The sequence below is a fragment of the Rhinolophus ferrumequinum genome, chromosome 6 (genome assembly GCF_004115265.2).
Source record: "Rhinolophus ferrumequinum isolate MPI-CBG mRhiFer1 chromosome 6, mRhiFer1_v1.p, whole genome shotgun sequence".
NCBI lineage: Eukaryota > Metazoa > Chordata > Mammalia > Chiroptera > Rhinolophidae > Rhinolophus > Rhinolophus ferrumequinum.
Genome location: NC_046289.1, coordinates 39,987,111 through 40,253,053, shown reverse-complemented (window position 1 = coordinate 40,253,053; position 265,943 = coordinate 39,987,111). Strand labels below are relative to the sequence as shown.

Here is a 265,943-nt window from a genome sequence, read left to right as displayed (position 1 = left end):
TAAATTCCATGCAATTCCAATCAACACTTTTTGTGGAATTTGTGGGTATGTGTAGAACTTAAAAAAACTCATGCAAAAGAGTAAAGAGCAAGAATAACCAGGTGTATTAGTTTCCTATTACGGCTATAACAAATTACCACACACTTAGTGACTTAAAACAACACAAATTTATTATCTCACTGTTCTGGAGGTCAGAAGTTCAAAATGAGACTTACAAGGCTGAGAGCAAGATGTCAGTGGGGTTACATTACTTCTGGAAGCTCTAGGGGAGAATCCCCTTGCATTTTTTCCAGCTTCTAGACACTGCCTGCATCCCTTGGTTTATAGCAATATCACTCTGACCTGTGCCTGATCATATCTCCTTCTCTGACTCTGACCCTCCTGCCTTCCTTTTATGAGGACACTCGTGATTTTTAGACCCACAATTGATAATCCACGTTTATCTTTCCGTCTCAAGATACTTAACTTAATCACAGCTGCAAAGTCCATTTTGCCATATAAGGTACAAGGGTTCCAGGGATTAAGATGTATACTGACCAGCAATTCCACTTCTAGAAATATACCATAAAGAATATTATTTTTATATAGTATACACACACACACACACACACACACACACTCACACACACTCACATATACTTATAATAGTGCTGTTGATTATTGTCAAAAAGAGGTAGGAGGAAAGAACTTTAAATAAATAGATAAACTGTGGAATAGTCTCACTTCTGCTAGAATTCATGGATAAACTAGATCTAAATGCATCCTTATAGATAGATCTCAAATGTTGAGTGAAAAAAGACAAGTTTTAGACCGATCTATAGAACAAAGTGATGCCTTGTGAAATTTCAAAACACACAAAAGCAAACCGTATGTTATGAATGCAAACATCTGTAGAAAGGTACAAAACCTTAGAAGGAAAGGATACCCAGCAAATTCCCCACGGTGGTTGTCTCTGGGGAGGAAAGAGGGGGATGGGGTGGCACAAAGGGGACACTGTTTCTAATTTTCATTTCTTTAAAAAATTTGAAACAAATAAAATACATTGTTAACATATGTTAATTCTGAATAGTGGGCACCCATGTCTTTGTTATATTACTTTCTATTGAGTCTGAATTTTTTCAGAATAACCAATAGTCTATTAATGTAGAGAAATAAAGTAAGAAGCAACCCTGCAAAGACAACATAAATGGGTTGATTTTGCTATAGTGAGAAAATCAACTAAAAAGGTGTGTGTGTGTGTGTGTGTGTGTGTGTGTGTGTGTGTGTGTGAGAGAGAGAGAGAGAGAGAGAGAGAGAGAGAGAGAGAGAGAGAGAGAGAGAGACTGTCTTATGCAATGGAAGCAGCCACGTTGTGTTTCTTTGAAGGAGAGACTTCATAATAACAACTTTGGTGACACTCCCTAGTCAGAGATTCCCTGGACAGTGTAGTGCCCAGAGACTTGTACAGTCGCCCAGGACAATATGTGCTGCAATTGAATAAGGACACTTCCTGTTGCTCTTCCAGAGAAGGCAGCCAAATGACAAATCCAGAACAAAACTATCACCGATCACTGCACTGTACACCTGAAGCTGAACAATAATGAATGCCAACTATAATATTATATATACATATGTATATATATGTATGTATACACTTACAAGAGGCGGAGTACAGCATTGGGAGTGGAGATAGTGGAAATGGGATGGCTCGGTGCGATGTCAGAGAGATAGTGGATGGGGGCGGGGGGTCCACAGTGTGAGGGATATAAAGGATAAACGTCTAAGAAAAGAAAAAGGAAAAACCTCATAGACACAGACAGATAATAGTTTAGTGGTTACCAGAGGGTAAAGGGGGTGGGGAGTGGGAGATGAGGATAAGGGGGATCAAATATATGGTGATGGAAGGAGAACTGACTCTGGGTGGTGAACACACAATGTAATTTATAGATGATGTGATACAGAATTGTACACCTGAAATCTATGTAATTTTACTAACAATTGTCACCCCAATAAATTAAAACAAACAAACAAACAAACAAAAAACCTACCACCCATTCCTGGATTACCCATAGACCCTGGGTTCATCTATTTGCTTATGGACTTAAACCTGACATAAGACATAATGTTATTAGTTAGATCAAACAAAGCTTTTTTTCAATTACCTTTGCTATCATAATTACAACTAGAAAAAAAAAGTGATCTCCAACACACTTACTTTGGAGGCTGTTTCCTGACACCAGCTCATGTTTTCTGAAGGATAGCAAATGCAAAGTGTTATCACCACTCATTTAACAGATCATTTGCTGTTGATTTTCTAGGCTACATATTCTGAGTTAACATCCAAACAGCCACACAGAAATGACAAACTTCCTGGCCAAAGGGCTAAGAGGTTTAGTGACACCACAATTCAGAACCCTTTCTTGGTGTTCTGTATCCAGATTCCTGCCTGCTCATCACAGAGGAATGCTACTTTCTCAAACTAATAAACACTCCTTCTGAATGCAGGGCTTGCTGACAGAAACCCTGACTTAGTGTTCTAGGGGTTTTTTTTGAACCTTACCCCAGGAGACAAAGCAAGGAATTCTGTTCCTAAGAATCATCACAAATTTATAAATATTGCACTTCAGTAAATGCTACATAAAGATAGGATTTCTGTTTGGTCAGATTAGTGACTGTTATTTGCATAGCAGGCTTTCTGAAACAAGGAGAGAGTACTTAACTCCTTAAGCAGACTACACGATAAAATTCATAATCCTTTCCCTACATCTCATCATGCAGAATTTTCCAGAACACAGTCTTCCCTGTTAGTATGTAAACTTCTCAGAAGGGGGGACTTGGTCCTACGTATTTAGCAGGGATCATGGATTGCATTATGTAGCCAAGACAAAAGAGGCATGTTCTATCCTTTGGTCTTAGAAGACTGAATAAGGAAACAGACAAACAAAGAAAAGAAACAAAACTACTAGGATTCTAATCGCCTTCATCAAGAAAAATATCTTTTTCCAGGTGAAGAAATTATAAGTACAGTGATTGTAAATTTAGAAAAAGATCATCTCACACTAAAATGTATAATGATGAGTAGCTCATGAACCCATTAATCTTTAAAGAACCATTCTTTATATTGCAGGAGAAGAACAAAGATATTAATTTTTATGTGTATACATATACACACATACAAGACAGGAAACATTTACTTCTATTTGTAACCTTAAAGCTTCTAAACATGACGTGGATGGGCCTTGGTACCTAAAGGAGACATTTTTTGTTAAGCAGCTTGATGAGTTTAGTATGGAAATTTGGGTACAAGCTCAGTGGCTGACTAGTTCTGTGCAAAAGCAGAAAGAAGAATATGGGATCTGAAGGAGGTCAGTGAATTCAGAAATACAGCAGAAATACATTTGAAAAAAAGAATAGCCAGAAACACTGGGCGTGCTGCACAGAAGAAAGGTCAGAGAGCCATGGACCTGGAAACAATTGTCTAATTAGTGTATAAGCTGTTTGCTATGATATTTATAACATAAAATGCCTCTCCCATTCCCAAGCAAAATCTTCAGTTTACATTGCTCCTTAATGTTTTTCTGTATGAGTGAATTCTATTTAAGGATCTAAGAGATATGCTGAGCTCTTTTTCTGGGTTTACCTGGAGGAAAAGAGAGAGAAGACATACGGACAAAGGAAACAGAGAATGATGGTTCGGCTGGCTCTGCTAGCCTCTCTTGGGTGTCTCTTAAGCATCTCAAACAACATGATCAAAACAGAAGTCTATTCTGCTCCTTCCTCAGGTTTCCTTGTGTTATTAAATGGTACCACAGCCACCAAGCCAAATCCTAGAAATTTGCTTTAATTCCTCTCTTTCACTCTCTACCTATATCAGCAAGTCCTGCCAAGTCCACCCCACAAACGTTCCCCAAATCCATCTCTCTCAGAAACTACTGCACTAGGCTCCTAACTGGTCCCCTTACTTCCACTTTTATCCATCATACCCACCCACACTGTACGTGTTCAGGGTCTCTTCTTCACATAACGTCCATAGTGATCCTTAAAACTCAAAATCAGATAATGTCCCTCTCATGCTTAAAACTCTCCAATATTTCTCCATCCTACTGAGAGTACAATCCTCCTTCACTGTGGCCCACAGAGCACTCCGTGATGAGGCCCTGTCCCTCGGGCCACATCGTAGCCCTCTCTCCCTTGCCGGTCCTTCTCAGCAGCACTGCATTACTGGTTTCTCAGTCACCTTTGCCTCAAGAGCATTCCGTTTTTGCTGGTATGTTCTTTCTCCAGAACCTTGCATGGCTAGCTCCTTTTACTTATTAGAGCTCAGCTCATATGTTACTTCCTCAAAACATGGTTCCCTATTCTATTGCAGCTCTCCTTCCGCTAGAAACTCGCCATCATATGACCCGGATATATTATCTTCATAGCACTTATCACTATTGAAACATTTTTTTTCCACCTTCGTTTTCTATTTCTCCTCACCAGAATGCATGATTCACAAAGGCAGAAACTGTATTGTTCACTACCGTATCATAGGACGATGCCTGGCACATAGTAGAAATTCAGTGGACACTTGCTGAGAGGCAGTATAGCCTGGTGGTTAAACATCTGAACTCTGGCAACAGGCAACCTGGGTTTCAATTGCAGCACTGCCACTTACTATAATAGCTGTGCAACCTCTGCTTACTTACTTACCTCTCTGTTTCCGCATCTGTAGAACGAGGTGATGATAATAACATTTGCCTCATAGGGTTTTTGTGTAGATTAAATGAATTAATATATTTTAAATGTTTAGAGAAATTCCTGGCACATAAGAAGCACCATATGGACTAGCTATTATTCGTTTACTCTGATCTGCCCTTAATGGCTTAGGTAGAAAAAAAAATTCTGTATCCTCAGACTTTTAAATTCATTAACAGCCAGGAACACACACCCAGTGATTTATTAGGTTGGTGCAAAAGTAATTGCGGTTTAAAATGTTAAAAATAATTGCAAAAACTGCAATTACTTTTGCACCAACCTAATACATACTTTCCACTCCTCTTTAAAACAACCTAGAAGAGAGTCAGCAAAGGCGCCTGGAGGCTCCCTTCCACTTTATAACTGGGAGAATATCCCAAGAGCACATAAGCAGAAGCACTTAAGGTCACAGACCTTATGAAGAGTCTGAGACTCTTAGGAGTGTGAAAGCAGGGCCTCAGCATCCAGCCCTTTCCTCAGAGAGTACGTGACTTCTTTTGCAGGTGTAACAATCAGTTATTTTCAAATACACTCTCACTAGGGTGGAATGAGACCTGTGCATTTATACATACAGATCCGTCCCCACCAACAAGTAAGCTTCATGTTGGTAGGATTGCCAGATAAAATGCAGGACACCAATTAATTTGGATTTCAGAAAAACAACAAATAATTTGTTTTTAATCTGAAATTCAGATTTAACTCAGAGTCCTCTATTTTTATTTACTACAGTCTAAATCCTGAGCACTGAAAGGTGGCTTTGCAACAGATATGGGATCAAATCTGAATTTTTGGATGTCGTAGGGAAGCAACTGTGAGCGTGTCATTTAACTTTTACTGATCCTCAGTTCCCTCATCTATAAACAAACCCACCTCATAGTGTGTCTGTAAGGTTCTAACGAGGTGAGCTTTCTGAGAGCACTCAGCATAGTGCCAGAGGGCTAAATAAATAGGATACTTGCAAAAAACCATACATCTGCCTTCCTCCCCACTGATGCTTCAGGTCTGACCTCTGGCTGAGACGCTGAACGCCAATTTATTTTTCTAGGATAATTAGAATCAGTCCTGAGGGAAATTGAATTAAGGAAATAAAAATTATGTTTAAACATCACATTCCCCTCTATCAATTATCTATTGCCATAATAATGCTGTGTCACAAACAACCGTGACACCTCAGGGGCATCCAACAGTAACATCTATTCTTGTTCATGAGCCTAGGGGTTGGCTCAGCAATTGCACTGATCTGGGCTGTGCTAGTGGGGCTCACTTATGCATCTGTGGTCAGCTCTCAGGTCCGCTGGGGACTGGCTGGTCTAGGATGGCCCTAGCTGGGATGACTTGGTTCTGTGCTACATGGTGTTTCATCCTCCAGTATGCTGGCCTGGCTTGCCCTTAGACAGGCATAAGGATCTGAGAGAAGCAGCAGAAATATGCAAATGCTTTTACAAGAGCATTTGCGCCAAGTTTGCTATTGTTCTGTTGGCCAAAGCAAGGCTTGCAGCCAAGGTCAGATCAGGTTAGAAGGGCACTCCCAAGTGTATAAATACACAGAGGCATGAAACAATGGAACCGTTAGTGTGATCCATCTACAACACCCCCAATACAAGGACTTTGTAGAATAAAATTTCAAATTTAGGAAGTCAATAAATGAAGGCACGAACAATGTAGTAGACACCTGTTGAGAAGGGTCTGCCCTTCCCTTAGTTCTGGGAGCTGCCCAGCCTACCCACAGGGGTGGGTTCCTGGCAGCCTTGCTAATGCTGTGTGATCCTATACCGTAGTTTTAGCTGGACAGCCAAAGGGGGAACCCCTAACCTAAGCTGACCTGGTTATATTCTCTTTCTGGAATTTAGAAATGAAACCAAGAGAGTTGAGTCAGAATCTGTGTATGACAGCACCTGCGACATGTAACGGACGCTCTGGGAGGTCATGTTTTGCCACATGAACTAAGGAGAAAAAACAAAAACAAAAACAGCCAGTTTCTCTCTCAGCCAGTAAGAGAGACAAATAAAGAAAATGCTTTATTAATTTCCTATTGAGGCTGTAAGAAAGCACCACAAACTTAATGACTTGAACAAGCAAATGAATTATTTTACAATTCTGGAGGTCAGAAGTCTGCAATCAGTTGGCAGGGCTGTGTCCCTTCTGGAGGCGCTAGGGGCAATTCCATTTCCTTGCCTATTCTAGCTTCTAGAGGCTGCCTGGATTCTTTGGCTTACGGTTGCATCACTCCAATCTCTGCTTCCTTTGCCTCATCTCCTCTGACTCGGACCCTCCCTTTTTGAAGGACACTTGTGATCACACTGGGCCCACCTGGATAATCCAGAGTAATCTTCCCATCTAGATCTTTAATTTAACCATATTGGCAAAATCCCTTTTGCCATGTAAAGAAGCATTTTCACAGATTCCAGCGATTAGGACATCTTTTTTGGAGAAGAATTATCCTGCCTACCACAAATGCTCATGGAGAAAAACAGGTGAAAAGTAAAGAAAAGGTTCCAACGGCCTTCTGCTTCTTGACCTAGTCAAGACATTCCTACCTTCCTGCCCTTGGGTGCCATGACACACTCTTATATCCCTATAAGTCTTTTAGGTGATAGCTGCCTGTAGTGCTTTGTTAAGAAGAATTCTTAAGGCTTATTAGAATACATGATCAACTAACAACGGGGACCAACCAAACAGGAGAGCTATATTCACTATCCTTGCTCTAGATTAGAAATGGTCCAATGATTAGAATTATCATGGCTGAGTGTAAAGAATAATCTTTTCCTTCTTAAAATGGGGCTTCAAGTTTGAAAATTTAAATCCTTGTTAATGGTAGCAGAACCTGAATTAAGAGATATCCCTTAGGAGACTGCCAGGGGCTGTGGATAGGTTGCATTTTACTATGTACAAGATACCTAGTACTCAGAAGAAAAAACAAACAACTTCGTGATTTGTCCACCCAATACCTTTCCCTTTGCACAAGAGTTGCTTTTCAGGGCCCCATCACAAACCTACACCGAAGGGCCATTGCATTCGATTGCCTGCTCCTAGTTAGCGAGGCCACAGCCAGGAGGCAATCCATATCACCATGCAAAACATTTTTCCCTGTCAGAGCACTTTCTCACAGGAGAAGGTGATCGATTTCAGGAGCGCCAAGTTTTATTTCTGTCTGTTTTGTTTAGTATTGTGTGCCAGGAGCTTACTTATGCCTGGTTCCTTGGCCTGGCTTTTATAGGGGATTCTGCCCTGAAGTGACACCTAATAACCTCACTAATCGTTCACTCCAGTGTTCTCGGTGACTGAATAGTGCTGAAATTACACTGTCACATTCACACGAGACAAGAAGAAACATGAGCCTGTCGTGTCCCAGAATTTATGAGGAACTAAAGAGTGGCCTGGAGGGTGTTGCTCTATTTTTTAAGTGGCATCAAGAATTCAAACTGTCTCTCAGAATCAGTGAGAACACTTGAAAGGAGAGGATACAGACCCGAATGCTTTTATAAAAGAGACTCCTTCCTGTTAACTGTCATGAAGTCCTCTTTTCAAGAAGAATTCTTTTCTCTCTGAAGATTTAAGGAGGCATGTGTGATTTAATCCCCCACTGTAGCTTTTAAACCCCCATACAGTGAGTGATTACAAAGTAGGATCATTTACTAGATGTTGTAGAAAAGATGTCTGTGTGTACGTTTTGCCAAGAAATTAAAATCCAGTCTTTGCCAAGGAGCATAAATATACTTGGCAGAATCCAGAGACCCAGTAGCAAAGATAAAAGAAGTTGTTCCCTCCAGCCAATTGCTCACACGTATTACAAAACATTTGTCTTCCCCTGGGGTGAATTTCCTCCTTTTGTGCTGTCTGGCTCTGGGAGATATCCTCTGGCCCTGCAGGGCCCAAGAGAGACATTGAAGGGAGATGCTCCACGTCCCATAATTCCATCTCTATGCACCTCCAGATGCCTACACACCCACAGAGAGTCTCAGTCAGTGAAGAGACATTTCATCTCTCAGCATTCTGATGTTGCCCCCTCCAGCAATGACCAATTGTTAAGAAAGACATTTTTATATTTTAACTATGTCATTCTTTTTACTGCTTTAAAATCTAATTCGATTCTCTTTAGCTCTCTGGGCTTTATATAAATGTCAGTAAGCTGAATGGGTTGTCAGCACTTGGACTGATGATCAGTTAACAGGAGATGTCTTAGTTTTATATTCCATGATGCAACTCCAGGACTGCTTATGTGAACACGCCAGTGCTTTCACCCTTTTATATGTCCCCAAAGAGTTTCACCCTGGGAGGAAAACAACCACACTGGCCTGATTCTGAGCAAACCTTCTTTGTTTTTCCTTGTCCTGTGATATGTGCACAATTACCAGAAAATTTAAAATTTCCACACACCCCAATGTAAGACTGCTTCTTTCTTAACTAGTTAAAACACGTTAACATGATCTAAAGTTTAAAAAAATTCTAACATTTCAGCAAAAACTTGTACTATCATCAGTAACTAAAATTTGATAATAATCCTTGGCAATTCATTATATTTATGTACTTGACAATACTGCAGCTGTATTTCTTTTTTAAAATAGCCTATAAAACTTTAAAAATTACTCAATTGTTCATTTGTTTAGAACTACGTGTACTTATCTCACTTTTCTTTTGAACTGTGGGTTCCTGCAGGGAGGTACCTCAAAGCATCGTGCCAGGTTACCAAACAAATCCCTGACCTTCAGGAACTTAGACAAATGCAAGAGATGGGTGTCTACACAAAGTGCTATCCCCATCTTCTAACGGCCTATTCTCTTTCTCCTTCCACTCACTGCTACCCTTGTGCGTTCGCGTGGGAGCGTGCGCGCGTGAGCACAAACACACACACACACACACACAACATAAACATTTCTTATTATTCATTATTTAGCTTTTTTCAAAAGCTTCTACAAAAAAAAGCAGTCACCCCAGATCCTTTTTGAAAAATGTACATTATATATCATTCCTATAAATCATAATGTATAGTAAGACTACTACTTGGAATTCTTGGGGTTGGGAGGTGGAGTAGATGGAGGGAAGAAGGAGATTTCTCTTCAGAGAATGACTAATGTAGGCCATTTTGTACTATTGTGACACTGTAGTTCATACTTTAAAAATTGGACATTGCAGACTTTAGATTATAAATTAGTTTGAAAAGTCAAAAATCCTGGAGAAACATTTTTAGTTCATTAACAATATTATTCAGATATTTTCCCGCAAAACTGCAAGTAAAAAGGTATAAAATGTCATGGTCCTGCCTATTTCATTGTCTGACAAGGTGTTACACAAACCAGAATTTCTTTTAATAAAACAAGCAAGTCAAGTTTATCCCAGGAAAAAGAAGAAGTGAATAGAAACAAGTTGAGATCTACCATTAAGATTTTCAGACGAGAGGCCAGACTTACCCACACACAGAGGGAATCATGTGAAGACAGCCATTTACAAGCCAAGGGGAAAGGGCCTCAGAAGAAACCAAACCTGCCAGGACTTTGATTTTGGACTTCTACCTTTCAGAATTATGAGAAAATAAATTTCTGCTGTTTGAAAAAATATATATATTTTCAGATGATAAACCATTTCAGAGCAATTACCTTGCACATTTCTTTGGCAAACTTAATACACCAAAACTTGGATTTAAGCAAACAATGACCCAGAAAATAGTTCTTTGATGACACGAAGTAAAATTTCTTTAAGTATCCAATTTTTCTACTGTTAGTAAGCAGTTTATAAACTATTTTAGCACTATGTGTGTTAAGTAAAACAAAGTATATCAGAAAGGGAAACAGCTTCCCTTATGAGTAAAACACAAATCTTTCAAGATTTTAGCATAAAATAAAAGTCTCCAGGAAGTCACTCCAGAATGGAAGTCCCGTTAATTTCTCCACATGTTAATTTCCACTGAAGCTCTGACTCCAGAATAGACACACCCTCCCAGTTTTTTAGTTCCCCTTGACCCAGTTGAAACTGATCTAATATTTTCTTTTATACATGTAAATGCATATACTCATGTTGTTTTTTATTTTGTTATTGTGGTTTATCATTGACCTTAAAAAATCTTGACTAAATAAGGGAAAACATAAAAAATAATTATGGAAAATCCAAATTTGAAAAATAGGCACATTTCCAAAGCACATATTTCTGATCCTAAAATAACCTCCCTCCAGCCCTAAAGGACCAGTAGAACTTCGCAGACACCTTATTCAGCTTCCATCTCCTCCAGTTTTCTGTATTTCGCCAAAGAGACTGGAATCTATACCCATGAAAACCAATCTAAAATGACTTACCTTAGACACCAAATTTGACCTTTTCATTTTATTTCCTTTCCTTAAATTTCCTTCAACTCCAGATTCCCCACTTAAACCTAATTTCCCATTTGAGGGACACAAATGATTTGTAAGGATATGACGATTAAAATAATGAATTGTTCCACCCCTTTCTAGCCCAGGTTACTAGCTCTGTCCACTTTGGGAGGAGGCTATAATTCAATGACAGCTCACCAAATATAGACCCAACTGTGTATTATCCCTGAACTAGACTACAGCCGTTGTACACACACAAAATTATGGTTTGGAAGGCATGAAATTTCAGGTTGCCTAGGTCTTATCCATAAACCATTCACATCAGCTGAGTGTATTGATTGTATAGAGAACAAAGCCCCCCAAGACTGCAGGAACAAATGACAGGAAACCCTTGAAAAGAAAAGAGACATAGGACTGACCATTTGAACAGAAAAGGCAGGGGGTCATTTGGAAATAAACTTCAGATTAACAGCCCAGGGAGAACTGAGATTTGACTGCATGTTGTTTATGACTCAATGTGGAATATTATCAAATTCCTTTCATGGACTTTTATTCATATCTGAAATGTAAACTAGGGAAAAGAATCCAACAACAACAACAACAACAAAATAGCAACAACCTCTCACTATTAAGAACAAGTTCTATATTTCCAATCTTTGTAAAAAAAACTGTAGGTCAAGAGTGGTAGTTTCTTATAAACTCTTAATATCCCAGAGAATATAGCAGAAACCAAAGATTGGTGAGTTTATTTACTCCCTTTTCTTCTCTTTGCTGTCCCACTTAAGTTTTTCCTAAGGACAGATGTATATTGAAAGTAAAGATGTCTTCATGAGGATGGTCTTTTTACAAATCGGTGTCCTGAACTTCACAGACTTACCACAAACAGGATCGCTTTCACAAGAGTCAAGACAAACAACCTCCCCTTCCTGAACTTCTCTCTTCTTACTGTCTAAATTCTAATGGGCAACTCCAACCCAGAGATTTACATTATCTGACCTTCACACATATCTACCATAAAGTATGTGTGGATAGAAAGTAAGATTTTCAGTGTTTAAACATGCCATTCTGAATGAATCCGTTGGTTTTTTTTCTTAAATGACCTGTGACATTTAACATTGTAAACTATCTTCCATGAGAACATTTTCTATTCAGTTATTGTAGTTATTCAAATGTCTATTACCAGGAGTTGAATAGAAAAGAATCTGGAAGTGGTAAGATTTTTATCATCTCAGCAATGAGCCTTCAACACTTTTTAACTAAATTATGATCCTTCTCTAACCTCTCTTGGCCCCAAGAATCATTTTACTCAGTGAAGAAATGAGGGAGACAGGCATGCTCTGAACAAAAGTTGGCATAAGAGGAATTGGATCCAAGTGCTGAAACTTTAATCAAATTTATTTATCATGAAAGAACAGATATGAAATCCTTGGTCTCTACACCAGCTTTTACTTCCAAGGAGCCCACATTCTTGGTTGGCTTGATTCTTGGATTGCATGATGTTTTAAAGAAAACATCTCATCCCTTCTGATCTCTATAATAAGCCAGACACTAACTAATGTCAATAATTTTATGGCAAAGAATTATCATGGCAAAGAATTCTATTCCTGCAATAATCATGCAAGGAATTCGTTGAGGGTTCTTTTTAAATTTTATTCTTTTTGTTTTCTTTTTGAAAGGTTCTAAATATGCCAGGAAGTACTGTGCTTTGATGCTCATGGTCCAGTTCTTTTATTTTCATCACAGGCATTTTTGCAGGCATAGAACAGATTCCCTCACTGGGTGACAAAACATCGCTGGCTGTTTATTGTGGGAATCAAGTACATCTCAGCCAGTTTTCATAATGTATGCTGTTTCTGGTCCTCTTTGTGTACCCTTGCCTTGAGACAAGTCTCTATTCTTTAAAGACTCACAGCCCTGGCGTCTTTTATCCTAAAACACTTTGAATTGGTCCACAGGCCTAAAAGAACAATATGAAATACTGATACCCAGACCCAGTGGTCTGCACCTACTTTCAGTGTGGGACAAAGCAGCCTTGTGTGAGAAGAGTGTTCCATGAACTGTATTTATGTTTTTATGGAGCACATAGTTAAGGCTTCCCAGAACTGTTTTTCTAACAAAATACCTAACGTTTATGGATTACCCATAATATGCCAGGCACTTACATAGACTTAGCTCATTTAATCTTCACCACATTCCTATGAGGTAAGTTCCTAATCTTACAGATGAGGAAACAGGAGCTCAGAAAAGTTCAGAAAGTTGCTCATGGTCATACAGCTGGTGATTAGAAGAGATGGGGTTCAAATGCAAACAGTTTTCAGACTCCAGAACCCTGAGCCACCTTTTGAACAGTAGTTTACCTTTCAGAATGAAAGAATGGAAAAAAATGAAATAAACAGATAAATAAATAATAAGAAGAACAATGTCTACCAAAGCTCTTTAACTCAGGACTTTATATGAAAATTTTAGAAGATTTAGTTGAGAATGACTGGGGTTAATTTAAAATATCGCATAAACTATAAAAAAGGTACAGTGAGGTTTTTACATCAACATCCAATTTCTTCTCTCTAAGGAGTTGAACCTTTCATCAGGTGGGGTTAAGAAAACAATCTTTCTTCTTATCTAGTCTAAATGCTCCCCTCACTGTTCACTGTCACACATTCTATTTATCTCATGGTAACAATTTGGCAATATCTGTCAAAACTTTGAATGTGTGCATGTCCTTTGGCCCAGAAATTCCTCTTTTAGGAATTTATTATGCAGAAATACTTGCACATGTTTTTCTAGGAATTTTCATCATAAGATATTTATAATAGCAAAACAATACAATGCTCATCAAAAAGACACAAATAAATTGTGGTGCATTCATATAAGGGAACACTTCATAGCCTTAAAAACATGAGATGGACATATATATCATACACCCCCCCACACACACACACACACAATAGCTGCGAGATATATTAAGAAAATGAATAGGCAAATTATAAAATATGTCCCTTTTTGTGTTTAAAAAATTATATATAAAATAAGTCAGAACATATGGAAAGATATATTGTGTTCTGGATAGGAAGACTCAAGATGACAAAGATCAGTTTTAAGTTTGTTAATAAATGTAATGCAATCCCAACAACAAAAAATAACATCAGATTTCTTTTCTGGAGATAAATAAATTAATTCTAAACTTCATGCTAAAAATAAATAAACAAACAAACAAAAATATCCAGGAGACCCTTGAAAAGAACGAGCAATTATCGGGGTGGAGGAGGATAGTCCTTATAAGGTGTTAAAACATATTATAAAAGCCTCTGCAATTCAATTGCATGGTACTGGTTCATGAAAAGACAGACTAATGAAGTAATAGAAAGTACAAAAATAGAGCCAAATTGATATGAAAAGGCAATAAATTATGTAGATGGCATTTCAAATCAGTGGAGAAAAGATGGATTTTTAAAACAATCTTTTTAATTATAAAGCTTTCTGACCTAGAAATTTTGGAATGAAAGATCAAATTGGATCCATATTTCATACCATATACCAGGATTCATTCCAAATGGACCAAGGGTCTAAGTGTACAAAAATAACTCACATTAGTATTACAAGAAAATATGAGTGAATCTATTTAAAATTTGAGAGTGAGGAAAACCTTCCTACCTAGGACTCAATATCCAGACATGACAAAATAAAAAAAGGTTTTTCTTAGCCAAAAGCTTCATAAGCAAAGGCAAAACATAAAGGACAAATTGAGGAAAATATTTGCAATCTTTATCATGGAGCTAATCTCTGTTTATATATAAAGATATTTTATAGATTGAGAAGAAAAGACTGGCAACCTGGGTGGGAGGAATGCGATGTTGGTCAGAGGGTATAAATGTCCAGTTTTAAGATGAATTAAATCCTGAGGATCCCTGTACAGCATGGTGACTACAGTTAACAATATTGAATTACATAATTAAAAGTTGCTAAGCAAGTAGATCTTAAAGGCTCTCACAACAACAAAAAATGGTAATTACATGAGGTGATGGAGGTGGCAAGTAACCTTACTGTGGTAATTATTTTGCAATATATACATGTATCAAATAATCACATTGTACATCTTAAACTTACACAATGTTATGTCCATTATATCTCAATAAAGCTGGGCAATGGAAAATAAGTGGACAACCTGACAGAAAATTTGGAAGAGACATGAGTAGGTAGTTTATTTAAAAAATAAAAGCAAATGAGATTTAAACATAAGGGAAAAAAATCAACCTCACTTACACTAAGAAAAATGAAAATTAAAATAAAGTGAGATATTATTTCGTTACCAACAGAATGACAAAAAACCCAAACTCCTACAATTTACTCTGTTCACCAGGTTGTGGAGAAACAGGCACTCTAATACACTGTTGGGAATACATCATTGTGCAACCTCTGTAGAGGAGAATTTAGCAGTAACTAGAAAAACTATATGTATTTCCCCCTTGATCTACTCATTCCACTTTTAAAGATGTATCCCAAAGGGAACAAATATATACACAAAGTTCTTGTGACATTATTTATAATAGCAAAATATTAGAACAAACCCAAATGTCCATCAATAAGATACTGGTTTAAAAGAAACAAACAATGGTGCATCCACACAGTAAAATCAATGAAGCTATGTAACAATATTACGTAGTACTTTATATACTGATATCTTTATACAGAATTATCTTTAACATACTTATCAAATTATTATTTTAAAAAATCGACATGCAGATATATATGCTTATATTTGCACAATATAAACACCAATAAATTAAATAGAAAATAGTAAAATTGGTTATGTGTAGGACAGGTAGGAAACAGAGTGGAAGGATCAGGATTGGAGGCAATATTTCTCTCAAGATATCTTGTTAGAGTTTAACCAGGAGATGTACTTTTTAAAACTCATTCAAAAAATAAAATTAAGTCAAAATGAAATAAAATAAAAATTAAAAAAAAACCAGTAAACTGAAAGCAAACTGAAATAAATGAAACTGATTTTATGGCATACACACCTTACAAAGAAAAAAACTTCAAGTAATTTCAGAACACAGTAGTAGTTTGACCATATATCTTCAGTGGGATATAGTTAATAACTGCAAACAAATTTCAACATCATTCTGTAGTTTTGTTAGTAGTGGTAACATTCATAGTTATTACTGTTATTTTGAAACTCTTTTCTATATTGCAGGATAAGGAAATAAGCACTTATAGGGAACCAACATTTTTAGGATAAAAATAGACATGAAGAAAAGCAAACAAGTAAAAGTTCTGTAATATTTTAATTGGAAATATCGGTATGAACTAATAATTTTTAAAATATATTTTTCTGTCTCTGATCATTGAAAAGTCCAATAACAATGAGCACCTGCAACACCCAGATTTAAGTACCCAAATACCATCCTCACCCACAAGGGGAAAAAACCACCAAAACACTAACTTGGAGGAATGATTAATTCCAGGTTTGCAGAGGAAAACAAAAGAAAGAAGATGTACAATATGTACAACATGACCCTGAGATTTTTTTTTGCGCCGAAAAGTAATGAAATGTTTTCAAGATGAACGGAGTCGTATAAAGAACAAGGAGCCAGCTTGGAGGGGTTTTCCACAGTCAATGTGAGAATCAAAAAAACTCAAGACTAATTGATTGAAGTCACATGAAATATTTAAAAATCCAGGCGTTTACGACAATACTCAAAAAAGACAAAGCCCTCAAAAATTAATCTATGTCCATTGGACATAGCTTGTGCATGAACTCTATTTCTACAATGGTAATTAAAGGGGAAGAATCGGCATTTATTATGCCTTTGCTATACAAACTATATTTCAAAGTATCCATGTAGCCCTAATTGATGTCAGAAAGTGCCACTTTACAGACCACTTCTAGCTGATAAGTGAGTGTAGAAAGAACGATAGAATCCAAAAACATCTATTTTACAATCCCTAATGAAATAATCGATTTGGGCTATGGTTATCAACAGATACTAAAACTCTAGAAGAAAGTTGAATAAGAATAGGTATTTGCAAGGTGCCAAGCAAGCACTGATTACTTGTTGGTTATAAGGAGAAAATAAAAACTTTATATTGGAGATATAAAGTGTGTCACTTTAACCACACTGATAAATCTTGTCGACACGAACAGTGGGTGGTGAACTAGCTATGGTGGTGCGATCTGAAGGACATGGTCTCTCCTGTGAAGTATTCATGCCAAAAAGTTGATCCCGAATCTAATCAACTATAGAAAAACTTTTTCCACACTTATAAAAAGGCAATCAGGGAAACTGGAAATGGATTGGATATTAGATGGAGGGATTATTGTCAATTTTGTTAGGTGTAATTTGGTACACTGAGCTTTTTTGTGGGTGTGGAACTATATAATAAAGTATTTATGTATAAAATGTCATGACATCTAGGATTTGCTTTAAGTACTTCAGCAAAGAAAAAAATAGATTTAAAAAGCATGCAATATGGCAAAATATTACTCACTATTAACACTAATAGGTACTTGCATAAAGAGTTCATTGTAATGATCTATCTTCTGAATATTTAAAATTATTCAAAAAAATTTAAAAGGGACAACTTGTAAAAACTAAAATTTTAGTACATTCCATTTCTATTCCTAATATATATACAGAGGGTACCAAAAAATGTATATACATTTTAAGAAAGGAAAAAACTGTATGAAAATTGTACTACTCAATATATATCGATAACAAAAGATGAATACAAGTCATGTGTACACATATTTTTGGCATCCCTGGTATATGTATAATTTTTTGTGTATAGAAAATGTTTACTTTCACTCACTCATTCATTAATCAGTATGTCTTCTACGGCTGGCACTGCTCATCACGTTGCGATCATAGCCCAGGTCTTCTTGGAGCCTACATTAGAGCAAAGGAAGCAAACATTAATCTAAATATGAAATTAATTATTTAACTGCAGCTGTGATGAAACCTCAAGGACAAGTCCAGGCTGTGAGGAGAGCATCTAACACCAGATCTGGCCTCATCTGGGGAAGTGATAGTGAAGCCAAAAGTAAGACAAATGTATTGTTTCCCAAATGCAATAAAATCTCAGGAGCTCATGAAGTGGCTGCATAATTGGCAGCAAGATGGGATTTAAAGGTTAGGGGCTGGAGCCAGCCTCCAGATGGGCCCAGGTGTCAGTCAGGTGTGGACAGTGTCCAAGGTCACAGTCTCTAGGGATCCACACAGAAGCTTTGTCATGTGTTAATCTGGCAGGGAAACTGGCTCCTTACCAAGCCTAGCCAGACAGAAGCAGCAAGGCAGGGAAAGAAGCTGGTTAGGGATTTCCTGCTTGGAATCAGCAGAGCTCCATTTACAGATGGAGAGTTGAAGGGCCAGCTGGGAAAAGCTGGGGAAGAAGACGGCCAGGGAAATAGACAGGGCTCACCCAAGCACGCAGAAATTTGGACGAAAGGTCAGACTTGAGTTTATTTACTAACAACAGTGCATTACTTGAATTCCCTAAAGTAATGCTCCTAAAGGAGCTTTAACTATTAACTATAATAGAAGTCCCTTCAGACTGTAAACTTCTCTCAGAGCAATAATAAAGCATCCTGTCCCTTTTGTCCCAAAGAAAAGATTGGATTGTCTCTTGGGTTTGACTAGATAAATGTATCCTCCTTGGGATAGCCAAGGTGGAACATGTCTTTCTGTTCCCTTTAAGATGGAAACAAATGTGGTGAGTCTAGAAGACACTATACCTATCACTTAATCCTTTTTTTAAAAGATTATGAAACATTTTAACTACAAAAGAAATGCAGAGAGAAATATACATTTCAAAAAGTTAACACATGATTAATATATTTATTTAACAATAAAACATACAGTTGAAGTCCCTTTAATATCCCTCCCCAAAACCATTTCTCCTCTCTCTGGAGGTAACTACTTTCCTCAATTGACATGTCACATTCATATATACATAGGGCATATATGTGAAAAGTAGACATTCATAAATAGCATATAGAATGGTTTTGTGTATCTTTACACAATTTTTACAATAAATTACCTAAGTCTTACCATACTATAAAGTACCAGTCTGCAACTTGTTTTATCACTTAATGTTGTTTTTTCAAGATTCGTAAATATAGATCTAGTTTATTCAGTTTAACAATTGGTTGTACTCCATTATGAGTATACACTACAATTTGTTCATCCATTTCACCTACTGGTGGGCATTTTAAAGCTGTAAACTTTCAGATATTACAGACCATGTTGCTACAGTGAATCTCTTTGAGCATTATTACTTTACATGTATGTATGCACAAGTTCCTCTAAGATTTACACCAAGAAATGGGATTTCTGTTTTTCTACTTTTTAATCTAAATATGACTCTATCATTCTTAGGTACAGAATCTATCTTCAAACAGCTTTGACCTTGGAGGTAACAGAGATTTAACAGGACCAAGAATTGCTAATGTGTGATATCATTTTGTGGAATAATTAATATACATTTATTTATAGGACATGTACACATTGTTTTACTTATGTATGTATTATAATTTTGTTAATCGGTTAATGACTATAGATCTAGGTTTGCATATTATAATTTACCTAGCAAAAATAACTTTCATTAAAAGTTTCTATTTTGTTACCGTGCTTCCCAGAAAATAAGACCAAGCTGGCCAATCAGCTCTAATGCATCTTTTGGAGCAAAAATTAAAATAAGACGCAGTCTTTATAATATAATATAATATAATATAATATAATATAATATAATATAATATAATATAATATATTATAATAAATATAATAAATACTGGGTTTTATATTAATTTTTGCTCCAAAAGACGCATTAGAGCTGATTGTCCAGCAAGGTCTTATTTTGGGGGAAACATGATAGTATGTATTCCCTTCATCATAGAGACAAATCTTAGTTCCCCTGGAGAAATCTCAGAATTATACCTTCTTCCCATCTTTCATAACCCCAAGACTATTTTTCTGTCATATTGCATATACATTAATTAGTTTTCTTATATTAATAAAAATTTCTCCATTCAAGTTTTGGGTCCTTAGTTGATAACTAGTGTTACCATATTGTGTTTATCTAATTTCAGTTGTAAGCCAAGAATCTTAATACTTTAGCTATCCTATGATTCCTTCAAGGAAACCTGATGAAATGACACCACTGCTCTAAAACCCAGCTGAGCTCACCTGTAAAACCTGAACTTTTGAATTAGTAAATATGATTTTAAATATTAAGGTATTGAAACATTTCATTTCAACTATTTATATGTGTAAATCATACATTACCTAGAAATAGATGAGAGGGAAAAAAGAGAATCAAATGTTAGGAGCAAAGTAAATCAATGACTAGTGCAAATTATGCATTGATGAAGAGTTCTCTAATGACAGTTCAAGTTCATAGCCAGATTTTTTTTCTGTTCATCATTGTCTTGTTTTCCATCCACAAAGGAAATAATCCAATGACTCTTTCATTCACATTTGCTTGGGAAAGATGTGAGAGCTGGTATGTATCTTTAGTCAAACTCATTAAGTTGTCAGATTTATTGAATTTATTTAATTCAGTTAGTTAAAATAAATCAGGTTATCTCAACTTAGACCACAGATGGTATTATCTGGCAAAAAAAAAAGCTAAATTTCAGCCATTGGAATAAGTAGTGTCTGTTTTCCATTCCTGATTTCATAGATATCCTCTAAACTTTAGATGACCTGTTATCATTCCAGTATGGGCCGGAAACCCTGTATTCTCCTTCACTCTGAGTTACCTGACTTATATTCTTCATGCTGAAACTGGATCAAAAGGAAGCAACCCACAGTTTGTATATCAACACCAATAACTATAAAATTGAATAAGCAAATTCTGAGGGCCATGGTGACACAAGTTCAGGAAAACTTATTCAGCCTTACGAACTTTTTTAGTTTCTATACAGATGATATTTGCGTCTGGAACATTTCAAAAATATAAAAGTATAGCTCCGTAAATCATCATATAAACCAGGTGTCCATATTCCAATCTCACCAGATAAAAACAAAAGTTTAATTTTTCTGAAGAGAAAGTATATGTTTTCAGGCATTCCCTAATGATGTTATTTATGTACGGTCAGTTTTCAAAGGCAAGATTGCAGGTGGTTATTTTGTTGTTAATTTGCACTTAGCCTAAATCTACCAGCTGAGAGCCACTGACTTGGGCAACTGCTGAGGCAAAGGAAAAAGGGAAACCCCCACCATCTCCATTTATGGGGTAGCCTCAGAGACTTGAGTCCAGACACAATAATAGCTAATAGTTTGTAGCACTTACTATGTGCCAAGCACTGTTTTATGTGTTTTCACATGTATTAATCCATTGAGTCCTCACATAACCACATGGATTAGATGCTATTATTATCCCCATTTTACAGATGAGAAAATTGAGATGTAGATTAAGTACCTTACCTAAGTTGCACAGCTCCAGGGCTTGTGCTGTAAAGCACTAGGCCACCTGCATACTTTACATGGCTTTAGTAGGACCAGTCAGCTACACATTGGCTGTGGTCTAGAGCCCTCAGGGAGACTGGATCTCTTCTGGAGCCATTCCAGGTCTTGAAACCCCACTGCCAGACCCCAAATCCAGAGGAAAAGAAAGAAAATCAGGAGTTGGACCCTTAAAAAGTCCTGGAGATGCTTCAAATCAAAGCCAGTTTGGAGCAAGATCAGCTTGGGTTTTTCTCCAGGCTATAATTTTACAAACCCATTAATAATTCTTCAAATGCTAGTAGCTGAACTACAAAAGGTGATAAGAGAGCTCCTGGTCAAATAAATCTGTAAAAAGCAACATATTACTGAAGATGAACTATGAATCCTAATGAATATGAATATATTGAAGGCTCATAGAAATCCTGCAGTAAAGAAACACGTTTAACTTTAAGCTAGCATTTCCCAAATGTGTACCCCTTAACCTTTCTGTGGAACATCATTTGGGCCTGGTGCTCCCGAATGATGCTGACCAACGGGGCCTTAAGACTGGTGTGGAAAGATATGGAGGCTCTCTGGTCCACCTTGCCTCGAAAATATTCCACAAGGACAGTTCTAACCCCTGCATCAGCCCTCCTCCCAGCCTGGCGTCAGGAATGCCTTCTCCTCTGAGAACTTGGGCAGAGCGTGAGTTCTGAGGTCGGTGCTCTACACTCCCAGGCTGAGGCTTAGCTTCCTAAGTCCCCTTGGACTTTTCTATCAACGGCTCAATGTGTGGCCTTGACCAACTGGGAAATGAGCCATTCAGTTCTGATCCCAAAACCAGGCAGCAAGACATTTTGTTTGGATGTTTAGACAATCTTTGGCAACTTTCCATAGGAGTGGTTCCTCAATAAGCAATGAATCATAAACATCCATTATGGACAGGAGCAACTGGGTAATAATAGAACAGACACATGCTGTCCTTATGGCCTTTTCTCCAAAGGGGGGGCTAAATTGAATTAAGTTTGTTCCCACAGTGTATTACTCAATGTTTCTTAGGGGTATGAGAAACCTGGAAATCACAAGGCAAGCCACAGATGAATTGCTGTTAAGTCACACAACTAAGAGAAAGTTAAATTCTTCTGTGGCCAAACAGCACCTAGTTCCCAGTCTAGTAAAGAACATCAAGCCGAGGAAGTGACCACTTTATAGGTATCTACTGTTCAATCTAACTAAGGGTCTCAGAACATTTTTAAAGTGTAAACTGATTAGGATTTCCATCTTCCTGGAGCAGAACCACACATAGGCTAGTGAAGTTGTTTCATGACGTCCCTATCATGCTGTTTTAATTGCTGGGGACGTGGGGGTTAGGACTGACTTTTTTTTTAACCACTTAATTGAGGTATGATTGATGTATATACAGCTATACAGCTTTAATGTATACAACTTGAGTTTGGAAATAAGAATACATCCATGAAACCATCACCACAGTCTATGGCATAAATATATCCATCACCTCCAAAAGTTTTCTCCCACTTTTATTATTATTACATTATTATTTCTTATATTCATTCCAGAGAATAAATTGATGTTTTCAAGCAGGAGGGTCCTTTAGAAAAAGCAGTCTGGAAGTGGTCTGCACTGAAGATTGAAATTGGATCTGCTTGCATAAGAAAGGACATTAAGAAGACTGGAAACTATGGAGGCTGAGAACTCAGGCCAAGAGGGAAAGAACTGAATTATGGAAAAAAACAGAGGGACTAGAGGGAAGGAGATGGTGGGAAAGGAGGTTAATAAGGTTGGCAAACAAATGTAGGAAATAGTGACAAAAGAAGTGAAGATGACTCTAAGATTTTTATCTTGGATGTTTAGAAAGATGATGTATCATTACCAGAAATGACAGTGAAACTCAGAAAGGAACTGAGGTGGGAGATTTAAAGGGACAATGATGAGTTCAGTGTTGAATGTATACCAACATGGAAGTGTTTGTGAGAAATTCAGGGGAAAGCATCTGGTAGGAATTGAAAATGTTGGACAGATGATCAGTCAGGGCTGGACAGAGAAATGGGTGTGTCACATGCATGAAGAATTGAGGCCATGAGAACACCAAGGCGAATAAATCATTCATTCATTTAATTAATTTTTATTGAAGGCTTATTCTATACCAAACACTTCTGGGCCCTGGGGATGCAATGGTGACAGAGGTCTTGCCTTCATGGAATTTATTTTCTGGAACGTTAGACCAAAAGAGAAGAGGGCCAAAGGCAGAATTTTAGAGAACATTTACTCTTAGAGGATGGAAGGGAAAGAAAAGCAAGATACGGAAAAGGCAGAATATGAGGTCTGACGATTAAGTTTGTGAGTTTGTTGCAACGATGTTGCTAACTTTTTTTGATATCAGAGGGATTATTCATTATGACTTTGTACCAACTGGACAAACAGTTAACCAAGTTTCCTATTTGGAAGTGTTGAAAATGCTGTGTGAAAAGGTTAGACAAAAATGACCCGAACTTTTCACCAACAATTCATGGCTCTTGCATCATGACAATGCAGCAGCTCACATGGCACTGTCTGTGAGGGAGTTTTTAGCCAGTAAATAACTGTATTGCAACACCCTCCCTACTCACCTGATTTGGCCCCCAATGACTTCTTTCTTTACCTGAAGATCAGGGAAATATTGAAATAAAGACATTTTGATGACACTCAGGACATCAAGGGTAATATGATGACAGCTCTGATGGCCATTCTAGGAAAAGAGTTCCAAAATTGCTTTGAAGGGTGGACTAGGCACTGGTGTCAGTGCATAGCTTCCCAAGGGGAATACTTCAAAGGTGACTGTAGTGATATTCAGCAATGAGGTATGTAGCACTTTTTCTAGGATGAGTTAGCGAACTTAATTCCGACCTTGTACTATGTGCCAGATGTCAAAGAGAAATTTCAAGATATAAAGAGTGGAAATATTGCAGAGATAATGAACTTGTTAAAATTATTCCATCAACGTTTTAAGTGCCATGAACCTGCTAAACATGAAACAGAAGATCAGAAAAAATGCCCACTCTGGGGGACCTCACATTTCAGTAAAAGGAAGCAAAGATAAACAAATTAAACAACATAATTATGCACTGCAATTAAATACCATAAAGCAGGGGTGTCCAAACTGCGGCCTGCGGGCCAACTGCGGCCCGCGATCCGTTTTTTATTGGCCTGCAGCAAATTCCAAAAATATATTTAGTTTACTTAAATAAACCAGGTGAGGCAATACGTACTTCACCTCAAGTGAGTGGCCCGGCTGTTTGTGTATTTTACCGAATATGGCCATTGGTTAAAAACGTTGAAAAAAGTTTGAACACCCCTGCCATAAAGGAATAACCAGGATGAAACAATGAGGAGAAGCTGGAGAGAGGGAGAAGTCTTTATAGGGCAGCCACATGAGACCTCCTAAAGAAGTAACATTTGAACTGAGACCTGAGGATGTTCAGCTATTCCAGAGCAATGGAAAGAATGTTCTAGGCAGAAAGAACAAGTGGAAAATTGTGGAGTTGTTAGAAAGGGTCATTAAAGGAACAGAGAGGAGTCCACTGAGGCTGGAGCCCACTGAATAGGCAGAAGACTGGTATAAAATGAGGCTGAACAAACAACCACCAGTGGTTTGTTAGCTGATAGCTCTATGTAGGCGTCTTTGACAAAATAAGCTGACTTTGATGATACATCCAGTTGGCCACCCCTAAGTGATTCCTACTTAGAGGCAGGAAAACTGACTAATAAGTTGGCTACTTGATCTAAGTGTTCATTTGTTTCCTCCTTACACAAGTATATCTTTGGTATTTAAGATGTGCCAGGAGATGTGGGGCATACGAGTACATAGACATATAAGACAAAGCCTTTAGTCCTGCGGGGGACATTAGCCATGAACACAAACAGTAATGCGAAAGAGAATGGGTTACGTGCCATTTGAAATAAAGTCCGCTTTAGGAACCTGGCTGTGATGACTTAAGGAGGAGGTGATAATTATTTAGAAGAAAAGAAAGACATGGGAGAAGAGGTTTAGCCGAAGTATGGAGATAGGAAGGATAAGGTAGGATTGTAGTATCGTCGAATATCTGTTGAACTGGATTTTAAATTTGTATTACGAAGTATAGGATACTGGGGTTGAAAGGTAGATCGGGGCCAGATGATAGAGAGTCTTGAATGCCAGGGTTGGAGGGCTGGATTTGACAGGACCCCTCTCAGTGTTTGAGTGGAGAAATGACAGATGCTAAGCGGTGCCTTAGGAAGACTGCCTTGGTGGTGAGTTGGGGAAGCATTAGAGGTCAGGTGACAGGAAGGAGTCAAGATGTCACCACGCCCTTCGTGCACCAGCGATAGAGCTGAGCTAGAAGAAGATGGTATTGTTAAAGAAAGGATGGACGGAAGAGAGGATATGAAGAATTGTTTGGACTGGAAGGAGGTAGGGAAGAGTTTTAGAGAGGAAGAAAAAGAGAAAGCAGTCAAAAGTGACTGGAGTTTTGAGCTTAGTGAAAAAGGAAAAAGATAGCTTTACTACAAAAACAGGAAGGTCTGGAGGTTTGGGGAAAATATGTTTAGTTGGTTTTAGACAGTTTATTGAGTCGGAGGTACGAACGGGACAGCCTGCAGTGGACTTTCAGCAGTGGGCTGGGCATGTGGAATTGGAACTAGGAAAGCCAATTGGATTGGAGACAAAACTTAGGGTAGCCTTAGCTGGCAGATAAGCTGGCAATGGGGTAGTGGAAGAGATTCCTGGGCAGAAAGTGTTGAGGGAAGGGCTGAGGTCAGAGCCTTGGGAAGCACATTTAGGAATTGGGTAGTGACAAGAGTCAGAGCAGGAGTCTGAGGAGAGGTCAGAGAGTAAACAGAAAATGTGGTTGTGAGGGAAACCAAAGAATGATCAACCAAATCTTTCCTGTGGCTTAATCTGATTTCAGAGAAACAGTCACCTTGTGGCAAGTTGAAAGCACATCTTACCTTTACTTCACTCACAGGGGCAGATCCTTCCTCTTACAAACAATATTATGATGAATACCATGATTTGCATAGAGAATGTTCTTGCTACCAATTAAACAAGATTTGACACTTAGTTTGGGAGTGTATTTTTCACGAGTTAGAGTAAAAATCTGTCTCTCTTTTTTTGTTTTACTTTTTAAAATTTAATTTTTTATATTTTACATTAGTTCCAGGTGCACAAAACAATGTAATAGTTAGACATTTATCATTTATATCCCTCACACAGTGTTAACCCCTCAACCCCATCTACTACCCTGTCTCTTGAAGAGACACACAGGCAGGGTCTGGACTGCTTTGGGCGCTTCCTTCCCGATTCTTTTCAGGAATGGAGTGAGAACTGGAGGAAAGGGAGCCAGGAAACTTGAGATTCAAAGAAAGGAAGTTCACATAGAGGCAGATTGGAGGGGTGGATTATTTAGGGGAAAGAAGGATTTTGTGAAAGGGAAATTCAAAAAACACATCTAGAAGACATTCTCTGTTTTACTAAGAAAGGGAAAGGATGGAAAGTGAAAATTAAAAGGAGAATTAAGATATGAAAACAATGATATCGTCAGATATTCAAGTCAGTACATTCCATTCCCTCATTCAGAAAAGCATATTACATTACATGTGAATTGCCCACTTTTAAAAAATAACTGAAAATCACTTATTTCTAAGGAAGTAATGCACACTGAACCTAGAAAGTGTGGAAACACAAAAAAAATGTACAAAGACAAAACAAATCAAGTTACCTGTGATCCCTAACCCAGAGAAACTCCTGTTAAGTGTTGATGTATAAAATTCCACCTGAAATTGGGTGATTAGGCTATTTTTAACCCTTTACTCTTATAAACAATATTATGATGAATACCATAATACATTCGTTTTTAAATACTTGTTTAAATATTTATTTGCCATAAATTCCTTTAAGTAGAGTTGTGGGCAAAAGGTGAAGCATGCTTTCAAAGCTCTTGATAAATATTGCCAGATTACTCTTCCAATAATTACACAAACTTGATCCTCTGCTACCAATGTGACAGTGTCTAATTTCCCCCACGTTCTCATCAAATCTTTGATATTAATTTTTATTTCATTAAATACATAACTGGGTTGAATTTTTTTCTAAATATTATTGATCATTGCTGTTTCTTCATTAATGAATTACTTCATTAATGAATGACTTTTACCTATTTTTCTTTTGGGGACATTCACCTTTTTCTTATTTTTAAGAGTTTTTTATATACTAAGGATATTCATTTTTTTAAATCTGTCACATACATTGTAAATGTTTTATTCATAATTTTCTGTCATCTGATGTTTGTTAATTTTACAGTTTTTAAATATATAGAAGCATTTAAACATTTTAAATGTATATAGTCAAATATGTCAATATTTATAGTTTCTGCTATGCATGTTATGCTTAGAAAATTCTTCTCATAAGATTAAGAAATATTCGTCTATATTTTGTTGTAGTTTTTAGTTGTTATAGATGTATGTATATATGTGTATATGTATGTTTTATATATATACATATGCATATATATATATATATATGTAACACTTTGATCCATGTGGATTTTATTTTTGTGTTTTGTATTGCTGTATGTGAATAATCAGTTATCCTAGCACAACATTTCACAAACTTTGTTCTGAGGACCTTTATTCAGGGGGATGCAAATTGGTGCTGCGAAAAATGGATCCTAAGATCAATTAAGTTCAGACCACCCTCCATACTATAATGCTTCTTTTAGGAATTAATAGTAATCATTAGCAATCTAATAAGGAATCCTGGTTAACTTCAACTCAAGGCTATATAAATGTATTTGAGCACGGAACACTCTTTGCAGCTCAACTACTGAATTCAAACAAATTTATTGCATGTCTGCTATTTTCAAACATATAGAATTATAGTAATTTAAAGGTGAGCAAGATATATTCCTTATCCTCAAAAAGCTTAAAACCGAAAGGGAATTATAGTCTAATAGGGACTGTTTTAGAGGGTTGAATATGATACCCCCTTTTTAGAAGTGGACAAAACCTTTGGGGCTCATCACCTGAATGTGTAGAAGGTTCGGGGGAAGGGGAAGGGCAGACGAGAGTCCCAGTGACTGGCAGATGGTGCCATGTTGAGTCTAGACTTGTTCAGGTGGATTTACAGTGGGACACCCAACTCGGGGCAATGAAAGATATAGGACTAGAGTTAGGTAAGAAGAAAAGAAATATAGAGTTGGAAGACATTATCAAAGAGAAGATATATAAAGCCCTTAGAGTAGTTAATACTATGAGAGAGAAGAGCAGAGAGCCACAGCATGAGCCCTGTGGTGTGGTTACATTTAGGAAGCATCAAGAAGAGCTAGGAAAAGGAAAAAAGATGACAGCATCAGAGAGGAAGAAGGAGAGTCTTGAACAAATTTAGAAGTCCTTGCAATAGGTTTGTTTCACAGGATCATTCTGAGATATTTTATTAAAAATTAATAATTTCCTGGATAAGAAGCTTGGGACACAGAGTCAAGTGACTTGCTCAGGGGACTGTCATGAATCAGCAGCTACACATCCATAGTCCACCACACATGAAATCCAACTGGAAATGCAGATGCTGAGAAAGGAAAGAAACCTGAAATTCTACAAATTACATACAAGAACTACATCATTTAAAAATGCAAAGAGTTTAAAATATATGGCTGTAATTTCAAAATCATGACTATATATGAAATTGGCCTTTAGGCTTTGGAAAAGAAGAAGTAAACAGACTAGCAGCAGAATGAATGGATAGTGGTGGGTACGTCCTGAACAGGAGCCATCTGAGGTTAGTGGTCAACTCTAGTGTTGAAGGATGGTGAGTGCACAGGAGAGTTTACTAATAATGAGTAAAACCACAAGAACCTCCTGAAAGAGTTGACAGAGTCCCAGAATGTTAGGGTTTGTGAGAAACGTTTGGTAAATCATAGGAAGAGGATTCTGATGTGGGAATTGACTGTTCAGTGGGATCACAAATAAAACTCCCTTCAGCTTGAAACTGTTCTCATGGCTTCCATAAGGGCATCTTCTCTGATTCATGTCCTTTCTCTTTGGTTGCTTGTTCTTTGACTTCTCTTTCTCTTCCCATTCCTTAAATTCCATGTTCATGGACACAGTTCCCTGTCTGAATCTCACCTCTTCTATAGGATCAGTTGCTTATTTTCAGAAGAAATTTTTACCTTATCTTATGTCCATTCAGTCTTTCTTCTTTGCCCATAATCAAAAACAACCTCCTCAGTCCTCTACTCCCAACTATCTCCATCTGTGGAAGCGTTTCCTGAGGGCATGGGAGCTCAGACAGGACCAGTGTATAAGGATGACACTGATACTGACAGAGATTATGGGGGGTGCACCTCAGCTAAGCCGTGGTGTCCAGGGTCTCACACTCACTCAGCCTTTGTTGCCCAGACCCTGGATTATAATTAATGCCTCCAAAGATGATCCCGCATATGTTACCGGTGTAATTTTTGAAATGGGTTCTCAATATCGATCAAGGAATAGCTAACATTGTAGTTAACATTCACTGATTGCCTACTATGTGCAATCACTGTTGTAGAAACTTCATATGCATTAAGGGATTTAATCATTATTAACTCCTCTTTAAGTTTGGGGGAACTAAGGCACAAAGATGGATACAATAAGGCAGGTATGGGCAGGGAAGCAAAGACTTCCATCTGCTAGAAGGTGACCAGATCTCTCTGACCCAATCATTCTGCCAGACTGGTTTCCTCCTCCCTCCCTTACGTGCCGTCCTTCTTGCTTCCTACTTGTCCTCTCCTGGAATGTCCTTTCTGTCCAGTTTCCCTCTCCACACCCTGTGTAGCCCAGGAAAACCCCCTCCACTCTTCACTACATTCACTTGCTGTGATCACTCATCACACCTACAGGTATTTCATGACTCATTTAAACACATAACCTCACACTGTTTTATATTGTTTCTTAGCAGTTTCATGTGCTTCCTGTTTATTCCTCCAAATCAGTGAAGGTTCCTCAAAGTCAGGGACCAGGTCTTAGGTATGACCCTTCATTAGTTCCCCTTCCCACCCCACACCATCCCCTCGTACAGTTGACCACCTAAAAGGCAAGTCTTCTATGAAGACTTGTTTACTCAAAGCCCATTATTGTTGGAAACCTTCTAAGTGACCTTTGTATGAGTTAGTTCTCAATCTTTAACTTCCTATTTGTATGTGTCATGCTATGGTGATCCATTGTTTTAAATTACATCCAGAACTTTTGTTTACTAAGTATGGTTTGAGTTATTTCATACAGACAAAAAAAAAAAAAAAGACTGTTGGCTTCCGGAAAGCATTTTTTATAACATTATTATTGGCAACTCATGCTGATATGGAACTAATTCTTCATTTTGGCTGAACTTTGAACACAGATTCACGTTCTCCAAGTTTCTTTTGGAGTCAACTTTACTCCCATCCAACCTTCCTCAGATTGCCAGCTAAATCTCTCAGTATGAAACAGAAATGGCCATGTGTGCAGAAAAATGATCTAGCTAAAAGTCCAAAGTCGGTTCATTTTATTGCTTTTAGTTAAAATGTTCTGTAAGCAGTGAATCCAGAATTTCCAAATGTTCACCATACGTGTAAGCCCAAGCAAACCAAACAATTTTCTACTGTAATTGGGTAATAATATGGCCTACCTTCTGTCTTACTATTTGGACTTGCAATGTAGCAGATAAATATCATTTATTATTTATCATTTCTCAGGCCAGTATCATTTCAGAATTCACAGCACACAGTTCCCAGAATTCTGCACATGCCAATAATCGCCCCAACTTCCCATTGTCTTTGAAACACCCATGATAAAGGATTTTTCTTAATGATATTCTAATATTCTAATCTTGTAAAGTTATTCAACTTTATTATATTTAAATCCTATCTTTCAATATTAGATTTCAAACTAGAAGTAAACAAACCATTTTTAACATTCCTTGTGTTGCCTACCATACCTTGTATGTGTGGTAGGCAACACCTTCCAATATTTTAAAACCAAGAAGTCAATAAATTTAATTAACTCATGAGCAAGTCAACAAAAGCTTATGTGGCTTTTTCCATCAAAGATTGCAGGGTTTTTGGTAGTTTTTTTGTTTGTTTGATATTTGGTATTCAGAGACTGTTACCATTTTTATAAATTTTACTTATAAATATTTATCTTATATTTAGTCAAAGGGTCACCAAGACTAAAAAGAAATAGCTAATATAAAGCCAGAAGATAGTTTCTACTGTATGTTTGATTTTTCTTTCTTTTTTTTCCCACTTTACTACTAGTGGAGAGCTATGCCTGCAGTGTCCACTATGGGAGAAGTTCACCTGTGCATATTAACATGATAGAAGTACAGCCAATACTATTATGATTAGAAAGAATACAAACCCAATAAAGCAAATACAAATTGTTCCTCTCTTTTTGTTTATTCTTTCTCTTCTCTTCTCTCCTCTGTCCTCCCCTTCCTAGCACCCTCTTTCTTTCTCTTCCTTCTTTATTTCATTTATCAAATATTTGTTAACATTTACTATATGTGGAGCCTTTCGTCAGACTTTGAGGGCACTATGTTAGAGTTTATGGTTGAAGAGAGAGGTGAATATTAATAAAATGATTACAAATTGTGATGAGTTCTACGAAGGTAAAGAACAGAAAGATATGATAGTAGGTTCCAGAGATCTGGTTTAATCTGGAGTGTTCAGAACACACTTAGTTTTAAACTTAGATCTGAGAGGTAAGTTGAATTTACTAACTTTTTTCCCTTTCTCTTTCGTCTCACTTCTGAGAGAGAAATCTCCCCATCTGCCAGCTGCTGGCACCTAGAGCCCAATATAATGTTTTTATACCTCCTCTCTCGCTATGCTAGAATTTGCCCAGTAATCAACAACTATATCCTGAAACAAGGGTTTGGACATGTATTTGATATTTAACAATTATAAAGATGCTATCGGTACAAAATTGTCCTTGCTTCTCCCCCATAGACTAGTGCTTCTGTGGACATATGTCATCCCCTGCCCCGCTTTCCTGTCCAGTTTCGTTTTTTTAATTTATTTTTTTATTAGTTTCATGTGTACAAAACACTGTAATAGTTAGACATTTATAATTTATACCCCTCACAAAGTGATAACCCCCCTCCCCCAATTTACTACCCCTCTGACATTGCATACAACCATTATATTTCCACTGTCTCTATTCCTTATGCTATACTCCACTTCTTGTGACTATATATATATATATATAAAATTATAGTTGACATTCATTATTATTCAGCTTCAGCTTCAGATGTACAGCGCAGGTGATCAGGCATCTACAGCATCCCTGAAGTGGTCTCCCTAACGAGACAAGTGTCCATCGGATACCCTACAAAATCTTTATAACATTATTGATTATATTCCCCAAATTGACTTTCATATCCCTATGGCCATCTTGTGGTTACTATTGTACTTTCTAATCCCCTCACCTTCCCTCTTATCCCCCCCGCCCATCATATAAGTGAGATCATATGGTATGTGTCTTTCTCTGTCTGACTTATTTCACTTAGCATAATGTTCTCTAGGTCTATCCATATCATTGCAAATGGTAAAATTTTGTTCTTCTTTATGGCTGTGTAATACTCCATTGTATAAATGTACCACAGTTTCTTAATCCAGTCATCTACTGATGGACATTTCCATTGTTTCCATGTCTTGGCTATTGTGAATAGCGCTGCAATAAACATAGAGGTGCATAGATTTTTTTGAATTAGCATTTTGGAATTCTCTGGATAGATACCCAAGAATGGAATTGCTGGGTCATAAGGTAGTTCCCATTTTCAATTTTCTGAGATACCTGTATACTGTTTTCCATAGTGGCTGCACCAATCTGCAATCCCACCAACAGCGCACGAGGGTTCCCTTTTCTCTACATCCTCGCCAACATTTGTTGTTTGTTGATTTATTGATGATAGCCATTCTGACCGGAGTGAAGTGGTATCTCTTTGTGGTTATTTGCATTTCTCTAATAATTAGTGAGGTTGAGCATTTTTTCATGTCTGTTTGCCACCTGTATGTCCTCTGCCCATTTTTTAAATTGGATTGTTTGTTATTTTGGTGTTGAGTTGACTGAGTTTTTTTTTTTTTTTTTTTATAAATTTTGGTTATTAACCCCTTATCAGATATATCATTGAAAAATATCTTCTCCCATTCAGTAAGCTCCCTTTTTGTTTTATTGATGGTTTCCTTAGCTGTGAAAAAACTTTTTAGTTTAACATAATCCCATATGTTTATTTTTTCTCTTACTTTCTTTGCCTGAGGGGATATATCAGTAAAAATATTACTACGGGTAATGTCTGTAAATTTTCTTCCTATATTTTCTTCTAGGAATTTTATGGTTTCAGATCTTACATTTAAGTCTTTAATCCATTTTGAATTTATTCTTGTATATGGTGTAAGGAGGTGGTCCAGCTTCATTTTTTTGCATGTGTCTGTCCAGGTTTCCCAGCACTATTTATTGAATAGACTGTCTTTACCCCAATGTAAATTCTTGCTTCCATTGTCATAGATTAAATAACCATATAGGCATGGATTTATTTCTGGGCTCTCTATTCTGTTCCATTGATCTATGTGTTTGTTTTTATCTCAGTACCATGCTGTTTTGATTACTATAGCCTTATAGTATAACTTGATGTCAGGTATCATGATACCTCCCACTTTATTCTTATTTCTCAAGATTGCTGAGGCCATCTGGGGTCTTTTATGGTTCCATATAAATTTTAGGATTATATGTTCTATTTATGTGAAAAAATGCCCTTGGTAGTTTGATAGCAATTGCATTGAATCTGTATATTGCCTTAGGCAGTATGGACAGTTTAACGATATTAATTCTTCTTATACATGGTATGTGTTTCCATCTATTTGTATCTTCTTTAATTTCTCTCTTTAGTGTCTTATAATTTTCTGAGTACAGGTCTTTTACTTCTTTGGTTAAATTTATTCCTAGGTATTTTATAGTCTTTGAAGCAATTGTAAATGGGACTGTTTTCTTAATTTCTCCTTCTGATATTTTATTATTGACATATACAAATGCAACTGATTTCTGAATATCAATTTTGTATCCTGCTACTTTACTAAATTCATTTATCAGTTCTAATAGTATGAATCAATAATCAACAAACTCCCAACAACCAAACGCCCTGGGCCAGACGGCTTTACAGTGGAATTTTACAAAACATTGAAAAAAGAGTTATCACCTATTCTCATCAAACTATTCCAAAAAATCCAGAAGGAGGGAAGGCTCCCAAACAATTGTTATGAAGCCACTATCACCTTGATCCCCAAATCAGACAAAGGCATTACAAAAAAAGAAAACTATAGGTTGATATCCCTAATGACCATAGATGTAAAAATCCTCAGCAAAATATTAAATTTGAATTCAGCAATACATTAAAAAGATCATACACCATGATCAAGTGGGATTCATTCCTGGTATGCAAGTTTGGTTCAACACCCGCAAATCAATTAATGTGATACACCACATAATCAAAGTGAAAAAATAAAAATCATATGGTCATATCAATAGCTGCAGAAAAAGCATTTGACAAAATCCAGCAGCCATTTATAATAAAAACTTAAGAAAGTGTGAATAGAGGGGCCATATCTCCTGTGCATTTCTTTCAAATTGCACACTTTGTAGGTCCCCATCACTTGGTCTGGGGCTGGCCTCATCTGCCTCACCCCAGGCTGAGTTTGATCGCTACAGGCTTCCCTACTCTTGTTTCTTCTTCCTGTGAATTTTTCACTAAGCATCTCCTTAGTGAAACACATCAAAAATCTTACTCATTGAAGAAAGCTTCCATTGTTGCCAATGTATTTACTATATTTTCTAAGGCAGAAAAGTATATTTTATTCACATTTTTAATAGCACGTGATGATTCAAATCAGTTTTATTTGATAAAGCTTAATGTTGGCAAGGATATGAAAAAATAGAAATTCTGATTCAATGTTACTGACATGGTAAAATTTTTGATTTATTGGCAGTATCTGCCAAAATTTTAAATGTGCATGCTCCTTGACCCGGCAGGTCTTCTTTCAGAACATACTCGTATAAGTTGTGCAAATATGTATATAGAGGAATGTTCACTGCTTCTGTTGTAATAGAAATTTAAAAGAACCAAAAGGTCCATCACTAGGAGATTGGAGAAATAAAGAATGGTTCAATCATATACAGGGATACTTACTGCCCCCAAAAAACAATGAGATAAATCAGTATGGACTGACGAGGAAAGGTGTTCACAATATATTGTTAAATGGAAAAAACCAAGGTGTAGAACAATATATTAGTATGATCCTATTTCTGAAAACAAATTGTGAATAGCAATTCTGAAAGAATATGTGAATCGTAGTTGTCTTTGGGGGGTGGGATATCTGGGGACATTCATTTCCTGACGCATCACTTCTGTACTGTTTAAACTTCTACAGTGAGCATATATTATTTTATTTAACTAGTAATCATGGCTGTATAATATTTTTATATATTAATTTAGAGTGGAGTTTCCCCCATCTTGTTTATTCCCTTCCCTTTATTTCATCAGGTTCTGTCCTTCATTTCCTCAATGAATTTAACAGAAAATAAAAATAGCCTTTCCAGTCTTTCCGGCTTTCTGTTCCAGAAGCATAAGCCCTTAGGAGAAGGAAATTTATTATGTGCATTAACAAAATGTTTTATTCCACAGCAAGGGAAAGGCGGAGTCTCCTTTATACGAGGAAAAGATACACCTGATAAGGGAGAGTGTGAGAGGCTGTCAGAGGGCGAAAGAGATCTTTTAAGTTCCTAGAACGGAAATAACCCCCGCCCTCCCCACCCCCAATACATACACACACCATTCTCAGTAGCTGGTCGGTGGTGCAGGGGACAGTGGTAGGAATAGGTAACATTCCAGAAAATAAATGTCTGTAGCTAGGCCAGCAGTTACAACTCAGATGCCTACAGGGGCTAGATAGGTGACATACATGAGGGAAGCATCAATGCTTGTAGAAGACAATCAGTGGTGGGCTATGGCGTCCTAGAGTGAAATGGCCCACGTAGAGGGACAAATGTTACTCAGGGTCTGCTGACTGCTGCTCAGCAAGATAGAGGCCCCAGTGTTGCCAGACCCTCTGATTTTTCACATCTAACATTTAAGTTACACACTTTTAATTTTTAATTGGCTCTGTTGTCTAGGTCAAACTAAACGTACCGATCTTAGTCCATTCAGGTTACTATAATAAAAATGCCACAGACTGGGTGCCTCATAAACAACAGAAATTTATTTCTCACAGTTCTGGAGGCTGGAAAGTCCAAGATCAAGCCGCCAAACTATTCAGTGTCTGGTGAGGGGCTGCTTCCTGGTTCATACTGTGCTTCCCCGAAAATAAGACCTCGCCATTTTATTTATAAGACCGGTCTTATTTTATTATAATATAAGACCAGGTCTTATATAATATAACATGAGACTGGCTCTTCTCTTAATTTTTGCTCCAAAAGATGCACTAGAGCTGATTGTCCGGCTAGATCTTATTTTCGGGGAAACAAGATAGCTGTCTTCTCGCTATGTCCTCACATGGTGGAAGGGGTGAAGAAGCTCTCTGAGGCCTCTTTTATAAGGGCACTTATCCCATTTATGATGGCTCTGCCCCCATGACCTCAGAATCTCCAAAAAGCCCCATCTCCAATACCATCACCTTGGGAGTTAAGATTTCAACAGATTACATTGGGTTGGGGCTGGCAATAAACATTCAGTCCATCACAGTACCTGTGGGTTAAACCTAACCTTCAGTCAGCACATGTGGGAACTAATGGAGGAAGAAGAGGCAGCCTCACAAACTAGTTCCTGTGCTCTGAGCATGGGCCAAGCAGCCGGAACAGTGGGCATCTCTCCATAGGTGCCAGTGTAGACCAGGACCACATGCGCCTTCCCATTTCCAAGGCCTGTCTTCAGACCCAGAGCCATAGATACTGGATTAAAGAAGAGAGGTGAGGGGACAAGATGCCCCAGAAGACCTGATCCCATGCTTTTCATTTGCCAGTACAATTGAATGGAGACAGAGTCAGAAATGAAACAGTTTAAAAAAGAAAAAATAACTTCTACTCTACAAACTTTTCTGTAATCCTTGTAGGAAAAGCAGAGGCCCCCCCCCCGTCCCCCCGACAGCCAGCCTTTCCTCAGAGTCACAGCCCTGTGACCTCCTCCCCGCACTGCCCTGCGCAGGCAGGGGCCTTTGCCTCACTGCCCCTGCTAGCTCTTCCTTCCCACCAACTCCACAGATGCTTCCTTCCCTTCACGCCCAGCCCATGCCAGGAAGCCAGGGGCCTCATCTTCCACTACTGTCACCAGGGCACATGTGAAACCCGTAAGTGATGGGCTGGGAGCAAGAGACTGGGAGGAGGCCTTTCATTTTGGGGACTGTGAGAAAAATGAGTTCCTGGAATTCCCATTTGGAACCTGGAACAAATAGAAACAACACAATGAGGGATTTGTTTCTCTACTGCTGTGAATATTATAGTTTGGTCATAATATAAGGACTGGCCTAGAAAACTAGACCAACTCTTGATTTAAAAAAAATATATCGGGGAGAGGCATTTTAAACTCCACTAATCTACAATCAAACCCAGAGTTTTCTTTAACACTTTCCTCTCTTCCATCTCTACTTTCTCTCCCTTATTTAGCCCATTGATTCTTACATCTACACAGACCAGTCAAACCCTGGACTTGAAATGCAATTCTCCCCTGAGCACCAGACACACACTTTCCACAGCCTGGGGCGCCCCTCAGCCTGGGCTGTCCAGGTTTCTCAGAGACCGATGGGAAATTTAATAAGGAACTCCCTGGATTTGGGGTGGGGGTGAGGGGAGGGGAGAGAAACATGAAAAATGCCCTCCCCTTGTTCCAGGGGCATGGATCCCCAGGCCATGGCACTCAGCTAGGCTACCGGAGCACAGGCTGAATTTCAACCCCTGGGCTAGACGTTCTTCCTCTCTTCTTCCCTTTTTCTGTTACTATTTTTCCAGTCACCAAGACTTGACAGCTTCCAATCAGTTTAGATGTCAGTTCTTCCAGAAAGGTTTTCCTGACCTTGAGTTAGACTTAGCTGCCCCTCTGCGTCTTGTACTTCTCGCTCTATTATAAGTCATACACGATAGTGTAATCCCCTATTATTTGACTGCATTTCACTCTAGACTTAAAGAGAGCTGAGAGGAATGAAGAAACTTAGCCATCTTCTCTATATGCCTTTTATGAAGTGATCTTATTTTATTTTATCCTTATGGTTTAGGTAGTTGGGCAAGAAATACTGAATTTATTTATTTTCCTCAAACCAATTTATTTTGATTGCAAGTCCTCATCCTGTCATGCTGGAGTGTATTTTGATCTCATTCATTTTTGGTCCTCACACAGGACCAAGACCACAGGGAGGTTCCTTTGGACCTCATTCACCAGGATTGCCCCATGGTCTCTTGGTTGTCAGCTATGCTGAGTCTGGACTATACCTGAGGGCACTGGAATCCCAGCAAAGCCAAGAGCCACGCAATCCTTTCTCTGAGGTCTCACCACTTCCAGGGAGCAAGAGCTCCCACCCCGCTCCCAATCCTACCCCCCACCTCCAAGGTTAGAGGAAACCCCTCCCTCATCTCCAGCTTTCTCTCATCTCTCCCTCCTGGACACCCAGCACAACTTTCTCAATGCACTTAGGCTTTTAAAAATCAAAAGTCAGAAAGGGAAGTGTCATGCCAGCAACTTTTGCCTTCTGTCCCCTGTGAGACAAGGTCAGAACCTGGTTCCCCACTTAAGAGAGGGATGATAAAGAATAAAATACAGGAAGAAAAACATAAATTTGTATCTCAGAAAATTTCCCAACCATTTGTATCTCATCCGTGTCGTCTCCTCTTGGCACCTCTGTGGTGACTGATGCCTCCCCACCATAGGCGTCCACATTCTCATCCCTGGACCTGGGGATATGCTACCTCACATCCTAAAAGGGACTTTGCAGGTGTGGCTAAAACGAAGGATCTTGAGATAGAGAGATTATCCTGGACTATCTGGGTGGGCCCAATGTAATCACAAGAGTCTTATTAAGAGGAGAGTCAGAGAGAGAAAAGACATGAGGATGGAAGCAGAGGTCAGACAGGAGAGATGCCACACTGCTGGCTTTAAGTGTGGAGGAAGGGACCCCAAGCCAGGGAATGTGGGCATCCTCTAGAATCTGGACAAGATAAGAAAATGAATTCTCCCCTAGAGCCTCCAGAAAGAACACAGGCTTGCCAACACCTTGATTTTAGACCAGTGAGCATAGGTTTGAACTTCCAACCTCCAGAACCATTAGGATAATATAGACCTTATAGGCTAAACCACTCCAGCTGTGGTAATTTGTTTTAGTAGCAATAGGTAACTAATATACACCTGAGGGCAGGGAAAATCAAACACTCATTCTCTCTCTCTCTCTCTCTCTCTCTCTCTCTCTCTCTCTCTCTCTCTCTCTCTCTCTCTCTGACAATTAAGTTCGCGAACATCTTTGCAACGCTATTGCTAACCTATTTTGATATCAGAGGGATTATTCATTATGAATTTGTACCAACTGGACAAACAGTTAACCAAGCTTACTATTTGGAAGTTCTGAAAAGGCTGCATGAAAAAGTTAGACAACCTGAACTTTTTGCCAACAATTCATGGCTCTTGCATCACAACAATGCACCAGCTCACACGGCACTGTCTGTGAGACAGTTTTTAGCCAATAAACAAACAACTGTATTGGAACACGCTCCCTACTCGCCAGATCTCGCCCCCAATGACTTCTTTCTTTACCCGAAGATAAAGGAAATATTGAAAGGAAGACATTTTGATGACATTCAAAACATCAAGGGTAATATGAAGACAGCTCTGATGACCATTCCAGAGAAAGAGTTCCAAAATTGCTTTGAAGGGTGGACTAGGTGCTGGCGTCAGTGCATAGCTTCCCAAGGGGAGTTCTTCGAAGGTGACCATAGTGATATTCAGCAATGAGGTATGTAGCACTTTTTCTAGGATGAGTTCATGAACTTAATTGACCTCGTGTGTGTGTGTGTGTGTGTGTGTGTGTGTGTGTGTGTGTCCTTATGAAGTGTCTTGTACAGAATACTCAAAAAATGTTCCTAGAGTTGAATTCTCTGCCTCTCATAAATAGAAGCCTAAGAAATTGTAAGAGCATACTGGACTTAAAATATGGTTTAATCTGCAGGATTTTGGCAGGATAGTGTTTTGATTTAAAAATGTGTTGTCCAGGTTTTTGCCTTTGCCATTCTTTATACCAACAAATCATTTTAAGCAGAACTGAAATAGAAACTTTTATTGGAGTGAAACCCAACCTTTGTTATTTAGGGTTTGTTTTTACCCACTACACTTCAAAGAAGATAATTCCATTTTATGGCTTCATACTTAAAACATTTTTTTCTTTCTTAAAAAAAAAAGATTTTATAGTAGTCCTACTAGTTTTCTTTTTGAGGTCAAGTAAAATTAGATTTTGCAGATCAACTCCACTTTTCATGTATACATTTTGTCATCGGAGTCTTTCCCACTTGATCAAACATGAGTTGATTATTAAGAGCCCCATCTTCCATCCACATCTTGGAAACATCCTTGAGACAGAGGGAAGATAACAATCTTGACCCACTTAGGGAAAGAGAGGCACAATAATTCATTTTATGACATGTCAGCATAATGTAGTGGAAATGTCACAAGCCCCGGAATCTGTAGACAAGCCCTCTAGGCTTTCACTGTGGGAGTTTAGTCTCCAGGTACGAGTTCCATCAACTTAGCTTGTTCATACCCTGTCTCCTCTTCCTGTATTTGCAAACAGAGAGCTGAAAGAGACTGTCTCAAGTCAGGGCTTCTCACACATGACTGTGTGGGTCCTGTCCAAGTGTGCAGATCTGGGGAAGGGCCTGCCATTCTGCAGTCTGACCCGCCCACAGGAGGTGATGCACGTCCTCAAACCACACTCGGATACACTTTGAGTAACAAGACTCCAAGGGGAAACCCATAGCTGACATTTCTTGCTTCGTGTGTTCAGAGCTCTGCCAACGTTCACATTTTTAAAAATACATTTTGGAGAGTTAAAAAGGACCCATATTGTTCAGGTTTGAAGTTAATTAGGGATTAAGTTAATTAGGGATTGTGATCCCTATGAAGGATGGCAGATCACTCCAACCAGATACATACACACACACCTTTATTCTCTAGCCCATGAGTTCTATCTCCTGGCATGATTTCAAACACTACCAAAGCCTGCCCATCCACCCCACTGACCTACACACCAGAAAACAATTCAAGGTCTGGGGTGGCCCCTGAGGGCCAGCCTCTCCCACCAGGAAGGCACTGCAGGCATGACTAAGTTGTTTTTAATACTGCCTACAGCTTTTACTCATTAACTCAGTGCATTCTTGTGGAAAGCTTAGGTAAGTTATACAACGCACATAAACATTTCTCTTATGAACTTGTAATTCAGTAAGGGTTCTCAGCATGGGAGATGATACAGAGAAACCCCCAGCTTTGTTTGGTCCCTTTTATATATTAAAAAAAAAGACAACTATTAAATTACAATGCACTCTATGGCTCTAGAGAGCGCACCGGCTTTAAAGGAGATTTTGTCCATTTTCTCCTTTGCAAGGCTCAACTTTAGCCAGTAACGTCTTATAAAGTTGACAGAAGCCAGCAGAAGCAGTAAAAGTTCCTGGAGGTTCAAATATCAACAGAACAAACCCCCCTGGGAAGAAGTCTTTCTAGAATGTGGTTAAGAAGACAGTTGTAATCCTGGCTGCACCATTTTCTAACTACAGGACTTCGGGCAATTTTCTTAACACCTGGGTTTCCTTATTGGTTTTATGTGATGGTAATTCGGTTATGAAGATTAAAATGAGTTAATGTGTATAAAGTGCTTTTTGTACAATGTTTGATCTATAGTATTTATTATTATCATCTACCCCATGAGATTAGAAGTGGAATATTACTGTCTCCCCCTTTAAAATAACATTTTAGGCTCACCTCAGCAAGACCATGACATATGTGTATTTATTCAGAGAACTGGATGAAAAGAGTGGTGTGAGTACTGGCTGGGCTGGGCAGTCCTAAAGCCAGAAAGGTAAATCAAGCCTGGTTTATGGCAGACCTTATAGGCTAGGCCAAAAAAAATCTACAGTGATCTTGTTGGCAATAGACATCCATTTGAAAGTTTTGAGCCAGACAGTGACATGGTCATTTTTCTGTTTGAAAACAGACTGGTGCAAATTTCACATGGGTTGTGCAAGTATCTCGCCTCTTCTCAGGCTGCCAGAATTTCTCAGCCTTGCTTCTACGATGCCATCACAGGGTTTGCATTGGCAATTTGTGGTTTCCTGAAGCAAAGAAGGACTCTCAAACCACTGATGTTTCCATGTCTGCCACGAGAGGATGACAGTCGAACCAAACTTTGAAGCCCTAATGTACATTCTGACAACTCTCAGCTGGCTACAGCCTGGGAGTAATTTTATTTGTCCCTTAAATCTTAAAACAGGTATTTGTATCACCTCTGGCACTTTGGAGATTTACATTCCAGTCCCCTAGCAAGTCCAAATCAAAGTCAAAGAGCAAGGTAACTGCAATAATGTCACGAATCTTCCAGGAGTAGCCGAGACCCTCCAGATACTATAGGAATTTCATGTAACTGAGAGAAATGGGTAGCCTGCTCTCTAGTAGCTTGTAGGTTTAGAGTTAAGGAGTTTACAATGAGACTTTAGGCTTGGGCAGACATGATACAGAATGTGAAAATTTTTACCAGCTGAGAATTTTGCCCAAATCATCTCCCACATGTTAAAATCAGAGTATGTAAAATTAGGTAGCCTGACTCTGGGCTTCTACTTAAGAAGAAGACAAAACACTCAAATAAAACAAATATATTTCTTCCAACTCAGAAGTGGGAGGTATTGGGGAAGTGGAGTTGAAATAACGTAACTTCTAAACCTCGTTCTTCTCTGATTTGGGGAGTCATTTATCACTTAAATCTCTGTTCTCACCAAAATAAATGGTAATAAATTCTCAATCATCCAGATGTGCAAAAGTTCAACAAATGCTAATTAGTGCTTACTATGTGCTAGCCCCTGTGTTTTATTCTTTAAATCCTCATCATAACCCTATTGACCAGGTAATATCATTAGCCCCCATTTAGCAGACAAGAATACTGAAACAGAGAGAGGTTAACTAACTTGCTCAAAGCCTCAAGCTTGAAAATTGCACGGCCGGGATTCAATCACAGATTCTAGTCTCTGTGTGCTTGCCATAAAATGCAGTCAATGCCCTAAACAGGCTGAGAGCCTAGTGGGGAGACAGAGAGCACACACAAACATGCTTCCAGCACAGGTGCATCTGCAGGACATCAAAATGACAACATTGAAGGAGAGAGAAAACCTTTTTGCCAAGGCCAAAAAGGCTTCTGAGAAGCGTGGTGTTGAAAATGGGGCTGAAAAGGTGAGTGCATAGGATTCCACCTGGCAGAGAGAGTGAAGATGTTCTGGATAGAGGGAACAGGCGTGAACAAAAGCCTGAAGGCAAATATTGGGCATATGTGAAGAATGTCACTACTGTGCTTTAGTAAAACAGAGGTGCGATGTCAGAGGGGTAGTAGATTCAGGGAGGGGGGTTACCACTTTGTGAGGAGCATAAATTGTCTACCTATTACATTGTTTTGTACACCTGAAACTAATAAATAAAATAAAAAGAGTGTCACAGAGTGCTGGAGACAGACTCTGCAGAAGCTGAGAGAAGTAATAAGAGGAGATCTAAGATGGTGGAGAAGACAGATACTGTGATTACCTCATTCTGTCAATACATCCAAATTATAAATAAATTATAGAACAATAAATCTGGAGGACATTGTGGAGTCTGGCTGAACAGAAGTTTTATAACTAAGGATATAAAGAAGCTACATCGAGACTGGTAGGAGGGGCAGAGACACAAAACAGGCTGGTCACACACCCATGTGTGGCAATTGAAAATTGGGAGATATCTTGGCCACAAAGGTTACCTATGAAAGAGTGAGGCTCCCCAGCCCACAGTACTGGTGCCAGGAAAAGGAGCCCCCACAACTTCTGACTGTAGAAAACAGTGGGGATTCCAACTGTCTGGGTGGGACAGAAGGCTGCGGGAAATCCTCTTAAATGGCCCGCACACAGACTCACTCGCAGGACTCACCTTGGGTTCCAGCAGATGGACGGTGACTCAGGAGGTGTTGGAGACATATAGCAGGGCAGACTGAGGTGTGTGGTTGTGGGGGGAAGACTGGAGGACAGTCTGCATTTTCTCTGTGTTAGGTCCTCCTAACAGCAGGCAGGTGAGTGCCATTTCTCCTGTGTTGAGCCTGCCCCCACCATGGCCAAATCTGAATCAGATTGGCTTGGTGAGCTCCGCTGCTCCCTCCTGCTGACTCACTGAGACCCTGCCTCACCCAATTGAGTATAGCAGGAGGCTTTATTAGCAGCTGAAGCTTACAGGAGTGAGCAGGTGGTAGCAGGCCTTGGAGTATTCTGGCTTTTTGTGGACCTACCCCAGACCTAGTACTGGTGGCAGCCATTACTGGTGCGCAGCGTGGCATCTCTCATGTGCCTCCAGGTACAGCATAGGCATCGACCAACTGTGGATCACTTTGTAGTCCCTACTAGGTAGTCCCCAACCAGTCACAGGCAGTAGCTGGCCTGGGCCTGTACTGGAGTCACTCCCAAGAGGCCCCAGAACCAACATACTTGGAGGTTGGCTTCAGACCAAATTAGCTCCATAAGCAGCACACACTAAGGGTGGTCTCAACAGGCACCAGAGCCAACTGGGGAGAATCCCACTCAGTGGGGTAAGACCCCTGCCCAACAGCCCATAAGCTGTGGTTGTGGCCAAAACCCACAGACAGTTAGCCTGAGGGTCAGTACCACCCACTGACGTGCCAACAGCAATCAAGACTCAACTATAACAGGAAGGCATACCAACACCTGGAACACCTGACTCAGGTGACCAGGGAGACTGCTACTGGGCCCCACAGGACCCCTACTACTTAAGGCCATCCAGCAAGACTTGGAGACAAAGCAGCCCTACGTAATACATAGAAACAAACACAGAGAGGCAGTCAAAATGAGGAAATAAAGAAATATTTCTCAAATGAAAGAACAGGAGAAAACTCCAGAAAAACAACTAAGTGAAATGGAGCAAGCAAACTACCAGATACAGAGTTCAAAACAATGGTTATAAGCATGCTCAAGGAACTTAATGAGAACTTCAAAAAAGAGATAGAAAGCATGAAAAGGACATGGAAACCATTAAGAAGAACCAGTCAGAAGTTAAGAATACAATAACTGAAATAAAGAACGCACTAGAAGGAATCAGCACACTAGATGAAGCAGAGGATCAAATCAACAATTTGGAAGACAATGTAACATAAAACATCCAATCAGAACAGCAAAAAGAAAAAAGAATCCAAAAAAAATGAGGATAGGTTAAGAGACCTCTGAGACAACATCAAGTGTCAACATTTGCATCATAGGGGTACCAAAAGGAGAAGAGAGAAAGAAAGGGATTGAAAATCTATTTGAAAAAATGACTGAAAACTTTCCTAAGCTGGTGAAGGAAATAGACATACAAGCCCAGAAAGCACAGAGAGTCCCAAAAAAGATGAACCCAAACAGGCCAAGATACATTATAGTTAGGATGGCAAAGGTTAAAGACAGAATCCTAAAAAGCAGGAAGAGAAAAGCAGTTAGTTACCTCCAAGAGAGCTCTCATAAGACTGTCAGCTGATTTCTCAATAGAAACTTTGCAGGCCATAAAGGACTGGCACAAGATATTCAAAGTGATGAAAATCTTGGACCTACAACCAAGATTACTATACCCAGCAAGTTTATCGTTTAAAATCGAAGGACAGATAAAGAGCTTCCCAGACAAGAAAAAGCTAAAGTAGTTCATCACCACCAAACCAGTATTACAAGGATGTTAGAGGTACTTCAAGATGGAAAAAATAGGATAAAAAATATGAATAATTAAATGGCAATAACTAATATCTATTAACAATTGCTTTCAATGTAAGTGGATTAAATGTTCCAATCAATAACATAGGGTGGCTGAATGGATAAGAAAACAGAACCCTTACATATGCTGCCTACAAGAGACACTTCAGATTGAAAGACACATAGACTGAAAGTAAAGGGATGGAAAAAATTATTTCATGAAAATGGAAACAAACAAACAAAAAACTAGGGTAGCAATATTTATACCAGACAAAATAAACTTTAAAACAAAGGCTATAAAAAGAGACAAAGAAGGACCCAGTAATTCCACTTCGGGGTATTTATCCAAAGAAACCCAAAACACTACTTTGAGGGGACATACGCATTCATATGTTCATTGCAGCATGTTCACAGTGGCCAAGATGTGGAGGCAGCCTGGGTGTCTGTTGATGGGAGAATGGATAAAGAGGAGGTGGTACATATAAACAATGAAATATTGCTTGGCCATGAAAGGGAATGCGTTCTTGCCATCTGCATCAGCATGGATAAACCTGGAGAGTTTTGTGCTGGGTGGAATATGTCAGACAGAGAAAAAACAGATGTAATGTGATTTCACTTATATGTGAAAAGAACATATAAAGAACAAAATAAAACAAACAGGCTCATAGATACAGAGAACATTTTGATGGTTGCCAGATGGGAGGGGGTTAAGCATGTGGGTGAAAATGGGAAGGGATTAAGAAGTACAAATTGGTTGTTACAAAGTAGTCATGGGGATGTAGGGTACAGCATAATTGTAATATAGTCAATATAGTCAATATTGTAATAACTACGTATGATATCAGATGGATACTAGATTTATTGGGTTGATAGGTGGGAGGGGAGTTGGGGGCAGGATGAAAAAGGTGAAGGGAGTATGAAGTACAATTTGGTAGTTACAAAATAATCATGGAGATGTAAAGTAAAGCATAGGGAATATAGTCAATGATATGGTAATAACTATGTATAGTGCCAGGTACTAATCAAGGGGAATAACTTCTTAAATTATATAAATGTGTAATCACTATGCTGTATACCTGAAAATAATATAAAATAATATTGAATGTCAACTATAACTGAAAATTATAAAGAGGGGAAAAGGTAAAGGGCAATAAGTGATCCAAATTTCCAGGTATAAAACAAATAAGTCATGGGGATGTGATGTACAGCATAGGGAGTATAGTCACTAATATTGTGATGACATGGTGCAGTGTCAGATGGTTTCTGGATTTATCATGGTGATCATCACTTCTTTAGGTATATATATGTTGAATAACTATTGTGTACACCTGAAACTAATATAATATTGTATGTTAGCTATATTTTTTTAAAAGGTTCTGGAGGGGCAACCGGTTAGCTCAGTTGGTTAGAGAGTGGTGCTCTTAACAACAAGTTTGCCGGTTGATCCCCACATGGGCTCCTGTGAGCTGCGCCCTCCAAAACTAGATTGAAAAAAACACTTGATTTGGAGCTTATTTTATTTATTTAAAATAAATAAAAGGTTTTTTTAAAAAAAGAAAAGGTTCTGGAAAGGCAAAATCAAATATCTGTGATACACAATAATGTTGTAAAGATTTTGTAGGGTATTCGATGGACACTTGTCTCATTAGGGAGACCACCTCAGGGAAGATGTAGATGTTTGATCACTGCACTGTACACCTGAAGCTGAAGCTGAACAATAATGAATGTCAACTACAATTTTATATATATATATTTATATACATATATATGTATATAAATATATATATTTAGAAGAAGCAGAGTACAGCATTAGGAATAGAGACAGTGGAAATGTAATGGTTGTGTGCGATGTCAGAGGGATAGTGGATGGGGGAGGGGGTTAACACTGTGTGAGGGATATAAATGATAAATGTCTAACTATTACATTGTTTTGTGCACCTGAAACTAATAAAAAAAAAAATCTGTGATACACATATTTGCATTCATTTATTCACTAAACATTTTTGAACATTCTTTGTGCCATGTATTCACTCAATAAATATTTTATGAACATCTATAATCTGTGCTATAAAGATGAATATAACAATACTTGTTTGAGAAGCTTACTGTCTCGTGGTTGAGGTAGAAATGGAGTAATAATGATAATAGAAGCCAATATTTATTGAATATTTGCTGTATGCCAGGCAAATGTATTTTGTGTATTGACTCATTTTATCCTCATAACAATCTTATAAGCTATATATTACTACTTGTGGTAAGTGGAATAATAGCCTTCCCAAATATGCCCATATCCTAATCCCTAGAACCTATAAATACATTATAAGGCCAAGGAGAATGAACCTGCAGATAGAATTAAGGTTGCTAAAACTGACACTGAGAAAGGGAAAGAATCCCAGATTACCCAGGTGAGCCCTCTGCAATCACAAGGGCTTAGAAAATTGGAAGCGAGTGGGAGAAGCACAGTCAGAAGGAGAAGTTATCATGGAAGTCAAGTTGGCACGATGTCAATTCTCAACCCACCATTGCCAACTTTGAACTTGTAAGGGGGCTATGAATCAAAGAATATAGGTAGTTTCTAAAAGCTAGAAAAGGCAAAGAAACAGAGTCTCCCCTAGGGCCTCCAGAAGGAACACAGACCTGTAGGCACATTTATATTAGCCTGATGAAAAAGCCCTATTTTGGACTTCTGACCTCCAGAAATGTAAGATGATACATTTTTATTGCTTTAAGCCACTAAGTTTATGGCACTTTTTTTGTGGAAGCAATAGGAAGCTAATATATGATTCTAAGCTTTTTTATTTAATAAAAAGTCATAAATTTATTTTATAAATTTTTATTTTAGCAATTGAGGAAACAGGCACAGAAAGATTAAGTTGCTTGTCCAAATCTTGATTACTTAACAGTGTTCTTTCTTGGGGACCTCCTAGTTTTTCTCCTACTTCTCTCTCCACTTTTTCCTCAGGATCCTTGCAAATGCTTTTACTGCTACCCAATCTCTAAATCAGGAATGTATCCTAGGTACTCTTCTCTGATCTCATCCATTCCCAAAGTTTTAAATACTTTAGAAGCTGATTACTCCCCAAGTGATTTTTTTCAATTGGGAGCCCTCCTCTGATCCCCACACTAGTAAGCTTGTCACCTGCCAACTTGACATCTTTATTGGCATAGCTTATAAACATTTCAAACCTAACGTGTTCAAAACAGAATCAATTTCTACAAAACCGCTTTCCCACTCCCACATTCAACTACTTTTGTCTCAAGTCAAAAAGTTGAGTCAAGCTTCATTATTCCTCAGCCTCCATGTTCATCCCACCACCAATCCATCCATCCATGTCTGCCTTCACTACTACTCACCTGGTCCACGCTACCACCATTTCCCACCTCAAAATCCATAGTGGATTCCCCATGCCTCTCTGCTTCTTCCTTTTTCCTCTATTTTCCTTACCACAATGAGAGTGTCCTTCTGAACCAGTAAACCAGATCTTGTCATGTCCTGCTTAATACTCTTCAATGGCTTTCCACTGTACTTAGGATAAGATCCAAACTCCTTTCCAATGACTCATAAGGCCCCACACAATCCAGCTCCTGCCCACCTCACCAATCTCACCTACAAACACTGCCCCGTATTCATTCACCTTTTCCCAATCCTATTGGGCTTCTCTCAGTGCCTCAACCCCCAAAACTCTTTCCTGCTTCAAGGTCTTTACATCTGCAGCTTTTTGTGTGGGGGTTGTACACACACACACACACACACACACACACACACACACACATCTTTCACCTACCTATTACTCATTGTTTAATCTTCAGGTTAAGTATCTCCTCCTTAGAAAGGTCAAAACCAAACCATGCTATTTACAGCATTTTCACCCTGCCACCCAACCCCTCCCCGACCTGATTCTCTATCCTAGCCCCCACATTTTTTTTATATTTAGCAATTATCACAACTTGCAATTATTTGTCATTTTGGTTACATGCTTTTTGTTTTGTCTTTCTAGAAGTTTAGTTCCATAAAAGCAGGGATTGTGTCTGTCTTGATTACCAGTATCACCCCAGAGCACTATGCCTGATACTTGGTAGGTGCTCAATAAATATTAATTGACCATTGAATAAATGTCATATGTACAAAGGTAGTAATATTTAAAATGGTACTGACACTCTGTCATTATCTAAGAATGCTACAACTACTTGAATAGTGAAATTTAAATTTCCGTCAATAAATGATCACTAGACAGTTGAATTTACATTTTATAATATCCTGTTATTCCATTGATTGAATTTATCTATACATTAAATCAACTATGCATTTAAAAGTAAAATTTCATGTTATGATAAATTTGATTTTTTTAATTTTTATTTTATTTTATTTTATTTTTTTTTTACTTAAAGATCTTTTTTAGCAATTAGCCTCTTTTGACCTTTACTTTACACTTATGGTATACCCACATGGTGCGGATTCAGAGAAAGGAAATCTATATTTAGAGTAGACCAGACCAGCACACATCATATTTTTTCCCCTGAAGTTAAAAGTGCTAAAGAGAAGAAGTTTATGGGCCAGATATGGCTTATAGGAAATCCCCAAGGAGAAATAAAAATAGGACATAAATAATTCAAATTATATACAGCAAATGACTAAAGCTTCTCAACTAGGTATTCAGAGATGAGCAACAAGTGATAAAATATAGTAGCAGGCAAATGAAATAATAATGTTGATATAGTCAACCTCAAACAAGGCTATGTTTAAAGTATTATAGTCAGAAAAGAGCTCACTCCTTTGAGAAATATCTGTGGAGTAAGAAATACCTTTATTCTCCCTCCATCCTTCATTCAAACGACATATACCCAGTCCCCCAAAAAGCACAAATGGAGATGTGGGATCTGTAAGTTTGAGAGATAATGTTCAATTCAATTAGTACATTTTCATTTTGAGGCTACAGCATGCTAGGTGTTTTTGAAAATAGCAAGATGAATAAATCACAATATCTGATTTTAGATAAGTTACAATCTAGTTGGGAAAGCAAGGCAAAATATGCAAATAGTCAAGCATCAAGAGCAGAGATTCTACAAGGCAGTAGTCACTAACTGACTACATATGTGCCCTCAAGAGACAGACATGGTTTCAAGTTCTGGCTCTGAATCTTCACCAGCTGGACTTTTGTCAAGCTACGCAACCAGTCTCAGTCTTTGTTAGAAGAGGATTACAGAAGCATTCTGATGATTCATAGAGTCACAAGAGGATAAAATAAGATCTATGTGGAGGGGTTGGCATTGAGCAAAAAAAAAGGTCACAGAGTAAGGACTCATTAAACATTAGCTACCAATATGATTATTTTAGTCTTTTGTAAGTTATATGAATAATTGTTTATACAAATGGAGATAGAAAAAAGACTTTGTTGGGAAATATTATTGGCAAACTACTATTTGTTGTAAGGAATTTATTATAAACTTATTAACATCATTGGGACGAGTCCCACTGTAATTTGTACCAGAATTTTGTGACTTTGAGGTAGCAATTTTTGGAATTAGAAGGCTCTTCTTTTGAAATGCTTTCCTTTAATTAAATGCTGCCACAGCACAAGAGATAGAGGGATCTTATTTACAATCACATGGCTTAATACAAAATGCAATTAGTCAACAAAAACTTATACTGAAGGATACAAAATATCACATATAACTCTTACCACTTAAAAAGGCACATATATTTATATATGTACGTGTGTGTGTGTGTGTGTGTGTGTGTGTGTGTGTGTGTGTGTGTGTGTATTTCTGGGTGACTGTAAGAAAGTTTCAGTTTCCACTTCTGAAAAATAGGCCTGCACGTTTTGTCTCTCTAACACTTGCAGGCTTTCATTTTCAACCTTTCCAAACCCTTCGGGCTTCACCTGGCTATTGCAAGAGCACCCTAGTGGTGAGATACTGCCAATTCTCCTTTAGAGATTTAGAAATCAAGTGATCCCTGGGAGTCAGCATAGACTAAGAACTCATCATAATTCTTATAACTGAAAGCTTGATTGTTTTTAAAAATAGAGTCATCCGTAAACATATTTTAAAACAATTTGGAAATTAATGGAATATCTTAAATAGACTGTGTCTTGATTTTTACAAAACATTTAACAAAAGTTTCTTACAGTATTTTTATGGATAGAATGGTGAAAGCTAATATTATTGTACTGCTTAGGTGGAGTTGCAGCCAACTGAATAATACATTGAAAGAATACTGATTCCTGGTTCTGAAAAAAGTTTATTTAATGGCATACCACCTACCCAGTCAAGTGCAGTATTTTCCATAAATAATATGAAAGAAAATTACATATAATTAATTAACACAGCTAGAGATTCAACATGATCCTGCCAGTCTAGAATACTGTATAAAATTTTTTAAATAATAATCAGTTTAAACAAATATTAACTGCTCTACATTTAACCTCAGGATAAGAAATTCTGGGCTTCGAATAAATTCTTGTTCAATAGATCTAAGTATGTAGTTAATTACAAGTATAAAATTAGTTGGGAAAAAATGTGGTTGCTTTTCAGCTAACTTAGTTTTAGGTATTAATAGAAGTATAATACGCAGAACTCAGGAAGTAATATATCCCACATCATTCAGCACTGATGAGATAATATCTTGTGTTATATTCCAGGGAGAGATGTAGGGAAAGAAAACTAGACTATGTCCTGGAAGAAGTGGCCACATGGTGGGGGATCTAGCAAACACTGAGGTCAAAAGAGGTTCTGGGGAGGTCTTGATGAGGACAAAAACGGGGGAGCTGTGGTCCTCAGTCCTTCTCGGCCCTCAGAGCAGAGGCTGCAGACTGCTCTCTCTACTTCACAGAACCACGCCAGGACCAGCGAGGCAGGTGCAGGTGAAGTGGGCTCAGGATAAGAGAGAACCAGCAATCCCTGAGCAGACTCTCAAAAAGCAACCCTCTGTCACCAGCTGGTCTTTAATAAAGACTGCATGCTCTTCAGCAGGGATCTTGAAGGAAAGAGGTTTTGTTTATCTGGTACAGCTGGAGAGGTGAACTCTGTGGCTCCTTCTAATCCTACTTTACGTAATTTATTTACAAAGTAAGACAAGAAGTTAAATCATATAGACAGCAGCCGCTTTCAATGTACATACTGTCACAATTGTGAGGTAAGGAAGGGGAGGTGCCCACGGGTGTCTTGTCTCATTATTTACCTTTTGTAGCAAGTGTTTTGCTTCAGTCCCTGTTGCAACCAGTCTAGAATTTCTGTCTGGTTTTACTCCATTCGTGTAGCAGTGAAGAGCGTGAGCTCAGGGGTCAGACGGCCTGGGCTTAAATTTTGGTTTTACAGTATAGGTTGGGGGCACGTTACTTAGCCTTCAAGCCTCAGTTTCCAATCTGTAAATTAGGCATAAGAATAGACTTGCTCGTAGGGTGCTTGTGAGGACCAAATTGGACAGCGCATGTATAGCACTAAGTGCAGTGCCTGCAACATAGCAAACCCTCAGCAACTGTTACTGTGGTTATATTACTGGTGGTAACAACCTGTATCCTCCTCTGCAGTGCAGCTCCTGGACTCCGAATTTACTCTACCCTACATTAAAGCCTGGATAACTGGGTTTGTTTTGCTTCAGGAATAGAAGGACTTGAAAATATAAAATGGGGCTTCTTAAACAGATGATAAAGGGCAGTATGGTATGATGGTAAGAGCAGGAGCCTGATTCCAGTCCTTCGTTCTGACTACTCTGTGACTGGACAATCATTCATGCTCTGCATCAGTAAAACGAGAGGGTTAGTCTGAATGATCTTTATGCTCTTTCTTGGCTAACATGTTTCATCCTAAATGGGGCCATGGATGGAAAATAATAATAAATCATGAGGATAAACAGAAGGAATGGGAAAACTGAAAAGCCTAAACACCAACTATTTAAAGTAGTCTAGTACTCAAAAGACCTCCTTTACAAGCTTTACTGTGCAATGAATGGTCCTTGTGAGCAGCATAAAACAAGGCAATAATAACCATGCCTTCCAATTTATAAATTCCTAAAAATTTCGCTAAATTTTAATCAGGGTGGACCTTGTTCAGCTGAGGGGATGTTAAAGGTGACACCTGTGGGACATTGCCACAGTAATCATATATAGTCCCTCATTATAGGCCTGCACGTTGTGGAGGCTAATCCCAGCTGAATGGAATGGAAAGTGTTCTGCTATATAACCCCAGTGTGTTTCTGTGATTTGCACTGGAATTCTGTAGATTGATTATATAGGATCAAGAACAGATAGAATTTTCAAAATCCTTTTACTGCCAAGCGGCCTCCTGAAGCTTTCTACCCTAAGCCCTAGCCACACGCTCTCTGTGAATCCGGGGGTCCCAGTAATCAAGAGCATGTTTCACTCTCCCCCTTTCTCCTCCTTCCCTCTATTCTTTTCTCCCAATTTATCTAGCACCTTCAGTGTGAATGCACTGTGCATACAAAGAATAAGAAACAGGGACTCCTATTTCAAGAAACTCACAGTGTCCTAGAAGAAACAGATACATAAATAGGCAATTCTAATACAATGGGCTAAGTATAATGTAGAAATATGTCCAGAGCAGTATGGGAACAGTAGAGAAGAGCTATCTACCCCATATGAGGAGTTGGGGAGGAGGGAAGGCAATTAAATGATAGAGAAGACTCATGGGGGATGATGGGAACTGATTCCTAAAAGTTAAATGGAATTAGCTAGGTAAACAAATGGGAAAGGGAAAGGGTAGGCGTTCCAAGCAGAAGGTAGAACATGAAGGTAGGCATGGCAGCAGGAAACAGCATGGTGACTACCAAATATGCTATAAACAGTTCCACATTGCTGAATCATAGAGTATAGGATAGGAGGCAGGACATACAGACTAAAGAGGTTAGCATGGACCCAACTAAAAAGATCTATTTGTGTGATGCTAAGGAGCCTAGTGATTCTCAGTGTGGTCCATGGACCAACAGTATTAACCTCACCTGGGAATTTGTTGGACATGCAAATTCTCACTCAGGTCCTGTGCTAGACCTACTGAATTAGCAACTGATGTTTTACAGGTGATTCGGATGTGCACTACAGTGTAAAAAAACACTGGCCTAGATTTTATTCAGTACAGTGGCACCTCGGTTTTCGAACGTAATCCGTTCCAGAAGACCGTTCGAGTTCTGAAACGTTTGAAAATAGCTGACAGCTAGGCCTCAGGATCCAGCACTCAGCCGAAGCGAGGTGACATATTCAACTTCTGAGGCGTGTTTGAAAACTGAAGCATTTACTTCCCAGTTTACGGTGTTTGTAAACCAAAATGTTCGTCAACAGAGACGTTCAAAAATCGAGGTGCTACTGTAGTAGGAAGGGAACTTTTGAAGATTAAGAAGAGGAACATGGTCAGACTTACATTTTGTCTCTGCTCAGATTCCTACTTGCAGAGGAATCCCCTTCCCCATCTACAGCAAAGCCAACATGATGACCTTCTAACTCAGAAATCTTAAAACTTCAATGTTTCCTGGGCCAATGAATATTGAATAGTTGGGGCCCAGCTTACTAGTTATTTCTGGAAGGCCATTTCCATTACAAGATGCATGTTAGATTAATCCCAACCAAACAGTACAACTAAATGATAAAGAGGATTCTGACATGGTATCTGCTAAAAGTTCTAGCTGAACGACCAAATTCCTTTAAGCCCACCACTGAGTTCTGCTACCACAAAGGTGTCAGTACTTCAACCCATAACACCACAGGCTTTACTGCACCTGCCACCTGCCACCAGTGCTTTCGAACTTTGTGAACATCAGTCCAGGTTGTTTTTCCTTTTCAAGTTCCTGAATGTAACAGCCAGAAGAGACTCCACCCAGCCCCTGAGCTTGTGACCACATCTTGGTTTAGTACTTTCATTAATCAAATAGAAACAAATTGGGAATATGATATCAAATACACACCTCCCTGCCTTTGACAAATTTAGAGAATATTGCTCAAATGAAAGGCCCCTCAAGAAGATGGACTTTTATTTAGGAAGGAAAGTCAATTATATTTTCTTACATATTTATAAAACTATAGAGCTGAATAGAATCGAGCTACTGGGAAGAGATATGTCCTGACAAAACCTCAGAGAGATAATGTCTTTATAGGCAACAAAAATGTTAATATATTTGATACATTTAGGGATATTATCTCATCAGTCAAAAATTACACTAAATTTTTTATTAAAAATCTCATGCAGATACGATACATATGTAAACTTTGAGAAATTTGTCCATCCTAACTATAACCCTCTAATTTCCAAGCTTTATTTTTAGTAATGGAACTTTTTAAAGCACCATTTACACCATTGTCTAATATATAAAATAAATAACAGTCAAGTTGCTCTGGTTAAAGCTAAAGAAGATGAGAACAGAACAACTCTCAGCACCGTAGTTGTCCCCTTTGGCAGTCTGAAACACCTCCATGGGCCCATTGCTTTAGAATCATTGATCTAATTTATTCCCAGTAGGCCTGAATAATCCCATTTCATTAATAAGGCTGACAGTATTAGTCAGAATTCTCCAGAGAAACAGAATAGGGTGTGACTGTATGTGTGTGTGTGTAATACGAGTATATACACATACGTAGAGGGAGAGAAGGGACAGAGATTTATTTTAAGGAATTGGCTCGTGATTGTGGGGAGCTGGCAAGTCTGAAATTTGCATGGTGGGCCAGCAGTCTGGAAATTCCAGCAGGAATTAATGGTGCAGCCCTGAGTTCAAAGGCAGTCTGGAGGCAGAACTTCCTCCTCCTCCAGGGACTTCAGTCTTTGCTCCTAAGGCGTTAAACTGCTTGCATGAGACACACTCACATTATGGAGGATAATCTGCTTTACTCAATGTCTACTGATTTAAATGTTAATCACATCTGAAAAATACCTTCACAGTAATACCGTTTCCTCAAAAATAAGACAGCCAGACAATCAGCTCTGATGTGTCTTTTGGAGCATAAATTAATATAAGACCCAATATTATATTATATTATATTATATTATATTATATTATATTATATTATATTATATTATATTATATTATACCCGGTCTTATATTATAGTAAAATAAGACCAGGTCTTATATTAATTTTTGCTACAAAAGACGCATTAGAGCTGATTGTCTGGCTAGGTCTTATTTTGGGAGAAACATGGTATCTAGGCTAGTGTTTGACCAAACAACTGGGCACCATAGCCTAGCCAATTTGACAAACAAATTAACCATCACAGTGGCTGAAATACCTTGTGCCAAGTTTCCTACCTCCTATAAGTAATAAGAAAAGTTCTAAACATCTGGGTGATCACAGACAAAAATAAACATCTTGAAGTGCCAACATGGTCAAAAGATGCTTCTTCGAAATGAATGTAACTATTAGGTTGGTGCAAAAGTAATTGTGGTTTTTGCAATTATTTTTAATCTTTTAAGCCGCAATTACTCTTGCACTAACCTAACAGAAGTCTAGCAAGGACCATAAGAAGAAAAGTAGGATAAAACAGGCCTAATTTTGGTGAATTTGGCTTATCTCAAAAACAAATAAATTAGTCACCAAAAGTCTGCCAAAAACTAAAAACTTTTCATTCAAAATTTATTAATGTTTGAGGTTGATACACCAGCAGACTGAAGTTTCGTGTGTGACTGTGACCTATTTCTCAGCAACTGCTTCTTGTTACCAAGGATGTTAATGAAAGAAATGAAATTTTTGCCTACTGAAACTTGAGGTCATGGTTCTTCCCAAAAGGAATATAAGCTCTTTAATCTTAAAGACAGTTCAGAAAGGAGTGACTGAATGATAACCAATATAGCTTATGCATGCATTTAATCACTCACGTTTTGGTAGTGTAAGCTGTAATCTTGAACTGCACAGCTCAAGTCCCAGAATGCAGCCCCTCTAAACCCACTGCCACGCTTGACTACATAAATTGCTATGCTGGCACCACCCTCATCACTTTGGCCACAGCTATTGGATCAGGGCAGCCATTTTGTGTACCAACAGCCTACGAGGTAATCTGACACAAAAGCTCTACCTCACAGAGAAGATAGTGACAAAAGGAACAAATCTAATTCTGCCTTTGAAAACATTTTGAGTCCTAAAAAGAAAGTCAATTAGAAGCAGTTGGTGAGGGGAGCAAAGACTAAAAAAACACACAGACAAGCCAGGAGCTAGGAATACAGGATGACAAAGGCAGAACAGGAGTTCACGACCTAATAGAGCTGTCTGACAAGAAAAAGAGAATTATAATACAATGTGATAAATATCACAATAGCAAGACACTTAGAACACAGAGAAGAGGTACTTAGAAGGTGATTAAGGATGGCTTTCTTGAGCAGACCATACCAATAGCTGAGGAATAATAATGGCACCGCAATAGGGCTCCGTGAACTTCTCCTATTGAGGGAGTGACATGATGATGTCCCAAAGCTAGAACTGGATCTTGAGGAACAGAAAGCTTCTGGTTTTCAATTACAATGTGGTTGCCATATAGCCCAGATATGTGTGTTTGTGGCTATCTTAACATGACTTCTGGTTTCATTGCTGTTCCCATGAGGCCCTAGACACCTTTGTTCCTTATTCTTTTTCTGTGTGTATTTACATCAAGACCCTATTTCTTGAGAGAATCAAGACAGTCAATGTTACTTATAATCAGAAAACTAAACATGCCACTTTTGATTAACTAGTTGTTAAATAAAGAAACTTGACAAGTTGAGGTACAGACAACCCAAAAGTCAAAATTTGGGCCCGGATAAATCATAGTGTTTTTAAAATTCAAATTTCTCAACTGCCAGAACAGACTTATTCCATCTAATTTTTATTACAACCCTTAAAAGATTTTATTTACATATATTGTGACTGATGTGTAATAGACTCACCAAGGGGAATTTATACTTTCCTCCCTTTCAGTTAGACAGGAAACCATGAGTCAAGAATCAAAATGAATGACCCAATTTTCTGTACTTCAAACCATCTTTAAATGTTAATTAAAACTTTCCATAGAACACTGAATCAACATGAAAATTAAACACATACATATACACAAACTGTCAGTTTATGCAAACCACAATTGGATTTATATATTTCAAAACCTGCTCTTAACTGGTATTTTATTTTGTTCACTATCTCCTTCAGGTTGGATTTCCTTAGTTGTCAGACTGCTACAGGATAAAAAAGCAACACAACATAACTACTGAAAAATGAAGAGAAATTTATTTCCCTTTATAGATTAGTTGAGCCATTAATTACAGTAATTGTACTAAAAAAGCAGTATTAGCACTGTAAGTTGTGCAAAATTATTTGTGAATGGTACAAGAGATAAAATTGAGTTAAAATTTTGAGCGTCCTAATAATTGGAAAGGATGAATTTTTCAGTTTACCACACACAGTGTAACATGCCTAATGCAAATATATGCAAATTAAAATTATATTAACTTGAAAAGTTGACTTTAAAATATCAATAAAGGGCCAGCACAGTGGCTCAGGCAGTTGGAGGTTGGAACTCCTGCTCCTAATGCCAAAGGCTGCCGGTTCGATTCCCACATGGGCCAGTGGGCTCTCAACCACAAGGTTGCCAGTTCGATTCCTCGACTCCCACAAGGGATGGTGGGCTGCGCCTCCTGCAACTAACAATGGCAATTGGACCTGGAGCTGAGCTGCGCCCTCCACAACTAAGATTGAACAACTAAGATTGAAAGGACAACAACTTGACTTGGAAAAAGTCCTGGAAGTACACACTGTTCCCCAATAAAGTCCTGTTCCCCTTCCCCAACAAAATAAAAAAAATAAAATAAAATAAAAAAGATAGGCAAACATTCTCTATCTTGATTGTGGTAAGGGTTTATGACCATAAAGTTGGGCAAAACCAAATGGTTCACTTAAAATAAGTAAGTTTTACTGTATGGAAATTATCTCTCTTAATAAAGCTGTTTAAAAATGATAATAATAAAAATAAAATAAAATATCGATAAAGTTTCACTTTCAGCACAAATTTAGAAATAATGTAAATCTATTTTTTTTATCTTCAAGAACTATAATTTTAAGCTGGAGAAGAGGTGAATGAATCACCAACTGTGTTTAGATTATTGGCATATGTCTTGGCCACTGTCATTAGTAAACATGTTTGTCAGTCCTATGAGAGCATTTAGACATGAAATATGGAAGTTCTGAATTTTGCCAAGTCTTTAGGAACACAGCACTCTCATAAAATGAAACTGTGCTTTAGTCATATGCTTCTACCATCCATGTCTATAAAGTTTCTTTAATTTATTGACTGACACCTGAGTCTTAAGGGGCAGAAGAGAAAGTCAGATCAATTTGTTTGAGGCTTTTAAGGTGCGATGCTTAATTTTATGTGTCAACTTGACTGGCCTAAGGGATGCACAGATAGCTGGTAAAACGTTATTTCTGAGTGTGTCTGTGAGGGAAGAGATTAGCCTTTGATTTGGTGGGCATCATCCAATCTATTGAGGGCCTGAATGGAACAAAAAAGCAGAGGAAGGGCTTGAGCTGAGACATCCATCTTCTTTTGCCCTCAGACATCAGTACTCCTGGTTCTCACGCTTTCGGACTCAGACCATCAGCCCCCGATTCTCAGACCTCCTGGCTTGGACAGAATTACGCCAGTCTGCACAATGGTTTTCCAGTCTGCACACTGCAGATCAAGGGACTCCTTGGCCTCCATAACTATGTGAGTCAATTCTATAATAAATCTCATATATATATATATATATATATATATATGTATATATACATGTTATATATATATACACATATATATATTATATATACATATAATCTATATCTATATCTATCCTATTGGTTCTGTTTCTCTGGAGAACTCTGACTAATATATAAATGATGTTTAGAAAATCTGAAAGAGTGCATTGAACACAAGTGATCTTATAACTTTGTAGTCTAGCAGTTTTCTGACATTTTTGGTTATGAAATCCTTTGATAATATAAATAAAGTTATGAATCTAACCCCCAGGAAAATGCATATATGCACATGTACATTCCATTTTGCCTACAAGTAAAGAAGCCCTGTTTCGATATACCCTGTCTATGGCATGGAGGTCCACATAAGCAAGTACACACACTCTGCCACTGTCCATACTATAGCACTTCAGCAGTCAGTCGGCAGCCTGTGACACACATGTGTAGGTAGAATGTGGTCCTGGGTTCAAATTACTGTTTCAATTACCCTTCCTTCAACACTCTTAAATGTTCTGGGATTTCTCTTTGTATTCTAAAGAATTTAAGACCATTAAACCGAAGATGGGACAAGTTACAAATATTGACAAATATTCTTTTTGGTAACCATTAGAGACCATTAGGGAGTAGTAATGACAAGTAAAACAAGTTATTACACAGAAACAGAACAAACCACTCAGTGTGCTAAATTTCATACAATAAATGTAAAATATGAGCTAATTAAGGGAATTTTTTTCCTCTTAAAATAGTTTCTTAAATAAATTTGTACCAGAAATACGGAGGCACACACATATACACGTGCACATATGCTGGCATACACAGCCAAGCTCTGAAATTACATGAACATACACAGAATTTCTGTTAATACATATTCTGAATATTGCTTAAGACTATGCCTTTCTTTAAACAGATAGCAAAATTTGAAAATCCAGAAATATAAAATAAGAATTTGTGGGTGAATTTTCATGTAGAGAGCAATTTTTCTTATTTTTTTTTTTAAAAAAAGGTACAAAATGATTTGTTTAACTAGAAGTTTCGTCCGTTCAACTGCCTGTCATACATACATATTTACCCACAGGATTACTCATTCAGAAAATATAAAATGGGAGTTGAAATATATCATCAAAGGAAAAGAAATCCCTACTTTAAAAAGACACTTGAGAGCCATAAAAATCATTATTTTCTCTAGTAGACAAAAAGCTAAAGATCATTCTTAAGGGAACCAACAGCAATGGACAGAGCCTGAACTCTCAGATTTCCTGTTGGATTAGTAAGGATTTAAAACCTCAGATTTATGAAGTTAAGATTGGAGCAAGTGTTAACAAAATAAAGTCAGATACACATTAAAAAAGAGATTCCGATACCCACCCATTAAGGAGCAAGGGAATTACTAGAAATAACTCTCAAATTCTTTCCCACCACTACTTAAATTGTTTTTACAATGCATGTCAATAATTACAAGGAAGAGTAAAACAAAGAAATTACTGTATAATAGGTAGTGTTTGTGGGTTCCACTGTAAACAAATATATTTTTAAAAATTTTATGTTTTCAATGTTAGATGTGATGATATATGTTTATAACAATTGCATTTGAGGTGATTTCTGAGGCTTGGAAAAGAACAATCATCTCTACTTTTTAAAATTCATTTTAGAAATAAAATTGCTCTAAGATTTATCTTTTTGCCATCAACCCACATCCATCTACATCTATCCCCCCAAACCTTTTCTCTCATCCACTGCTTCTACCTGACTTGTGATCTACGGGAAACACCTTTGACTTGCAGTCAGCATCTCTGGTTTGAGTTCTGGTTCTGTTCCGTAAGACTTCTAGAAAAATCCCCTTAAACAGGGGTTCCTCACTGGGTTCACTCTATCAGTATTGTCTGGGCAGTTTTTTAACTATTAAAGTAGAGCCCTGGAGCTTGAGTAGGGGAGTGAAGTCCATGAATCTAACGGAAAGGTCTCCTAGGTCATGCAAATGAAGACATAAGTTTGGAATCTACTTGTTAGAATCTCTGAATTACTTTCCTAGCTTTTAAAGTGCCAAGTGAATTTTACAGGGATATCATGAAGGTTAAACAAGGCAATGTACAGGAAAGGGCATTACGAATCAGTATTTTTGTGGGGTTTAGAATAGAGTGAGTTCATTGTGAATCATTTCTGCAGCAATCACCACACACAGAGAATTAGAAACAAATATCTCAATACTGACAATCTTCTGAAATGTTCTCAGTCTCAAATGTCACGGTACACTGGAATACAACTTTAAAAACACGTAAAGTGTTTTTAAAACCAACAGACAAAATGTTTTTACTGCACTTCAAAAAAAAATCTAAAAATAAATTTCACCCTCTCTGACTTCTTGAATTACGTTAAGGCTTCATTGTGGGAATCTTCTTCTCAAAGATCCAGTTTTCTAGAAAACTAGAGAAACACTAGAACTCTTTGAAGCCAAACTAAAGAAACAAAATTGATATGCAAATATCTGTCTCTGTCTTTCCCATATCTCAGTTGTTTCCTGAAGCTATAATAAATGAAATGCCAAGGAAGGGTTTATTAACTCAGTCCCCATTTTGTGCATTTTATATTGCAAGGGAATAAATGGTACTCTAATAGCCTGGAAAACACACTGCAGGAAATGACTTAGCCCTAGAGAGTTTCTAATTCATTATAATTTCCAGGATAAAATATTCACCTACAACTTTGAAAACCCATAAAGGGTTTGAAGTCTCCAGAGGGTTTAATCTACTAAAGCTAATGCAAACAGAGAGGCTGGTACAAAGGGACTATTATTCTAAAATGATTGTAATTATCATGTTGGGAAGACCATAGCTTTATACTCAATCCATCATAGATGTTTAACTTTCCTCTTTCATCAAAATAGAAACATTTGAAGTTTATTTTTTCACTTTTTCTTTTGGTGGGGGGAATCACCTAATAGGCTTATAACCAAAATGTATAACCTACCATCCATAATTCAAGCTCTACAACACTTTGTTGAGTGTTCAACGACACTTTGCAGTATCTGGCACCTGTTCCTCTGTGGCCCCTCTAGACTTCATTTCTCCAAATACCACTTATTCCATACGGAACTCTTGCTTTTGTTGGCTTTGCGTGCACAGGTTGTATAGTGATCCAGTACATGCAGGAACAACGCCATGTGCACCCTGCCATCACCCATGCTTTCTTCCTTAAGCAACTTCAGCTCATACTTCAAAATTCAGCTCGAGCATCCTCTCCCCTCACAAGCTGTCTGGCCTTCAGCTTGACTTAGCCACCCCTACAAGTGGATTCCCTACCATCCTAGGCACCCCTCTGCTCTAGCCTTCAGAACACAACAGCAAAAATCATTTCCACATCGCTCCCACACACTCAATGCTAATAAAGTCCTTCAGGTAATGGACCATGTCTGATTTGACTTTGTATCCACAACACTTAGCTCGAGGTCTAGTACTTGGAGGGTTTCACAGATGTTGGTCGAAGGAATGATTAAAAATGAGTGAATGATGTGATCTAAAGATGTGTTACCGGTACCTAAAAGCTCAGAGAATCAATTATGCCATTTGCTAGTATTGCAATTACTGCATATTTTCTAATTTATTGTGTAGCCAGACTTTTGTCTTGTTTTGTTTTTTTGTTTTTTTGAGGTGGGAGAAGGTGAACTCCACAGAGAATTATAGCTCTGTGGTAAGCAAGTAGGCAACACAAGGAGTTAACTTGGATGATTTTCCTTGTTCTTTAGAGTCATTTGAATGACTCTTATATGTTACGGAAATGTTAGCCAAGGCCCACTGCCTATAGAAAAGGCCATATGGAGACCACGCCCCTTTGGTGTGCAAAATTCCAAGAAGGAGTAAACTTGTTTGCATAGGATCCCTGGACTTTAGGAGAACTTCCCAGTGGGCCAGAATGTCCCCGAACCATGCTCAAGGGCAGGGAAGGAAACAGGGCCCCCACAATAAACCTTTTGGATAAAAAGATACTTTAATTGTTAGAGAAGAGCAAAGGGATACTGAGTCAAGAGATGGCATATGCCAGACCTGCCTCAACCCAGCCTCAGGGCACATGTGCATCCTGGGCAAGTACCAAAGAAGCTGGTCATTAAGAGCTATAATTGAGGAACCCAGGCCTTCTCTTGGCATGGAGCTTCTCAACGGCGGGCTTATGGGTCATCCTCATGGCTCTGACTGGGGCACGTAATGTCTCATACCAACACCAACAAGAGAAACTGAGCAGAATAGTCACCACTCCACCCCCCCACACCCCACCTCCCACTGTCCCTCCTGTGCCAGAGGCTGTGGATCAGTTATCCCCCTTCCCATTGCCACTTCCCACTTTAGAGGTTGGAAAACCAAATACAGGACTTGCTTCGCAGCAATTCTGCAGGGAGGTGTGGCTATGTGGTCCGGCTCTGGCCCAAGCACAAGTCTCCTAGGCGACTTCTGATGAAGCCTTTGTTTTCCTTATAAAATGGAGAAAGACCTATCTGGCTCTACTCTCTCTCCTTTCTTCCGGCCTTGAATACATGCTAGTTGTTTGAGCATCAGCAAGCGTCTTGTAATCAAGAGTCAACAAGCCATTATATTATGGATGGCAAAGCAAAAAGACAGAACCTAGGACATTGATCTGTCATGGAGCTGCTATATCTGCAGACTTCTTGTCACTTAAATGAGATAAAAACCCTATTGGTTTAAGCTACTGTTAGATTATCTGTTACGTGCAGTTAAAGCATTCTTAGCTGATACAACATTCACACCTGCAGTCATATTCATCAGACATTGGTAACCACAAGTGATACCTAGACACACAGAGAAGGCAGCCCTCAGCAGGACATCTGGTGGAATGCTACAAGCACTGCCCTCTGTGACACCAGGGGGATGTTCTTTGCAGCCAAACAAAGGACACTGTAGGTATAAGTATGTTAATTTTTACACTTGATCTTAGCCAAAAGGCCGAGAAGCGATGTAGTATGTTAATTTTTAAATCTTGGTTTTGAAGCGCACACCCCAGTACAAAAAAGCAACTACGGACCACATTAATGATTAAATGGCACAGATTCTTCCACAACCTCTCTCCTTCCTGACCTCAGTGTGAATACTAAATATGAATTTAACACCAAAAAGTGAAGGGAAATATTTTTAATGTTATATATGGAAATAAAAAGTAAATTGAATAAAAAACATCTACTGACATAGGCATCTCAAACCCTAAAATAAGAAATGAAATATTTAGAAGATCAAATACAAACCGAATTGTTAACAGTGGTTACCGTTTGGCTCTATACTTACAGTTGGAGGGAAGTGAGGTAGCTATTGCATTTTTCTTCTTTTTCTTTTTTCTGTATTCTTTGAATTCTTGTTACAACAATGTATTACTTTGCTAACAGGAAAAATTTTTTAATAAATGAACGCACCTCTAAGATGACATTCATCAAAGGCTTACTACAGATTCTGCTATTTAATCCTTAACACTATGTGGTGAGCAGTATTTTCACAAGTGAAGAAATGAAGATGGAAAGATTTTAAGTAACTTTACAATACTATTCTGCTAATTATATGAAGAATAAGGACTCAAAGATTTTCAGTCCAAATCCAAAGCCCATTCTCTGATCACTGTGCAATACTGCCTTTCCCAGATATTTCTGTCTATGTAACTATTCTTGATTATCTTTACTAAACATAAGAATTTCTTTGAATGACATTTTCATTAGACTATTTTGAAGGAAACTGTCTTCCAATAGCTTTCTCTTCTTCCTCTACACCCCCAAGTATCTTTAGAAACAAGAATAATCCTACCTTCTTTTAGTGTCTCATTAGGGATTTACTTACTGTTTACATTGGTCAAGACCATTTAGGGCTGGTGTGTTTTTAGAATCCAATCCTGGTAATTTTGGGGAAGAGATTTAAATGCATTAGTCACTCTCAGTACAATAAACCAGACATTCAGAAGGAACTTCATGGCACAAAGAACTGGGTGGGTAGCTGGTTATACTGTATCTCTAACAAGGAAATATGTTTAAATGTGAGGAAAATTAATTCTTAAAAAACAGTCTTTGTAACTGTATAAAATATCCCCATGAAAAACAGAAAATCCCAACTGCATTTAATGTCAAAGGAAATGAGTGCTTTATTTGATTAAAAAGCTGACGTGAAATTTTTGCCTACTGTAAGACAGGAGGGCTGTCTGGAATATTTCACAAGACTCCAGACTCTGCATCTGTGTTTTTAATAGCTCTTGAGGCCTTTATACGGACTTGACTCTGAGTTATTAAAAAAAAAAAATCTTGGTTAAGCTTCAATATCTTATTAAAAGAAAAAATAATAAGGCTGATTTTAAGAAACTATGAAATTACAGCCTACAACCATAATGTTAGAAAATGAGTCAGCTCTAAGTGGGACAGATGTTTGAATTCTCTGCTTATTAAATAACCCAGTAATGGGCCATTTTTGTATTATTTTTATGTATTGTATATATTTAATTTCCAATGCAGAAACAAATGTTATGGACAGAAAAGACTTTCTATGGTATTATCCCACTAGGTGGATGTGAAGGAGACTCAGGCTTAATTTCCAAGTGTTGCCACCTATAAACTGTATGATTCCCAGATTTGGATCTCAAGCTCAGACTTGTATATCCAACTCCTTAACGCTACATGTCCACTTCTCATTTTGGTATTGATTTCTAGATTAATTGCATTGTGGTCTGAAAACATGTTCTGGACTTACAATTTCCGTCCTTTAACAATTACTGAGACTTGCTTTATGGCTCAGCATATGTCCATTTTTACAAATGTTCTGTATGTGTTGGAAAACAATGTGTATTCTGCAGTAGGACAAATTTATTAATGACATTGTTTAAATCTTTGATTAACTTACCTTATTTTTTTCTGCTGGCTCTATTAATTACTTGGGTACTTAAAAATCTAATATGACAAATTTATGAACTATTACGTTTGCTGCATATAATTTGAAACTGTTATTAGGTGATTACAAATTTACAACTGTCATAACTTACTGGAGAATAGAACATTTATCATTATGAAGACCATTTATCTTTAATTATGATTTTTGCCTTAATGTCTATCTTATCCGACCAGCTTTCTCCTCCTTAGAAATTGGATGATATTTCTTTTTTCTATCCTGTTACTTTGAACATTTCTGTATATTTAAATTTAACATGTAGCTCTTGTAAACTTTATATAAGTAACTTACTTGATCCTGCCTGACAATCATTTAATTGGAATATTTGTTCCATTTGTACATATTTACTGGCATTTTGGGGTAAATTTCTGTTTTATTTTGTGTTACTTATCCCACCTGTTCTATGTTTCATTTAGTTTCCTTTCTTGCCTTCTTTTGGTTAATTATCTTTTTATAGCTAGAATTTTTCCCTTTCATAGTTCGAAAGATTTTTATTCTTTTAGCAGATAACCTAGAAATTACAAAATGCGTACTTATTGCCTTTTATAACCTAAAAATAACTTTATCCTTGTCCCAGGGATTCTAGAATACATTGACTTTATTGACTCCTTTCCCTACTTGCATATTATTGTTGTATATTGTGATTTCATCATGTTTGCTATTTAAAACCCCACACGACATTTTTGTTTTATGCACTCAGTGCTCATTCTGATTTACCTGCTTACTCACCACTTTGCCACTCATCCCTATTGCTTCTCTGCCTCCCATCTGGGATCTTGCTCCTTCCACATGAAGTATGTAACCTGCATCTCCTTATTTTGCCGATGGAAACTTTGTTTCTGCTGTTCTGAAATGTTTTTATCTTACTCCTTGTCTTGAAAAATATTTTCACTGGATGTAAAATTCTGGGTTACTAGTTACTTTTCTTTCAGCCTGTTGATGATTTCATTCCCGTCTTCCGGTTCAACTTTTGTCTATCAGCTTTTTATGACACAGGCTGCCATATTCCTCGAATCCAATCTGTCTTTTTCTCTGGCACCTTTTAAGATTGTCTTGGCCTTTGATGTTTTGTAGTTTCACTATGTGTCTAGTGTGGATTTGTTTTTATTTTAGCTGCTTAGGAATTTATAAGCTTCTGAATTTGTGAATTGGTATCTTTCATCACCCTGGAAAATTCTCAGTAATTGTCTCATCTGGCATCTCTGCCCCATTCTGTCTCTTTCCTCTCCTTCTAGATCTCCTATTGCACATATGTTAATCTTTCTCAGTCCATCCCAGGACTTTTAATCTCTTTTCTATATTTCTCATCTTTTTGTCTATTTGTGGTATATTCTGAATAATTTTTTATCTTTTAGCTTCTACTTATCTCTCTTTTCAACTGTATCTAATTTGAATTTTTAACTTCAGTAATTGTAGTTTTATTTCTAAAAGTTTTATTTGGTTCTTTTTCAAATTAGTTCTGGTGCTTTTTATAGTTGCCTATTTTCTGCACATATGTGCAACCTTGCCTTGTAGTTCTTGAAACATAGCAAGCATAATTGTTTTGTGTGTCTCATAATTTTAAAGTCTAAAGTCTTTATTTGGTTATGTTCTTGCTGTTAACTCATGCACGTTCTCCTTTGTAGCATGCTTGGTTTTTCCTTGTCTGCTTGATTATTTTTGACTACATGTGTATCATTGTTCTGAAGAAAGTTATTTCAGGGAACTCTGAGGCCTAGTATGAAAGTGACTTTCCCCAGAGAGGATGTGTTTTGCCAGGTTCCTAGTTCCAGAACCTCTTTGGGACTATTTTAAACTAAACTCATCACTTCAGGTTATTTTTTGGAACATTGTAGGTTATATCAATTTGGTTTGCAAATCTTCTCCAGGGCTGGTTGTAGTTTCAGGATCTCAGGATGGTTTTGCTTTTTGTTTTTCTTTTGCTTACACAGCATCAAAACATCTTTCCTTGTAGTAGCTGAGTATGCAGAGATAGAGAGGGGTTTTGGGTTGTTTGTTTGTTTGCTTTTTCCCAGTTCACTTGTACCTCACTGGTGTAGCCCTTTGGAGTTCCAACTTTCCATCGTGGATGAGCTTTTGGCTTTGACTTTGTCCCCATGTCAAAGCCGAAGTTCAAACTGAAACACATGGTCGAATGCATTTAGGGAAAAGCACCTAAAGTGTTTCTTTGAATTCTCTAATTTCCTGCATTCACTTAGATTTTGGCCTGGTAATGTTTTTTTTTTTAATCTCTTGTCAGTCCCTTAATCCTTTGAAAAAAGTTTTTAAAAATTATCTAGCACTTTAGACTTTCAGTAACAGGATTGATGCAAATGACATACACTGCCATATTCCTAGAACCACTTCATAATAGTCATTTTCAATTGCATATCATCTTCAGGCATTTGATTTGTGCCTACTTTTGGTGGATTCTGGATGTCCTAGATAACATTCTGGTTCAATGGTATCATGGACATGTCAGAGGGCCCTTGAATTAACAGTTGGCCAAATTGTCCCTGAAGTATTATCTCTATTACATTAGTACCAGCAAATAGTGTTACATGGAGTCTTACATGGAGCTGGACTGGTCTTCCAACTTAAAAAAAAGAAATTCAAATAGAGCAGGGATCTCTTTTGTGCATATCTACTATGAAAATTTTAATTTGGGCACTGAAAAGGACAATGACATTTAAATGTGATAATCAGATCTGCAGTGGATAATCAGAAAGCACACCTTCTGGGAGAAAGAAAGCTCAAATCACCTTTTGCTGTAGCAATTCCTGAATGTGGTGGGAAACACCATTGAGAAGAACTCAATGTGGTATCACTTGTATTGCCTTCAACCTGGCTGCCTACTGTCTATACCTCAACGAATAGGAAATAAAATTCTGGGAGCGAAAAGCTGAGTTATTTTGAAAGAACAAGTTTAATAAAAGATCTGCAAGAAAAGAGTTATATTAAGACAAAAATCTATGTGCAGGTTTAGTAAACAAAATTTTAACACAAACGGGAAGAAAGCACCTTCTTACTCTCTCCTTTATTTCAGAACAATGATTGGATCAGATGAGCAGCTAGAACCACAAAAGAGGAAATGATATGAGAGCCAATATTAATATACCCCCGATAAACTTTAGTAATAATAGAACAGGAAGATCTTCTGGGTGCTTTAGAATTTGCCACTGCAGGATGAGGGCAGAGAAAGGTAGGAACATGGCGTTCTGACTCAGAAATTGCTATTATTAAGATCCAACCAATCTTGGTTGTGACCTTCAAGACTGATGTGGCCACAAAGCCAGACACATCCAACACTCCACAGAGAATAAAATTCTGATGGAAGCATTTCTTTCCTATTGGCTTCCTTCAGGGGAACTCTACCAATCACAGAAGAATTGAATCAGGTATTTAGAAATGTATTAAAATTTTCAGGCTAAAAAGTCCCAAACACAACTTCTAGAAAGAACACTAGTTCATCAACCATATCGTGATCTTCAATGCATTGATGTTGCTACTTTCTTACTTTCTATTTAGACCCTTCCTGTATTTATTTACCTATTTGTCTGACTTAGATTCCATGGCCCATCATTTAGACACTTGCTAACATAAGCTCTCAATTACTCATTTTCTGCCATCTACCCCTATTCTCTCACTCTTACCCCATCATGCTTGCTTGACAAAGTTTGACAAAGCTGGAAAAATTCAAGTTTCTGTCTTCTCTCTGCCATCAAGTACGTTGAGAGTTGAACACAGCTGGAGAAAAATCACATCACAGGGCACAGTAAATTCATGTTAAGTTCATGCTTCAACCTCAAATGGGCTTTTAATACAGCCCATCAAGCTACTTTGTTTCTCTAGTTTCTCACTCTCAAAAGTGTCTACACTTTTTCTTTTCTCCTCAAATTTCCTACCTCATTGACCTGTCTCATTTTTAGCTTATGACTTTGTTGTATACTTATTGGACAGCATAGAATTAGGCAGAAACTCCATTTTATCTGTCACTAACTGTACAGATCTACCTGTGTCTACACCCATCTTCTTCTTCCCTCCTTTTACCACTAAGAAAGTGGCTCTCCTCCTACGGAAGAGCAATCCCTCTGCCTAAATGATGGGTCCCAGACCCACCCCCTTTATGTAGGACTTCCTGCTTTTAATCATCCCCTTCTATGTTGAAGTTATCTCCCATCTCCCCAAAAAATCACCCAGTCTTCATATGTCCCTCTAGCCACTGCCCCATTTCTCTGCTTACCTTCATGGTGACATGTCTGGAGAGCTGCTCACTCAGTAACTCTTCTTCCATTCTTTTCAATTCACAGCTCAACCCTCTCCAATCTGGCTTCTCCCCACAAGCTGTACACTGAAACTACTTTTTTTTAGGTCACCAGTGACCCTAGCTGCCAAATCACTTTTTTTGACATCTTGCTCTCTCAGCCTTACCTGATGTAAGTGAATACTCACTCTTCATGGGATACTCAAACCTCTTGCCTAAAGGCACTAAGGTGATAGCATATTCTCTTGGTTTCCCTCCACCTCTCTGGCAACTGCTTAAAATGCTTGGGTTCCCCAGGATTCAGTCTCTTTTCATTCTACGTTCCTTCACTAGGTGATCTCATCCAATCCCATGGATTCAAACACCATCTACATGCTGAGGACTCCCAAATTGCTCTCTCTGGCTCAAACCAGATTCCTTTGTTAATTACTCATCTCTCTGACCCCTAAATGTTGTCATGCCCTAGCTCTAGTAATTGAAATGCTTCTGTTCTACCTGCATTCATTCCCTTGTGTTCTCACTCAGTCTTGTGGCTTTAAATATTACCTATACCCCGGCAACTCCCAAATTTACACCTCTGTGTCAGACCTCTCCTTTCAACTCTTGATTTATATATTCTGTTGACTATTTGACATTGCTGTTTGGATTTCTAATAGGCATCTTAAACCTAACAGGTAAAAATTAAACTCCCGATTCCCTGTCTCACATCCCAACCTTTCCTATTGTTTATCCTCTCAGTTGATAGTAATTCCAATCTTTTAGTTGCTCAGTCCAAAATTCTTGGGTGTCATCCTTGACTTGTCTCTTTCTGTCATACTTCACATTTCATCCATCAGCAAATCTATCAGCTATACATTCAAAATATACAGAATCCTCACTACTTTCATCATCCTAGGCCAAGCCATACCCTCAGCTCTTACCTGGATTATTGCAGTAGCCTTCTAACTCTTCTGCCTCCTTCTGTCCATACCTACAGTCTATTCTCAGCTCAGCAAAGTGATCACTCTGACTGAAAAAATCAGATCACGTCCCTCTCCTGGACATTCAAAACCAACACTCAGAAAGGAAGATCCTGGCCATGGCTAACAAGGACTTGAATGATTAAGACCTTTGGCTACATCTCCATTTTCTACTATTCTTTCCTCACATTCCAGCCAATGACTTCCTTGGTGTTCCTCAAACACATCAGACTTTCCCAACTTGGGGCCTTTGCACTTGCTAGTCCCTCTGTCTGGAACATTTTCTTTCTCACCAAAAACTCTCTTGTCCCCTCCTTTTTTCAGTTTTTGCTCAAATATCTTATCAGTGAGTTTTTCCTTAACCATTTCCCATAAAAGAAAAATCTCCCATACCACTCCATATCTCCCTTTGACTTACTCTTCTTCATAGCGGTTATCATCACCTAACTCTGTGTATTTACTTGTTTATTTTCTATCTCATGCACTGGAATGTAAATTCCATGAAAAAAGAGGCTATGTTTTAGTCACACTGCCAAAAACAATTCTAAACATTTTTTATCTCACAATTTCTGTGAGTCAGGATCCCAGGCATGAGTTTACTATGTCCTCTGCTCATGACTTCATAGCCTATATTCTCATCCAGAGACTCAATGAGGAAGAATCCATTTCCAAACTTATTCATGTTGTTGGAAGAATTTATTTCCTTGGGCTATATGACTGAGGGCCCCAGGTTTTTGTGGGCTGCTGACCAGAGGTCTCCCTCAGATCCCAGAGGCCACTTGTAATACTTACTTACTTACATTCTTACTTACTTCATTAAGGCAGTCAAGAGTACCTCTGTATGCTTGCAAGATGGATATATATGTATTATATATACATATTGTAATATAATCGTGGGAGTGACATTCATTGTCTTTGCCATATTCTACTGGTCGGAAGGAAGCCACGGGTCCCACCCATTCAAGAGGAGGGGATTATGTATGGTGTGAGCATAATGGTCATCCTAGGTTCTGTCCACCAAATCAGTGTAGAGAAATTAAACTAATCTATTTATTTACAAGAGGTCTTTAATCTAGAGAGTCCCTCTTTGTTCAAAGATAAACCATCAAATACAAATTATTTTGGTATTTTACATTTCCCACAGTGTTTTATGCAATTTATGTTTTGGGAAAACGCAAATGACCTGTCTGTGTTTGTAAAGTCACAATTGTCAAGATAAATGACTTTCCCATATTTCTAAAATGTCAACAAAATATTTTTGCTGACTTAATAGATTTGACTGTTGAAAAAGTAAGAGCAATTTCTCCATGTCTTATGATTTTAATTTCATCATACTTTTTTCTTTCCCCTAATTCAGCAGGTTTAGTAGTCACTACGACTCTTATAATATTGAAAAAAAAAATCCAATGTTAGTTAAGAGTATCTCTGATGAAGCAGTAAAATTATTAACTTGATTGACTTGATTAAAATTTGAATCTTGGGTACATGTCTTTTTAATGCTAAGTGATGAAATGGAAAGTGCATGCAAAGAACCACTGTGGTTATCCCAAAGTATGTTTATCTTGAGAAAAAGTAATGTGTGCGTTGAGAGCTAAACTAGCCAAGTATTTTTTGTTGTTTTTTCCCATAGAACACCATTTTTACTGGAAAGAACAAACTATGGTTATTTAGACTTGAATATTTGGCAGACATTTTCTAAAATATTAATGAAGTAAGCCTGACATATTGAGCCAACCTTAACCTTGCATCCTTGATATAAACTCTATTTAGTCATGATGTACTATCTTTTTCATATTTGTTGGATTAGATTTGGTACTTTCTGTTAAAGATTTTGTATGCATATCTATGAAGTATATTGGTTGTTTCTTCTCTTGTAATGTCTTTGTCTGGATTTGGTTTCCGGGTAACACAGGCCAAGTATATCTTCCTCTTCAGTTGTTTTTTTTTTGGGGGGGGAGGGGGAGACCTTGTGTAGAATTTGTATTATTTTTCCTTAAGTGTTTGGTAGAATTTGCCAGTAAAACCAATTGGACCAGGAGCTTTGCGGAGAGGTTTTAACTACAAATCCATTTTGTTTTCTCAATAGATACGGGGTAATGAATGTTACCTATTTCTTCTTGAGGGAGATCTGGTATTTAGATCTTTTAAGGAATTTGATTAACTCACCTAAGTCAGAGGTTGGCAAACTTTTTAGTAAGTGCTAGATATTAAGTATTTTAGGCTTGTGGGCTATATGGTCTCTGCTGAAACTACTCAGCCATACACAATATGTAAATAAATTGGGAGAGGTTGTAGTCCAATAGAACTTTATTTACAAAACAGGCAATGGCCCATCTTTAATTTATCAAATTTATTACATTGTTATTCCCGTTACCTTAGTATCCTTTTAATATCTATAGGATCTATAGTGATGTTCCCTCTCTTCCTATTGGTAATTTGTCTTTTTCTTGACTACTCTGGCTACAGGCTTATCATTTTTTACATCATCTCACGAAAATCAGCTTGGATTTCATTAATTGTTCTCTATTTTTCTGTTTTCAATTTCATTGCTTTATGCTTTTACCTTTATTATTTCCTTTCTTATTTGGGGCCTAAATTGCTCCTCTTCTTATAGTTTCTAAAGATAATACTTTATTCATATCTTTGTTTTCTAATCTACGTATTTAGTGCTATATATAGCCCTGTTTTAGCTGTGTCACGCATCTTGATGTGTTGGGTTTTATTTTCATTCAGTCATTTTCTTTCATTCGTTCAAACTTTGCTGATTCTCTTATGACTTTTTCTTTGACACAAGATTATTTGTAAGTATGTTAATTTCCAAAAATTTGGAAAATTTCCAGGTATCTATTAATTGATTTCTAGTTTAATTCTGTTGTGGCCAGAGAGAAAATTTTCTGATTTCAATCTCTTCAATTAGTTTACATTTATTGTATGGCTCAAAATATAATCTAGTTTACTGAATGTTCTATGTACACTTGAAAAATAATGTATATTCTTTTGTTGTTGAATGGAATGTCCTACAAATGTCAATTAGGTAAGGTTGATTGTTGTTCATGCCTCTTATACCTTTATAGATTTTGTTTACTTGTTATATCAATTACTGAGAGAATGTTGATGTTTCCAACTATTTAATAGATTTATCTATTTCTCCTTGTAGGTCTATCAGCTTTTAAAGATCTTTTCAGAAACATGTACACTTAGACTCGTTAACATCCTCTTGATGAATTGACTTCTTTATGTAATAACCCTCTTTATCCCTGCTAATAGTTCTTGTTCTGAAGTCTATTTTGTCTGATGTTAATATAGCTATCACTCTATCTTTTGGTGTTTGCAAGCTTTCTTCTCATTCTTTTATTTTTAACCTATCTATATTTTCATGTTTAAAGATTTGGGATTTGTTTTTGTACAGTATATAGAATAACTCTTAGTTTTAAAATCTAATCTACAATCTCTGCTTTTAAGTGGGGTGTATAGACCATTTACACTGATATATGTAGTGCTATGGGTGGATTTAAGTCGACCATTTTGTTAGGTGCTTCCTATTTGTGCCAGTATTGTCTTTGTCTTACCTTCTTTTTGATTATTCTTTTTTTCCATTTTAGCTCCACTATTGACTAGTTATCTTTTTTATTTTTAGTGATTGCTAAAGGCTTACGTACATCTTTAACTTACCACAATTACCTCTAAATAGTGTTATACTACTTCACAAAGTGAGACCCTTACTACAGTATACTTCCATTTCCTCCCTCCCATTCTTTGTGCTGTTATTGACATTTGTTATTGTCATAGATTTTACCTTTAAATTTGTATGAGTCTCACAGTACATAGTTCCAATTTTTGCCTTAGACAAGAAGTTGGCAAATTATGGCCAACATGCCAAATCCAGCCCATGGCCTGTTTTTGTATGACCCCAGAGGTAAGAATGGCTTTTGCATTTTTTAAAAGGATTGTTAAAAAGTGAGAAAGCAAGCAAGAGAATGGGAATCTGTTTCTTTGCTCTGGCTATCTTCAAGATATTCTCTTTATCTTTGGTTTTTAGTAATTTGGCTATGATATATCTGGGTGGATTTTTTCTTTTTTTTAATCATATTTGGGCTTCTCTGTGCATCTTAGATGTGATTTATTGTCTTTAATTTTTAAAAATTCTTCAGCCATTATCTCTTCAAGTACTTCTGTTTTCTCTTCTGGAATTCCAATTACATGTACTTGTATGTTAAACTGGTATTATTCCACAGCTTTTGAATTGCCTTAATTTTTTTCTTTGTATTTTTTTGGATAATTTCCATTGATTTATCAAGTTCAGATTCTTTCCTCCGCTGTGCCAAGTGTATTGATGAGCCCACCAAAGGCATTCTTCATTTGTAATGGCATGTTACCAATCACAGGCAAAATTCCCCAACTATTCATGTATGTTGCCCACCTTTTCCTCTAAATCCTTTAACACACTAGTTATTTTAAAGTTTCTGTCTTATAGTTCAAATATCTGGGTGATCTCTGAGTTTCGTTCTGTCATTTGTTTCATATCTTGACAATGGATTGTTTTCTGTTACTTTTTTCTTTTTTAGTCTTAGAATTTCAGACTGAATACCACACATCTTCTGGAGAATAATAAAGATAAGTAATATTTACACCTGGTTATTAGTGTGGGGGACTGAGTAAATCTAGTCAAAATGGGTTTGGATTTTGTTATCTTTACCTCTGGTTCACCACAGTCTGCATGTCCTTCCAGGGATTGCATACTATTACCTCATGCTTAGAGTTGGATCTGGGTGCCAGACGGTTTATTTTCTGGCTCCACCCTCAGCTTTCAGCAAGTCCTGCTTAATTGTGTCATTCCATAATCTTGTGCTTCCCAAAGTGGTAAACTTCTGTTGCTTGTAATTGGATACTGAGCTAATGATGGGTGGAGGTAGAAGTTCTTGATTCTCCTGGTGCATTCTCAGGCTTAGGTAGGACCTGTGCACTTCAGCCCTAGGGTGGTGCCTTCTCAGAATTTCTACCTCCACCCCCATTGCAGCTAAACATGGCTATTTCTCACAATGGTTGAACAGGAGAGATGTCCCTGCACTTCTCCCTGTAATAGGAGATCTTGCTTGGGATTGGTGCAGGATCCCCAGCCCAAGAGGTTTCCTGCTGATCCCTAGGGGAAGAGAGATTTACTTTTACCCCTCCCCCAGAGGCAGTGGATCTTTGCTTGGGCCCTGGAAGAAGGAAGGTTTGCTCTCTCTCCTACTGCCAAAAGTGAAACAGTTTGTATATACCATTTTGTCTTGAAAGGGCTTGTCGCTCTGGAATTCAGTTCCTTTGGTTGCCTTCTTTGATGAGTATAAAAAAAAAGTTAAGATTTTTTCCCCTTATTATTAGGATGGGAGTAACATTCTCTTGCAGCTTTCTACATATTAAGTGGAAGCGCCCAGCTCTCAAAGTATACCTATTTGATTACTTTCTATTACCAAAGATAGGCACTTACTGATCTGTGAACTCTTACTGTTCAGTGTATACACGTTTAATTAGTTTTTAAATGAAGCATAAGTTTGAATAACGAACTCCAGGAATTTTGGCAAAACAATTCATGGAATATTTCATTACAAGTGCTGGGAACAACGGACCAGGATGCTTACTTTCCAGTATAGGTGAGGCAGGAGAGGGTGAAAGAATCTGATTCACAAGCGATGATAATGCAAAATGTATTTATGCACTAGCCAAAAAGTCTTTTGAGAATCAGGGGGACACACAGGAAAACTACAACCACTTGGGGTAGAGAGAGGGCTTTTGAAGCTCTCAAAAATGGACAGGAGGATATGACAGAAAGACCTGAAAAGGATACAAAGGACAGACAGAAGAACAGTTAAGTGGTGTTGTGAGGACAACCTCTCCATAATCACATCTTTTCCTCCCCTCCATATTCACTCTCACTTTTTCTGGTAAACGGAATCTAGATTCTTCTGTGAGTGTTGGTTTACCTCTTCTACATTGTGAAAGTCTGGTTAGGGCTGCCAATTAAAGTGCTTACTCTTCCCGTAATCAACTTTCCCAGGAATCCTAACCATGAAAGATAGAAAAACATTTGGAAATGATTCATCATTAAGCTGTTAGTCCCAGAACATCCTTGGTTAGTCCCAGAACATCCTTGGTTCCTGTCTTTTCAAAGCATGGCTTAATTTTTCTTCCAGCTGTGTGAATCACTCAATACAGTTGGCCCTCCATATCCACAGGTTCTACATCCACAGATTCAACCAACTGTGGATTAAAAAAAAAAAAAAAATCCAAAAAGCAAAACTAAATTTGCCTCATGCCAAGTTCTATGCTGAATCCACATGAATGAAGTGATGTGTAGGCATACGCGCCCCCCCACTGTAGCCTATGTGCAAATACAGGTTATATGCAAATACTATGCCATTTTATATTAGGGACTTGAACATCCTCAGACTTTGGTATCCACAGGGAGGGGGATACCAAGGGACAACTGTATTCTCCTTTTGTTTAAGTTAAGCAGGGTTGAATCTGTATTGCTTACAACCAAAGAAACACAACTGGTACAGGGTAAGTGGTTCAATACAGGGCATAACCAAGGAAAAAGAAAACTTTTGAAGTACATGAAATCCATATACTTTCAAAATTGTTAAAAGAACATGTGTCAATAACTGCATGGTACAATGACTAATCAATTTCATGTTTCTATGTGCTTGTAGTTAATAAGCAATTTCTAATGGTTAGGCTGACAATGTTTTATTACTACAAACTATATTTAGAGTTCACTCGCATTATCTCTAATGTTAGAAATAAAAACAAATGATAATGAACTGAAATAATACACATGCTATAGGAAAAAAATCGAGTAGGGGGTGCTGAGAGTAGCAAATGACCTATGTCACAAATTTATTGAAATTTAGCGGTTTGTGATTTTTTAAATTCCAGTCACGAAAGTCATTTATACTAGGCAAACTATATGTAGGGAAATTTCAAGAACAAGATATACCAGATAGAAATTATAAGGAGAAATATAGTGGAACACCAAGTCGGATGTTCTCAACAAATGTCTCAAAAACTACACAGAGCAAAAATGAGACAGACAACTGCTACGAACAGGTCAGCCTGACAAGCAAATTCTGTAGGAATAAAAAATTAATTTTTTGGCTAATCCTGCCCTCTCGTTATGTAAATGAGACCCAATGGCCTAGGAAGACCAACTGATTTGTCCAAAGCTTATAAGGCAGATTTCACACATGGTTCAGATGAAGGAGCCTCTCTTTTCATGAGGAAAATGTCAGAATGTTTAATTGCTTGCTGTTCAAATTGAAATTTAGCAATATAATTTGTATAAATAAGAGAAGAGTTTAAGATTCTCATATACATTTATTTATATATATGAGAATTATATATTATATATAAGAGAATCATCATATATTCTATTATATAACATACCTCTATATATACAGAATATACAATATACATAATACAATATATATTATATTGCGATATATAGTGATCTATATAATATATATTACAGATATATCTCTAAGTCCTTTTAGGGTTATTGCATTACTTTTTAAAATTATAAAAAGAATTTATAAGAAAAAATAAGATTGTGTCCAGCTTATAATAATGACAATAAGACCACCTAATATTTATCTTTAACATCCAAGATTTTTTCAGACTGAGCAGAACCAGAAAATTCAGCGAGCCCGTGCTGCCACGGGTTAGTTTAACACAGGGTTACTTAACCTGGGCACTATGGCCTTTTGGGCAGGATAATGCTTTGTTGTGGGAGGCTGTCCAATGTATCATAGGATGTTTAAGCAGTATCCCTGCCCTCTATCCACTAGATGCCAGCAGTATCCCTAATCAAAAATGTCTCTTGACATTGCCAAAAGTCCTCTAGGAGGCAACACTGCTCCCTGGTTAAGAACCACTGGTTTTAATATTATCACTACAATAAAACAAATACAACTGTCAGGTATATGACTCCACTGTGGAGTTAACTGTGATTAAAGTAGAATTACATTTATATTTTAGTTCAAAATATATCTGGCTAGAACTGAATTAAATTAATTATGCCAGTTTTTGTCTAAAGCTGAGCTGTCCAATACAGTAGTAGTTATTGACCACCTGCTGCTACTGAAATGTGGCTGCTCCAAAGTGAGATATGTTCTCTGCCCTGGATTTTGAAGACTTGATATGAAAAAAAAGAATGTAAACTATCTCATTTTCCTGTTCACTGAACTATTTGGGGTATACTTACTCAGTGAAATACAGTATTAAAATTAATTTCATTTGCTTGTTTTCACCTGCTCGTTTTCACCTTTAATGTGGCTACTTGATAATTCTAAATTATATATATGACTCACATTATGTTGAACAGCACTGGTCTAGAAATGATTTAGTATTATTTTTAATAAAATAAATTCTTAAGTCTATCAAATAAGCCAAAAAGACTTTGGAAAGCTTTCCACAGTCCCATGAAATCAGCTCACTTTTGAGCATCATAATTCTTTATTATCATGCCTAAATGATTTTTCTGCTTTAAATACATTACTTCTATTCCAGTGCTTTATTCTCAATGTTTCAGTCGGTTCTTTTTTGATTGCTGATTTATCTTCATGCTGTTCTTTATCATTCTCCTGAACATCAGTTTCTTTCACACACTCAGGACCTTTCCTACTAGAATGCTGAGATGCTGCAGCATCCATCATACGTAGAAAATTATAAGCGGGAAGAGGAGGTTTCCATTCCTGAGCAGGTAAAATTGCTAGAAAAAAGGTACAATCAAGGGTTAAAGATGAACCGATTATAAAATCATCATATACATATACTAGAAAATGTTTTATTTTGAAAAATATATTTGTAGAAGTGAAGACTTTATCAGTTTTACTTATCTAAGCAAAAGTAGATTTTTTTTTACTACATTATCTAAGAAACTTGATACATTTCTCATTACTAGCCATTTTCATTTTTTTGTATTATATTTGCAAGCTATTATATTCTAAATAAAGGCTAGTATTAATAGGAAGAAAGCAATGAAGAAAGAAGGAAAATGTCAGAATGTTTAATTGCTGTTCAAATTGAAATTTAGCAATATAATTTGTATAAATAATCTCCCTGCCAGTTAATCATTGTTGAGGTTTTAGAAAATAGCAGTATGTTTATGAGATGACCACACAGGTACAGGTTAAAATGAAAAAGTGTCCTGCTTCCTTCCCTCCCTAGCCCTGTCTTTATCCCAAAGAAGTGGCACTGTTTCTTATGAATCATTCCAAAAAAATTTTTTGGCACATACGTATTTATTTCTTATTTTATTATTGGACATTTAAAGCACTTTTGGTTTTTGAGGCTTTTGATTAACATCCTTTGCACACACTTTTATGAAAATAAGTGCATTTTATAAAAATAACCATGACAGGAATAATTAAAAATTGCTATGGAATCAACTATACTATAAACAGACAGGCATTGAATAATTTCTTAGATGGGTTTCCTGGTAGTGAATCAACATTATTTTAAAACATTGGTCATTAGAAAAGGAAAACTGATTTAGGCTTGAAATCACGGTAATATATATGGTAACATATGAGATAAATTAACTAACTTTTCTCCATTTAGTAGACAGATCTTACAAAATAATTTTAGAATTTAGTTGTCCATTTAAAATACTATTTTGAGAAATAAAACGACATATGGAAATTTACAAAGTAAACATTTTAAAAATAAATTCTAGTGAAAGAATCTTATATGAAAAAATGAACTGTTACTCTATTATGAACACATAAATGTTCATAAAATACAAACTTAAGCATCTCTCATAAATCAAATAAATATCTTTAAAAGCTTATGAAATTCATATAAATTCTAATTTCCTAGAGTAGATTAAAGCACAAAAATCTGCATAAATACATATACAGTATAATACTCATTGATACATAATTTCTTCAATCAGAGTCAATTATACAAAATCCTAGTACCTGGAACATCAGCAGGGTATTAAATTTAGGCTACCATTGTAATTGATGTTTCAAATGACTATTTCCAGGTTAGTAGATTCAAAAGTGACAAGCAGATAAAATATTTTCTTGAACATAATGAATAGGTAAGAGATAAGAATGACTATTTGTAGTTTGCAATATGCAGATGTATCTTTATTAAAATATTTTAAAGAAAAGTTTAATTTAAACCATAGCACATAGTTAGCAGTATTTTTAAAAATAGACACTGCAGCCTAGTGGTCTGAGATGATCATAAAATGCCTAAAACTGGACATCACAATTCTGCTAATTATTTGCTAAGGGAACACTACAAAGACCTTACTGTTTTCAATTACAAATAAAACTGTACCCAAATCATATATGGGTAATAAATACATTATTATCAAATTAGTAGTGATAATAATAGTTAACATTTATTGAGCCTTTACTATCCATTTAATCCTTACAACTCCACATTGTAAGTAAAATTATTATCCCAATTTTATAGATGAGAGAACCAAGGTCTGAATGGGTCAGGGAACTTGACCAAAGTTAAGTGTAAATCTCAAATAAAAATAGCCAGTGGTCACAATTTCACAGAAATGAAGATGTGCAGCAAGCAAGGTGAGGCAGACACCTGTGGCACCATGTTACAGATTCAGGCTATTCCAAGAGTAGCTGCAAGACCCCCATCTCAGATCCATCTCCCAAAGAGGGGTGAGAGCAGGTCCTGCCAGCACAGAAAACAGGATCCAATACAGACAAATACTGCTCAGTTTGTTTCTTCCCTGCTGCAGAGGCTGCAGGAATAACTTAAGAACAGGAGCAGTGACACAAAGAAATAATGAAAACCCCTCAAAGAATGAGATGGCAAAGGATTTCGTGAACAAAATTGCAATGGAAGATATACCAGTCTCTCAGGAAACTCAGAAGAGTAATTCTGATTCTTTCCTCCTGGGAATGGTTTGAGTTCAGGAATCAAAGGCCCCAAGGATGCTCCATGCAGGAAAGAATCTTTACATGAATCACGATAATACTTCAGATTTTACACTTTTCAAAGTACTTTTGCATACATTATTTTATTTGATTTTTAAAATAAATATGGACGTAGTCAGAGTGGGAACTTAACTAATCTCATTTTATTGTTGCAGAGGAAGAAACAAAGACATGCTAGAGCCACACAGTTAGTAATCAAGAAGGCTAGGTCATAAGCTCAGGTTTGTGTGTCTTTGAACATTACCACTTTTAAAAGCAGTTCCATTTGAGAGGTACTCTGGCCCTACCTGCATATAATCTTATTTGATTTATTCAGTCCAAGGGGCCCCTGTGTCACAGCAGCTGCAAAATGACAACATGCATTTGATTCTATAAAATAGCAACACAAATGGAGTAGTGAACACAGGCTGTCTTTAGAGTTCAAGAGCTACAACTGAAAAAACCCTATGCCATGTGGCTAGAGTGAAGAAGTCAGTGATAAGTGATAACGACAGAAAGGATTCTTTCCAGATTATGACTTAAAATAGTCAATTTAATTCAACTAAAATTGTCTCAGAAAATTAAGTCTTAAAAGTATCATCAAAAACTACCCAGAATAGCCAAAATAATCGTGGAAATGAAGAACAAAGTTGGAGGAATCAAATTTCCAAATTTAAAACGTACTACAAAGTTGCAGCATTGAGGACAGTGTGGTACTGGCATAACGCACCTGTGTATTTGACAGATATGAAACAGGGACATCAATGTTCAGAGCAGCGTTATTCCTAACAGCCAAAAAGTGGAGACAACCCAAATGCCCATTAACTAATGAACAGAGAAAAAAAATGTGGTCTACCCAAACAATGGAATATGATTCATTCATAAAAAGGAATGTATTACTGCTTTCATGCTATAACATGGATGATCCCCTTTGAAACCTATGATAAATGATTGCATTTATAAGAAATGTCCACATTAGGCAAATCCGTAATGACAAAGTAAATTAGTGATTTCCAGGGGGTGGAAGGAATGGAGAATGGGGCATGACTGCTAATGGATATGGGGTTTCTTTTTTGGGGTGATGAAATTATCATAGAATTCAATAGTAGTATTGGTTGCACGGTCTTGTGAATATACTAAAAACCACCAAATTGTATGCTTTAAAAGGGTGAATTTTATGGTATGTGAATTATATTTCAATGTAAAAATACCATCTACAGGCTATTTAAACATCATTTAGTTAAACTGCCTTAACTTAACAGAAATGAAGCAGACCACCTGGAAAGAACAGGTGAGCTACAATGACACTTAAAATAAATTCAAGTATCTGATTAAACATAAACAAATATACATAATGATTAAATTCACACTATGCACGCTGGCTGAAAGACAATATAACACTGAATTGGAGTTTGTACACCAGAACTGTATGTGTAAATATAAACATATATATTCACATATATAGACACATCCCTTATTTCAGGATTCTATCATGGAACAGTGTCAAAATGTTATTATAATATAGATTATCTGATATTGAATAACAAAATCCTTGGATAGCACCTTAGGAGACTTTTCATTACATCAAATTTCACACGAGTTCCTCAATATACTAATGATCTAGGTCATTAAATGTTAATTATTAAAATTACAGCCACAGGCCTATTGTTGCTATATTTGTATATAAATTAACATATGCATCTATACCACAAGTATAAATTCACATATGTTTCAGCAAAGTAGAAACTATGGCACGTCATCAGCCAACATCATAAATTCTAAGCCAAGATCTATTTTCTTGTGGTTCAAAATTTTGGCTCTGGAGTAAAAAAGATCCAGGTTGGAATCCAAGCTTCCTCATTTACTGGTCATTTATATGACTTGTAACTAGTCTCCTACAGGTAACACTTCATATGATTCTTGTGACAATTAAATAAGGAAAAGCATGTGAATCATTTAGCATTGTACTAGATATCTAGTAAGCATTCAATAAATGCTAGCTATTATTAAATTTAATACAATGGTACGTATTTTCTGTGAGTAGTAATGTCTACCAGGAGGAGGCTGTCCCATGGTCAATGCTATCAGCATGTTAACATTTCAGATACTTATAACTATTACAATTCAACTCATTCTAGTATTCATTAGCTATAATTCAAGTTTGAAAATCTAGGAAACAAAATACAGAACTGTGTGCAGTAAACAAAACAGAAAACTTACTGATAGGACTTTCTAGACCTGCTTCTACTTTCTTGAGCCACAATAAAAGGTTTTGTTCAGTTACAGCCTGGTCTGAAGGAAACGCAAATACTTGGCCACCCGAATGCAGATTCACCACAACAAGGAGAGGAAGGGGAGGTAGAACATCAAAATATGTCTGCAAGACTCCTCTCCCCACAGGAGTAGTCTTTCTATGAAAGGGAGCAATTGAACATAATAATTAATATTTCTTTCTATAACAAAACAATGAAAATAACAGTTTGTAGAACATTAATCTTTAAATACAGTACCATGACAGTTAAGTGTATTTTATGAAAAGATGTCCTAAAAACCATGAGGTCTACAACTATGTTATTAGTAATCAGTCTGAAAAGGTTTCTTTTAACATGGGGCACTATGCTTCTCCTGGGAGAAAAAATGGCAGCCAATGAGAGCTTTAGTGAAAAACAGGCTTGACCATTTTAGCTTAACATGATAGGCTCCTTCCAAAGTTTAGCCAAGTATCTGACCACATATCAGTTCAAAAATAAAATGGTTACAAAGTATAAAATAAGATACTTATAATAAATTCTTCTTTCCCAAATAAAATTATCTTTGCTCAGGAAAAAGAGATTAATTTATAGGTGAAAATATTTTAAAAATTACGTTCATACAAGGAAATTGTAAGTTTAACGTATCTAGTTTTCCTAATACAGCACATTCCCCATTACAGAAAATACTATTTTACTCTGAGAACCCTAAAAAGATAATTACCTGAAAAATTTCTATGTCAAGCAGATTATACTGTGAATGAACTCTTCACAGCAAAAATGTACACTGCCCCATTCTTGTAATTTTTCAAATGCTTTAAAATGTCTTTCATCTGATGAATTTAAAGAATGGGTAGTGCATATGTATGTGAACTATGTTACTTAACACAATCCATACATCTAGAAAACATACCAGGAAGTACTGTTGGTGAATGCACTGAAAACTTTGTGTAACATTTTAAGGCTACATTTAAAAAATACAGACGTACAATAAAAGAAACTGAAGAAAAATGTCAAAATATCACAATGCTTATTTTCCTGCTTGAAAAAATTTTCTCAATGGACCTCAATCAGAAATGTTTTTTAAAATCAGAAAAATTATTACTTAAAAAATTTACTGTATGACACCAAAAGCAAAGGCAACAAAAGCAGAAATAAATAAGTGGAACTATAACAAAATGAAAAGTCAACCTTCAGGACAGGAAAAAATATTTGCAAATCATGTCTGATAAAGGGTTAGAATCCAAAATAACTGAAGAACTCATATAACTCAACGAAAAACAAACCACCCAATTTAATAATGGGCAGAAGAACTGAATAAACATTTTTGCACACATACAAATGGCCAAAAGGTACATGAAAAGATGCTCAATACATCACTAATAATCAGGGAAATGCAAATCAAAACGATGATGAGCTATCACCTCAAACCTATTAGAATGGCTATCATCAAAACGACAAAAAATAAGAAGTATTGGCAAGCACGGAGAAAAAAAAGAGAACCCTTGTGCACTGCTGGTAGGAATGTAAATTGGTGCAGCCACTATGGAAAACAGTACAAAGGTTCCTCAAAAAATTAAAAAAGAGCTACCATGTGATCCAGCAATCCCACTTCTGGGTATACATCCAAGAAAAATTACAACAAGATATGAAAGAGAGATCTGCATTCCCATATTCATTGCAGCATTATGAATGGATAAAGAAGGTGTGTAGGTGTGTGTGTGTGTGTGTGTGTGTGTGTGTGTGTTTATCCCATTGTATTATATATACATATATATATATGTATGTGTGTATATATATATATATATATATATATAATTGTATAAATAGATGAGGTGATAGAAGTGTTAATTAACTAGATGGAGGAATCCTTTCACAATGTATAGTTTAAATATCTTACAATTTTATTTGTCAATTATACCTCAATGAAGCTGAAAAACATACCATACAGAAAAAATATTGTAGAACAGATTTCAATCAAAACAAGATCATTTTAGACCATCTGAGGGAATTTAGTTACTAAAATATCCTAATGTTATATACATTGGTCCCAAAATATTAACTCCAAAGATAGAGTTAGAGTTTCATTTACTAATCAAAATGTAATAATTATACTTTCTTTACCTTTTACATTATAAAGATAAACATATACTTACAGATTTAACCAGCAAGGGGTAAGTGAATCCACGTGTTTCTCTTTTATCAGTGTCAACATTGCTTTTTTATACTGAGGGTTTATGCTGCCATCACTAAATAAAACAAGTAATGGTTTCTGAAGCCTTAAATAAGTGGGAAGATTTTCTACAGTGATTTCTGGCTATGGAAAAAACAAAAACAAAAAACCCAACAATATGGGGAATGATGATGCATGAAATAGAAAATAATCTTCAAGTCACTCATGCAATTTTAGTTTGTAAATGTAAATTTTTATTTAAGTGAGATTGCTATACTAATAACTATAAATCTCAAGTTTTTTTAATTTAAGCCCTCTTTATCTTAATAATGAATTAGTTATTTTCAAAATAAAACTACTAATAGAATTTGAAAATAAATTAACTTAAAGGTGCTCCCTATTTTACAAGGATGTAACACTTCTAATGATTTCTTATGCTAAAATCTGGACCAGATTAGCCATCATACACATGACAAACAAAATTCTTGTTACATTTTTTTGTCTAACATAAAATTTTTGAAAAAATATATATAAGCTGAGCTTTAAAGATATAATCTTTTAGCATCTATGACTACTTAAAATAAAAATAAAATGTTTCAGTATTATGGATTTTCAGCATAATTAAAATAATCAAAAAATGTGCAAAAACTAATAAAGTCTCTTGCTTCTTTGGGGTTTAAAATTTAAAAAATAAGAAATCTAATAACCCTTTTATTCTTTATTAAAAGAGAATAACCACTTTTACATATTTGTAAAAGACAATGTGTTATTAACAAGAATTGGAAAGAGCATCAATGTTAATATATTTAGGATTAAAAAAAGCTATGACTTAAAATATTAAAGCCTTCTACCATTTTTCATTTTTAGTTCCCTATCTATTATTTCATCTTTGGATATAACCATGAGCTAGAGTAAATCATCCTCTATCAGATAAATAATCCCCAGCTGACAGATGAGGAAACCAATGAAGAGAAGCTGACTTGCTAGAGTCACAAAGATAATAGGAGGAAGAGTTGAAACTAGCACCCAGGCATCCATTCATCTGCTTCACATTTCAATGGATCACACTAGAAGTCCCAATGAACAATTTTATTTTTTTCATGGTGCCAACCACCTCTGAATACAGTACTGGTTCAGCATCCTCAAATATCAAAATCTGCCATCTATTTTTCCCTATTTAATTTTCAAAACCACTTTACTCTGCCAATTCTCATTTTCTTCACATTCTTTCACAATCAAAATCCTATCTCACACCTCCCTCTTTCATGAGTTAAATCTTAGACTCCTTCTCCAAATTCCCCTATGTTGTCTTCTTGTGTTAAGTATCATCTTTAATCTTCTACGTGAGTTATATGCCCTTCCTAAAATGGACAGATTTTATCAAGCAAGTAGATCTCTTTACCACTGCTCAATTCAAACATTTATTGAAAACTACAAAGTTCAAGATGTTATGCTAGGTATTGAATCAAAAAGAATCAAGATATTTTCCCTGCTTTCAAAGAGTTCATACTTTAGAGGAGGAGACAGGTATACAAACTGCTATGAACCAATAAAAATGTTAATGTATGACAATAAGGAAACCTAGTGGCTCAAAATTAAGCTAAAAACAAGGTTGGGGAGCTCATGAATGATTTTAAGAAGTGATGTTTCATCTGGACTTGGGTAAGGAATAAGATCTTGACAAACTGAGATGTGTGCTAGAGCAGGGATTCCAGACATAGGGGGCATCATGAGGATAGGCAGAGAGGTGGCAAGGCATGTATAATATCTGGGGAACGATGAAAGTGAAATATGTCAGACTTAGGCATGAAGAGGCAAATGTAACTGTCAAACCAGATGGAAAAATGACTTCACAGATTTTCTTGTTCCTGGGAATACTGAGATTTTTGTATCCAATGACTAACATGGTAAGGCTTATGTTAGAAGGATGACCGACTGGAATATGAATTTGTGGAATGACAGACCAGAGATGGGCTCTGCTCTTTCCTACGTCTATCAGGAAGGAAAGACAGAGTTCTATGAGTTCAGAAGGAAAGTTAAGATCAGAAACTCAGATTTAGGAATCATCAGCTGGTATATAATGATGGTAGAATTCATGGGTATGGATAAAATTTCCCAAAGGAAGAACATGCAAAAATAAAAGGGTTGAGGGTGTAACTCTAGAGTGGCTGAGGGTTGGAGGAGTATCTGGAAGGGACCAAGCTGCAAAAACCAGAAGAAAAGAGATTTTTAACAAGGAATGGCATAGTTAACAGTTTTGATTGCTACTGAGAGGCTAAGAAGATACAGAAAACCTTACCAAATGTGGTCAAATGAAGGTGACCTTTGGCTACTTGAGTATATAAGAGGCTATACTAGTGTAGGATCTGGTACTCTTATTCATAATAAAAGCATAAAAAACAAACTCAATGTATCTGAGAAAATTACTAAGCATATTTCCTAGCAAACAGTTCAAAGTGTGACAGCCTTGGACATACCATTGCTTACGTCGTGAATTATCATTATTTCAGATTTGGGCATGATTTACGTGAATTAATTTGTCATCAGGTTCATTAAAACAAAAATTTGAAGCCATATAAAAAATGTTTACCATCTAGTCACCCACTCCTCTTTCCTGCCCGGATGAAGGAACCTAAGTGTAGGCCAGGAGATGAGTTTGTTACTAGCTGGCTACTGCTGTCACTACGTGCTCTATACTTAAACCTTTGACACAGAGCAGCTTTAAGAAATTTAATAACCACTTGAAGGTTTTAGAATTTACAGAAAGGTCATAAACTAAAAGCAAAATAATGTTTATTATAACTGTTCAGTATTTAGTTGAACACTGTAAACCAAAACATTGTTAACTAGAACACTGACACAATGCTTACTTACCATGTTTGCCTAAGCTATAAACAGATTTTGAAAGTTAAGTTTGCCCAAAGTTTCTCAGCTTTAAAGAATATAATTTTAAAGAAAAAAATTACATACCAATTTTTAGGCAAGAAAGAGTAAAATAATACAAATCTTCTGTCAGGCAAAACAGGAATAAGTATCAGAAGCCTTAAAAATATGCCTACCCTTTGGAATAGCAATTCAAATTCTATGAATTTATCACAGGTATATAATCATGGAAACGCCTGAAGATTATCAACAAGGGTGGTTCATGAGTAAAACAAAACAAACTAAAGACAACTTAAATATTTATCAGCAGAAATCTGATTAAATAGTGTTTTTTAGTACAACAGAATATTATGCAGATATGGAAAAATCAATATGCCTATCGTTGTTTCTTGATGAAAATATCCCTTCATATAAAAAGACAAATACATATATACACACACAGACTTTTTTTTAAAGTTTGGGAAAATATACCCCCAAATTTAAACTTGGTTGAAGGGGTTATGGTTGATTCTAATTTTCTTCTTTATAATTTTCTGTATTATCTGGGAAAAAAATAGCTAAAGGCTTATAATAATTCCAAAAATATTACATTATGTATATGCTAAACAGTCATTTAATAAGATGCTATTAAAGACAAAACTGTTACTTTAGTAAATAATTTAGAAAACTACATCCTGAAAATACTAAGAATTTCATTAATTATAACCTGTAACTTTAATTGGTGGGGGGGGTGGTGAGGGAACAGAACCAAGGTGACAAAAGACTTAATAACTAAGATACAGTCATTTATTTGAGACTAAAATGTAATGTGATTTAGATCATCATGACAACATAAAAAACAAGGATATTCGTTTAGTATTTATAGCTGATAACATGCTCCTTATGTCACTTTATAAATGTAAAAAAGCATATATTTATAATAATCTAGCTATGTTTAATATAAATGCAAAGCAACAGAAATCAAGATAGGAAGATTACATCCTGTGTGCCCTGAATCCACTGTTATACAAAGTAAGCACTGAAAAAGACCTTTGATAAGTCAGTATTTTGTTCTAAAACTGTATAAATAATAAAATAGTAGCTAACGTTTGTTGAATGTTTCCAGAGCCAAACACTGAACTCAAGCACTGTACACATAACTCACTCAGGCCTTACAATAACTCTCTGCAGCAGGTGCCACTATCACCTACAGTTTACACAAGTGGAAACAGACCACAGAGAAGTTACCCTAAGTCCAGTGAGGAATCACACAAGGTTTTAAAGCCGAGCGGTCTGACTCTCTGGAATCCATGTGTTTTACGCTGACTTTCAGCCTAGATTAAGAACTTCAACTGGCCATCAGCCACACTAGTCTCAGCAATAAAAATAATCCAAAGACATGTAAACTTTTGGCAGTGGATTAGAGAAGCTGTCTGCACAATGAGTGAACAATAAAACAGAGCAACCGAGTGATTCCTCAGCTCTCAAACATCATGCCCTACGCCAACAAAAGCTGGAAGATCACCTATTAAAATAAACGACCTTTACCTGATCTAGATATTCTTATTCCAAACAATATCCTTATTGTAAAATATACTCACAAATGTTTCCAGTAATGAATTTGTTATCATTTGAACTATGTCTTGCGCATGGGTGTTTGCTAATGGAAGGCTCTCTACTTTGTCTTCTTTGTGTCTGGCTAACAGCAGGGCTGGAAGAGTTGCAGTGTATCTATTTGACCTATGGAGAAATATAGTATTAAAATTTTCAACCAATATATAGCAAGTCATCAAAAACATGAACAACGAGGCCAAGAAGTCACCGTGGGAGGCAGCAAATGGGAAGCCCTACAACCAAGAAAAAAATGAACTCAATTTACAGACAAATTTATCTTCTGGAGCCTTGACAACCTGGGTTAAAAGAAAGCAACAGATAATAATCTAGCCATATTTATTTTTCTAGACATCTTACTCATCAAGAACTTGTCTAAATAAGATTAGAAACATACTGAATGGTTCTCCGTCTTTCTGAACTGCTCACCATACTGCTGAGCAAGATCGGCACTTATTAGAAGTCTACTATTTGCAGAGACTACATAGGTTGCTTTCAGTTAAGTTTTTATTTAGCCCTCAGAATAGCTTTATAAAGTAGCCACTATCACCCCTATGTCACAGATAAGGAAACCAGGACTCAGAATGATAAATGGAAGAGAAAGAATTCAAACTGAGGTACTCCAGATACAGAGTCTGTGCTCTTTCCACTAAAACAGAGACCAACTCTGCTCCCTCCCACCACTACTTGTGCTAACTAAACCTAAAAGAAGATCACTAACTAGGAAAAAAATGTTTTGTGTGAAATTGCCAGCGAAGTAGTCACATTTATAGCATATAAAAATTTAATTCATGCTAGAACAAAGTGTAGACATTATATAGTATTATAAGCGTTAGTAGAGAGACCAATGATCAGATTAGCTGCAGGACCTGCTTAGTTGACCAATTGGTTATAAACAAAACACACCCTGAAAACTACTGGTCTAACTGTTTGGGCCATAGTTACATGAACAGTGACAATGGAGAAGAGAGTGGGTGACTCTCCATGTGTCAGGTAAATGGGTCTCATATTTCCTAAAAATCTGGAGTTCGGTATTTTACTTTTTAAAAATTATTGATTTCATGGATAGAACAGGAATTTGATCATCTAAAGCATATGTCACCAGTGTTCAGGCTCAAACATTTGAGCTCAGAAATTACAATTAGGAATATTATAATCAAAAGGTAAGAAAGACAAACTAATGAACTTGACTCCACTTGCTCCTAAAAATGAGCCATTAACGTAGAATACGGTATTAATCATAATGTCCCAAATTTTCAGTTCAGTCCTTCATTCAGTTCAGTGCTTCATAAAATATTTGGTAGTTCATAGGAACCCCAAATTCTACAAATAAAACAACTTAAATGGCTAAACAAGCACTGATTAAGTGTATATTAGCAGTAACTTAAAATTAGGTAGAATTATCAGGTATAGTTGCATCAACTAAAACTCTGGGAGAAATCTGGAAAAATGGGAAAACTTTGATTTTTATATATACCTTGGTGGCAAATCAAAACCCAGACACTCAAGAAGTAAAATTCCCCCCCCCCAAAATATGACAACTCCAAAGAATCAGAATTGCAGGTAACAGAATACAAAGAGGTTAATTTCTATAGGAAGATGAAGTAATATGGGGGCTCTAGATTAAAGTAAAAGAATATCTAAAAATTCTAAATAACCAAGTGGTACTTCGCAGATTTTCCTAGAAGGAAATTTAAAATTTAGTTATATTGCTACCCTATTGTCTTCATCAACTGTGTAAAGATAATCAATATATTATTTTGCAAACTTCTTCCTTCCTAAAATTAGAAGACCAATAAACTTACAATATCAAAACATCTTCTTCAGAATAAATTCCAGTGATAACACATCCTTTTAGGTACTTTCCTGCTTCAGTGAAATCTTCTTTTGCTATCAATACATAGACAAGACAAAAATATGAAATCTTTAAAATTCTGTGTGCTATTCAATGAACAGATTTATTAATGATAGTACTTTGTTACTAATTAATTATAAAGATAAATATTTAAGTGCAGACCTTATATAACTTACTGGTTCTACAATAAATCTGTGTTCTTTTTGTGACATTTGATTACTACAGAAATGTAAACTGATATACTGAAACTATGGTTCCCTAAACAAACGTATTCTAAATGTAATTTATAAGATTTATAGCACGTTAGTCATACAGTTACTGAATAAATATTTGTTACCTTACCTTAAGGCAAGGTAAATGGAGACAACTGTCCTATATGTAGCCTAGAAAGAAAAGCAGGTATGTGGAATGATATCCACGTTATAATCACATCTAAAAGTACCTATGTGCATAGACAGAAATAGAAGACTAGGAACTCTAGTCCTCTAACAGTGTCTGTGTTAAGGTTCTGCAACTGCGAGGGATTTGTGTCTTTTTTTACTTCCTGTATTTTCTGTAATGTGTTTTTGTTACTTTTGAACTTTGCTTAACTTGTGTATCCGTCTTTTCTCATTTGGTAGGATACAGATATTTGAAATTAAAACTATTACTTCTATAAATTTCTGAATACATTTTCATAAATAATAGCACATTCTGGATCATGTTAATGATGATCATATACCAAGAAGCAAGTCTGAATTAAACAGTTGTAAGTTAATGAGAAAAGAGCAGGGGTGGACTTGTATAACTGATGTATTCTCGCCAAGTGAAGGCCAAACGATAGCTCAGCTTGCTGCACAAAAGGTTCATAGTAGTTCAAATACAAAAACAATGATGGAAGGTTTGAGTCATAAAGCACCTAGCAGTCTGAGCATGCTGAACCCAAAAGATCTGCACCTTAGCACACAGCATATTCAGGATGTGAGCACCAAGACTAGTAACCCATGAAACTATTGTCTTTAGCCAATGATGCACCAAAGTAGAAAAGATTCAAAAGAAAACTAAGCGACTAGAAAGGACTGAGTGCCTATACTTTCATTTCCAACAGAAAAGAGGACTAAATTCTGGTCGATAACTGATGATCATTATCTAAAGCAATCACATAATGGAATCTGTTTCAGCTTCTTTTCTTTTTTGAAAAGTAACACTGGAAAGTTACACTATTATTTCTATATAATTTCAGCATACAGAGCCTTTCTACTCATGAATGTTTCTTGAGAGGCTCTTCATGAATCCACTTGTTCATAAATCCTGTTACTTGTGGGCTAGGAGCATTTAAGATTGTAGACCTCAGATGCATAACCATTTCCACTAAATCAAAGTGTAAATTTTCCTCTGAGTGCTTAAAATCAAGCATATTCTCTTCCTTGGTGAAAACTGTGTATATGTCAGAATATAGGGCAACCCCAAATATAAAAACATAATCAGTTATCTAAATAAAAAATTGTAAACACTAAAAATATATTTGTGATGTAATATTCATGGTGACCTACAATATTTACTTATTTAACAAAAAACATTTTAATTGCATAAAATGAATACATTAATTTAGCAATATTGCTTTTTTCCACTATCACATTTTACTAAAGTTGTATTTACACACACACACACACACCTATTTTTTAACTCTGTCAGCAAGGGTTGAGAAGTAAGAATACTCCAGTAACTAAAAGCACTCCTAAACCCATAGATCTTGGTTTCTAAATTCAATGTCCCACTAAAAGGAATCTGGACTCCTTGGAGAAATAGCTGATTCCAGGAATGGGGCTGGGAGCACTTTGTGCCAAGAGGACATATTCAAAGAATTGTGGAGACATGTCAAAAGACATAGGAGCCATATTGAAGGGACTCCCACTGACCAAATTTGAGCAAACTAATAATAGTAACTGGCAATAACCTATGAGTAAAATAAGTGGATAAAATCAGTTTATCCACACTGATAAACAAATGAGAAGGGAAAACTCTTACAGCTAGTAAATATAGAAAGCATAATGGAATTAGAAATTTTCTACTTGGCAACCAACATAGTAATAAATTTTTCAGGCAATGAATTCTAAAACTGAAGTGTAAAAGGTTAATGAGAAACAGGACATGTACAGAGTGTTAAAATTATAACCCCATAAGATATTTATTAATTACAGAAGAAAAAATAGTAACTTTCCAGTAGAGGGCAGATACACCAGTGGACAGAAGAGAAATTTCAGCCCTTATAGAATTCACATTATATTAATCTTCAAACCATTAGCATCTATATAAACAAATCAATATCTGATACAAATTAGTGCTCAATTAATGTTAGTAGTTAGCTTTTATGAGTAAAATGCAAATGTACATAAAAATGTTAATGAATTCATAATTCATTTTTATTTTTATTGTTCTACATTTTCTCATTCAATAGATCTGAAAGTCCAGAAACTATCATGTGAATGTTGACAAAAAATAACAACAACAAAAAATAAGAGGAATTAATACCTGATTGAAACGGCTAGGAACATTAAAAAGCATCATGTCAAGATTACATCATTCTCGTACACCAGAACTACTCATATATAATTTAACATTACACTTTTGTCTTTTTTTGATTTATAATTACATGTAGATTTTATCATCGTTTGTTAGAAATATAATCAAGTACACTGTTCCTTCTATTGATCCCTTACCGTGTTTCCCCGAAAATAAGACCTAGCTGGACAATCAGCTCTAATGCATCTTTTGGAGCAAAAAATTAATATAAGACCTGGTCTTATTTTACTATAATATAAGACTGGGTATAATATAATATAATACCGAGTCTTACATTAATTTTTGCTCCAAAAGATGCATTAGAGCTGATTGTCCGGCTAGGTCTTATTTTGGGGGAAACACGGTATACAAAAAATAACATGAAAAATTCCTCCTCAGCCTTTACAATCAGGAAAAAGACTTTTCTATGGGTGAGTCAGCATCCTAACTTGATAAGAGGGCAAGTTAAGTTTCTGGTTGCTACTAGATTGCTTAGAGTTAAGTTTTATGAACTACAGTGTTTTCCAGATGTTCTACATAATTATCCCCTACTCTTTTATTGCTTAACTCTTATCCTTGTTTCAATGATTTTATTGTATTAGTGCTTTTTATCTGAACACAAATTCTTTTTGGAAGGAGGCCCAGTGCAAGCAATAAATAAGACTTCAGAGCACCAGGCACCTGAGGTAGATAGAAGTCAACAGTGGGAACAAAAACATTGGAAAGGGAAAGACAAAAGAGTAAAACACAGATTCATTCACTTCACAATTTTTCATACATAAAATACAAATCAAAAAGCTACGTATGCCGTTCCAGGATTCTGCTTCTAAGATGGTAAGCCACAAAGCACACATTAACATTCTTATTATTTCTTTGTAGTAAGTTTTTTTGGCTTTTATTTTAGAAGATTTCGAAGACAAAGTAGAGGGGAGTAATTACTAGACAAAATGTATAGAAAGCTAAATTTAATAGTTAATAGTATCCACTATATACAAATACAATGCTAGACATTGGAATCCTCTTCCCATACAAATATCCTTAAAATATTTCATTCAGAGTCTGAAATTCATCTTAAATGAAAGAAAAAATAAGAAGGGGGAAGGTTTGCTGGATAACTGGTAAGAGTATGTGATGAAGAAAACACTAAGGCTAAGGATTTTATTACCCAGTCAAGAGTCCACCCCCATGCAAAGGCAAGAAAATAACATTCTAAGTAATACTATTGGTCAGAAAAAATTCCCTATGTGTACCCTTCCTTTAAAACTTACTGAAAGACATCCCTATGAAGCAAAAAAAAAAAAATAAAGAGTAAGGGTATAAGAATAGAGAAGTAGTGATATTACATAGTCTGATGCTATGTAAAACTGTGAAAATAAAATTGCTATAAGCACTGTATCACAGCTTAATGTAGAAACATGAATTTGAAATGCATTAAAAATAAGGTCAATTAATTGATGGACAGAGGAATGGACAGATGTGCAGGTATATGCTAAAGCAAGTATAATTAAATGCTAATAGTAGAATCTAGATGGTGGGGTACATGGGTGTAAAATTCTTTCAAATTTGCTGTATGTTTGACAATTTTCATAAGAAAATGTTGGAAAAGTAAATGCAAAAGATTTTTGAAACAGAAATATAGAAAGCAAAAAAAAGAAAAGAAGCTCAACAATAATGATAATCTGAGCCTATATGAGACCATAGAGCCTCACATAGAGAAAATGACCATAGAAAAAATTAAAAGCGTCCTTATCTTCCATAAAAGGGAATCAAAATCATTGAAATGATCTTTAATTTTATAGATTCCAATATGTTTTGTTTGATTGTTAAAGAACATCTTCTCTAGCCAAAAGAAGCATATTCCATATAGAAAAAAATAAAGAAAAATTAAGGAAATACCAATGAAGCATAAAACAAGCAACTGCCATTAAATAAGTTTAGACAATGTGTGTAAATAGCTAAAGTTCACCTGTAAGAGTAAACACACAAGGTAAGAAAATATAAAAAAGAAAAATAAGAGACGACCCAATCATATATTCGGAATGTATTATAAAACTAATAGATTAAGTATCAATAGGTAAAGTTAATAGAAAACATTTAGACATACATATAGGAAGTCTGACAATTAAGTTCGCAAACTTGTTGCAACAATGTTGCTAACCTTTTTTGATATCAGAGGAATTATTCATTATGAATTTGTACCAACTGAACAAACCAGTTAACCAAGTTTACTATTTGTAAGTTCTGAAAAGGCTGCATGAAAAAGTTAGACAACCTGAACTTTTTGCCAACAATTCATGGCTCTTGCATCATGACAATGCATCAGTTCACACGGCACTGTCTGTGAGGGAGTTTTTAGCCAGTAAACAAATAACTGTATTGGAACACCCTCCGTACGCACCGGGTCTGGCCCCCAATGACTTCTTTCTTTACCAGAAGATAGACATTTTGATGATATTCAGGACATCAAGGGTAATACGACCACAGCTCTGATGGCCATTCCAGAAAAAGAGTTCCAAAACTGCTTTGAAGGGTGGACTAGGCACTGACATCGGTGCATAGCTTCCCAAGGGGAGTACTTCGAAGGTGACCGTAATGATATGCAGCAATGAGGTACCGTGTTTCCCCGAAAATAAGACCTAGCTGGACCATCAGCTCTAATGTGTCTTTTGGAGCAAAAATTAATGTAAGACCCGGTCTTATTTTACTATAATATAAGACCAAGTATAACATAATATAACATAATATAATATAATATAATAAATATAATAAAATATAATATAATTTCCCTATAATATAAGACCGGGTCTTACATTAATTTTTGCTCCAAAAGACGCATTAGAGCTGATGGTCCGGCTAGGTCTTATTTTCAGGGAAACATGATATGTAGCACTTTTTCTAGGATGTTTGCAAACTTAATTGTCCGACCTCATACACACATAGATGTGCATTTAATATGATAATGGTGGATCACAAAAAGGGATAGTGGAATCAAAAAAGAAAAAAGGACAATTGTTAACTATTTAGACAAAAATAAAGCTGGCCCCTAACATCACACCATGCATGACAATAACTAAATAGTTGTAGACTTTTAAAAAAGAAAAATCAAAGGACACAATCAACAGAGTGATTGTGGATGGGAGAAAATATTTGAAAATCATATATATTATAAGGGGTTAATATCCAGGATATATAAAGAACTCCTGCAACTCAAAAATAACAACCTGATTAAAAACTGGGCATAGGACCTGAATAGATATTTCTCCAAAAAAGATATACAAATGACCAACAAGCACATTAAAAGATGCTCAACATCACTAATCATCACACAGTTAGGAAAATGCATATCAAAACCACAATGACTCATCACCTCACACCCATTAGGACGGCTACTATAAAAAAAACAAAAAATAATAAGTGTTGGTGAGAACGTGGATACTGTTGGTTGGAATATAAAATGGTGCAGCTGCTATGGAAAACAGTATGGTGGTTCCTGAAAAAAATAAAAATAGAATTACCAGATGACCCAGCAATTCCACTTCTGGGTATATATCCAAAAGAATTGAAAGCAGGGTCCTGAAGAAATATTTATTTGTACACCAATGTTCACAGCAGCATTATTCGTAATAGCGAAGAGGTAGGAACAACCCAAGTGTCCATCAACAGATGAACAGATAAATAAAATGGGTTGTATGTATACAATGGAATATTATTCAGCCTTTAAAAGAAAGGAAATGCTGACACATGCTACAACACTGATGAACCTTGAGGACATTACGCTACATGATGTAAGCCAGTCAGAAAAAGATAAATACTGTATGATTCCATTTATATGAGGTATCTTAAGTAGTCAAATTTATAGACAGAAAGTAGAATAGTAGTTTCCAGGGGCTAGGGAAAATGCAGTTTCCTTAGTTTCAGTTTTGCAAGATAAAAAAGTTCTGGAAGTTAGCTGCACAACAACGTAAATACTTAGCACTAATTACCTATACACATAAAAATGGTTAAGATGGTAAACTCTGTTATGTGTATTTTATCACAATTTTTTAAAAAGGAAAAATATTCAAAGCAAAAAAGACAATATAAATTAGAATAAGAAAATACAAATAAATCAAGAATACAGATGAATATTAATTTATAATGATCAAGGAATTTTCTACAGCTAAAAGCAATGAAAGAAATCTCAAAACCAATAAATCTGAAAACAAATTTTAAACTGCTACATATAAAATTATTGTCAAACAAAGCTAAAACGCAAACAACAAACTTGGGGGAAAAATTACAACGAAATGACAAAAGCTTAATATCCTTAATATATAAAAATCTCATAGTAATTCATTAGAGAAGTACTAAAACACCATTTGAAAAAGAATAACACATATAACAAATATTTTATAGAAGACAAAGTTATTCCCGTACTGGGAATCTATATCCATTAGTCTAAAATCCACACAAAGACTCATAATAAAAATCTTCATTACCGAGAGCAAAAAGACAAAAAGAAAACAATAAATATTGTTGGTAAATAGTTAAATAAATTACAGTATACTCATCCTATCAAATATTATACAGCCATGGTATTTCTGAAGAATATTAATACTCACATGGAACAAAATGCACCCAGGCAATGCTAAACAAAAACAGCAAGAAACGAACCTAGATACACAGTACTAACCTAAATACGTTAAAATATAAATACGAGTAAATATGTAATACATGGGTATACAGAAAAAGAGGGAGGGAATTACATCAAAATTTAACAACTCTAAATAATTATAGATATTTTTTTCTTCAAATTTCTCTGTATTTTCAAACTCCTCTATAATTTGAATTCTGTGTAATTTAAAAAGACAGTAATTCTTTTTTTAAAAAACCAACTAGCAAGTTTTTACCTATGTATTGCATAATTTAAAAGTTCAATTCTGCTTACCTGTTGTCATGGTTGGACTAAATAGTCCCAGTACCGACACACTAGAATAGGAGATGAGGTCTTTATATAATTCCCCACTTAAATATTGTTCTGCTTCTTGAACAGATGTTATATTCACTGGACAGGAAATCCTGCTGCTAGATGAATATACAAGTATATTCAAAATTAATTTTTAAAGGTATTTTTCAGCTTGTAAAAAAATAAAACATACTGAATTTAGCAAATATTTCTCAGGATAAACATCTGACAAAATAAAGGCAGACTATTCTAAACAAAACAAAACAAAAAATCACACCTATTCTATCTCCCCAAAAGTGACGGAATGTGAGGAAGCTCTCCTCATCGATGCTTATCTTGTGATCTCAATTCTATTATTCTCAAAGTGAGTCAACAACGTCTATAATCAAAAGTTTTAGAGACCCAAAAGTTTAAAAACGTTAGGCGGAAGCTGAATACTTACAGCTGGATAAATTTTAGGAGATCTTCTGTTCCTAACATGCCAGCATAAGATACTGGGTTCTCTCCTTCTTTGTACATCTTTACAACAGGAAATTCAGTAACATTTTGCTTAGTACATACATCAGACCAATCTGCACAGTTTATTCTAGCCAGCAGCATAGTGGATGTGCCTAAATAGAAGGAAAATGAACATTTTATAAATATTAATGTAGAAAACTCAGTTGCGGAGAATTGTCAATATTTTTATATCCCATTCTTATTTTAACATCCCAACAGCATGAAACATCGCTGCTGAAAACTCTCTTCCCTTGATTTTTGCAACACCTTCACCATTGGCTTTTTCCCCACCTCTTTTGCTGCTCCTCAGGACTCAGTTTATGCTCCCTTTTCTACTTGCTCTACACTCCCAGTGCTAGGCAATCTCAAAAATCTTCAACAATCTAATGAATCCTAAATTTCTATCTTTGGGCCAGGCTCCTCCCGAAAGTTCCAGACCCATGTATCCTCATTGCCGTCTCTATTTCCCTTTGAATGTAAACATCCTCAAGCTCAGTATGTCTAAAACCGAATTATGGTTTCCTTCCTCAATACACTGTACAACTCAGAAAACAAAGTATTATCTTTCATGCCTCCCCATTCCTAAGTTCCCCCATGTCTAATCAAATCAATCAGCACATCCTTTCAATTTTACCACCCAAATTTTAAATATCTGTTTTATCTGTCCGTTTCTCTTTACTGCCACTACGCTAGTCATTAGTTCTCCTGGATAACTGTGATAGGCTTCTAATTCATCTCCCTGAATTCAATATGACTCCACACTGAAGCTAGAGATATCTTTTCAAAACTGAAATCTGTTTTGTTACCAGCCCACTCCCACCAACCAACCTTTGCAGAGTTTGGTCTTTCTCATGCTTTCAGATCTCTGCACGAGTGACTACTTCAAAAAAGCCTCCTTAGCCAACCTGATCTACAATAGGTTCCTTTGCTCTTACAGAACTCATTATGTAATTATATACTCATTCATGTGGTTATCTGATTAATGTCTGTTTCTACCAGGAAAGCTTCTTGAGAGTAGGGACTGTGTCTATTTTATTCATCATTGATTTTCCAGTGTCTAGAGCAGTCCTTGCACAGGAAACAGCTTAAATATATGTGTGAATAAATGACACACGTGAAACTCATTCAGGGCTAGGGGTATCCATCCTGAGTAAATATTGTAATTTCTTTTCAGCCTAAGAAAACACATAGTAGATCCCAAAGAGAAATTCCTACTTGTTCTATAATAATATATGTAAAGTTCTCCAAAATATGTATATCAACAGGTGGAAAGATATCAAAAACCAAATAAAATAAGCACCACACAATTAAGCTGAGAAAGGATGGAATAAATTCTAATAAGAGGAAACTTTAATACATTAGATCAAAGAAGGAATCCTTGTATATCAATTTAGGAAATATGTTAATTTAGGATGTAATCTAATTATATGATTTAAATTATGAAATGCAACATTTTAATATTTTATCACCAAATTTTTAATATTGAAAATTCATTTTTACATTATAAATGATTCTAGATTATGCCACATAGATGCAATAACTTATCACTAGATTTAGTATTAGCGATCTGTTTGATAATACAGGCAGAATGTATAGTCTGTCTTATTCGCCATTATATTCCTGCTGCCTATCACAATGTTGATTACATAGTATGTATCCAATAAAAATTTGTGGAATGTACCCTGATATTTCTTCATGAACAAATTTTAAATTTTTATACTAAAGTATGTTAATACCCAAATATTGTATGAGCATATAAACGATAAATCCTTATTCCTTCTAAAATTAGATCTGCTATGTGACTTCTCTACAAAGTTCTCTTAATCTTTTATTTTATTTAGTCAATAAATATCTAGCGATACTTGTTCATCTAGTATCTAGTATCTAGTATCACTAGATACTATGAACTATCACATAGTTCAGAGTATCATATTATATACTGCCACCCAAGTATGGAATAGTGTACTATTACAAATGTAGTTCTTTCCCTTCAATAAGCATCCTCTGCTAAAAGTATTATTTCTTTGTCCCAGAATTCCAAGTTGAAAACTCAGATGTTATCTTTATAACTGAAAAAAGTATATTGATACATGTCATTAAACATTGTAAGGCCACCTATATTAAAGTTACCAATTTAACATTTTGATTTTATTTCCTATAAAATGGTTTCAATATTTAAGCATGTTTTCAACTGGAATAGTCTAATATTCTAAGATGCCTGTAGTATATATTCCATATACTTTATCAACGCAGTAATTTCAAATGGGGTTCCTAATTCAAGGAAAAACAAAACAAAACCAGATTCTCATAACTACAGATAGTACCTAAGTTTAAAAACTTGACATTTGCTGCCCCCTTGTGACTGAATATAAAATATTCTTCATAGTTTTGGACTAAGAGATGTCAATGTAAAATGTTAGAGGACTAAATGAACAAAGTATTACAATATTTTCCTAATTTACAAATTTATAGTTTGGGCTTCAACACAGACATGAAATGTTACAGTTACCTATACTAGAACTTCTACATTAAGGCCCATGAACCTCCAAAAGTCCATTTATCTGACATCGAATTACTAAAAGAATTGTTACTCATAAAGAATGTATTACATGAAAAAGGAAATCAAGTCCTACGTTGGTAATCTGCTGTTTTATTCTACAAACACATAAAACTCAGAGTCCTTGCACTGAGAGGTCAAGTAGTCTCTATTTGGTCATTAATAGATAAGAAAATAAAGGAATCTTTTTCCATTTTCATTTGGTAACTAACCAAATGGGCTGAAGGGATAATTCTATTATTCAGGGACATTATCCAATTACTATTTCATTATGGTTTATATTTTACCCCCCTCCTTTTCCTTTCTTCTAATAATTTTCCAATAAGGCTGGAGACCCTAAAAGAAGAAACTTAAATCTGTCTGTAAATTGCAAAGGATAACCTGAAAGAGAACAGGATTTGATTTTAAAAAAAGATTAATAATCCCAGTACCTAAAGATTTTATTACCTCTTCACTTGGGTAATGAAATAACCAAAAATTGAATCAAATGTGGTTGGGAAATGAATGTTAGAGAAATAGTTCAAAATGCTTTTTAAAACCTCTGATGTTTTCATTACTATAGAGCATGTTATACTCATATTTCGGGTTGATTTTCAGGAATCAATTTCTGGAGTTCACAAAAGTCCCCAGTATATAAATAAGTTGTACACCAGTATACATTTTCCACTAAATAAAACAAAATTTATGAAATTCTCCTATATTAGGTTATTCATTTATTCAACAATTATTAAAATCCAGAAATTCTGCATTGTATGGCAATACACCAAGTCCAGTGAGCTAGTTATAAGGCACACAACCTGCCCATAAAGAACTTACTAAATAATAAAAGAGCCTGTAAACTAGTGCCCCCCAAAATTAAATGGTGGGTACATTTCTAGAGTAGCCAAGACTAAGCCTATTTAATTATAATAGCTTCTATTTACATGAAAAACAGGAGAAAATCATACTACAGATAAGAAGCATTATACATTCTGTCTTATTCAAATTATTACAAAACATTATCCTAGTCCATCATCTCTCTCTTACTAACAGGCCTCTCTACTTCTCCCCATGTCTTTGCCGGGATGATGGCACAGACATTTTGAGTTCAAATCCATTCCTTGGATTCTTACTTGCCTATCACTGGATCACATTTCATAGAATAGTTAAAATAAAAAGATCTTAGCTATTAAGAAATATCCTAAAAAAAAAAAAAGAAAAAAAAAAAAGAAATATCCTAGTCCATGTGGAGCTAACCATATAGCTTTCAAGATCACAGATCCTGGCTGCGTGATTAGACTGTAAGACTGGGTCTTGTCTGTAACATGTTTATTTATTAGTATTTAGTATTTATTTCCTAATATTTAATAGTAACTAGCAAAGAGTAGGTACTCAAACATTTGCTGAATGAATGAATTTAGCCAAAACAGGTTATGGATTAACTGTGTAGCCACAAGTACTCAATACATGGGCTCTCTACATTCTATTAAAGACAGTTCCATGAAGACAATCAAAATGAACGCTTCTGAGCATTTTTGAAACTCACGGTTCATTAACTTATCCTTGGAGACAAAAACATAATAACCTGAAATTTTATGCGGTTTTCTTCATCTTTAACATGACCCAGTTTTACAAACAGCTACAGCTCAGAATCAGGAAAATAAGCATGTACACCACAGTACAATACCTTTCAATTTAATTGCCAAATCGATATAGGATTGCAGAAATGCCATGGATACTGCTTGCCCTACATTAAAATAAAAAATTCAACAGATATTACAACATGCATATCTCCAAAGCATCCATATTTATACATAACAAACTTATAGATTATGGAGTTTCCCCAAATTGTTATTTCTTAATAAGTAGTGTAGTGTACAGTACTTAATATTGATCCAAATATTTAAGAGGGTTCCAAAGGCAACTAATTTTCTGCATTCATATTGCAAGGAATATAGCTGAAGGGCTATTATTTGTAAATAAAAGCAATATACTTCCTAAAAAATGGTAAGAACTACTAATATATTGAAATCATTAGTTTGAATCACAAGTTTTCTAAACTAATAAGTTGAACATCTAGTTTAATCATTAACCTTCAATTTGTAAGTCAGATATATATTATCAGTTTTACAACCCCAGAAATTAGCTAGAAGTAAATGTTTCATTATGTGCAATCTACCTGGGACATATGAAAGCTGTGTCACTCTACAACATACAATATACAATATATAGAATGCAAAAATAAAATTTGCCTACTTTAAAAGTCCCAATATGTAATATAGTCTCTTCTAAAGGCTCATACTCACAACCAGCATAGAAAAGCACTATGCTGTCAGAAGCCATTACTGTCGCATTAAATGTCTCTTCTGTTAGTTCCACTGTGAGTTCCAACGGTAACTGTCTCTTCCTATCTCTGTAAACAGTTTCTGCCACTTCATCATCTTGAATTCCTAAAGTGTCTGAAAAGAAATCAATGTCTATATAAATGTATAATTAAAAATATTTAAGTTCTCTTTCCAGGTGAGCATATGAAAATTCGGTATTTTATAAAAACTTTTGAATTCACACTACTTTATTAGTTAAAATACACGGTATTTAGACAACTTTCTAGTTGCCTGGCTTCCTATCCTAAATGACTCTGACATGCTTCCTGATTCAGAAACTATGAAGTTTTAGTCAAGTCCAGGAGCATTTAAACATCTAGAAATAATATGAATATTTCTATTTTGTTTCTAATAAAATGTTAATTTATAATCCAAAAAGGTTCTACCGTGCATATTTGACAGTGTTTATTTAACTGCACTATGTGACAAGCACTGTGACAGACACTAAGGACAGTAGTAAACAAGATAGACATCATCCCTGACACATTGAGCTCCCACCTACAGAAAGGTCAGACAATAACCTGATCACTGAATAAATATATAATTATAAATTGTGATCCATTTAAGAAAGAAAAAGGATACAGAGAGAGATTATAACAGGGTGAGTTAGATTGGGTGATCCAAAGTCTTCCAGGGAGGGAATCAAGGAAAGTATGTCCTAGGCAAAAAGAGTAACATATGCAAAGACTCTGAGACATAAAAGAGCTTACCATACACTCGGTAGAGAAGGAAGGCAAATTTGACTAAAATAAGATGGGTTGAAGGAATAAATGGCATGAGAAAACTCTAGGGTAGCAGTGGCTGAATCATAAGAGACCATATGAGCCAAGAATTTTGGGTTTTATTCTAAGTGCATCAAGTTATGGTGGATTCTGAATATGTAAAAACCTATTGTTAATTTAGAGAGATAGACTGACCAACTAACTGATCTATCCATTCATCCATCCATCCATGCGTGTGGTAAAAAACACATTTGAATTCATAAATATTTTGTTGGAAGTTTGTACAGATTGTATGGTAACAATAAAAGGGCATCTAACTTGACGAGAGCCAAAGCTTCCTAGAAGAGTTGACACTAGCTGAGTATTAAAAGAAAATAAAATTTAGGTAGGAAGTGAAGGAAGGCAGTGGAGACAACGAGAACAAAGGGAACAGAATGTGCAAAGGCACAGTGGCATGAAAGGGCATGACAATTGCAAATGCAAATACTTACTGGATAGGTGATGGTATTAGAGATTACAATTAATTTTTTTAGATGTAATAATGGCAATAACTATGTTAATTTTAAAAGGAGAATCCTTGTATCTCTGGTAAGTTCACAATTCTCTGTAATAATATAGTAAAAAGAAAGGAAGAGAGGAAAGAAAGAAGACAATACATTCGGAGAACTAAAGTGTTGTTTTCCTTTTGATTTCTAATACTATAAAATAAAATACTAGATATGAATTTCAGTACATCTCAGCAATTTTCACCTGTGTGATGCTAGTCAATCACATAACTCTTTTGCTCTCAGTATTCAAATCTGTGAAACAAAAAAGTTGCACTATGTTAACTTGAAGGTACTTAAGGTGCAACTTTTTATGTTGCACTACAACACTAAAACGTTATGCCCTCAATATCCAAATTAATAACGGCCTATTATCTTATTTACTGTATTTTTTCCATTTTCCTGCTAGTTCTTTCTTATTTCCCAATCCATCCTTTCTTTTCTTATCTTGTTTCAACACTGCCTTTCCCCCTTTTCTATTCTCTTTCTTAATAAGGTACCCTCACTTGTAAATATACTCACTCCTCGGGTATACCTTTGACCTATCCATCAGTATATACACACTCTCTTTTAAGCCATACAGGTTTAATTATTTTCTCATATTATGTATATGTTTATGGGCATGACATCACACAATGTGTTCATTACAGACAGGAAGTTAAGACCAAAACAAAAACAAATGACAAAACAAAACAAAAAACAAAAGGCAGAGTTATAAAACAAAAGCTAGAACCAGGCTGGGGAAAGAAGGCAGATAGTCAGAAGAAAGAGAAGACAGCACCGTAGTGCAAACTAAGGGCAGAGAGTCAGGAAGCAACTGGGGACGTGAAAACAAGAAAATCTTGAAACAAGCAACTCCCCCTGAGGACAGAAATCTTATTAAACTGCCACTGGGCGGTTCCCCTGACTTGGAAGGTTGGAATATAAGAGCCATGATAGGAATAAAGCAGGGAGCAAGAGACCAGAACATCGACCTATTTAGGTAATTATGCTATGCAGAAGAACTCTCGCTTAAACAACAAGCAACTCTAATTCTGCATATCAGAAAAGAACTAGAACTTACCTCAAACTATGAAACTGATTACTGGTAACAGTTATAAAGCTCAGAGCCCTTATTAAATGTATAATATAGATTTTGATCATAATGATGGACCTCATAAAAATATGCAAATTACTTCCTTCTTGGGGTTAATACGAGTAGCACTACATAAAACATTCAAGTAGTTACTAAATGTGATATAAGAATGAACAAGACATAATCCCTCAGAGATATTAGATAGGTTAGTGAAGAAGAGAGAAAAGTAAATGAGCAATTACAGACTAGGTCTGATGTTACGAAAGAAGTATCAGGAATGATAATGATTGCAAATAAGGTTTCAAGTCAGAATGCTTAATTTCTAATCCAGGATCCACCACATGCCACTTGTGTGACTTTTGGCAGATCATTTAACTCTGCTAAAACAAAGAATCTTTATCTACAAAATGAAGGTGACATCGGCTAACTCAGAGGGTAACAAAATAAATAATGTGTGGGGGAATAGCCTTGAAAACTATAGAATGCTTCAAAAATGTAAGCAGTAAGAGCAATAAAAAGAAAAAGAACATGTTAAAAATAAGTATAAAAATGTTATTGAAATTTACTCTATAATTGTTAACAATCAGGTTTATTTACAACTACAAATACAACAGTATTTGTTAGAATTTCACTTCCTAATAGGAATAGTAAGAATAAAATGTTATGGCTCCTGGGTCATTTTTAAACATGGAGAGGCCAGTAGAATTGAGAAAACTGATTTGGAAGATAAAAGCACAGATGTGGAAAGCTAGAAGGCTGACGTGTAACTATGAAAGGTGTTATACAAAACAAAATACAGCATTCTTACATCTTTTCACCTAATCAACTTGATAAAATGTGATTTAAAATAAATTTGTTCACACTTCTTCATAATCTTGAATGTGAATACATTTGTTGAAACTTCCCTGACCTTATGGATGCTGGGCAGGAATGGGGGGAGAGCATCACAAAACACATTACCCATATCTGGCCCTTCTATGTCATCGTCTTCATCTTCTCGTACTTCCTCAGTGTACATATTATTTTCCACATGGGATATTACTAAGTCAATATCATGTAACACCAAATATTCCACTGGCATTCCCTAGAAAAACATTAATTTAAAAAAATATAACAAAGCATTTTTATATAAAAGTGTTTTACTTGTTTGAGATGAAAATGAAACTAATACTTTGAACTTCAATTTTCAAATTAAACAAACAAAAAAAGGAAATTAACTCCATGGTCACTATGAAAAGTATCCAAAGCATACTTTATATAAAGAGAGTGTACAAAACTGAAAAAGATGGCAAAAGAGGAGGAACTGAAAGTCTCGCTTGCTTCTTGTCACAATTACATTATTATACTGAAGTCTGAAACATTTCATATATAACAGTAAGTCCTACCTCTATATTAAATGGAAATATATGCAATTTTATTGCAAGAGAGCCAATCAAAATTATTTTGAATATTCCACAGAAATATTCAAAATAATACTTCATTTAAAATAATCCCACTCAAAAGTTCAATTGCCCATTTAGCTATAAACAAAAAAATACTATCTGCCCCCCAAGTATCTTAAGAACACCAAATTCTATTCCACTTGAGATTATTCCATTAAAATTTCTTTCACTAATGCCCAACTAACACATTTTTAAAAAACATGAAATTTTAAACCACTAGATTACTTTGGTAAATTATCCCTGACTGCAATTATACATTAGAATAAAGCTATAAAAGAGCTGTAAGTGTTTATTCTTTGATATCATATACATTCATCTTTTTAATATTATATTCAAAGCAAGCAATTTTTTACTCCTGCAGAAACATAACAGAGCTAAAAGGAAGAGGAATCAAAATCAAACTGAATTTATTTCAAATATACATAGAAACTGTTGTGGTAAACTTTGTTATTAAAGTGTAACATTCACACAGAAAAGAACATAAAGTGAATACACTTACATAACCAGCACACAGATTAAGAGACAGAACATTACCAGCACACCCAGAGGCTATCTTCTTGCCTGTCATTACCCTCCCCGCCAAAGGTAATCACTATTCTGACTTTCATCAGCACACATAAATTTTGCCAGGTTTTGAATTTATATAACAGAACTACACAGTTTGTACTCTTTTTTGTGACTGCTTCTTTTGCTCAACATTACTTTTTAGATTGACCTGATTTTTAGATTTAGATTTTTTATGTATAAAAGCAGTTCAGTCTTTTTCAACGCTGTATTTATTATATGAATATATTAGTATTTATTTATCCATTCTATTGCTCACGGACATATGTTATTTTCAGCTTGGGACTATTATAAATAATACTGCTATGAATATTATTGTAGCTGTCTTCTGGAGCACATGTATACGCATTTCTGTTGGGCAATGCCCAGGAAAGGAATTGCTGGCTTATATGATATATATAGCTTCAGCTTTAGTAAACACTGCCAAATACTTTTCTAGTTTTCATTGTACCCATTTCCGCTCTTACTAGCAATATATGAACGTTCTTGTAACTCCAAATCCTTGTTAACACTTAGTACTGTTAGTTTTTAAAATTTCAGCCATTCTGGTGGGTGAGTATTGGTATCTCTTGTGATTTTAACTGCATTTTTACCTCCAGTTTATTTGCTAATTGGAAAGAGGGAAATGCATCTTATGATAGAGCTGTTTCCACCTTAACTCAGTGATCAAATGTGAGAGAAACAGACATGCACGTTAGGGTTAGAGAAGCCAGCACTATGAATTATTCTTATCCAAAATGTTTGATGGAGCTAAGTGATATTAAATCTCACTTCCAGTTTTTAGAAAATATAAGAGAATGGAGGAACAAGGCAGACAACAGCAAAAAGAAACAGACAAATCCAGAATGTGGAAAAACTTGGCCTCATTTATCCAAAGTCATTGTCATTGAGGGAAAAGGGAAAGGAAGAGCTGAAATGTTAAGAAATGTAAGAAACATACCAAATGCAATTCAGAATCCTTGATAGGATTTTGGTTTCCAAAAACCATCTATAGATAATAATTTTAGGATGAGAAAATTTGAATATGGATTGGCTATGAGGTTAGGCTATGATATTAAGAAATTATTGATTTCATTAAATGTGATAATGAGATTGTGATTATATATGGGAAAATTACAGTCATTTTTAGAGATTCATGCTAAATATTTATAGGTAAAATGCTGTATCTGTAACATTCTTTGAAATATTTCAGAAAAAAATGGTAAGTGAAGCAAATATGACAAAACGTTAATTGTTGAATCTAGGTAGTAGGTATATGGCTGTTTATTTTTCTTTCTACTTCTCAGTACATTTTTTTTTATAATAAAACATTTAGGAAAGGAATAAAAAGGGCTTTTAAAAACCTAGATATGAAGAAAGATCCTAGATATTAACACTATTCCTCATGATACTATCCTAATATACAAAAGCTCTGCCTAGGGCCTCTGCACTTGGGTTCTCTGCCTAGAACACTCTTCCCCACATGGCCACATGCTCATTCCTTTCCTTTATTGTCACTTATCAGTGAGGTCTTCTGTCACTCTCTAACCTTAATTTGTTTTCTGCCATTGTCCTTAACACCATCTGACATTATTATACTTGTTTTGTATCTGTTTCCTGCAACTAGTATATTAGCTCCATAATGGCAAAAACTTGGTTTTGTTCACTGCTATATCCTCAGAGCCTAAGACCATGCCTGGAACAAAGCAGGTACATAATAAATACTTAATGAATGAATAAATGAATATTAGTTAATATTTATGGAGCACTTATAGTGTGGTGGACCCTGGGCAATGTAAGCAGTTTTTACATTATTTCTTTTAATATACTGATCAACGCTTTAAAGTAAATATTATTATCCCCACTTTACAATAGAAAAAAAATGGAGACATATGTAAGTCAAGTAATTTGCTCAGAGTTAAGAAGTAGAATTTGAACTAGGAAGTATAATTCTATAGCATAAACTCTGAACACTATATTGCTAATCACTGCCCTAGAAAAATCTGAGAAACTAACACAATACTAACAGAAATGTTTTAAAACTCTTACTATACAGTGTGATCAAAAAATATGGTGAATATTTAAATGAAAAAAAATTATTACAGTAAAAGACACACTGCCATTAATACTCCTAAAAATACTCCCCCTCGTTTTGAACACACTTATCCCATAGTTCTGGCCACTTTCTGAAGCAGTTCTGGAACCTCTTTTGTGTCTTTAGTTGCACTGTCATGGCTGCCTCGATGTCCTGAATTGATTCAAAATGTTTACTTTTCATGGTCATTTTGACTTTGAGGAAGAGCCAGAAGTTGCACGATGCCAGATCCCATGAATGAGGTGGATGAAGACACACCATAATGTTTTTATTTGACAGAAATTGCCGTACCAGAAGCCATGTGTGACATGGAGCCTTTCTGTAGTGATCACAAATTATGGTGAATGTTACTGCTGAGTTCCATCCAGTGGAAAGGCAGGCATCTTCAATATGGGAAGTGGCACGTCAAACTTTAGTAACAGTGTGTGTGACAAGTTTCCACTTGTGTGGTACAGTCAGGTGTGAGCTACAGCTCAGAGAAGGTGTGTTTTAAAGTGTGCCGTAAATCATCCTCTATCATGACAATGTTCCGTGTTACACATCGCTTCTAGTATACAGCAATTTGTCGGATAAAAACATTACAGTGTGTCCTCATCCACCTTATTCACCACATCTGGCACCACGGGACTTCTGGCTCTTCCCCAAAGTCAAAATGATTCAGGACATTGAGGCAGCCATGACAATACAACTAAAGACACTCACGAAAGAGGACTACCAGGACTGCTTCAGAAAGTGGAAAGAACGATAGAATAAATGTGTTTGAAGCGAGAGGGAGTATTTTGAGGGGGATTAATGGCAATGTGTCTTTTATTGTAGTAAAATTTTTTTATTTAAACATTCACTGTATTATTTGATCACACCTCGTACATTATAAGGCTTTATGATGTGGTAAAATGAGTATACAATACTATCTGTGCAACCATTACTAGTATTTTAAGGGACCCTTAAACCCTCTGCCTTCAGGGGTACAGGAAAAGAGGCAAATGATGATTATACAATCCAGAATCAACATTATCGTTCTGATGAGTAAAAAAAAAAAAAAGTAAAGATTTGCATTGAATCCAATAAAAAGACTCATAAAAAAGCCAATTATATCCTTAACAGTAAACATCTTTGCAGACAACTATCTAACATATAACCTATCTTACCTTACACTATACAAAATTAGTTATATTTTAATAATTTAAGACACCAAAACTGGGAAAGCAGCATTAACTTAGAAAGATTATAACTTCACATTTAAAGAACTTTATCTACTAGCAAAAAAAATGGCTTCAGAAAGTATTCTTTCAATTACCTGGCCAAAAAACAAAGCATACTAGCCCCACACTATACATACTATACGTATTTGAAAATACTACAGTTTTTAAAGTATTTTTCTATTTGGTCTTATAAAATTTCTTGTAAGTTAAAGGGGAGGTGTTATGACTGTTCCACAAATGAGAAAACTGAGCTTGAAGAAGTTGACTCATTTATCTGGTCCCAGAACTAGAAGAAACATAATTCAAATCTTCTGATGCTGAACCCAGTATTCCTGCCATAGACTTGGGCAAGAGAATTTAAATTTAAACTGTGTGACAGTTTGTAAACATGTCAATCAATTTTTTAGCATATGCTTGTAATATTTAGATGTTGAGAATTAAAGTGTTCTTAATAATTTTTTTAAAAATTGAAGACTTAAGGAAAATAAGCGACATTAACAAAAATTTACTAAGGAAATATAAATGGCCAATAAACCTTCAAAAGTTCAACCTCACTAGTAAGCAAAGGCATGCAAATTAAAAACAAGAACTTTTTTGTCTATAGAAAAGGGTTTTTTTCAAAGATTAATGCTACATATTGGCAAAGATGTATGAGAAACAAGAAATTCCAAACCTTTCCAGTAAAAGTACAACCTTTCTGAAGGGCAATTTGACAATGTATTTTAGAAGCCTTAAAAATTCCCATTTCCTTTGACAAATTTCACTTCCAAAAATTTAATCAAAAGAACGTGATGTTCAAAACAGTATACAAAGGCAGGTATCATAGTACAATAAGTAATAAAATATAATTTTAGGTGAAAAGTAGGATGTATAGTGTAGTACAATCCCAATTTTCATTATAGATATGTGTATGTATATATACATATGCAGATATATAGATATATCTAGATATATAAATCTACATATCTACATGAATATGGGGGAAAAAACAGACTAACAAATGAAAAAACACACCAAAACATTAACAGCAATTATCTTTGAATAGTGGCAATTTACAGAATTTTTCTATAATAAGCATATATTACTTTAGGATCACATGTATTAACTTTCTTTAAGCACACATTGTAGACCAATACACAAAATGACTAACCTCTTCTCTTTTGAAGACCACGTTGGCTTGCTGAGGAATGTCCACTTCCAAAGAGTCCCTTTTTCAAAATGGAAATAAATGTTTTATATTGCTAATCTGAAGAATAATAGTCATCCAGGATGTCAATGTAAAATAGAACTGTAAGTTCTTATACTAAAAAAGGTTTATTTAAAAAAAAATTACAATTTAGTGAGACAGAAATTTTACACATAAATACAGACCAGATTATCCAGTCTCTCTTTTTTTTTTTCTTCAATTTTTGTAAGAGTTTATTTGAGCCAAACTGACTGACAACATGTGCCAGGGAACGAGATCTCAAATAATCTTCCTGTCTCTACCTTATTAACTTACATTTTCATTTAGCAAAATTTAAAGGTTTAAATTTTAATCACACTACTAATTAATGTATAGACTTCAGCTCAGGAACTGGTTTCAACAATATTAAAATCTATTAGAGACTGGAGTTTATGTACAAGTCAATAGATTACCACATTTAAAACTGAGAAAAATGTTAGTGTTTTGCTAGTGAATATTTCATGTTGATAATACCTTAACAAGAGTAGAACTCCTGCTTTTCCCAGAAGACGCCAACCAATCCATTCTGCAGTTCTTCTATCAGCTTCATATGTAGCTTGTTGACTAACAATAAAAACCAGTGGCAATCCTAGTTGGAGATGAACAGTTGAAACTTGCTGAGGATCTTCAGCAACTTCAGTCTTCATTTAAAAAAAAGAACAAAATGTCTTTACCTTGTGATAATAATGTTCCAACATTTGGATTTAAACCCTGCTAATTCTATTAGTGAAAAATAAGTCTGTGAAATAAATCCAACATTAACAGAAATGGGTCTCATAATTTTCTAAGTTTAATGCTCCCAATGTACCTGTATAGCTTAAGCATTACAAAACCAGCAAATTTTATAAGGAGTTAAACATAAAATTACAACCATAAGGAATAAGCATATTATAAAGAAGAAAACAACAAATAAAACAGTGTAGTACTGATAAATATAGAAATAGATATTTGAAATGAAATAGAACAGATAACTAAGGAATACATTCTTTCACATAAGAATTATAGAACAATAAGGAACATCTGAGTGAAGACAGCAGCTTGAATATACACATTTAATTTCACTCCCTCCAGAAATCCCAGGAAAACTATAGCAGTATGATTTTTTTTAAAGAGATAAACATACATATGTGAAGAAATGAAAAGAGAAAAGGCCATTACACTTTGGAAGGTGGAGAACAGAGTAATAACTGCCTCTGCAAAGCAAAACTCTAAGCCATGAGAGGGAAAGTTAAAAAACAATTTAACTATAACTGCAGATCCTAAAATTGCTCAGGAACTATCAGTGCCTGGTATCTCTGGAACTGGGAGAGAAATGATTACGGGGTAAGGTGGGATGGGGGAATCGCAGAAAGGCTCTAAAAAAAGAAGGAATACATAAAAGCTTTGCAGAAGCAGTAAGATCCCTAGATTCCCAACTCCATGAGAGCAGCAAACTGTCCCTCCCTCATACCAGGAGAAATCTGGGGAGACTTCAGGAACAGCTGCGTGTCCAGAATGCTAACTAACAGCCAGACTTCTGTCCTCCAGCAGAAGACCGGAAGATTCTTTCTGGGGATCTTAAGTAACCCTGAGGAACACTGAGTCTACTATTCTCTGCTTCTTGGTCTGCCAAGCCTTTCTAGGCTGACATCAAGGTTTAAATCAATACTATCTAAAATGGAAACATGCAGTTTTTAAAAAAACAATGATTTTAATTTCTTAATGTTTTTCATAATCATTTTCAACACTTAAGACAATATTTCCCTAAGAGCCTTGTAACACTGAAGAAATGATTTATCAAAAGTTCCATAATCCCTCTAGTTTGACATCAGTTTCTTTTTCTTCTATTAAGTTCAAGTAAGATTAAATACAATACTTCTTACTATACAGTAGCAAATGCAATATATGTCCATTAATCCATTCATCCCTCTAATTTGTATCTTTATGGTACAGATGATTGATGTGATGTCATCTAATAGTTCATTTCTGAGTGGCTTTAAAAAATTTTAGGTGGCTTTAAAAAATTATTTTCCTTATATTTTGCTGCACTGTTTGGATTATTTATATAATACACATGCACCATTTTTATTTAAGAAGAATGTACTAAGTGAAAAGGCCTACTGAAGATCTTGCACATGTTCAGGACAACGCTTCAAACTTTCAGAGAAAAAATTCTGCTGATCACCATCACTTACTGAGTCTCTGTAAAACTCTTCTAGGCTTATAAGGAAAGTGGAGCACCAGAAATATTATAGTAGTTCCAATATTTACTACCTTTTAAAATAGTGATGAAAATATTTGTAAAAGGGGTCTTTTCTTGACCATGATGTGGTCTTGGTGATTTTAGAGTGGTCACAGTTCATTATAACTACCACAGAATATTTCCACTAGACAAGGCTTTATTTGGGTTTCAATATAACAATACTTTAAGGCATTAAAATATCACTTTATGAATAGTCGATCTTCTATTCTACCTTTAATAAAGAACAACTTCTGAACCTCCCTAAATTAAAGACATATGTCCAAGGAAAGGGGAAAAGATATAGCTCATCTAAGTAAAATGCATATCTATGAATCAAAACTTAATAAATTTAATGTATGAGTTATCTAATATATTAAAATAAGACACATACCAGCAGTGGTGCTTCCATTGACTTAATAAATCGATAAATGTTCAGTGTAGTCAGTGGCTGTTCCATTAGTGTTCTTCTACATTGCTGTGTCAAGTCCAGGACTGGTTTACAGTGAAAAAAGTAGAGATGTGCATATTCTATATCCTCTGTGCTGCAAATTACAAATTAGGGCAAGACCCACTTGAAGTTCAATGTGTGATCCTTCTACCAGCCAGAAAGACATAACAACAAATCTCTTTGTCTTAGGTCTCATTCTTTTGAATTACTGTTTTAGTGAAAGCCTAAAAGAGTATAACATTAAAATAAAATGGGCTGAGGCAAAAAAAAAAAAAAAAAGAGAGAATATAGAATATTCAAAAAAATTAACCTTAATACTTTTAACAAACCACGTGAGTTATATAAGCAATTTTTTTTCTGAATTCTTTCATATGGTAGCTTCTACAGGTCTACACAATTTTTAAAAGAATAAAAGGCTGTCACCTTGAGTACATACAATAAGATTATCTTCATATATAGTTTTTCTAGAGCTATGCTAAATAAAGCTTTGTAACACAAATTTTCTAGGTTTAATTTAAACCCAAGTCTGTTTTGAATAAACTTCAGCCAAAACATGCCTTAAGATAGAAACCATGTGACACTTTGTGGGAGTTGGTGAGTTTGTATCTGAAATATTACAAAACCAAGCAAATAAGGCTATAATTTGAGTTTTGGCATTCCCTTCAATATGAAAATTCAAAAATAAACTTACAGTGGGTAAGATTTGCCAAAATTAAAATGGTATTTTAAAAAATCTCCATATAACATTAGTAGGGTTTGGCAAAATATTGCAAATTTTTATTTTTTAAATGTTATTTTAATTTTTGATACATCTTAAACTCAGCTCCAATATTCATTGATTTCAATTTAATTATAAAGCAATTTCTAATAGATTCAATGATTAAAGAAATGATCACTCAAAGATTTACTTAATACCTACTGTGTGGTAGGCCCTGTGCTAAAATACAAAAGACTAAGATGAATGAAAAAATTCAGGTTCATGAGGGGCTTAAATTAAAGGAGACATACTTAGTAAAACAATTAAAATGTAGTTTACACATGCTATAATATACAAAATGCTATGAGAAACAAAGATATATTTCATTCTGCCTCAAACTGGGAGCAGAAGGAAAGAAAGGATTTAGGGAGATCATCTCAGAGATTAAGAACAGTAATGGAGAGAAAGACTTCTCCAAGAAGATAGGACAAATAGATGTTTCAGACAAAAGAAACAACATAGCTAAGGCACAAAGAACATAACATTTTGAGGGGAACCAGAAATAGTCACATATAACTGGAAGGAAAGTATTGAGAGCAGGAGGCCCAGCTGAGGCAGAAACTTGTACTATAAGCTCTGAAATAATAATGTTGGAAAGTTCATCAGAAATCATCTGGTTATATATAACAGAAACCAAAAAGGGGCATGGAGAAAAAAATATTTAACTGGAAGTTTAGAAGAGTATCTCACATAATACAAGGAAATTCAAGTAATTGGATCAGAGAATGTAGGGATCTAAAGAATAAGAGTTCAGAGACCTTCCTTTTGCCATTAAGACTTTTCAACTTCCAACTCTCTGTAAAGACAATTCCCTATGCTTTACTTCTACATGGGCAAAACATTCCTGTGAGCAAGAGAGCCACAATACTGTCTAATCCACTTGTCCTATGCCCAATTCTAAATTCCTGGGATAGGGGATCTCATTGTTCAGGTAAGCCAATGGCCCTAGGTCAGGGTAGCCACCTCTGATTTAATTGACTGATATGTATGGAAAGAGGGGAACACCCTCCTTGGACTATACACAGATTCTTTAAGAAGGGAATATGGGGAGGTAGCAGAAAGTACTGGTGTCTCTATGGCATGCTACCTCTTCTACTGTCAATATACGAGGTCTGACAAGTAAGTTCGCGAACTCATCCTAGAAAAAGTGCTACATACCTCATTGCTGAATATCACTATGGTCACCTTTGAAGTACTACTCTCAGGAAGCTATGCACTGATGCCAGTGCCTAGTCCACCCTTCAAAGCAATTTTTGAACTCTCTCTGGAATGGCCATCAAAGCTGTCGTATTACCCTTGATGTCCTGAATGTCATCAAAATGTCTTCCTTTCAATATTTCCTTTCTCTTTGGGTAAAGAAAAAAGTCATTGGGGGCCAAATCAGGTGAGTAGGGAGGGTGTTCCATACCGTTAGTTGTTTACTGGCTAAAAACTCCCTCACAGACAGTGCTGTGTGAGCTGGTGCATTGTCGTGATGCAAGAGCCATGAATTTTTGGCAAAAAGTTCAGGTCATTTTCGTCTAACTTTTTCACGCAGCCTTCTCAGCACTTCCAAAACTTGGTTAATTGTTTGTCCAGTTGGTACAAATTCATAATGAATAATCCCTCTGTTATCAAAAAAAGTTAACAACATCATTTTGACTCTTGATTTGGACTGACGGAACTTTTTTGGTTGTGGAGAACTGGCCGACTTCCACTGTGCACTTTGACACTTTGTTTCAAGGTTGTATTGGTACGCCCACGTTTCATCACCTGTGATAACACAACCTAAAACATCATCTTGCCTTTCCAAAAGGTCTTGGCAAACTTTTACTCTCCTTTACTTTTGTTCATTGGTGACCTCCTTCGCGACGATTTCTGCACACACATTTCTCATGCCAAGATTTTCAGTTAAGATTTTCCTAACTGTTTCTCTATCAATGTTTACTTGGTCTGCTATGCTTCTCAGTCAGCTAACGATTTTGACGCACAATTCGATGAATTTTTGCAATGTTTTCGTCAGTTCTGCTCATTACTGGCTGTCCTGATCTCTCTTCATCAGTGACGCGTTCTCTCCCCTCCGAAAAACATTTAATCCATTTGTACACTGCCATTTTCTTTATGGCATTATCCCCACAATCTTGGACTAACATGTCCCTCATTTCACTTCCACTCTTGCCAAGTTTAACAAGATACTGAATGTTTGTTTGTTGCTCTAATTCAAGCTCAGACTCAGACATTCTTGTGACATCACACAAAAACATACAATAATGAACACACTCAGCAAGACACCGCCACACATCAACACGAACAGAGCTGTGAGACACTGATATACCAAGGTTATGAAACCTTACTGAGCTGTTTGTACAGTGCTGCCAATGTAAGCACACCATGGCAAGTTCGTGAACTTAATTGTCAGACCTCGTACACCTTCTTAACTGACATGTAATTTCAAACACAGTTAGGCCCAAAGTTATATAACATACAAGTCTCATCCAATGTTATAGCCCCAGCAACTGGAATAGTGCCTAGCACATAGAAAGCATTCAATAAATGTTTGTTAAATAAAAGAATGAACACATGAAAGAAAAAAAGTGCATTTAACTCTCCCCCATTAGGAGACAACCCAAAGTTACAGCCAACTACTTCATGCAGAAGTGATGTCATCGGACTCCTGTATTCTGAATCCACAGACCTTCCTGTCACATCGGGTCCCGGTATGACTCCTCACCACTCACCATCTTGTTATCCATGAATGAATGAGACTTCAAATATGTTCAATATATCATATACTCAAAAGTATATGAAAAACGGGATAACTGTACATTTTTAATTCCCATTTTAAGAATGGAGGAAAGCAAAAACCTTCCAGAACACTACTGTGTTTAGTCATAGGTTAGCATATATATATATATACTTATATTTATATTTTGCTCAACAGGATGTTTAAGGTAAATGATAGGACCTAGATATAGCCTGTCAATAAATAACCACCTGTTGTGTTTTAAGCATGTCACTGTTATTTGCAATTATTCATTACCTGAAAAATAAAGAAGCTGGTAACACAGAGAAAGTACAAACAACTAACCTTCAGAGAAACTATGAGGCCACAAATATAATCACCATGGCATGGAGAATAACACGACTCCCCCCATTCTAAGATGGGAAATTGGCAGTTGGGAGTAAAGTAACTGGCCAAAGGACTGCTTATTTTATTTTGAGACTACTTACAGTAAAGCTTTATGGTACTATCAGCATAACTCTCAAATTGTTAAAAACATAAATTCTTATACAAATAGTAAACATGCATCAAAATTTTAACTCATTAATAAGGGAACCAGCAGAGTGACAGTTCAATAAGAAGAGACTAACAGAAAAGGAATGGTGGTTGTTATACAGAGCAATAAACACATGACTTCTCTACAGGAACTTTATTTTCTGCCACCAATTCCACCACCTCCAAAAAAAAAATCGTTTCATTTTACTAGTTTTTTATGCACTAACCTCTAAATTTACAAAGTTGTAAAATGTCTGGGATTAAATAATTGTGTGTGGTACATCAAATAATCATTATTTTCTGAGAGGTCGGCAAGAGGACTCATTAAAAACTCTTGCATGGCATAAAAAGGTCACACGATCACAATTTTGCCTTGCTTTGAATTCATTTTCCGGAAGAGCATTTTAAAGCCAATCTTAAAGACTTTAAAATACACTGTTTATTCCTTGTGTCCTTAAGCACTAAAGTGACCCAAAAAAATCTGAAAACATTTATCCGTAAAGATACATGTGCTCCAATGTTCATGGCAGCTTTATTTATAGTGGGCAAGACATGGAAACCAAAGTGTCCTTCGATAGATGATTGAAGACGATGTGGTATATATACACAATGGAATGCTACTCTGCCATAAGAAAAGTTGAAATAGTGCCATTTGCGACAACATGGATGGATCTTGAGATTATTATGCTAAGCGAAATAAATCAGACAGAAAAAGTCGAGAACCATATGATTTCACTGATAATGTGGAACATAAAACTGAAAGCAACAAAGGAACAAGACAAACAAATAAAGAAACAAAACTCATAGACACAGGCAATAGTTCAGTGGATACCAGAGAATAAAGGGGGAAGGGGGTGGTAGATGAGGGTAAATGGGGTCAAGTATATGGTGATGGAAGGAGAACTGACTCTGGGTGGTGCACACACAATGTGATATACAGATGATGTATTACAGAATTGTACACTTGAAACCTATGTAACTTTACTAACCACTGTCACCCCAATAAACTTTAATTTTTTTTAAAAAAAAAGGAAGAAAAACTTTAACCCTAGGTTAAACAGTCAAAAGACAACAGTCAAAAGAAGGCCTCTACCTAAAATTGTAAGCTAGAAAGTAGGCTAAAAACGATAAATAAATACCTAAAATATTCCGTTCAAAAACTGTACTTACATATATGTAAGATTATTATGAAAAAGTAACTTACAGTATTCTCAGAAAGAATTTCTGGAGCTTAATTATGAAAAATATTATTTTATCATCTATTTCATCACTGTGGAAGATCTATTCCTAAAATGCACTTGGCCACTCACAGGATCACATCCTGTGGCTTATCCACATTATCTTCATTCACCTTAGTCTAAAATCATTTCTGCATATTTAAATACATTTTCAGACCTCAGTACAGATGACAGTAATGAGGTTTCATTTATATGTTCACATCTGCTTATGATTCCTCTTAGACAAGTCCACGCTGTTGAGAGTATAATGGAGATACTGAACAAGCAATGTGAAATAAGTGAACTTAAAATTGTTGACTTATGCCTCTGATACATACCCAATACTTCCCAAAAGGGCAATTTCTGTGGTTAAGACAAACTGGTACGTGGTCCCATACACAAAAGCAGCTTCCATGACTGCCCTGTGCTCTGAAGAAGAGATGAGAGAGTTGGGAGAGAGGAGTTAGTTTGTGTGATTCTACATAAACTTCTTTTCTGAATACTGCCTACACCATTTTATGCTCATTATATTTAAAGAAAAAAATCCTTTGTAGGGATCCCAGTTGGGAAAATACAGGCAGTTAAAGAAATTATGAAAAATCTATTCTAGTCAACGTAAGAGAAGAAGTAAGAGGAAGTAGAAAATTAGTTATGCTTGAGAATACGAGTGTAACATACGAAAAATCTACGATGAAATACTTTCTTCCTAGAAGTGGGGAAGAGAATACGAATCTACCATACAACTTTTGTATGTCATATTTTATATTATATATGTCTTGTATTGTTTCTGGCTTAGTTATTTTTTTAATCAACTTATTCTTCAATACAGTTTAAAGAGACAAATCATTCTACAAGGCATATTAAGAAAAACAACAGTTTCTCTACCTTCCACCCCATTTCTAATTTCCAAGGGACAAATACTTTCAACTCTTTTACTGTTTTTTTGGAGGGTATTTACCTCCAAGTCTCTAAATGACATTATTACACTCTTATTTCCTAATTTTGTAAGTGTTAATATTATCTACTGACTTCTCACTATGAAGATGATAAATTATGATAATTAAAGAAGATGAAGTTCTTTTCCAAACCCCATTCCACAAATGTACACATTTCTATCCCCTCTGTTATTTCCCAACATAGTCCTAATTTTTATTAGATCCTTAGTCAGTATTTACATTGTTATGACTCAGTAAATACTATTTACAAATGAGCCATACAGTATAAAATAAACACTTTTCCTTTTTTGAACTTTTTTTCACTGTAGTTATACCTCTTTTTTATTTTTGTGTACATTTCTTCCTAATTTATTCCTAAACTCTTCCACAGTTGTCTAACCCTCTTAATACTTCAAATACATCAGGTATCCTATCAATTCCTTTTTTGGAAACACTTCTGCAGAAATGTCTGACATGGACTGTTACTACTTGACCTGCTCCACCACTTTTATCCTGAGAACTCATTTCATCATCATCTTTGGAATCTCTCATTCTCTCTCTTGTGTTAGGTCCTCTGTCCTGTTACCCATATTTTCTTGATTGACTTGTCCTCTTGCTCTTCTAGCATCTTCTAGATGCTTGCCCTCTAGCATCCTCCTATGACAGTACATAAGGAATACACATTTTTTGCGACCTACCACTTCTCTGAAAGTGTCTTTATTCTACTTTCATAACTATAGTTATGAATTCAAGTACAGAATTCAAGGTTCAAGTCATTTCTCTTGAGAATTTTGAAAGGATTGCTCCATTTTCTTCATTTTCTAGGGCTACAATTGAGAAGTCCAATGCCAGTCTGATTCTTGACCCTTTAACTGTAAGCTCATTTTTTTCCTTTTGAAAGATTTTAGAATGTTTGTTCCCGATATTCTGTAGTTTCAAAATGACATGCTTCGTTGTGGTTCTACATTCATCCATTGTGCTGGGACTCAATGGGCCCTGTGCAATTTAGAAGCTCAAATTGTTCAGTTCTGGGAAATTTTCTTAAAGTGCTTCTTTGAAGATTCCCTCCTTTTCATAATTTATTTTCCCCTTTCTCCTCACTGTCATTTCCTGGCAGTTACCTTCCTCTGCCCTACCTAACCTTCTACCACTTATGTTACGTATCATCAGATTATTCCACTCACCACTCTGCCTTATTGGGGTCATCTACCACCCCAGCAGGGGTCACTTCCCCTCACTACACAAATATTTTAGCTTCTGTCACACTGTCAAATTCTCCAATACCACTCCTGTCATAATCCTTGGTGATTTTATCATCCCCATAGACGATCCTTTCAAAATCCTAGCTTTTCAGTCCTGGGCCTTCTTTATAGATGCCAATGATCTTTCTTCAACCCTACCTTAACCACTCACTGCTATGGTCCCACTGCAGGCCTTGTAATTACTAATTACTGCAAACTCTTCCATAATCGCAATTTCCAGCATCACCCCCCACCACACACACACCCATCCAACTAGGTCACTCTGCCTAGTACATAATTCTAACCCTCCAGGACCTATAATCCTACCATCTTTCACTTTCAGTCTCCCCCCTCAGTTTCTCCCTTCCCTCTTAACCCAGCTTAAATTCCATGGTCCATCTTTATAATTACTCCCCTGCCCATCTGGCTCAAAACACCATCCAGGTTAAATCAAATATTCTGTACTTACACCCACAAAAGTAAACACGGCTAGAGGAAAGAAAAAGAAAACAAAAATCTGCTAGTATCACCATACCAATGGCCTCACTTTACAATTAATGATATCAACTATTATTGCTGTCCAGCAACCATTCTTTATGTCCAGGCCTCCTAAACAACTACTAATCTCTTTTCTCCTCAAACTATCTGATGACTTTATTTCTATTTCATTGAGAAAATATAACCAATTAAAAAAAATTTCCCACAAGTTCCCAGCACCGTATCTACCCACTAACCTAATTAATGCCTATATTTTCTCTTCCCTCCTGTTATCATAGATTAATTTCTGTGTTCCCAGAAAAGAACCACCCCTCTTGTCTACTCAAAGATGTTGCTCCAGTAATTCTCTTTTTCATACATGATGCATTTTCCTTTTTCTATTGGATCTTTCTCATCAACATACAAATATGCTTCTTAAAAAATTCTTCACTGACCCTTTTTTTCTTTCTCTTAATAGCACAACTTCTCAAATGAGTCTCTATATTCACAGTCTCCAACTGCTTTCTACCTGTTTCCTCTTATCAGGCATTTACCCCTACCATTCTATAGAAACTGCACTTGTTAACTTCACCAATAAATCCACATCGCTAAGCATACTGGCCACTTGGCAGTTCTTATCTTAATTAGCCTTTCAGCATTATTTGACACAATTGTTCTTATCTCTTCCTTAAAACCCTGTCTTCATTTTGCTTGCAGGACACTCCTACCACACAGGCTATTCTTCCTGTCACCTTTATTGGTTCCTCCTTACCTCACTGACCAGTAAACGCTGAAGTATCTAACGAGTTGAGTCTTCTTCTTCCCATTCATTTAGCTTCACTCCTTTCCAACCTCATAGGTCTCATAGGTTTATCTCACAAATTTATATCCCTAGTCTGTATGCCTACCATAAAACATAGACTAGTAATATCCAACTACCTTGTTGATATCTCTACTTAGATGTCTAATGGCTATTTCACAAGTAGGATGTCCAATAGTGAATTCCAGAGCTTCCTCTGCTAACTGTATTATTTCCAGTCTTTCTCATTAATTATCAGCAATTTCACCTTTCAAGTGGCTCAGGCCAAAACCCCAGACTCATCGTTGTCTCTGCTATTTCTCTCTCACTCCACATCCAATATGTTAGCAAATTCAGTTAGTTCTAAATCCAAAATACTAAAATTAAAATGTACTGCCACCTCTATTGCTAAAACTCTGGCCCAAACTGCCAAACATCACTCGTGCCTGCATTACTGCAATAACTTCCTGATTTTCTCCCTTACTCTACCATTGCTCCTTCTAGTCTATTCCAAACATAGAAGTCAGATTGACCTTGTTAATATAAGTCAGGGAGTTCCAGTTCCATCATGGCAGTGTAAGCCCTCTATGACAGCTCATTCCTCTCATTGATTACAATTACAAACTCTAGACAAAATACAGTAAGCTGAGGTTCCTGAAAAGTAAATAACAACAGGATGATTGTGGAGTATTATTTTACAAGTGTATTAAGTTCAGTGGCATGCAGTGTAGCCACTAAGCGTTTTATTTAAAATTAGTATTTCCAGGTTGACGTCATAGGAATGGCGGCAGCGGGGCGCACTTTCTAAGTTCTCCTCCAGATCTTATTACAAACGGGACCTTTTACCCATCAAAGAACTCTTTGCTCATCACACAGAACAGCTAAGAGACTCGTGGAAGGATTACTTGAAGGTGAGCTAATTGGGCGAGCAGGGGAAGGAAGGAAGGGAGCGGAGTGAAAACGCGCGGGTCCGCGGCGGGGTCTCCGGCAGCACGCGGCAATTCCGGGCACGCACGGGATCCCAGGGCGGAATGGAGAGCACAGAGACCAGGAGGTGGGCTCTTTCCCTGCATCCCACAACTGATTTATCCCACTGGGAAGGCGGCTAGTGGGCCCTAGGGCAGACAAAGAACACAGATTCCATACCTGGGCCGCTCCCCCTCCCCTTCCAGAGACTTAAACTGGCCCCTGAACTGAGGAGTAGTGTCAGATTACAGAGGAGCCGTAGTAGTGCTCAGGCTCTGGAGGCTCTGGGAAGACTGATGGGCAGCTCTGATCCAGGGAAGAGGCTGGGAAGAGTGTGATTTTGGCTGGGCTAGGAGAGAAGACTCCTCCACCCCCAGCCACCACCTTTTCTGGCCTGCGGGAAGAGAGTGACGCGGCTAGGCTGGGAGAGAGAAGACCCCTCCATCCCCAGCCCCCACCCTTTCTGGCCTGCCTAGGGCGGGGCAAGTGCTACTGCCGAGACACTCCCAGGGATCAGCAGTAAGCAGCAGACGCAGCTCTGGGTTTTCAGCAGCTCAGAAATCTCCCGCCCGCACCCCCACATACACACAAACACTGAAGAAGTGCCCTAAGACTCAGGAGTACTGGACACGGGGCTGGTGGTGCTACTCTCAGTGTGCGTATGTGCAGGCAAGGGCAGAAACTGCACTGACTTTGTAAAAACTATCATCCAGACCCCTCAGGCCCACGCATTTAAGTCTGCAGTCCCAGAGTCACTCTGGGCACCATGTGACCGGCTCTGCCTGCACAATAAGCAGGGGTGTCTTTGGTACAGCAGAGGACAACCTGGACATTGCTTGGTGGGCTTAAGCCAAGACTGGCGCTGCTTTTTGATTTGCTTTGTTTTGTTTTGTTTTGCTTTATCTTTATATCTTTAATATCTTTGCCTGTGTCGAGTGGGGGTTATCGGGTGTTTTTACATGTGAATTATGTGATTTTTTTCTTTGTTGTTGTTGTGCTTGATGATTTGCTTTGTTCTGAAACTGCCCTACCAGGGCCCAGCTTAAGAGGCACAAGATTCAACATATCCAGAGGCCAACTCCAGACCAAACCAGAGTACTACTGGGTTTGACCTACAACTCACACACCCAGAGGGAATTCTCTGCAGGCACTAGAGCACATAGAGGCCAAACCACATTTAAGTGGTCAACCCTCACGCAGCAGAATGCCCTGCGGTGGGCAGAGCCAAGTCTCATAACGAGTCAGCCTAGGAGTTAACCCCACCTACTCACAAGCAAAAAGCAATTAAAGATCTTCTTGAACAGGACAATATACACAACACAAAAGTCACCTTTGGAACACACGCAGAGGAGAAGAACGAAGTAATGCAAGTCAAATATAAAGGACACATACTACATAAGATAAACTAGCAAGAACTAAGAACTCTAGGGGATCTACCTAATACATCAAAGCAAACACAGAGAGTCAGCCAGAATGGGGAAACAAAGATACACGTCCCAAATAAAAGAACAGAAGAAACCTCCACAACTGGAACCAAATGAAGCAGAGGTAACCAACCTTTCAGAGACAGAGTTCAGAACACTGGTGATAAGAATGTTTAAGGAGCTTAGAGAAGACATAAAGAAGGATGTAGAAATCATAACGAACAACCAGTTAGAACTAAAGAACACAATTACCGAAATTAAGAACTCACTTGAAGGAATTACCGGCAGGTTAGATGAAGCAGAGGATCGAATCAGCGACTTAGAAGACAAGGTAGCAGAGATCACCCAAACGGAACAACAGAAAGAAAAAAGAATAAAAAACAATGAGGATGGCTTAAGAGACCTCTGGGATAACATCAAGCGCAACAACATGCGCATCATAGGAATACCAGAAGGTGAAGAGAGGAAGCAAGGGATTGAGAACATATTTGAAGTAATAATGTCCGAAACCTTCCCCAACCTGATGAAGGAAACCAACATACAAGCCCAGGAAGTGCAGAGAGTTCCAACCAGGATAAACCCAAACAGGTCCACACCAAGACACATTATAGTTAAAATGGCAAAGCTTAAAGACAAAGAGAGAATCCTAAAAGCAGCAAGAGAAAGACAGAGGGTTACATACAAGGGAACTCCCATAAGACTATCAAATGATTTTTCTACAGAAACATTGAAGGCCAGGAGGGAGTGGCAGGAGATACTCAAAATGATGGAAAACAAAGGCCTACAACCTAGATTGCTTTATCCAGCAAGGCTATCATTTAAAGTTGATGGAGAGATAAAGAGCTTTCCAGAAAAAAAATAAGCTAAAGGAATTTATTACTACCAAGCCAGCACTGCAAGAAATACTAAAAGACTTCTGTAAATAGAAGAAAGATCAAAACAACCTAACTACAAATTTAAAAATGGCAATAACTATGTACCTATCAATAATCACTTTAAATGTAAACGGATTAAATGCTCTAATCAAGAGACATAAGGTGGCTGACTGGATAAGAAAGCAAGACCCTTGTATATGTTGTATACAAGAGACTCACCTCAGAACAAAAGACACACACAGGCTGAAAGTGAAGGGTTGGAGTAAGATATTTCATGCAAATGGAAATGAGAAAAAAGCTGGAGTTGCAATACTTATATCTGACAAAATAGACTTTAAAATTAAGAACATATTAAAAGATAAAGATGGGCACTATATAATAATAAAGGGATCGATCCGACAAGAGGACATAACCCTATGCACCCAACATAGGAGCACCTAAATATATAAAACAGGTACTGACTGACATAAAGACAGAGATCAACAGTAACACTATCATAGTAGGGAACTTCAACACACCTCTGACAACAAGGGACAGGTCTTCCAGACAGAAAATCAATATGGAAACAATAGCCTTAAATGATACATTGGACCACTTGGATCTAATCGATATTTTCAGAACATTTCACCCCAATGCTGCAAAATACAGGTTTTTCTCAAGCGCACATGGAACATTTTCCAAGATAGACCATATGTTAGGCCACAAAACAAGTCTTGATAAATTTAAGAAAATTGAAATCATACCAATTGCCTTCTCTGATCACAATGCTATGAAATTAGAAATAAACTACAGGAAAAAAACTGGAAGACAAACCAATTCATGGAGGCTGAATAACTTATTACTAAATAATGAATGGGTCAAGCAGCAGATCAAGGAAGAAATCAAAAGATATCTCGAGACAAACAAATATGAAAACACGACGACCCAAAATCTATGGGATGCCACGAAAGCAGTCCTAAGAGGGAAATTCATAGCTTTGCAGGCCTACCTAAAGAAACAAGAAACATCACTAATCAACAGTTTATCTTCACACTTAAGGGATCTGGAAAAAGAACAGCAAAATAAGCCCAAAGGGAGCACAAGGAAGGAGATAATAAAGATCAGAGCAGAAATAAATGAAATAGAAACCAGAAAAATACAAAAGACCAATGAATCCAAGAGTTGGTTCTTAGAGAAGATAAACAAAATCGACAACCTTTAGCCAGACTCATTAAAAAAAAGAGAGGACCCAAATTAATAAAATCAGAAATGAAAGAGGAGAAGTGACAACAGCCACCACAGAAATACAAAAAGTTTTAAGAAATTACTATGAGCAACTATATGCCAACAAATATGACAATCTGGAAGAAATGGACAATTTTCTAGAGGCGTACAACCTTCCAAGGCTAACTCAAGAAGAAACAGAAAACCTGAGTAGACTGATTACCACCACGGAAATTGAATCAGTAATCAACAATCTCCCAACAAACAAAAGCCCTGGACCAGATGGCTTTACAGGTGAATTTTACAAAACGTTCAAAAAAGAATTATCACCTATTCTCCTCCAGCTCTTCCAAAAAATCCAGAAGGAGGGAAGACTCCCAAACACTTTTTACGAAGCCACTATCACCCTGATCCCAAAATCAGACAAAGACACCACAAAAAAAGAAAACTACAGGCCGATATCTCTAATGAACATAGATGCAAAAATCCTCAACAAAATATTAGCGAACAGAATTCAGCAATACATTAAAAAGATCATACACCATGATCAAGTGGGATTCATCCCTGGTATGCAAGGGTGGTTCAACATCCGCAAATCAATTAATGTGATACACCACATTAACAAAATGAAAAATAAAAATCACATGATCATATCAATAGATGCAGAAAAAGCATTTGATAAAATCCAACAGCCATTTATGATAAAAACCCTTAAGAAAGTGGGAATAGAGGGATCATATCTCAACATAATAAAGGCCATATATGACAAACCCACAGCTAACATCATACTCAATGGGGAAAAGCTAAAACCATTCCCCCTAAGATCAGGAACAAGGCAAGGTTGCCCACTATCTCCGCTTCTATTCAACACAGTGCTGGAAGTTCTAGCCACAGCAATCAGACAAGAAAAAGAAATAAAAGGCATCCAAATTGGTAAGGAGGAAGTAAAATTATCATTATATGCAGATATGATACTATACAGAGAGAACCCTAAAGACTCCACCAAGAAGCTATTAGAGCTGATAGATGAATTTAGTAAAGTAGCAGGATACAAAATTAATATTCAGAAATCAGTTGCATTTGTATATACCAATAATAAAACATCAGAAGGAGAAATTAAAAAAACAATCCCATTTACAATTGCTCCAAAGACTATAAAATACCTGGGAATAAATTTAACCAAAGAAGTAAAAGATCTGTACTCAGAAAATTATAAGACACTGAAGAAAGGAATGAAAGAAGATATAAATAGATGGAAACACACATCATGTTCATGGATAGGAAGAATTAATATAGTTAAAATGTCCATACTGCCTAAGGCAATATACATATTCAACGCAATTCCTATCAAACTACCAACGACGTTTTTCACAGAAATAGAACATATAATCCTAAAATTTATATGGGACCATAAAAGACCCCGAATAGCAAAGGCAATCTTGAGAAATAAGAACAAAGTGGGAGGTATAACAATACCTGACTTCAAATTATACTACAAGGCTACAGTAATCAAAACAGCATGGTACTGGCATAAAAACAGACACATAGATCAATGGAACAGAATAGAGAGTCCAGAAATAAATCCATGCCTATATGGCCATTTAATCTATGACAATGGAAGCAAGAATGTACGAAGGGGTAAAGACAGTCTATTCAATAAATGGTGCTGGGAAACCTGGACAGACACATGCATAAAAATGAAGCTGGACCACCTCCTTACACCATATACAAAAATAAATTCAAAATGGCTTAAAGACTTAAATGTAAGATCTGAAACCATAAAATACCTAGAAGAAAATATAGGAAGAAACTTCACAGACATTACCCGGAGTAAGATTTTTACTGATACATCCCCTCACGCGAGGGAAGTAAGAGAAAAAATAAACATGTGGGATTACATCAAACTAAAACGTTTTTTCACAGCAAAGGAAACCATCAATAAAACAAAAAGGGACCCTACTGAATGGGAAAAGATATTTGCCAATGATATATCTGATAAGGGATTGATATCACAAATCTATAAAAAACTCACTCAACTCAACTCCAAAAAAACAAACGACCCAATTAAAAAATGGGCGGAGGACTTGAAGAGACATTTTTCTGAAAAGGACATACAGATGGCAAACAGACATATGAAGAAATGCTCAACCTCACTAACCATCAGAGAAATGCAAATAAAAACCACAATGAGATACCACCTCACCCTAGTCAAAATGGCTATCATCAATAAATCAACAAACAGCAAGTGCTGGCGTGGATGTGGAAAAAAGGGAACGCTTGTGCACTGTTGGTGGGATTGCAGATTGGTGCAGCCACTATGGAAAACAGTATGGAGGTATCTCAAAAATCTGAAAATGGAACTACCCTATGATCCAGTAATTCCACTCCTAGGTATCTATCCGGAGAAATCCAAAACTCCAATTCAAAAATCTTTATGCACTCCTATGTTTATTGCAGCACTATACACAATAGCTAAGACATGGAAACAACCAAAATGCCCATCAGTAGATGACTGGATTAAGAAAATGTGGTACATTTATACAATGGAGTATTACGCAGCCATAAAGAAGAAAGAAATCTTACCATTTGCAACAACATGGATGGACCTAGAGAACATTATGTTAAGTGAAATAAGTCAAACAGAGAAAGACAAGAACCATATGATCTCACTTATATTCGGAATCTAACGAAAAGAATAAGTGAATGAACTAATCAGAAACAGTTTTGGAGACAAAGAGGAAAAACTGAGGGTTGCTAGATGGGCGGGGGCGGTGGGGGTGAGGGGGAAGGTGAGGGGATTAGAAAACAATCAGTAACCACAAGATGGCCACGGGGTTTTGAAAATTAATCTGGGGAACGTAATTTAGTGGTTACCAGAGGGTAAGGGGGTTGGGGGGTGGGAGATGAGGGTAAGGGGGATCAAATATATGGTGATGGAAGGAGAACTGACTCTGGGTGGTGAACACATAATGTAATTTATAGATGATGTGATACAGAATTGTACACCTGAAATCTATGTAATTTTACTAACAATTGTCACCCCAATAAATTAAAAATTAAATAAATAAATAAATAAATAAAATTAATATTTCCAATAAGTGATGTTCTTTCATAGAGCATACGCAATTTTTAAAATGTCTTTAACAACATTTTATATTAACGTGGCCAAGTTATAACCATTAACAAGTAAAAGTCCTGAAAGCGTAACTATAATTTGTTCATGAAGTATTTATAGACTTCTTTATGACAAAATTAGATATTAACATTCAAGGTAATGCTGTCAAAATTAGATTTTTGAAAAATGAAAATAATGTCATGAACAGCAAATACGAAAATATTTAAAAAGAAAGTCACTGAGTCAACAATATTTACTGAATACTATAATTACTAAACCATGTATCATGAAGACTGTAAGGAAATAAAAACTGTTATAGCTAACCCTTACGAGTGCCATTATACACCAGACACCATTTTAACTATTCAACTTATTGGGTCCTCACAGTAACACTAAAGTTAGGCACAATTATTTTCACCATCTTAGTGATTATGAAACAGGGTAAGGAAGTTGTCCAAGGTCATAGTATAAGTAACTGATGGAGCAGGGAGTCAGTCTAACATAGGCAGAGTCTAGAGCACCAGAGTTCTTATTTGACCACTATACTATGTGGCCCATTAAAAAAAACAGAAAATATAACATAAAGATGCTTTAAATGTATTTTAAAATATGAAGATTGTGGTCAAAATAAACTATTTTGTTTTTCAACATACTCACACAAGTACAAAAGCACAGCAAAGTTTAAAGTAAAAGTTAATAAATACCTGGTGTTCCAATGGCTCTGACATATGCAAATGCAATGTTTGCTTTTCCTTTCAGAGAGTCTTCTATATTCTGAAGGCGTTCCAGGGTGGTAACATATTTCACTTCATTAAAAAGAAGAGCACTAAAATAAACACAGAATGTAATTAGAAGAAAAATCTGATATAAATTTAGTTATTTAATATATACTTATTGAGTGAATTAAAGAACCTAATAAAAAAAATGTAGTGAGAACCTAAGCATTTTAAAACTAAATTAAAATCACTCTCTAAATCATTAGTCTGTCCCTAAGAACATCACCAGGAATAGTTGTGAGAAATGGTGCTCGTTCTCCATCATGACCACCTCAATGTATTTAAACTGTATTTGATAACATCCTACTCTGGCCAAATAATCCCTTACAGATCTCTCAGCTTCAACACATCAGCCCCTTGCACATCTAAGCTGCAGGCCTCTTACCATGCATGGCCTGGAAGGCCCTGCATGACCTAGTCCTTGCCTACTTTCCAACCTCATTTTATTTTACCATTCCTCATGTCTACCACACTTTAGGTATACATCAAGGCCTTTGCACATACCATTTTCTTTGCTAAAAGCTATTCCTTCTCATATCTGGTCTCAGAGATGTATGAGAGTACATCTGTAGCTGTAGTACATCTGTACATCTGTACATCTGTAGATGTATGAGAGTACATCTGCCTATGTAAGTATATCTGTAGCATTTTCCTCTTTTATTTTATACTATTTGATTCCTTCATAGTACTTACCACAATTTATAAATGCTTACATATTTACTTGTTTATCCCTGCCTCTCTCATTCAACTGTTACCTTTGTGTGAGGCAGGGACCTTGCATATTGTATCACTATATTCATAATAACATAGAACAGAGCCTAGTGCACTTTAAGTAATCAATGCATAGTTCTTGAATGAGTAAAAGAAAAAGTAGGGTAGGAATTATTTATTCCCCTTCTTCACGTGAAGAAACGCAAGTTCAAAACATTGAAAAGCTTACTTAACTCAAAAATACATTTATCAAATCAAGGAGCCAGGAACAGAACAACACAAAACGGGTCTTCTTACTCCTAGTTCAGTGATTTTTCAACTTGGCCGTAATTCTTCCAAATCATCATTTCAACATGTAAACCAGACTAACTGATCATATTTCTTCACCCAAAAGAATCTTTATTTTCTACTTTTATATAAATATTCTAACAACTCATTTCATTTAGAGTGTGTGTGTGTGTGTGTGTGTGTGTGTGTTAATCAAACTTTAAGGATTCTCGAAATTTGTTACAAGTCCGCATACTTAAATAAAAAAAGGTTCACTCAATTATCTCCAGCAAGTCAGTCAAGCCTGGTTTCCTCTTATGGAAAACATGGCACTTTCCACTAATGCTACAGTTCTTAAAAACTTTTTGGTCTCAAGATAACTTTATAGCCTTAAAAATTATTGAGCTCCTCAAAGAGCTTTTGTTTATGTAGGTTACATCTACCAATTGTTGCCAAAATAAAAATTAAAACAGAATTTTAAAATATTCTTTTTAAAATAACAAACATTATATAGTATGTTAATATAAATAACTTCTTATTTTAAAAAAAACCTAAATTTTCCAACAGAAAAATTCAATGAAGAGTGGCATTGTTTTACATTTTTGCTAATCTCCTTAATATTGGACTAAATAAAAGACAGCTGGATTTTTGTATCTGTTTCTGCAATCTGTTATGACATCACACAACACATATAGCTTCTGGAAACTGCACTCACGAGAGAATGAAAGTGAAAAAGAAAGGCAAATAATAAATAATGTCTTAGTATTATTATACAAGTATTGCAATTTCACTGAAACTGCTGACCTAAATTAAATTGGCTTAAACATTGCCTTATTTATTACGAATTTCTTCAACTTCTTAAAAGAAATGTAAAACTTGATCTTCTACAATTCCCAGGGCTCTTGTTTTATTTTTAAAAGAAATGTTTACAGAGCAGTACTCACTACTGTATGTGCTATATATTTTCACGTTTTCATTTAAACCTTCAAAGATAATCTTAGAATAATCTTTATTCAAAACACACACACACTTAACAGTCTGAGGGATTAAATGACCTGCTCCAGATCATACTAGTAAAGCTGAGTTTCCAATCCAGGCTTTCTGACACTAAGGCCAAGACTTTTAAACTACATTACTGACCACTCTTGTAAATGGGAAACCAGGTGGAAAGGGAGGCAGCTAATGAAAGGTAAGGGAGTCTCGGTGGCAATCTGAGCTATTGGTTGCTTATACATTTTGGCTAAAAAGTCCAGAATTACCTTGAGTTACTTCAAAACAGTTGGGAGGTGCCATCTAGTCAACTTAATTGGACTTCCATGTAAATTCTAGCCTTAGAAATTCTATCCACCCATTTACCTAATAAAGCTCTAGCAGCTTGGATCTGTGTGCTTCAAAAATCAAATCTGGGAGAAGAAATTTCCCTCACTTTTTTCTCAGATAAAGACTGGCAAACATAAATTTAAAAAGCCAACACCGGGGGGCACCTACCACATGTCAGGCATAATACTAAGCATTTTATGAGTAGTGGCAGTTTATCAGTTTGGAGACTGCCCAGCTCTGAACTCTTCTCTTTTGCTTTGGGAATTCCTGGTTTTCTAAGTCTTCGTGGTGGCCAAGCCCACCTCATAAAAGGACAGAGTGCCCTCACAAAAGCTAATATCATAGTAAACTTTGCTTTCCCAAGTTCCTTGCTGCAAAACATAGCTAATGACCCAGAATCACTCGCCTGACATTTTGGACCAGGAGCTCGTGACGTAAGGAATTGGGAACAGTGCAGAATTATTTCAAGAAGCTATACCGTTTCCCCGAAAATAAGACCTAACCAGACAATCAGCTCTAATGCGTCTTTTGGAGCAAAAATCAATATAAGACCCTGTCTTATGTTATATTACATTATTACATTATATAAGACCCGGTCTTATATTATAGTAAAATAAGACCGGGTCTTATATTAATTTTTGCTCCAAAAGATGCATTAGAGCTGATTGTCCAGCTAGGTCTTATTTTCGGGGAAACACGGTAGCAGCAATAGTCGGCTTCAAATGCACCAGTGACAACAGTGCTGATGACAGCCCCAGTACCGGAGATGCAAGCTGTGGCATCCAACACTCAACAGTAATGCAGCAGTCCCCTCCAGGCTAGTTCGTGTCATGATCTTGACTGTAATTCAGAGCTGTATAAACTCTGAGTCTAGCTCTCCAGCTCTTCTAGGGAGCCTGAGATTTCCTATATCTGCTCCAAATCCTTTCTAAGCCGGTCAGACCCAGATTCTGGGATTTACAACTAAGAACTCTCAGCAATACGCTATGTTTTCTTTAATTTTCATGGCAACCATCTGAGATCGGTATTATCGTTAACTCCATTTTAGAGATAAGGTCATGGGGTTTAGAGAGATTGCCTTGCCTAAAGTCTCAAAGCTCATTAAGTAGTCATTATCCATGAGGTAATAATAACCAAAACTAATGACATTCATAATCTGATGATCTCTATGATTTTTCCCAATGGCTTTCTAACTTTAATGTATTTTTTAATGTTAACTTCCAGAATATGGGCACATCTAGGGATCTCTAGGATCCATTGCACAAGCCTGTGCTCCTTTACTCCAGTCGCAAAGAGGAGAAATGCTGACAGAAATGGATTAAAGAAAAGTCTGTCTTGGGATTTTCTTGTTCTAATGATGTAAAGCTGCCTGGGGTTGCTGTGACCTGGGAGCTCTTTCTGCCACAGAAAGGTCTTCCTTATCCTTAGCATGCTTTTCCTGAGACTTTCCTATCACAGCCATTATATACAGAAGATAAATGGCCAAGAACTGAGTAGGTGTCAGAAAAAAAAGGAACTGAAAAGTCTTCGTGACCCTGCTTTTAGAATAGCAGGCTGTTCAGCTTTTTTTTTTTTTTTCCAGAAAAAATTTGTCATTACTCAAATTCTAAAACACTCAATAAAAAGGAAATGTTTCATTCATTGTGCCATAGCAAAATCCCTAGGACAAAAAAAAAAGGAAAGAAAGAAATGAAGAGTGGGGAGAACAACACTCCCCACTCCCATGGATGTGACTGGTCACATCCATGTATACAATGAAATATCCCAAAGTATTTTATTAAGCATTTTCTAAATGAATACAGTAAAAAAAAAAAAAAAAAAGAAAGAAAGAAAAGAAAAGAAAATGAGCAGGTAGAAGCCACCTCTGAAATGTAAATTAAGAGTACAAGAAATATGGGTCTGGGGTGGCTCCTCAGCCAGTGGGGAGCGCAAGCTTCATAATACCAGCATGGGCCAGGGAACTGTGTCCTACACAACTAGACTGGGAAACAACGGCTTGAACCAGAGTGGGGAAAGGGGGGGAGGCAAAAAGAAGGGGGCGGGAAGTACAAGAAATAATAAAGTTCACAAACATCAGCCTTTGTCTTTTTGTCATACATTATACGAGTATATTCTCCTACTGGCTTACTTATAAAATTCTTATCACCAGAAACAATCTAATGGCTTATAACACAAGATTTCTATTCCTCCAATTTTTAACACAAAAGAAGGAAGCTTCCAAATTCATTCATCACCAATCCAATACTTTTTGATAACCTACTGTATGTCATGCATGGTGCCATGTACTGGTAGAAGGACCTTGTATAAAAGGGCAGTTTGGAGATATAACCATTACTACCAATTAACTAGAGCTGTGAGGAATTCAAATTCAAGACGAGTGATTTTTTAATTACAATTTCCCAGTAAAAAAGTATGTCACTATCAAACAGGAACCCTTATACAGATAAAAGAATGAGCAGTAGCTCAAAACCTATTAAGAAAGGACCAGCATGGGCATAGTTTAGGAGTTTTAGAGAAAGCTATATCTAAGAGTAGTTTTCCTCAGAGCTTCTAAGCAATGTCACTTGAAGACTCAATACCCAGGCTCGGCAATAATGTGTTAAAGAATAAAATATTAGCGAGATTATGACTGCTGAGAATAATTCCTATAATATTTGAAGGCCATATTATTATAAGTAGTGTGTTAATTTAAAAAGAAAGAAACCTTCTATTTTCTGACAAAATATTGTCATAAGAATACCATGCACCACATTTTAATGAAGAGTTAATGAGATTTCATTGTTTCTTACAGTGCTGGATAATCTTTCCTTTTTGCATCATTGGGTGATTTTTAGGAGTTAACAATAACTAGAAGAATGGCCTTTCTTTGTAACTGCTGGCAAATACCACAAGCAACTGTCACAGCATGAATTCACTTCTGTTAGTGCTGTGTGTGAACGGAACCACAGGTAGAATTTGAATTTTTTTAATTTATTGCAAAATGAGACTTCCTGCATTTATACCAAAAAAAAAAAGGGCAACTAACACAGAACACAAGGTAAAACCCACAATGTATTTTCACATTATTTGATCTTCATAATAATCTCATAAGGCTGCAATTGTAACATTTAGATGAGGAAAACTAGCAATCAGAAAATATAAAGTGGTCAGATCACACGATGGAAGATAAGGAATAGGGGGACTCAAATGCTCAATAAATCCAGACTTCTTCATTTTTCATACAACCTTCCAATCACATTTGAGGTTATAATGACTTACATCTCTAACTGACTTGCCTAGGACTGGTTAGATATATGGTATTCTCAATCAACAAATAAAGATTAGTTGTTACTTTAACTTTCTTTTTCTAAATATTACCCTTCTTAATCTACCTAGAAGGTGGGAGTAAAATTTTCCTCAGTTATCAAACCAATCAATTCTACCAGTTTTGACTACCGTGTTTCCCCGAAAATAAGACCTAACCGGAAAATAAGCCCCAGCATGATTTTTCAGGATGACATCCCCTGAACATAAGCCCTAATGCATCTTTTGGAGCAAAAATTAACATAAGACCTGGTCTTATTTTCGGGGAAACACGGTATGTATACTTTAGAAAACAGAGCTAAGAACTTTTAGACTATAAACCCAAATTCTTATGTTTAATTTAAATTTCATTTATTTTGCACATTGGTAACACTTTTTTATATAGTACCAAAAAAGTTGACGAGTGCAAAGTCTACCGACAACTCCCTCCCCCATCCCAGCTTCCCCATGCCATTCCTGTAAATCACTATTATTAATTTCTTGTGAAACCTTAAAATATTTATGCCATATACACATATGCCATAAATATATATTTATATACGCCTCTGTTAGAAGACAACCCTCCCTGGATTTCTGTGTTCCTATACAATCTAAGCCTCCTGAAGATGAAAACTGGCATGACACATGGATGGAGATTCTCTCCACTTATTCACATTCTATGTATTCTCCTTTGCTCTGGATCCAGCCAAAGTATAATAAAACCTTTTTTATCTTCCCCAGAGCCAAATGCTTATAATATTTAGAGGTAGAGACCTTTCTCTCCTGCACCAAGCCAGGATTTGTTTACATCACAGAGAAAAAGATAAGCACTTTATATTTCCCAGGGAGTAAATGTGCCAAGCTCCAACATAACCTCAGAGATTCATAATCTGTGAGTTCTCCTTCTCCAAACCTCACTGTAAGTACAGTTGTAAGCATATGGCTCTCACCTTGTTGCTCTGTGTACAACTGGGTATTGGTATCTAGTACTACCACGTTACCCAGGCCATTGGCTGTGGAGTCTTATTTCTGATTCAGAGGCCAGGTTATTTTGACATATACATATATACATATATATATATATATATATATATACACATATATATATATATATATATATATGCAAGTAGTGTAATATCTGAGACACTTCAGAATTTGGACTTATCCTCTTTCTCACATACCTAATACTATGCTATACTCTGAACACTTGATTTATTTCACTTAATATACCTTGTAAAGTCAATGTGAGAAAATATTAATATACCAGTAAGTCAGGATATGGTTAATCAATGATGTTTTAGGAATATTTTAAGTATCCTACAAAAAAAAAATTAGCCATAATGAGCCAAAAAAATACAATTCTTTAAAAATTTAGTGTGAAGATTACCCTAAGTTTATACCTGTTATTCTGTTCTCACATTTTACTAACTTCATTTTTTTTTAATTTATTGGGGTGACAATTGTTAGTAAAATTACATAGATTTCAGGTGTACAATTCTGTATCACATCATCTATAAATTACTACTAACTTCATTTTTTAAATTGCATTTTTCTATATTTTAAGAATCAGAAATTACCTAAAACCTTGACCTTTTCTGTTGACAAAAAAAGCAAATTTCAAATATAACTGTGGATCACTGGTCTCAATCAAAGCATTCTACATAAAGAACAAATTATAATGCTTTACGAACAAAATAATAATAGGGTTACACATTTTTAAAAGACAAGCCAATGAAAGCAATATATATAAATATTCTCAAATGCAAACTTTCAGTTCATATACAAGTGTTTTGAAAAATATAAAAACAATCCAAATGTTATCTGTAAATATTCTTTTCCTTGATTATCAGGCTAAGTAGTAGGTTTCGGTTAAAAAAAAAACACTGACAAGTTAGTTGAAATTAATATATTTTAATATGTGTTGATCAGTTTTTATAAATAGAGGAAATGCCAGTAAATTTCACCTTCTCTGTTTAACTATTACCTAATAAAATACAAACTTTATATATAACTATATTAAAACAACATAAACAAAAATCAACAAATTACTTTAGCTCTGGGTAATGAAATTATAAATATTTTCAGAGGAGGTTTTCATGGCTTTCTATGTTTCTCATGCATTCTACAATATGAATATTATTTCTATAATCTAACTATTTTGTTTTTCCAGTCTTGTGTTAAATAATAAAATTTCAGTAAGGTCAAAGGGCACAAACGTAATACACAAAAATTAGTATCTTTCATATACATGTTTATATATTATACACAAATATACATATTACATAAAAACATAGTTGTATCTGTGTTAGAAGATAATGGAAGAAAAGAACCCATTTACAAAAGAAAAAAAAGAGATAAAATACCTTGTAATAAATTTAAGTGTCCATGCACACAGGAAGAACGTGTTAAAACACTACTAAAGGACACAAAAGAAAATTGGAAGAAATGGAAAGACATCAGGTTCTGGGGTGGGAAGAGTCATCCTAATGATGTCAAGTGTCCCTAAAATAATTTATAAATTTAATGCCGATAGGATTTAATCAGGGAAGGGAAGAACCCAAACAAGTCAATTTTAAATGTCAACTGTAAACAAAACAAACAAGCAATTCTGAAAACAGAAATATAAAGGGGCCTGGACCTTTCAGATATTATATTATAAAGCCTCAATACTTAAAGCAATGGTACTAGTATGCAAATAGATAATCGAAACATAAAGTTCAAAAATAGACCCAAATATACAAAGGATGCCAAAAAAATGTATACACATTTTAAGAAAGGTAAAAACTGTTAAAATTGTAATACTCAATATACACCGATAACAAAAGATGAACACAAGTCACGTTTGACTTCTGCAGTTACAAGAGGTGATAAAAGTGTTTACCATCAGCGTCCAGACACTTCTGATTACACGAACCACTGCTTGACAACACTGGTCAAAGTGTCCACTTGTATACATTTTTTGGCACCCCCCGATATATGACAGTACAGTGTAAAAAATGGCATTCTGAATAGTGAAGAGATTCATTAATTTCAGTTGTGTTGGGACAACTAGCCACTTGGCTGATACACAGCTAAATCCATTCCTCATAGAATTCACCAAGTTAAATTCCAAACATATCAATATTTAAATGTAAAATAAAACCCATGAAAACACTAAGAAATACACCCACACAAATAGACTGATCTTTTGACAAACAAGAAAAGCAATCAAATGGAGAAAGGATAGTTTTTTCAACAAAAGGGGCTAAAACAACTGGACATCCACATACAAAAAAATATAGACACTGACTTTACACCATTCACAAAAATTAGCTCAAAAATGGATCACAGACTTAAATGTAAAATACATAACTATAAAACTTCTAGAATATAACACAGAAGAAAATCCGGGTGACTTTGGATTTGGCAATGAATTTTTAGATAAAATACCAAAAGCATAATCCATAAAAACAAAAATTGTTAAGTTACACTTCATTATTATTAAAAATTTCTGTTCTGGAGAAGACACTGTTAAGAGGATGGAAAAACAAGACACAGACTGGGAAAAAATATTTGCAAAACACATATCCAAAATACATAAACACACACACACACACACACACACACAAAACCTCTTTAAACTCAGTAAGAAAACAACCCAATTAAAATATGGGCAAAAGATCTTAACAGATACCCCACCTAAGAAAATATACAGATGGCAAGTAAGTATATGAAAAGATGCTCAACATCACTGTGTCACTAGGAAATTGAAAATTAAAACCACAGTGAGATACCACAGTACACCTATTAGAATGGTGATGGCAACAGCAAATGCTGACAAGGACGTAGAGCAACAGGAGCTCATTCATTGGAGGTGGGAATGCAAATTGATGCAGCCACTTTGGAAGGTAATTTGGTAGTTTTTTTACAAAGCTAAACATAGCCTTCCCATATTATCCAGAAATCATGCTCATTTACCCATATGAGTTGACAACTACATCCATACAAAAAACCGGCACAGGAAAGTTTATAGCAGCTTTATTCATAATTGCCAAAACATGGAAGAAATAAAGATATCCTTCAATAGGTGAATGGATTAAAAGTGGTACATCCATACAATAGAATATTATTCAGTGATAAAAAGAAACGAGATATCGAACCATGAAAAGGCATGGAAGAACCTTAAATACCTATTGCTAAGTAAAAGAAGCCAATCTAAAAAGGTGACATGTTATATGATTCCAACTATAGGACATTCTAGAAAAGGCAAAAAAGATCAGTGTTTGGAGAATGGAAGAGAGGGATGAATAAGTGGAACACAAGAGATTTTTTAAGTCAGTGAAACCATTCTGTGCCATATTGTAACGGTGGATATATGCATTTGTCAAAACTCAAAACTATATAACACAAAGAGTGAACCCTAATATAAATAGGCACTTTGGTTAATAATGTGTCAATATTGGTTCATCAATTGTAACAATGTACCACACTAAAGCTGAATGTTACCAACAAGGGGAAACGAATGTCAACTATAACTAAATATATATACATGTGTGTGTATATAGTCCCGGGATGTAAAGTATAGCATAGGGAATATAGTCAATGGTATAGTAACAGCTATATACAATGTCAGAGGGTTAGCAGATTTGGGGTGATTATCACTTTGTGAGGAGTGTAAATGTCTAATCATTATGTTGTTTTGTACACCTGAAACTGATATAAAAAAATAAAATAAAATAAAAACAATAAGGAGAAACTGAGTAGAGAGGAGAAAGGAAGTATATGGGAATTTTCTGTACAATCTGCTCAGATTTTCTATAAATCTAAAACTGCTCTAAAAACAATGTCTATTAATTCAAAAATAAACAAAAAGAGGTGAATTCATTCATAACAATGGCGTAAGGGAGACCTTAGTACAACTTAAAATTCAAACATCAAAAGAGAACAGATGAATTTTACCAGATAATTTTTAAAAGAACAAAAAAGGGAAATTTCAAAGATAAATGACAAACTTGGAGAGGGATGTACACTTTGTATCTCCTTTATATAAAGAGAGTGCCTAGAAATTAATAAGAATAAAGTACAAAACATGACAAAAAAATGGGCAAAAAATATCAAGCAACAGTTCAGTCCCATTTCTAGGAATAGTATACAATTGCAAAGAGTACCAGAGAGAAACTGCTTGCCAGACACTGGGTATTTCAAACTAATGGATTTAGCACATAAAGTAGGATGACAGATTGAAGGGCACTTTTTTTCTCATGGTAATTTGCAAGGTTTAGATAGTTATGACATAATACCCTATTTAGCCCAGTTCTTCAACATTCAAAATACCATTACTGAAATTTTTTTTTAAAATACTGCATTTCACAAGTCAATTTTCTTATATTTTAAACAAAAATGAAGACATTGCCTCTTTGGAATTCTACTTGACCTTTATTCCACCCCCGCCCTACCCCGCCTCAGTTTCTTCTTCCCTTAAGTGTTGGTGTTGTTCTAGAACACTCCCCGGATGACCCATATGTTAATACACCCAGATCTGTACTCCTAAGGGGCTCAAATTCTTACAGCTGTTTGAGACAAGTATGATGGGCATTTGACTTGTTAAATTAGACTTATTTTCTGTAAATTTGCTCTTCTTCCTGGCTTACTTTAGATGGTAATCAGATAGAATTTGCAGTACAGTGAGGTGGAAAAGAAGATACAGGAATTAACTTAAATTTGCAGTTTTGCTGATTGTTACCAAATTAAGTATTACCAAGTCCAGTTAATTTCACTTCCTAAGCATTAAAAAGAAAATCCCCTTTTTGTTATATCTACTTTCCTAGATTGTGCAATGGCCACACAATAGTTTCTGTGTGCTTAGACCCCACAAATCTGTCACATCCACTAGAAAGAGCTCTCGGGCACTAATTTGATCACCGTCACGTGCTATCTACGACCCTCTGTTGAGCAATCAGGCATTGTAGTGGTCATTAAGGACAGCAAGCCAAACTAAAAGCAACAATCCAGCCTTTATTCATTTACTGCAACAGTGCAAGCAAAAGGCAAAAAGGGAGGCAGTGGCTCCAGAATGTTCCATTCCCTTCCCTGCCATGGAACAGCCCCCAGGGGAGGGTCAGCTGGGCACAGCACAGATGCAAGGAATCATCTCATCCCAAGAAGCACAAAATGAAAGGCTCCTGACTCTATATGGACTTGTCAGCTGGGGTAAAGGAAAGGGGGAAGGGCTAGGAGTGGAAAGAGACTGAGTCAGAATAGAAATAGGGAGGTCTTGACAGAAGTACCTGGGAGGTGCTTCAGCCAAGGCCCCTGGTAATGAGGCCTCTGAATAAAGACTTTGGCTAGAAATGCAGGCATACATACCAGCACGCTCGGCCTAAGGGACTGGGAAGAGGGAGGGTCCTGAGTCCTTCACCTCTATTTTCTCTAGAAAACTGCATCCAAGTCCGATGTGGACAAGGCACCTTTACCCCACGTAGCCTGCCAGGCAAAGCCTTGTAATTACCTATGGTCAAGCCTGAAAAATGACACAAGGATTTTGGCCTGGAGCTGGACTCCTCATCCAAAAGCCTAAACTTCTTCGCATAGTACACAAAAACCCTTTCATCTGACCCCATGCCTACATCCCTGCCCTCATCTCCTGCTTCATATTTCATACTCCAGTAAAAACTATGCTCTCCAAACTATTTTAACCTCCATGCCTTTGCTCTCACAGTTCTTACTGCTTTCCCCACCTTCCATTTCTTCAACAAGCAAACTCCTACTTATCCTTTTAGACTCATCCCAAGTGTCACCTCCTCCAGGAAGCCTTCTTAGTAAATATCCATTTTCATTCTAAACATAAATAACTATTCCCTACCCTGTGGGTCCGTAAGCCTGTATGCATACATATTTATATTTTACTTACTACATAATATTTTGTTTATATATCTGTCTCTGCAACAAAATGCTACATTCCTAGAGAACAGAAGCCACATCCTATTCTGTGTTGGATCCCCAGCGCCGAATAGGTATCTGGCATATAGCAGAAACATGGGGAATAATCTTTGTGGAATTAGTGTTCTATAAGTCAACATTAGTACAGCACAAAGGACAGGATACCACCACAGCAGGAGGGCGTGACACAAGCCCCATAGGCTAGCCAAGTCAGAAAACTGGGTCCCCAGAACTGATGGCCTCTCCACATCTAAAGCCCAATTGTTTCCAGACCACCTTGTCATCAGGTTGCCCAAGGTGGATGTTTGCTGTTAAAACTTGTTCAAGACAACCTTAGTCGCCCCTCCCCCATCCCTCAAAGAATCTTATTTGGTTTTTCACCCTCATTTTTAGGTCAAAGACAGTCATCAGGTATGTATTGCAAAACAAATATTATATCTACTACTTGGACTTTTTGCTAAACTTGTTATGATCCCCAACCTCAAGACAGCCACCCCTTCTCTGTCCCAGGAAAGGGCTTCTAAGGGTCTTTGGAATTCCTTCTTCAAAAGACCCTCTTTCATTCCTTACAATTGGCTTCTTAGTCTGCAGGCCTTGGGACCCTTGGTTGTCAGGGATTTCTTAAAGACCTTTCATTACTGTATCATTAATACTGGAACATTTAAATGTGTCTATTTGCAAAGTGATAAATATGATTTTTCACCTATAAGTTTTGAGTTTCCTATAATTTAACTTTTACCCTATCTTTGTGGGAATCCAGTCAGAGAAAAGAAGAAAGAGGGCAGACCAGCAGAAAAAAAGATAATGTCAGCAAAAGTCTTAGTGGGTAATAGACCTACAACAATTTAAACTGGGAAAGTCCATGTAAACTCATGTCCTTAACAAATCTTAGTTCCTAACTCTGCTAGCAAAGAGAATACTAGACTTCATTCAGAGGAAGACTGCAGGAATGAACCCCAAGGAGGCCTGAATCCCAGGCCAAAAGACTCCATGCCAGGAAGTTAAATTAGATTCACTCATGCTCTCTCAGTAAATATTCAGGTATGTGCTGGTATTATTTGAACTGTTTCTGCACTTACTGAGCAGGCACAGAGCTACAGCCTCTAGAAAAAAATCAGGCTGGGTGAGAAAGACGCTAGGCACTTTAAAATTCCTAGTCAGAAGAGCAAAGACGAGATTCTTATCTAGTAAAACCCTCACTCCACAGGTACAATCAAAAGCAAAAGCAGGGGCCGGCCCGATGGCTCAGGCAGTTAGAGCTCCATGCTCCTAACTCTGAAGGCTGCCGGTTCGATTCCCACATGGGCCAGTGGACTCTCAACCACAAGGTTGCCAGTTCAACTCCTCGAGTCCCCAAGGGATGGTGGGTTCTGCCCCCTGCAACTAAGATGGAACACGGCACCTTGAGCTGAGCTCCCGGAGCCGCTGAGCTCCCAGATGGCTCAGTTGGTTGGAGTGCGTCCTCTCAAACACAAGGTTGCTGCAGCAGTTCGACTCCCACAAGGGATGGTGGGCTGTGCCCCCTGCAACTAGCAATGGCAACTGGACCTGGAGCTGAGCTGCGCCCTCCACAACTAAGATTGAAAGGACAACAACTTGACTTGGAAAAAAGTCCTGGAAGTACACACTGTTCCCCAATAAAGTCCTGTTCCCCTTCCCCAATAAAATCTTTAAAAAAAAAAGAAGCAAAAGCAATAGTATGACCCATGTGGTCATGTTGTGTTATCTCCTATTTTTACAGACTATCTACAGGTTTATGTATCCTTTGCCATTTAAGAAATTTTAGATCCCCTATGTGGACAGACAGACTAGCAATTTGTATGAAATTGATGCCTACAAATGTAATGTTAAAACTCTAAACTATTTTAACGGATTGCGGTTGTCTAGATTAATAAGTAAAGAAGTGGATGTACTTACAAGAGAACATGAGCAATGATGGCATTCACATCAAACAAGGTATCAGTAGGGAATTCTCTGAGTAATATGTTGCCTCTGGAAAAAGTTCAAAAAAGTATTACAGAAATATTTCCTTAGCATCCAATTTACTTGTTCCTCTAATATATTAGGCTATAAGTTCTTTGATGTTAGAGCCTGTATCTATTATCTCATGCACCTACCAGAGTGCTGGCCATAATATTCACGCAAATATTTATTAAAGGTACACTCAATAACGATGCTGATTTTGAAAAGCTTAGGCCTGGGTTTATCAAAAAGATTGGAAAAAAACATGAGTCCAAACAGGGCTTCCTATCAACCTCCCTGTCACACATACACAGATTCCCCAAACTGGGCTGGGAAGAAGACAAGTAGGAGAGAGAAAGAAGCGTCCTCAGCAGTAGGTCCCTGAAGAGACAGGATCTCTCCTCACTTCCTAGGCCAAATCCCAAGGGTTTGAGGAAAGAATCTGAGAAACCTCAGACAGATTGGCAGACGCAAGTGCAGAGGAATCTGTAACCTGGACATTGGCAGATCCCTCAAAAATAAAGTATGTTTCACACCCGAATATGGGCCTGACATATCTACACAGAACACTACCTTTTCTATGTGCTTACTTACCGGGCATTTGTAGTGGGAGTTTATTAAGATTCTCATGTGATATTCAAAACAACTCTGGGAGGTATTATTTTTCTCATTTTATAGATAAGGAAGCTAAAGTGCAGGTATAAATCTATCTTTGTTAAGCTTCATATGACACCCCACTGAATACAACTTTATTCTGTCTTAGTGATATTTTATATACTTGAGTATTCTAGAAGTACAGCTTTATATTTGTCTATCATACTCAAAATAATAGTTTACCTGAATAAATACGCTTTCATCAAATCCTTTTCTTTTCCACAATATCTTGATGCTTCTTCTTTGACACAATTAACCTTTAAAAGATAAGGGGTCAAATACATGGTGATGGAAGGAGAACTGACACTGAGTAGTGAACACACGATGCAACATTATAGATGATGTATTACAGAAATGTATACTTGAAACCTACATAATTTTACTACCCAATGTCACCCCAATAAATTTAATAAGAAAATAAATAATATGGAAAATAAGAAAGGAGAAAAAAAGATTATACTTAAGGTTTAGAGTACATATAAAAAGGTAACGCTTCTTGTTTAGGGAAACAAGAAGGAATATTAAACATTACAGTTTGTCTCCAGGTCAAATTTTTTATTTTACTTTTCTTTCTGATTTGTATCCTATAATTGCTCACTTGAATAAGAGGTAACCAGAAAAAGGAACTTTTTCTACACTAAGAGTTACATTTAATTATACCTGAGAGTTTATATTTAATCCGATCTTATGGAGCAAGTAGGAGGTAACCAGGTAGAAAACGAAGGAAACAAAGCTGGACGAAAAGCCTGAGTAAAAGCCTGGAAGCAAAGCAGTTAAGTGGTAAATTGGGACCATGAAAGCATCTCAGCAGCCTGAACACAGGTATGGCAGACACTGCTGGTTTCTTACCCAGAATCCATTGTCTCCTTCTGTTTTACTAACAGAGCCTCACTAAAAGCGAGTGCCTGATGAAAAGACTTTTTCAGACTCCCAAAAGCTAAGCATTGTTAAGTGATGTTAGGAAGAATCACTTGTTTGGGATTCCTAGAGACACTTAAAAAGGGGGTTCACTGATATTTTTGCTCTTCTCACTTCTTCCTGACAAAACACAGGCAACATAGCTAGAAACCAGCAGTAATCATGGACCATCAGGAATCTTTCAAGAAGAAACACTTGCTAAGGATGGTGCAACAGAAAGAACGAATCTGAGTCCCTTAGGACATTAAAGAAGCCATAACAGCCATGATAGCTTACAATCAGGGCTCTGTGAAAAATATAAGGAAAACCCTGGTAGCAACATGAAGATAAAATGGAAAGCATGAGAGCACAAAGATAAGGAGTCAGGTTAAAAGAATATCACATCACTTCTGAAATTATATAAATGTCTAACCACTATGCTATACTGAATGTCCACTATAATTGATAAATTTAAAAGTGGGGGAGAAGGGGAATAAGAGGTCTAAATTTCCAGATATAAAACAAATAAGTCATGGGGATGTAATGTTCAACATGGGGGATATAGCCAATAATATTGTGATAGCATTGTATGGTGGCAGATGGTTGCTGGACTTATCATGGTGATCACTTCTTTAGGTATATAAATGTTGAATAACTATTGTGGACATCTAAAACTAATATAATATTGTATGTTAGCTATATTTTTAATAAAAATCTTTTTAAAAAGAAAATATTAAATGGAAAATTCTAGGAAAAAAAGAGTATCATATTAGTATAGGTCAAAGATGACTGATACCGAAGGAAAGCAGAAAAGGACAGAAGAGATTTCAGAGAGAAATACAGTAAGTAAAAATCGGGAGAAACTGAGCATGCATTGGCAGCATGGGATAGAGTGGGGGAAGGAAGAAGCTAAAGAGAATGAAGAGGTTACTAGATGAGCAAATGGATAGCCACCAATGTAACTTACCAAATCTAATGCTAGAAGAACAGTTAATTTGTTTGGGATTTTTATTAAAAAATTTTAAAGATGGATTTTGTTATTCAATTAAATTTTAATAGAGTTTGAGGAATCAGAATGACAATTAGGGAAGCTACATTTGTTCAAAAAAAGCTACAAGGGGAGAACTGATATTCAGAAAAGAAATCAGGAATAGAGAAGTAGAATTAAAAGTCAGAGTATAGCCATAACAAAAAAGAGTAAATTTCTGTAATTTTATGTCATTTTTTAAAGAATGTTTAAAAGTCAGAGCACAGGGGGTAATTGGCGTTATGACAATAGATTTGTGCATTCTTCCATTCAACATATATTTGAGCAGCTACCACGTTCGTCACTGTTCTAGTCACTGGGGATACAGTCAAGTCCAAATAAAAATGTTTATCTTTAGAACTTATATTCTAAAAGTAGACAGGCAATTAAAAAAACTAATGTGTCACATTAACTGCTATAAAGAAAAAAATATTTAGGGGATAGTGTTTGACAAGTCATTTTAGATAGGAATCAAGGAAGGCTTCTCTGAGGTGACATGTGCACAAAGAACTGAATTAACGGAGTGATGCATACAAATATATAAATATGTGGAAGAGATGAGTTCTAAGCAGAGTGGGAAGATAGCCGCAAAGGCCTTATGGAAATAACACATCTGGCAGATTCAAGTAATAGAAAGATGACCAGTGTGTGTCAGGAACAAACTGAGCACGGTGGAGGGACAGAAAATGAGATTAGAGAGGAATAAGTGTCCACAAGAGTGAGGAGTTTCAATTTTATCGTAACTGTAACGGGAAGCCTTTCTGAGAGGGTAATGATATAATCTGACACATCTGACTTACATGTGGAAAAGAGTTTTGTGAGACAAAAGTGAAAGGAAAAATGCCAATTATTAGGAGAGTATTGTGCTTTTCCAGATGAGAAGTGATGATGGTTTGGACAAGGGGTGGGGGATGAAAGTGAAGGTACAGAAAGAGGTCAGATTTGGAAAGTTTTCATAGTGGAACCTAAAGGACTTATTGATGGACTGGCTTTGATAGAACAAAAAGTCAAGGATGACTCCAAGGCTTTTTGTTTTAATATCTGTGTTGATAATAATATCTGTGATAATTAATATCTGTGATATTATTATATCTGTGAAAATATTATTATCTGTTGATAATAATATCTGTGTTGATAGTAATAGTTACACCAGCTTTCTTTAGGTTATTACTTAGATGATATGTCTTTTTCCTTCATTTACTTTGAAGAGTTCTGAAGCCTTTAGTTTAAGATGCATTTCTAAATGGCATACCATTGAGTTTGATTATTACACCCAGCTTGACAATCTTTGTCTTAACTGGAACATTTAGTCCATTTATATTTTAGAGTTTTCTTCACCTACCTCTGCCTCCTGAAATCTTAACTTTTGAAGATAAGCTCAAAATGCTATTTTTTTGTGAAATCTTTTCAAATACCACATGTGAGCTTCCACCCCAATAATTAGATATGAGCTGTGTTTTAACCTCCACAGCATTTTATTTGTATCTCTCTTATTACAATGATCAGGTTTTCCTAGTTATTATGATGGTTTGTGAATTTGTTTTGTCTTTCCTATTTAGGATATAAACTCTCCAAAGAAATAGACTGGGTTTCAGTCATCTTTTTTTCCAACAGAAGACTAAATACAGTAAGCTGATTTTAATCTCATAAACATTTACCGAGTACCAATTATATGACAGGAACTGAGCTAGGCACTCAATTCAGGTCCGTCTTATTCACCACAATCTCCTTTCCACATAGTTTAGCATCCTCAACTGTGAAACTGAGTTTAAATTAAGTTAGTTCATAAGGGCACCCCTGGGTGTAACCTTAATATTCTACTCCAGTTACTAGATACCATTACCAGTTCCTAGTTTACTAGTTACTAGACAAAGAGCACGATTATCCCTTTTGAGTGTCATACCAATCTAGTATTTCATTTCTAAATTTCGTTTTAAAACTTTATTCAAAGCTCCTCAAAGATGAGTGCCATTATCATTCCAGAGTGTAATCAGTTGTTCAAAGTTAACTGAGATCTCTATACATACAGAATTGAAAAAAAAATTTTTTTAAGTTATACAGCCATGACATATTATATATTTGGTCTCTGTCCCTGGTTCCTGACAGAGTTCAGAAAACCCTTGTAATTTCCTGAGTGATAGGAATACTAGGAGTATCTTTTATTGTACTATTTGGTCTTTAACTCCAGTTCCTGATGAAGAGCTTCTAAAACTCTTAGAGTGTCTTTTTTATACTAATGAAATGACTGGTGGCTGGGGGGCCCTAGATGGTTTCAGGATAGGGACTGGTCCTCAGAAAGACAAAGGCATGATTATGAGGGTTACAACTTTCAACTTGCAGCCCCACCTCCTATCTCCAGGCTGGAGATTGTTAATCCCAAGGACCAAGGCTTTAACCAGTCATGCCTACATAATAGGACCTCCATAAAAACCCTGAACAACAGTTTGGAGAGCTTCTGGGTTGGTGAGCACATCCAAGTACCGGGAGGATGACACACCCAGGATGACACAACCTAAAACAACCCCAGGACAGAAGTTCCTGTGTTCAAGATCCTTCCCTATCTTGCCCTATGCATCTCTTCCATTTGGCTGTTCCTGAGATAGCCTTTGAAATAAACCAGTAATAGTAAGTAAAGTGTTTCCCTGGATTCTGTGAGTCATTATAGCAAATTATCAAATTGCATTATAGTAAAATATCAAATCTCAGGAAGGGGTGTTGAGAAGGCCCAATTTGTAGCTAAGTACCACAGAAGTTGTAGGTAACCTGGGAACACATTATTTGTGATTGGCATCTGAAACGGTGGGCAATCTAATAACACTGAGCCTTTAATCTGCTTGGTCTGTGCTAACTCTGGGTAGTTAGTGTCAGAATTGCTAGGTGTGTGAAACTCACACATTTGGTGTTAGAAGTGCTCTGTGGGCAGAAGGAACAGTCTCCCTTTAATAGCCAAGGTTAGGTAGTTAACTTTCTATGCTTCCTGTCCTGGGAACTTTAGCTGCAAAGACCAAGATAACAGTAGCCATCTCTTGAAGGAGGAAGCCTAATGGAACTAGTAAGAATAAATGTACACAGTGTGGAAGAAAAAGGGGATCTATGAAAAGTAACCTCACAGCGTGATCTGATCATAAATTCCTAATTGGGCAGGTCACCACGGGTATTCTGGCCCTAGACATATAATTTCTTTAGTAAAAGGCTTATCTTTGCCTTAAGCAAGCCCTGTCTACTGTTTCTGTACGTCTAGGTTAACACACCTTTGAAATGCCTCTTTTCAGACGTCCCTCTAATACGTGACCACCCTTTCAGACCCCTCAAGACAGCACGTAATCTTAGCTATCCTGTAATCTGATCCCCACCTTCCTTTCTCCCACCTTTATGTGATCTTCCTTAGGTTCCCTCCTTAATTTCAAATGCATAAAAGAAACTGAAAAACTGTTCTTCTCTGGAGTATTTGAGATCTTGCTCGCCCACATATGTCATCAGTTTGGCTAAAATAAACTCATAAAATTCTCCACAGGTTGGTTGATAAGAGAAAGTCAGGTAGACACTAATCTGAAAGAATTTAATAATCCCTGGGTTACTCATTCATTTTTCTGAAGTACAAATTCTAAATTGAAACTAAATGAAAGACTCATGTAGCTATCTAATCCATGATGCTTGTAAAAATGTTCCATAATACTTCATGGCAAGTATGAATATTTTCTGAGAAAAAAATTAAATACATAATTTCAAGTTAGGTTGTTTTAACTGTACACTAAAAATAAATGAGAGAAACTGCAACATAAGCAATTATAAAGACTTAGAAAAGAAAAAATGCTTCAATTACCTCAATTTTGGTATCTCCATTTGTGCTAATAGAAACTTAATAAACAATTGATTGTGGATATCTATTATGATATATTTGTCAGGCAAAACAAAACATATGCCCAACTATAGGATTGAAAAATGACACCAAGCCCCAATAGAATAGTTTACAAAATAACATTAAATTCTAAGCTAAAGAATTTTGAAGTTTTTTTTTCTCTATATGTACTAATTTATACATTAATCTGGAACTATTTTTCTGTGCTTCTGTTTATTCTTATGCAAAAAAAAAAAGTTAGAAAAAATACATTTCCAGTTTGCAAAAAGATGTGAAACAACATAAGCATTTTTAGATACTCAGTCATAAGTCATACAAATGTAAAATATTTGTCACATAATTTATTAACATAAATATATTTCTACCTTTGCAACTGAAATTCCATAGTCCTGGAGAGGTTTAACAGCCTTTTTCAGTTCTTCAAGAAATACAGAGGTACTTGGAGAATCTAAAATAAGAAATGTTTTATGAATGTTTAATGACTTGCCCCTTAGGAAAAATGAGTTTTTTTAATTAAATCCAAAGCTGCAAACTGAAGAAGGTATATATCAGTTTGCCCAACCAGTATACAACAAATAATTACTAATTAAACATACCTAGTTATATATTTTATACTTCTATTTCCAAAGCCTCATTATTCTTATTTCTAATGTCTTTATAATGGCACATTTTAACTTTGTAAGTGACCTTAAAACCTTTCTAAAACAATAGGGCATATAAATGTTTAATGTAAACCTAATATTTGGCATGATTTTTCCAAGTTTAATACCATATGTAAAACACACATGTACACATGCACAGAACTTTCAAAATGATCTTAAAATACCATTTTCAAACCACAATTATAAGAGCCAACAGAAACCTGGATTTACTTCACTTACTAACTCCAAGAATAATATGTTTAACGCCTGAAGACTTAAATGAAACCATTACGATTATTAGTTACGTTCAAGTTACACTGGTTAATTCAGTTTAATTAATGGTACAGCTAAAGCAAAGTTAAACTAAAGCATTACTAATAGCATATTTAAAGTTTAAAAATACTTTTAAAATATTTACATGCTAAAAATACCAAAAAGTATACTTTCAGAAGTGACTAAATAAAACTCAGATGTTATATTAATAGCTAATTTTTACCTAGTATTTATCTACTATAAACTAGTTACATGAGTAAAGTCACTTAATCCTTACAACAAATTTATAAAGTACTATTTCCTTATTATGGATGACAAAAGACACACGGAGAGGTTAAGTGACTTGACCAAGGTCACACAGCAGTCAAGTGGCAGAGTCAGGAATCAAACCCAGGCAAGTATATTAAAGCAGCAGTTTTGTAGCCCATAATAACAATAAGCACTAACAATAAGTTATTACTGAGTATATTGATTAAACAGCAATAGAAAGATCACAAAAATCATAATATAAAAACTACTTACCAGCTTGACAAAAATAAGCTAAGGAGGCTTTTCCTGATTGCAAGGTACTGAAATATTTCTGAGAACTCAGTTCTGGTAGACAGTCTACCGATGACTTATAAAAAATGCACACCATGACAAAAGAGATGCCAACTCTAAATATATTGAAACTGGAAGACATCATCAGCTATAGTTGTATATGGGCAGGATATTCTGTCTGCTTTACTCAGTTCTGTGTTCTGTTGCCTTGAACAATACCTGGCCAAGAGTTAAGTGTTCAACAAAATTTTGCTGAATGAATTTGTTGAAAAAATGAATGAAGTAAAATCTGCAAAAAAAAATAATAATATAAGGCATCATTTACATGTATGATTTGGCTAGTACTTACTATTTCCTTCTAGTAAAAATTTGAGAGTGTATGATACAATATAATGACATTGATTTCATACTATTGAATTTTTTTTTGATACTTACAAAGGGTATCAAAAACATGGAACATGCAACACAAAGTATCTTAAGTTTAATAGACAGTATAGGAGTATGTTAAGCTACTTATGACTTTTAAGGGTTCTAAAATTAATTCTCAAACATCCATTTATTTATTTATTTTTGTTTTACTTTTTTTTAATAGTTAAACATTTATCATTTATATCCCTCACACGGTGATAACCCCTCTCCCCTCATCTACTACTCCTCTGACATCGCACAGAGCCATTACATTTCCACTGTCTCTATTCCTAATGCTGTACTCCACTTCTTGTAACCATATATATATAACAAATTTATAAAGTACTATATTACTAGTAAATTTATAAAGTACTAAAGTACTATATATTTATATATATATATATATATATATATATATATAAAATTGTAGTTGACATTCATTATTATTCAGCTTCAGCTTCACGTGTACAGTGCAGTGATCAGGCATCTACATTATCCCTGAGGTGGTCTCCCTAATGGGAAAAGTGTCCATCGTCAAACATCTATTTTTTTAAATTGGACATTACATCTTTCTCTACTGAGAGTAGATTTACAATTAATACACAAATAGCTATTTAGTACGATTAACATTGCAGTGACGCATTTAAAATATAGTCTATTATGTTTACATTCTTTTTACTTTAAATCGCCTAGGAGACAGCTATTAAAACTACTTAAGAACATTCTTTCTTAATACACATTTTTTAATGCTCAAGACTTAGATTTATTTATACAGCATAGAAATTCAAATATCCTTTCAAATCATATTTTAATTCAGCTCCCTTTCTGAACTCATATTTGTCCCAGATATCCTCCTCTCATCTTTTCATGTTGTACTTACTTCCATGCTGTCCTCTGTATCTGCTGTCAATTTTCTTCTGTTTCGCTACTTTCAAATTTCTCTTAAACAATTTCTTCTTTCAGGCAGCTTTTCTACTGATAATCTATATTATCTAAGTTTAAAAGAAAATAGTTTAGGAAAATTTGTATAGTATGAAAACATCATACTTCTAGAAGGTAAAGATACACACATAGGTATAGGTGAGAATTTTGTTTTAATTTTTAATTTCAAATAGCGTCCATATCTTTCAAACAATATATCACTATCTTAAAACAGGAGACAGGAAAAAAAGTAGAAAATTACTCATAAGGACAGGGGTAGAATTTTTCAGTAAAGAATAAAATGATAAAAGAATGAAACATTAGGGAAAAATTATACTAACTTGGATACTTACTTTGGTTTTTCAATATTATCAATAAGCATATAACATCTCTCCCTAAGGAGCAGATATACCTAAAAAAGGAGCTAATTACTCATGATTACTTCTTAATATTCTTTTCATTAAAGCTCATTTATATCAAACAGCGAACAAATTTGCCCGCAATTTTTAATAATGAGCCAAGAGTTCAAAAACTCAAATAGAATGAGGAGTGAGGTATATAAAAAAGTGAGAGGTATATAAAAAATTTTAATGATATAATTGAAGGGTATCCTTGACATTAAAATTGATTATACATTATAGCCATTTTAAACTGGCATATTTTAAAGCCACTTTATATTAATGGGAATGTTTTAAAATAGGTCATCCAAGATTTTCTTTATGGTCTGGGGGGTGGAGGTGGAAAATGCATGCGTCCTGAGCTTAAGAGAATAACTATACAAAATCTGTTACTAATGAAATAACTCCAACCTAATTAAAAGGTAAAATATTTAAGTAAAAGTACAATTGAAAGATTCAAGTATAAAATATCATTTTTTATGTCTTTGTGATTACAATTCAGTTGTTTTAACACTAAATTGGCCATTAGGGTTAACATGATTCTTTTCCCCCAGAACGTATTTTGTAGCACCAAAAGGTCTAACCGCTCATTTAATGCTTGAACACTTTCTGACATCTATCTCACTGGACAGATGAGATTATACAAGTGAAAGGGCTGTGCATTTGATCAATTAGAGATGTTCGTGATTATTCTTACATATTTTTAGAGACAAGAACTCAGTAGTAACCTTGCACTTTGTTCCATCTTTAGTAAGTTTGATTAAGAAATGACTCAAAGCGGCGAATACTGCACAGGTCAGTTAGAAATAGAGTTTACATGGTCATAATAAAATAAACACTGAATAATGGTTTAACCAAATCCATGACAACCACAGCTGAGAAGATGGGGAGACGGAAAGTAAGGGAGCATGTGGTCAGGGTGGGAAAAGGGATAAAAGAGAGCTAGACATTCATCTTTCGCAAGATCAAAAGTGAAGTTTATTAGAAACAGAAGAGCAATGCCGAAAGAAACAGGGAGCAGTTGAAAATAATTGCCTTTAAGGCATTAGAAATTGGAGTAAGGAAGACACCAAGGGGACTTTTGAAGCCTTACAGAACCATCTGACTCTTTAAATAGCGTTACCTTCCCACTTTGATTTAAAAAGTTATTACCTGTATATAATCAAATCTTCTATAGCTTCTACTTATATTAATCCAATCTACCCCTGTGAGGCCACAGAAGACTGTTCATTTCACATGCACAGTAAATAAAATGCATTTCCCCAGAGACATGGTCTCCTCATAAAAAAAGATCTTTAAACTAGAGAAGGGAAGTGTAGATGGGAAGTGGTGGGGAAAAGAGAACACCCTGTGAGAATAGAGTAAAAACAAAGATACAGAAGGTACTTGGTGACTTTTTTTTTTCAGTTACTAGAAAATGGAATAGAAAACAGTACTTAAAGCTTTAAAAATCTGAAAATCGGAACAAAGTGATGAGTACCTCGGGAGAAATGTGACCTTGTTACGTTGGTGTGGTAGTTCATTAGTGTGGGGTAAATAGTTGTAGTTTTCCTGTCAGGTGTAAGGTAGGATTACACTTACCTTCCTGCACTTCCAACTAGCGAAGTTTGAGGCCACCATGTGACATTATGGCTAACAAAATGTGAGCAAAAGTGGTATGTCTCAGGCAAAAGTTTTAACAGCTACTGTGTGATATACCAGGCTTTATTTTCTTCTGTCACAGTCATTAAAAATGCTCAAATGGTGGCTGCTCATCGGCATAGGTCCCAGAAACAGCACAACAAAGAGAACCCATAGCTGATATGCAATGAGCATGTGACATAGGAAGAAATAAACATTTTTGTCTTAAGCCACTGAGATTTGAGGAGTTATTATAGCAGAATAATCTCGTTTATCTCCATTCACTGGTATACAAACTAAAAGTGAGATGCTGCCTTTTAAATAAGAACGTTACAATACTGGCTCAGGTCAAGCAGCAAGGAAACTTTCTGGGCCTAATGAAGGAACTTTTTTTTTTTTTTAAAGATTTTATTGGGGAAGGGGAACAGGACTTTATTGGGGAACAGTGTGTACTTCCAGGACTTTTTTCCAAGTCAAGTTGTTGTCCTTTCAATCTTAGTTGTGGAGGGTGCCGTTCAGCTTCAAGTTGTCCTTTCAATCGTAATTGTGGAGGGCGCAGCTCAGCTCCAGGTCCAGTTGCCGTTGCTAGTTGCAGGGGGCACAGCCCACCATCCCTTGCGGGAGTCGAACCAGCAACCTTGTGTTTGAGAGGACGCGCTCCAACCAACTGAGCCATCAGGGAGCTCAGCGGCAGCTCAGCTCAAGGTGCCGTGTTCAATCTTAGTTGCACGGGGGCGGAGCCCACCATCCCTTGCAGAACTCAGGAGTTGAACTGGCAACCTTGTGATTGAGAGCCCACTGGCCCATGTGGGAATCCAACCGGCAGCCTTCGGAGTTAGGACCATGGAGCTCTAACCGCCTGAGCCACCCGGCTGGCCCAAGGAACTTTTTTTCTAAGGAAACTTATCAGAGACAAGAGCTCAGCAAATGATCCATATCAAAGGGTGACAAAACATTTGATGAAACTATCATACAATAATTTGGAGTTGACATGTACCTAATGAATTTTTGAGCATGTACCTACATAGGTTTGCGTGGCTGATGAACTTATTTATAGTCCTGAGAGAAGAGGCTAGAAGACAGAAGATAAGTACTGTATGATAGGGGCTGTTGGTTGTGTTTGATGAGGTATTCAGAGAAAGGTACTCAAAGAACCACCATCGAAGGGACTAGCTGTTCAAAACAAAACAATCCTTTGGTCCCCACTTGTACGGTCAGGAAGCAAGCTGAAAAACCTGCTCAGCCACAAAAAGAGTTCATATTCTCCAAAGCCAACTTCATATTTGACCAAAGATAAAAATAAAAGATCTCTTGCAGGGCAAAGCCAAGGACCATGGAGAAGAACTATGCTCTAGAGTAGGGTTTCCAGGCAGGAATTCCCGCCCGTTCTCGGGAATTTTTTTCGCTTTTCCATTCCTGAATCCCTAGAAAAGTTGGCCGGGAAATCGTGAAAATCGGCTCCTTGAACCCAGGTGGTTGGTAGTATTGGCCGTCACTTTGTGGAAACAATTCATCGTGAGAACAGAAAATAGTTTATACCTTGGGATTTGGGAATAGGAAAGCGAAAAAATTTCCTGAGAACGGGCGGGAATTCCCACCTGGAAACCCTAGAGTATGTGCCAGAATGTGAACTGTTACTGGTCTACAATGAGGTAAACACAGAAATTGAGTGTAAATGTTTAGAATCTTTTATAGCCATTTCATACATTTGCAAATAAAATGCAAAGGGCAACAAAAATTTTTGTTCAGCAGCAAAATACTGAGAGAGCCCCCAGAGGTCAATGAAGAGGAAGTGCTTTAAGGGAAAAACACTGCTCTTCCCGCTAATGAGGAAAGTGAGCAAGGATTTGGCAAGGATTTGCCTTCAGGTGTTCCGTAGATAGGTGGAACAGCTAGTGTCCCTTTTCAGCTAGAGCATCCCATTTTGGGATTGGGTCCTGTATATACCTGGCAAACAGTTCCGCTTTAAATATTTGAAAGACCATTGTGCTAAAGTAATCTGTCCTCCTAGAACAATACTCAATCATTGTGCATTTGGACACATTTCAAATTTTAGAATATCTAGCAATAAGTTTTTCTAGAAGATCCTTGTTTCAGTTCCCCATTACAGGCCTAAATTTCCCTTATGATTAACCATAAAATAATGGTTTTCCTTCTCAAGAAAAAGAGGAAATAACAACTGTAAACATGTAACAAATTATACCATGATCTGTGGGCATCATTTTCTGGGAAAAGACACCTTTCATATTTTGCAACAAAGGGGGCATATAATGCTTACAAAGTTCCTGTAAGAACATTTTGTCAAAAATTAGCTTACTTATAGTTTAATGCTGCTACTGGAGAACAGAACCTGCTCAGTGAACCAGCCTCAAATAAAACATTGATTAGATCTCATCACAGCTTATCATTTAAGACCCAAAGGAGACAATAAAGAGAGTCAACATCTTTCCACTTTATAGCCCCTTCAAAGCAGTTGGGGAAAAAATCCTTTCTCTCCACCCATTATCTACACCCCCCAAAAAAAGGAGAAAAGTGGCAGGTATCCAGACTTGCAATGACAATGGAATAAGAAGTCTCACAAGCAAAGACCTAACACTAGTATGGGTACTGTCCAGATGTAAGCTATCATTTTGAGTAGAGAATATAGGAGAAAAAGAAAAAAGCCTTCATGGTGGAAATCTATTCATGACCTGAAACTGCACCTCATTAATTATGAAAGATACAAAAACAGATCATGCCAGAGAATAGGAGGTTCCCCTGATTTGGACAAATGCCTCAAATCACGTAACTCTAAGTGCATGCTTAATTTATGTGCTTAAGGGCATAACTGCAATCAGTTAACTAGTGGTTTCCAGGAGCACTCTGTCCCCTCTCAAATACAAGTGTACTGCCCTCACCATATGCTCTAAGAAGCCATACGGTGAATTTCTTACCCTCCAATAAACATGAGATCCTTCTGTAACGCATTGTTAGATTAGGCCTGTCAACTTCTTACTGCAAGTTGCATCCTACTCTAGGCTGAACTGCACGACCTGCTCAGTGGAATGTTATGTGAGAGCGATCCACCTAACAGTGTCTAGGCCTAAACATCTATCAGTTGGTCAGCACACCTATAAAGGATCCAAAACACACCAGCATCTGGTGCCTGGGTGAATTACCGTCCCAGAAGCTAAAGAACAAAATAAATTTTCAAGTTCCCTGTGGATCAGCTAGGAAAGAAGGTAGCAGCACTCTTCTTGGGCAAAGCATTAGGGTAAAGGATAGTGAGTTAGGAAAGGCTGGTTCTTGGCTGCAATAGTAAACGTAGCAGCATCTTTCAGAGAATTTGTGATATGCCGCTCATGCCAAGAACACGAATTATGTTCTCTTCATTTTGCACTATTCTGGTCATTGTATTACCAAACACCAAACACAAAAGTCCAACAAACGTTATGTGTCAGTTTAATACACGCTAGGGATGTATTTATTCCTCTTATCTACAGTGTCATAATTTGGCATTTGTTTTGTATTTCTGAGCCTCAGGAACGGCGCCATCATACAGGACAAAGGCTTTAAAGGAATACATGTGGAATTTAAGGAGCACAGACTATTCTACTTCTTCCTCTCTGGACATTCATCAAAGACATACAGTTCTATTTCTGCCTTTTTCCTGAACTTATGCCCACAGCATGTTTCCAAATTCTAACTTTCAAAGACCCAAGCTCCTCCTACTCCGAGATCACTTGGACATCCAGCTCACCCTAATACCACTCTTCTTTAAGGGACAGTTCCCGAGGGAGGGAAGAGTCTTAGTGTTTCGGTTCACCTTTCCACTCATTCCACCAGCTCTCCCCTCAGAGGGCTCACTTTTTTCCCCTGCCGCTCAAGCCATGAAAGAAGAAAGCAAAAGGTCCCTCAGAAGAATCCAGATGAGGTTCCTTCTAAGCCAAACTCTAGAGCTCGGCGGTGCGGCCCTTGCGACGGGAGAGCCGCCTTATCTGAATCCCCACAGCTTCAGGCAGAGAACTTAGCCCCAGAAGGACCCGCGCCGCTACCTACTTACCTGCGCGCGGTCGGCTACTCCCGCTTTGCGAAGAAGCAGAGGGAGGGGCCCTGCCCCGCTCGTCCCAAGCGAGAGTGCAGCGCCTACCGTGGCCAACACTCGGTGGATTCGGCCTGCAGGGCAAAAAAATAATCCCCGAGGCTCCTCCCTCTCCTCGTGCTCTTTACGTGCAACCTCTCCAACCAATGGGACGCGCAGGGGGGCGGATGGAGACCCGCCCCAGGTGACAGGCGACAACCGAGTCCCCCCGCCGGTGCGAACGGGCCTTGCAGTTGCTGGGCCAATCGGCAACGTGGGTGGGGAGTGCAGGGAAGCGAGAAAGCGGGGAAAGCCAGCGCCCAATTAGATCTTGGAGCCCTGGAGCGACGGGTCCTGCAGCCCGTGGGCTTCCGAGCGCGGCGTGCAGGGGGCGTGCCCGCCTGGGCCAATCGGCGCGAGCCCACGGTGCGGAGCGAGCGCCTCAAATGCTCGGGTTTCTCAGCTGATTGTCTCCAGCGGAGAGTTGTTTTTTGCAGCTACAGAGCAGAGCCGCAGCAGGAGGAGCCGAGACCCCCGGGGGGGTGGGGGGCGGGAAGAGGAGGCGGGGTCGAGGGAGCCGCGGCTGCTCAGCGCGGGGCTCCGAGTCCTGTCACGGCGCTTCCTGGGGTTGGAGGTTGGGGTGGGTGGGGGGTAAGGGACAAATCCTTCTCCCCCTCGACGGCGGCTCCGAGTCCTGCACCTTTCTTCCCGCGCTCCCTCGCCGGTCCTCCAGCCCCCTCATGAGGGTGTCCGTACCGGGTCCGGTGGCCGCCGCCGCCCCCGCGGCCGGCCGCGAGTCCTCGACGCCCGGCGAGGGCGGCGGAGGCGAAGGCGCCGTCGCTGCCGCCTCAGGCGCCGCGGTGCCGGGCTCGGTGCAGTTGGCGCTGAGCGTCCTGCACGCCCTGCTCTACGCCGCACTCTTCGCCTTTGCCTACCTGCAGCTGTGGCGGCTGCTCCTGTACCGCGAGCGGCGGCTGAGTTACCAGACCCTCTGCCTCTTCCTCTGTCTCCTGTGGGCAGCGCTCAGGACCACCCTCTTCTCCGCCGCCTTCTCGCTCAGCGGCTCCCTGCCCCTGCTCCGGCCGCCCGCTCACCTGCACTTCTTCCCCCACTGGCTGCTCTACTGCTTCCCCTCCTGTCTCCAGTTCTCCACGCTCTGTCTCCTCAACCTCTACCTGGCGGAGGTAAGGCGGGAGGACCGGCATGCGGGGCCGGGCGAGCGGGGCCTTCGGGATCAACTGGGCTGAAGACCGGTGTGTTGGGGTGGAGGGGAGGCGGTGAGAGGCGGACCCAAGACCAGCCTGGGGAAACTGAGGCACGCCTGGAGGACGCGCCGGTGTTCTTGCCCTAAACTTAAGCAGCTGATAGACTCGGTCACTGAGGGGTTTAGGGGACGAGTGAATGAGTTTGTGTTCTGACAACTTAAAACAGCAGGACAACCCTTTGTTCGGTGTCCTGGCCCTCTATGGTAAGGTGTTTGTGGCACCAACAAAGTGGCATCGCAAGAAGTAGCAGCCCCGGTAGCTCTGCTGAAGCTGGACTGTGTTGAGAGGTTGGATGCTGAGGGAGCAGCAGCGCTGCTGAAGCTGGACTGCTGCCAGCCATTACGTCACCAGGCAGAGCTGTTCCTCTGCTATTGTTGCTGCGTTTCTTTTATTAGAAGCTTATATTCCCTCCTGCATCTCCTTTCCTGTGGCTCGATAAGCCTCACACAAATCCCGTTCGATAGTTCCCCAGCAGGGTTAATGATCAATAACCAATATTGAGGGTCAATAGGAAGACCTCCATAAAGCCCTTAACGTTTGCCCCAGTTGCTTCATGCTTTGGCTATTTATCCTACCTCTTACAGCCTAGTCTTTTCTTTTCTTTTCTTTTCTTTTCTTTTCTTTTCTTTTCTTTTCTTTTCTTTTCTTTTCTTTTCTTTTCTTTTTTGAGCTAATAGAAAATACTAGCTTAGCCTGTGCCTGTTTCAGAAACAAAACACCAAACTGTTTCTGCAATAACTTGCTTAATAGCTGGAAGCTAATCACACCCCCTTTCTCTTTTATGGGGAATTACTGGTTGGATTGCATTGTTCTGCGAACCTTAGGTATTTGACCCATTTCAAACAGGTTTGGGAGTGTAAGGTTGTCAATCATGTGTGTCAGCTAGTGGTATTTAAGCCACAGAATTTTGAGAATTACCCCAAAAAAATCTACCTCCCCTCCCCCAGCCCCCACCTCTCGCAAAAAAAATAGCTTGAGTGGGGAGGAAACAAAGTGACATCATATGTTTAATACTGGCTAATATAGAACAGTATTGGTCTTGCAGCTAATCCTCTCAAAGGCTTTTGGAGGTGATGAGAATTAACATAGTTATTAGCAAAACTAAAAACATTTGAGGCAGATTAAGTTTATATTCCTGCGTACATAAACCAACTCTTCTCCCTTAGTAAATAGGAAGTAGAATGCATAATTTTAAAATCCAGTCACAACTTCAGCTTTTTAGCACGCTAAAAACAACAGTTAAAATTAAGTAACAACTTGAATTTAACTTTAATTCTTTGGAATTAAATAATTCCCAAGAATTTCCCATCCTTTGGAAATCCAAGCAGTACAATGACAGAAACTCAAACACCAAGAGGCAGAAATAACCATGGGTAATCGTAAATCAAATAAGCATGCTGTAGTCATGTCACTTATTTGATGATCTTCTGATCTTCTAGCTGTTGTTTAAGCTTCAAAAAACTTCTTTATAGTTAAACGTATACGTTATATTCTTCCTGACACCTTTTCTGATAGAATACCAGTGTCCTCTCATCACTGAAGCTTTACCCTAGCTTCAGATATAGCTAATTTACTTGAAACTGACTAGCAATCCTTATGCTAATCAGATAATTTCTTTTTCCTCTATACATTTTGATTTATACAATTATATTAATGATTCACTGCAAAATAGTTGGTGGGTATTTCATAAAGTAGCTAAACACTCTTTTTACATTTTTCTTGAGCTATAACATATACCATAAGGAGCATAAATCTTAAGTGTACAGCTAGGTGAAATTTTACATATGGATACACTCATGTTACCACCACCCTGATTAAGATATACAGTATCCCCAGTGGCCCAGAAAGTTTCCTTGTGCCCTCTCCCCATCATAACTCTTACCCTGAGATAAACACAAAGTGGCTAAATACTATCACAATAGAATAAAAGCATCTTTAATTAAGCTCAAAATTCTAAAAGTGTGCTTCTACAGCATAAATTGCATGATAGCTAGATTGAGTTTTCAGACTTCTGATTGCTGATATTCCAAGCTAGTGAGGAACTTACATGTCTAAATGTCTTCCTGTTAATTGAATCTCTTGTTTGTGGATGTAGTTTTTAAAAAACAATAGAACTCAATCTAGAAAATATAATTTGGAAACAAGCTGAACTAAAGCTTTTGCCTTTTATAGTGTCTCTTAAAAAGAGTGTAAGTTGCTTGTCTTTTTATAATCAAGTTAACAGTTTTAAAACACATAACTTAAAAGAATAAATTTTCATCCTATTTTAAAAGAGGTATCTTAACCAGAAATCATTTCCCTATTCTTTAGAAAAAAAGTCCAGAGTAATCTGTATTTAAAAGAGTACTTGAATTCAAATTTTTATATCAGTTTCAAGTAACTGGAAGTATACTTCCCATTGATCATTCTGAATTAATGAAGCTTCCCCAATGAGTTCTTCGTATTCCCAGCGAGCAAAGTAGTAGGGAAAGTCTATGTGGTGACACGTACAAAACTTAACTGACATTTGATTTTTTTTTTAAACCAAAAGGCCCTATGTCTGTTTTGAATAGGTGTGCTTCTTGATTACCAAATCACTCTGTCTTTACTGTCATATTAAATACTAATTTCATTTTAGTTTTGATCTCTTGAAAGTTTTTGTTATGTTCATTTCTCACTTAAAAAAAATTCTAAATTTCTAAGGACTTAGTTACAAAGAACCATGGAGCAATATAAAAATAACATTAGTATAACAACCATTACTACTTTAAACACATTTTGCTGGTTCTTCTCAGATTCTTTTTTTCAAGAAGTTAAGACTGCCTAACCCACTCTTTTGTTTACTACACTTGAATAGAATTGAGATAAGGGGAATTAACCCTTTCTGAAATAATTAGACTCCCCCCCCCCAACTACTTATTCCTGGAGGTTATATATAGTTAACCTCCAGTTATATATAGTTAACTTCCAGGAATAAGCAGTTGGGGAGAAAAAAAGCCTGTATACTAATTTAAAAACACCTATTGAACCTTTTTTGGCATGATCAATAGGACATGTACCTTACCAGAAAAAGGTTCACACTTCTATACTTTTAGCACAGAAGACTTCAGTCTTTAAAACAGATTACAATGGTCCCTTGTTATCCACAGGTTATACATTTTAAGACAGCCCCCCACCCCCAGTAGATGCCTTAAACGGTGGATACTGCTGAACCCTATATATACACTTTCCCATTCATACATACTTTTTCAATTAAAGGATGTACTTCATGGCTTCTCTTTGGTGTATTCAAATTGCCAGCATCACAACTCTTGCACTTTGGGGCCATTATTAAGTAAAATAAGGGTCACTTGAACACAGACACTGCTATACCACCACAATCAATCTGATAACCAAGACGGCTACTAAGTGACTCACAGGCAGGTAGGGAATACAGTGTGGATACACTGGACAAAGGGATGATTCACATCTCAGGCAAGACCAAGCAGAATGGCGCGAGAATTCATCATGCTACCCCGAATGGGGCAGAATTTAAAACGTATGAATTGTTTATTTCTGGAATTCTCCATTTAATATTTTCTGACCGCAGTTGAACACAGCTAACCGAAACTACAAACAAGGGGAGCTACTGTATTTGATAAAATGGATTCTATCTACCATTGGAACAAGTAAAAGGACTTAAAATGAGAGTTGATAGTATACTATATTTGGAGTATCACCCTATAAAATGAAACTCCTTTAAAGATAAGAACTTATTTTATCATATTTTTATCTCATAGCAACTATAACAATGGTAAACATTTTATTACATGACGATCTTGAAAAGGCCAAAATCTAGAAATTTTTTGGCTATCTAAAATTTGGGGGTTAACTCAACTTTTATTAACATTTGAGGTATATTATTTGTGTACTTTCTTGGATCTTTATTTTTTTTTCTACCTAAAAGATTGCCTATTTTATGACTGCTCAGATTCTCTTAGATTATCGTGGTTTAAAATAATTAGATAAAAATTTAATTTGTATTACTATAGGTAAAATTCTAATGAAACCACTTTAATATAATACAGAATTTTGCTTAGCAAAATTATTTTTATATCATAGCAAATAACTCATAGAAATTAGGGGTTTGCTAATTTGGTTTTAACAAATTCTGTTAAATAGAGAAGCCTGTAAAACAAATACATCTCACATCATGATTCATTTACTATTTACTGAAATAGTGCTTTAGTTCAGTGTTGGATTTTAATCCATAACTGTGATTATAAACTTTTTGTCTGAATCTCCTGAACTGTTTTATCCATTAACTTGAGTCTGTTTTTCCTGAGATAATCTGTGAGACAAGAGTTTGAGATGATGCAGTTCTATGGTAGAAGACATGATTACAATGCCTTATATTTTATGTGAGTTAATATTTTCAAAGCACATTATAACACTTGTCTTGATAACCCCCATGATATAGGTACAAGTAAACTGGGTGTAATTTGTCCAAGGTTATATGGCAAATATGTATCAGATATGAGAGTATAGTATAGCCAGGGGCTATAAAGTCTCGTCAGGTGATCTCTGCCTATGAACTTTCCTGCATACATCAACTCTTTGTTTATTAAGTGTTTCATTATTTAACTTGCTTTCTCATTTAATACCACTTCAAGCATTTTTCACTCTCCAGCAAACTCTCTTCCCCCTTTATACTTAGCATATGACCCTCATCTACTAATTTATAAAAGCAGAAACCAGGGCCATCTGGCTGAACAAAGATTCAGAGAAATGCCTTAAAATGCTGCAAAGATTAGTTAATCTTTTTCAATGAATGATTGAGCTGGTAATTGAGGAAATTCCTCAGAGGCAAAAAAACACACAAAAGAAGTGAATATGGAATTATAAAGTACCACACAGATGTTTGTCTTGGGATTGGAAGTAGTTATATATTTTGATTTTTAGGTGTAGGGCATATGAGGAGGTGCGTTCTAATCAGAGATCTCATCTCCCCCAGCTTAATGCCAGAATTCTCATAGTATACTTCTTCAGTGGATTAGGGGGGACATAAGCAGGTCCTCAGAGATGATGTGATTTGTTCCTATCTTGGCTTTCAGTGAAGGAGATCCAAATTGGGGGTAGGGAGGAGGTGTTCCCTAAAAATTCATAACAAGCTATTCTCTTACAAGTTTGCAGCCTAAATTCACACCACTTCTGTGACTTCAGAGGGGAAAAAAAAACAAACCTGAAAATATAGTTTAATGTTACGCTGGCTTGGTAGTAACTTCAAGCACCTGGAAAAAACAAATGTGATATATCTGTTGAGGAGTATACAGTAAACCCAGAATCCTGACAGATAAAATTCCAAGGAACATGAGCTCAAAATGAAAAATTACAGTAAGGAATCTTACCTGCAAAGATTGAAGATGTCAGAATTAAATACATAATATAAAATATGTGAATAAATTAAACAATATTGATATGTAATAAAGAAACCAAAACTGATTAGGCACATTTGGAAATAAATCATTTTCAAATCAGAAAAATATAATTAAAGTTAGAAACTGAAATGGATGGTTAAACAAGAGATTGAGTAGTTAAAAAGAAATTAGTGAACTAGATCTGAGAGAAAATAATCACCCAGAATACAGCCCAGAGGAATTAAAAAAATAAAAAAAGGAAAATATGAACAAGGAATTAAGAGAATGAAGGTATAATGAGCAGGTGCAATATATATCTAATTGGAATTTCAGAGAAATTATTCAAAAGGTTAATGACTTAGAGTTTGCCCAATTTATGAATGACACCAAGTTTCAGATTCAGAAAGCCCAAAAAATTCAAGTCAGGCTAAATAAAAACACATTAGAGTAAAAGCTCAAAATACAAAAGACAATATTTTTTTAAAACAACTAGAGAAGATATTACTGACAAAGTAGTGAAAATTAGTTTGAGTATTGGCATTTCATTGACAACTAAGGAATTCAGAAGACAGTGAAACATCTTCAAGATGCTGAGAGATAATATCCAGAAATCTAAAATGCTACCCACAATGAAACTATCAACAATGAGAGTGAAATAAAAGCCATTTTGTTGGGGGGGGAAGGGATTGTCAGCAAGATGGTGGGATAGGAAGCCATGGACTCTCCTTTCCCCTGCAAACACACTGATTTGGCAACAATTTGCAAACAGATTTCCTTTATGAGAAATCCAGAAACTAATTGAAAGGCTCCTACAGCCCAGGTGAACACAAAATGAAAATCATCAAAACTAGTGGGGAGATTAGGGACAACTTCTTGCCAGAGTCCCTGACCCAGTGTACTGCCATAGGATTGGGAAGAGACCTCCTAGCTCTCAGTTTCTTCCAGAGGAGGTAAGGGGTTGGTTGACACACCGAGCACCCCAACTTTTCCTAGGAGGCCCCTCAAGAGGTCATGCCAGACTTGGAGCTCTGACAGGTCCAGTAGAGTCGAGCCACCTGGCGGAAAACGGGCAGCAATTTGAAAAGGTAAATAACATAGCTCCCCTCCTCCTCCAACTCCGCAGAGAGCGAGCAAACCAGAACTACTGCTTCCTGCTTCTCTTTAGGGAGGAAAAGAGTTGGTAGAGGCCCCAAGAATCTCTGGACAAACTGATTGATGAGGATATTCTGTATAAAGCCAGTCCATGAAAATTGGGAGAGGTGTCTGTTTTGTCTAATGCACGGACAACAATACAAAGAGTCAAGGAAAATGAAGAATTAAGACAAAGATGATCCAAACAAAGCAAGATAAATCTCCAGAAACCCTAATGAAACAGTTATATGATTTACCTGACGGAGAATTCAAACTGTCATAAAGATCCTAACCCAGATCAAGATAATAAAGCATGAACAATTTCAACAAAGCATGAGAATTTCAAGAGATAGAAAATATTAAAAAGTACAAAACAGAAACCATAGAGCTGAAGAATGCAAAAACTGAAGTGAAAAATTCACTTGAGGGGTTCATAAGCAGATCATACAGAAGAAAGGATCAATGCACTTGAAGACAAGTCATTGAAAATAATTTAGTCAGAAAAGCAAAAAGAAAACAGAATGAACAAAGCTAAAGGGGCTTATAGTAAACCATCAGGAAGACCAGTGTCCACACTGAATCCCAAACATATGAGAGAGAAAGGACCAGAAAACTTATTCAAAAAAAACAATGGCTGAAAACCTCCCAAAGCTGGTATAGGAAATGGACATCCACATCAAAGCAGCCAAAGGAAACAAACAAAAGAAGAATCCAAAGAAATCCACACCTAGACACATTATAATCAAGTTGTCAAAAGTCAAAGACAAAGAATTTTGAAAGCAGAGAGAAAAAAGACACTTGTAACATACCAGGGAACCCTTATAAAAGTGTAACCAGATTTTTCAGCAAAAAATCTTGCAGACCAGAAAAGATCATCTTGTAGGATTGTCTTTTTAAAATGCTGAAATTAAAAACTACGAACCAAGAATAATATATTCTGTAAAACTAGTCTTCAAAAATCGATAGGTAATGGCTTTCCCAGATATTTAAAAGCTGAAGGACTTCATCGCCACTTGCCTTACATGAAATGCTAGAAAGTTCTAGAAGTTGAAACAAAAGGACGCTAAACAGTAACAATAGTATAACTATGAAACTCATTGGGAAAGATAAGTATTTAGACAATACAGAATTGTGGTGGGTAAGTCCCTTTAGTATAAAAGTTAAAAATATATAAAAATAACTTAAAATGTTTTAAAATATACACAAGATAAATAGATATAAATTGGGACAACAATAACAGTGTTAGCAGGGACAAGTTAAAATGTAGAGTTTTTGTATGCATTTGAACTTAATTTGTTGTCAGCTTAAAATACACATAACTATAAGATATTTTTTGTAGGCCCCACAGCTTACACATACACACGCACACCCGAAACCTATAGAAGTTACACAAAAGAAAAGGGAAAGGAATAAAAGCATACCAATACAAAAAAAAAAAAAATCAACAAAACACAGAAAAAAGACGCAAGAAAGAAAAAGACCAAAGAACTACAAGACTAACAGAAAAAGATCAACAAAAGGACAATAATAAATCCTTTCTTATCAATAATTATGTTTTAATAATTACTTTAAGGGGGAAACTGGATGAAGGGTACAAAATGTCAATTTTCTCATTGTGATAGTGGACTATAGTTATGCAAGATGTCATTATAGGGGGAAACTGGATGAAGGGTACAAAATCTCCTTGTATTATTTCTTATAACTGCATGTGAATGTATAGTTATTTAAAAATAAAAACTTAAAAATAAAGAATATATCACTATGGAAAATTGACAGTGATAATCCAAAATAAGGTTAAGTACTGTTCCTACTGTAGAAAACTAACAAAGTTGTAGTTAATGATATACAAGATGTGTCATTTTATCTATGACCCTTCAGCAAGCCATCCTTTTAATTGTATGTAACCACAGAACGATTTCTAAAATGTGGCTCAGCTAATGTTAATGGTATTATCTGAATTATGAGATTTGTAATACATTTAAAATTTTTCCCTCTTAAAAAAAAAAAAAAAAAAAAAAAAAAAAAAAAAAAATAATTACTTTAAATGCATTAAACTCCCAAATCAAATGACAGAGTTGCTGAATGGATTTTCTTTTTAAAAAAGACCCAACTAAGTGTTGTCTGCAAGAAACTCACTTTATTTTTCTTTCCTTTCATTGTCATTTAATAGAAAAAGAATATAAACCATATTACAAAATATATTTCACATTATTTTTGCAATGGAAATTTACTAACTGTGTAAAATAAAAGGGTGTTGAAAAGCAAATTCCAAGTGGAGCACAGACATGGAAACCAGAAAGTTCTAGAAAAAACTTAGATAACTGTATTTATATTCTGGGAGTGGAAAAGATCTTTCAAAAGAACGTAAACTCAGAAGCAACAACAACGAAAAAGACTGAGACGTCTGAGTACATAAAAATTAAAACTTATGTATCACAAAGTAAATCACAAAGGACAACAACAAATTAGCAAAACATTTGCCACACCTACTAAAAACAAGAAAGAATTCATAAATATTATAAAAGAATAATCCAAAAGAAAAAATCGTAAAAGCTAGGAATAGTTTAAAAGGTGTAAACAATTTTTATAGGAACAAACTATACAAAAGTATGTTCAAATCTCATTCGTAATTAAGGAAACACATACAAACAATAAGATACCATTTTTCTCACACATGAGATAACAAAAATTAAAATGCTTGATGATGCCCAGAGCTAGGAAGGATGGAGGGAATCATACACTCTAATTACAGCATAGAAATAGTTGATAATTGCAAGAAACCCAAAACAGCCCAAGTGTCCATCAATAGGAACTGGTCAAATTATGGTAAATCCAGAAGATGGAATACAAAATGGGCACTAAAAGAAACAAGGTGGATCTGTATGTATGTACTGACATGGAAAGATCTCGAAGATATATTAGTAAAAAAATACATTAAGTATAAAGTTGAAAGGGGGCATATTGAATGGTGCATCAGTGGTGGTGGGAGGCGGAGTGTATTAGAGTCTATTGCAATTCCTTCCTGCCCTCCAAAGGAATTGTAAAATACTGTTAGCTGTGGTTATCTTTAGATAGATTAATGAAGAGTAGGGGATGGATGTGGAAGACTTTTACTTTTCATTTTGTACTATTCTGTGTTTATGTTTCTGCCCTTAAAGGCAAAACATTATTGATTTCAACAAGGGTTAAATGGGTGGATAGACTATAACTCATTGTTTTCTTTGTGTCTCTCTGTATTAAAAAAAAAAACAAAATTGTTTTTTATATATACATACACACAAAGATGTTAAACCAAAACATAAAATTTAAAAAGAAATACACACATAACATACACACAGAAACCTACCTTTTCCAAATCAGACACATACTATCCTAATGTACAATGCACATACTTAATATTACCCAAAGATCTCAAAGTACTTCATTTAATACTCATTAATCTCCTATAAGTTTCCATTTTATATAGTGGTAGAAGACTATGGGTACAATATATCAGTCAATATAGAAAGAAATTCCAAGTGTCTTATCTCAATAATGTTCTGACTACTAAGTTATCTTTTTGTCCCTGTACCACCTTACAGTTACGATTCAGAGGCTGGACGTCAGATCAAGTCCCCAAAATAAGCAGAGATTTTCTTCAATTTATTATTAAGAAAGTTTTGTTCCATATCCACTTGCCCTCCAGGCCCTAAAGATGCCACCTGGTCAATATCAGCATTTCTTGGAAGAAAATAAATAATATCATTAGTGATCTTCTGGGAAAGTCTGAACATTTCAAAGCCATCAGGAGACATCATTTTCCTAATGTTAGCGGTCTCTGTAGTAGCATAGTCTTGCCCTTCCTAAGGGATCCAAAGATCACAACATCAGCCTTTAAATGAGAAGCCACCAGCAGGAAATCTCCACAGATGAACTCTATTACAAAAAACTCACTTCAGATTTAAGGATACACATAGACTGAAAGCGAAGGGATAGAAAAAGATATTTCATTAAAATAGTAACCAAAAGAGAGCAGGATAGACTTTAAGTCAAAAACTGTCATAAGAGGCAAAGACTATATAATGCTAAGGGTCGATCCACCAGGAAGATAATAACAATTATATATGCACCCAACATCAGAGTATCTAAACATATAAAGCAAATATTGACAGAATTAAAGGGAGAAATTGTAATACCATAATAGTAACAGATGTGTACACAACATTCCATCCAATAGCAGCAGAATACACATTCTTCTCAAGCGCACATGGACATTTCTCCAGGGTAGATCACATGTTAGGTCACAAAATGAGTCTTAGCAAATTTAAGAAAATTGAAATCCTACCAAATACCTTGTTTGACCACAATGAAATGAAACTAGAAATCAACAGCAGAAGTAAAACTGGATAATTCACAACTATATGGAAATTAAATAACACACCATCGGATCAAAGAAGAAATCAAAAGGGAAATTAGAAAATACCTCACAACAAGAAAAAACACATCACAAATATTACGGGATGCAGCAAAACCAGTAGTAAGAGGAAGTTAATAGTGATAAATGCTTACATTTAAAAAGAAGGAAGATTCAGACAAACAGCCTAACATTTCACCTCAAGCAGCTGGAGAAAGAACAAATTAAGCCCAAAGTTAGCAGAAGGAAGGAGATAACAAAGATCAGAGCACAAGTAAACAAAATAGAGGATAGAAAAAACAATAGAAAAAAAAATGAGACTAAGAGTTAATTTTTGAAAAGATAAAATTGACAAACTTGACTAAGGAAAAAAATAAAATTGGAAATGAAAGAAGAAATATTACAACTAATGCCACAGAAATAAAAATGGTCATAAGGGACTACTATGAATAATTATATACCAACAAAATGGATAACCTGTAAGAAATGGATAAATTCCTAGAAACACACAACCTATTGATTCTTACCTCACACCATCCATAGAAATCTACTTGATATGGATCATAGAACTAAATATAAAAGCTAAAACATAGGAAACAGGAGAAAATCTTTGTTACCTTAGAGGAGACAAAGATTTTTTAGACAAGAAAGAAAAAACATGACTAAAATTGACAAATGAGACTTTATCGAAATTAAAGGCTTGGGTTTTTTGCAAAATAGATTAATGAAAAGGCAAGACACAGACTGGGAGAAAATATTTGCAGCACATGTATATTTTATCCAGAAAATATAAATACTTTTTATCCAAAGCATTTTTATCCAGAATATATAAAGAACTTTTAAAACTCAATAAGAAAATTCAGTAAAAACTGACAAAATATTTTAACAGACTCTTCACAAAAGAAGATATATGCATGGCCAAGAAGCACATAAAAAGATGCTCAAGATCACTTGTCATCATGAAAATGAAAATTACAACAATGAGATACTACTAAATATAGACTGAAAAAGGCTATACCAAATATCAATGCTGCAGATTAATTGGAATACATATACTGAATATAAAGTTTTACACCCACATTGGAAAACAGTTTAATTGTTTTACAAAGTAAAACATAGACTTGTGATAAAGCATAGCCATTATATCCCTGGATACTGAAGAGAAATGAAAGCATATGTCCATACATACACTTGAATGTGAATGTTCATAGTAGCTTTATTCACAATAGCCCAAAATTAAAATGAACCCAAATGTCCATCAAAAGCAAAGGGATAAACAAAATGTGGTATATCCATACAAAGGAGTACTACACAGCAGTAAAAGAAAGGAACAAGCTACTAATAGACACAACAACATGGTTAAATCTAAAAATCAGTAGGCAGAATGAAAGAAGCCAGACAAAAATGAACTCACACTATATCATTGCATTTATATTAAATTTCAGAAAATGCAAACTAACTTATAGTCACAAAAAATGGACCACCAGTTGCTTGGGACCTGGGGCAGAAGGGAGGATATTCATGAAAAGGGCAGGATGAAATTTAGTGGGTGTGGAAATATTCTGTATTTCATTATTGTGGTGGTTTCACAGGTTTTATACATACCTCAAAACCTATCAAATTGTACACCCTAAGCGCATGCAGTATGTTATACATACGTTTATTACACCTCAATGAAATTGATACCCCCTGCCAAAAGAAGTACATAGCTCTGTTTACAATTTACTCCAAGAGTGAAATCTTAAGTGGGGAAGAAAAAAGTGTGGCCCCATCACTTATCAGCTCTGTATAACTTCATAAATTTACCTGGGTAAATTACTTAACCTCTCTGTGCCTATTTTCCCATTTATGAAAATGAGAATAAGAGACCCAACTTGTAGAATCATTGTGAGGACTAAAAATTATATAATTCATATAAAATCTTTAGAGGTACCTGGCTATTGTGTTGATTGTTAGCTATTAATATTAAATTTCGAAGAATTGGGATTTCATAAACTACATTCTCTCACTCCAAAACATTGTTTGAATTTAGTAACAAAAATAATCTGAAAATTTATTTGGAAAATTTAAAAACACTTATGAACACGTGGGTAAAGGAAAGAATCAATGGAATTTAGAAAATAGTTAGAATATGATAATAAAAATACTACATATCAGAACTTGAATGAAGCAGCTAAGTCGGCATGCAGAAGCAAATCTAGAACTTTAAATGTTTACAATGGCAAACGAGCTGGAAATTTAACAAGCTAAGCATCCAATTTATGTTAGAAAAAAGAAAAATAGGATAAACCTAAAGGAAAGAAATAGAAAGAGATAAACATAGAGATTAATAAAATAGATAGAATAAAGAGACTTGACAAAGTCAAAAGCTGCCCCATACCTTTCTTCATAATCAAATTTCAGGGGTGACCATGCACATGCTCACCATCTTCTCACTTCTCTTGCAACTCTAATGTGCATCTGTCCCATCACTCTACCAAAATAGCTATTGCCTAAGGCTCACAGTGACCTTCATGTCAACAAGTTCATTAGAAGTTTTTCAGTCCTAACCCAAACTAGTCTCTCAGCAGCAGTTAACTCCATATTTGTCTCCATAACACTTCCACTGGCTAGCATGTTGGCTAGCACACTGTCACGGATTTTTTTTTTTTTAATGCCTTAAGCTAGCTTCTCTTTAAACTCATCTGCCTATGCCATGCCATCAAAGGTTGAAGTTTCTCAAGACCTAAGCCTAGGCCACCTGTTTTTCCCAAGTGATTGCATCCATATTCATGGCATCATGCCACTTAAAATCAGATGAGTCACACACATATCCATGATCCTAACACAGCCTGCTCATCTGAGCCCTGGCTTTCTATATTCTATTAGACATCTCCCTGAGGATATCTGAAACCCTGAGATCCATCATGTCCCAAACTTAGCTCAAAACCTTTCCTCCTCCTCCCAACCACACACCTGTCTCCCCCAAAACCTGATCCTCCTCTTTGGTTTACCCAATTCTGCAATTCACTGCTAATCACTTATTTATATAATTCAGAAAACTATGAGTCGTTAAAGCTTCCTTCTCCCTTATACCTCACATTTACTCCATTACCAAATCCTGTCTATGTTACCTCCTAACGTCTCTTAAGTCCATTCACCTCTCCCCACCCACAATGCTCGTCTAAGCTACTACCATCTATTGCCTATTCTATGGCAGTTAGCCTCCTATTTGTTGTGTCTATATCCTCTGGCTCCCGATATGTCTGTTCTCCACCAGTTGCCAGAGTTACCCTCCTTAAATAAAAATCTCGTTAACAAAGATTCCACCCCTAGTTTCCTCCATTGGCTTTGCTTACTCTTAGACTAAAGACAAACTCTTTTGTACATACTACAAGGCACTTCATGGTTCCAGCCTCATCCCATACTGTGTTCCTCCTTATTCTTCACGTCTCTGGCCACACTTAGTGTTCTTTCAGTACTTTGATTTGCTATTTCCCTTCTGCTACAGAGCCGTTCCATATTCTTTTCCCTCTACTTAAAATGTTCTTTCCTTCTTTGCTTAGTTAACTCTTAGCTCCAGGTTGACACTTGAGAAAATCACCCAACTCCATTTAGATTAGATTCCAAAATTATAGACTCTCTGAGCATTATGCTCATTTCCTTCATGTCATTTGCAAATTTGCAATTTTATATTTGTGTGATTTCTTTGTGGGAGCTTACTAGACTAAGCATTATAGGAAAAGGGACCAAGTCTGATCTTGCTATATCCCTAGTACCAAAGTTAGTTAATACCGTTCCGTGTTTAGTAAATATTTATTGAATGACCAAGCCCTAGTTCACCATATCCCATATATCCCTGGGTAGGGTAATCCCTAAATATATAATTTCACAGCAGAACTTTCTCTACCCTTCTTTCTCTTTCCCCATTTACCCTCTCCCCCTCAAAGAACAAAATGCTTGCTTTAAAACAGGGGTCCCAAACTCAAACACCTGGAGAGCCCTGGTGGATACTACCATTTGAGAAATAATAGGGAATGGTGGTTACCATGGTGAACTAGCAAGCACATATCTAAAGAGGACAGCCACATTAATTCAGGTCCAGCTACAAGATGGTGTTGCCAAATCACCTGATTTTTCAAGAGAAACAGAAATTTGGATTGTTAAAATAAGAAATCTAGTTTTAAATAATGACAGGGTATTGAAGTATTGTTAAAAAACACTATAGACTAACTCTGGATAAACCACACAAACCATTTTGTGAGTCAAACCCAACTCAAGGGCTACTAATTTGTATATTCTCCTCCCCTTTCTACTTCTTCTGTATTATCTTCCTTACAGAAATAAAACAAACCAACACAATTTTTGTCTTTATAGGTTCCATCTGACAAACTGAATTACATTTAATACCCATCAATGTTAGTTAAAATGAATTCTGAGTAATTTATATCTTATGGGAAATTTATGGTGTTCTAAGTCTAAGCAAATATAAAGAAAGTGCCATATATTACGTGATACACCATTGATGTCTGCCTTCCTCTACTACACTATATATTGCTTTAGGTCAGCCTAAAGCATTTTATTTTGAAAGAAATTTTTCATGCTCTTAAGCACCTGGCACTGTTATGTGTGGTCGATGCTTAATGATTTGGATGGTTGAGCAAATTCATGATAAAGGAGTTTAAAATAAATGTTTCCTTCTCTCCATCTCCACAAATAAAATCAGAATCTCTAACTTTTAGCAAAGTAGTTAGAATTTTTCATCTAATCTGTTTTCAATAAAGACAGACTTTTATGAATTAAGTGTCCCTGTTATATTTTTAACTTTGTTCAGGGGTGTGTTTAAAGTAGTATATAATTTCATCAGTAGCCCTGAACTAGAAGTTTGGGAATCTGAGTTTTAGTACAAATTCTATTCTACTTGGTAATTGATATTTGCCAAGTCACTACTTTTGTTGGCCAGTTGTTTAATTAATAAAGTGGTTAGTCTCAGTGATATCCAAGACTAATTCTATTTAATTCTAATAGTCTAGCACTAATAAGTCAACCTAGAATTTGAGGGTTTAAAAATAAAATTATTACTCTACAGCCTAGTTCTGAGATCTAATAGTGTCTGTGAATTCTATCTCTAAGATATGAATGCCAATTTCAAAGTTACATGTATCGTATTAAAATTAAAGTTTAGGCTATAAATAAATATAAAAACTTAAATACCTAAGATCATCAGCTTTATAAAATAAGATGTAGCTGGATATGCCAAATCTGTATATCCTATCTTTTTTCAAAAATTCAGTTACAACTGCAATTTTTCATTAGCGTATTGATCACACTCTACAATTTTTTTTTTTAGCTTCAGTCTCTCACTGTAAAAATACTTAAGTAATATTTTATTAAACTTTTGTGCTCTTTCCTCAGCTATTTTTTAGGACTTTGTCTAATTGCTGATCGAATGACTTCGGCTAGTTTAAGGTGATACTGTGTACTGTAGGGAACTTTTCTGTCGCATTATGAATTCCATGGTTTTAAGCTATTTGAGTGATCGTCATCATTGATTACATTCAAACTATTACTGTCTTTAAGAACTCAAGATGAAAAGAAAGTAAGCATTCCTCTTGCTTCTTTCTCCCGTGTGATATTCTATTACTTCTGAAACATTCTGCCCTTTTTTTCTCCACCATTATCAGTCATTTGCAATGAGTCTGACTTTCTGTTTACAAAAAGCAATTCTGCTATCTTCCTAGTTCAAAAGCACAAAAGGTTTTATGAAAAATCAGTAATGTACAATGGGGGATTTAGTGTTGGAAAAACTTTAAAGGATAGCACACTGTCAGCAAAAATTCAATTTAAATCAGTTTCCTAAGGAGTCTAAATCTATAATGTATGAAACTCAGTTTCAGAAATAAATTCTCTATATCCCTTAATGTAATATATGTTAATTTATCTTCAAAGAACTGTTCATAGTAAACTAATGAACAGTCCATAGTAATTTGTTATATTTCAGGGTGATTTTCAATAATGAAATCTCATAAACTTTTCTTCTCACTTACTGTTTCATTCCTGAATAATTTAGTTATGCTTTTTTAAAAAATACACTTCTAGTTAAGTAAAGGGTATGGTAAAGGTACTTGATAGTCTGCAAGGCAACATAAAATGAAGGTATTAAATTGCTTCTAGGTCATTACCTTCATTACCTTTTGCTAAATAGATAATCTGGTTTCTGAATATATTTTTCTTGGGCACGTTAATTGTGCAAATCTTTTCTCTGACAACAAGTAGTTGCTATAAGATGTAGACAACACTACTAATAAAGCAGTATTTGTCACTTAAACATTAGGGAATTAACTTGAACTATATAACATCAAAGATCTAAGTGTACAAACATCAAAGAAAACCAGGATCCCAATGAGCTTTCAATTAGGAGTCAGGACACCTGTGTTTTAATCCTTTCAATTTCCTGTGTGTTCCTGGTCAATCCACTTAATCTCTAAAGCTCAGCTTTGTTATTTGTAAAATTAAGTTATTGAATTAAATCTCCAAGATTTCTCTTAGTCCAGGAGATGAGGGATAAGCTTCCTGTTGTCCTCTCCCAGCATTCTTAACAGACAGTGCTTATTCTCCTAGCAACAACGTGTGACAACCAGGAGAATTCACCTGAGACATAATGCTCACGGTTTTTATTGGGGAGTCAGTCATATAGGCATGGAGCATCTTCATGACTGACTTTAGTTACTCAGTCTCCAGCCTTTCGAAGGTCAAACCGATCATCACATGGTCCTGAGCCTTCACCATAAATCATATTATTAGCATAGTCTATTGTTGTGGCCAAGGCCCCAGGTAAACAAAGACACTTTTAGGCAGGATATTCTAAGGGCTTACAAATTATCTTCCAAGAGCCAGGAAAAGGCCAGATCTTTCTTTAGAATGTGCAGGGCTTAGACAACTGAGGCTTGCTGAGTTAATCCTTCATTGCATACCTTGTTTCAGTGAAGTAATCCTTCAGTACCTTCTTGAGAAAGGGTAAGAAACCTTTTGAGGCTTTTCATGTCTGAAACATTTTAATTCTGCTGTCATATTTGATTGATAGTTTAGGCAGCAATAGAATTCTAGGTTGGAAATAATTTTTCCCGAGGATTTTTAAGGTGTTACTCCACTTCCAGTGTTCTTATTGAAACTTCAAAGCCGTTCTGATTCTTGATCTTTTATTTGTTTTTATACTTACTAAAAACTATTAGATTTTCTTTTGACCCCAGTGTTCTGAAATGATGTCTCTTCATGTGGGTCTATTTTCTATCCATTTTTCTGGGCGTTGTACAGGCCCTTTCAATTTAGTCGCATGTCCTTTAGTTTGGGGAAACATTCTTGAATTTTTCATTGATTTTCTCTCCTCCTTTTTTATGTTCTCTCTTTCTGGAACTGCTAACATTTGTATGTTGGACCTATAAGACAGATCCTTTTCTTATTTTGCATCTGCCTTTGTGCTGTACTTTTGGGGGGAGTTTTCCCAACGTCCAGCCCTTCTCTTGACTTTTTTATTTCTTCTAGCATGTTTAATCTCTATTAGCTCTTTTTTATTACCTGAATTTTTTTTGTTAATCGCATCTTATTTTTGCTTCATGAGTGCAGCATCTTTTCTTACCTCTCTGAGTCTATTAAGGGTAGCGTTTCATTTGTTTAGTTTTTTTCTTTTGTATAGATTTTTCCATTTTTGTTTTGATCTCTCTTTCATTAAAAACTTTTGAGCTATCTGGTTATCCTTGGCTGTGTTTAGAATTAAGAATGGAAGCTCTAAGCATGTAGGTGAGGCATATACAGTCATGTGGCTGGATAATTTGTTAGGGAACCCCCGATGCTGGCATATTTAGGTCTCTCCTCTTAGGCTGATCAGTTTCCTCAGGAGAAAAATATTCTAATCTTTCAAAGGATAAAGGTCTAGTTTATAACATTTTGAGAACCTAATTAAGGAAGAGGGTTGAGGCAAGGGAAAATCTCTATACTTGGTATTCATCATTAATCTTCCCATTTTAAGTATGATACCAAACTATCAGCTGTGCCTGGCATCTAACTTTCATACTCCAGGCCAGAGAATAAACACCCAGATATCTGCCAGGGTGAATAAGGAGCATTTGCCCAGGGCATGGACTAGGGAAAGAGGTTTAGGGATTTAACTGCTCTTAAACAGCTTTTATCTACCTCTGTTTTAGTCACCTTCACCTCTCTCCAGTGATACTTGGTTTTCTTGGTTTCTGTACCTTTTGAAGATTCTGAAATGTAAATCAGGTTGGTTCTTGGGATTCATCTTTCTTGGGTAATCACAAATTGTGTTGGGATCCCCAGGGCCACCCTCAGCCTTGATAATTTGCTAGAAGGACTCACAGTTGTTATATTCATGGTTAAAGTTTATTAGAGTGAAAGGATAGAGTGAAATCAGCAAAGGGAAAAGAGGAAACCAGGAACAAAATTCCAAGAGTCTTCTCCTAGTGGAGTCACAGGATATACTTAATTCCTTCTGGAATGAGTTGTGACAATACATGTGAAATATTTACCAGGGAAGCTCATTAGAAACAGTACCATGGGGGGTTTAGTCATGTAAGCACTCTCTGCCTAACTAACACATACCGAAATTCCAAACTCCCAGAAGGAAAGCAGATGTTGAGTATAAACCATACTGTTTACACAAACAGTTTAGGCACAGTGAAACACACTTATCATGTAGGGAGCAGTGGGAATCCTCCCAAAATCCAAGTTCCCGAATGCCAGCAAAGGACCAACCTTACAAGCAGGCTTTTCTAAGGGTAACAGTCTCAGGCCTGCTATGTTAACTCTTTTCTGCACACATATCCATCTACTTTCTGGCTTCCAATATTTTATTGTATCCTTTCCCATTCTACTCAAATGTATGGGTTTATGCCTTTTAAAAAAATCCCTTTACTGTTGTTCTAGTGAAGTTTTAGTTGAAAACAAAATTGGATATGTAAAAATCATTTTTAAGCAACTCGAAAACAAGACAAAGCAGAGAAAAGAAACTTAAAAAAGATAAGGTATTACTATCCAAAGAGACAAAAAGATACTGTACTAGAAAGAAGAACAGACTGCTATAAATAAAAAGTATTTAGAAGATTTAAACAAAAGAGTTCTTAAAAATAAAATATGTGATAGGCATTGATAGAGAACATCTGAAAAAATTCTGGCTCTTCAATTTATAGCTAAAAGCCTCCTTGTTTTATACGCACATAGTAGCAGTGGTAAACTTGGAAATGGTTCACTACTTTCCATAGAAACTTAAGCAACTGAGATGGAAACTATGGATAGCTGCTTCTGTAAAACAATCCACATAGTTGGCTATATATGCTTATCTGTCATGGAGAAGAGATTTTGTTCACCACATTTTATTTTTGCATCAATTCCAGGTTTTATATAGATATGTTCTCCAATTAAGTTTCTATTTCAAACAAAAAAAAGTGTGGAAAATCAACTTGACAAAAAGAAATTATATAGGAAAGCATCTGTTCTATTAATAATAAGTATTCTAGTACCTACCATCTCCAAGCAACATAGATCTACATGCCATGGGGGACAGCAAATGATATACAACTCCAGTGTAACTCTTCCTCAAATCTTGGGATACCTGTGTTAATTAAATGTATATTAGGTAACATTTACAAATAAAATATATTTGTCATATTCTCATCTTTTTTCCCTTTATTTGAGAAACTGAATAGGAAGATAAAATGTGGAAGTCTGCATTTTTAAATGGAAAAATCATTTCAGATTACTTATAATTTAAATATTTTAAAATAAAGTATTCTGATAAACAGTATTTTAAATCTTTATTAATTCAAAAATTCTAAATCAGTATTTTCTAAATTAGGGGCTACTAGTGTGTATATAAGATAAAAGTAGGTAAGTTGATGAAAATCATTTGCAATCCATAAACCCATATAATTCTTCATAATTTTATAATAAAGAATAATATCCTTCTATAAATGGCACATTTAATTATTTTTTCTGGTATTAAGAAAGACCTGGAAAGATAAGACTCCTCTGACATAAATTGGTATCAGCAAAATCATTTGGATGTATGTTATTTACCATTCTACTCCTCAAAAAAATTACATGAAGTGTGTTTCAGGAACTATCCTTCACTGTCTTAACAAATAATACATAATTGTTTGACATTTTTCATATTATTAATCTTTTTTTATTCAGGATCATGTCCTATTAAAGTCTAAAAAATACTTGGAATCTACTAATATCAGATCATTTTTAATCTTACTATTATCTAAATATGATTAAAGCACCAGATTGTGTTTATGTGATGCATTGTAACTAACATATTTTGCAAATCTTGGGTGATAACTGACCTTTAATTATTTCCTTGTTCAGTTCAGCTCCCTCTCACACCCATTATTTATCCCATTCCATGACCTGTAATCTTATGTATTACACTTCCCTCCCTGTTCCATTCTCTTCTTCATTTGAACCTTTTAAATGCCTTCACTGAAATCTAGCTTTTTCCAGATGACACTTTGAGCCTTATATACATACCTTCCATCTCAATTTGTGGGAAGAACAATCAGCCTATTTTATGTTTCCCAATACTACTTACTGATGTTATATCATCACCATCTCTCTGAAATTCGTGCCATCTGATTAGGTCATCATTGGCTATAATAATGTCCACTTTACTGGGTGAATCAGCACTTTCTTTCTTCTGGCCTGGTCTCCTGTTACAATATAGAGATCTTTTTCAAAGCCCATAATGATAACCTATTCAATGTCTCCCAATTCAGTGGCTTCTCAGAGTTTTTCTGTTTGAGCCACCCAACATCAGGGTGGGATCAGCTCTTGAATGAAGCAATTCTTTCTGACCAGTGTCTTTTTTTCCTTATATATCTTGAATTCATCCTTTTATGTTTTTTTCACTCTCATCCTGTGTTTTAATGACTTTACCCCTTCTGTTTTCCTCACTCCATTAGCTCCCTTCTGATGTCATTTGCACTTAGAATCAATGGTCAATCTAGTATTCCTTATCCCTTGACTTTTTGCTATGCCAATATGGTTCACCCTCCTACTTTTTCTTTCTCTAGTTTCACATGTTAGAGTTCTAAATTATTACATGAAAATGCAACCTAGTTATTTGAACTTTTTATAATGGCTCCATTTTTTCTATTAGTTTGTTTCAATTTTAAAATCAGGAGATCTTGCTGACTGTATCCACTGTCAACTGCCTGACTTTAACTGGCCCTTTCTGCTTCTCAATACAGTGTATTCTTTTACAACACTTCTAGTCATGTGTTTCAAACGTTTTCCATATTCCAAGTGTTTAAATCTATCATCCCTTCCCAGGATATGACCTTGCCTCCTACTTTACTAGAAAAAAAATAGACTTCATCTGCCAAATTCTTACCCATTGTCTCTTTATCAAAATGTCTGTATCCATGCTACATCCAATTTTATTTTAACAAAGAGATTCATAGATTATTTTAAACTTTCCTTGCAGACCTCCACGTTTTCCTTCAACTGTCTTCGTTCTTTACTCAGAAGTGTCTTCCTTTTCAGGGCTTCTAGGCCCTTCTTTGACAATTGAACTCTCCCTTCCTCTCTCACTCTCCTCCATTTGCCATTTCACCCTCTCTAGTTCATTTCTGACCAGCAGATTATTAAATTGGAAACCGAAAAGTCTACGATTTTACCTTACCTGAAAGCCAACATGTTAGCCGGCCACAGTTTTATATACATACACTGATCCATGGGTCAGAGAAAAAGACCATTTATTACTCGTGGCAAAAACAACAACCAAAGCAATGTCCTGCATCGGGTCCCCGGCCCCAATTCCCATAAGGCAACAGTGAGGGCGGCAACAGTGAGGGCCGCAGCAGGGTGTGTTACAGGAGAAGAACCCCCAAATAAGAAAGACTGTATCTTTAGTCCGGAATGTAAGCAAATTTTCACCAAGAAGGGAGGAGAATTGACTGCCCTGGAATGTCCAGGGATGGAGATGTTCTCTATTTTTACTGTACTAGTCAGGGAAAAAAATCTTCCCTCTGACCTTAAGATAGACACTCTCTCTTATTTTCAAGGATGTTTGTTTTGCAAACCACTTTGCTCAAAAAATCTGGACCATGCAGAAATGTGCGATATTCTTAAAGAATTGTCTCCCAACACAAATTTTCCCAGGTTTCTCTTATCTTCAAATATATATCATATAGTTTATACTAATTGCCTTTGTTGTCTTAATTTCTATTAACTTCTTGCACTTGTGCGCTGTCATTCCACAGAAAACTGTTCTTTCCAAGATACCAGTGACATATTATTAACCCAATGAATGGTGGTGTTTTAATCGTTCTTGACTTTTTGCATAATTTAACAAGGACTATGCTTTTCTCCTTTTACCTCTATACTACTACTATGTTTTCTATAACCTGATTTTTAGGTCACTCTCCCTTGCCTATCTCTCTTTTCTTCACTCTTTGTGCTTTTTCATTCTATTAAATGTGAACACATCACACATTGACTTCTCATTCTACATTTGTTCCCTCAAATGTCTTCCACTTTGTTTCAGCTTTCACTTCTATAGATGACTATAATTTCCTTCTTATATTCCAAAACTCACCTGCCTTCTCAATATTTCTGCTGTTAGGTAATAAATTTTAAAACTAAAAATAAATTCCATGACCTGACTTTTTAAAATTTTTGTCTGTCAGGCCCTCCTCATTCTATCAGTTTTTCAGATTCAAAACCTGAGAATGTGGTTGAGTGGACTCACTTAAACTCAACAACAGTCTTTTAACTGAGATGAGAATAAAGAAAAAGTAGTAAAATGAGCAGTCATCTTCTGAAGATACAGATAGAGTTAAGTATGGAGGCAAAGAGACCAATAAAAGGCTGTTACAATAACACTGTAGTAGTAGAGGCAGAGAAGACATGCATCTGAGAATGATGTCAGTGGTACAATTTAGAAACTAGTGGAATAATATTTTAGATTCCTCATCATTTCCAGCTTCTGGTAGATGGTGGTACTGTTAGCCAAAATATAATAGATGTGAGTAGATGCATAGGCTGCTATATCTGCTTGAGCATTTACCTAACACTCATTTACCTTTATCACTTGGCTTAAATGTGACTTTCTTTGAAAAGTCCTCCCTAACTCTTTATACAATCTTTCCCCTTTCTCCTTCACCTTTTACCATGTCCTGGACTGAATTAGTCTTTCTCCCTTCCTAGATGTTGTGATAGCATCTTTTGCATTGATATGACACTGTGTCAAAATAGTTGGTTTATCTATTTCTTCCATACACTGAGCTCCTTGAGAGCAGAAACAGTTACTGTATTTATGAATCCATGGCACCGTTCATAGTGTGTGCTCAATAAATATTTGAATGAAATTAGTACGTTATCAAGTACTTACACTATTTTTCTTTATAATGTTTTGTACTTACCTCTTTCTTTCTAGGCCCCCAAAGTTTATACCCTATGTCAGTAGTCTTATAACTGGTCTTTCTAGTCTGTAATTCCTCTGTAGTAGCCTGTATATTGATACCAGATTAATGAAATTCCATATTTTGCAGTGCCTACATAAAAGCCTTCAATATCTTTCCATTACGTAAATAATAAAGTCCAAATCTACCAGTAAAGACTTGAGACCTTCCACACTATGTTCTCAGAATTCACCATGTTTATTTCAAATTCTACTTACCTACCTGCTTAACTTTGTTCAACAAGTATTTGAGGACCTGGCTTTTGCAAGGCTATGTAAAGGAAGTTTACTATATAGGCTATATGCTCATTATCTTGTGTTCATTTTTTGGTCCCTTGTTTCCTTTTACTACTTCATTTCATCTTAGGGGAAAATAATCTTTGGAGAACACTCAGCCACATTCATATAAGTAGTTCCATTTTAGGACAAAACATGAGTGATATAATGAAGGTCAGAATAGGTGCAAGCCCCTCAGCACAATGTCTGGCTCTTCCTAAAAGTTCAATAAATGTTTTAACTGAATTCTGTTCAAAATTTTAAAGATAGAAAATTAAATTTAAGGCTCTCCCAAAGAAAATTATTAATTTATTGTTTTATGCCTTTGGAAACCTGCCTATTTTTGCTTCATGGTAGTTCAATTGTTAACATTTGAATTTTACTTGTTATCTATTGTTATTTGTAGTTGTATCACTTTGAAACACAAAGTCAAAACAAATGTAAGGGTGCGGCCGTTTGGCTCACTTGGTTAGAGTGCAGTGCTCATAACACCCAGGTCGCTGGTTTGATACCCACATGGGCCAGTGAGCTGTGCCATCCACAACTAGAGTGAAAACAACAACTTGACTTGGAGCTGATGGGTCCTGGAAAAACACACTCTTCCCCAATATTCCCCAATTAAAAAAAAAAAAAACTGTGAGAATATTATAGTACATGCTTTCAAAATTTTCTTTCTGTACTCTCTTTTTAGGTTATATGTAAAATCAGATGTGCCACTGAACTTGACAAACACAAGTAAGTTTCATGAGTAGCAAAATCTAAATTTTTTTACAGTAGAGTTCTCAAAGTCTAAGAGCATGGTGAATGAGGGTGCTGAGAAGCAGTTTTATAGAAAATCAAGTAGTTAGATTAGTTCATAGGAAGTGAACTGAGTAACTCACAGTAGTCTCCCTTCAGCCACATTGCTACCAACAATCTTTTTTCTGTTGCTCTGCCACTATGCTGCCTCAGATATCAGATGTAATTTCATAGGGTCCACAAAACACTGAAGTTAGATTATGCTGTTTGGGGCAAGAATGTATTATATAGTTCCATGAAATAAGTAATGTTTCAGTATTCGTTAACCTCAAAAATTGGAGTGCTAAGCTATGGAGTCAGGAGACTTGGGTTTCAGACCAATTCTCCTACTAACTTGCCAACTGTGCAACTCATTTAACCTCTTTGTGCTTTGGTTTCCTAAACTGCTATAAACCCCTGGATATATGGATAATTTCAAGGTCTGGTTTGGGTTTCAAACTATGTAATTATTGTTTTCATTATTTAATCTGAGAGAATAGTAAGAGCTAAGCTTCTTAAATTTTTAAATTAATGCTTTAAAGTCTAATGCCATTTTTAAATGGTTTAGATACTAATTTCATAACAGCGAAGATGGCCCAACTGAGTGATTATTAAATTTGTATTTAACGAAATTACAAACATTTTAAGCTGAAAGAATTATTGTACCTAAAGTAACACACTAATAAATTTAATTTCTCATTGGTTTTATAAACATCTAATAAATCTTTGTACTTTGCATGTACACTTAACAAAAATTGCTTGTTGAAGATTGCTTTACATATTACCTTCATTGTACCTTGTGTAAACTATTTCCAAAGGCAAACAACGTTCTATGATTCCCATTATTGAAAGTGACCCCAAATAGAAGATATTAGGATGCTAAATAAATTTCTGGGTCATATTAATTTGGAGTATAAACGTATCTGAACTGGAGTTACATTCAGATAGATAGCTATTACAGCTACTTGATACAGATAGCCATGCCTTACCTGAAGAGTTTTTATGAGGTGGTCTAATTTTTCTTAAGGGAAAGTAGTTAAGCATTTCATTTTCAGAGTTGCTCTGTATGCGTAGGAGACATGCAACTTTATGAGAAGGTGAGGTACTGACAAGCACTTGGACCTCTGCTGTCCCTATGTTCTTCTTCAGTCATGTCTGAAAATAATGTTTGCTGTAGATAACCAGAAGTTCATAAAATTGAACACTGTTTAAAACATATTTCCCTTCTTAAAATTAATATTAGTGATCAATTTAAATTTAGATATAGTTTAGTAATTTTCCAGACAAATTATAAAAGCCTGGTAATTCTTGGAGTGGAAAGATCAATGAAAATATGCTTAGTAGTTATAAAAATGAAAAATTCAGGATTACTTGAATTAGTGTTAAAATAGTCCTCTCTTATTCTTCCTGGTAAAGGCAATTCAAGTGAGATAATTTTTAAATTAATGCTTTAAAGTCTAATGCCATTTTAAACTTTTATTTTTTTAATTAATGCTTTAAAGTCTAATGCCATTTGAAAATGGTTTAGATACTAATTTCATAACAGCAAAGATAGCCCAAGTAACTCTAAATGATTATTAAATTTGTATTTAATGAAATTACAAACATTTTAAACTGAAAGAATTATTATATCTAAAGTTACACGCAATAAATTTAATTTCCCATTAGTTTTATAAACATCTAATAAACTCATTTTTTTTTCTTTCAGAATTCTGTTGCATTTGGGCTTTATATTGGCAAGCCTTCTCTTTTTAGTGGTGAACTTGACTTGTGCAATGCTAGTCCATGGAGATATCCCAGAAAATCAGTTGAAATGGACTGTGTTTGTTCGAGCATTAATTAATGATAGCCTCTTTATTCTTTGTGCCATCTCTTTAGTTAGTTACATATGCAAAATTACAAAAATGTCATCAGCAAATGTCTACCTCGAATCAAAGGTAAGTGTATCTCTTAAATTTTCACTTGAAAATCTAACTTCAAATCCTCATCAGATGAAGCATATTTTAATGGAAAAATTGTAATTTTTTAAAGTATTCTCAATGACAGGTACAGTCTTGGGCATGAAGGAGTGGTCACAAGAAATTAAAAAGTATTCAAAACTTGGCCCTTACTAAACAATGATTTGAAAAAAAAAAGCTTATACTGAGCATACTGTATTTTCTATGACTTAAATCCTCTGCATTGGAGGCCAATTAAACAGAATAAACCAGAACTTATATCAATATATCACAAATAGTCTATATATAAAGCCACAGTAACAACTTAGTATTTCCTCAGTCAGGATGGCAGTGTTGCCATTAAACAAATTTACCGGATTACGTCTACATATATTTAGCAATGTTAAGATGTGATACGGGTAAAGTGGTGTTTATTTGTATAAAGGTTTAGAGAATGTTACTTCACCCCATAGTATGAAGTCCATATGAAATTTGAAACAGCTAGTATTGTAACTAAATTTACAAATGCCTTGATTCTCCCTTTCATTATACTTTGGATCAGCAAACAGAAGCCACATACTAACTTATTAACAAAAAAACCATGGAAGTTTCTACTGTTATTGATTGACAGTGTGGTTGAGCCATGATCAGTCATTATTATAGTGCATGTGTGGCATTGGGTGTGGGGTTATAGATGTGTGGAGATGGAGGGGTGGATTTATGCATACACATGAGCTTGCTTTCATTTGGCATCATTGCCTGTTCACTGAAGACAAGGAAGATTGTATCCTTAAACAGACAGTTCTCTGAAATATTTTTAGATTTCTGTATTGTTCTTATCCTTACTATAGTCCTAGCAAACTAAGGTATTATAATTAAATGTATGGTAATCAACTTTTTAAATTTAGGCGGAGACTGTCCTTTTACTTTTTAAACATATCAGTAGAATGCAGAATAAATACAGAAATACAAATATATAATATACATAAATATATATGCATACATCTATTTACATACATACATATAGATATGAGAGAGAGAGAGAGACAAAGAAAGATAGAGAGGTGGTAGGAGGGAGCAAGACTGACTTAGACTTTCAAACCTATTAATCTTACCTGGAAAATTATTTTATTCAACTTCTATTCTAAAAAGTTAATTCCTAAAATTTATGTATTTTAGCTAATTATCCTGGCTTCAGTTTAAGTATTAAGAATAATATTGTCACTGTTATGGTACATAATCTTTTGGTGTAGCAACAGCATCTTCACTTAGTGTGATATCACCTCAGGATGCATAACTCCTGCTTATCTAGTGATAAAGCATAAATAGATGTGGTTGAATTTAAAGGGCTTCTTTTCTGGATACCTAGAAATTTTCTAAGTTTGGTTTTACTTGCTTCGAAATAGTTCTCTGAATATAGTAAAGTTGCCAATCTGAGGAGAAAAATTCATCTGATAACTCCTCCAGAATTATTTCAAACATCTTCCCCTAACTATCATATGAACAGTATTGACTTTTTTTTTAAGTATTAAATTTAAAAGATGCATGGATTCAGAATTCCCTAGCAATATTACAGAAAGAAATGTTCAAATACGTACCTATAAAGGTAAATACAACATGAAATACTGGATTATTTGTATTACATTGTACTATTATGTAGCTCTTGATCTTCCTAACTAGATTATAAACTTCCATACATCATCTTGCTGTCACATTCTTCTTGTAAAATCACTAGGCTCGTTTTTGTTTTCTGACTTCTATAACAATATATAGTTTCTCTTATTTAATCAACAAATGTCGGTTGAGCCAACTCCCTTCTCTACTTTCACAGTAACACTGTTTCTTGCTATCCCTAAGAGCATTTCCTTAAAGCTCAGACTTTGGTCCTTTGTTTATCTCTTTTCACTCTTCCTTCTGCTACATATTTATTCAGTGATGATGAGGTCCTCCATAATTTATCTCAAGCAAATCTGACCTACCTTATTTGTAAATGGCATATAGTATGTTTCCTGTCCCTATATCCTTACCCTGTCTCATCTTGCAGGAATGTCTTCCCTCTCCCAGTGCTCTATACATGTTGTCCTTATCTTACCCAACTTTAAAGCCATAACTAATTTTTCCCCCTAAAACTTTTAGGAATTTAATTTGGTCCCTTCTCTTCCATCTCCAAAATAAAATTTAGAAATAACTCTATCTAAATTCTCTTTAAATTTTATTTTATTCTTCTAGCGACTAGAACAGTGCTATGATTTGGTTCTCTTTTTTCAAAGTAGCAACTCTAACTTGCTTTTTAAATATAAGTTATTGCTTTTTAAATATAAGTTATTTAAATATAAGCTTTTTAAATATAAGTTATATAATTTGAATAATTTATTTCTGCTTTTTCATTTTTTAATTTTCTTACTTATTTGAGGTTTCTTTTTTCCATGGCTATGCGTATGTTCTTATATAGATACTTAATTTAGTATTTTGTAAACTAATGAAGATATTTAGAGCAATATATTTTCTCAAGTACTGCTTTGGCAGCTTTCCATAATCTTGTTGTAATGCAGCAATGTTCTTATTTAACAAAAACAAAGAGCATTTGCTCTTTGCATTTCGAACATGTCTCAACCGTGACATATTTACACATCAGTGTGAATTAGATATTATCTCTCTATATAGGTCTTCTTTCATCTCACTTTGGGGGGAAGTCTAAAATTCAGACTTCTGTCCTGTTCAGGCCCTCTATTCAATAAGAAGTTGCCAGTTTTATTCTCTGCTTGCTTGTCCATGCATATGAATCCGGCCTACTAAACACTGTAGAATTTCTGCACTCCAGGTTCTTTTTAGAGAAAATAAACTCTCAACTGTTAAATTCAAAAACTTAATTTCCAAAAAGATTCCCTGAAGGATATACTGTCTGCCCATTTCCTACCTATTCTACATCTTATCCTCAGTCCAATCCAGATCATCGCGAAGTTTTATGCTAAGACTGCCTTGTTCCCTGTATAGAATTGTCTTTTCTGATCTACACTCTGACTTTACGCTTTGGCCTACATCAAGAAATATGTAAAAAGTTTCTTGTAAGAAACACATATCTTAAAGTCATCATTGTATAATAGCGTTAAGGATATTGTCTACACCATGTTCCCCAGAAAAGATCTCTTTCTCCAGTTCAGTAGCAGGTAAAACAGTATTGATCAAATCTTCTCTCCTCTGGTTACTATGTTGTTCGGAGGCAATTATGTGACTCATCAATCATAGATGACCTTATCATACCCAGTTTTGGTTCTGGCTCTACCTCTAATTTATTCTTTCTTACCACCACCACCCCTCACCCTCCGCCACACACACACACCACACACATACACACACACACACCACACACACACACACACACCACACACACACACACACACACACACACACACTCCTGTTTAGTTTTTTATTTTTTGTGTATGTCTGTAACTATTTCAAATTCTCCTTTTCAATGAGGATGCTGTAAATAGAAAAGAGATTGGATATACTTTTAGATATATTTATGTTTCTGTTTTCAGTTATATCGATTTTTAAAATTAATTTGGAAAGACCTTAGTAAGAGACTGTATATTGTAGTGATTAAGAGCTGGAAACCTGGGATCCCAGAGATAAGGATGTAAATCCCATTTTCCTTCTTATTGGCTTTGTGACATTGAACATGTAACAGCATCTCTCAGCTTCACTCTCCTGATCTATAAAATGGAAATGATAGTGTTGATCTCATAGGTTGTTATGAGGATAAGAGTAATAATACCTACCTTAGGAGGTTGTTACAAGGATTACAGGAAAATGCATATAAAGTGCTTAGTAGAGGGCCTAGCATTTGGGAAGTGCTTATAAATGTTAGCTCTTATGATCCTAATGAGTACTAGAAGATGGCAGTGTAGCTTAAGGAAGTTCTCGAATACCTGAGATTCTTGGCAAAATTTATCTGGAGAGGGGTCCTATATATGGAATCAAATTCTCAAAAGAAACAGTGATCCAAAAAAAGAATGAGAATCACTGAAGAACAGGATTTCTCTTTTAAATATCTTATTTTCATTTTTCTTTAGTCTGCCTTAGTTATGTACCATTCTACCCAGATTTTGATAAAGGTTGATGTCTTTGACAGATTACATTTTATCTAATATTTAACTAGTGTTTCTTAGAAATTTTTGGGCCATATATTGTTGAACTTATGTAACAGCCTTTTAAATTATATTTTGATTCTGTATCATTTATTACAATCTCAGTTTTATTTGCATGTGCATAACAGACCTAACTTTTTGTCTATTGGTAACATTTCATGTGTTTCATTAAGTCAGACAAACTATTATAGAGTTTGGAGTTTTTTTTACAAACTTTTCATAGTGTAAGCAAATAGCTTATATTTATTGACATGATTTTTAGTATTGGTCTTTTTCTCCCATTAAGATTCTTTTATTTTTATTGCGGTTTGCTTTGCCTTCATTTGTATGATTTCTGTGGTACTTTCTAATGTATTTACTTTTAATCAGAATTACATAACTTTTAACATTAAAATACATACTGATGCCATTATTTTTATTCTAATATTCATTTGCATTTCAGAACAATAAGAATATTCATAAGAATATAGAAGAAGACATATCATTTTTAAAGGAGAAAATAACTTAGCACAAAGCAGTTTAAACCGATGGTAGAAGCTTAGTCCCTAAAATGGCAAATTGGGATTATCTATATGAAAGACCACTCAACGGCAGGGTGGGAATAAAATTAAGCTTTTAGGTTTATATCTCTAGTCAGGGATCAGCACAGTTTTATATCTGGGTAAGAGTGTAAAAGGAATCATCGTCAGATATTCAAGATTAGCTTGTGTCCCAGCCCAGTAAGCCACTTGCAAATAATGCATTCTCTCTCTCTCTCTCCTGACTTCTAACAGTTTTCATTTTTATGTAAACCTTTCTGCCCCATGTTCACTCAACCTTTGATCCGTATTAATTAATCTGGTGGGATAGCAGGCAGCATTAGCATCTTGCAGACACACAGTACCATTCAACTAAACTATATTTCTTATATTTCATGGAGACCAGCTGATCCTGTAAGACTAAAGCAGCGGTTTATGGTAACTTAGGCTCTGATTAAAGAAACAGATTAAAATACTATTAGTGTTTCTCTTCTACCACCCTGAAATATGACTTACCAGAATTTGGGGAGGATGGTGTTTGAAAAATAGAGTCTACATCATCATCTGGAATAAGCATGATTGCCATCTTTTCAATATTCTGTTATAATTTCTTGAGTTACTGGGATTTACTTTACCCATCTTAAGCTGTGGCACTTCTTTAGTTTGTTGCCTTTGTTACTCCAGTTCTTAAACCTCAAATCTTATTCGTTCTTGTGTTGCTGAGTTGACCTACTGTATGCTGGTTTCATTGAAAAAATCCCTTACAACTTTGCATTTATAACTTTTATCTACTGCTACATTCAAGTAGCTTTCCCTTTATACTCTAGACTCTTTTGCTAGACCAACTAGCATTTTCAGATTTTTTTTTTTTCATGTCCAGAAGGTCCACCCCATTCAAAACCGTCAACTCCGTGATGGTAGTGCCATAGGAACCAGAGATCTAATTTCACAATGTCTTACTTTCCTTAAGCTATTTTTGAAACTGTTTAGGCCTTATAATTATCAAAATATATATTTAAATTTATTAGTGAAACTAGTATTTTGTTTTCTTATTTTTGATGTTTAGTTTGGCATTTTAATTAAAATAGGAAATAGCATTTGTGACATGGTTTCAAAAAATATGTGCAGGGTTCTGCTTCAAGTAATGGCTGAGTAGCTTCTATTGGACCAAACTTCCACAGATAGCAATGATAAATTCTGGACAAAATCTAAAAAGCACTGGAGGCACTGGAGAACAACCACTTAGAAGAAGGAAATGACACTGAGTGAGTTTCCTGTTTTTTACAGCTTCTAGCCAGCGGGAAGTCCCATCCATGGGGCAGTCAAAACCTGAAGAGAAATCTGCTATTTTACTTGCTTGAAGAATTCAGAAGACAAAATTCAAGTAACTACCACAGATGGAAAGTGAGTGGAAAATCTCATGAAGAAGACAGCCAGAAAGAGAAAACCCCAAATTCTGATTATAAACTGCCAAATTCTGATACATGAATTACACATGTGCAGGACAGACTCCAAGCAGCACAGTTAAAAATAAAAGAATTGAGCTGAGATTTCACCTGCTATCCACGCATGGGAGACAGTTTGGGATTCGAGTCTAGCCAAACTAATTTTTTGCTAAAAAAAAAAATAATAAAAATAAAAAAGAGAAAGAAAAAGAAAAATCAATACTTTTCTAAGGAATATAACTGAATCCAGATTTTCTAAAACATGTCACTCACAATGTCCAGAACACAATCCAAGATTACTAGATATATGAAGAAATAGGAAAACTATAACATACTCAAGAGCAAAAAGCAAAACCCAAAAGCAGTCATTGGAAGCAATCCTCCACAGATGACCTAGATGTTGGATTTATCAGACAAACATTTTATAATGTGCTCAAGAGTGTAAAGGAAAATATACTTGGATGAATAAATAAATAGGAAATCTCAAGAGAAATAGAAACTATAAAAAATAAATTCTAGAATTAAAAATATAATATTTAAAATTAAAAAGTCGCTACTTGGGCTTAACAGCAGATTGGAGATGAAAGAAGAAAGAGTCAATGAATTTAAATCAATAGAAATTATCCAATCTGAAGAACAGAGAAGGGTAGGGAGGAAAGATAATATAATGAACAGAGTCTCAGAGCCTAGTTATGTAATTGCAATACCCAAAGGAAAAGAGGGGAAAAAATGAGGTGGGAAAAAATATTTGAAGAAATAATGATCTAAATTTTCCAATTTTAATAAAAGACAGAATTTCCAGTTTCATGAAGCTCACTAACCCGAACAAGGTGAATACAAAGAAAGTCTCACCTAGGTTCATTATAGTCAAAGTACTTAAAACCAAAAATAATAAAAAAAATCTTGAGATCAGAGTAAAATGATCCATCCATAAAGGAACATTGATTCAAATGATCACTCACTTCTTATCAAAAATAATGGAGGCCAGAAGACATGGAAACAATATCTCTAAAATGCTGAAAGACAAATCTTGTCAACTCAGAGCTATACCCAGTGAAAATATTCTTAAAGAATGAAGAAGAAATAAAAATATTTTCTGATAAAAGAAAACTAAGAGGGTTAGTTACCAGCAGATCTTCACTACAAGAAATGCTAAGAAAATTCTACAACTGAAGGGAAGTAAAACCAGCTTGAATTTCAGCTCTTCAGGAAGGAATGAAGAACACAAGAAATAGTAAATGTGTGGGTAAATATAATTTCTTAATCTCTTTAAAATATAAGAAACAAAAATTATAACGTGAGGTATACATATGTAGCTATATATATATGTATATTTCTCTATATACATAATGTATATAACAACTATAGCAGCTATAGCATAAATGAGGGGAAAAATGGACCTATATGGTTGCAAGATTCTAATATTTTATGTTGAGTGGTATAATAGTAACTATTACTTAGTTAAGGATATGTATTATAATCCTTAGAGCAGTGGTTCTAAAACTTTTTGGTCTCAAGACCCTATTACATTCCTAAGAATTATTGAGGACCCCAAAGAGCTTTTGTTCATGTAGAATAAAACTACCTAGATATAAATCAGAAATAAAAATTGAGAAATTCTAAAAATATTCATTTATTCATTTAAAATAACAATAAATCCACTATATGCTAACATGAATAATGTTTTTATTAAAAATAATTATATTTCCCAAAGCAAAAATAAATTAGTGAGAAAGTGGACATTGCTTTACATTTTGCAAATCTCTTTTAATATCTGACTTAATGGAAAACAGCTAGATTTTCATGTCTGCTTCTGCATTCAATTGTTGTGATATGTTGTTTAGGTTGCAGTATATGAAGAAAATTCATCCTCACACATACATGTAGTTGGAAAATGGAGGAGAATTTTAATAGCCTTTTCAGAAAATTGTGGGTATTCTTTTATACTACACCAAAACTCTGAAGTGGAGGTTTCTTAAAGGTTAGTTGTCATGTGGAACCTGAAACACTATTAGTGAACCTAACTGTCCTCTTCATTGGTCTATCTTGCACGTTGAATAATTTTGTAACATCATGCATTGATCATTGGAAAAGAGTGGCCACAGATCTTCAAAATGTTGATACATTTCATTGACAATATCCAAAAATCACATTTGTTAATATCACCACCAGTCTCATTAGAAAAGCATTTAAGTTTTGGGAAGCTGCCAGTCTTACAGTGGATACAAGTGCTTACAAGTTTTCAAAAATTCTAATTTTCACTTGAAAGTTCGTATTTCATCATTGTCAGGTGTTTTCTTTGAAGTGACAGGCTCATTTCATTTATTTTTGAAAAAAGGTATGCCAAATATAGTAACCAAGTCTGAATAACCATTGTTTGTCTGCCATAGTTGTCTGTTAAGTAAAAAATAGTATTCCCTGAAAAAATGTGGCTAGTTCAGCTTGCAAGACAATCACATAAGTGCTTTTCTTCACGACAACAACTGTACTTCAGCAACTGTATGCAGCAGAATTGCTTTAAGTGCATGTCTCATCACGGAGTATTAAATACACACATACTCTAGAGTCAATATTTAATATTTTCACTGCTTCATCAAGGATATTCTTAACTGAAACTGACTCTTTGTTAACTGGAAGTCCATAGTAGTGAAGAATACAATAGTTTGGTGCCACTGCCTTGATTTGTGTTAAGGCGCAGAAGTTTTACCCACCGTTGCTTTTGTATCATTGGTGAACACAGTTGGCCCAGGACAAACAATCCGAAGAATTTTCAACACTTTGAGTATTTCAGTACCACTTGTATTTCTACTCAGGCATTGACATAAAAGAATATCTTCTTGAATGAATAGTTGGTATTGACACTATATGAATACAAAGAAAATTAGTCCTGCTCCATCAGATTCATTTATTTGTAAGGCAAAAATATAATTCCGTAGACAAGATATTAAATCACTCTTTATGTTTTCAGTTAAATTTTTAAATAGGTAAACTTCTCTATTATTGGAAAACGGCAATGCTATAACTTCTTTTATGGTCTTTCCATCCAGCAGGCATTCAGCAGTGTCAACCATGTAAGGCTTTACTCGTCTCTGAGCTATTGTGTGTACTTTACCAGCCAATGCAGTATAATAACTTAGCCTGGGAAATGCTTGAATGGCCTTTTCATTTCCACTTTGGAAAGTTATAAAAACAGTTTGTGATGTTTAAAGTTCTTGCCATCCCTGTATTTAATATTTCACTTTCTTTTGCTTTAAACTCTGAATGTTGGTCTCAAAATGATGCTTGGTCCATAATGCTATTCAACAATGTTCTGTTGCAGAAGACACAATACGGTAAATTATTGACATTTATAAAGCCCATTGAAAGATAGTTTTCATTATATTTAATTTGATAAAGCAAAACAAGAAATCAGTTTCACCCAGTTTCTGTGAGGTAGATTCTTTTCTTCGTTGAGTCAGAGAATTCTAACACTTTTCATCTTGCCCAGCATCTTAGAGGTAAACAGGGAAGCTATGTGTTGAGAAAGATTTTTTTTATTGTAAAATACACATAACATAAAATTTGCCGTTTTTATCATTTTTAAGTGTACAGTCCAGTGGCATTAAGTACATTCACATTGTTGTGCAGCCATCACCACTGTCCATCTCCAGAACATTTTCATCTTCCCATACTGAAACTCTGTACCCACTAAGTAATAACTCCCCGTTTGTAAGCAGTAATCCATTATTTAATATGAAAAAATTAAATTTTTAAATTTAGAATAAAATATGACTTATGAGTTTATCAAATTAAAATTTTCTAAGTTTTTGGAGGAAATTCTTTAATATTGTAAAACAAATCTATAAAGTATACCTGTTGTGTTTCTATATGGGTTACAAGGAAATTTTTAGGTTTTCAAAATAACTACTTATTGGATGATAATGATGTTTCAGCAGGTATAGCAGGTATAACCAAAGAAAACTAGCAAGAATGCAGTAAAAGTAACAGAAAACAAACTGAGTTAATAATCTCTGACATGTGCAAATTTATACCCTATTTCTATTATATCAGGAATTTAGAAAACACAAGAATACACATGTACACACAGTGTGGATGGACGTCATCACGTTATCATGTAGCTTCCGGAAAAGTGCTATACATTCAAAAAAGAATGACAGTATAATAGGCAAATAACAGCTTAGTATTTTTTAAAATCATATTGATTTTAATCTTTAAGGTCCCTGGACCACACTTTAAGAACTGCTGCCCTATAGCAACCACTTAAGGCAGATAGATAGATAGATAGATAGATAGATAGATAGATAGATAGATAGATAGATAGATAGACAGATAGATTAAAAAATCCATTAGATTAAAATGGAATTCTAAAAAATATTCAGTTAACCTGAAAGGATACAGGAAATTATGGATAGAGGAACAACAAACAACACCAACAACAAAACACAAGAGGGGCAAACACAGAACAAATAGTAAATTGTAAGATCTAAATCCAAAGACATCACCAATTATTTTAAATGTTAATGGACTCACCCCTGTTAAAAAGTAGGGACTGTCAAAATGGATTTCTAAAGAAACAAGACCCACCTATATGCTGACTTCCAGAATGCACTTTAAATATAAAGACAAATATAAGGTGAAAATAAATAGATGGAAACTAATTTGCTATGCATTCAGTAAGCATAAGAAAGCACTTTAATATCAGATAAAATTGACCTCAAGACCAAGAGTATTACCCGACATGAAAAGGTACTTTTCATCAGGAAGCAAAGGATATTACCAAATATAAAGAGGTACATTTCATCAGAAAGACATAAAAATCATAAATGTGTATATAAAGCCAAAATATAAGAAATAAGTAAGGGAAAATGACTTACTTATCGAATAGAAATAAAAGGAAAAAAATCTCCACCATCATAGTTGGAGATTTTAATGCCCTATCCTCAGCAATTGATAAAACGAAAAAAAATCAGTAGACAGAAAATCTGAACAACACTGTCAACAACCTTGAGCTAATCGACCCCCAATAACTGGAGAATACACATTCCTTTCAACTGTGCAAGGAAATGGTCAAAATAAACCATGCAATGGACCATAAGACAAGTATCAATATATTCAAAAGAGCGGAATCAGAGAGTGATCTCTGGCCACAATGCAATTAAATATCAATATGATATCTAAAAGCATTCAAATATTTGGAAATTATACAACATAATTCCAAATAACCCGTGAGAAAAAGAATAAATCACATGGTAAATTAGAAAATATTTTAAACTGAAAGATAATGAAATACAATATACCAAAATTTGTGAATGCTGCTAAAATAGTGCTTGAAGAGAATAGTATAGTTTTAAATGGTCTATTAGAAAAGAAGAAAGATATAAAATCAGTGAGCTAAGGTTCAACCTTAGAAACCACAGGGGAAAACTGAGAAAAAAAAATTTTTTTAAAAAAGTAAACCCAAAGTAAGTAGAACGACTGAAATAAGAAGGATGAAAATAGAAATCAATGAAACAGAAAATAAAGAAATTAAAGCCAAAAGTTAATTCTATGAATATATCAACAAATTTGATAATGCAGTAAAAGAGCAGAGTAAAATACAAATTGTCAATACTGAATGAAAGAGGGATTAACATCATAGATCTTATAGACATTAGAAAAAAAATGAGGGAATATTACATAAACAACTCTGTGGGTAAATATGATAACCTAGATGAAATGGACATTTCTTCAAAAATAAAACAACAAAACTGATAGATAAAATACAAATCTGAATAGCCCTTTATTTGTTAAAAATATTAAATTTGTTATCAGAAATCTCCCTCAAAGAAAACTCCAGGTTTCATTTGTTAATTCTCTGAAATATTTAAAGAAGAAATAACACCAATATTATACAAACGCTTTTGAAAATAGTGGAAGAAATGCTTCCTAAAAAATTATGAAAATAACATTACTCTGATTCCAAAACTTAACAAAGATTACAAAACAAATTAAAAGTACAAACTACTATCCCTTATACTTAGAGACACAGAATCTAAGCAACATATATAAAAAATAATAGTAATACATCATGACCAAGGAGAGTTTATCCCAGGAAAGCAATGTTGCTTTAACATTTGAAAAATCAATCAATGTAATTCACTGTATTAGTAGAACAATGGGAAAAAATGAAATAATCATTTGAATAGATGTAGAATAAACTTTTGACAAAATCCAGCACCCTTTATGGTATTAAAGAACAACAACAAACTCTCAGTTCATAGGGAACACAAGGAATATTCTTCAATCTGATAAAAGACATCTAAGAAAAAAACCTACAATCTGTATCATAGTCAAAGTATTGAATGTTTTGCCTTTAAGACTGGGAATAAAGCAAGAATGTCTAGTCTCACCATGTCAATTCAACAGTCCAGTAAAACAAGGAAAAAAAACAAAAAGTATAAAGTTGGAAATTAAGTAAAACTGTCTCTAATTGTATATAACATGATTGTTTATGTAGAATATCTTAAGGAGTCTACTAAACAACTATGAGAACTGATAAGTGAGTGAAGCAAGTTCTCAGGATACAAGGTCAAAATATAAAATTACATTGTATTTTGTATATACCAAGAGCAGTCAATTAGAAAATGAAATTCAAAAAACAACTCCATTTACAATAACATCAAAAAACGAAATACTTAGAAATAAATTTTCTAAAACACAAGCAACACCTCTATACTGAAAACTACAAAATATTGTTAAGAGAAATTAAAGAAGACTCAAATCAATAAAGACCATTGTTCATGGATTGGAAGATTCAGTATTGTTAAAGTGACAGTTCTTCCTAAAATGATCTATAGATTCAATGCAATCCCAATCATAATTCTACAATGAGGTTTTTTTAAAAAATAGAAATTGACAAGCTGATTGTAAAATTTATATGAATATGCAAAGGACCTAAGATACTTAAAAAGTAGAACTTTCTGCGCTGATGAAACTATTCCCTATCTGCATTGTTCATTATGGTAGCTAGCTATACTCAAGTGACTGCTGAGCACTTAAAAGGTGGCTACTGTGACAGAGGAATTGATCTTTTAATTTAATTTAAGTGTAAATAGTCACATGTGGCTAATAGCTATTGTATTAAACAGTGCAGAAAGTAATCCTGGGGGAAAAGGCGACTTATACTACAGGACTTTGAAAGTTAGTACAAAGTTACAATAATTAAGATAGTGTGCTACTGGCATAAAATAGACAAACAGATCCGTGGAATAGAATAGAGAGCCTAGAAATCAATCCACATTTATATGGTCTTTTGATTTTTGACAGAGCTGTTAAAGCAATCCAAAATGAAAAGGAAATCTTTTTAACTAGTGGTGCTAGAATAAATGAATATCCATATGAAATAAAGTAAACCTCTAAGTCCATCTCATACTAAGAAAAAAATTCAAAGTAAATCATAGACATAAATATAAATGAAAAAGTCTAAAGCTTCTGAAAGTAAACACAGGAGACGTCTTTATAACTTGGGTATAGGCAAAGATTTATTAGGTCATAGCAAGTAATTACAAAAGAATAAATTGATAAATTAGACTTAATTAAAATTTAAAATTTCTCGAAAAGAAGATTAAGAAAATGCAAAGCCACGCTATGGACTTCAAGAAAATATTTGCAATACATGTATCTGACAAGAGACTCATTTCCAGCATATATGGAGATCTCAATGCATAAAATTACAACTCAATAATAAAAAAAGAAAAGTAACCCAATTTAGAAGTGGTTAAAGATATGAATAGATTGTTCACAAAGAAGATACACAAATGGCCAATAAGCACAATATCATTAGTCATCGGGGAAATGAAAATTAAGACCAAAATGAGATAACTCCTACACATCCACCAGCGTGGCTAAACTTAAAATGATTAACAACTGCAAATGTTGTCTAGGATGTGGAGCAACTGGAACTCTAATATTTTGTTGGAAGTCTTAATATATCCATTTTGAAAAAGATCTGGCAGTTGCTTATACAGCTGAACTTATACCTAAAATATGACCCAGCAATTCCATTCTTAGGTACTTGCCAAAAAAATAAGTGAAAGCATGTATCCACAAAAATGTTTGTATAAGAATATTCATAGATCCTGTCCAACAGGAAGATAAAATGGACAATTAAACTGTCATATAAACAAACACATAATTATGCAGTGGAATTAATGTGATTAACTGTCCTGGTTTGCCCAAGACTGAGAAGTTTACTGGGATGTGGGACTTTCAGTGCTAAAACTAGAAAACTCTGAAGCAAACCAGGAGTGGGTCACCCTAATTATCCACCTCAGCAATCCAAAGACCTAATTTCTGGTATTTCCAACGACATGGGTGAATTTCAAAACATGCTGAGTGAATAAACCTAAAGAAGAGTTCATATTCTATGATTTCATTTATATCAAGTTTTAGATTAGGCAGAACAAAGTCGGTAAAAACAACAGGAGAGTATTTTTGTCTGGGGGTTTGAGGGAAGGGGTGTGAGGGAACTTTCTAGAATGATGGTAATGTTCTCTATTTTGGTAGATATTTGCGTTTTACAGATGTACACAGTTGTCAAAACTCAATGAATGGTAAGTTGAGGTTTCTGACTATCTGCAATCTAAAAGTATCTAAACAAATATTGAATTCTAGTTAATAATATGCATACTGAAGAGTTAAGGATCTGCATACTGAAGTGAGGTGTTAACTCTTCTTGTCAAGTGTGAAATTTCTAAAAACAGTGGTATGTAGGAACAGAGAATCATTCCTTGAGGATTACTCCTGAGTAGAATTATTTGTTATAATGATTGATTGTTAGAAAGATTTTCTTTAACTTTTTGACAACACTTTCCATGTTGCTGGATTTGTGTTTTTTTTTGTTTTGTAATCCTGTATTTTGCAGGAAGAATTTGTGTTCTAAATCAATGAGCTTCTTTCATTGTTATATGTATGTAATTTGGCTACAATTTTGCTTTATTTTGTTTTATTGTTTTGGTATTACTAAGTCTTTGCTCTTTTCTCACAACCTCTTTTTTAAGGGTTTTTATAGTATTTACAAGTGTAAGCAGAGTCTCTCCATATTAAAAGATGTATTTTTTAATACATCTTATTTCAGAAAGCAGTGACTATAAACTTGTGGTTATTTTAAAGAATGGTAATGCTTAGAGCATTCTAATTTTTCTGGTTACCTAACTTTAATAATACATTATTTTAAAATTGGATTGGAATTGGTTTTAGATTAACTTGTATTAACAACATTTTTTGGATTCACAAAAATAAAAATGCCCATTGTAGAAAATTTTAGCCTTTATTTTAAAAGATTTTGATCTTGCTGGGGTTTTATTTATTTTCACACATACTTTTTGTTATGGTAGTGGGTTAGCTCAGAGAAGGCACTCTGTTACTGTCCCAACATTTTTTTAATATATCTTTCATCTTTTAGTTCTCTTTCTTCTTATTTACCTCTAAAATGTGTTGTTCTTATAAGGAAGTCATTTATAATAATGTTCTCAATCCTGCAGACTCAGTGCACCCTTCTAATAACGAACATTTTTAATAACCTGTTTCTATCCTGAAATTAATAGAGTGTTTAACCTACCTACACACATAACTTCAAAAATTCAGTGTAATTACCCTAATTGTAATAGAAAGAGGAAATAAAAGGAAATTAATTAATAAGTATTTCAATATGTAAATTTTGAGGCGTGGTGTAGTCAGATGCTTGTAGGTATCTATACATCGAAACTGAATAGGACAGCTGCTATACAAATGCCGACTATTACAGGTGTGCAAATTGCATTGGTGCCTTTACATACCACAAGCTGTACTGCTGTCAGTTTCACGATTTTCTGAAATATTTGACCATTCTTTACAAAGTTCTGAACAAAACAAAGGACAAATTTCCCTCAATTTACAAGTTATATGTGTTTCTAGAAATGTTGGACATCTATTTAAACTATGCAAACATAAACTTTGTTTATATGTAAAACAGAATTAGGTTTCAGCTAAGATCATTATAAACAGGATTTTCATCTTTGTGAATGTCCAGGAACACACTGGAAAGTTTCAAATATCAGAGAAAAATTTTCTTATGTAGAGAAGCTCCTGTGAATTGCAGCATCCTTGGCCCTCGTGCGCTCCATGCAATCATTGCACTTTAATCATTATGACAACCAAAACCCGAACTTCTAAAACCCCATATTACGTGTTTTTTTGCAGTGGATCTCTTTGGCAATTGTGTCACTTCTCAGAATAATGTTTTTAATGCATAAGATAAATAGGATTACAAAAGAAACAAATAGTATTAAAATACAAACCCCAGGTTAAGATCCTTGCAAAAGTTGATACCATACCCCTCTCCAATATACACACTCCAGTTGAGAACTACTAGTTATAAGGGCTTTCTATATTTAGGAAACAATGAAAAGCCTTCATATTACAATGTTACGGATTTGAAAGTGCATTTGGTGCCTACATTACTTTGGAATCCACATGATCATATCAGTAGGGGATTAATATACCTCTAATAGAGTCTAATAGAATGAAGCAAATAACATAGGAGCTGTATTTCTGTTCTAATTTTGTATCTTATTGGAAATTAAATGTATCAAATGGACTAATGCTTCTATTTCCCATTCTTTTCTCACTATGGCTAAACTAGCTCTCTGATTAATATCCATTATAGCTCAGATCTTTTGCCAACTTGTCTACTCATATATTACTTAAGGAAGTAATGTAACTGTGGCAGAAAAAGTCTTCCTCCAGCTGCCATTGGGAAAGTTGACAAAGAACTTGTATTAATAGAGTAGTTTAAAACACAAGTGGTTCTAAGAATAGGAATTGTAAAGGAAGATAATAGTTTATTTCAACAGGTGCTCTTTCAGTGTTTTCTAAGAAAGCATTGCAGGAGGTGATTATATATTGTGTGTGGATAAATAGCTTGTCATGACAAATATGCAGAGTATCATGATTTTTATTTCTTTTAGGGTATGTCTCTGTGCCAGACTGTTGTCGTAGGCTCTGTAGTCATTCTTCTCTACTCTTCAAGAGCATGTTATAATTTGGTGGTGATCACCATATCTCAGGATACATTAGAAAGTCCATTTAATTATGCCTGGGATAATCTTTCAGATAAGGTAAGTACCTACCATGTATTGCCAATGTAGTAACAGGATAATGAAGTTAGCCTTAACTAGGAGAATATTTTAAGTGTTTGACTTACAATTTTATGGAATCTCTAGCTTCTATTAATAATCAGACTTAAAATTCTGTGTTTAAAATCCTCATTTTACACGTAGTACTTCAAATCATTCTTCAGAGAGAACTTCTCCCAAAGGAGTATTTTGTTTTCTTTTTGTAAATAATATGAATAGGGCCATAAATCTATTGGACATAAACTTATTTTACTAAGGATAGTTTTTAAATATCTCTAAATAAATTGATTGCCTCTCATTATCTAGTGACTATGGATATGTCTTTAATTTGTTAGGATGAAATTAATTCTCTTACCTAAGAACTATATAGAACCTAAATATGTGCTTCAGTTATAGATGTTTAAATAATGACTTTTATGAAAATCTGGAATTATCAGTCTTGATAATGGGAGAACATTCATAGTTCCTTGGGTGTCCAGGTGTGTAATGGTAATTCCTAGCACTCTAGCTATACATATTTAACCGCCCAGCATTCTCCATTCCCTTCATAAAAGTGCAGTTTCACGTACTATATGACATATCTTTATTTATATTAGTTTAACTTTGTACTGAATTTAAGGAACCCTGGAATCCCCTTTTATCAGAATTTCAGTTACCTTTCTACGGAGAAGGAATTTTCATATGTGGTTCCACCTGGCAGATTCTCTTCACTCCCTTTCCCACTTCTCTCTCCCAACATCTACTAGAATAGAAAGAAATTCAATATGGAGTTTAGGCCCCAAAGCATATTTTTAAGTATTAATAACAGAAGAGCCGAGCGACTTACATGTTATGTTCCCTACAGGTGTAACTCAGGGTAAGTGCTATTTGTATATGGAGCAGCTGGACCCAATAGTCTATTTTATAAACTGCTTCCAACCGTGGGGACTAAAAATGTGATCACTCTACCTTATCCATGTATTAAAAATGTTTTCATAAATTGATGCATTGAAAAAGTTAATAGCTTTTTATTCTACTTAACATCAATGCATTTTTATATTTTTAGAGGATAAATATAATTACATAAGAAATCACAAAATATGAAAAATTAATTTAGAGTTTTATGTACTTATAGTTGATATGTTTTAATTTATCCTACCTGAAGTAAGTTAATTGTGGAGGATGATTGCTTATACATAAAACAGATTTCAAAATTCCTCTGCCATACTCTATTTACAGGCTCATATAGAAGACATAAGTGGAGAAGAGTATATAGTATTTGGAATGGTCCTCTTTCTGTGGGAACATGTGCCAGCATGGTCGGTGGTTCTGTTTTTCCGGGCACAAAGATTAAACCAGAATTTGGTATGCTATCGTAATATTCTGTAATGCCTGTTCTCCTTATTTTTAAAAATAATGGAACATTTATATTGATTTTCTGTTTTTGGTAAAGTTTAACACTAACAAGCATTATAAATCCCTGCCTCCTTTCTTAATTGAAAAGTAAATTTTCATATGCTATCTAATACTTTGTTCACAGGCACCCGCTGGCATGATAAATAGTCATAGTTATAGTTCCAGAGCTTACTTTTTCGACAATCCAAGACGATATGATAGTGATGATGACCTGCCAAGACTGGGAAGCTCAAGAGAAGGAAGGTAGATCTACCATATTAATAATGAAATAGATTTAAAAGAACAAATCTAACCTTTAACCCAAATATGAAAAAGTTGATTTGGTGATATATGTCAAAAAATAAGAACATTTAATATTGAAGCTTAGAGCAGTAAATTTAAATGCATAGTGGGACCTGTACTCTAAAGAACTATGTTCGGACTCAAAGCCCATATAGCACCTTTATTTAAGAAATGCCTTTGGGGGTAAAATGGTACCATTTCATTTCAGGATCCCTTGTTGGTTCAAAGCTGGTGGAGGTTGGTGAACAGAAAAGGAATACTATTATAATGATTTTATATCCACAGAGAAAACCTAGAGAAAACGCTTAGGAAGCTCAGATGCCATGGGAAATCTTCTTGGGCCCTCCTTATTCCAAAACCATTGCAAATCCATACCATTAGCTGTATCAGGGGAAAGTGAAAGCCTTAATACCATCTACATAATGCTTTCAGTTGATACAGCATTTTCTATCATCCTCACTTCATCTGGACAAGTTACTTCACCTCAGTTTTTATAGCCTGTTTTTCATCTGTAGAATAGGAATTGTAATAGAACCTAGAGGATTGATGTGAAGATTAAATGAGTGTGTGTGTGTGTGTGTGTGTGTGTGTACATAATTCTACATGTGTGTGTGTGCACAAATGATTTAGAATGTAGCCTAGTACATAATAAGCATTATTATTATCTGATAATCAAGTTCAACTAGTACATTCTTTTGTAATATATGATATAGAATCAAGGATATTAGACAAGTCATTAAATTTTGTAAAAAGTAATGATATTTGGCAAATAATATATTTCAATGTATTTGATACTATATTATAAAATTAATTGAAAACTAAAAATGCCAATGTGACTTATTATATCCTGATCCCAGTCCTATGGCTTTTTTGTTGTTGTTTCAGTTTATCAAATTCACAAGGTTTGGGCTGGTATGGCACCATGACCGGGTGTGGCGGCAGCAGTTACACAGCCTCTCCCCACCGGAATGGACCCATGACAGACACTGCTCCTTTACTCTTTACTTGTAGTAATTTAGATTTGAACAATCACCATAGCTTATATGTAACACCACAAAACTGACAGCATTGCCACGTGGTGAATCTGTTGTTTTTCATGAATGTGTATATTCAATGCATTTAAATTTTATTTACATAAACATTCCATTATCTGTGGCAACCGAAAACAACGCCTGGAAATGTGGCCCTGTGCAGCAGAGGACATGGCTATTACTTTTGACCTCTTCGTAGTAAAGTGAAGTAAAATGGAAAGTTTGGAGTGGGATAAAAGAGAGATTAGAGCTTAAGGCACTTGGTGGCCTCCAAACATCTTGACTTTGGAACACCAAATGCATATTTGCACTTTTATCTTTATTCTGAAAGAGTACACCGCAGTCCCCAAAGTCATACTCCAGTGGTCACAGTAGGATATTACATTGGACACGAAATTAGGAGGCAATATTTCTATTAAAATCAAAGCCTGTGTATTCAGTGGTGTACTCCATGTGGAATTCTTACCCAATAAAAATTTTGTGTGAACAGTGCACAGAATTAAGGCATAAAAATGTATCATTCTTTTAAAAATCTATTAAAAACATGTAATCATTGAATATAGTTCTTTTAAGCATGATTGTAAAATACCAACTAAAACTATTCAATTATTTTTTTTAAATGATAGTAGGAAATCTTTACAGTGATGACCAGCAGTGTTCTTTGGAAAGCCACAGTCATTTCTTCAAGAAGAAATTATACCAGTGAAAATTATGTGGCTACTTTGAGTAGAATTGGTCAAGTGATTATTTTGTATGATTAAGACATATGTAGTAGTTTAAGCATGATTCTTCCAGAAAGCAATAGTAGTTTTTGCATAGAGAGATTTTTGTAGAAACTTCTTGGGACTAAACAAGTTTACAGATGCATTTAAGAATTATTCATAAAATATATAAATCTAAGTTAAAACATGAATACAGTTTCAAAAACATTTGATTTAGCTGAAACAAGATATAGCTGATTTTACCTAAAAATCAGGACTGTCCTCAGGTAAATTAAATCATAATACATTATTGCAGTGAACTCAAGTGCAATACTTTGTAAGACAAGTCCTTCTTTAGTTTTCACATTTTTATATCTTGTATATGGGCAAAGCCAAATCAAATTTAATTCAGATTAATTCTAGCACTAGACTAAATAAGCAAACTGATGTGAAGTACTAACTAGGTAAGTATAAAACCAGTGGTTAACAGTATTGGAATGCTTTTAGAATTACATTCAAACTGTCTTGAATGTCCTATCCCAAATTTAAAAAATTATATATATACCACATATACATATATGTGGTAGGGTAAGAGAGAATTTTAAAATGCACTTTCTACCAGTGTCTATATGGAAAGAAGGAGATGCTGAATACCTCAAGATGCTAAGGGAACAGGCAACACTGGGGAGTTGTCACAACATGCTCAAAGATGCCTAACTTTATACAATTGTCGGCTAATCTGTTTCTTCAGAACTGGAATTAATCCAACTGCCCTTCTGTGTCTTCTACTTTGCTTACAAGTTGTGTTTTATTTCTACTCTTACTTAAAATACCTTTCAACTTTTAAAATAATTGATGCAGTAATTTCACAAAAGTATAACAGTAGGTTAAACCCCAAGGAATAAATAAAACTGTTTTTTTTATTAGTTTCAGGTGTACAAAGCAATGTACTATTTAGACATTTACACCCCTCAAAATGCGATAACCCCCCCCCCAAATAAAACTTTTAATGCTGTCAATCTTTTGGGAAGATAGTACAGAGCCAAAGAAATTTTTCTTTTCTTTTTTTTTTAATTAAAGTTTAGAAATTTCTTCTATCATACAAAATGACTTTGAATTCAATAAGAAATATAACCTTATAGTTACACATGTTACTTTGGGTTTTGTTTATAATTTCTCCTATTGTAACCAAATTATTTAAAAATGCATAGTACAGAAGTTAACCTTGTATTTACATGACAACATACATCTAACTGAGTATATTTTTATTACAACTTCAATTATTAGATTTCAGAATGCCAACTATTTATTTTCCTAATAGTGTTAGGTATCTAACTATCTAGAGCTATCTGAAGAGATCTGAGTTGTCTTTGTTAATCCTTGGGGTTCAAAGTAAATAAGGTAATTTTTTTCTAGTAAGGCTTCCCTAAGTAATGTTCCTATTTGACCAGATAAAGAATATTTTTAAAAAAATATTTCAGGTAAAATAACTTGGTTCTTTCAGCTGTGCCATTAGTTGATTCTTCCAAATTTGAGATTTATAAGTTTACTCTTATCACTCACTAGGGTACCTGAATTCTTGCATTTGTCTCTTTATACACATCTCCCACATCACCAAAGACAAAGAAAGATAAGCTTCTGGCCCAATTTTTGCTGAAAAATTCCAAAGCACTAGGAGCACTTTAGGCTTGGTCTCGAAAGAAGGAGTTGTTTATAAAATCAAAGGGCTACCGATTCCCTGTTCATCCTGCACTGAAGCACATGACAACAATCTCAAACCTTCCTTTTTGGTTCACTGATTAGAACAGTGCATTTCATTGCTTACGTGTGTAATTCTACAGTGATTAGCAGTACTTGTTTTTATCATTTCATTTAGGTGGCCATTAATTTTGAGATTCTCACCACTCATTATAGCTGGTCGTAGTTTTATGAAAGGTGTAATTTATAGCTAGTGGCTTTTTTATGCATAGCTGCCTTTTTTATTGTTTAACAGTGTTTCTCAGCTATATAATCAGTTTCAAACTGGTGGTAAAAGTATAGCTGTGGCCAATGAATGTATTTATTTGTTGTTTCACTAAATTGTAACAAAACACTACTGTTGAAAATAAAAGTGTTTGTGCTTTTATTTGGAGATCTGGTTTTCTTAATCCCTCTTAATTGAGTACACTGATTGAGTTTCTGTCATAAAAGGATAAGAACCCCAGTGCTACCAAAGAAAAGAGAAAATATCAGGAATTACAAATGATAGTCTGCTGCTGTTAGTGAGCTTATCATTACATCTAGACATCATGTCCCTTAGTAATATACACTAATTTGATGTGAACTGCGATACACTTTCCTTTAAAATACCAATATGATATTAGATAGTAGATGTTTATTCAAACATTAAGCTAAGAAAAATCCTTGTATGAAATAACTTATAGGGGTGGCTGGTTACCTCAGTTGGTTAGAGCGTGGTGCCAATAACACCAAGGTTGCTGGTTCGATCCCTGCATGGGCCACTGTGAGTGGTGCCCTCCTTAAAAAAACAAAACAAAAACAAAAACAAAAAACTTGTCATCTTTAAAATGTTATGACAAGAAAATAAAATGGTTTAAAAAAAAAGAAATAACTTATAATACCCCTTTCCTTTCCCTTAGAATCTTAAAGAGGAATAAATTTAATCTTGAACAGCTATTCTTAGATTATTCAAGGAATTCCTCAGTGATGTTGCCTTTTCCCCTAAAAGAAGAGGTCTTGCAATTTTTCCATAATCGACCCCTTTCATAACCTGCCAAACCGTACCAAATTTTAAATGTAATTTCAGGAGTTTTATTGTCCACAAATCCTTGGGTATCTTCTGACTCTTGCTGTAAAGAATATCTGGATGAAGGAAGGTATGACCTCTAATAACAACGTTGTCATTTTAAAAGCAATTTATTCAACAAACATTTATTAAGTGTTCATATGCCAAAATCTATGCTATGGAGATGCAAAAACTAGATAAAGTTCCTTCTCCTGCCCTTATTGAGCTCACATTCTAGAAAAGGGGGCTTTAAAAAATAAAAAATACAGTACAATAAGTGACACAATAGAGGTAGGTTGTAATTACAGTGGTGACACAAAAAAAGGGATTTAGATATAGTCCTTCTTGTATGGAACAAGGGAGATTTCACAGAGGTGATGCTTTATGCTGGGCCGGCAAGGATACATAGAAATTTTCCTAGTGGGAAGATGGCTAGGGCAGTGAATGCAAGGTGTGGAGGCCTGACCATGGTGCATTTAAAGAACTGTAAGCCCATCTTATCAGAACCTGTGGGGTGGGGGCAGTGGAACTGGGAGATACACATCAGAGGATCCTGTTGGAGTGCTTCTAGAAAACCCACTCTGGTAGCACAATAGAGCAAAAGATAGGAGACAGAGGGTGTAAGGAGGCAGGTTAGTACTTTAGATAAGAGCAATGAAAATGAAAAGACAGCCATGTATCAGAGATACGGAGATAAAATCCAGAGCTCTTAGACTGTGATTGGATAGGAAGGAGATGGAGGAGAGAAGTGAACCTAGAGAGAATTTTGGTGCTGATGGTTCTGAATTTAACTAGAGTAAGGAACATAGGCTTAAGAGTAGATTTGGGAGAGAATGATTGTTTTAAGACACAGGTGTCCGTGGGACAACCAAGTAAAGATATGTAGCAGAGAGATGGATTGAGAAGTCTGGGTTAAAGATAAGGGTTTAGAAATCATTGACTTGGAGTTACCCAAAAGTGAGAAGTAGTGGTAATTAAGAGAGCAAGAATGAAAGCCTGAGGGATAACATTTAAGGCATAAAGGAAAAGATGCTCAAAAGGAGACATGACGTAGTGAAATATAAGGAAACAGGGGCAGGGGGTATGATTTTTAAAGAAAGGGCTGACAACAGTGTCAAACGCAGGAAAAAAGGTAAAATAAGAAATGCCTTATGAACTGAACTGTGGATTTAGAACTGGGATTTTAGACTTTTAAGGAAGAGACTGTTAAGAACCACAGAGGCAAAGCCAGATTTCAGTTAAGGAGCAAGTGGGAGATGACAAAGTGAAGGTAGGAATATTCTTTCCCAAAATTAGATGTTAAAAAGAGGGTGGGGGCATGAGAGAGAGGTATAGAGACAAAATTACTGTTTAAAGCCATCTATCATATTTTCAGAGTACTACAGATGTCCTTCAACTTTTATATATGGTGCTCACTTCATAGTCCTTTGAGTCACTAAGAAGATTGACTTAACATATAATAGGTTAATGTCTTTCTTTTCCTGCCCTATTCAAATGAGGGGGGAAAGGGAGAAACAACACATATTGTTAAACTTAGCTCTGCAATTATTCATTTACAGGACACTGAATACATATCCGTACATTCATTCAACAAATATTTGTTGGATACCCACTATGTGCTTGTCATTATACCAAGCCTTAGGGACACAGAAGAAAAACTATACAACAGTGTAAAATGATACTTCTGAACTATTATGTAGGTAGACCCTGATTTATTAATAATGTGACATCGCAACGTAGTATACCAGCTAAGACATATAAAGAGGCACATGATTTTGAGGTATACAGTTTCTTTTTACCCTGCAATTACTATATGATATAAATTCCTAAACCCCTTCAAATATTTTTATGATTGAAGAGCTTCCACTAATGAAAACCTCCCAAAATTATAGTTTAGTTTAAGGGAGAAAAAGGAAATGAATCTCATGTACAAAAAACAAAAATTATATGCCCTGTATCTATACAGATCAAGCATTAAAGGGGCAACAGAACTCAAAAAGAACGTCAAATTGGAACTCGAAATGATTCCTTATTCTAAGGCTAAATATTTTTCTGAAAAAATCATTTTTAATAAATTATTTGGTATTAAACACTGAAGTATTTTGGGTTCAAAGGGCATGACGCCAGTAACTGGCTTTCAAATGACTGAGGAAAAAATAATACGTGTATATACACAGAAAGAGCATGAAAGATAAAACAACTATGAACACAGTGAATCTGGGTAAAAGAATTCTTTGTACTATCATGGAAACTTTTCTGTAAATTTGAAATTATATAAAAATAATAAGCTTTCCCCCATTATGAGAATAAATATATAAATCTATTAAACTTTTCACAATGTTTAGAAATCCTCTATGCCTTTCAGTTGTCATTGTATCTTTCTGCACACCAAAACGAGCCAATTAAAATAGTAATATAATTCTAAAAGTGATTTGTTTCCTACTAGTGTATTTTAGGGTTGCCAGATAAAAACAGGACTCCCAGTTAAATTTGAATTTCAAATAAGGAATAATTTTTTGGTATAAGTAGGTCTCAAATATTGCATGCAACATACATATACTAAAAACTACTTGTTTATCTCAAATTCAAATTTAATTGGACATTCTGTATTTTTATTTACTAAATCTGTTAACTAAATGTACTGAAAAATTTTAGGCTGTTAATTATGGGTTATTCATGAGCCTCCTTAGCATTTTTCTATTAAACACTTGTCACATTGGCTATAGTTTTACTTATATTACATCTTCTTACACAAAACTCTAGTTTGAGAGACTTAAAACATCATTTATTTAGTTTTACCATATATGAATTTAATAATCCTGGTTTTATTCAATATTAAACTTTAAAATTGTACCACGTTATCAAGTATTACTTTTACTCACAATAATATTATACATAGACTTAACACAATTTAAAAAATTGTTTACTTAAAACTATAATTCTCCTTTTACAAAAGCAGCTTTATGTAAAATGTTTGCCTTAAGACTGTCATTGTTATTACGCCTTTGAATGAAATTCCACTCTTTGACCGCCATTGTCCAGAAACAGGCACATTTCAACTTGTTTTCTTTAATGTATATTTTGTAACAAGTCCCTGAAGTTTTCTAATTCTTTCACACTTGTAGAAATTCTGTAACCAAAAAATAAAATTTCACTCAGAAATTATCTTAGATAATTTTTCTCTGTAATTTATTCACTTTGCATTTTTAGAGCACAGAAAAAAATTTAAGTAATTTATTTCAACAAATTTAAAGGCACGTAAAACACTTAATCTATTTTGATGTACGTTAGTTCATCAAATGGATCTATACTTAATTTTATAATGTAAGTTTATCTTCTAGTTATTTTTATGAAACTAACTTTTAAAATAATTATTAGCCTTTTTACATAATGGTGAACTCACAAAGAAACTTCACATGTACACTTATATTAAACAACATGATTTTTCTAGGACCTTCAAAAAAATATTTGGGCACCACAAAAATCTACTTTTAAGTAATTAGAAAACAACATACAAATTCAGCAAGATGAATATTGAAGTCCAATCAGTAAATTAATCAGATTATAAAAGTCAATAGATGAAAACAAAGAATATCATCTAATGATTGTATGTGTAGACATACTGAAGATATTTTATTCAGATCGTAGAATTCTGTAGTGGGATAATTTCACTATAAAGGATATCAGTAAATTAATCAGATTATAAAAGTCAATAGATGAAAACAAAGAATATCATCTAATGATTGTATGTGTAGACATACTGAAGATATTTTATTCAGATCGTAGAATTCTGTAGTGGGATAATTTCACTATAAAGGATATTCCTTACCCAGTTTTATCTGAGAGTATACATGTTGCTTTAGACTTACTTGGCCGGCAGAAACAATTTCAATACATTCAAACTAACCTGCCAAATGCATTAAATAATGATACTATTTCTTGTCTGGTGAGATGAAATTCATAACTGGGCCCACTTTCTGGCATATTTGCTATCAGTTTTTCAGAAAACAGGATCTTCAGAGCAGTACCCAAACCCTGAGTCTATAACAGAAATAAGAAAAAAAAGAACAATCAGAAAAGTATTTGTGCAAAGAATAAACGAAAAATAGGATTGAGCTAGATTGGCTTACCTGAAGCTTTCCCCACAGCCTACATTTAAAACAACCAACACAATCCATGATTCTTGAAATATTTCTAAAATGCAGTCGAAATTCTTCCTAGAAACAATTTAGCAAAATTGTATTAAGCTATAGATCACAGTCAAACACGACTGAGTGCCTTCTATATGCCTACAAGGCACCACAGGGGACTAAAAAAGGAAAGAGAATTAAAGTCAACATTCACTGAACACTTCCTACACAACAGAATCTACATACACAATTTCATTTCCTCTTCACCACAAATCCAAAAGGAGATATTATTATAATATATACCTAATGAATTGAAAAAAACAAGGTTCAGAGAGGTTGGGTAACTTGCCTAAATTCCCAAATGTAGTAAACAGCCAACTTAGATCCCGTGCCTGCCTGACTCCAAAGCTCAACTATCTGCAAATATATACAAAGGTAACTGAGTTGAGGTGTTCTGTTGTGTGTGATTGTTAACTATATGCCAGTATGGGGAGAGGGGGATATAGGTGTTGGATGGCATCATTTACCAGAGAGAAAGAGAGAGAGAATAAAAATCTTTGGCTTCATAATAGTTAAAGCCCTTTTTCTGGTATTAACTGGGTAAAACAATCAGATCTTCTATTATTATCATTATTATTATTATTACTCAGAAATATACAGAATATAATGAACATCCATGTACCTTTCACCAAGTTTTAGAAGGAAATAAATAGGTATATATCCATTAACACTAGGGTATTGTTTATAATAGAGCAACATGCATCCAGCTCATCCAAAAGCTGTGTACGTCTTTAAGAAATAAGGGGGAAAAAAGGGAAGCCAAGAACACATGCTTCTTTTATTCCAATGGTAATTATAAATTGATCCTCCAAGTGACTCCCTATGTCCTGCACTTATGCTGGAATCCCAAGCTTCCAGTGCTTTAAGCAGGAGATTTGACATACATTTCAGATGGAACAGCCATTATACCAATTGTCCTAGAACTTGGGGAACATATTCTCTCTCTCTCTCTGTCTCTCTCTCTCTCCCTCCCTCCCTTCTTCCCTCCCTCTCTCTTTTTTTAATGTGCCAAATCACACACTGGGCTCAACCAGAAGAGAACAGAACCAAAGATCTAAAAATGGAACTGAACCAGCAAAGACTAGAAAACCACTATTTAAAGCAGACCTTAATTCACTCTAGGGATAGCCTTTCCCCAGATGCTTCATTCACCTTGAGACTTTGAAACAGCTGTAACATGTACAAGATCTTTAATCCCAGATCTTGTATCTTTATTAATATAAATTCTATATTAATATAAAACCCAAATTATTACTATTAATTATTACCATATGTTAGCAATATTCTATATCTTGTATTTCTGTACCTATTGGACTAAGCTCAGTAGGAGGTAATCCTAATCTTAAACCCACTTTTAAAAAATATTTACCCAGTAATATTACGCTAATACTCTTAATATTTTGGTGATTTTAGACAATAGTTTAGTGATTACCAGAGGGCAAGGGGGGAGGGGGGTGGTAGATGAGGGTAAAGGGGATCAAATATATGGTGATGGAAGGAGAACTGACTCTGGGTGGTGAACTCACAATGGGATTTATAGATGATGTATTACAGAATTGTACACCTGAAATCTATGTAACTTTACTAATAATTGTCACCCCAATAAACTTTAATTAAAAAAAAAAGATTTTGGTGATTTGAAGCTTCCTTTAAACTTGTGTTTTAAACTTAAAGAAAAATCACACTTTTATCACTAACAGAACAATAAAATCACTCTACAGTAGATGTTCCTATCCTATGTGGTGCTGACCTCTGAAGGAGTTAACAGTTGTTGTAAGGGCCTACAAAATCCATATGTAGACAAGCATTGTATATAAACAGAAAAAATAGCTCACATGTATGTACTATAAATTACCAAATGGATTTAAATGTTATGATCAATAAAACACAACTTTTACTTTAAAAGTGTGACAAAATGCATAGTGGCCTTTTGGCAATTATATTTTGACAATCAATAGATATTAAAAATACCACTGTCATGAGGGAAGGCCTTTAGGAGACTCTCAGATTTGTAAAGGATGGAAGCCTCTGTTATAAAAGATTGTGCTTGCATTGTAGGCATTGTCTAAATTCCGTATTTGAATCTGTTTGCTAATTTGATTACATGAATGTAGCAGCTCTTGAGTAAACATTTGTATGGCATATACAGAGAGGAAGCATGGTTGCTTACAATAGCCAAAATAGCATTGCAAAATTAAAACCAAGCACAAGTGCTTAAGTGAACTTAATGTGCTAGAACCAAATTAATAGCTAGAAATTTACTAGATCAGAAGAGGAGAAAATCCTTGCGACTTCCACAAATGACAATCAATGTCCAATAACCTGAGTATATTCCCAAGTTATCTCAGATTAGAAAAATTTACGATTCTTAAAATAACCAGAACCTAAACTGTTATCAAATTCTCCTTGTCTATGTACAATTTTTAGGTCAACACTTAAACTTACAGTCAGTGGGTAAAATAATCAAACATGCTGTGGTTATATACTGTAATTTATATTCAATGAAACCAAGTGACCAAAAAAAATTCTCATCCAATTCTCAAATGCTTTATAAGCCTTCAAGTGAAAGCCTATTCTATTTTGATTTGAACACTAAACAATACTCTTTCATGCAAGTCCTCTATTTCTAACTATACACTGATAGCGTATAAAGGAAACAAGCTGAAATTTTAAAATGAACTTACAAATGTGACTGTTCATATCCATGATGTTCACTCACCATAAACTATTCTTTTTAAGAAAGTAAACCTCTGCTATTAACAAGTTTTCTTGATATTTTACTCCCTTCTTGTCAAAGGAATCAGAAAAATTGTCTGTTAAACTCCATAAGACATCTAACTTGAGTGTTTGTTCTGATGAAATTAGAACATTGTGAGAAATATTTCTACTCTGCACAATATAAAAAGAATAGATGCGAAAACACACTTCAATAAAACAGGAAGTATCCTAAAAATAAGGAAGATGTTGAAAATAGTAGGAAAAAAAGTCTTATTACAGCATCTTCCCCCTCACTTCTAAGTTCCTGGAAGCTTTTGGGGAGGTTATATAAGCACTGAGGTATGCATTTCTAGCAAGAATGTTTTAAGTAGGAGGTAGATGGGAGGTCAAAAATAACGATTATCTAACAGCAAAAAACTGAGTGCAAGAAGTGTTTTGTTTGCAAGCTGCATAAAATCAGGTTCTTTCCTTACAGAAAGAATCAAAGAATAAGAAACAGAGGAAGATTGCTATAAATATTAGGATAAAATCAGATCAAGCCCAGTGCTCCCGAAGCCCACCTGTCTTTACTTACCTATAGCTTTGTCACAGAGAAGAGTAATGTAATTTTATTTGGCTCCCCAAATAGGCTAGAAATCCCTTGAGGATAGGAGCTGTCTCTCCCTTTAAGGATAAAAACCATGCTCTGCACATAGGGAGTTTTTAATAAATCTTCCTAGTAATAGTTTATATTTGTAGTATTTTGATTCAAATATACACAAAGACGGTCTTGCCTGAAGTTATATCTCTATTAAAGAGGCAAGGCAAATCGTAAGCCTAAATTAACATAATACTGGAGGTCAACTGTAATTAAAAAGTAAATAAACAAATAAATCATTTTTTAAAAAAGAGGCAAGGCAAAAACCAAACCCCATTTTGTGGGGTATGAAGTCTTCTGTTCTGTCCACAACTGCGTGCTGGCATCCCGAAATGCCTTTAACTCCCACTGAGTAAGATGAATGACAAAACATCACTGGGCCCCCTCTCCCAAAAGAGGATCTTTCCAATTTAACCAAAACCATTTTAAGAATTCTCTTCAGCCAAGACAGACAAATACTGCCAGTTGTGCTCTAGATCCTTCTCCTTTAATTTATAGTCTCTGTTACATGAGACCATCAATATGAAAGCCATCTGTAAAGTGTGCAGTGACACACAGATTTTCAGTTGTTCTTTTGAACATAACACAAACTAGATCTTAAGTTGGACCTGATACTGGACTTCCTTTTTTTGAGGAAAAGAAAGATTACGACTCTGATTTCTCATATAATTTAAGGATGTATATTAAGATTTATTGTTAAGTATATAAAAACATGGGCCTATAGTTAAACCTGCATAAGAGTTTGTAGTTAAATATTAAATTACAGTATGAAATAATTACCTTTAGTTTGTTTGCTTCTTTTTTATCCCCAGCAAAAAGTGAATTCTCATCAAAATGCAAAGGAAATGACCTGCATTTTAAAACACAAAATATTCATTTTTATATATTATAAAATATTAAAAGTCCTGCTAATATAACACTTTGCTGGTCAGTGATGAATAATATAATTAAAACAGAGTAGAAAGTAAAGTAAAATCAATACTCTGGTCCCCCCACACAAATTCTTACCTTCAAATCTAAAAGCTGACCCCATAATATAGTAGCATTTTGGCTCCAAACCCAACCTGTTCAACTAAATATGAAAATAATGCAGGTATCATATTCTGAAAGAATGACTCTTGAAACTGAAAATATGTGCCTTTTAAAAACCAGGTTAAAACAAAAACAAAACTCAATTCTGAAAGACCTATAAGCAAAAATAGCTTTTAATTATTTTTTAAATAGTTTTCCTCTCTTTAAATTGATACCACTTGTCACTCTTCTATTAATGTATAAGTTCTATTATATAATTTACTTGATTTCATGAAGTATTTCCAGAAGTAACATTTTGTTTTCTGCATCCTGAACTTTATTTCCAGTGAAGAGCTGAAAATCTGGGCGTTCAAAGAAAGGTACCACTTTAGATAAAGCTCTTAATTCTATTAAGTAGATAAAATACAAGTTCTTAAGCCTTCTTGGCCCTTCTCCTTTAGTCAAAATTCCATCAAACCGCTGCTGAAATTCTGTAATGTTGTGTCCCCATTTCTGTTCCAACCAGGTATCTGAGAAGAAAAAAGAATTAAATATTAAAAACTGAATTTTAAAATTAAGTAAGTTCCATTTTACTTATATTAGGTTAATGTATGGCGACAGAATTTAATTTCATTTTATATTTTAAAATATATAACCAAGAAAACTGTTTTACATAATTTAGCCTTTAATAGTTTTGTACTATTTTATTTTCTAGAACCCACCCATAAAAGGAAAATAAATGTTTTACAGAGAAACAAGGTTTAATAAAAATCAAATTTCTGAATATAAACATATTTATAAAACCAAAATACACAATTTAAAAAAAGGACTATCTGAAATTACTAATGAGTTTCAAGCCCCATTATTTAAAAAAGTTACTATATTTTCTTTCTAAGACCTAAGAAATACTTTAATTCCAGAAAAAATATGTTACTGATGAAAATCAACCATGGTCTAATTTTTCAATAACATTCTTAAAGCATAAGGCACAGCAGAAAATGCTTCTACCCATTAAACTCCAGGCCTGAAGCTGGCACACAAATAAAAGATTTCTGATACAGTAATTTCTAATGAGTAACAAACTGTGCTATTAGGGGCTATTTTAATTCCCACAACAAAAGAATATTTCCAAAGTGATATGTACAATTTTGAGCAGCTTCTTAAAAGGTGAAGAGCTAAGGTAATGCTGAATTTTTCCTTATAGTATCTATAGTCCTATATTCCTGATTACTACCATATATTTTTTTTTGCTATAGGATTGATTTTTAATATGCATAACCTAATAAATTCAGTGACCCATGTGGTGTAGTTACAAAGTTGTATGTCGCATTCAAGGCAATATAGTCCTACATCTAAAGGCAGCTAAAAGTAATAGAAATCTATTTACATTTCTTGGAGAACCTCAAAGATAATCCCATTACTAAGGCATCTTGACACTTTGTAACATCCCTTATCCTTTTTTTCTTCCAATTCTTTTATACCCTATAGCTACTCCAGTGTCTCTTATAAACTGATTACTACCATTTAAATATGAATTTTTTCTGCCTAATGTTCAATAGGATCAATTTTTCCCACTCAGGTGAATATGAAAAAAAATCTGAAGAATACTTGAAAATAAGTGTGGTAAAGTGAATAAAAGTGAATGGGACATACCTTGTAGAAGATATCGTGCACTCAAATGCACGTTAATGCTTGCATGTAGGCCGGATATAAGTCTGTAGAATGCTCTTTTTTCTACACAGAGGCCTAAAAAAAGTAATTTGGAAATAGAAATTTCATATATGAAACTTGTAAAATAATAAATTAATTTCATACGTCTTTAAAAATGAGAAAAATTTTATCATTTAAATTTGTTTAGAAGTTTCCAATTACCTTCTAGCCAACTGTAAAAAGTGTTCTCTGAAATTAAAAGAAAAATAAGTCACAAGATTGTAAAAATGCCAAAAATTTAAATTTTTCAAAAGTTTAAATATATTATAGCAAATGCGTGCCAAACAGTGACTTAAAGATTGTTTAACAAAAGGTCCAAATTTTATTTGCAATTTCTCCAAAGGAAGGAGAGGTGTTTTTGCTATGGATACAGTTAGGTCCCACTCTCCTGTTCAGTCTTTAGAAAGCTTCCACATTGCCTTCAGTAGCCCAACTCTCATAACTTTCAGAATAAAGTATTTTATAGGAGGTCAGAATTTAAATGCTCAATCAACACATGGAAACATACTTAGCTTTGATAACAGCTCATGCTATGAAAATTAAGAACTCATTATATCGTTTTTTTAATTTGAAAAGTAAATAAAAATTATAAAGTGGAATTGGAGGTGTATTATTTGTATATAACTCTTGGTATTGTATGCCATTCAATATTTCAAAAGAGAAAATCAAAGAAATGTTACAAAAACCAAATATCACTTATATTCTATGACCAAAGAAGATCACTGTCCATATAATTAGAACTGTAGAACTATGCTCTAAAGAAATAACTCAAATGAAGGGAAGGGAGTATAATTTATAGAAAGATGGTTATATGTAATGTTTAAACCCTACAATAATCAAAATGTACAATAATGCCTATGTTAACATGATAGAATACTATATAACTAGCTAACATGGTAGAGTAATATAAAACTTAAAACAACAAGAATATGGAAAATGACAATACATGAAAATGTTTATTTGAAACAATATATAAAAAGGCCTAAGAAATAATTATAACTATGTAAAGATTCTAAGTATGCATTTGTTAGAGATGACATTGTAGTTAGTATACAGTTCTTTTGACTAAAGTTGCTTATAGTAATATGAACCAAATAAGCATAAAAGTAATGGAAGAAATAAAGAGAATAGCAATAAATTAGACTATTTGAAAACTTAAAGCATCTGTTTGTCAGAAAACTTCACAAACAAAAACAAATTGCAAACAACAAAGTGGATCAATGTATGTTGCAAATACAGCAAAGGAATAATAGCCTAAATATATAAAAAGCTCATAAACAGAATAAGAATGCTAAAGTGCCCATTGAAAATGAGCAAATAATAAGAATAGAGAATTCACAAAAGAAAAAATACAAATGGTAATAACAGAAATTGCTCAGTCTCACTAGTAATAAAAAATACAAATTAAAATTATAGAGATACCACTTTTAACAGTAAAGATAAAAATATGATAATATTTAATGCTGACAAGGATCAGGTAAAACGAGCTGGTACATTGCTTAGAAGGGGTGTAAATTAGCACATCCTTTCAATGACAAAATGCAATCTGGTTATATGTATCAAGAGCCAAAAATGTCCCTATCCTTTGATCTAGCAAATCCATTTCTAGAAACCTAAACTGTTATGGATGAATGTTTGTATCCCCCTCTAAAATTCATGTGTTGAAGCCCTAATCCCCAAAGTGATGGTATTTGGAGGTGGGGCCTTTGGGAGGTAATTAGGTTTAGTTGAGGTCATGAGAGTGGGGTCCCCATGATGGAATTAGTGTCTTTATAAGAAGAGGAAGAGACACAAGCTCTCTCTCTGTGCCATGTGAGGATACAGCAAGAAGGCCAACTACCTGAAAACCAGGAGACAGGCCCTCACCAAGAACCAAGTCTGCTGGCACCTTGACCTTGGACTTCCTGGCCTCCAGAACTGTGAGAAATAAATGTCTTTTGTTTAAGGCACCAGTCCAGGGTATTTTGTTAGAGCAGCCTGAGCTGATTAAGACATGGGCTAAGGAAGCAAGTAGACATGGGAATAATATACAAAATTATAAATATAAAGATCTATTATAAAAATACATATGTAAATAATAATTATTGTCAAATGTTAACAGAGAAGCAATATGAGGCAGTAACTAAGAACATGCACCCGGAAGCCAACTGCCTGATCTGAATACAAATTTGCTACTTACAATTTGTATGAGTTTAGCTAAGTTGTTAAACCACTCTGGGACTCATTTTTCCTTGTCTATAAAATGGAGATAAAAATAATACCTCCTAGAATTATTAGAAGAATTATATGAAATTGTATTTGTAAATTGCTTAGAAGTGTGCTGGCATGTAGTCTTAGCCATTATCATTATCGATTATTTGGGGGTTGTGGGATTACAAGGGATGTGTTTTCTCACAAAAACCTTTAGGTTTTTCTTTCACTTTTTGGACCATGAATTGGTGAGGGGGGAAAAGAAGCAGGAGTTATAATATTGTTTGCGACATAGCCTGCTGATGAAATTTTCAATTTCATTTTATAATCCTACAGTAGCTATTCTCAATTTGACCTGATGGTGATCCAGTTAGATAATCACCTACTATGACAGCTGTCAGAGGTAACCTTTTCATGTTTGACCAAAGTGAATACTTATAGTCATAAATAAGATAGTTTCTCTAAGGACAGCCTCCACAGGTTAACAATCTTCTCTTTAATGAGAGACAGGTTGAGATCTTCAAATAGTATTGAAAAAGCCAAAATAGCCTCTGATGTAGCTGGAATATGGCATAGAACTAGGAACACCAAGGTAGAATAAGGTTACTCAAACTGAAAATTACAGGATCACCACTAACAATAACAAAATCTGAGGTATCTTTGGAAAAATGATCTTACTGCTAAAGAAATTTCAATTCCAAATAGTACAGTTGATTCCGTATTTTATTTAGCCGCTACCATTACTATGATATACAGTACAATAATAAAATAGCAATGTTATCAGATTTTAGTATTGTTATTTAGACAGAATGCAAAAGCAATTCATAATAATAATGTTCAGAAGATAGAGAATTTTGAGGAAGAGGAAAGACTTCATATTTAGCAATTTCATCTAGCTGGACTAAAGCTAAGTACTGCTTTGTCTTTTCATATTGTTAAACACATGGCCTTAAAAATAACCCAAATCATTCCGATCTCAGTCATAAAGCAAACAGATTCTAAAAAAGACAAAGTAAACTGAAAATGTGTTAAAATTTCTGGCACGACAATTAATTTAAAGAGTTGGCAATGATACCTACACCCAAGAGTCAGCATAAGCTTTGGAAGCCAGTAGATCAACACTCTGATCAAGCCTAGAACCTTCCTACATAAGACCCAGCAGATCCTAGAGTCTAACCAGTAAAAGAGAGGGTGTTTACTCTGATAGAGGCCCAGGGAAATGCCTGCCTTCCACATGCAGTGGAAAATGCACAAGTGAATTATTAGAGCTGAGTGGGGCAGGCTGTCTCTACTGCCTGATCCCAGGCACGGTCATTTTCCCTTAACCTGTACTTTGACCTCCAGAATTTTAGATAAAGAAATGAAAATTAACCTCTTCTGAGTCTCAGATGTGAAAAGAAAAAAAAATTTTGAAAATAAACATTTGAACATATAAGAAATTCATATATGTAAGGTAGGATAAAGAAAGTCTACTTACCTTCACTTTTCCCTGTAAAACAAAACAAAATGTTTATTATCATAAACTCCTTCCAGATGCCCCTTTTAAAATGCTACACTTTCATAAAAATAAAACTTTTTATAATGGTTAGTTTTTGTCCATCAGTTCATCCACCAAAGCAAAATTTGTGAAACACTTGTGATTGATGATAGGAATTGTGCCTGATTTGACTAACGGCATCATCTCCAAGAGCCCTAATAAAGAGTATTTTCAGTTCATACAAGATTTAATATGGACTAACAAGAGAGAAAAATCTAATCTATCATCTGAGAGTATCTTAAATGTCTTAAGGATTTATGGTTATTTTTCACATTTATTTATCCTAAAGCTATAACATTATTTCTGCTACAGATTTGTATTATTGCCTTGAAACCTCCAGACTGACATAAAATTTTACTCTATTCAGGAATATTTTTAGAGACTATGTGTAAGATTCAAATTATGCAGAACTCAGCAGTTTGTATGCAGCTGCTCATTCACTACTGAAAAATTATCTTCATTTTGTCCACTTGTTTTGAATGCCATCATTGTTTGATTATTAAAGTAACGTATGCTCATTGCAAATATATGTTTACAAAAACACAGATGAAATAAAGAGTATCATCTATAACTCTTTCTGCTCAAAAATCAGTACCATTTATATTTTGGTAAATGCCCTTTTTCTTTGTGTATGGATATTTAGATATTATATTATGTTTTTACATAGTGGGTAATGTTTTGATACCTGCTTTCCCTCAGTGTGCTATCAATCATACTGATATAAATGAATACAAATTTTCAGCAACATTTATAATGGCTGTATTCTATTATGTGAATGTGCCATAAATCATTTAACCAGTTTCCTAATGATAAACATTTAAATCGTTCCCATTTATCTTTAAGAGAAGTGAGGGTATTTAATCAATTTATCAGACCATAATGTGAGTCCAGAGTCAAGATCACCTCTTGTCTAGGAATTTGCATTTCATCTGATATTAAATCAATAGTTTCCACTGAGTTACCATAGGTGACTCTGTATAAGACCAAAAGCCTTGTTTAAAGATGTTCCTTCTTTCTAACCTAAGGAAGATTAGTGTGCCTACATTAGGGAATGATGCAATCTCACTGCTTTTCCGGAGGAAATTTATGTTTATGGGCCATACGAGATCAGCAGCTTTTCAAATAAATTTTAAAAATGCTAAAAGTACATCAAAGATTTCATCAGTAAGCACATAGTCAGAGAACAGGGATATTATAACTGCCTATCATAGACTGGGAAAGGGTTTGTGAATTTCAATTTTACATCCCCTCTCCACCGACACAGTGCCTAACACATATTAAATGATGGGTAGTCATTTGTTGAAGGAACACGTGACTTTCACTATTGTAGACAAGACCATTAAATGAGGAGGGCAACATTCATCGATCATTTATCTAACAAATTACTCCATATGTGATGTTCCAGGCTCTAGATTAAGAGATAAAACCAATACATGTTGTCCATATGTCCAAAGTACTAGCGTAGATCAACAGATATATAAATAATAATAATATTATGCTAGACAGTGAAAAGGGCTGTATGAGAAACAAAACATGACATAACATCACTGCATAAGGAGGAGAGAACAGTTCCAATTAGGAACATCAGGGGAAGTTTTGTGGAAAAGGAAGCATTGGGGCCAGACCTTTAGTGTAAGTAGAAAATAAAAAATGTTAATGAGATATAAAGACATGTGAATTTGAAATCAGACTCCCAATACATACCATAATTTTAAGTTTGGGGAAAGATTTGAGGCAGAAGTTTTTTGCATATTCATTTTACTAGAAAATGAGTAAACATAGTGGAAAAACTGAACACACATTCTGTAAAAATGAATAGAATACATATGTAACCTAATCTTCATCCTATGATAGTTTAATACTATGAACTTCTGCACTTTACTACAAAAATACTCCTTACTGAAGAGTATATTAAACACCAATTTCTCTGCAAGAATGAAACATAAATTCTATAGAAACAGGAATATATGATCTCAGATGCTCTTGCCAACCCATATCTTGCCTTCCCTTTCCTTCTAACCAAAGTTCACTAGCTGATAACATAACAGTGCAAATAAATAACTCACCTTGACCAGCCGCCAAAGGATTTAAAGGTCTTTTAATTGCCTGTGGCCTAGAAACAGAATTAAAATATAAAACATAAATATGTTACCTATCATGTTATAATCATTTAAGTAACAGTGAAATTATCTCAGAAAGTTTCTGAATGACTATATCCAAAATCAAATTGTTTTATTGAGCTTATAAAATACTTAGTTTTCTCTAATTGCTTTAAGGGAGGGTAGTTGTTATTTGTTTTAGTGATAATAGTTTCTGATTTTTTCCCACTGTAACTGCCAGAAAGTCATTTCCTAATCACTTCTTCAAACAAAGGAATTAAAAATACCACTCAAGCTCTTCTCCTAGAGTCGCTAATATGTGTGTATATATATTATACACATATGTGTGTTTGTATGGCACAAAGTGTACTCCTAACTGAAAGACAAACAAGCAAAAAATATAAATATCCAATACAAGCATTAAAATAAAAAAGGAAAAAAACTGTGGGTATATTATTTTCCATTTAGGTAATCTTAGGTATATCAATTTATCCTGTGGCCATCAAGTCTGTTATAATTTCAATAAAAGGTATTTTTTAATAAGAAAAAAGAGAGTGCATATGTCACTAAAGTGCTTTTAAATCTCAAAATAAATATTAATTAGTATCACTAGTAAAGTGTCGGGATTGTTTTAATGTCCATTATTAAATTTTACAAATTTGCACAAATTGAGACATTTTGAGAACTGAACATGTATGCTATAATTGAACATACTCAATTTAGTGCCTCATGCATTGTTTATATTATAGAAATATTGTGGAAAACATGATATAAATTAGTTAGAAAAGAACTATAAAACTAATACAAATCTAACAAATGTTTCAGTTGGGCTCTATTTTAGTTCACACTTAAAAAAAAAACCTTTACAGTAAGTCAGTAAACCAAACATTCTGAATAATAGTCAAGAGAATTTAAATCAAACACATGGCAAAAAAGAGTAAATAATGAAGACTCTCCACGTCCCAAACTGGAACAATTCCTCAAGTCAAAACAGAAACAGTCTGACATTTATTTGTATAAGCATACTTACTGATCTCTAATGTTTATATTTGACTTATAAAAAGTGAACTGTATTATCTCCATATCTGAAACTCCAAAGATTTTCCCAGAATTCCCCCCCAATCTCTGAGACAGAATAACACACACACACACACACACACACACACACACACACACACAAATTATTTCCCAAAACCAATCAGCACATTGTTTAGAGCCTAGAAGCTCTCATGTGGGTAAACTTGAAGCATGTGTCAGTCAGTCACCCAGTGATCAAATTGACTGCTTTCATTATGGTGGTTAAGAGTATAAAGTGGATTCTTCCACTTACTACATCTTTAACACTGGACAAATCACTTAAAATCAGCTTTCCAAATCCCTGTTTCTCTAACTGCAAACAGCGACAACTAGAACACAGGGTGACTGCAAGGACTAGAGGAGAAAATGTATGTAACATGCTTAGCAAGCACAATGCCGGGCACACGGTGAGTGCTCAAAAGTTATAATTATTCTCTGAAATTAATTTAACTTTAAAGCAGGTAAAATAACTATAGCCACAAAAAGAGGAGTATAAGGCACCAAAAAGAGAATTAGAGTGATATATTCTAATCTATTCTCTGTCACTAATTATATGATCTTGGACAATGAAGTAAATCTCTCTGGCTCTGTTAGCTCGTCTATAAAATGAGATTCTATAATCCAGTCAAGAAACATTTTTTAAGTGCCTACAATACTCCCATAAAAGTCTAATACTATTCTAAGTCTTTTAAAGAAGAAAATATTATTTGTTGAAACATGTCTACATGTTTCCCCAGAGGAGAACTGGATTAATGAATAAGTATGTTTCTATGTCCCAATACAACCTTTAACAAAGTGAATTTGATTTGTACTTTTAAATCTTTAGGATTTTGTTTATTTGTTTACAAAGAGAAACCAGTACATCTTACAAAATTTTCTAAAGGAAAATGATACATACTTAAAACAGTTTTCTTCATAAATGACATTCCATATCTTCCAAGCATCTGGTCCCTTGTATCCGGTGTAGCGCTCGGGATTAAGGAGCAAATCTACATATTCAGCATCGGGAGACTGTATGTCTGTAAAACAAAATGTTTTATTAAACCTTTCTTTTCTTCAGTTACCTTTAAAAAGCTAGTGTACAAGACTGTATTCCATTGCTTCTAAGGCACCACAAATGTATCAATGCCTCAGGGATTTCAAGATGATTTTTCAGGAGAAAGATAAGAGCGAAAAGAGGGAAGAACTAACACAGCCACAAAAACTGTACACACTGGTGGAAAAGCATGCAGCTTTTAGGAATGGTCAAAAATAGGAATATGCGAATTTTAGAATCGAAGAAACGTGGCAATTCAATTTTCATAAGCTCTCTGGACAAAGAAAATACTATACATTTCCCTCCACAATAACTGCAGTAGTTCATCGGTAACTAAGGTAAAGGAAGAAGAGTTACTACCATACACCATTGTTACCAAATACATCCTTCTTATATGCGCACCATCAGAATCCACTACAAAGCTGTCCCAAAGGCATATAATCCTAGATATGCAAAAAGTCATATGCAGGATGGATGACTTTTGTGTTAGCATTATTTATAAAAGGGAAAATTGGAAGCTACCTCAACAGAGCAGAGCAGTTAAAAGCATGGGCTCTGGAGTCAAAGTGCCTGCGTCAGAATCCAGACCCCACTAGTTATTCACTGCGTAACCCTGGCAAGTTATGTCAATTCTCAACGCCTTGTGCCTTCATTTGTAAGATGGGGATAATACTCATAGTGTTACTGTGAGACTTAAATGAGTTTGTATGTGCAGAGTGCTTAGCACAATCATAGACAGTAATAAATACTAGCTGGTGGTATACTGATGTTACTGACAATGTATCTTAATAGAACATTTTACAGTCAAAATTTTAAGTAAAAAGGCTAGCTAATAAAATGAAAAGGTAAACACTATTAAAAAAAAGTCAATTATGGGTATATATGTAAAAAACACAAAAAATGGCGGGATATTGCTTTCTCATATGTTCTATAAATTTGTATATGTATTATAAATTCAAAACCAAAAAAAAAAAAAGGGTGGCTCTAGTCACTCTTTCCCAGTGGCTCTGGGAAATTATTTAATAGTATAGCAATACTGTACTCATCTAGAAAGCTTAACAATATGAACCAACAAAGAATGAGGAAGTGGGCAAAAATGGCCTTAACACAACCAAAGGCGAGGACAAAAATCTCAGCAGGAAGATGCTAATAAGAAAGTCCATCAAGTTTTCACTAGTACCTACTTATTAAAAAAAAAAAGACGAAAACAAAAATAAAACTAAGCTCGGTTATTTTTACCCCAATTCACAGTATATTGGGGGCATAAATTAGGGGGAAATTTGCTTCTAGAAGCAACACAGTGACAGCATCTAGATATAACTGTGAGAGTAATGCACAGTGTAGCAAATTATAATAAATTCATAAAAATAACCCTGATTCTTAAAATATATGAATAATGCTCAGCGTCTACTACTTGAAGACAGAAAACTAACCACCAAGAAATGATTAAATTTTTCATATTGTGCCTAATTACAGATAAACACTAGTTGCCTCATAATTTTACTTATGATAAATTCATGTCTCCCAACTTTATTTTTTTTAAAGTTACTATAACCATATTTTGCCAGATGTCAAAACTCAAATTTCTAATTTAGATTTATAAAATACCTTCTAAACTTCATGTATCATTTACATAAATTATTTAGTCCTTATAAAGCTGTCCTTTCTTTTTAAATATTCATCCTCCTTTAACAAAATAAACAAATATGAATGGACAAGTGATTCACAAGAACTCCACCATATAAGAAGTGAATTATTGATTCTCAGTCTTTGCTATATAAATGTATGCATGTTGTCTCAAAAGGATACTTTATTAACACCTAGAAGTTAAAGTATTATTAATAGCATTCTTTCTTTAACATTGCAGGCCTAAAAAAAAAAAAATGTGCTGCCTGTTATCAGTTTAATTTTCTCTCACATAGCAATGTTTAGGCCAAAGAATCCTGTGGAAAAGATGGCAAAATTAGGGGGTTGGGAGACTATTAGCTTCCTTCCTTTACTAGTCTAAATCTTGGTATGTCCACAACTTGTTATCCAGCACTCCTGGGGCGAAACGTGTTTTGGAATTCATGTCTTTTCAAATTTTAGAAAATACATGCAACATATATTGACTATTACTCCAGTAGGGCCTAGGGTAGCAACTTTTAATGAAACACATAAATATTTCTACTGTGAAATACATAAATATTCAAACTGAATGAATCTATGCTAAACTCAGGGAAAAATACTTACTTTTCAGAGTTTTCAGATTTTGGAATTAGGAATAAAGGATTATATATATAAATGTGCCAAAACATGGTCATGTTTTATATTAAGGAAAGCATATATTTCTCTTCTTTTTTCCCAAAAAGAAGCCACAAAATTAAAAATAAGTACTTTCTCTTTTTCTTCCCCCTTTTTGGGGGGTGTGGGGAGAGAACTGCAGATTTCCTCGTTTGATTGTAATTAAAATGATCTGTATCACTCTTTTCACTAATGTTTTAAAAGTGTATTAATCTGCTCCCAAAGAGCCATAGAAGAATACCAAAACTCAGTTTGATTTGGTGTTGTTTAGCCAGTTAAAAGGCTAGACACTATAAAAAGGAAGACACTCGGGAAAGGAAGAATCAGAGAATCCATAAATCTTGATCAAAGAGTTCTAATGGGTTCTAGAGTGCCTGTATTATAATAGCACCAGCCCTCTGCCTTAGCTTTAGATGTAGTAGATACAACTCATGGGTCATCATTCTCTTTTCCAAAAGTAGCATGGACTATCATTAAGGAAACTATTTAATAAGCCAATGCAAGTAAATTAGAAGCAGGTTTGTACAATCTCTACATTTGAGCTATTTATGCAAAATGCCTATATATATTACAAAAATTATACATATATATATATGTATATATATATATATATATGTATATATATATTACTAGAACTGTAGAACTCAGGAGGTGAGTTTTTTCCAAAAATTGATTTTTCATTTTTTTTCTGTTTTTATTATTAATTTCAGGTGTACAAAACAACTTAGTGATTAGACATTTATATACCTCACAAAGTGATAAACCCAACAAGTCTACTACCATCTGACACAGTACATAGATTTTCCAGTACTATTGATTATATTTCTTATACTGTACTTTACATCCCGTGACTATATACTATATTTTTTAAGTATAGCTGACATTCAATACTGAGTTTTCTTTTTAAACATTTTTACTGTGGTAAAATATAAATAACATAAAAGTCACCATTTTACACATATTCAAGTGTACAATTTAGTGGCACTAATTACATTCATAATGTTGTGCAACCATCATCACTGCTTCCAAACTTTTCTATGACCCCAAACATAAACTCTGTAACCACTTAGAAAAGCACCCCATCCTCCCTTCCTCCAACTCTTGGTAAACTCTAATCTACTTTCTGTATCTATCAATTTACCTATTTTAGCTATTTTATATAAATGGAATCATACGATATTTGTCCTTTTGTGTCTGGCTTATTTTACTTAGCATAATGTTTTCAAGGTTAACCTACATCGTAGCATGTATCAGAACTTTTCTTCTTTTTATAACTAAATAGTCCTCCATTGTGTGTATATACTACACTGTGTACCATTCATCCATTCATGGATAGTTGGGTTGTTTCCATCCTTTGGCTATTTTGAATAATGATGCTATAAACATGGGTGTAAAAAATGTTTCCCTGTATTCAGTATTTTTTGGTATGTTCTTAGGAGTTGAATTATTAGGTCATATGGCAATTCCATGTTTAGCTTTTTGAGGAACTGCCAAACAAAAACTGAATTTTTAAAATTCATTTTAAAAGAATTGTTTTTTTCTTAGGTACAATTTTAAACAAAATGCATAATATAAAAAATATATACCATCAGCTTCACAGAAGTTGTCTGAGGAATCATGCTTGGTCCACTGAAGAACAGCCTTCTGCGTTTCCTCACTTCAAACAAAGATAATAGTGTTATTCTTTTTTTTTTTCTAAGTTAATATTTCACATGAAAAAACATAAAATACTACTACTACTACCAAAAAAAAAAATATCAAACCTCAAAGATTCATCCACAGCTCCAAGTCGTTCAGCTTGTTCACATTCTTCAATGAGATTGTTGGCTTCTTCAGAATACTAAAATGAAAAGTGGAATAAATAGAATATAACTTACTGCATTTTTAAAACTTAAAAATAAGAATTTTGAAGTTCTTTGAGATTCTTTTATACCTGGTACCACCCATCTCCTTGGCTTCAAAACTTAAAAAAAAAAAAACAAAAAAAAATTAAGCCCTCACATTGCTCCTGAAGCTAAAAAATAAATAGACGGCTTTGCCCTTGTTTTTGTTGGAGAACACATTTACTATTATGGACACACAAAAAAGAATAGATTATAGTTCCGGTAACTCATTACTAAAATCTTCACTAAGAAACTTTTTGAAGTTTAAGGAAGTCACTAGGGAATGAGTCATGAGACAACGTCCCACTTTTCTAATGGCCTAATATTGAACACCAGTTTTCTATAAAATAAGTGGTTGAACTAGATCATGTGAGTCTAAGGTCCATACGACACTAAATGTCATGATTCTAAAAATGCCCTGGAGCCTACCAAGTCTTATAAAAAGTATTCCAATATCTTAGGTCTTTAAAATATATTTTTTACCAGCCACATCTCTTCTCAGTGTCTAAATCCCTTTATATATGTTTGCAGAGGTGTGTATGTGGCACAGGGGAAGTGAGTATGGATCATAACATTTCACAACACACTAGTCATCACCACCTCATAGCTGAAAGACAACATTGGAAGCAAGAGGCCACAGACTCAATCACTCAACAAATATATACTGTGCTTATTATAGGCTTATTGTTAGGATGCCTTTGCAAATGACTGTCCAGACTAAGACACTTTTGAGAATAAAAGGGAACATTAAAATAACTGAAATTATATAACTTTTTTGAAACATTTATATACTAAATAACAACCTTGATTACACTGGCTGACCTATTCAAAAACTATTTTCAAAAATAAAATTCTTTCATACATAACTAAGTATTAAGGGGTAAAAGAATGATACGAATATTCAACCAACTCTAAAGTGGTTCAGAAATTAATAAAAATATGTATTTAGAAAAAACATACTAAAACACATGAGGCAAAATACTAAAATTAGTCAATCTGTATGAAGTGTACATAAAATGTCTTTATACTAATCTTGTAACTCGTCTATAAGTTGGAAATCATTTCAAAATAAAAAGTTTAAAATACAGGTCAAAAAAATGGAGAAAATTTGCTCAAAAAATAGCATATTTATGTGTCTTAAAACAAAAGAATTTTAACTTTTTTGTAATTATCTGAATGTTAAAACGTAAGTTAAACAAAATAAATTATTCTGAGTTCCTATTTAATAATTTCATCAGTTTAATTAAGTCACATCTGTCTCGTACTAAGTCATTGGCATTTTTCTGAAGAAAAACATGTTTTTTCAATTTGTCCTTATTTTTAAATTTTCATGAAATTTCCCATGATCTTTGTCAAAGTTAATTTTTATGGTTAATCAATTTGAAATTATCAATACCTTCAATTGACTCTCCTCTGCAGATATAATTTTTAATTGAGAAAATATTCTCTTTATGGGTAAATATGTGAAAATATCTTAGCCCAAATATTTTGACAAGTCCTGTTCTTCTGCTTCCAAAGTACATTTCTTCAATAAAAAAAATTTAAGAAAAAACTCATCAAATAAGTTGTCTCTATTTTTTGTATTATTTTAAATGTTTTACCAAATATACATTTTACAAAATTGTAAGCCTTCTTAAATTCATTCCATTTTAGGTCAGAATATAAATTTATCCATTAAAAGCAAGAGTTTCATCAAAAGGAGACTCTTCCTACAAGTAAAGACAACTATAAAATGTCAGAATTAAACCTGGTGTACCATTTGAACTTTCCTTAGTTAACATGTTCAATTCTTCCCTCATTTTTGTACAAGGAATAAACGTCAAGGTTTTTGTTTATAAGCTTTGTTATAAAAATTGCAATTTGCTAAACCTTCAAAAGCTGACAATTTTTTTAAGCATTCTACTCATTGATACTTTGAATAATGACTTTCCATTGATTTTAAACAAATTGTAATCAACATTTAGGAGGCTCATTTATTAAAAATTTTCAATACCACTGCAGGATACTTGGGTTGTTTTACAAAATAGTTCTTTAAGAGCTCAAACATTTATAAAATCTGATTGCTGATGGACAGTAAACACAGGACTCCTGCCATAGTAATGTTTTTTTCACTACTAGCTTCATCTCAAAAATTTTATGATCGTTTACATAAAAACCTATATGTTTTGACAATTACTACTTCTGTGTTAATTGGTAAACTATCACAGTGTATTTGAACAAATTATGAATTATGTGTATCTTAAAAAATTGTAAATTCATTTCTGTTCCACAGATTTCTTGATTTAATAAGGACATTCGTTTTACCAGAACATCTGTTTTTAATCAAATTCATATATGTGTTATCACCACAAGACAAATTTTGTCTTCAATTTTGAACTTTAAATGAATTTATACTAGCATTCACAATAGTGACAAATGTTTTCCCGTCAACAAAGTGAACTTCCAAAAGCTTTACTTTGAGTCCATCAATTGAGTGAAAAAAATCAAACAACTTTTGGATTTAATGATTTTCTGTTTGAAACATCTGATAGTATTATTTAACTAGGTGCAAACTTCTGCCATTGGAGCCAGTACATTGGCTATGACTTCACTCTTTGTGTGTGAACAAGAAAACATGGAATTGAAAATGAGCAAAATTAGTTTAGAATCTATAATAAATAATAGAGGGAGAGAATACAAATCTCCCACACTGAAGAATTCCAAAAAGATATATCCTCAAGGAGAGGAAGCACTCCTTAAGTGTGTACTGTGTGTAGTGATTTCCTCTCAAAGGATACAGCATGGAAAGGGTGAGAAAGGGTACATCTATAGTGGAGAAACCTGACAACTACTTCAGCTAGGTGATCAAGGTTAACATTAACAGTGATAAGTCATGTTCATAGTATGTGATGTGATGTGATGTGATGTGATGTGATGTGATGTGATGTGATGTGATGTGATGTGAAGTGATGAAAATGGCACTTCACCCCTGTGGTCTTCCTCCGAAAAACATATCCACACTCTGATCATGAGAAAAACATCAGACAAATCCCAAGTGAGGGATATTCTACAAATACCTGACTAGTTAGTACTCCTTAAAAGCACCTTATGAAAAACAAAGAAATTCTGAGAAACTGTCATAGTCAAGACGAGCCTAAGGAGACATGACTCCTAAATGTAATTTGCTATCCTGGATGGTATCCTAGAACACAAAAAGGACATTAGGTAGAAAACTAAGGGTCTTAGAAGGAGGGATGTGGCGGGGGGAAGGGGGAAGAAAAGAAAACTAAGGAAATCTGAATAAAGTATGGACTTTAGTCAGTAATAATGTATCAATGTCGGTCCATTAATTGTAATACATGTACCATACTAATGTAAGATGTAAATTATAGAGGAAACTAAGTGTGGAGTATATGGGAACTCTGTACTATCTTCAGAATTTTTCTATAAGTCTAGAAGTACTATAAAATTAAAAAATGTATTTAAAAAGAGAGCGAGAAAGAAACATAAGAGACACAACAACCAAATGCAGTATGTGGAATATGTTTGAATCCTGTTTCAAACAAACTATTAAGGCACCTATGAAACAACTGGAGAAATGTGAAGCCTGACTACGGTGATATTGTTTTTAAAGTATCTCTTTGCCATATATATATATGTATATATATATCTGTGTGTGTGCGTGTGTGTATATATATATATATATATGTATGTATACACGCACAGATATATATATACATATATATACTCACAGAGATAGATATACATATATATGTACATATATATGTACACAAAGAGGGTGCCAAAAAGTGTTTACACATTTTAAGAAAGGAAAAAACTGTATTAAAATTGTAATACTCAATACATACCGATAACAAAAGATGAATACAAGTCATGTGTATACACTTTTTTGGCACCCTCTGGTATATATAAAGTATTTGTAAACAAAATGATTTTTCTGACATTGGCTTTAAAGTATCTGGGAGAGGGCTGGCCCTGTGGCTCAGGCAGTTGGAGCTCTGTGCTCCTAACTCCGAAGGCTGCCGGTTCGATTCCCACATGGGCCAATGGGCTCTCAACCACAAGGTTGCCAGTTCAACTCCTGGACTCCTGCAAGGGATGATGGGCTCTGCCCCCTGCAACTAACAACAGCAACGGGACTTGGAGCTGAGGTGTGCCCTCCACAACTAAGATTGAAAGGACAACAACTTGACTTGGAAGAAGTCCTGGAAATACACACTGTTCCCCAATAAAGTCCTGTTCCCCGTCCCCAATAACAATCTTTAAAAAAAAATAAAGTGACTGGGAGAATGAAGTGGGAGGTACAAATGAAACAGACTGACAATACATCGATAATTGCTGAAGCTGGGTGATGGGTACATGCTTTTTTCTTTACTTTTATTTCTCTTTCATGCTTTCCATAATAAAAGGTTGAACAAAAGAACTGGAGCCACTGAGTACAAATAAGTCTCAACGGGTTTCACTCTAAAGGGGAGCAGAGAAGTGGAGTAGTAGCTGGCAAGGGAAAAGAATTATTCAAGTTTTTTGTCAAGATACTACACATATTAATAAATATATGTACATACCTTGTAGCTTGCAGATTTAATTCCATCAGGAACTTCATCCTGAAAAAGAAAAAATGTTTTTATATATTTATTCTATCTTCTAAAAAGTATTTTAAATTTCTATGATTTATGAGAAAAAAGAAGTTATTGAAGTTAACAATTTTTTTTAACTGAGAATAGTTAGGCAGTTTTTATATTATTACAAGTAAACAAAATATTCAACAACAAATTATTCTATGGATTGCTGATCATATATTACAACATGGAAATGTAAATAGTTACTTAGCTATTATTCCTTTTGATGCTCAAATAGTCTACATTTGGCCACTAGGGGACCCACTAAGTACTGACTTGATATTTGCACCTGTGTAATTTTGATAATACCCCAGTAATCTTTAGCAGCACTTTCTGTTTTCTGTTATGACAAGATATTCCAAGCTCTTCTGGCATATTTCTTGGTCCAGTCTTGAAATCAATTCTTTTTTAAAGAAGCTCTAGTTCTTTTAAGACGAAAAGGGTAATGGTTTTTAGTCATGCATTGGTCACTTATTAACTACAGGACCTATCTGTCTATTGTCAAAGTGATGCTGTGAGTAGAGATAATGATGTATGTGGGAGAACTCTGTAAACTGCAGTGCCCAATGCATATTCCTGAGTTAGAGTACACCTGCCCAAAGTGAAGGACCCACACAAAGACAATCACTTTATTGTGTACTCTTTCAGACTTTGAACTGGGTCAATGTATATTCTTCTTCTGGCAGGTACTTAGATGACTTCTATTTTTTTCATACAATAAACCATGCCAAATTTACATACTAATTGCAGCAGAATCGACACCTTTACAAAATTCAGTACTGCTTTACAGTTACCTTTCAACATTTAATTATTTTAGTAGTGAAATTCCGTGTTTCCCCGAAAAAAAGACCTCGCCAGACAATCAGCTCTAATGCATGTTTTGGAGCAAAAATTAATATAAAACCCGGTCTTATTTTACTATAATATAAGACCATGTCTTATATAATGTAATAATATAATATAAGACTGGGTCTTATGTTACTATAAGACCAGGTATTATATATTATATTATATTATTTTATATAATATTACATTACATTATATTACATTATATTATAGTTGATTGTCCAGCTAGGTCTTATTTTCAGGGAAACATGGTTCCTAGTAGAATTGCTAGGTCCAAAGATAAGCACCATTTTAATTTTTTTGATATATTAATTGAATTGATCTCCAAACAGACAGAACAACCAGTGTGTGTGTGTGTGTGTGTGTGTGTGTGTGTGTGTACATGTACATATGAGGTGTGATCAAAAGTATGGTGAATGTTTATATTTAAAAAAATTTATTACAGTAAAAGACTCATTGCCATTAACCCCCCTAGAAAACATTTGCTTCAAACACACTTATCCCATTGTTCTTGCCATGTTCTGAAGCAGTTCTGGAAGTCCTCTTTCATGAGTGTCTTTAGTTGCACTGTCGTGGCTGCCTCGATGTCCTGTATCATTTTGACTTTGGGGAAGAGCCAGAAATTACAGGGTGCCAGATCTGGTGAATAAGGTGGATGAGGACACACTGTAATGTTTTTATCTGTCAGAAATTGCCATATACCATAAGCGATGTGTGACACAGAGTGTTGTCATGATGGAGGATGACATACTGCACACTTCAGAACACACTTTCTCTCAACCATAGCTCACACCCGACTGACTGCACCACACAAATGGAAACTTGTCACACACTGTTACTAAGGTGCGACGCGCCACTTTGCAGGTTGAAGGACCCTGCCTTTCCATTGAATGGCACTTGGCAGCAGCATTCACCATATTTTGTGATTACAACAGAAAGGCTCCGTGTCATACATCACTCTGGTACAGCAATTTCTGTCAAATAAAAATATTATGGTGTGTCCTCATTCACCTTATTCACCGATCTGGCACCTTGAGGCTTCTGGCTCTCCCCAAAGTCAAAATGATCATGAAAGGTAAACGTTTTAAATCTATTCAGGACACTGAGGCAACCACGATAGCGCAACTAAAGAAAGGGAGGGGATTAGAAAGCACAAATTGGTAACTACAATATTGCCATGGGTATATGAAAGACAGTTTGGAGAACACAATCAATAATGTTGTAAAGATTTTGTAGGGTGTCAGATGGGCACATGTCTTATTAGGGAGACCATTTCATGGATGGTATAGATGCTTGACCACTGCACTGTACACCTGAAGCTGAAGCTGAATAATATTGTATGTCAACTATAATATATATATAGTCATGGGATATGGAATACAGCATAGGGAATAAAGTCAATGGAATTGTAAGAGATATATACAATATCAGAAGGGCAATATCTTGGGGGAGGGGGATTATCACTTTGTGAGGGGTGAAATGTCTAATTATTACATTGTTTTATACACCTGAAACTAATTAAAAAAAATTCATGAAAGAGGACTTCCAGAACTGCTTCAGAAAGTGGCAAGAATGATGAAATAAGTGTGTTTGAAGCAAGGGAGAGTATTTTGAGGGGAGGCGTATTTTGAGAGGGATTAATGGCAATGTGTCTTTTACTATAACTTTCTTTTTAAAATTTTTTTTGGGGGTAGAGTATTGGGGAACAGTGCGTTTTTCCAAGATCCATCAGCTCCATGTCAAGTCACTGTTTTCAATCTAGTTGTGGAGGGTACAGCTCACTGGTCCATGTGGGAATCGAACCGGCGACCTTGATGTTATGAGCACTGAACTCTAACCACTGAGCCAATTGGTCGCCCAATTTTTAATTTCAACCTTCACTGTATTTTTTTACTCACACCATGTATGTGTATACACACATATATAGTATGTACATATTTATTATTATGAATTATATATATAAGATGTATATATATATATAATTCATAATAGAATTTAAATTTTGTAGTTAATATAATCCTTTTATTTACACATTTTATACATATATATGTGTCATATATATGTATAATTATAAACTAATATACTTTGGTGGATAAACATAATTTAACTATTTTTTAAAGGAAAAGCTTTCTCTTCATTGTGAGACCAGCTCAAGGAAAAGGCAGACTACTGGCATGAAAGGCAATCCCGCCCCAGTTCTGCAGAAGGTGAAATTACTAGAGTCTGTCTCAGTTTCCCATTACAAATTGCTAACTTTCATTTGATTCTTTGTTTAGCATTTCTATGACTTCAAGCAAAGCTATAAACATCTATCTTTTAGCATTTGTTAAATGCTAAAATTGTTCATTTTTTCTAGATTGTACAATAAAATAGATCTCACCCTCAGTCTGTCCACTTGGGAATCAATAATCTATTACTTGATACTAAACATCTCTCAGGTTTTCTGCCCCTTGCAATCTTCTTCTCAAGGTGGTGTCCCCTAATTCTATACTTCATTAACAACAATCAGAAATAATTGCTGTTTCAAGATGAGATTCAAATTTGTAATCATTGTAAAACTATATACTTGTTCCAGCTAATGTTAATAATAGCCCATTCAATGTATAATTGCAATGAAATGACATTATGAAGTATCTACCATATTTTTGGCATTTTTAGTGAGTCGAATGAATAAGTTATTGGTAAATTTTAATTTTCCCAACTATTTTTCCTATTATTAAATATAAGTGCTAGAACTTATGAAGTAAAATGAAACATATAAATTAATAATATCACTGTAATGATACGTTCATGCTTTAATCATAGTAACACAAGGTGTTACATAAGTTAATCCTTCAATTTTCAATACTGTTTCTATGAGGAGTAATATAATTAAAAACATGCTTCTCATTCATCTAATGATAAAATACCCTTAAATAATATTTTACATTTGCCTTAATTCCACATGTTAGATAGGTCTATCTAGCCACTTGTACATGCATAAAAATAAACTGCTCAAAATTATACTACCACATTATACCCATTTGGATGGCTATTATTCAAAAAAACAGAAACTAGCAAGTATTAGTCAAGATGAGGATTGAAATCCTTGTGCATTGCTGGTGGGAATGGAACATGGTGCCCCTGTGAAAGACAGCATAACATTCCTCAAAAAATTCAAGATAGAATTTCTAAATGATCCAGCAATTCTAGGTCTGGGTATATACCCAAAAAAAACTGAAAGTAGGAATTCAAAAGAAATTTGTACACCCAACTTCACAGCAGCACTATTCATAATAGGTAAAAGGTGGAAACAATCCAAAAGTCAATCAACAGGTAAATGGATAAACAAAATATAGTATACACATACAGTGGAATGTTATTCAGCCTTAAAAAGGAATAAAATTGTAATACATGCTACAGTATAGGAGAACCTTGAAAACATTATGATAAGTGAAATAAGCCAGACACAAAAGGACAAATAGTGTAATGATTCCCCTTATATGAGGTATCTAGAATAGTCAAATTCATAGGGGAAAAAACCAGACTAGTGGTTCCCAGGGCCTAGAGGGGTGAGGGAACAGGAAGTTACTATTGCTTAATGAGCATGGAAGTTTCACTTTGAGAAGAGGAAAAAGTTCGGGAAATGGATGATGGTGATGATGGCATGACAATGTAAGTACTTCATGCCAATGAACGACACAACTCAAAATGGTAAATATTATGTTATGTATATTTTATTACAATAAAAATAGTAAAATAAAAATGTATACTTTTAAGGGCAAAAAAAAGACTTCATTGAAAAGTGTAAAATTCTCTGCTTTTAGAATAGAATTCTTCAAATCTTAATGCTCTGAGAATTCCTACATAAAACCAGGTATTTTGTCCAACCCTTCCCCACCCAAGGAAATCCAAGAAAAATAATACACTTAGGAAAAAAAAGGGAGGAATTTTGTTTCTACCTTGGTTAATTTCATTTGATTACACTATAAACATAACTTTGTTCTGGTAAGATATAAGAAGAAAAACAATATCAAGCCTAAAGAACTGTGATGCTCCTCGACTTACGATAGGGTAGTATCTTAATAAACCCATCACAAGTTGAAAAATATAATTAAGTCAAAATACACTGACTACAGCTACCCTACCGAAGATCATAGCTTAGCCTAGCCGACCTTAAACATGCTCAGAACATTCACATTAGCCTGTAGTTTGGCAAAACTCATCTTGCTGCCACTGCCAGCATTACAAGAGAGTATGGTACCGCATATGACTAGCCAAAAGATCAAAATTTTAAATTCAAAGTACAGTTTCTGCTGAATGCATATTGCTTTCACACCATCATAAAGTCAAAAACAGCTGCTAAGTCGTATTAGTATTAATCTCACTAATAAGTAAAAGGATTATATTAACCACAAAATTTTAATTCTATTATGAAGGCAGGATAATTCAAAATAGGTTTTGTATTGATAATTTAATAATATGTAAATATTAACATTATATTTAGCCTAAGGATTAAAATATTACTTTAGTTATATTGGCCCCTTTTAAAAAGTTGCAATTACTTGAAAAAAAGATGTAACAATATTTAAATGTATATATACATGGTTCTTACAAACTGACAAGGCTTCACAGCACAGTCTCTTCTTCCACACTGGTTGATATCATTCCAGAAAGGACATGGCCTCTTCAAGTTTACCTGTAAAATAATAATAGAAAAAAGTTTTTAAAAATCTCTAAATGTAGAAAGTCTATAATTGACAGACGTTGCGTTATGATACTATAACCTGGTCATGATATTGGCTGCAATTATTCTATTTCTTTCATTTACCAATTGTCAAGTTCCAATGATAACATATATATGTGTAGCTGATGTTAGTAAATTGGTAGACTTGGGTAGAAAGACACAGACTGCTACTAAACAAAGCCTAAACAGATGGCAACTAAGAGCCAAAGTGGCTCCGATCAACTCATATTTGTGCAACTCAAATTCATTTTAAGCAAGTAACTATTAACGAAGTAGAACAGTGAGACAATTGTGAACTCAGACTATAGTTCCATAATCCAATGTTCAGGTTTTCTGAACTCTTTCAGTAGATATCTCAAGATAAAATATGACAAGTGACTAGTTAAAATAATACAGGTCCGAATAAAGTCATGCTTCTCAAAAATATTTAATTATTTTAATTAATTGAAATAAATCTGATGTTTTAGAAAATTATGAACAAGTCACGATTTTGATATCAATACATATAATAGTTTCTGTTCTGACTTCAGTTTAACCAACTAGTTTCTAATTCTTGAATGCAAAACTCAGTTATTGAAATTAAAAGTATCCAGTGAGTAGTTTCAGAACCACATGGTTCACTCTTATGAACTAAATTTTCCTAACATAGCCTTGATCAATTTTTAGTAATTTTAATTTTAATTAATTTTAATGTCGTCATAATTTTGAAGCTTACTAATGCCTAAGAAAATGTAATTATCCATTTAAACTTTAAGTATCCTTATACAAAAAAATAAAAATACCTTGTAATATCTAAAGTAGTCACTCTCAAGAAGTTTTTGTAGTCTTGGGAAAAGCCTGTAGTTATTAAATTTATCGATGGTTTCAACATCACAGGTACAATCATCCAAGTAACCACTAACCTGTTACAAAGAAAATGAAATATTAAATCAAAATGTCTTAGATGCAACAGAGTTCTTTTTCTTCACATGGTTATGATGAAAGCCCCCAAGAGACAACATATCCTCCTTCTTCCCCAAAAGATCTTTGAGTATATAATATTCTGAGATAGAGTAGAGCAATAATCTAGTAATGCTATTGCTCTTACTATAGACCTAGAAAAATGCAGTGGATCTTTTTCGTAGGATGTACTGAGCTCATAATGACACATCCACACCCAAAGATTTGGTCCCCTGCAGCCACTTTGTAACCCTGCCCACCAAGCCTGACGGGGTGGGCATTTGACCCAAACCAGGTCATGGTCCCTTCTCCAGGAATCTGGAACTGAGACTAAGAGAGAGAGATCTCTCCCTGTGCCTAAACCAGTAAACTAGTAAACTCGGCCCGTATTCTATCATGAGGAACATATGAGCCAGTTAGCAGAGAAAGATTTTAAAAGATACACAAAGAAGCAGAGATAGGAGACAGACAACATATGCCACCTAGACTCCCTAAGGTTCTCCAGCTCCCACTTCCACTCATCTTTCTTGAAGCCCACTTGTATTCCCATCCTTGGCTTTCCTGAGAGTCTATATTCTTATAATTCAGTTGTCTCTGTCTCTCCTTGATTGTAGTTTCCTATAGGATGTGTAGGTCAGAGACAAGCTTGTTGAATGTATAAAAAGAATTGATACTGAATTTATAAGACAAATAGTAATTTATTATAAAGATCTAACAACCCTCAAATATTGGGCCGTGACCATTTTTATAGGTTTGAAATGGTGCTCAGAAATTACTTATCATTAGCAACACTGAAGGGGAAAATTGTCCACAAAGTGAATCCTGATCTTTCAGTGCTTAAAACTAATGTCTTAACTGTATTTACTGAATCAAACAATTAAATGTACCTATACAAGGATACAAAGGAAAATCATATTATAATCAGATAATGTTATCAAATGGGAAACTAAAATTCTTAGATGTTTATTTGGGGTTAGGCAAACACCTAACAGAATTAAACATTGGTTTAAGTAAGTAACAAACACATCATGATTTTTAAAAAATAAATAGAATATAGAATTAAAAATATATATATATACACAGCACGCTGCAGAAAAGAGATCCTTATCATACTTTTGTCTGTATATTTGCATTATAAACAACGTTTGCTTTGCTGTCAACAAAAAACATTTTTTTTTAATCTAATGGTAAGGAAGGAAACAATACTTTATTGAAATACTGAATTTAGATGTTTTCCTTTTGGAATAGGTAAAATCCTATGCTATCTTTAATATCAGAGCATCACAAAACAGTAATGAAAATTTTTCACCTAAGAGATATAAATACTTAGGATGATGACAGCAATATTCAAGAGCTAAGCTTTTTTTTACCCATTTGCTTGTCTTATTTGTTTTGGACTAACTAATTCAGTTTCTAGTAATCTGATCTACATACTTGTCACTGTAATAACTATTTTTATTTCATATGCAAATATGTCCTTGTTTCCTGTTAAATGATCACTGAGTATACGCGTACAATAAATTTAGAGCCATAAGTATGGGTACCATCAAAACAAAAGTGCTTCTAACCTAGATGATTTGATCTTTTTTTTTCACGCCTCTTTCTTTTGAGACTTACAAGCAGAACTTCTAAGGACATAAAATATCTACTGTTTTCTCCCCTTGCAGACAAACTATTATACAAAGAATAACAGGCACAAAGACTGCTAAGGCCAAAGGGACACATGCCAGACAGACACATTAAGTCACAAAAAAAAAAAAAAAAAAAAAAAAAAAAAAAAACCACACACAAGAAACTTGAGAGAAATGGTTTAAAGCCACTTATTTTTCCTCTGAGGAATTCAATTTTAAGGTAAAAATGTTATCTTCAACACTCAAGCTCAGGCATCATATCTTTTGGGAAGCTGCCCCTGGAGTACCACTCATCCAACTTGCCTCTCCTCTGTGCTCCCATGACATTCCACATGCTCCTACATTAGAATTACCTCTCACTGTATTGAACTATTTGACTCCCACCCATTAGAGTTTAAAACCCTTGAGAGAAAAATAATGTTTGTTCATCTTTGAATGCCCACTACTTAGCACTGTACTTCTAGAAAGCACACAGTGAATGATCAATAGTTATTTGTGGAATGGGTGGGTGAATGAATAAATGAATGCTGTCCACTGACATTATCATTCACTAGAGAGCAGTATCACACCATCTAAGCATAACTATGTACCACCATGTCACCTATGGTGGTACTTAGTGCCCCAGGCCACACAAGCTCAAGTGGCAGGAATGCACTCACCGAGTAAGGAAAGCAAGCAGCGGAGGTCAACAATCCTTTGCATCTAACATTCTACCAATCCACATACTAATTACAAAGGAAACTGTAAGAGGCCCCAAACCAGAAAGGAATGCAAGATGCATCCTGAGCAGAGGTGGCTTCAAGCATAGAGACCTCAAAGGGAGAGAAGGCAGGACAATGGTAGACTTAAAAATCTTCTGCCATTTACCTTAGCAATTAAGTAGGAAGTATTTCCAACTACAACAGATAGGACAGCTAATGGTAGAATGGGGTGTGGCAGGAGTTTCAGTAGATGAAGAAAGCCCAGCAAAGGAGACAAAGGAAGATATTTGGAAATCTAAGTCATCTAACTGTTTGGATAAACCTGCCGGCAGGTATCAGAACCTGATCCCTGGCAGGAAGTCTGGCAGGTGTGATTCCAGGCCCAGTTCTAGAAACTATAGAACCAGGAATGTGGCCAGAATAGTCTCAGAAAAAGACTAAGGTAGAAATCCAGTTAATAGACCCAATAGTACCTCAACTAAGACCAAAAGATGGGTGCTGATCTGTAACAAGGATGACTTGATGCCACCCTTCAGAATGTACTAAGGTGCTGAATAACTACTACGTCTATCTCCCAAAGTGAAACAGAATTCTGGCCATACCACAGAAATCAGAACTTTTTAAAAATGCACTCCCTCATACACACAAAGTGACTGAGGCATGCTAACATTGAAGCTCACTGCTCTAGGTTTCAGGACATGGGTAGGGGCCCAAACTAACAGGTGGCAATTCAAAGACTCTTGTCGAGGGATGGTAGATATGAAGGCCAAGTAGGCTGACATAGCATCACCCAGTTTAAAGTTCTAGTCTCTTAAGAGTTGGAAAGACTTTGAAGACCTTCCGTTGCAGCCTGTCAAGCAACACAGCCATCCCCTCCTATACACCCTCAAGGAGGAGGCAGTGAATCACAATGGTTAGCATCCAGGCTCTGGAGTCAGGCCTTCTAGTGTTGAATCCCATCTCTACCACTTATTAGTTGTTGACCTTACCCACATTTTTTAACCTCTGTAGGCCTCAGTTTCTTATCTGAATACAAAATTTAAAAAAGTAATAGCTTCCATCTCAATGTTGATATTAAAATAAAATGACATAAAGTAAAATGCTCAGTAACCGTTAATCATTATTATTACTTTACCATTGCTTAAATGCCTCCAGTGAAAAAGATCTTACTATTCCCCAAAGCAACCTAAAACATTTTTTTAATGAATTAAAAAAAAATAAAAATAGGTCAAGTTTGCAGTAAAAGCTTTCCAAAAATCTTACATCTGTAATCCCAATGGGACATTGAACTAGATAACCAAAAGTCAGCTGTGAGAGGAGCCTCTATTACTTTCTCCGTTGGTTCTGATTGGTTTGAACGAGATACCAAAGTACTGTATAAAAGGCAAGAGAAAAGAAAATAACACTGGCCGGCTTGTTCCCTATTCTCTAGTAAGAGGTATCCTTTCGTTTGCAATGAAAGACAAAACAAAAACTCTCTAGTTTCCTTGTGTACCAAGAACTTCTAGTCCTTCCACAGATTATCACTTTTTTCCAAAAGCACTGTAAGAATATATTCCTCATACTCATATGAAACACAAAATACCTTTTAACAGTGCTCAAAGTGCACTTTATTTGGCAAATAACTTTAGTTGTATTTAAGTTTATTGTGTTTTGTGAACATAAAAAAGAACATAAAAAGTATTTATTCAGTAACAAAAGCATGAAAACGCCAAAGATTCTATACTAAGGACATAGAATAAATGCTAAGAGCTACTTCTGCTTTAAAGTTTTGGTTTTGCTATAACTTTAAATTGTTGTTAAATGACCCAAAGTATAGCAACCAATGTGAAACACTCTTTGTTCCACATGCTTTCTTCAGAAAAGCCTGGAATGTAGCAAGCACTCAGTCAGAGTCAATGGACATCTTTCCAGTGTAACCTGTTTCAAAGATCCCTCTAAGTTTTAATCCTGGGCATATCTCTACCCGTGACCCAAATTATTATCAAGTGTTTCTTCCATGGTCCGGCCACTCTAAAAATTAAAAACTATTTTTAAAATTGACCTAAACAAGACACCAGACAGATAAATCTGCTAAAATACATGTATGTGGAGTGCATTTACAATGCACTCCAAACGAGAAATAATCTGTTTTCCAAGAAGCCATTTTGGCTCATCTGAGCTACTTCCCTTTCATTAGCCTGATAGAGATTTGCTGCATTTAAATAAGTGGATATGAGCGTTATCAGCACTAGCCATATTAAGGTTGTGAACTCCTATGTAGTCAAAATGTTTTAGCATGCTTGTTTCTAATTAATTTAAATTAATTTTTGTTTCTAATTAATTTAAATTAATTTTTGTTTCTAATTAATTTAAATGGAAAAGACATCCATACTGCCTCCATATCTGAGCTTCAATATTTCTGAAGTTACTTCTTTAAAATGCATCCTGGGATTCCATGAGTTGGGACTAAAGTTCTGTTACATTCATTCACTCTAATCAAAGATAATGAGGCAATAATTGTGAAAGAGAAATAAGAAACTCTGAAACTTCAAGCCCATATCTATTATAAGAAATACAAGTACTACGTATTTTGGTTTAAAGAAAGAGCAAGTCCTGACTATGGGATTGTTTACACAAACTATACATAGACTTGTACACCAAAAGGGAAAAAAGCCCAATTTTCTGTGTAAAAAAAAAAATTTAATAGAATTATTTTTTAAAATGGGATGGGAGGCTTTATATATAAGGAAGACTTACAAGTCCCAGACAATTATTCACATATTTCCAGCAAATAATACTAAAGCACTACTGTTACCAAAAGACCTTAACAACATACAGTGAAAATGTTTTTAGTAGGATTTAATGTCAACTAACAGGCATATGTAGTAACTAACTTTAAAGATTCATTTGGAGCCAAACCATCTGAAAGATCAATTCCAGAAAAACATGCAAATGGCTTGCTCGCTAAGCAGAATAATTAGAAGAATATACTCCTGCTAGCAGTGTTCACATCTTGTATCATAATTTCCCTAATACTTGCTGAATACCAATTATATACCAGCTCAGAACTCTGGAGTGTCAAGAATTAGGACTAAAGTTTTAATTTTCTTAATTCATTTTTTGATCTCTCAAAACTCATTCACTGTAGGCTTGTTGAATTTAATCTGATTATTTGTAGGTCTTTGTACATTTTACTTCACTGATTTTCTAAGGTTGAATAAGTAACTACATGCTGCTGTAGCTCAAATAAGAACTGATATGCTTTTAACTGAAGCCCTACTACAAGCCAGGTAGCCATGCAAAACTGTGGAGAGGGGTGATTAGGTAAGTAACTCAAAGAAGTGGTAAGAGGGACTGGAAATAGGAAGGGAGAAAAGAAATATGACTAAGTATTAACAAAACAGAATCAACAGGACTTTGCAGTAATTGAATATTGCACATAGAACCAGAGAAGATTTTCACTTGTATTTCCAAACATAAGGTGAAATTTTAGTTTTTAATTTAGTTTCTAACACTATTTACTAACTTGTTTTTCTAAACGCTCAGGGTCCCTGCCTCTCCCCAAATCCCAAAGAATATTATTCACTAAACTGTAAGCTCTTCAGGGCAGGGATAACGCCATAGTAATATTTGTATTCCAAACATTCTTGTCAGTGTTTATAAATGTTTGTTGAATAAATATTTTCGACCATTCATCTCCCCTTATCTTTTCTTTCTCCATCTCTTTTCTTTATCTCTCTCTCTCTCCTTCTGCTTTTCTGTGCATATCTATATGCTTGTCTTCATTTTTCTCTTCATCACTGTCTTTTCTTCCCTTACCCCCATGCCTTCTATTACTGACCATAACAGAACTAAAGTATACTTTTGTTTCACTTATTGAATTAGAATTGATGATCTGTGTTCTCAAGTTTATTTAAGTAGATCATTTTAAATTTCTCTTAAAAGTGTTTTTTAGTATGTGACCCTCAATTTATTAATTTTTAAAGTTGACCCTGAGCCCTTTTTTGAGCCAACTCTCTCACCCACATTCTCTCTCGCGCTCTCTCTCTCTCTCTTTCTCTCTCTCTCTCTCTCTCCCCCACCTCCCACCCCCATTTCTCCCTCTCCCCAACCTGGGCTAGGCCTGTTCTCTTCCCTGAGAATGTATCACTAATAAACCCTGCTTGCATACTAAAAAAAAAAAAAAAAGTTGACCCTGAAAAGATGTGAAGTACAGTATAGGGAATATAGTCAATGGTATAGTAACAGCTATATACAATGTCAGAGGGGTATTAGATTTGGGGCAAGGATTATCACTTTGTGAGGGGTGTAAATATCTAACTATCATATTGCTTTGTACACCCGGAACTAATAAAAAAAAAGTTGACCCTGAAAAGAAAAACAGATAGCCACTCTTGTTCTAAAAAAAAGAAAGAGGTTTAACAGATTTTTGAGTTGGGAGAGTATTTAAATCTTGAAAACACTATCAGAGGGAAAAAAGTTTAAACATAAATCAGAAGAAAAAGAAAATAAATGAAAAAATTTTAAAGCTCCCATATTTTAGTCAGGTATTTGAAAAGGTTATTGGGGCAAAACTCGGAAAGCTCAACATGTACTTTTATCCCATTATCTAATTTCTAGCATGCTGTTAAAATGTTATATTGGAAATCGTCTTTCAATACTAAATACTTTATTTTATTTTGTTTTGGGGGGAGTGAAACTAACTTTTTTGTTATTTTTAATTTTTAAATTACAGTTGATATTCAATATTATATTAGTTTCAGGTGTACAGTATAGTGGTTAGATCTTTAGATAACTTACAAAGTGATCTCCCTCATAAGTCTAATACCACTCTGACAACATATATAGTTATTACAATATTACTGACTATATTCCCTCTGCTTTACTGTACAACCCTGTGACTATTTTGTAACTGCCAATTTGTACTTCTTAATCCTTTCACCTTTTTCACCCAGCTCCCCAACCCTACTCCCAAACATCAGTTTGTTCTCTGTATCTATGAGTTGATTTCTGTCTTGTTTGTTAATTTCTTTTGTTTTTTTTTAGATTCAACATATAAGTGAAATCATATGGTATTTGTCTTTCTGTCTGACATATTTTACTTAGCATAATACCCTCTGGGTCTATCCATGTTGCAAATGGTAAAATTTCATTCTTTTTATGGCCAAATAATATTCCATTTATATATGTACTACATCTTCTTTATCCAAATATCTATTGATGGACACCTGGGTCTTGTTTTCTTATCCATTCAGCCACCCAATGTCTTTTGATTGGCGCATTTAATCCATTTACATGTAAACTAATTATCGATAGGTATGTAGTCATTGCCATTTTATTATTCATATTTTTTCTTTTTCTTCTTAAAAAGTCCCTTTAACACTTCTTGTAATACTAGTTTGGTAGTTATTCACTCCTTTAGCTTTTTCTTGCTTGTGAAACTCTTTATCTGTCCTTCAATTATAAACGATAGCCTTGCTGGGTGCAGTAATCTTGGTTGTAGGAACTTGCATTTTCATCACTTTGAATATTTCATGCCAATCCATTCTGACCTGCAAAGTTTCTGGTGAGAAATCAGCTGACAGTTTTATGGGAGCTTCCTTGTAGGTAATTAACTGCTTTTCTCTTCCTGCTTTTAAGATTCTCTCTTTGTCTTTAACCTTTAGCATTTTAATTATGATGTGTCTTGGTGTGGGCCTCCTTGGGCTCATCTTGCTTGGGCCTCTGCACTTCCTAGGCTTGTATGTCTATTTCCTTTGACAGGATAGGGAAGTTTTCAGTCATTATTTCTTCAAGTAGGTTTTCAGTTCCTTGCTCACTCTCCTTTCCTTCTGTTACCCCTATGATGCAAATGTTGTTACGCTTGATGATGTCCTAGAGGTCTCTTAAACTATCCTTATTTTTTAATTATTATTTTGCCTTTTTGCTTTTCCGATTTGGTGTTTTCCCCTACTTTGTCTTCCAAATCATTGATTTGATCTTCTGCTTCATCTAATCTGATATTGATTCCATCTAATGTATTCATTACAGTTATTATATTCTTCATTTCTAAAATAAATGGTTCTTTTTTGAGGTATCTATGCCTTTTATGTTTCCTATGTCTTTGTGGAAGTTCTTATAGAGTTCATCTATTCTCCCCTTAAGTTCATTGAGTACCCTTATAACCAATATTTTAAACTCTGCATCTGGTAAATTGTTTGCCTCCATTTTGTTTAGTGCCTTTTCTGGAGTTCTGTCCTGTTCTTTCATTTGGAACATGTTTCTTTGTCTTCTCATTTTGACTGCCTCCCTGTGTTTGTTTCTATATATTAGACAGACTTGCTATGTTTCCCAGTCTTGGCAGGGTGGCCTTGTGTAGTAGGTGTCCTGTGGATCCAGTGGCACATTCTTCCTGTTCACCTGAGCTGGGTGCTTCCAGGAGTGTCCTTTGTGTGGGCTGTGTGTGCCCTCCTATTGTAATTGAGCCTTGATGGCTGTAGGCCCATCAGTGGGTGGACTTGAGGCTCAGGCTGACTGGCTGTGAGGACAGACCATGACTACAGCAGATGAGCTATTGTGTGGGAGCTGACCTCATGGAATGGGATTCCCTGTAGCGGGATTCTGGTGCCTGTTGAGTCCACCCTTTGGGTTTGTCATTTGTGGAGCTAATTGGGTGGTGCTCTGGTGTGGTCTAAAGCCAGTCATCGGGTGTGTTGGTTCTGGGGCCTTGTGGGAGGGGCTGCTGCTGCCTGTGCCTGGCCCAGGGTCACCTGGTAGGAGCTACAAAGTGATCCATGATTAGTAGCTGCCTGTGTTGGGCTTGGAGGTGCCTGGAGCATGCTATCCTGTGAACTGAGGCTGGCTGCCACTAGTGCTGGGATGAGGGCTGCTTGACAAGAGGTACAGGGCATGCCAAGGCCAGCTACTGCTTGTTTGGGGTTTGTGGCCCTTTTAGAGATTTTAAGAAAGCCCACAGCATGTGCCAAAGCCAGCCACTTGTGAGTAACAACCACTGAAAGAGGTTTGGGCCTCTGTGCGAATTAGGGGGGGCAAGTTCTCAGGCAATCACCAGGATGGGGCGAGTTTAATGGAGACTCAGATTTGACGCCAGCCTGTGCCTACAGGCTGGGTTTGGGAAGGTCTCCGCAAACGAATAAAATGGCAGAGAGAGCTGCCCCTCCAGCCCTTACCCAGACACCAAATTCAGTTCCTCCCCATATGCTTTTCAAGCTTCTGCCCAGAGCTGGAGCTCAGAACAAGTGGGTCTGTCAGTGATAAAGTCTGCGCTCAGACTCTTTAAGAGGAATGCCTGGGAGTCCAGCAGCCCTCTGTCTCACCCAGCCAGAATCCCCACTGTTTTTCACAGCCAGATGTGGGAACTCCTCTTCCCAGCACTAGTGCTCCTGGCTGGGGAGCACAGTATGGGGCTGGGACCCCTTCCTCCTCAGGGGTGGGATTCCACCACTGAGATATCTCTCCCAATTTTTAACTACCACACATGGGTGTATGACTAGCCCATTTTGCATCTCTACCCCTCTTACCAGTCCCAAAGTGGCTTCTTCTTTATATCCTTAGTTGTAAGAGTTCTGTTCAGCTAGTCTCCAGGTGGTTCTCAAGGGTGGTTGTTCTATAATTTAGTTGTAATTTTGATGTGGTCATGAAAGGAGGAGAGCACAGCGTTTACCTACTCTGCCATCTTGACCAGAAGTCCTAAATAGCTTTTTTGAAAGTCACTATTTTCTACTTTACTTATTAAATATTTAAACTTTTTTAAATGTCTAACCTTTGTGTTATATTTGTAATCAAAGAAAAATGACCATTTTTCTGCGTGCCATTTACAATACTGAAAGTAAAGGAGCTTTTCGATCTCTTAGGTGCAAAGCAGCAACTTCCTTTCAACTTCTCTAACACATTTCCAAATAATACTTCAAATCCCAAATCACTCAGCAAACCAACAAAATCCAAGGATATAAAACAGTGAAAAAGATATCTCTTCCTCTCGTAATATTTAAAGTGTTTCTGTCCTCTGTGAAATAGTATTGCCCAATACACATAAAATGTTATTTCTGATAATAAATGAATAGTAAATCCACTTAAAAGGAACAATTTCAATGCTCACCCTCGATTTTGTATAAAGGGTAATTTTTTATCAAAAGAAAAGCCAACCAAACAATGATATTAACAGTAATAACTTTAAAATACAAGCTACTATAGATGCAGAAACCTGGAAGTTTTTTTAATTTTTTGCTCATCTGTTACTAACAGAAGGAAATGATCTTAATACACTGTAATTAAATTCATGCAGTGAGGAGTAAGGATCATCCTCCCAATTTCAAACCAGTTATATGGATGTCACAGTAAGAGAATCTCATTACAGTAAAGACACACAGGGCAAGGAGCCAAAGGGCAGCCACAACCCCAGAGACACCAGGCACTGGGTTCAGACACAGAAAAGCCACAGGAAACCATTCTCCTGCCTGACAAGGAGACCTTACAGCAGCCCCCACCAACCCACACAAGCCTGTCCTGGCCAGAAAGGCTGGCGAGGGCACCCAGCACAGGCACAGGTACGCAGTTCCAGGAAAAGTTAGAAGTTAGAAAAACCCAGCTTCTGCGGAAATAACAAATACTGAGTGTGCATGCACACTGTGCACACCCTCTCCTGATAGGGAAGACCAACAAAAATGCATAAGTCAACTACGTAAAAACATACCGGTGCACCCACACCTCTCGTCCCACGCCTGATGGGAAGTGATAGGAGATCCGTCCACACCCACCCAGGCGAGCTGCAGAGAACTCAGCCCCGGCCAGGGAACAGAAACACAGGAGGCTGGTTCCGCGCCGGTCCGATGGAGATGCAAAGATGCCCTCCCCCACCTCCCCCAGCCCCTCACCTGCCGGGGCGCGCGGGACACAGCGCAGGGCGGAGGCTGGGAGCACCGCGAGGGGCAGCACGGCCTCGCACACCCCTCACCTGACAGAAGCACCTCTGCGCCGCCGTCTCCGGGGGCTGCTGCTCGCTGTGGCCGGAGCGAAGCATCCACACGGCTCCCAGGAGGCCGATCAGGAAGCCCCAGTGGCTGCCCATAGCCGCTCTTGCCACTCGTCGCCTTGCACCTCGGAGAACTCAGCACTGGGGCGCAGGCCGTGCGTCTGCAGATGAAGCCCGCGCCTGCGGGCCCCGGCTGACGCCCCACCTCCGGGCCGCCTCCCAGGCCCGCCCTCGGTTCTCCAGCCTCTCAGCAGCTGCCACCGCCCAGTGGAGCCTGCGGACGTGCCGAGGAGCCCGCACCGGCCGCCCAGGGCCGTGGGTCGGCTTCCTTCTCCGCGCGTGAGGCTGACGAACGAATCCTCTTCCCGGTTCCGCCCGCCTGACCGCCAGCGCGCCCCTGCTCCCCTAACGCCGGGAGTCTGGAGAGAAGGCCCCGCTGGCCCGCCCGCAGCCCTCGCGCCGGAATCGGGGGGTCCTTCCAGCTGCGAGACCGAGTCGAAGGGGGTCAGTGTTTTCCTACAGGGCCCCGCCCCACCGCGCCTACTCCGAACCAATCCTTTCGTATCTCACGATAAGAATTACGTGTCCCCAATATCCCTGGAAGAGTCTTAAAGCTGAAAGGGATGTTAGTGATCATCTAGACCAGGGCTGCATATGTAATTTAAATTTTCTAGTAGTTTCATGAAAAGAATTTTAAAAAATGAAATTAATTTTAATGATATGTTTTATTTAACCCAATATGTGCAAAATACTTCAAAATATACTCAATATTAATTATAAATATTTTACCTTTTTTTATTTTTACCTCTGAAGTGTGGTGTGTATTTTATATGAACTAGCTACATTTCATAGTCAAATATGGGTCTCGGTATGGGACAGCAAAGGTCGAAGCAAACTGGCCCAGTAAGATGAGATGATGTGAGCCAGGACAGGGAGTTGGGTAGTGAGAGAACCAGGTTCTCTGATTCCCAGCCATGGGACTAGTCCATCAGCTTTTTGTTGTTTTTGTTGTCTTTAAGAAGAAATTTTAAAGGTGAAACTGGAAAGCTTTCTAACATCTTATACATTAAAAGTTCAAATATTTCAAATTATCTTTTTAAAAACAACAAAACCATCATTTAATAAAATAGATTAGGACATGGTAGGCTCAAAATAGGTATCACTTCTATTAGCTGAGAAAAATAGGCATAGAAAGTTTATATACATTATTCAAAATCGTCTGGTATAGTAGAGGTGAGACTCAAACTTAGATATTTCTTCCTTCAAAGCCTATAGCCTGTGCTCTGTCCCTCACTGCCAAGCTGACTGACATGTAACAAAAAGCCTTCCAAACATGAGATCCTGGAGGGATTGAGAAGCTTTGATTCTAATATCTACAATATGCTACATGTGGATACATATTAATACAATCTCCCTCTTTACCTGGAAAGTTCTTTTTCATTATACATGTATACAAATCCTACTTATCCCTCCAGGGTCAGACCCAGTTCTCTCATTCCCTTTTCTATGTGGTCTTCCTGGTTTCCTCTTCACCCAGTCCCAGTCTTCAAAAGAATTTCAATACAATAAATTTACTCTATGCTGGGCGAAGCTTGACATTAGACATATAAAGATGTATAAGGCCCAGTCACTGCATGTGGACGGACAGATGCCCCATGGAATTTAGTATACAATCTTTTGATAGTTTCTACTACTGAATTGTAATCTCTTTAAACTCCTTAAGCAGGGATTATGACTCAAACATGCCTGTTGACACCCAAACATCTTACCAAGAAGCTTCCCTTCATGTTTGTAAAAGAAATGAATATTTTTCACGTGGCCATAGTACTAATAATCTGAAGATTATTAGGCCGAATATTAGGCCATCAAAATGAGAGACACAATTTGAAAATGGAAACTAAGTAAATAAAACCTAAAATTGCAGAAGGAAGTAACCTGAACATGAATCAGCTCTAGATTTCACCCTGATGCAATAGCCTGTCATTTTGAAGAGTTTAGCATTGTCATTGTTTTCCAGGATGAAAGCTTTATGCCATAAGACTTAAACTCTTGCCCAGAACAAATTTCTAGCAAACTTGTAATCAGAAACAATTACCATATGAGACAACTTTTTCCTACTTTATTGTCTGTTTTTTAGCTTTAATGAGGTATAATTGACAAATAAAATTGTAAGTTATTTGAAGTGTAGAACATGGTGATTTCAAACACATATACATTGTGAAAGAATTCCCCCCATTGAGTTAATTAACACATCTATCATCTCACATATTTACCTTTTTTTACCACCTTGGTGAGAACATTTAAGTTCAAGTCTCAGCAAATTTTAGTTACACAAGACTGTTATCAAATATAGTTACATGTTATACATTAGATCCTCATATCTTATTCATCTTATAATTGCAAGTTTGTACCCTTTTGCCAACCTCTCCCTTTTTCCCCCACTATCACCCCCCACCCCAGCCCCTGGAAACCACTTTTGTACTCTCTGTTTTTATAAGTTCTACTTTTTTTTAAAATTATTATTCCACGTAATATAAGTGGTATCATGCAGTATTTGTCTTTCTTTGTCTGATTTATTTCACTCAGCATAATGCCCCCAAGGCCCATCCATTGTTGTAACAAAAGGATTTCCTTCTTTCTCATGGCTGAATAATAGTCCATTGTATATGTATACCACAGCTTGTTTATCCATTTATCCAATGCTGGACACTTAGGTTGTTTCCATACTTTGGCAATTGTGAATAATACTGCAATGAACATGGGAGTACAGGTATCTCTTCAGGATAATGGTTTCGTTTTCTTTGGACATATACCTGGAAGTGGGATTGTTGGATCTTCCTCTGTTTTCTTGATAATTAAAATTGTTCCTTTCAGATTTGTAAAAGATTTAAAAATGTGTAAAATACAGTTTATACATGT

General features: G+C 35.6%; 3 protein-coding genes across 6 annotated transcripts; 1 reads left to right on the top strand and 2 right to left on the bottom strand.

Annotated features, from left to right (window-relative positions):
• Positions 1-80,114: 80,114 nt before the first annotated feature.
• TXNDC16 (thioredoxin domain containing 16) lies at positions 80,115-166,322 on the bottom strand. Of its 3 annotated transcripts, none has more exons than XM_033109125.1 (21): positions 166,153-166,322; positions 160,052-160,163; positions 158,746-159,052; positions 157,675-157,757; positions 151,710-151,783; positions 150,828-150,902; positions 136,341-136,462; positions 124,940-125,030; positions 119,315-119,465; positions 117,177-117,343; positions 116,628-116,685; positions 111,156-111,279; positions 107,776-107,928; positions 107,157-107,216; positions 102,878-103,046; positions 102,418-102,551; positions 94,900-94,984; positions 93,085-93,223; positions 88,605-88,765; positions 86,420-86,610; positions 80,115-82,014 (listed from the first exon to the last, which is right to left on the bottom strand). In XM_033109125.1, the coding sequence occupies exons 3-21, from the start codon at positions 158,906-158,908 to the stop codon at positions 81,749-81,751; spliced, it is 2,466 nt and encodes an 821-aa protein (XP_032965016.1). In that variant the 5' UTR covers positions 158,909-159,052; positions 160,052-160,163; positions 166,153-166,322; the 3' UTR covers positions 80,115-81,748. The 3 variants fall into 3 exon arrangements, with proteins under 3 accessions (XP_032965016.1, XP_032965014.1, XP_032965015.1); XM_033109123.1 differs by having other exon boundaries at positions 102,418-102,554; positions 166,153-166,317; XM_033109124.1 differs by lacking the exon at positions 160,052-160,163 and having other exon boundaries at positions 102,418-102,554; positions 166,153-166,317.
• Positions 166,323-166,910: 588 nt separating this feature from the next.
• GPR137C (G protein-coupled receptor 137C) lies at positions 166,911-217,606 on the top strand. 2 transcript variants are annotated; one of them, XM_033109450.1, is made up of 8 exons: positions 166,911-167,354; positions 192,758-192,801; positions 194,552-194,780; positions 200,734-200,850; positions 211,877-212,026; positions 213,263-213,388; positions 213,564-213,682; positions 214,607-217,606. In XM_033109450.1, the coding sequence occupies exons 1-8, from the start codon at positions 166,911-166,913 to the stop codon at positions 214,782-214,784; spliced, it is 1,407 nt and encodes a 468-aa protein (XP_032965341.1). In that variant the 3' UTR covers positions 214,785-217,606. The 2 variants fall into 2 exon arrangements, with proteins under 2 accessions (XP_032965341.1, XP_032965342.1); XM_033109451.1 differs by lacking the exon at positions 200,734-200,850.
• A 3,437-nt stretch (positions 217,607-221,043) lies between these two features.
• Positions 221,044-263,665, bottom strand: ERO1A (endoplasmic reticulum oxidoreductase 1 alpha). Its single transcript, XM_033107469.1, has 16 exons — positions 263,007-263,665; positions 251,583-251,702; positions 250,669-250,752; positions 245,175-245,213; positions 240,490-240,566; positions 240,313-240,383; positions 236,306-236,426; positions 234,298-234,344; positions 232,172-232,183; positions 228,667-228,693; positions 228,448-228,540; positions 227,078-227,324; positions 226,564-226,633; positions 222,369-222,455; positions 222,146-222,279; positions 221,044-221,368 (listed from the first exon to the last, which is right to left on the bottom strand). Exons 1-16 carry the CDS (start codon positions 263,118-263,120, stop codon positions 221,308-221,310), a joined length of 1,404 nt encoding a protein of 467 aa, XP_032963360.1. The 5' UTR covers positions 263,121-263,665; the 3' UTR covers positions 221,044-221,307.
• Positions 263,666-265,943: the final 2,278 nt, after the last annotated feature.

Bases quoted from the DNA above. Each gene is read 5' to 3' on its own strand.
- TXNDC16 (XM_033109123.1), bottom strand. From the start codon at position 158,908: ATGATGTCTTCCAGTTTCAATATATTTAGAGTTGGCATCTCTTTTGTC. The intron at 157,758-158,745 runs GTAAGTAGTTTT...TTCTTATTTTAG, and splicing joins AGCTTATTTTTGTCAAGCTG to ATTCTCCAAGTACCTCTGTA. The intron at 111,280-116,627 runs GTTAGTCATTTT...ATGTTTTTCTAG, and splicing joins TGGTCTTCAAAAGAGAAGAG to GGAATGCCAGTGGAATATTT.
- GPR137C (XM_033109450.1), top strand. From the start codon at position 166,911: ATGAGGGTGTCCGTACCGGGTCCGGTGGCCGCCGCCGCCCCCGCGGCC. The intron at 167,355-192,757 runs GTAAGGCGGGAG...CTCTCTTTTTAG, and splicing joins TCAACCTCTACCTGGCGGAG to GTTATATGTAAAATCAGATG. The intron at 194,781-200,733 runs GTAAGTGTATCT...TGTTTTTTACAG, and splicing joins ATGTCTACCTCGAATCAAAG to CTTCTAGCCAGCGGGAAGTC.
- ERO1A (XM_033107469.1), bottom strand. From the start codon at position 263,120: ATGGGCAGCCACTGGGGCTTCCTGATCGGCCTCCTGGGAGCCGTGTGG. The intron at 240,384-240,489 runs GTTTGATATTTT...CTTTGTTTGAAG, and splicing joins GCTGTGGATGAATCTTTGAG to TGAGGAAACGCAGAAGGCTG. The intron at 226,634-227,077 runs GTAAATTATATA...TTTAAAATGCAG, and splicing joins GAAATACTTCATGAAATCAA to GTCATTTCCTTTGCATTTTG.